We start from the raw sequence: 284,814 nt of genomic DNA on the forward strand, positions 1-284,814 counted from the left end.
CAGTGACTGGCGCCTGTCCCAAACGCCACTCACCGTGGCTGGGCGTCCTGCCCAGACGCCAGGCCGGTGGACGTGGCTGCCGGACCTGGCGCCACCACCACCTTGCCGCCACGAGCCACCACTACCTTGCCGCCACGAGCCAACCACCTTGCCGCCACGAGCCTCGACATCCCCGTACTTTGATTTTTATTGAGGTTGTGTTTTTTTTTTTAAGGTCAAGGTCAATATTGTAACTTCAATATAAGTTTGTGGGCTTTATGTGGAGATTTGCGGGCGATGTTTAGCAATCCACAAATTGAAGTATTGTTACTTGAAATTAAATTGATTTGTGCAATACTTGTGTACAGTGTAATTGCTTGGATGATTTAATTTAATAAAATGTCCAGTGAAATTTAATTTAAGAAGGGAAATGAAACCCGAAAGGGGGAAGAACAGGTTGCCCTCTAGTAGTTATGGTTGCTACTAGTTGGTTTAAATTATTGTATATTGTTGTAGTCTTCCTCCTAATCACTGGGTATTAGTGATGGGTGTGCACACTAGGGACATTCTGTTTATTTCGTGGCCATTTGGGGTAATGCGCGACCCTCTGTAAAGTAGGAGGTGGTGACAGGGACTAGTACCGGCTTACTGGCGTTCTCTTTCCCTTTCTTAAATAAAGAAATAGTATGTTATGTGACTATTTGAACTTGGTTGAGTATTAAAATATTTATAAGACTATATTATGTATAAAATGTTTTGAACTAAAATTATTTATTTTACGGGATGGAGTTGGAATTACTCAGTTTATCTGATTTTTGAGAGTTTTCTCTCTTTTTTTGTTTCTGATTTATTTTGCAGGTTGGTAAAAGGGTACTCGGTTACGTGTGAGGAGACGTTAGAATAATCACGTAGCTAAGAAAATTTAGTTTATTCCCGAATTTAATTATTTCCTCTCCATTATTGGTTTCAAAATAATTGCAGTTTTGATGTAATGACTATTTTATTTTGCCACAACTTAGACGTTTATTTAAATATTATGTAATTTTTGCTTTGCATTTATTTTCTACGGAAAATAAGTGTAGCAGTAACACTCCCAGAGTTCGATGGTTGGGTTTTTGAAAGTTAAAGGTTACTCTTATTGTTTTTTTAAAGACTTGAATTTTGGGGGTGTTACAATTTTGATTTTGGTTGTTTATTTTGCTTGTTAATTTGCAGCCTTGACCCTTCTGCTTGCTTTTGATGTTGTGTCTTCAACTGGTGCCCCTTCCCTTATGCTGCTCATCTACTTCTGCCCCCCCCCCCCCCTTCTTTTGCTGCTACCTTGTTGCTTCCCCCTTTCCTTCTGCTTTTCCCCTGTTGTTGCCCCTCTCCTTTATGTTGCTTTTTAAATATGGGTACGTAGTATGGAGAAATCTGGTGCTTTTGTGTTGTTTTTTTTATGTGCATGTGTGGTTCAGTTTGTAAGCTAGGTTGTCGACTTGTCAATGATAGAGTATAAAACATATTCTTGGGTCTCAACCATCAGCTTAAACTTTTGGTTGAGTTGGTCCACTAACATGGTATCAGGGCCAGCGTGACACAAAGGTCACGGGTTCGAATCTCATCCACCCCCACTTTCAAGTGGAATATTAAGCGCTGGGTATGAGGAGGGCCCATGCTGCATCCACACTTCTAGCCCAAACGGGCTCTCGTGTGAGGGGGAGTGATAGAGTATAAAACATATTCTTCGGCCTCAACCATCAGCTTAAGCTTTTGGTTGAGTTGGTCCACTAACATGATAGAGTATAAAACATATTCTTGGGAGATCGATGCAAGTGAGTCATTCGTTGATGTTATGGAAGATATCGACCGAGAGATTGCTCTAATTTTTTGCTGTTTGACTCCAGATTATTGGGTGTGTGGTATGATTATTGTGTGCTGCTACTATTTTGAGGCAGATTATTAATGTTGTTCATGTTTGTCATTTCATGGGTGTGATTTATAGGATATAGTGATTAATATTTTCATTTAAGGAGACTGAATTTGTGAGTTATGATGATCCTGCTTTTATAGATTTGAAACTGAATGAAAATACTACTATGTCATCATCAGATCATTCAAAGGTGCCTGATCTTGCTGCTATGAAATGCAGAAAGAATAACAAGTTTTGGAAATGGTTTTTCAGGCCTCAAAATAGTTCTTCTAAATTTGATGATCATGATTTTAAGTCTTGAATAATTAGTAATCTTCATGTAAATCATTTATTTATTTCCTAGTTTCTATATTCTATATCCATCAACAATCAAATGGTTTTGTTTTATATCATTAATTCCCCTGTTTCATCTTGTGAATGCATGCTTGTTTTGTGCAAGAATTTCATGAAATTTTTTTTCATATTTCACTTATTACATAGTTAGATTTCATTGCTAAATTGTCTACAACTTACAGTTTAGGTAGGTGAGCAACTCTGAGCAAGGATAGTTTACTTTTATGCTATTATTGAATACTTGAATATATAGTTTGAATCATACAGCAGAGAGACTATTCTGAATCTGAACTCTTAACTCTGAACGAAGAGTTTAGTTCAGAAACTAGTATATGCATAAAATATATCAATCTAGTTGTATTATCTCTTATATGGCAGACTCATAAGAAAGCTAAGGGGTTTTTTGGAGTTCCATTCATTCACTATGAAACTCTTGCGGTGATATACGCAAAAGACAAAACTACCGGAGATGCAAGTGAATCGTTTGTTGATGCTATAAAAGATATGGATAAAGAGATTGATAAGCAATTGTGAATTCTACTCAATCTACAAGTCAATCCAGAAAACGTCCCATGAAAAAGTAGAAAGTTTTGTCCTAAGTTGTTATTGGAGAAAATGTTTCAATGGTTTTTGAATGCTTTTTTTTTATTTATTTATTTTAATTTGAGATACTAGAATTTCAATTATTTTGTAATCAATAATTTATGTGACTTTTGCATATATATATATATATATATATATATATATATATATATATATATATATATATATATATATATATATATATATATAACACATATAAGGGAGGGATACGGTGAGAATTCATACTTATATGAGAACTGATCTATAATTTAGAACACGTGAGAAAATAATTTAGAACATGCGACTCAAATTTAAATTTAGAACATATGACTAATAATTTAGAATATATGACTAATAATTTTGAACATATGATTTAAGAATTAGAACATGAGAGTAAAAATTTAAAAAATTTGCTTTATGAAATTTAGAACATATGAGTAAAATTTAGAACATCTGATTTAAAATTTAGAACGTGTGAATAAAAAATTTAGAAAACTTGGTATAAGTTATAGAAAATGGGAGTAAAAATATTGAACATATAAGTAAAAATATAGAACATGTGAGTAAAAATTGAAACATATGCTTTCGAATTTAGAACATTTTACTAAAAATCTTAGAACACACGCACGTTTTAAAATTTAGAACATATAAGTTAAAATTTCGGAATAAGTCATTCGAAATTTATAACATCTAACTTAACTAATGTATGGTTTAGAACATGTGAGTACTAATTTATTAGAACATATGATTTAATTTAGAACACTTGGAGAAAAGTTTAGAACATCAGATTTAAAATTTAGAACATACGAGTAAAAATTTAGAACATAAATATATAATGGTAATTAGTGTACGTTACTCTACATTGTATAATGTATAGTGTATAGAAAAAGTTAGCCAAGACAACAAAAAATAAAAGGAAAGCTATATGTTTCCAAATTATCTATGCCAAACAAGAGGAAAGAGATTGGTTATAATTGTTTACGTTTCCTTAGTAATATCAAACAACTAGTAATGGTAACATTATATATTGTGAACTGTTAAACATCGCCCGCAAATTCCTACATAAAGCCCACAAAATAAGAGTGAAATGACACTTTTGCCCTCATACTAAAAAACACACAATTTCTCTCTCTACTCTCTACTTCCACTTTCTCTCTCTAAATTATTTCCAGAGCTATGTCGAGGCGGCCCGGCAAGGAAGTGGCGGCACCGGCGGTGGGCGGAAGGCGGTTTGCCGGCCAGAAGGTAATTTTTTTAATTTTTGTAATTTTTTTTAAAAAAAAAAACCTCCGGCGACGGTGGGGCGCCAAGGCGAGACGCCACCACCACGGAGGAGGCGCCTAGGCAAGGCGCCCGTACGGTGGTGGCGGCGCCTAGCCCAGACGCCACTACCACGGCAGCGGCGCAGAGGCTAGGCGCCACGGCCGTGGTAGTGGCGTCTGGGCTAGGCGCCGACACCACCGTACGGGCGCCTTGCCTAGGCGCCTCGTTCTTTTTTTTTTTAAAAATTTTTTTTTTGTTTTTTTTTAATTTTAAATTTTATTTTCGATTTTTTTTTTTTTTTTTAAAAAATTTGTTTTTCTTTTTTTAAAATTGTATGTTCCCTTTTTTTTTTATCTTTTTTTTTTTAAATTTTGTTTTTTTATTTGTTTTAATTTTATATTTTTTATGTTTATAATTTTATTTTCGTGACTTGTTTATTTGCTTTTGTGTTTATTTTCGACTTTTTTTAATTTGTTTTTGTTATTATGTTTCGTTATTTACTTGGAGTTAGGCATCGCAATTTAGACCTGGTGCGGGGAAGAGTATTGACGTCGTGAGGAGTACGATCTACTCAATGGAGAGCTCGGGGCCCAGACACGTTAGATCCCGTGGTATTTCGGCCTCGGCCCGCAGAGAACGGGTGCACTGTTCTGCGGACGATCAAGATGATGATGATGATGATGAGGAGGAGGAGGAGGAGGTCGAGGACGAGGATGATGCAGATGAGGATGTCGACGATCAGAGTGGACCATATGATGATTACGGTCCATTCAGTCAGAGACTTGATGATACGTATGAGACGCATAGGGTAGATGTGCGTAAGGGTCGAGATGGTAGGTTTGTTAGTAGATCTGGCACATCATCTGCGTCCACTGTGTCTGCGGGTAGCAGAAAACGGTCGAGGGCCGTTAATGATTCTTGGATGGTGAGGGGTGAGGTGGCCGGGGGACCTATAGACGGGAGTGTGATTCCTAGCTTTTTAGGACACATCGCTACCCGTATTTGGGAGGACCAGGAGAGGGCTTTGGATACAGGCATTTTGAAATGCCAAACCCGGGAAAAGACTTGTAGGTTTTTGTGTAGCTGGGCTGATGCTTGGCCGGAGGAGAGCGAGATGGTCGGGCGATTGAGGGCCACTAGAGTGAGTCACCTTCCTGCCACCATGCACGATAGGATTGACTGGACGCTGATCACGGCTTTCGTTGAGCGATGGCAGCCGGATACGAACTCGTTCCACCTTCCGTTCGGTGAGATGACGATCATGTTGCATGACGTCGAGGCCATCCTTGGGATTCCCGTGGAGGGAAACCGAGCATCTGTCGTCACTGATGCGGATCAGGCAGATTTACTAGCGGAGCTGTTGGCGGTGGATAGGGCTGCGCTGTACACATCGGCACTTGGTGTGTGGGATCACGGCGGCGTTAAGATCGCAGCCGTCTTGCAGCGATGTTTGCACCCTACGGCACGTAGGACGCAGGACACACAGCTGGCTGCATATGTTTTTCTTCTTCTCGGGTGTACCTTGTTTCCGGATAAGAGCGGGAACAAGCTCAGGCCACGCGACATAGTTGACGCGTGTGAGCCCGACAGAGTAGGCCAGTTTTCTTGGGGGTCGGCTACGCTGGCGTATCTGTATCGCCAGTTAGGATTCTCGAGCCGGGCTGATGCAGCAGGTATCACTGGATGTCTGACGTTGTTACAGACCTGGATATACGAGTATTTTCCTGCGTTTCGACCACACCGCGACCCGGTTCCCATTGGTGATGGCCAGCCACGTGCCTGTGCGTGGAGTCCGCGTGTCGAGAAGAAGTCCGTTGACCGCCTGCGCTCCATACGGTTATCGCTTGACAGGATGTCCCCCTTAGAGGTACAGTGATTAAATTATTTCTACTTTTACAATCTGATGCTTTATTTTATGACTGTTACTGATTTTAAATAATGTGCAGGTGAACTGGATGCCTTTCGGCCAGAACCCTAGTAATAGGGTACCCAGGACCCTCTACACTGGACTGATTCAGTATCGCGAGATCGTAGAGGCGTACATGCCGCAGCGCTGTCTTCGCCAGCTTGGATTTGTCCAAGTTGTCCCACCTCCACCGGCATGGCCCAGTAAGGCGGTACGATCTGCGTCGTCGAAGGAGTACGTCGTCCAATGGCCGTCAAACATGATATCCATGTGGGAGCAGTTTCCGATGGTTGCCCGCCTATGGACGGCGGAGCTGCAGCGGCCGCCAAGTGGGGTGACTGCCATGTGTGACCAGCACTACATGGAATGGTACATCCGGCACTCGCACCCGAGGTTGATCAAAGACATCGACGACGCAGATGATGACGATGTGCCACCTGCCACTGCCTCTTATGCGGTACGTCTCATCTTTTATTTGTTGTTCTCTTATTTTAATATATATATGTATAATACGTCGTTTCATGTTTTTTGTTTTGTGTAGTGGATGGGCAAGATTATGCAGTTGGGACACCGACTTTTTGAGGAAAGGGACTGCATGACGAGTGCATCAGGCAGAGCTGTTATTGACGATCTGGAACGGACCCTTGAGCAGTGGCAGTGGGCGTCACAGAGGGATTACTGATATTTGAAATTAGACATTATCTTTTTAGTTTGTAATATTTGAAATTATTGTTCTTAGTTTTTAAAATTCAATATTATCATTTTACTTTGTAATATTTGAAATTATTGTTGTTAGTTTTTAAAATGAAACATTATCTTTTAAAAATGAACACATAGAAATGACATAGTATTGACAATACAAGGCCTCATAGTAAAAGGTAGGTGTACATCAACAAAAACTACATGGCAATTAAATTGTTCCACTGTTGCACGCGAGCATGGTACAAAGCATCCCAACCCTCCACGCTTGCTCTACGAATTTCATACCACTTCGGTATGATATTTGGGACCGGAAAATCGGGTGACATGTCTAATCGGATAAAATGTCTGTATGACGGCCCAAGAAATCCAATAGCAACGTCCCTTACCGGTCTGGTGACGGTCTCGCGCGAACACCAGGGCAGAACCGTTGTACATGGATAATAGGCTCGACTATGTAAACCAAGGCCGAAATGCATGACTGCACACTTGTAGATGTTTGCAACGGCAAAGAGATCAAGTGGCGCATCGAACCAATGATTTTGACCGCAAGGTCCCCCTCCCCACCGGATACGCTGCAGAGACCTATCCAAGTCCTCGCTTTGAGTCAAACCGAATCGCTTTACTGAAATCTCGTTCTTCTCTTTTGCGATAACGGTCGCATCTCAAAATGCGATCCATTCTACCATCCCGTTGAGATTTATGAGTTGCTACTACTAAACAAAAGCCTGATCTAATTGCAACCTGTTTTGCCCAATCAATCGCTTGTTGAGCATCTTCGAACAGGCCATCATGTACAAAAATCCCACTGTAATCATTTCCGTCTCCACCATAATCCTGTAACAATAACATATAACGTATAAATATAATTACATTAAGATTAAATTAACAAAAACAAACAAAAAAAAAGGGGATTAAATTAAAAAATAAAAAAAATAAAAAAAAAAAATATTCCCCTACTGGCGCCTGGCCAGGCGCCTTGGCCGTGGCTCCGGCGTCCTGGCCAGGCGCCACTACTATGGTCGAGGCTTCTCCACCAGGCGCCGTGACCACGGTGGCGGCGTCCTGGCTAGGCGCCACAACCACGGCATGGCCTTTTGGCTAGGCGCCAGCCACCATTTCGTCCTTACGATGCGTTACGAACCTCGTTTTCCGATGACGACGGCGATTCTCCGGTGATCCTCGGCGATCCGGTGCTGCTCCACATTTTTTTAGTGCGAAAAATTTATCTTCCGTTAAAATTAAAAAAAGGGCAAATTTGTCAAAAAATTATAAAATGTGGGCTTTATGTAGAGATTTGCGGGCGATGAATAACAAGTCCCTATATATTACCCTTTCCCCTCCTAATTTGTTTCCATTCCCTTACATTTACTAATTTGTTACTGTAGGAAATATTTCAAGCGTTAATCCCTAGCTTGAACCCCACTGTGATTATACACTTAAGCATGGTGCAGTGGCGTCCAAAGGGAAAGAAGATAGAGCAAAAGAGTCGCCAACAAGTTTTAGGAACTTGTAAACCGTTCATAGGGTGAAGGTTACACCCCTTAACGATCCAAGAGGTCGTCAACTCCATAAGGTCTTGAACCAAATAGAGTTCGGGGATGAAGGTACAAATCCAACCTAAAAGAGATTGAACCTGCCCTAATAATAGGCCTCTACTTTATTCTGATCGTATTCATGTGCGCCTTTTGACTAACATACAAGCAATAGGATTAACCCTAAACCTGTTTATCTATGTTGGTTGAATTTAATGCACAAATAAAACTATTATTGGCGATCACTTGAAATATAATCAAATTAACCCTAAACAAGATTATTAATTATCTTATTAAGCGTAATTACAAGTATAAATTCCCTTAAAACATGCATAAAAGGTGTGATCAAGCAATAACAATAAATATATATCAAGCAACATAATAATAAAAATAATAAACAAAATAATAATTATAATCATAATAATAATTAAAATAATCATAATCATAATAATATGTTAATAATAAAGCATAATAATAACAAGATCCTAGGCATGATACTAACAAGGTTAATAACAAACCCTAACATGTCACTAAGCATAAAAATCATATATTTAACCCTAACATGAATAAATATTAGGAAGAACATAGGAAGCATCATAACAATTATACTTGATATTAAAATTACCCTATACATGATACTAGGAATATCATAATAACATCATAAACATGATTAAAAACCATCAAAATACTTACTTTGATGTCTCGTACCTCTTTCTAATAACAAAATACACACGTAAGTAACTCCAAGGAAAATAATAAACAATAATTAAATAATTGAAATAGAGATTTGAGACCAAACCCTCAAAAATTAAACCTTTCACGTCTAGGGTGAAGGCAACTTCGAACTTGTCTAGGTGTATCTAGATCTAATGCATGCAGAATTTTGTATTTGAGAGAAGCTAGTTTAGAAAAGAGAGAGAGAGAGTAATCAAGAAAAACTTGATGAGAGTTGGTGATAATTAGATGAGAATTGATGATATTTGATGAAAACTGATGATTGAAAACAGAGTTTTAAGAGGCTATTTATAAAGAAAATTAACCAAAAAGATAAAATATCAAAACAGAGTTCTGACGCGGATAAAACAATGTTAGCGCCAACGCCGGCCATTGGCGCCAGGCGCCAATGCTAGCGTCAGACGCCAGGCGCTACAGCTGGCGTTTGGCGCTGACTCAGAAATTCACGCGTTTTCTTAAAATCAAATAAAAATTGTCGTACAGGAGGATAAAATCGTATTTTTCCTCAAAAATGTTCTGTGATCTTAATTAAAACTCTGAAAAGACAACAAAAGTCAATTTATCAATGCTAATTGAATTAGGAATGAAAAGAACCTTCTAGAAGAATCTAGAAGACTAAAAACCATTCCTAATTGCATTAGGAATGATAAATCTATATTAGGCCCTCCACTAGATCATTGGGCCGCATATAAGGCTCAAATCGGGCCCGGTTCAGTAAATTGGCCACAATTTCCTCAATATTCATCGGAATTTTGTGCTTATAATATATCGTTGGAAAGCTCTTGTCAAGCCCCATCCAACTACACTACTATTGGACCCATATCATGGACCAATCAAACTGGATTGACTGTTTTTCTTAAAATAAGTTTTCAAAAACAGAGAGAAGAGAAAAGAAATTAAAACTATCCGCAACACTAAACTTTCCACACTTTCACTTCATTCGATTATGATTCGACGCGAAAAGTACTCATCACTGGGTTTGGTTTTGGGGAGACACAAATTGGTGTCTACAGTTACCAAACGCCTCCTGTGAAGCAACACTGCTACAAAACATTCAATGTATATGAAACATACATGTTAGGGATAATATTATCTTGTAATAATAAATTAATCATGTTGCATGCATTCAAATATTTTCCTAACTATTGTAAGAAATTACATTATACCAAAAATAAAAAAAAAATATTTTTCTTGAAATTGATCCAATACTGTAGATAGTGTCAAAAATTGACTCGACTTTAAACAACCCGACCTAACCCAAAATCCTAAATTGACCTTATCCTTAAACATGGCAAATTTTAAAATGCACCATGGTGCATCTAGAATTAGGTGCACCACGCCTATACTTTTGAACATTTAGTAAAAAAATCCGAACAATTGCAAATTTTGAACATGTAGTAAAAACATCTGAACATCGCAATTTTTGAACATTTAGTTAAAAAATCTGAACATCGCAATTTTTGAACATTTAGTTAAAAAATCTGAACAATCGCAATACATCACGCCTATACTTTTGAACATTTATTAAAAAAAATCTGAACAATCGCAAATTTTGAACATTTAGTAAAAAAATCCGAACATCACAAATTTTAAACATTTAGTAAAAAAAATATGAACAATCGCAATGCACTATGCCTATACTTTTGAACATTTAGTAAAAAAAAATATGAACACTAACAAATTTTGAACATTTAGTATAAAAATCTAAACAATTGCAAATTTTGAATTATTACAAGTAAAACAATTTAATTTGAAAAAAGTTTGTCTGACTTATAATAATTCAATAGTTTTGTAATATAAACTGAACATTTACTGTATACAAAATGAATATTTCCTTATAAAATATGAACATAAAAATTGCATGTTTATGTTCAGTTTTTGTGACATGTTCATATTTTTTTTTTTTACTAAATGTACATTTTTTGTAAAATGTTCAATTTTTTTTTACTAAATGTTCAAAAGTATAAATGTGGTACACCGTACACCTATTCCTAATGGTGCACATAATACTAATGTCTCAAATTCGAAATAACCAAATCCAACCCAAACCAACTAATGGGCCAATTTGACACTTTACCATCAACACTAGGCCTTAAGCCCGTAATTCTACTAAAAAAATATTTCCTCATTAGATGAAATTGTGGGTCTTTACATTTTTATTTTTATTTTTTTGTTGGTAAAGAAAAGTGCCCTAGTGGACTTGACACTTTGAAAATAAGAGAAACGGTAAAGGAATTCATATCTAACTTCTTGGTTGTGAAATGCAAATTTTCTCTCTAAACCAAGCTTTACATGGTCTACGGCCCATGCGTGAGCACAGTTGCTGAAGCCAGAAGCAACATCCGCAATGCAATTTACATGACCTTGTTTTGAGCCACAATTTTGTAAGGCTAAGCATCATTTTTCTGGCATTAGTTGATCACTTAATCCTCTTCATTCCTCCTTCATTATTTCAGTATCAGAATATTTTTAGAACCAACAAGAATAGAGCAACGCAATTACACAACACTGAAACTAAAATTCTTTTTTTTTTTTTTTTTTTTTTTGAAGACAAACATTACTTAAACGTGCGGCAACTGTTCATCCAAAAAAAATTAAAAAAAAAAATTGAATATACTATTGTTTCAGATTCACTTTGAACACTCAGGAAAGAGCAAAAAAAAATGCCTCTTTTTCCTGCTCCACAATTTGATGAATTTCGAGATAAACTATCGGCTCAATTAAGACCATGGCATCGTTCTCTTCAATTCTGGGCTCGTACTGCTGAAATCTATACTGGTTATAAGGTTTAATTTCTGGGGTTCTTCTATATTTTTGTTGGGTTGTTTCGATTTTTGTGGGTATGGGTTTTTTTTCCAATTTTTAATTGGTTTTAATTTAAGATTATTTGCATAATTATGGTTATGGGTTGTAGTCTAAAATGGGTTTAATTCCAATTTTGTTGTTTTTTTTATTGAATTTTGGTGTGAATTTTTAGGTGTTTCAAGTTCAAGTGAGTTTTGTGAAAGATGCAAAGAAGCAAGAGGAAATGTGGGAAAGGCAACATGAGATTGCTGCTGATAAGATTTACAATATGTGCTATGATCTTGGTGGGTTCTTTCTTAAGGTATTTAAAGTTTCTCATTTTTTTAATGCAGTTTTTTTCTTGATTTTTGGTGGGTTTAATTGAATGTCGATCATAAACATTGAAATTTGCATTAATACTTAGAAAAAGTTTTTGATTATTTATGTTGAATATTTGTTGCCTTTTTGTTTTCTAATAAAGTGGTGTGCCCTTCATTAATCTATATTTTTCAATGGCCATTTGTTCCTTTGGAGTAAAATTATAATCTTGCATGCAAATTATTGTAATTTAAAGCGGTTAGTTGGATGGCTTTTAAGAATGGTTTGTATTTATTGGATTGTGCTCCACCATTTCTATAGTTGAGCTATGAGCTGATAATTGTGTTCAATATTGTAAAGTCTTCTATGGGTTGAAACTTTATGTTGAAAATTTGCTATCTTTTACATTATCAGTTATTTCTCTATTGAAAGGGCATCTTGGCATTCTTATTAATCTATAATTCCAACATTGGTAACTAAAGTAAAATCTTAATCTTGCATCTAAATTTGTATAATTTAAAATGGTTTACTTTAAAGAATGGATTCTGTACTGGATTGTGTCCCATTATTGCTATAGTTGATAAGTTTTGTTCAATATCATATCGAGGTTATTATGATGTGTGGGGAATATATTGGCCTGTGAATTTGATAAATGACTAAAGTTTATATTCTGAATGCTTTTGGTGATGAGGGTTTGATTAGATTGCTCAAATTGTTGGGAAACCGGATTTGGCCCCTGCTGCATGGGTGCGACGGCTGGTGACTCTTTGTGATCAAGCTCCCCCCACACCTTATGAGACTGTTCAGCATGTGTTAGAGAAAGAGTTAGGAAAAAGCATTGGAGAAATGTTTGATGTATTTGATGAAAATCCTCTTGGTTCTGCTTCCATTGCACAGGTATGTCTTCTACATTGCAGATTCTGAAGTCTTTCCTTTGACTTATCTCGTTGTTATGTTGATACTTTTAAGTCGGACATGTTCTTGACAAGATGTATTTTGTTATTCTATGTTTCTCTGATAGATTTGCTATAAGGTCCTTCTGTGTTTGCATATTACAAAGAATTTTAAAGGTTCAGTTTCCCCCCCATTAAGATTTAGACTTGTCTACAAGGTCATTAATCTGAAAACCCTATGGAACTAAGGGATATTTTATCACACTCAGGATCATTTGTAATGTTTTATCCAGAAATTAAGAATGAATGTCATTCTGCGTGAATGCCACTTCAGTCTACTCTTCAATCTGAGTATAGTATTTATTGTCTCCTAGAGTCCTAGTGATCTTACCTTTATTAATGTGAGTACTAGTATGTGAAAAAAATTCAGGCAATACTGCTTGCAAATATCTAAGGATCGTGTTGGGAATAAGTGTGTTTTTTTGCTTACTGTGGACTACTTTGGCTGTTATGATTGTTGAGAGCACTGTATCAATAGACATAACTTGTCAACACAGTATATAGGTCTGGTTTCTGCACCATGACTTGCTCTCAAATAGATATATCTATGATTCAGCTAAGCTGTTTTTATTGATATATTCTTTTACTTGAACATGCATGCTGGATCTTATGCATTTCTTGTATTCTCTTTTAATTTAGGTCCACCGTGCAAAGTTGAAGGGTAACACCAGCGATGTGGTTGTTAAGGTAGATTACTTGGATACTTTCTAGGAGCTTTAATAGTGTGACTAGCATCTGATGCTTGAAAATCTTCTAGGTCCAACATCCTGGAGTTCAAGAGTTGATGATGACTGATATTCGTAATCTGCAAGCTTTTGCTTTATACATGCAGAAGACAGATATTAAATTTGATCTCTATTCTGTGACAAAGGAAATGGAGAAACAGGTGAAATTTTATTTTTGTTATTTTCTCTCCTATCTTCATTGTCATCCTTTAAACCTAAAGCTGGGAATAAGTAAACTGTAATGAAGGGAGTTAATCATTAATTGGAATTAGTGCTTTTGTGGTAACTCATGCCCCTGCTAGACTGCTACAACATGACTCGTGATTAGATTTATTTTGCAAAAACATGTGTTTACATGGCTATGAAATTTATGGCTGTTTTAATACCATCAAATTGGTCTTTTATCAAAAAAAAAAAAAAAAAAACTTAGTTTATTTTGTGCACAAGTCTCTATCTCATGTTTTCCATGTGTAATATGCGATATCGTAAAATGATTCATAAGTATAAATTGCATGTTTGAGGGTTGAACTTAATTGGGTCAGAATGAACGGATCTCCTGCATTACTGTTTGAGAAAGTATGCTTCATGGTTTATCCATATCTGAAAGTTTTATCAGTTTATGCTGCGCACAGTCAAGTAACCTGTATGTCAGACTGTTGTCAGTGGACAAATTATCCCTCTTTAGCTCCATATTTGCAACATGGTGAGTAAATGCAAGATTTTAGGAGCCCATATGATGAGAGAGAGAGAGAGAAGCCCATGGAATGTGGGGAGACAGAGGCTCCTTATCCATATAAAGTATGTAGCAATTAAGGTGAAACTTCCTAAAAAAACAAGGGTTGCTAATTGCTATTATTATGGAACATAGGAAGTACTTGAAATTTATTTTTTAACTTGACAGAAATGTGTTCAGTTGGTTAAAAATTTGGTTTCTGTGTGCATGTCTTTCCATGCAGTTAGGTAAAGAGAAATAAGTTGAGAGATGCTACAGGACTAGTTTAACAATTTTATTCATATGTATGTATCTTTAGCTGTTTTTTTAGGATATGCTAAATCCTTTCCAAAGTTCTCCTCTGGATTCAATTTCTGATGATTTTAGGATATGATAAATCCTTTCCTAAGTTCTCTTCTAGATTCAATTTCCCATGATTATTGTCAAATACTCCGGGGTTTTATAGGTAATTTATTGTGATAATTTATATACTTCCCAATTGACTTCATTATCAATCATGTTTAGTGGTTTCTGGGTTGATCATGTGCTACCTTCAAGAACTTTCCTGTTTGCTCCTGATCCTGACTGGAAAGTTTAATTTATATATTTTTTTTCCTCCATAAGATTGCAAATGAATTTGACTTTACAAGAGAGGCTGCTGCGATGGATAAGATCAGGCAATTCCTGTATGAGAATAACAAGAAGAGTCCTGTTCTGGTACCACGAGTCATGAAGGACTTGGTCAGTAGGTAAGCTTCTCATTGTGATTTTGATGGGCGGGTAAAATCTCATCCACTATTGAACCATTCACAGCCATATATATGCTCTCTTTCACAGCTGTAGATTGTACAACCTTATTTGTCTATATCCTATCAGTCCTGGAAAAAGAAAAACGTATGCAAAGAACTACAGTTTGTTTTTCCTATTCTTGAGTGCCTCTTATTAGGCTCTAGCATGTGTCAGGGTTAGGGGTAGAACATATGTGTGAAGTGCCTCGATTTGGATTGACAGAGCAACTGTATCCATACCCCTTCAAAAGGCATTGGCTGACCTACAACTCCCTCCGTCCCTTATTTTGCCCCATGGAGAAATGTTACTTTATTTTTTGGTTGGATAAAATGACGAGAGAGAAAAGTAGTGGAGTTAATGGAGTGGTTGTGGGAGTAAACATATGGTCCCATATGTTCAAAAATAGAACGGGGCAAAATTAAAGGAACGGCCTAAAAAGGAAATTGACCATATGGGGCAAAAAATAAGGGACGAAGGGAATACTTCACAAGAAAATGGCATTCTTTTTTTTTTTCTTTTTTTTTTTTTTTTGACAAGGGAGGCATTCTTACTGATTTATAATAACAAACAAGTGCAAAATGCTTAAATGCTGCACATTTTAATATGATGCCTATAATAAGTATGTGGATGAATTCTACTTTTAAATGAAATATGATGTCTACGTTAATGGTTAATTGTGTGGTTGATGAATATAAATTATATGCAGTAGAGCTAAAGCATTTCTATTAAGATTTTTTTTATAAGTTTTTTTTTTTATTATTATTTTTTTTAATCAGGAGGGTATTGGTGATGGACTACATTGATGGGATCCCAATTTTGAGACTTGGAGATGAAATGGCCAAAAGAGGCCTCAACCCTAATGGTAGGGTTGCAGTTGCAGCAAAGCAGTAAGCCCACTTTTCACTTAGAAGTATGCAATCTCATTTTACCTCGTTTCCTAGTGACTTTGTGACTGCTAATGGATTGTGTATTTGTGTTTATACATCCATATAGCTTTACATTCATTTACTCTCTATTCTTTCATGCTCTTTGAAAACGCAACAAAATTTTTACTTCTAGCTTTGTTAGCACGATAATACTTAGCATGGTTTAATCTATATTGGGTGTGCAAACATCTTTACATGCAGGAATATCCTCAAAAGCTTGGCTGTGGCATATGGGCAGATGATAGTAAAGAGTGGATTTTTCCATGCAGATCCTCATCCTGGAAATATTCTGATATGTAAAGGTTCTGAGGTGAGTGAGGTTAATTGCCTATAAAGTTACAAGCATTGAACTCTTTATGTTGACTACTTTTGAATTGCGTATGTTAATCGAACTTGGCTACTATTTAGGTTGCATTGCTAGACTATGGGCAAGTAAAAGACCTCCCAGAGAATCTGAGGCTTGGATATGCAAATCTAGTGCTTGCTATGGCTGATAATGATCCTATAAGAGCAATCGAAAGCTATAGGTGGTTACAAACTGACAATTCTTTTGGAATTGATTTCTCTGAGCTTCGTGGGTTTAGTTTTTCTCAAAAATAGGAAGTACAAATCTATCTCATTGAAATTAATCTAAAAACCATATATACGGACATTAGGTTAGAAAAACTTCCATATCAATCTGATGCTCTGATTCTCATCCTTGACTTATTTCTTGACTGTTTATAGGGAGCTTGGTATAAACACTTTGAGTAAATGCGAAAATGAACAAGAGGAGATGTTGAAGTTAGCACAGACAATGTTTGACACAAAGCTACCTCCTGGAGTAACAATGCTGCAACCTTTCTCTGAGGGATCCTCTATTAAAAAGATTTCTGTTGAGGTGCTAAATTTTGATGCTTAAATTGTTTGTCCAAAATGTTTTTCAATCCTTCTTTTTTTCTTATCATAAACGTTGCATCTCTCTTTTCTTTCTTATTTTTTACACAAATTAAATCCCCTAAAAGTTCTGCTCTCTTGTTTGATTGTATCTGAAGGCTTTTCCTGAAGAACTGTTTTCTGTTCTTCGAACTGTTCATCTATTAAGAGGGCTAAGTGTTGGCATGGGCATGAACTTTTCGTGTGCTGAAGAATGGCGACCCATAGCAGAAGAAGCTTTATATCGTGCTGGTAGACTTCAAGGTAACCCTTGAGTCTATTACTGTACCAGAATATCAGCTATTTTATGCCTTTAGATTTGATATCTACTTGTATGATTAATCATGACTATGATTTCCGGTGGTTGTACAGCCAAGGATATGAAGGAAAAAACACAAAGACACGGCTGGTTCAGAAGAACATTCCGTAGGCGATAGCTATTAACGATTGTCAGGCTAGAGACAGATGCAAATTTGGAGAACATACAAATAGCTACTGTCTCATCCTCCTTTGTTCACTCATTTCTTCTTGTTAATGCCTTTCTGTTGTTGTGTTATCATTCTTTATTGAGTTATTACAGAAAAAAGGAAGAGAAGAACTGATAAGCGGCTCATTTTGATATCTCTTGTATTATTCTAGCCACTCTGATGCCTATTGGCATAATTTAAGATGTTTTCTGTAAACCTTAGCAGGTGATACTGCTGATACATGTTCCAATACAATCTGAAAGTGAATACATGTTCAACATTTTTAACAACAATGGGCATCTTTATTGGGCTATAAAATTTTGGGTTAACATATATTGAATTTTTCATACAATCAGGTTGAGCATAATTCAGGACGATCCATTGATGCTAGATAAAAATCATAAAATCATTAAAATAGAAGAGAAACCGAAGTATAAATTTTATTCCGTACAATGTGAATATGTTCTTTCAAGAGATACAATAATTGAGAAAAATGGAAAGGTTCGTAGATTCTTTGTATTGTGCTCACTCTGTCCCTTTATGTTTGCCTCATTTATCTTTTTAGTATATCCTTTTAAGTTTGTTCCATATTACTTTTAGTTATAGAAATAAGAACTGCACTCTTTCTCTCACAACCACTTCACTAACACCACCATTTTTCTTTCTCATCAAGTCTTTTTCAACCAAAAATTAAATAGGTAATTCTCCCCAATGGAGCAAACAAAGGAGGACGACAAAGGTAGTATCCAATTAGGTCGAGAGTAAGGCATCTATAGCCTGATATACTACTACTCCGTGGTTTACTTCTTTCAACTCATACTTTGTATTATTTAATGTATCTACTATCATTTTAAATTTTTTATTAGGTGGAGTTGATGAGAAAGAAAATTACTGTGATCAAATTCATCATATTTTACAATTCATTACACCTATTACGTATTTTATAATTTAAACACTAGTTTTCCAACCCCCCTCCGTTTTCTCGATGTTTAATGTTCTTCTCTCCAATGATCTAAGTTACACTATTAACCACATTTTCAATATTATTACACAAGGGTTTTGTGAGTGAATTTGTGACTTCAAAAGAGCAAACAAATTCCATATCTTAAACTCCTTAACACAACCCACCATTTCACACAAAACCCAAAAAAATTCTCATCATCTTCACCATTGTTAGTTTTTGGTTGAAGGAAGAGAGAGAAAATGGAAGCAATAAGTGGATTAAGCAGTCCTTGCAATTGCATTTCATCGCTACCAAACTCATCCCTTCCTTCCCACCACCAAAACCTCCTCTTCCGCCGCAACAACCACCAAAAGTTAGCTGCATTTCACTCACAATCCCATCTTTTTTCCACAAAATGCCCTCTTTCAACTTTCTCTCCTCTCCGAAAGAATTCCTTCAAACCCCGCATCTTTCTTCCTCACTTAGTTGCTTCAATGGTCTGTTTTTCTTCATTGAATTTCACTTTTTAACTTTTTTTGGATAAATTATTTTGAATTTCATCCTTTTTTGGTGTTATTGCAGAATCAAGTTGAGGAGACCTACATTATGATTAAACCAGATGGGGTTCAGCGTGGCCTTGTATGTTTTTAATTTTGATTGATTTTTTTAATGGGTTTGTTTTAATTAAAGGAAAAAAATTATGGCTTTTATTGGATTGAAGATTTGCTGAAATGGGTAATTGATGAAATTCAATTTTGTTTAGGTTGGAGAAATAATCTCAAGATTTGAGAAGAAGGGTTTTAAGTTGATTGGGTTGAAGATGTATCAATGCCCCCAAGAATTAGCTGAGGTATAATTATATAATTTTGTCAATTCTATTTAAAGAATTTTCTTGCTTCTTTTGATAAATTGGGTATATTGTTTGCTAGATTAGGACTTTAGGTGTTCTGTGCCTGGTTAATTCGATTTTTGTTATGAATATGTCTAAACTTATGAGAATTGGCTGCTTATTGTGAGCTAGGTTTCTTCTAGTAAAATTAACACACTTTTTGTTTTAATTGACTATATATAATTAAATTATGTTGGGTTGTATGAAGCTCAAACTCAATTGTTAGAATGTGACGAAATATAGGGGTAAGTTTAATTTTACTGATTGGAAAATATATATTCAATTACTGGGAGAAAACAAGATATCATCCTAATAAGGCTTATATCCTATTGTATAAGAGTAATTGAAATCGGGGATACAAGCCTCTTGATTAGATAGACCCTTAGGGTGGCAAAGAAGTTGACTAGAGATCACTGAAAGAATGGGTTTTTATATTTTTTTTGTTGAGTTTCGGTGGGTTCTTATTTGCCTTAATATCCACAGGAGCACTACAAGGATTTAAGTTCAAAGTCGTTTTATCAGAAGCTGATCGAATACATTACTTCTGGTCCCGTTGTGTGTATGGTAAGATTTATTATCCTTTATGGTCTTCTTACATGCAATATTGGAGTTGGGATATACGTTAGTAGAAATTTGAGGCGATGTTTGATGATTCTAGGCTTGGGAGGGTGTTGGAGTTGTTGCATCATCACGTAAGCTAATAGGGGCCACAGATCCTCTTCAAGCTGAACCTGGAACTATTAGAGGAGATCTTGCTGTTCAAACTGGAAGGTTGGTCTTTTAACCTACACTGTTATAGTGACAGATTCGTGATGCTATTTTAGAACTGATCAGCTATGCTCTGCTCTTCTCTTCTTTGCTCTGCTCTACTCTGCTTTGCTCTTAACGCTACCTAATACTTGCAGGAATGTGGTTCATGGAAGTGATAGCCCTGACAATGGAAAGCGTGAAATAGGTAGGAACTTCTATGCTTCAATCTTACTCATCTTGAGGCTTTCTCTCTGAATTACTTCATTGTTGTCATGTTTGGTTAATGTGTCTAATTGTAAATGTGCCTATTATGTGACATTGTATATGGCATATTGTTTCTGATGGCATTTGTGGCCTTCTGAATGATTTATGGTTTATTACCAATGTGTTACACGGCAATACATTTCTGTCTAATGGTTAGAAACTCAAGTACTAGGAGTTCAAAATCTTGTTAATATGGTATGATTCGTACATTAGAGATCAGGAAAGGGGAAACTACTAGTAATTCTGCTTAGACAGTTGCTTGCTGAGAAAGGGTTTATCATGAATTGCCACTCTTGAAATCGCCATTCTTTATCATAGATTGATTACAGAGTTCATATATTCTATCCTCCAAAAACTTTAAGTGATGAGATCAATATGACTTATATGAGGGTGTGTTTCCTACTCTGTGTAACATTAGAAGCCTAAGAAACTCTCACTTGACGGGGAAGCTATAAAAGCAACAAAACTCTGCTGCAACTACAGATGATTTTCTGCTGCACGACAAGATTTTTCTGAAAATTGATAGTGCTATTAAGGATAGCAAATTAGCAATGTCTATCAACCTACTTTTTGGGCTGGTTGTTTGTACAATTGTACTCATACATTCATCAGCATTGATATACATGTAATGTTAATGTACTTGAATATTGAAAGAATTGAATATTTGTATCTGACTTTATACTCGCATTGCAGGTCTGTGGTTTAAAGAAGGTGAAGTATGCCAATGGACCCCTGCTCAAGCACCATGGCTGAGGGAGTAGTCATCTTTTGACCCGTTTTTGTAATTCTATTGATAGAGCGTTGCACAGTTTTGAGGCCTTGTTTGCACTGGCTAAACATTAATTTTGCCGTGTGCTTCAAATGTATTCTCTATATGATTTGTGTATTTTCATATAGACAATCACAAGTTTTGTAATCAAATACAAGTTGCTGTTGTAATAAAACGCTGATGATTCATTACTGATCATGCATTACAATTGTAACAATATGTGAAGTTTATCCCTTTTGATTGCTGAAAATCCAAAATTCAATCAGACAATACATTTGGCGATATTTATCAGATTAATCAACACGATTTAACATTACAATAACATAAATATTGTTACAATGATTGTACACCCTTACTGTAATTAATCAGCAAAGAAAACGCTGCCACCTTCCCAAACACGCACTGTCGTCGAGTATAGCTTAGAGTCTTGAGCAACCTGTCGATTCAGAATCACTCGAACAAGTGGAGAAACTCCTCGAAGAACCACCATTACAACCAGCTCCCCCTTCTTTTTTTCGAGAAGTAGCATACTTGGAAAACAGACAATGTATCGAGATTTCTCTGCCTATCTTCTGTTCCTGATTACGATTCGAAGAAACACCAATACAAGAACTATCAGTATTACAGGCAGTTAGTCGTTCTTGCTCGCCGCACAACCCTAAAACCTTGGAAGAATCCCCGGAAACAATCGAATTTGATTCAATTTCCATAGAATCTTGAACTGTCGGGCCAAGATTACGTTGAGAGCCTTGCTTGAGCTTCACAAGCGTCGATTCTACATCAAAAAGTTCAATGAAAAACCACTTAATCAATCAAATTACAAATTTTCAGCAGTTGAATTGGTCAATCAATCAAATTGAGTGTAAAGTTGAAGCATCAAATTAAAAACCCTAAATCAATTTTGTAAAGAAAAAAGGGTTGATACCATAGATGGAGAGAGAATCGTGTTTGAGAAGCTTGGAAGGAAGACGCTCTAATTCCAACAATTCCACCGGTGACGGCGACGATCTAATCCTCCCAAACATCTCTCTTCAAAATCTATCTCACTTTCTCTCTCTTCAATCTGTGTATTCTGAAAAATGAAAATGGAAGGAAAACAAGGGAAAAGGGGGGAAATGAGGGAGTTGAAGAACATAGAGCGGGAAACTTGTTCACCAAACTTGTTGAAATATTATACGACACCCAACTACAATCCCGCCTTCAATTTTTCTTGCTAAAGCTCAAAATTTTTTATTAGAGATTCTATTATGTATACCCGGGTGTAGTGGTGTACCATACATTCCCGGTCATTTGCTTATTTAATCAATAAATATTTGCTCATTTGTTGATTAAATGAGCGAATGATCCCGGTGTACGGTATACCGGAGTGTATATCAAAGAAAATTAGTGTATGCAATACACCTTAAATATGATTGATTATGTAAGTTTCTATCAAAGAAAATTAGTGTACAATATTAGTAGTTGCAAATTTTGGTAGAGATGTTTTCAACTTTGTACTCTTCAACTTGCTTTTCAAACTTTGGCAAAAGTATAATCAGAGCACGACGAGTCAACTTGTGCATGACTCCTATTATAAAAGTTTACAATAAACTATGCACAATGCAACTTCCTTTAGACCATCTAGGCATGATTTTGCGTAAGTAAAAAGTTCACTAACATGACACATAGACTAGCATGACCCTAGCCTGTGCCCAACTCGAGGATCCATAAAGGATTTAACTTTTTTTTTTTCAGAAGTACAAAAATAATTAAGGTATTTAGGCCAACAAGAATTGTGGAAAAACAATAATGCATCAATTGCGGAACAAGTTTTAAGGGACTTACAAGTGTTATCATCTCATTTCCTAATAATCTATTCTGCTAACAAAAGAGTTGATTAGACACAATATGAAAATGACTTGACAAATTGCTACAAACCTAGCACAACATGTCCAATACACTACTATGTTATGAATCTTGTATAAACATCATTTTCAAATTTTTGGCAAAATGCAAAAGGAATACAATGAGTCGACTTATGAATGACTTATGTTAAAAACAAGCTCTATAACACAACTTTGGTCTTGTTTGGTAATTGGTTGTCGGCTGCTGACTGTTTTTCTTGGCTGAGCTGACCAGCTGTTTGTATTGGCTTTTTATGTTGGTTGTTTGACTATTAGCTGTTAATAAATATGTTTAGTACAGTTCGTTGTTGGTTGTGGGTTTTATATAAAAATGACTTATAAAGACATTGAAATATTTTATTATCTTTGTAATATACATTGCAAATAATAATAATAATAATAATAATAATAATAATAATAATAATAAAAATAATAATAAAAACGAGTCCGTTTACCAAAAACGTTTTTTGCTTGTTTGACCAAATGAAAAACCAAAAACTAAAAGCCAACAAAAAAAGTCAAGCAAAAGTCATTTACCAAAAAAGGTCTTTATCTAGACACGACTAGCTTAGTTACAAAGTCTACTGGCATGACATGTGGACTTGCATGACCTAGCTTATGCCAAATTGGCAAATAAAGCGGATCTATATAAAAAAAATCTAGCTTTTTCACAAGTTTAAAAAGACAAATTATTATAAATATGTAGATCAACAAGAGATATAGGAAAAACAACTACGCACCAATTGAGAAACAGATTAAAGGGCTCGTAAGAGTTATTCTATCATTTTCTAATTAATTAATTTTTAGAGATATAAATTGTTACAAATTAGGTAACATTTTAGACAAAGATTTACCTAATTTATCCTCCCCAATTATTGTAGATAAGTGGAAAATATACTATCCAAAAACAAGATCACTTTTGAGAGCAAATGCCGTTTCATTTAGCAGATGTTTGAACATAATTTGGTTATTGGTAGTCAACAACTAACTTTTAAGCCATACTACTAATCAAAATTAGAGGCAATTACCAAATGAAAAGTTAAAAATCTTAAACGTGAACAAGTAGCCGTCATATTTGGTGGGATTCATCTATCATTTCAAGCTTGTGACAAAAAAGTTACTACAAAATTTCACCCAAGTACTACAATCCAGTTGATAGGTAGAGTAATTTACACAGGCAATACCCTAATTTGAATGGTAACTTCAACAAAGATTGCTGACCAAAAAAGGGCCGTGTATTTTGCCCTAATCATGATTAAAAGTTAAGGACATTTCTACAGATTGAGATCCAACAACACTTACCTAAGACAAGTTAACCTTTTCTCATTTCTCGCTCTCTCTCATTAGTCATCTCTCTCATCAGTCATCAATGGCATCCCTCCTAGTTTCGCTACTTGTTGCGTTTGTGTTTCTCACCTTTCCGTCGGTGACCATGGCTACTAATGATAACTACTATCCACCGCCACTCCCACTCCCACCACCGCCACCTCCTCCACAAATGATGTATCCACCACCTGAAGGTGTGCCCATGTCACCGCCACCATACCACCACCTAATTCTATCCCCACCGCCATCACATGAACTCTTTCTACTGCCACATTTTATGCCTCATCACAAGACTATCTTACCACCTTATCATTTGCCACCGAGGATAATTCTTCCACCGTGCCATCCATGTCATAAGATGCCACATAAGTTCAGGCCACACCCGCACAAACCTAAGCTGCCTCACAAGTTTAGACCACACAAGCATAGACCACCGCACAAGTTCTTCTTGCGACCACATCACCATCGCCACCACCATATGAGAGAACATCATTGGCCGCCTATCCATAGGCACCACTCACCAAGACATCATCACTGGGAGCCAATCCATAGGCACCACTCTCCCAGACACCATCATTGGGAGCCAGTCCATCATAGGCACCACTCGCCCGAACATCATTGGGAGCCAGTCCATCATAGGCACCACTCGCCCGAGCATCATCATTTGGAGCCAAATCATCATAGGCACCACTCTTCCGAACATCACCATTCTGCAGAACATCCCCAACGACAATTTCATCACCAATGGGGTCCTTGGCATCCACACCCCTTTTTCCCACCTATCTATCCCCCGCCAATATTCCATCACCACCACAGACACCATCATCATAGAAGACATCATGGCCACGGCCATCCAGCCCTACATCATCACAGGAGGCCATTCTTAAGGAACCATCATACACTACCTCATCACTTGAGAAGAAGAAACCGCAGCCATGAACAACCAACCCACCATCGGGGCATGACCTACCATCGCCATGGAATAATATATCATAGGCACCACCTACCACCTGCCCGCCATCAAACGATATACCATGGACGTCACCCTCCAGCAACTCACCGTCACACAACACCATATCACAGGCCAACAGTCCATAGACCCCACACCACAGCACCTCATCATGTTAGCCAAAATCATGGCCATCCTGCTCATCAATATCATGGAACGCATCACAATACTCCTTTATCTCATCACCACCACACACAAACACATCATCAGGTCAAGCCACCCCATAGCCACCATTCTGCTGCTCATCATGCAAAGTCAACCCTTAAGAAACATAATCCATCAGCAAGGCATCATCACAGTACAGAACACAGCAGCCATCACCACCACCAATCCTCTCATGAAATAAGTGCCGCACAGCAAGCTATGCCCCCTTCATTACAAGCTATGCCCCCTACATTACAATGACTGATTGGCAGCCGATAGAAAAAACAAATCTTTCGAGCACATCTAATAGACTTTAAACCTTTGTGAATGTAGCCTCAGTCTTGGTCTCTAGTCTAACATTGATGAACACTTGGCAGATACGAGCACAACTTAAACAACTTGAAGAAAAATGGATTGAGTAGCCACTAGATTAGTCCACTAAATGTGTCATTTTATAAAAATGCAAAAAAAATCAAAGTTTTCTAATTATTTGTAATTTTACAATATATAATGATATGAAAGTTCATTTCTGATTTAATTGGCAATTAATTTGTGTGCCTCAGTGTATTTTGTGTACCGGCTTTGAAATCCCTAGTCAGTACTCAGTAGTATATCTCAAACCAGTATGGCTTATCATCAAATCCTCACTCAATACAACAATACTCCATAACCTTCGAAAATCGCTATTTGCATTATCATCTCATTCACGAATCAGTGAAAGTGATGAGACACCAAGCAGAATCAAACATTCTATGATCCAGCAATGGCGGTACAGATACACAGACAAGGCATCATTTTCAGCCCTACGAGATTCAATGACCTAAATAATGACCTTGCCTAAGTATATTTCCCTGTTTATCAAATGGTATCATACACTCAATAAGCAATACTATTCAGCATAATGCAATACCACTACACAAATCAAGCAACCGAGGATCAAACACCGCGAATACTCGAATTCTAGCAGCACAATAACCATTTAAAGTGATTGTGCCCTGACATTCAAAATACTCTTTCTCTTCAATCACTGAACTATCTGAAAGAACCCATCTTTTTCATTTTAAGAAGCTCTAAATGAATTTTTCTACACAAATTATATCAACAAATTAACAAAACAACCTCAAATACTGAGATTTTTCATCCAACATATAAAATATTAGGAATAAAAACAATCAAATAGGCAAAACCAATAATTATAAAAGGTTCAAACTGATTGATTTCACGAAATAGATCCATACAAAACCAAAATCTCCAACAAAAATTGCAAATAAAAAAACGAAAATTACCAAAAAAAAACTAAAACCCATTAAAATTAAACCTCCAAGTTTCGCAGGACAAAAGCGAGGAGAGAGAAAACGATAGATCTAAAACAGGGTAGTACCCTTGCCCTTCTTATCACCACCAATCTCAAAGTGCTTGCAACGCTTAATGGAGTGTTGAGAGATGTGCTTACAAGTCTGACATTGAAGCCTGAGAACAATCTTCTTGGTAGTCTTAGCCTTCTTGTGGAAAACGGGCTTAGTCTGACCTCCATAACCAGATTGCTTGCGATCGTAACGACGCTTACCTTGCGCCGCTAAGCTGTCCTTACCCTTCTTGTACTGGGTGACTTTGTGGGTTGTGTGTTTCTTGCATTCCTTGTTCTTGCAGTAGGTTTTCTTCACTTTTGGGATGTTCACCATTTTTGCAGATTGTTGGAGGAGAAGGCAGAAACCCTAGAAATTGAAATGGGGGTGGAGATGAGATAGAATGGATGAGAGAGAAAATTAGGGGTTATTTGTTTTGACGGTGATTAGGGTTTTGAAGTTGTGGGCTTTTTTTGTGAGATGAGATGATGCTAGTAGTGTTGGGGATAAGCCCATGGAAACTAATCTTTTTGTAGGACTTGTATTAGAGAAATTGGGGATTTGGGGGAATCGATTGTTTTTGTCGGGTCAAGTTATATCAGGTCGAGTCGGGTTCATGTCGTATCGAGTAAAGTCTATTCTTGTTTGGGTTAATTGGGTATGAGTTGAGTCGATCTTCAAACTTTTTATGGTGTAGCTTTTGGTAGTTTTAGGCAAATTAAGTGTTCAGATTGAATTTGAGTCACTCCGTACTTAGATTGATGTTGGATTATTTAGGGCCTAATTTATTCAGCTTAATATCAATTCAGCTTAGGGTATGTTCTCATTGACTGAATGAGTTGAACTGAACTTGTTAGAGCTAAACTGAACTGCACTGAAATGAATATTTTATAAGAGAAGGAAATTAGAAGTTGAACTGAACTGAGCTGAACTGAATTGAACTGAACTTAGCTTAGCTGAATTGAACTGAAAATAATCGTATTAGAACAGACCCTTAATTTCAATTCAGTTCAGTTCCTGATTTTTTCTCTCACAAACAATTTAGTTCAGTTCAATCCGGTTCAGATAAGCTAAGCCCTAATCAATTCACTTCACTTCACTTGTTTTTAGTAAATCGGAACAAGCCCTTAGTTGTTTTGTATTATTAGGTCAATTTTGAGTCATCTTGAATTTTTAGTTTTTTGTGGATGAAACCACCTATAAACCACTACTACTTTTACGTACTTAAAATTAAGTAATTAGGGTACAATTATTATTGTATTCCCTCCGTCCCAAATTACTTGCAACGCTTTGACTTTTTGCACTATTCACGCATCTCATTTTGACCATATTTTTTAGCTATTATATGAAAACAATTGTAATCATATAAGATATTATTGGATCTATTTTAATGTATATTTTTTTAATATAAACTTTTTATAGTTTATATAAGTATAAATATAATAAAAGATATTGACGGTCAATCTTGTATATCGGTAAGCGCGTTCAGTCAAAATGTTGCAAGTAAATTGGGACAGAGTGAGTAATAATTAAGAATGCTATTATGTGAAATTTAATTATAATTGATCTTCAATCGCGGCAATGATTTCCAAACACCCTCGTTTTATAAGAATCGAAAAAAACCTTAAAACTTAAGGAAAAAGTATTACTCCATCTGACTCAAAATAATTGACACACTCAACTTTGCACGTTTGTCAGTGCACTAGTTTGACTTTATTTTTATATAATTAAATATTAATGAAAATTATTTAAAATTTATATTATGAAACGTTATATTAGATCTAACAACGTATATTATAATTTTCCTTAAAAACAACATATTTTATATATGATAAAATATGTATTTTTATGTAGTAAAAAATTATAGTCAAACCTAATACATTAATAATGGAAAAAGTCTAATGTCCCAGAGGGGGGTACCAAATACGGTGCAACTCAATAACATACCGTTGACTTATATTAGTTCAGTTAATAAATACAATATGAAAATAGGCTATAAGGGGTTACTAAAAAGAGTTTCAAGGCTATGGGTATGTTTACATTTACTTAATTTCATTTCAATTTAGCTCTAGTCAGTTCAGTTCAACTCTAATCAGTTCAGTTCAGCTCTTAATTTTTCTCTCTCATAAAATATTCATTTCAGCTCAATTCAGTTCAGCTCAATTCAATTCAGTTCCAATCAGTTCAGTTTAGTTCAGCCCTGTTCAGTAAATGTGAACATGCCTTAAATTAAGAACGAACAAAGAGATTGAGGACTATCAAATTGAATTGTTGTGATAATTTAAAGAGAATATATTGCGTAAGTATGGACCAATGAAATATTTCGTCAATCTAGTGATTTTTTGAAATCCTCTATTGGCTGAATGATATTTTCTACTAGCTGGATGATGGCACGCATGGCTAAATGACATCCTCTATTGACTATATGATATCATATAGCTAATAGAAGATATCATCCATCCATGATATCATATCATATAGCCAATAGAGATTATCATATGAAGTAATTTTTTTATTTTTATTTTTTGAAATAATCATATGAAGTAATTTATATAACATCCCTCTGATTTATTGAATTTTTCATTTGGCATCACTCTAAAGTTCTATTCTCTTTGCCTGATTTTAACAATTTAAATTAATTTTGCGAAAAAAAATATTGTAAATATAAATCACTATCAATCTATGAAATGACCAAAGTAAAATTATGTTAAAATCTCAAAGAAAGAAAGAAAAAAAAAAGATTAAAATTAGATAAATATAGATCTTGATTGATTCAATATGGCCGTCACTTTCCAACAAGGACGTAGCCCAAAAAAAATTCAATATAGATAGTTGGTGATTGGTTTAATCAGTAGACATTAGGTTAAAGAAATAAGATTAATTCGTCAAATTTAACAAGCTACAGAGCCTACAGTCGTTATCAAAACTAAAAAATCAATTAGACTACGTAGTAGCTAGATGAGATGAATCAACCAACTTGAAGCCGCGCATGCTACGTTTTATGCATGTGTCACATTTCTTTAACAACTTATTGTTGGAGGGGAAAAAAAGAGGAGGAGAAAGTATAGAGGTAAAATGGGTTCTTACCTTAGCCAATGGCGAAATCAAAAAGTTTTTATTAAGGGAGTGAAATTAGTATACTGAAATTTTTTCCATCAAGGCGGATGCACAATGCTCCGTGCATCCGTTTTCTTTTTAAAAAGACGGAATGAATATTTAGTTGTTCATTAAAGAACATATGGTTATTTTATAAAGAAAATCTAGCTGTTTTATAAAGAACCTCACATATAGTTGTATTGTAATGAACATATAGTTATTTTGTAAAAACATATAGCTATTTTGTAAAAAAAACATCAAACTTTATGTTCTTTATATATATTTAAAGAAAATCCGTAATTTTAATAATGAACATGATTATTAGAGTTGGTCAACTTCAGCCCGACCCGATCCAACCCAAAAATAAGGCGGGTTTGGTCAAGCCTAAAAATGCATTTCCCTACTTTATAAAAAGTAGAATCTTGCTCTTATGAATAGTGTTGTGACAATTATAACCCCAAAAATGTGTATTTACGCATTTGCCCCCATTTAATATTACAAGATTTTTTTAATATTGTATATCTTCTCTTTGTTATTCAGTACTTCCCTACTTTGTAAAAAGTAGAATCTTGCTTTTATGAATAGTGTTGTGACAATTATAACCCAAAAAATGTGTATTTATGCATTTGCCCCCATTTAATATTACAAGATTTTTTTTAATATTGTATATCTTCTCTTTGTTATTCCGTACTTTTTCATCTCTTCCCATTCAATCGGTTGAATTATTGGTTTCAAGTTTCAACCACAAAGTCACTGACAATCTTCAAAGGTATTTTTCAATTTTAATTTCAATTGTTTTATAAGGTTTTGATTGATTTTAGATTTTAAGGTATTATCCTTTTTAAATTTTAGGGTATGGGTATTAATCTATTTTTCCTAAATTTGATTGGATTTTGAAAGAAAAAAAATATAGTAGATAATTAAAGTGAATGGAGAACCAGAAACAATATAAGCGAGGGAAATATACCAACTTCCAGGCACTACCCCATGGAAGCCCCTCATGTCTCTTTCTATTCTTTCAATATGATCATTTCATGAATATTTGTCAGTGACTTTGTGGTTTGTCCAGTTAAGCGCTACCACAAATCCGATCAAAAGGTACTTTAATTTTTTCCCTATACGATTTTTTAGGATTTTTATTTATGATCTTTAGATTGTACTTTGGTTTTGATTTTGGAGATTGTAGAATTTTACAAAGGTCGCTTTCAACATTGCTATTAGATTCGTTGTTATGAGATGCAAAGGACATCTAAATTTCGATTATAATTTTGGGATTACGAGCGTAAAATGAGAGTCCACAACTTTAAAAGATGCAATTTTTCAAGGTACATGTTTTTTAAAGGGAGTAGAATGTCTTTGTGCTTAGGCTCTGGATGTATATTCTATATTTGAAGGAAAGGAGGTGTGAGTAGTTCTCTTATCAATCCTAACCTACCTTAAAGGTTTATTGTTACTTGTTAGAAGAGAAGATACCACTTTTTTGGTGAGATTCTGATATGATGCATCCTAATAATGCTATATGCTCTGCATCTAATGAGTATCAGCTTATTAATGATTTACTGTATTTCTTTGTATTGTTGAGTTGAATTAAGCTGAGCTCAAGCTTGTCTGCATTGGATAACTAAGCTCTTCTTACATTGGGTTTAATTACAAAGTATTAAAAAATAAAAAAATAAAGCCCCTAGACCAATATACAAAGAGAGGAAAAATAAAAGCTACTCCGTATTTTATTATTTTGGATTTCTACATTGGGTTCAAGATACCAAAACTTTATATTAGATGATCATATTAGACTTAACAACAATATATACTAAGTATAAATGCACGTTGCATTGGACTTAGGCAAAATCCAAACTCAAAACTAAAATTTAACACCTAAGAGTCCTAACTACTCAGAGGGTACTCAAGAATAAATTGATGCAAAATTTCATTATTCCTCTGTTTGTTTCTCTTTGTTTTTCAGCTTGTAATATGTATCAAAATTTTATTCTAGAGAATCATCTAGACTCTATAAGAAAAACATATAAATGCTATTTTTTACTCTTTAAAATACATAAGAAAAAGGTTAAGGATATATGATTTTGAACTTAATAGTCGATTGTTACTTTTTCTAAAGGTTCATTGTATTAATCCTTACCAGTTTCAAGGTATTTAAAGATTGCATAAGACATTTTTCCGTGCAAAATGCTTACTAATCATAACTATGTACAAGCTAAAATCTTAAGTACGAAGACAAGCCTTGATAACTTCTCCGCATTGGCTAGCCATGTCGCGCATCGCGTGCGTTGGCCACCCTAGTTTAGTTAAAAAATCCAAATCCGACCTAAAAAAAGCCTGCTATATTTTTCGGGTTTGGGCACGAAATATTATGTTAAGGCCCGACCCAACCTAACCCGAATTTTTTATCACCTATAACGATAATTTAATTTAATGAACATTATTTTTATTCAACCACCATAATGTAAAGACAAAATTCAAAGAACATTTCAAAATAAACAATTGTCACAAGACAATCAAAGAACATAGAAATAAAGAACATTATTTAACATACTATAACATGTTCTTTTTAGTTTAATTGAATATTCTTTACATTTCTATACAATGTTCTTTACAATTCTATACAATGTTCTTTTCACTTTAACTAAATGTTCTTTACATTTCTATATAATGTTCTTTTCGCTTTTTTTAAAAGGGATGCACCATGCGGATCGTGCATCCGCCTGGAGGAACCACACATTGTTAATATACGTAGTAATATCTCACGCACAAATATGGAGTATAGTGAATGTTAAAAAAGAGTGATATATAAGTTTTTTTTTTTTTTTTTTTGAAGAAATGTTATAAAAGATGTTAGAGTAGGCCAAGTTAAAGGTAATATATGTATGTAGTAATAATATGAGCCAAATGTAATATGTGTAGTAATAATATAATTCACCCACAAAAGCACCAAAAAAAATGTAGTGTATTAAAATGTCAAAAAAAAAGTGACGAAAAAAATGTTGGAGAAAAGGTTCAAATTTGGGAAGCTTGAAAAGGAATTCAATCTTCATGTATGCAAAATTAAGGGCCTATTCTAATAGACCGAAATCAGCTGAATTGAACTGAATTTTTTATAAGAGAAGGAAATTAGGAGCTGAACTGACCTGAACTGAAAATAAACATATGAGAACAGGCCCCAACTCAGCTATAGTATAACTTATGTAATTATGTGATATATTTAATAAATAACTACAACCAAGGGAGAGGCCAAGACCCACCCTAGTCCCCATTGGTTCCGCTCCTGACCAAGCCTGACTCAATTGTTTGTACGACAAGAAGAAGACCAACACTCCTACTCATCACTTATACTACACTTTTTCTATCCTCCCTCACCTTTAACCCACCTCCCGCTCCCATTTTCTATCTCCTCAACTTCCTCTAAATCCCTCCATTTTCTCCCTCCTCTAATCTTCTATAGTCCATAACAATTGGATGATATTCTCTATTATCTATATGATATCATGACTAGATGATATATATTCTCTATTGGCTATATGATATATACGATATCATTTATGATTATTGTGTCTATGATATCCTTTATTGGTTGGATGATATCCTCTATTGGCTATATGATATCAAAATATCATCCAGTCATGATATCACCCAGCCCATAGAGGTTACCATCCAGTCAATAGAAGACATCAAAAATCCACTAAACTAATAAAACATTTCGTCATTCCAAATTGACACAATACCTTCTCTGCCTAGAATCAAGTATGCCTCATATGGTTTCTACTATATTGTTAAACAACAATGGATGAGTAATATTTAAAATTTGCAAAAGAATTAGGACTACATCAGTGTCATTTAATTAAAAAAAGTTGTCATAATTATATACACATGAATGTACCATGCACATACGGAATAAACTTACATTTAATAGTTACTTACTCCAAGTTCCCTTGAACATGTGTTTACATGAGATGTAAGTTTAATATGTACACATGTTGGTTAGGCCAAGCCAATAGCAAGTTATACTAGAAAATAAAATGATATGTTAAATATCCTTGAGGATGATTTGCGAGACCAAATTCAATGTCATCAATGATTAAATTAGTATAATTTTGGTAACGAGTAAAATAATATCTAAGTTTTTTATAATAAATATTTCGCACCTTTATATTTTATAATGATAGTGATCAGAAACAGGACTTTTTCAGCGAGCGTTCAGTATTGTGTGTAAATATGCTAGTAAGCTTATTGTCTATAGACTTGATTTTAAGTTATTGTTGATATGGATGATTGGATGGGCTATAAATATTGATGATTGATATGATAACCTATAGTCTTATATAACTAGTCCATGGCAAATGAAGCCGCTTCAAGTAAACCGATTTTGAAACGAGTCCTTCTAGACAAAAATCCCTATTGATGTTTGATCACTATTCACTACCAATAATATGTGACGTTAATGTTTTTCTAGTAGATTGGTCATCACACGTAAGCCATTAAACGTGGTGATATTGACATTAATTTCTTCTCTTATTTAGTCACAATAACTCAATCTTAAACTAGTATTACATGAATACATCAAGCCCTGATTCTCGGTGCTTTGCATGCCAAACAGTCATTAATACTGATTAATATAATATACGTTTGAATTATTGTTTTCTAGCTTTCGACTTACCGACCTTTTCCATACCATAAACGTATATTAGCAATGCTTTCTTCATCATTGCTAGATTCATCTCGATACATAATTTTAAAAAACTTTTTTTTACTTGATATTACTCGTATTAATCAAATATATTCATGAAATACAAAAAACAAAAGAATAATCATATACACCAAAATATTCCAAAACTCACACACTAAGGTTCTTGCTCGTCCTAGTAATCCAAAACCCACGAGGTTTCCTATCCCCTTTCGCAATTTACAAGGACTTTCCACTATTTCATTTATTTTCATTTTTCTTTTTTTCTTTTCTTTTATTATTATTATAGTACTCCGTATTATTTTTTTAAATCATTATACAATATAAACGACGTATTTAACTTTATTTTTTAAATTCTTTTGGGTTTAATACTTTTATGACATCCACTGTATAATTAAATAATAAGAAAAACATGTGATTATTCCTAACATAATACCAATCTCCAAAATCCAACAAAAACACAAAACTATTTTCTTTCATTTTCTCTCTCCTCTTTTTGATACCCTTCTTCACTTCTTCACTTTCACACCATTTTGATCTCACCTTCTCCCAATTTCTTTGCCCCCTTCACTAAAATTAGATCTAAATGCACCATTATTATGCTAATTAATTAAGATTAACACCCATCTTCATCATCCCTTATTCCATTTATTTTGGAGTTTATATCATCAACCACCTCATTTGATGCTGCTTCAGCTTCACTTATGAGCTCCAAAACTCTCAAAAAGGTAACAAATTTAAAAACCCATTATTTATTTTGCTGGGGTATGTTTATTGATTCCGTGTGATTCATAAATTACACGTAATTGGTATACCGTTGTTGTATGAGAAATCTTTCGACTTTTTTTCGTATATTCAGGAATGGATCCGATAATGATTAGTTAAATGTTTATTGTATTGTTTAATTTGATTGATTGATTGATTGATATGGGTTGAATTTGAATTGGTTCAGAGAAAAAGGAATCAATTGTGGAAGATGGAAGATGGAATTCATCAATTGGCTAAATCAATAAGAAAAAGGTTTGCAGAATTACCCCCTCTTTCTTCCAAATGTTGCATTTATAGAGTCCCTAGAACACTAAGAAATGTCAATTTAAGTGCCTATAAACCGTGTCTTATTTCAATTGGGCCCCTCAATTTTGGTGCTAAAAGGTTACAAGGATTACAAGAACAAAAATTAAGGTATCTCCAAAATTTTCTTAGGAGAAATGAGGGAAAATCACTAAAGGATTATCTTAAAGCTATTAAGGAATGGGAGAATGATGTAAGGGAGTGTTACATGGATAAAATTAATTTGAGTAGTGACGAGTTTGTTGAAATGTTGTTACTCGATGGGTGTTTTATTATCGAGTTTTTTTTGAGTTGGTATTGGGAGACATTGGATGAGAATGATCGTATTTTTGGTAAGCCGTCCTTAGAACATGTAATTAGACGTGATTTATTGTTGATTGAGAATCAACTCCCCTTTTTCGTGCTTGAAAATTTATATGGGCTCGTCTTTGATGGTGAAGATGGGGATGATGATGAGTCTTTTGAGAGTTCAATCCCGTTTATTGATCTTACTTCCGAGGTTATAATTGGTAAAAGAGAGCTTCCGAAGAAGTTCAAGAAGCGCGAAATTTTGCATTTTGTTGATTTTTTGAGAACCCATCTCCTCCCTAAAGAGCTTAGGGACCCTAATCATGTCCCATCACGCGATGATGCGTGTTGGGAGTTTCCTCCCGGTGTAGGGGATCTCCATGATGCCGGGGTTAAATTTGCGGTGAATAAAAGCGATTCTATGCTTGACATAGAGTTCAAAGGTGGAGTTTTGTACATTCCGAAATTAGAGGTGGAAGATCACACAGAATCAATTCTTCTAAACTTATCGGCGTTTGAGCAATGCCACTACCATTCCGACTCTTATGTTGTGGATTATGTCCTTTTGATGGATGTACTAATTACAACTCTAAAGGATGTGAATCTACTTTTAAGTAGTGGGATCATAACGAATGCCTTGGGCAACAACGACGAAGTGGCACACCTGTTTAACACCATATGCAGAGAAACAAACTATGAAGCTCACAACTTTTATTACACTAGAATATGTAGGCAATTGGTTGCTCACTCGAAAACGCGTTGGAATAGGTGGAAGGCTACTTTGAGACATGATTACTTCAACAATCCTTGGACTATAATTTCGGTTATTGCTGCTATTGTATTGCTCATTCTTACTGTCGTACAAACTGCTTGTACCGTTATTGCTTTCAGACGTTTGTGATTGATCGTCTTACATACGAGTTTTTGCTGCATTGATGGCCTTGTTGCCCTTATATTTGTCAACAAGCTTTTTGAGTAATCATTTTTGGTCATTGTTCTTAGAGCTCCCTTATTTCTTTTACCCTTATTGCAAGAGGACTAGATATAAGCTCGATAGCTTAGAATCAGCACACAACAATCGCGTGGCACACAAGGTAATCGAGCAGCATAAGTAGCAGCCGCGGTTGCAAGTGACACTAGTCACACAACAGTACAACACATCTTTGATTATGCAATTAGTAGCACATACTGAACAGCCACCCATAGGAATAGAGTCAAAATAAGTAGATCACCAACAATTTTTAATACCAAAGTTTATAAAACATGAAGCTATTTTATTTTACAAACTATCAGTAATGAGCTGGAATCTAAGATATACAACAATGACTTGATTGTGATCTGTTTATCAGTGAAAATATTGTTTTATTTCTGATGATTATTTGCTGATTTGACAAAAGATAAATTCCAATTTCTAACATTACTATAGACTTTATAGTCCCAAAACTCGTAAATTATTTATCACAAAATAATACTGATCATCTAAAATTGATACATAATTGATAGATAATGAAATTGTCTTGGAATTTCTTGAACCCATTAACCTAAAATTGATAGATAATGAAACTTCCAATTTAGTAGGTCTCATGTACTGATCACCTGGCATTTATATATTGTCCTGCAATTGTAGCTTCTTTGGACAAAAAATAAAAAAAGTACTCTGAAATTTGTAGTTTAGTAAATGGGTAGTAATGGGTTACATTGTTGATGACTTGTGTTGTGTTCAAGTTCGGCTAACATTGAGTCGGCCTTTTGCCAAACAAATGTAACTTGTTTTGGGTCAACAAGTCAATTGGTCTTGGGCTTAACAAATGTAACAATCGGGCTAAAATTCCATCCTAAATCCAACATTTTTTTTGAGACATAAATCCAACAATCTATGTGTACTAAGGCCCTGTTTGGTAGTTAGCTTATTGGGGGTATATTAGCTTATTTGACTAACTTTAGCTTATTGACTAGTCAAACAAGCTAATACAAGTGTTTAGTAGTAAGCTTATTGAAAGAGTTTATTCCACTAAATAAGTTCTTTAATTAAGGGAAATAGTACTTTTTATCAAAACAATTTTCTATTTTTAGTGTGTTGCAAGTATTCCGACATCTCCATTTTAGAGAAGTGTTGCAAGTATAAAGAAACAATACTAATTTAATAGTAGAATCTTATTTGATACAAAACATATCTTTTATCTATAGTTTATCGTACATATATGATCAAAATTTATTCAAATTAGACAATTTAATTGGATCAAACCAAGAAAAATACGTTCAAATTAGATTAGATAAGCAATTTTATTTTTTTTTTAAAAAATAAAATAAATCAACATAGCTCTTGGTATTTTGGTAAGATGCTCAATTTAGGACAAGATGAACACCTCTATTACTTACGAAGTACAAGTTAAAGGGCTATTCTACAATGCAACTATGATGCAGTTTTGCAAATTGAAAAAGAACATCATCAAACCTTTTTTTGTACACATTTTGCAATCTAATTCTAATTTCCTGTTATTAGGTCATGTTCTCTTCGATCACCTTATTTTTGTTAAATTGGAATTATTTTTGCTTAACTTAAATTATTTTACCGACATTAAACTATTTGTACCGAACTTAAGCTATACAATGTTAAAAAATAAAAACTTGAAAATAACAACATACTCAATTCCATATGTATTAAAACAAATCAACGATATACAAATGGAGCGAGCAACTAAGAGTCTGTTCTCATTGACTGAACTGAACTGAAATGATTATTATATAAGAGAAGGAAATTGAGAGCTAAATTAAATTGAACTGAACTGAAATGAATTGAATTGAACTGAACTGAAAATAATCGTATGACAACAAACCCTAATTTGAAACAAAGATAGCGAGATAATTATCCGTTCTACCACAAGATGACAATTAGGGAGTACTTAGTCAACTAATCTCCCACAAACCACAAGATGACAATTACGTAACTACGCACAAACTTCAGAGAAGCTTCCTACTTTCTCTTGCTTTTAACCTTACATTTTGCAATAAAATCCCTCTAAACTCTTTTTGACTTTAATTTGCTTCTACAATAAGCCAATAATCCCATTAACAACAACCCAACTCCGATTCATATTGTTCTTTCTATATACTAGTTGAAGATTCAGGGGTTCCTTGATACTTTCAATGCTTTTGATCTTCAATTCGAGCTTTGATTTTTAATTCCGATTTCTTTGTTAGAGGTAAACGTATCTTGATTTTTCCCTTCCTTTTGAATTTTCATTAGCGTTTAATCATTGATTTTTATAATTAGTTTGAATTTGAAAAATAAATACTAGTGCATACATGAAAAATATTAGCAAAAATAAGTTTTAATCAGTAAAAGTTAGTTTGAAGTCGAGATTATGACTAATCCTATAGTGAAAAATGATGAAATGATCCATCGATTAGCGACTTCCATTAGGAAAAGATTTGAGAATTTACGTCCTATATCACCCAAATGTTGCATATATAAAATCCCACGACCCCTTCGAATGGTTAATAAATTAGCCTATAAACCATGTTTAATTTCGATTGGGCCTTTTCACTACGGCAAGAAAAGGTTAGACCCATGCAAATATTTGCGAAACTTCCTAAAGAGAAATAAGAAGAAAGACTTGTCCGACTATTTGAAAAAAATTAAGCTATGGGAGAAAGAAATACGGGAGTCATACGTAGAGAATGTCGAGTTAGATAGCAAGGAATTCAATGAGATGGTTTTGTTAGATGGGTGTTTTTTGATCGAGTGTTTATTACTTTGGTTCCTCGATGAAGCAGAAGTGACTGATTCTATATTTAGGAAACCATCTTTGGAAGTTGTAATTATGCGTGACATAATGTTGTTAGAAAATCAACTTCCATTTTTTGTTTTAGAAGGCTTGTATAACATTGCTTTTGGTGATGAGAAATTGGTGTCACCCCATAGCGAAAATTCTGAATCCGCCACTGCTGTTGATGATATAGATAATAGTAACGCTATAAGGTCACTACCATCTTTCATGGAACTATGTTGCCAAGTACTAATGGTGGGGAAATCGAAGATTTTGGAGAAATTTGATGATTGTAAGGTTTTACACCTTGTTGATTTCTTAAGAACATGTTATTTGCCTTCGGTTCTTAGGGATCCAATTGAGGGTGAAAATGATGATTTGGACTTTCCTCCTACCGTGGAGAGACTTAAAGATGCCGGGATCAAATTTGAGGTGGCAAAAAATGGATCCTTACTAGACATAGAGTTTAGTAATGGTGTCTTAAGAATTCCTAAATTAGAGGTGGAAGATCACACGGAATCATTACTTCTAAACTTATCAGCATTGGAGCTATGTCATTATCATTTCGATTCTTATATAATCGATTATATTGTGTTGATGGATGTCCTAATTACTACTCTTAAGGATGTTGGATATCCTCGCGACTAAGGGGATCATAATGAACTCCTTAGGTACCACAGAAGATTTTGCAGAAATATTCAACACTATATGCAAGGGAACAACTTATCAAGTAAAAGGGTTCTACTATTCTCGTCTTTGTAAACAACTAAGTGCATACTACAACACACCATGGCATCGATGGAGGGCGACGCTAAAGCATGATTATTTTAGCAATCCATGGACAATTATTTCAGTCATTGCTGCAATTGTTTTAGTCATACTTACTATTGTACAAACCATTTGTACTATCATTTCAATGTAATATCAGTAACAAAGTTATTATTATTGAACGGATCTGTTAAATAAAAACGATATGAGTATTTTTTTTTTTACAAACGTTTATATGAAACCTACTTATCATCGTAAGACCACCTTGTAGGTTGTTGGATCTAGAGAAAAGAGATTTTTAATTCAAGTAATTTTATCCTTGAATCAAATTTAATACTTTTGTGAATGTCTTATTGTTTAATGAGGCGTACCTGCATTAGCTTTCTTGTGTTTGTCTCCAACAGTTTTATGGCAAGAGAAGAATATTCATGATTTTTGATGTCCTCATCATTTGCTTTATATGAGTACGGACCATAATTTTAATTTATATACGTAGTACTATGATCAATAATGGAGATTGTTGGAGATAGAATCTTATTACAAACAAATAATTAAACTAAACAAAACTTGGTCTAATGAAAAAAGTTAACTACTCGGATACTTAGGCCATGTTTAGTTTACCTTATTTTGTTTTATCTGCAGTTTTATATCGCTCAATATCTTTAATTTCGTAATGAAAAAATTATGAAAATAACATATTAAAAAAATATACATTATTACGAATTAACAAGACCCCACTTGATATATTTTAACCGTATAAATTATTGTATATTTAAGGTCAAAGTTTGATCAAATGTCAGATTTGATCAGATCAGTTCAGACCAGACCAAATCAGATCAGATAGGCAAAAATAAGGTGAACCTAACTAGCCGTTAGAGTGAGGAATAACTAAGGGGGCATTTGGTTCAAACAATGGTATAGGTTTGGAATGAGGAATGAAATCTGGGTGGTATGGGGTTGGAACTTAATACTTGATTTCATGTGTTTGGTTTTTATCTAGGAATGATAGTTTTCCTTTTAATTTTAAACTAAAGGTATGGGCCTCCCCCTTGAGTTTCAAAAACCCATACTTTGGGGGTTTGAGGTATGGGTTTGAAAAATAAAATTTCTAGAAACAAACATAAGGTATGAGTTTTGATCATTCCAAACCCATACCTTATACCTAGGGACTTGTTATTCATCGCCCGCAAATCTCTACATAAAGCCCACATTTTATAATTTTTTGACAAATTTGCCCTTTTTATAATTTTAACGGAAGATAAATTTTTCGCACTAAAAAAATGTGGAGCAGCACCGGATCGCCGAGGATCACCGGAGAATCGCCGTCGTCATCGGAAAACGAGGTTCGTAACGCATCGTAAGGACGAAATGGTGGCTGGCGCCTAGCCAAAAGGCCATGCCGTGGTTGTGGCGCCTAGCCAGGACGCCGCCACCGTGGTCACGGCGCCTGGTGGAGAAGCCTCGACCATAGTAGTGGCGCGTGGCCAGGACGCCGCAGCCACGGCCAAGGCGCCTGGCCAGGACGCCGCCACCATGGCGGCGGCGTCCTGACCAGGCGCCCCGGCCGTGGCTCCGGCGTCCTGGCCAGGCGCCAGTAGGGGAATATATATATATTTTTTTTTTTTATTTTTTTTTATTTTTAATTTAATCCCCTTTTTTTTTTTGTTTGTTTTTGTTAATTTAATCTTAATGTAATTATATTTATACGTTATATGTTATTGTTACAGGATTATGGTGGAGACGGAAATGATTACAGTGGGATTTTTGTACATGATGGCCTGTTCGAAGATGCTCAACAAGCGATTGATTGGGCAAAACAAGTTGCAATTAGATCAGGCTTTTGTTTAGTAGTAGCAACTCATAAATCTCAACGGGATGGTAGAATGGATCGCATTTTGAGATGCGACCGTTATCGCAAAAGAGAAGAACGAGATTTCAGTAAAGCGATTCGGTTTGACTCAAAGCGGAAAGGTTGTGGGTGTCAGTTCCGAGTTAAGGTTCGACAACATCAAAGGCGTGACGGTTGGGAAGTGAAGGGTTACGGCAAATGGGGATATCACAACCATGAGCTGATAGCATACAAAGTGGGGCATCGGCAGTTAAGCGGCCTAAGTCCAGCTGCGAAACTAGTTGTAAAAGAAATGAGTGATGCTCAAGTGAAGCCCGCTAAAATATTAGCGTCTGTGTTAGAGAAATTCCCCGAAGACCAGCCAAACCGAAGACACATCTACAACGTCAGACAGAAATTGAGGTTTGAACGGTCAGAGGGAAGGAACCCTATACAGCAGCTTCTGCACCAGGCACAAGCACGTGGTTACCTTTACTGGTTTGAATCTGACGAAGACACATCGGAGGTAACTCATTTGTTCCTTGTCCATCCTGATTGTGCTGATATGATTTCGTCTTGGCCATCTGTGATTTTGATCGATTCAACGTACAAGACAAACAAGTACAAGTTCCCACTGGTTGAGATGGTTGGGATGGCTCCAACGAACCAGAACTTTCTGATTGGTTATGCAGTCATGAAGGATGAGACGGCTGCGAGTTACCGTTGGGTGTTGGAAAAGTTGAGAAACTACATCGGCCCAAATGTACAGCCATCGGCCATCGTAAGTGATTGTGAGGGAGGTCTTTTTGCCCCTATAGCGGAGCTGTTTCCGGAGTCGAGCCATTTACTGTGCACATGGCACATCAACAACTGCGTGAAAGTCAAAGCCTACAACCTTTTCAACAAGAACTTAGATTCAGCAGAGAGATTGGTAAATGGTAAGTGGCGGAAGATCCTGCAAGCTACCACGGAGGCAGAGTACGATCGAGCCTTGGAAAACTTAAAGGATGCGTACAAGTGGTGCCCGCCAATCGTAGACTATGTGATGCATCAGTGGGTACCTCAGAGGGAAAAGTTTGTCAAATATTGGACGAACCAAGTTCTTCATTTTGGGAACACTACGACATGGAGAGTCGAGAGCGCTCATAGAGCTTTGAAGGACTGGATTGATTCTTCCACGGCTGCTCTGGATACACTGTTCGAGAGAATAAACAAGGCTATTGATACTCAGAGGAACGGCATCAAGAACTATCTCGAGGACTCCAGACGACGACATGGCATGTTGTATGGCCATTTCATATTTAAGATTCTCCACGGTCGTGTGTCACACCACTGTTTGGGGTTGATTCTGAGCGAGTATACCAGGATGAGGGAGTTGGGCGATGAAGTGGCTATTCGGTGCGGATGTGCTATATCAATGACTCATGGATTACCTTGTGCATGCACCATTCACCGCGTAATTACGCAAGACAGGGCGTCGTTACATGTCGATCAGGTTCATCCATTCTGGCGGACGCTCGTTATCGGAGAGCATGCTGTTCCGCATACGGTTCACCGTGAACAGGAGGAGTTGGAGCAGTTTCAGATGATGTTTGACCAAGTGTCCTCCAGTCACCCTTCGATCATTCGTAGTGCTACACACATACTTCATGACATGTTCAATACATCGTGTTTGGATACCGAGGAACCGGAAGGGGTCGAGCGACCTAGGGGTCGACAACCACGGCGGAACAAGAGTGCGTTTGAGTACATTCGCGGTCGTGGCCGTGGCCGTGGCCGTGGTCGTACATCCTCATCAAGTGGCAGCCAATCATCGTCGTCGGTGAATATGCCCGGCACCGGTAAGACATTCGACTTCAATTTCTTTTGTTGACTGTTTGATTAGTTTACTGTTGACTTGTTTATTGTGTTTATTGATGTGTGTAACAGGGAGAATGGACATTGAACATTTTCCATATAAGGACAGGATCCCTAATATCATGATGCCATTCTTGGACGGGTGGAATGATGTCATTGCAGATGGTAACTGCGGATTTCGGGTTGTGGCGGATGTGTTTCAAATGGGTGAAGACAACTACGGTTTAGTGCGGCAGTTGATGTACAGTGAAATCGCATCAAACCGAGATGTGTATGGCCATGTGTACGGCGAGGACTTGGATAGGTCTCTGCAGCGTATCCGGTGGGGAGGGGGACCTTGCGGTCAAAATCATTGGTTCGATGCGCCACTTGATCTCTTTGCCGTTGCAAACATCTACAAGTGTGCAGTCATGCATTTCGGCCTTGGTTTACATAGTCGAGCCTATTATCCATGTACAACGGTTCTGCCCTGGTGTTCGCGCGAGACCGTCACCAGACCGGTAAGGGACGTTGCTATTGGATTTCTTGGGCCGTCATACAGACATTTTATCCGATTAGACATGTCACCCGATTTTCCGGTCCCAAATATCATACCGAAGTGGTATGAAATTCGTAGAGCAAGCGTGGAGGGTTGGGATGCTTTGTACCATGCTCGCGTGCAACAGTGGAACAATTTAATTGCCATGTAGTTTTTGTTGATGTACACCTACCTTTTACTATGAGGCCTTGTATTGTCAATACTATGTCATTTCTATGTGTTCATTTTTAAAAGATAATGTTTCATTTTAAAAACTAACAACAATAATTTCAAATATTACAAACTAAAAAGATAATATTGAATTTTAAAAACTAAGAACAATAATTTCAAATATTACAAACTAAAAAGATAATGTCTAATTTCAAATATCGGGCTCACACGCGTCAACTATGTCGCGTGGCCTGAGCTTGTTCCCGCTCTTATCCGGAAACAAGGTACACCCGAGAAGAAGAAAAACATATGCAGCCAGCTGTGTGTCCTGCGTCCTACGTGCCGTAGGGTGCAAACATCGCTGCAAGACGGCTGCGATCTTAACGCCGCCGTGATCCCACACACCAAGTGCCGATGTGTACAGCGCAACCCTATCCACCGCCAACAGCTCCGCTAGTAAATCTGCCTGATCCGCATCAGTGACGACAGATGCTCGGTTTCCCTCCACGGGAATCCCAAGGATGGCCTCGACGTCATGCAACATGATCGTCATCTCACCGAACGGAAGGTGGAACGAGTTCGTATCCGGCTGCCATCGCTCAACGAAAGCCGTGATCAGCGTCCAGTCAATCCTGTCGTGCATGGTGGCAGGAAGGTGACTCACTCTAGTGGCCCTCAATCGCCTGACCATCTCGCTCTCCTCCGGCCAAGCATCAGCCCAGCTACACAAAAACCTACAAGTCTTTTCCCGGGTTTGGCATTTCAAAATGCCTGTATCCAAAGCCCTCTCCTGGTCCTCCCAAATACGGGTAGCGATGTGTCCTAAAAAGCTAGGAATCACACTCCCGTCTATAGGTCCCCCGGCCACCTCACCCCTCACCATCCAAGAATCATTAACGGCCCTCGACCGTTTTCTGCTACCCGCAGACACAGTGGACGCAGATGATGTGCCAGATCTACTAACAAACCTACCATCTCGACCCTTACGCACATCTACCCTATGCGTCTCATACGTATCATCAAGTCTCTGACTGAATGGACCGTAATCATCATATGGTCCACTCTGATCGTCGACATCCTCATCTGCATCATCCTCGTCCTCGACCTCCTCCTCCTCGACCTCCTCCTCCTCCTCCTCATCATCATCATCATCATCTTGATCGTCCGCAGAACAGTGCACCCGTTCTCTGCGGGCCGAGGCCGAAATACCACGGGATCTAACGTGTCTGGGCCCCGAGCTCTCCATTGAGTAGATCGTACTCCTCACGACGTCAATACTCTTCCCCGCACCAGGTCTAAATTGCGATGCCTAACTCCAAGTAAATAACGAAACATAATAACGAAAACAAATTAAAAAAAGTCGAAAATAAACACAAAAGCAAATAAACAAGTCACGGAAATAAAATTATAAACATAAAAAATATAAAATTAAAACAAATAAAAAAACAAAATTTAAAAAAAAAAAGATAAAAAAAAAAGGGAACATACAATTTAAAAAAAAGAAAAACAAATTTTTAAAAAAAAAAAAAAAAAAATCGAAAATAAAATTTAAAATTAAAAAAAAAACAAAAAAAAAATTTAAAAAAAAAAAAAAGAACGAGGCGCCTAGGCAAGGCGCCCGTACGGTGGTGTCGGCGCCTAGCCCAGACGCCACTACCACGGCCGTGGCGCCTAGCCTCTGCGCCGCTGCCGTGGTAGTGGCGTCTGGGCTAGGCGCCGCCACCACCGTACGGGCGCCTTGCCTAGGCGCCTCCTCCGTGGTGGTGGCGTCTCGCCTTGGCGCCCCACCGTCGCCGGAGGTTTTTTTTTTAAAAAAAAATTACAAAAATTAAAAAAATTACCTTCTGGCCGGCAAACCGCCTTCCGCCCACCGCCGGTGCCGCCACTTCCTTGCCGGGCCGCCTCGACATAGCTCTGGAAATAATTTAGAGAGAGAAAGTGGAAGTAGAGAGTAGAGAGAGAAATTGTGTGTTTTTTAGTATGAGGGCAAAAGTGTCATTTCACTCTTATTTTGTGGGCTTTATGTAGGAATTTGCGGGCGATGTTTAACAGTTCACTAATTTTACCCGTACGTAAAAGTCTAGTGTGGGTCTTTGTTAAAAAAAAAAAAAAAAAAGAGTCTAGTGTGGGTTATGAGCATTTATCTCAATTCTCAAGCTCTCAACCACACACCAAAAACATAATGCTTCACCATGACGTCACGCGGTGGGACACCATGTGTGTACGATATTAGCCTACCCAACCAAGTGACCAACATATGCACTAATGCACTTGCATATTTTCAGCTGTTTGTTGATTTATTTATTTAATTTGTCTCTTTCATTAAATATAAATGCGCTGAATTTTCAACGCTTTATTTACTCCTCTACAAACAATTAAAATGATGTTTTGCTTTATTAGTTTTTGCCTTTCTGGCCACATTTTTCATCTTTTACCATCTGATGACTACATATCATGTAAACTCTTTTTTTCATTTGACTAGTCGTTGGAGCACGCGCGATCGTGCTCCCTCGACGGCAAGATAAGTATGACGCGTGAAATGGTTTTTTTTGTGATTTTCGTGATTTTGTTTAGGTGGCGTAGTTATAGAGGGAATGCAATAATATATGTTGGCATTGTTTAGAATTCAAATGGCAGAAGTAAGATGTTTAAAAGAGGAAAAATAGTGATTATATAATCATGTGCTTTGTACTTTAGTTTCCAAAGACTGCTAATTGACTTGGCAAATGTCTATTAGCTAAAACATTGATTGTCAAGTAGATATGTGGCCTAATTATATACAGAGTTACATAGAATTATATGCTGTATGTTTGGAACCGCCTTTGTTTTTGAAACATTTTGTGGTAGAATATCTATTTTGGTATGGTTGTTTGGTGCTTAGACATGGTTTTATACTTTTTATGGGATAATTCCAAAACAATATCTAATTATATACAGTTACATAGAATTCCAAAGACTGTTTGTTGTTTAGATATTATGTAAAATTGCATTCATTATTTTATTTGTGCTGTATCAAGGGTCATATATAGAGAATTATGATATGGTAGGTTAAGTTTATCAAAGTTGTACTTAATAAACTATGTACCATTATCAAAAAAGCACCATTTTTGAGGGTTCAGTTAGGTTCTGGAATAAAGAGGAGATTGATATGAGAAGAAGGTCAATTGTTTACCATAACTTGGTTTATATTATAGACAGGCATCCTAATTTAAGGATACAAGGAGGTACAACATAATTAGCTTACAATATTCTAGGCTTTTAATTGCCAGCATTACTTTGTACATATCAGAAGATCCAAGTTCTACTTATTAGGGTGTCTAAGACACTATCGTTACTACAGGCCAGTCCTTATTACATAGTTTCAGTACTCTATATACATATCTGATGTTTATAGGGAACATACGATGCCCAAAATGTTCCTTCTAAACATCCAAAAGCTTTTCAAACTTAGCAAACTACCTTATAATAGAGATTCATTAGTACTAATATTCTTTTAGCAAACGCTGCTTAGTATCTATATATTTTTAGCTGGTTTCATTCATAAATTTTTGAGGATGCTTTCAAATTACTCTTTGTTTTCAGAAATTTCTTTCTCAGCAGCTTCCTTAAACAGTGCTGTTCGGAGCTTCTTCCTAGGAACAGGATCTTCATCATCTGAATCCTGCATCTCATCAGCAGACATTGGCTCCTTATTCTTGACACTGCTTCGTGTGCGAGTAAGCTTGTTCCATGTAGGAAGTTCAGTGACTGAAGTTGGTGGCTTTGAAATTGTAAGTCCTTTATTTGGTTGCTGAATTGGAATATCAAAGCAATCTGTGTCAAATGCTTCAGAAGCTAGCCTGAATTCATGAAGCTGGGCTATTTCAGCAAGAACCTCATCGCTTGTTTCTGTATTGTCCTGACTATAATTAGCATTGCTATCTGGGCTAGAAGCAGCAATTGCTTTTCCATGAGCCTTAGTTGTGCTTGGTGAGATGTTGAAGTCTTTCTTGCTATAAGCCGCAGCCTCACTTATGAATGCCTGTTCTGTCCTGTGTGCCTTATCAGGTGTAAAGGGAGTCTGATCCTTGTTAAGATTAGCAGATGATGAACCTAGGACTTGAGTCTCTGGCTGTGTATCTTCTACCTCAATGGCTTTCAAAGTCCATAACAGAACACTATTCCTCGCTAACTCCAGAGTCGGAGTTACCTGAATGAAGAAAGGCTTTGTCGATAGTGTTTCTTGTACAACCTTGAATGTTTCCAAATTCCCCTACAATTGTGAAGTTGTCACATAAGATGCAAGCACAGCATAATGAATAGGTATACTGCCATATAGATTGTGTAAAAGTAAATGCTACTTTTTTAAGTGGTTTTTGTGTTGGTTGAATGTAAAAGGAGATAGGTAAATCAGCTAAGTTGTATACAATTTGAGCTGTAGCGTTTACCAAGGACCATGCAGTAAACATCATGACTAATCACAACTTATTTAAGACTGTTGTATCAGTTAATTTTGGGCAGATATATCATAAATAATTTCTTGAAAGTGGATCAATAGTTATTGAGAGCAGCACAGTTCAAGGATAGGAATAAGGTAAAAAAAAAAAAACTAACTTGCATCACTACTATTAGCAAAGTTTTATTATTACAACAGTTATAGTGTTTGGCAAACCATTTAGACTCGGCTGCATTATAGTAGTTCAGATAAGAATAGACAGAGTTCAAATAAACTTGCAAAGAGTGGAAGAGGATATCAGTGGTATTGATACTTACAGTGGTTTTCATGTTCCAGATTTCAGATGCTGTCATACGGAAAAGCTTTTCTGTATCATCACTAAAGGTTGTAAATGACATCATTCCACTGTCATCGACAGCCTCAAACTTGAAAGTAACTCTGCAAGAACACACATTATAATGAAATGGAGTTTTATAATACATTTATAATATCAAGCATAACATATGTATTGTTTTAGAATTATACTTGTGAGTTGCCACAGTATCTCCTTTTTTGCATGAAATGCAAGGAAAACGAGTTCCCAAAGCAAGATATGTTCGTTTCCCGCAGCCAAGATATCCAATGTATGCATTTACTCTCTGCAAATCAGCCTCTGGTATAGTCACTTTGATCCAAGCTGTTTCATCTGGAGTTGCATTAGATGCCTGCATAAATGTCGGTGACTGTATATCAGATGTTCTGTGACAACTATATATTCTGAAAATGTTATTTGCTGTGCAGAATTTTTGTTGATTTAGGGTAAGTGTAAAAAGAGAAAACCTTTTTGCTTCTCAATTCAGCTATTGTCACAATTTTTTTTTCGGTGCCTGGGTATCTCACATTAAGAATCCTTTCCTGTCTGTCTAGGAGCACATGCTGATAAAGCTTAACCCTGAAACAGGAAGTAAGCCTTAATAAGGTGTTTAATCTAACAACATTTAACTGTACAGTCATAATAAATCTAATATACTAATTACCATTCTCGAAGCATGTCTGCTCTTTCGCCTTTAGGATTCATAATAATCCTAGTAGACATAGTAGTGTTCAAAGTAAATCCTATAAACAAAAAGGAGATAGGTTAGATATTTAGTAACTGATGATAATTGTAATATCTAAACCAAAAGCATTAAGTTGACTCTTGTATGACGGGTTTTCAGTGCAGTGAATCCAATGACATTGAATTTCTCAGGCCAGTTACTCAATGCATTACAAGGTGCTCCAGTAAGATCGTTCCAAGCAGAGATTGTCATAAATCATACATTTTATAAGTGTAAGCTATCCAAGGCATTTGGCCGAGTAAAAAGTATAATATCAAATTGGTATGTCAAAGTATTTTGTTACCTTGTGTCAGTAACAGATATCTCTCGTACTGGACTATCGCGTCCACGAATGTTAGGTATCATCCTTGGTGCTTCTTCAACAAACAGGACCACACCAACTATATCTGTTTCATTTATAGAGTCGAATTTAGATAACGTGGGAAATAGTATAATCTTTCTGGTTAGTGTAAAAACTCTAGATTTCATTTTAGAGATGTAAAATAATCATTACCAAATCTGCCATTTGGATCAGGCGATCTTGGAATAGTTGACAAAGTTTGATATTTAGGCTCGATTGGACCACTTTCGGGATTCAGACGTTGGATAATAGTCTGCTGTCCAACGGTCATTTGGTAAGGAAGTTCTTCCAAGTTGAAGTTGGCTTTGTACTGATCATCGACAGCAGTTATAGGAGCCTTTGATATTTCATACTGACCAGATGGCTTAAGAACTTCTTCATATGCTTCAATCTGATCTCCAAAAAGAGCACATCGCATCTTGTTTTTCTGGGTACAGATTAAGGGTACTAAGTAATAGCAGGATAAAAGTGTATGAATATGCAGCTTTGTATACATTTAGCTATTAATTTGTGACAAAGTTTATAGAACTATTAAATAAACTGATTCTGTATAAGAATGTCAAATCAAGTTTATGTGACAAGCTTAATGGTAGGCAGTAAGATTAGAATGATTTGTATGATTAGTAGGATATATTTGTGCCATTGACTATAAGTAAATCATCATTATTCCTAAGGTTTATTTTTTGCTGATTATAAAAAAACATAAATTCTTACTCATCCATGTTACAATGAGGTTAATTCACTGTTTTTTTGTTATGTTGTAAACACAGTGGTCAGTATTGTTTTTTTCATGGAGAAGGAGAGCATACGTTTAGCTCAATCTATATTACAGACTTGATAGTAGTATATCATACCTTCTTCTTCTTTTTTTTTTTTTTTTTTTAAAGATTATCCATGTGCTTAAATATCTATATTGAAATCTTAACAATAACAAAACACAACATAACAGGATTTATGTTATCAATAAAGGTAAGTCAATATATTTTAATAGCTTGACAATAATCTGTTATAGTTTTTTTTTTCTAAAAGGTTATCTGTATTTATAAACAATAAAAGATAATAAACCTAAGCTACCACATTTTAACAGCATAGGAATAATCTATTATACCTAATTTTTTTTAAAAGATTATCTATATTTAACAACAACAAAAGATAGCCATAACAGGATGTTTATCTAACAGCAGAATCCATTTACTATAATGTAGCAACATATTTTATTTGTTTTTTTAGAGAAAGGTACAATAAATACATTTACCTTTTCATCCTCTAAGATTATCGTCTGAAATATCACACCAGGCTTCTTAGGCGAAGGTTGAGCTCTTCCTTTTTCAGTCACAGTAACCTTCACTTTGTAGTCCTTACTCTGAGTAGTAAGTTCGTCTAAGTAAACAGGTTCCAGCTTCATCTTCGGAGGTGTATTCATAGTCTGTAATACACACCATGCAAAATAGTAAGCTACTGTATTGAAGCAAGACATAGTATACAGTGTAAGTGTAGATCTAGCATGTATATAAACTCTTGTAAAAAGAAAGTGCAGAGCAAAAGCAGACAGTGATGTATTTTACATGGATATTCTAGAAATTCCTTTTGCCTTACATTTTTTTTTTGCGTGGGAAACATTTGATCATTAACCTAATGCATGCAGAATATACTAAAAGGGAAAAAAGCAGTAAAATAAATGCAGTAAGATGAGATATTCCAGAATCTAGTGTGAGAATGTGAGCTTAGAATGAGAAGCCAAAAACCTAAATATGAGTCAGAATATATAAAATAATGTAATTGCAAATATAAGTTATATCATAACAAAGAAACAAGAATTATATAAGTCAAAGGTTTGTTAAGAAGATTTTTTTTTTTTCATAGAAAATCAGGTAAGAATTCCATGGATAGTAACCACTCTTGATGCTAAGATAACAAAAAGAATTTCAGTGATGAGTACCTTTCAAGTCAAATCATAATCGAATGAAACGAAAGTGTGGAAAAGTCTAGTGTTGCGGAAAGTTTTAATTCTTTTCTCTTCTCTCTGTTTTTGAAAACTTTATTTTAAGAAAACAGCCAATCCAGTTTGGTTGGTCCATGATATGGGTCCAATAGTGGTGTAGTTGGATGGGGCTTGCAAAGACCTTTCCAACGATATATTATAAGCCCAATTCCGATGAATATTGAGGAAGTTATGGCCAATTTAGTAAACTGGGTCCGGTTTGAGCTTTAAGTACGGCCCAATGATCTAGGGGAGGGCCTAATATAATTTATCATTCCTAATGAAATTAGGAATGGTTTTGGTCTTCTAGAACATTCTAGAAGGTTTTATCATTCTTAATTCAATTAGGACTCTCCAGAGTTTTAATTAGATCAAATAGCATTTTCGACTGAATTTATATTATTTTATCTTCCAGTACGGGAATTTTATCAGAATTTCGAAAACGCGTTGAAATCCAATTTGGCGTCCAACCCCAGGCCTTGGCGCCTGGAATCAGGATTGGCGCCAGACGCCAGCCATTGGCGCCTGGCGCTAGCCACAGATCCTGGCGCCAATGAGCCAGGTCTGGCGCCAAGGTGGTTTTGTGATCTTCAGACTCTGTTTGGATAAATTATCTTTTTTGGATGATTTTCTCTATAAATATCGTATCAAAAACTCCGTTTTCATTCACGAATTCTCCTTATTCTTAAGTATTCATCATCTACATCTATCATTCACCAATTCTCTTTATTCTTAAGTTTTCACCATTTATCAATTGCCAATAATCAACTCTCTTCATTCACAAATCATTCATTAATTCTCTTCATCTACAAACAATTCATCTCTTTTCATCAATTTTCAATAACATTAATTCTTCATTCATTCTTTCCTTTCTTTGGTTTTAATACAAAATTCCGCATTCACAAGATCTAGAAACACCTAGCCATATTCGAAGTTGCCTTCGCCCTAGACGTGAAAGGTTTTAATTTCTGAGGGTTTGGTCCCAAATCTCTCTTTCAATTATTTAATTTAATTGTTTGTTTATTATTTTCCTTGAAGTTACTAACGTGTGTATTTTGTAATTAGAAAGAGGTACGAGGCATCCAAGTAAGTACTTTAATGGTTTGATTGATTTATGATGTAGAAATCATGTTTACATTGTTATGATATTCCTAGTATCATGTCTAAGGTATCTTTAATATTAAATATGATTCCTGCGATGCTTCCTATATTCTCCCTAATATTTATTATTATTATGATTATCATTGATTATTATTAATGATGTTGATTATTTATTATGTTGCTTGATATTTATTTTATTGCTTGATCACCTTTTATGCATGTTTAAAGGGAATTGGTATTTGCAATCACGCTTAATAAGATAATTTAATTATCTTGTTAGGTTAATTGTGATTATAAATTCAAGTGATCGCCAATAATAGATTTGTTTGTGCATTAATATTCAACCAACATAGATTAAACAAGTTTAGGGTTAATCCTATTGATTGTATGTTAGTCAGAAAGCGCACATGAATACGATCAGAATAAAGTAGAGGCCTATTATTAGGGCAGGTTCAATCTCTTTTAGGTTGGATTTGTACCATCATCCCCGAACCCTTATTTGGTTCATGACCTTATGGAGTTGACGATCTCTTGGATCGTTAAGGGGTGTAACCTTCATCCTATGAACGGTTTACAAGTTCCTTAAAAACTTGTTGGCGACTCTTTTGCTCTATCTTCTTCCCTTTTGGACGCCACCGTACTTTAGTGTATGATCACAGTGGGGTTCAAGCTAGTGTGATTTTTAAAGGCTTGAAATTATTCCCTACACTTATGTAATAAGCAAAAAGTAAGTTTTTATGGTTAATATAAAACTCAATTCTTGGTTAATGCAAAATATCAGTTTTTTTTGTGGCTTAAATAGAAGCAAAGTACAATTCACATATTTAATTAATAAGTTTACCATGAATAGTAGCATTGACTTGTACTTTGTTTCTCTTTTCTATGAAGTGAGTTGTACTCCAATTTAAACCTTAGTAGCTGTATATTTTCATGCAAGAGTTTTAACATTGCTGTTGTTAGTTTGGGCTGGGCTCAACAAAGCCATTCATATTTTATTTTAATGACAAACACAGCCCAAATTAAGCGCCAAAGAATACAGCCATTATTGTTAGGTGCTAAAATATACTATAGTATCTGTTGCATATTATTTGTAACTGCACGCATTACATGTTAGGCGGGCGCAAAATACACTACAAGTGCACCTAACGTATAATGTATATGGAAGCATAATTATATACCTAATAATATATGATCGACTGATATGCAAAACTTTATGTATTAGTTCTGGAAAGTCGATCATACTCTATTCTAGTCTATATTCTTTACTTATCGAGCTACTGAAGTGGTATGACATACACAAGTAAGAAAGTCTTACATTGACCTGCTGCACAGAACACGCTACATCCGAAGCCTCTATCACCCAATGCACTTGTTACTACAGGAATAAATAAAAGGAGAAGATCAGCACTGATGACCATAATATGAAAAACATTAATTTTGATCTTGAGATACTACTATATTGTGCAATTTTATAAGCACAAATAAGTATTCAAGAAAACAGATTTAAAACCATTGTCGTGCAAGAAAGTAAACTACCTTTTGAGGCTATGCTAATTGCATCAATAAACTGGTGAAAAGGGGATAGTCCCACGACATTTGTCTTCACACCTTGAACCACATTGGTAGCATCACATTCCATATGAACCTTTGAGTAGCCCATCCTCAGTGCGATTTGTACACCAAACCAGCAAGCAGTCGTTTCCGCCACAACAGCAGTCCACCCCGCAGCTTCAGCACATACCGCTGCCACCAAAATATTACCCAAATGGTCCCTGGAAACCACACCAAATCCCGTTACATTACCAATGTGGGCATCGCAATTAATTTTAATCACATCTTCTTGCGGGCAACTCCAAGATTTTATTGAAGCAAAAGACTGACATTGGATTGGTTTTGCGATCCTCACAGCATACTCCTCATAATCATGCACCATCTTCATAAACCCAAAGGCAAAGAAAACCGAGCTCACATGTGAATTCTCAAAGTTTTTCAGATTTCTCCCACGCTACGCAGCCCACGCCAAAAAAGAGAACTCCATTAGTTCAGTCTTAGAAACCTGTGATGCTACCCACATCCATCTATTAGCAAAAGAAGTGGCAGGGGCTTGAGATAACAAACTCACAAAATTGCTAGCTACCGAAATCTCCCTAGCAATACCACATTCAAAAATGGCATGAATGGTAGTTTCACACCCCTGATTACAAATTGAGCAGGAGCTATCAGGGAGTATATGACGGAACATAAGCCTTTCTTTAACAGCAAGGAAATTCTTACACGCACGCCAAATAAAGTGCCTGAGTTTGGGAGGTCCCGACAGCTTTCAAATCTTCTTCCAAACCTCCGAATCACCCTGGGAAAGCAGAGGCAGAGGGCTATTTTAACCCAACCAATAGCTTGACTTGACACTTTAGACACCACTCTTATCAGGCCACCAGTACATACCATCTTTCTGCTTACTTGGAGGAAGAGCGATTGAGAAAATTAAAGCTTGATCAGATGCAGTAAAAGTATTTCTTATAACTTATTTAATTGTATGACCATCTAATATCCCTATAATTTAGTAATCATGATGACATGATTAATAAATTGTCAATTTCCTGCTTCTATAAGAACTAAAAAGTGTAGACAAAACATACAATCAATACAAGAACGAAATCACCATATGATTAACGGAGGTAGTATATGATTAATAGTTAACGGAGGTAGTATATGATTAATTTATTAGAAAGATAAGTATTGTTAAACATTTAAAAGACATGTAATTTCTAGACAATTTGACATAGCATAATTAATTATGATTGTATTAGGGGAAAAGAAGAATCAAATCAGAGAGCTGACTTTTATCAAGTTTATTAATACAGTAATTTTTTAAGACAAAATATTATTCTTTTAAGACATTTTTATGATTTAATTGCTCCTTTTAATACAAAGAAGTTATGAATATAAGGTTTGAATCATGAAAGAATGTATGCTTGTTGCTAGTGGGATCAACAATTCAACATACTTTCGGCAAATAAATCATCTTAATTAAATTATTATTCCTGATGCACTTACTTGCTGAATTCTGTGTAATTATTTAATGTGATCAAATTTACTGCTGTAGTTAGTGATCAGCTTCCTGATTTCAACTCTCTTCTTCTTCTGAACATTTCCTGGCCAAGCCCATTCTTCCTCCCTCTTCTGCTTTTTGAAAACCAACTTCGGTACAGCAACTTTAGTAGCCTCCTCACCCATTTCTGCTTAACAAAAGTACCAATCAATCAACCATTAAAACAAAAACAAATTACTCAGATCATATAGCCTATAATTAAGCATCCGAAAACACTAAAACCAAATCAGCTCCTCCATTTCATATTAGTTGCAGATTACACATCCCAAAAGTACCAATCAAAGAATGTGAGGCTTCAACATAAAATAGAAAGTAATAAGGTGAATGATAAGGGAAAAGAAAAACCCAACGAACTTCATTGGGCTATGCAGTGTACACTCACCCAAAGCTGAAGATTATTTCAGGCAATAATGCAGGTTCTGGAAAACATTCATTGCAATATGATGCACAGATTAATGAGGTGGTTGAAAGGATAAGCACTTAAGATAGAGTCAATGTCTGTATTTATCCATTGAGATATAAAAATTTTACTTTACTGTACCTGTAAAGCTCTACTAACAGCAGAGTGCATCCATTTATCATCTGTCTTCAACAAGGCAACATATTAGGCACACTGTTCTGTATAACTTTGAGTAACTATTCCTGTCATTGAGCACATGAGCAGGCAAATGCAAAGGTAGAAAGATAATCCAAATAGGCTTAAAACCAAATTAATTATAATGCAAAGAATCCACAATATGGTTAGTGTGATGAATCAAGAAGAGAAATAACACAACCAATTACATATTTGATTCAGAAAGCACATTCTAAGGTGCAGTAAATAGCATTCTGGTCGTACACAAAACAGTAAGTGTAAACACAAATTTTAAATCTGCGAAATATAGATTCAAAATAAATGAAACAAAGTGTTAATTTTATTAATATGATAATATTGGGTACAATCTCTAATTTGCTCCTCTGATTCGATCTCCACTTTGACTTTGACGTAATACAAAGATTGACTTGATTCTTGAACGAGGACCGTCAAGGCTTGTTCTCGATCAAAGATTTGATGCAAAACTTTGACTTATGTTGATGTAGACCTTTGACTTGTTGTTGATGTAGACTTTTGACTTCCTTGATGATTTGAATTCGTTTTTTCCTTCGTGTTGAAGCTTGATGTTCTTCTTCTAGGCTTTGAGATGTTTTCTCTAAAATGGAGGTTTTGAATATTTAAGAGAGGCTTTCTCTATATTTTGTATCTACTTATTTTCCTCTCTAGGTTTCCTCTGAATTTTTCCTCCTCCCCTTGTTTGGTTTTTTTTTTTCCCCAAATGAACTAAAGAGAGTTCTATTTATAGAGTAAGGGACTCTCAGGATTAGGGTTTGACATATATTAAAAATTGGGCTTGACAATAACCCATTTATGATGGTCTAGCTTATATATTGGGTTTTATAATTTAATTAAATAAAATGGGCTATTTTAATATATTTCACCCAAAATAATTAATTTTAAATAAATAGTCAAACCATCAAGTCAACAAATTGACTTTTGACCCATATAATATCCGATGTGGCACTTATATAAATATTTCGTGCCTACAGTAAGCTAAGGCATAAATCATAACCCAAACAGCATCAATAGTGTAAAAGACGAGCAGTGAATACGCTACTAAGCAACTAACAGAACCAGCAAACAAAATAATACAATTCTTTTGTGTGTGCGCTTTTTTTTTCCCTTTATCTTTTTCTTGATTCATCAGATAATTCAGGCATATATTCTGCAAAGCCCATGCTTTGATCACCTAAATTCTCATGATCCCTAGATTAAATACTTTTGGGTTATATCAACCCGAGGAACTACCATGCCGTCGTCTACATATGAAAGCTGAGTACCTGCAATAAAGTATTGTAATAGAAAAAAATAAATTAAATGTGCATGTATTAGACTTAAATTACGAGTCAAGAATCCACTTACTATCCTTGATTATTTCAGGAAATGGCATTTCTCATGAATTCAGAGGTTGCTTTGCACCTATAGATATTATCAATTTGAGACTCATGGTGCTGTACACATAGTGAAAATCAGTTAGTCTTACATTCAGCATTGAAGGATAGATATAATTCAAAGTGTTTGGATCCAATTTAGTCCAATTGGGCCTAGGCATTAAATGATCCAATTAAAAGCCCAAGGTCAAGGTTCATCTCTCCAATTGTGCTAAAGTCAAAGATAAGTCATCAAGGCAAGCCAATTGGGCTAAGGCCCAACTTCTCCATATATGCAAAGGTATAAAAGCCATCAATATTACATTTGTACATTTATTCAAGCAAAGCCTCAAGCAATTAATTCTCTTGCATAGTGTTCTCTTTCTTCACACTGTACTGACTTTAGCATCGGAGGGGCCTTCCTCGACAACACCCCCGAGGCTAGTTTACGTGTGTTTACTGTGCAGGAAACCTTCGGCCCAACATCACTTGGACCGAATCCAGTCTTCTCCACTTCATCGGACCTTCGACAAGGTCCTATTGTTTTCACCCGAAACAATTTGGCGCCGTCTGTGGGGAAGACTTTCAAAAATCTTTAAGCCAAATTTCTAACCAAGATCATCTTGCAATTATCTTAGTAGCAATGGCTAAGAACCGCAAGAGCAAAGGCCTCCGTCAAGTAGCAGGCGAAAAGCCTAAAACCCCTACACCATCACCCTCGCCGGACCGGAACTCTCCCAAGGGTGCCAGCTCGGGGGGAGGATCATACAGGGAGGATTCCCTTTCTCCCGTAATTCATAACTCTCATCATAGGCCGAGTCACTCTCGGTCTAGCAGGGGTGAGTCCGATCATAGGACACATTCAGTGCCCCAAAGCCAACCATCGACTGTGCGCTCTCATTCCCATACTCGGCCGAGGACCCCTTTGACGGGGCCCAGCTCGAAGGAGGTGGCAAGAGCGCTGGCAGTGCTCATGGAGGCAATGAGGGCACAAAATATGCCACCACCTCGTGATCGAACTCCTCCGCATACCCGGCATCAACGGAGGAAGCTAGACCATGATGGTGGGAAGCTTCCTTCCTTCCGGGAACTGGAAGAGTGGGAAGAGGATACCTGGAAAACTGAAAAAGAGAGGAAAAAGAACCCTCAATTTTTCAAAGGATCCTCAACCTCCCGACCAGAAACGCATAAGAGCAGCAGCTCAGCTTCTCTCCCAGAATCTACTTAGCGAGAACAACCTGAGACTATTCGCCGAAGCGTCCTCGACCGACTCGGCGGCAAGGAACCGAGCGTGCACAGTCGCCTCTCGTTCCCTGCGGCCGAGGCCCAGACTTCCCAGCCAGGGACGAAAACCACTCCTACCTCTCTAAGAGGGCGGAGCGCGGTCCCTTCGGCCAGGAACAAGGGCAAGGCCGTTATGCTACCCGCCAGTTCGCATTCGAGCAATGGATACTGGAAGAGCACGTGCCCACGGTTAAAGTACCGTCGCACATCACATATGACGGGACCTCGGATCCGAAGGACCACGTGGCCTCGTATGAGACTCATATGCATCTTTGCCCCAGATCCGAAGCGACTTGGTGCAAATATTTCCCAACCACTCTCAAGGGGGTCGCGCAAGCGTGGATCTCCAAGGGAGTAAAGCAAGGCTCCATAGCAGGGTGGGATGATCTGTCCTCCAAATTTAGGAGCAAGTTTTCCACAGCAAACCGCCGAGAGAAGACTACTGCAGAACTCATGAGTCTGCAACAGGGGGAAACCGAAAGCCTCCGAGACTATCTGACCCGTTTCAGTAACGAGTCATCCAGCGTCTCTCAGCTGGACCAGGGGCTAGCCGTTTTTGCAATGCAGAATGGCCTTCAGCCCGGGAAATTCCTAGACTTCATGGTCATGCATACCCCGCAGACCTTGGAGGAAGCTCTGAATGCCTCGAATAAGTTCATCCGAGCCGAAGAATGGAACAAGGCGAAAACCCAACCTCAATTCGGGGGAGGGAAACAAAAACAAATACCCTTGTCTGAAGGCCAAGGCCATAAGGCAAAGGGAAAGTCAAAGGCCTCGGAGCAATCTTCGGCCAGCGACCCAAAGAAGGAAAAATCTGCCTCATACACAGGCAGATACGAGTCCTACACTCCGCTCTCTCTTCCACGCGCCAAAATTTACAGCGTGACGAAGGAGGAGCAGAGTTACCGAAAGCCGAGACCACTCCCAGAGTGGTATCAGCGAAAAAATAAAAATCAGTGGTGCGAGTTCCACGAATCTCCGGGACACAACACTGAGGAGTGTATCCAACTGAAGGACCAGATAGAGGACATGGTCCGGAAGGGATACTTGAAAAAATACATCGCGGATCACCGCGAGAAAAAAGAGTCTGAGAAGTCAGCAAAGGACTCTCGGCAAGACATCGACTTCCCCCGGAAGAACAGTAAAAAGCCAGAGGGGAAATTTTCTCCGATCAATGTTATCTCGGGAGGAATATGCTCTCGGAGGGAGCACAAGCGACACCTTTGGGCTTTGACTCACCAGGTGAACAACGCTGACATTCAGTCTCCCCAATCTCCGGTGCCGAACACGACGTTCACAGCCGCCGACTGCCGGGGGGTAACGTTCCCTCACGAGGATCCGTTGGTGATCATCGCCACGGTGGCCAACCACGACGTCAGTAAGGTCCTTGTTGACGGTGGCAGCGGAGCAAACATTCTGTTCCGAAAGGCCTACAATCAAATCAAGCTGAAGCCCAAGCACCTTACGCCGGTACCCTACCCGGTATCCGGGTTCAACGGGGCTTCAACTTATCCAGATGGGAAGGTGACACTTCCTATCACCATCGGCTGCGATGAGGCAGCCAGGAACGTCATGATTGAATTTTTGGTCATTGACGCTCCTTCAGTGTACAACGTGATTTTGGGGAGACCCATAATTCATGAGATCCAAGGGGTCGTCTCAACTTATCATCAGCTGATGATTTACGTCTCAGACGCTGGCTTCCCCGAAAGGATACAGGGCAACCAAAAGGACGCCCGAAGGTGCAACTACCTCAAGCCATCCAGTAGTCGCCCAGATGACGACAAGGATGAGGAGGAGAAAGAAAAAGAAAGAGAGCCAAGCACAAAAAAGCCGAAAGGCCTAAGTGCTTCGGCCCAAGGATCTGTACCCAGAGGTAAAGGGCCTGAAAGGGAAAAGGCTAGCTCTTCAGCTGAACAGCAAGACTCAGAGAGCCAGCCGAAGAACAAAAAGACTGGGACACCTGCTGACATAGGCAGCAGGCCAGATTCTGAAGAGTCCAGTCCATCAGCAATGGACATGGACCAAAAGACTGAAACAGTTGAGTTGGCCGAAGGAGACGTTGAGAAATGTGTAACAATCGGGATGGACCTTGATCCGAACACCCGTTGTGAACTTATTCAGCTCCTTCGGGACAACAGAGATGTGTTTTCTTTCTCGGCAGCTGATATGCCCGGGATAAGTCCAGACCTCATCTCCCATAAGCTTAATGTTGACTCCGCTAATAAGAACCGAGACATCGCAGCCGAGGTCAAAAAATTGCTGGAGGCAGGCTTCATCGAGCCTTGCCAATATCCAGAATGGCTGGCAAATGTGGTGATGGTTCAGAAGGCCAATGGTACCTGGAGGATGTGCGTTGACTTCACGGACCTAAATAAGGCTTGTCCGAAGGATTTCTATCCCTTGCCGAGGATCGATCAGCTAGTCAATTCGACAAGTGGCCATGCCTTGCTTAGTTTCATGGACGTATTCTCGGGGTATCATCAGATCTTCATGCACCTCGACGATCGAGCAAAGACGACATTCGTCACGAATGCTGGGGTGTACAATTACAAAATGATGCCCTTCGGATTGAAAAATGCGGGGGCAACCTATCAAAGGCTGGTGGATCAAGTATTTGCCGATCAAAAGGGCCGAAACATGGAAGTCTATGTCGACGATTCGATCGTCAAAAGCAAAAAATCTAAGGACCATGTTAAGGACCTGGCTGAAACTTTCGCCACCTTAAGAAAGCATCAAATGAAGCTGAATCCGAAGAAGTGTGTCTTCGGCGTGAAGTCAGGGAAATTCCTTGGGTTCATAGTCAGCAAGAGGGGGATTGATGCCAATCCCTCCAAAGTCAAAGCAGCGCTCGACCTTCCTTAGCCGAAAACAAAGCGGGATGTTCAGCGGCTCACCGGAAGAATGGAAGCCCTCTCGAGGTTCATTTCCAGAGCTTCGGATAAGGGGTTACCTTTCTTCAAAGCCCTGAAACTCCCGAAAACAAAAGAGCTCGTTTGGGAGGAAGAGCAAAAAGACGCCTTTAAACAGCTTCGGGAGCATCTGGCTCAACTCCCAACGCTGGCTAGCCCAGCAGAAGGAGAAACTTTGTACCTGTATGTGGCCGTTAGCCCAGCCACCATCAGTGCAGTACTGCTGAAGGAAGAAAGCAAAAGTCAGCAACCGATCTACTTTGTCAGTCATACACTGACGGATGCCGAGACTCGCTACCCTCTACTCGAGAAAGTCGCTTTCGCGGTAGTAGTAGCTGCTCGGAAGCTGAGGCCCTATTTTGATGGACATCAGATAGTGGTCTTAACTGATCAGCCGTTGGAAAAAGTTCTCGGCAAGGTTGAAAAATCTGGTAGGCTAGCCAAGTGGGCTTTTGAGCTCACCGAATTCAGCATCAGCTACCGTCCGAGGGCTGCCATTAAGGCTCAAGCTCTAGCGGATTTCTTGGCCGAATGCTCATACCAAGAAGCGCTAGACAATGAAAAGAAAGTCTGGACCGTGTTTACGGATGGATCTTCCACCGAAAACGGTTCGGGGGCAGGAGTAGTGATAACTTCTCCCGAAGGCAAATCCTTCGAGTATGCACTAAAATTTTCTTTTAAGGCCTCGAACAACGAAGGCGAATATGAGGCAGCAGTCGCCGGCCTAGAATTGTGCATCTCCCTGGAAGCCGATCATGTCTGCCTGAAAACAGACTCTTAGCTAGTTGCATATCAGATTAGCGGCAGCTACGAGGCCAAAGAGCCCTCCATGATAGCTTATCTTGCCAAGACCAAATCAGTCATTGCAAAGCTGAAAACTTTTGAGGTTCAGCTGATCCCAAGGGGTCAGAATACTCAAGCCGATGCACTCTCCAAACTTGCCAGTTCAACTCTTACCGAGCTGAACAGATCTGTATATGTAGAAGTGCGTCGAGAGAGAAGTGTCGACGAAGCACCTGAAGTGTGCTGCGCTGACCCAGAGCCTAGTTGGATGGACCCCATCCTAGCTTTCAAACTTCGGGGAGAAACTCCCGAAGATAAAGCTTTGGCCTCCAAGATGAAGAGAACCAGCTCAAGGTTCATTGTCTTCAGGGGGGAACTTCTAAAAAAGTCCTTCTCAGCCCCATTGCTGAAATGCGTGGGACCAACAGATGCAAATTATATCCTACGGGAGATTCACCTCGGCATTTGTGGGAACCACATTGGGGGAAGGACCTTAGCCCACAAGGCATTGAGGGTTGGATATTACTGGCCCACCATGATCGCAGATGCTAAGGAGCTGGTCCGGAAATGCAAAAAATGTCAAAAATACGCTCCAGTTATCCACCAGCCAGCAAGGGATCTTCAGCCGATCCTTAATCCACTCCCGTTTGCCCAATGGGGACTGGATATACTAGGACCATTTCCAGAGGCTGTGTACCAGAAAAAATGGCTGATAGTTGGTGTTGACTACTTCAGTAAATGGATCGAGGCCGAAGCAGCCTCGAACATTACAGAGCAAACTGTCAGAAAATTTATCTGGCAGAATATCATCACTCGTTTTGGCATCCCGAGAGTATTTGTCTTCGATCATGGGAGGCAATTTGATAACTTAACACTGAAGCGGTATACAGATCAGTTCGGCATCAAACTGGCATATTCAGCGGTATGCCAACCCGCAAAGTAACGGACAAGCCGAAGCTGCAAATAAACAGATCCTAAATGCCCTCAAAAAGAGGGTGGAAGATCAAAAGTCCAAGTGGCTGGAGGAGCTCTCTGGAACCCTTTGGTCCCTTCGGACAACTGAAAAAGAGGCAACGGGCTATTCACCTTTTGAACTGGTGTATGGTGCCGAAGCCGTTCTTCCAGTGGAAATTGGCTCTGAGAGCCTACGAGTGCACCACTTCTCGGCTGAGAATGAGCGACTGATGAGGGAATCTCTCGATTTCCTCGACGAAGTAAGAGACTCAGCCCGAGACAGAATGGCTGCTTATAAGCAGAGAATCAGCAAATTTTATAACCGAAGGGTCCATGCAAGGCCTCTTAAAATTGGAGACCTTGTCCTTCGGAATGCTGCTGCAGTTCAGAAAGGCCGAATCCATGGGAAACTCTCAGCTGCATGGGAAGGGCCTTATGAAATCTGTGATGAGCTTCAGCCAGGGACATACCGACTTCGGCAGTTGGATGGAACTGAGTTGAAAAATCACTGGAACGCTGATGTACTGAAAAAATATCATGTGTAAACCCTTCGGGGCAGAACAATCTTTGTAAGTACATTTTGAACTAATGAAAGGCCTTGGAGCCGCCATTTATATAAATATTTGCAACTTTTTATCCTTTCAAAGTTTTCTTGGTTCTATCTACTCTTTAAGGGTTTTTTATTCAGCCTCGTCTGAAACCTTCGCCTTCGGGTAACTGGGTTTCAGATTGCTGACAAAACTCGTCTTTTTAAAGAACACTGGTCTTTCAGCTGAAGTCAAACTTTAGTAAGACTTGTTCTCCAAAGACATGAGTCCATGGACAATTCTGGGATATTGCCTTAACTGAGCCTTGTATCCCAGAAAGCCATTATCCGAAACATTGCTTTCAGTTGGCCCTGTGTTTCGGATATCCATTTTTCAATGATAGACAGAAAATCAAGGATAACAGCAACTGTTGGAAATTGTTTATTCAGCCTCGTCTGAAACCTTCGCCTTCGGGTAACTGGGTTTCAAATTGCTGACAAACTCGTCTTTTTAAAGAACTCTAGTCTTTCAGCTGAAGTCAAGCTTCAGTAAGATTTGTTCTCCAAAGGCATGAGTCCATGGACAATTCTGGGATATTGCCTTAACTGAGCCTTGTATCCCATAAAGCCATTATCCGAAGCATTGCCTTCAGTTTGCCCTGTGTTTCGAATAACCATTTTTAAGAAATAAAGAAATTGTTTATTCAGCTGAAGCCATACTTCAATTTCTGGGGGGGGGCAAGAAGCACTACCAGTGCAAGTTTATGTTCAGCAGAATTGAAGAAACAGTAAAGCATTCAAAAACAAAGCAGCTGAAGAAAAGAACATCAAATTAATAATTCATGCTCAGAAATTGAGCTACAAGTTCAAATAAGTTAAAAAACTATATCGGCAGCCGCCCACAAGCGGAAAATAACAGCTGCCGAAATACGTACAGAAGCAAAAAAATAAACTGTTTTGTACGACAAGGCAAGATGAAGCAAAAAACAAACAAGGCAAAAATTCAGAAAGCGGCAAGTCTAAAGTTGAGCGCATGATGAACCGCAAGATTCTGAAGACGACTACCCGAGTTCCTATGCTTCAGCCCGAGGATCAGACTGGTCAGCATTGTTGGGCCCCATGGTGGTCTCAGCCCCAGCAGCAGAAGAAGCAGGCTTTGCACTCTGCCGAGCCTCCCTTTCCCTCTATTCAGCCTCCAACTCCATTCTCTCAGCTTCTTCTTCGGCTTCCTCAGCCTTAAGGATTTCAGCTTCGACTGGAGTTGCATACTTCATATGAGGGTCTTTGGGATCCTGGACCCATTCAGCACATTTGGACCAGTCCAACTTCGGCTCAGCATGAAGGCAGACTCTTCGGCACACTCTGAACCCGTTTTTGAAACCCATTTCATATTCTTCCTGGGTATAGACACGGACTTTGAGTAGAGCCTCAGCATCAACCAACTTCTTCTTTGTCTCCTCCAAGTCTTCCTTGGATTTCTTCAGCTCATCGACGAGCTTGGAGGAGGAACCTTTCAGCTCATTCAGCTCCTGCTGAACTTGGGAAGCCTCTGTCTGAGCCTGGGCCACTTCTTCCTTTTTGGCCATCAGCTGATCCTCAGCTTCTTGGAGCTTAGCTCTCTGAGCTTCAGCAGCAGCAGCAGCCTCTGAGAGTTGGACATCCCTGGCTTGGAGCATCTCTTCAGCAGCTTCTAGCTGTTGTTGCACTTCAGCTTGTGCAGCAGCTCCTTCCTGGATTCGGCTCTCAATGGTAGCCTTGAATTTGGAGATGTCCACTCCCATGTGCTCTTGGAGGAATTTTTCCCCTTCCATCATTGGGGGAAAAACTTCCTTCTCCATAGCATCGCAGAAGGTTTTGAGGGCTTCAGCAGTTTTTTTCTCATATTCTTCACCCTTCTGCTGCTTCTCTTCAGCTGCTGCTTGCTTCAGCTTAGCAAGCTTTAACTCCTCTTCGGCTACCTTTTTGTCGTACTCGGCAGCGTCCACCCTATCTTGTAGGGTATCTATCAGCTCTACAATGAGAGTCTGATTGTGCACGAACTGAAAACAGGAGCACAAGTTAAAATAAAAAATAATAATAATAATGATAATTGAAGAGCTGAATTTTAAAGGAGATAAAGGCAAGGAAAATCACCTGCATCATCAGCAGTTGGTTAGACCTGGCTGGGTCAGGAACTGATCTGCTGGATTCGCCCATCCCAGCAGTGGCCTTCAGCGACCAGATTCTTGCCCTATCTACTTCGGACATGCCAGCAAAATCGCCGAAGTAGGCTGCAGCACCTTCTCGGTTCTGACCCCACATGAGGTCCCAGATGTAATCTGGGATTGGAATTCGGGGGGCCGAGAAACCCATTTCTCCAGATTGCAGAGTCTGGAAGGAAGGAAAGGATGAAGATGGAGCTTCTTTAACTTTGGATGGCTCAGCATCCTCCTTCTTCTCAGAAGAGTCAATTATTATGACTTCTTCTTCTTCATGGGTGAGGACGAAGGCCTCAACCTCTCTTGCAATGTCTGCCGTGAAACCCTCAGCACTGGGCATCACGGCATCCTCATTCTTGTGCTCAGCAGCACTCTCTTGAACTTCTTCTTGGACCCCTCCCTTAGGTTCGGGAGTTTTCTGATCCACTTCCATCTCGGGAGGTGGCGGAGGGGTCTTTGGAGGTGATTCAGGTGGTGGCCGGGGAACCCTCGGCGATCCATTGCCTTCCTCGGGTTCCCTTATTTCGACGCCGATGGTCATCGGACTCCGCTGAAAGTCATGGGGGCCGATGATGGCCATTCTTCGGCGCCTTTTCTGAAGCGGCTGCTCGTCCATGTCTGTGTCTGAGGACTCTTCTTGTATCTGGTCTTTGGGACGAACAGGGGCTTTCCCTTCTTTGTGTCTATTACTCTTTTCAGACTGTAAAAGACAGGGGGGAGGAAGAATGTGAGTAAAAAAAAAAAAACAAAAACAACAAAACAACAAACAGAAACAGACAAAATTAAGTCTGAAAGCTCACCGAGGTCTTCAGCAAAGCCTCGTCTTCTTCAGCTGCCCTAGCTGCAGCTTCTTCTTCAGTAGCCCTGGAGGACCCTTCTCCTCCTTCACAAGCTTCAATAACCCGTGCAACCTCTTCGGCCGTACGGGCAGCTTCATCTTCTTCGTCCAGCAGCTGAAACCAGGGATCTCTCTTCTTCCACCAAGGCTTCTGCCTCTGATACAGAGCAACAGCCTCAATTTGGAAGTGGGAAGAGTCTAGATGAACTTCTCTATGCCTCGGTTCAGTGATAGAGGGGGCCCGATCAGTTAGAACTCGTTCTCGGTTGACGCCAAGACGAGCGTAGTTAATGCCGACGTTGGTCTCGTCCCGCTCTAAAAAGAAAAGGGTAAAGGTCAGTTCAGTTAGGTTGGCACATCATAAAAAAGCGAAGTGAAAGAGGAGAAAAAGAGATAATTAAAAGGCCTCGGCCCCAGCCGAAGAAGCTTACCATCCTTAAACTTTCGGCTGAGGCCGACAGCTGCTAGCATGTTCTCTTGGAAAACATAATGCGTATCGGGGAGCCAAGTCTCCGGGATATGCTGCATTCGGCCGCTGCCCCCCCGGTTCGGCAGCTTGCCAAAGATATTCTGTTGATTAAGGTTCGGATCTAGGCCGTTATCTGCGGGGGGACCTAAACTTCCCATGTCGGGATCAGGCTCAGCAAGGTACCGGGGAGCGCTGAAGACGCAAGGGTGGCCCGGGTCCGTGGGTGCCCTAACCCAAATCCATTGACCTCTCCAGTCCTTGTCTGAAGAGTCGTTCGGCCACATGGTTAGGTACTGGGGCCGAGACTCAATCCGGTACCACCCAGAACCATGACTTCCGTGCCCACTTTGAATATTTGGCACTAGCCGATGAAGCTTTTTGAAGCAGTGCAGGTTCGGCACATACCTGAAGAACTTGCAGACCCATAAGTATGTCATCACCCTTCGGATGCTAATAGGAGTTAGCTGACATAGGGAAATATTGTAATGGATCAGCAAGTCTCGGACGAATATGTCCAAAGGGAACCTCAGCCCATACTGAAGTTGTCTTGTGTACACCCCCACATACCCCGGGGGTGGACGATGGATTCTATCTGATGCCACGGGCATTCGGCACCAATACCCATCAGCTTCAAGGATGCCGTAATGCAACTCAATTTGTTTGGCAAACCGATACTGTTCGGCATTCTCCACCCACCATGAGTAGGGGCGGTTCTTTATCATGGCCGAAGCTACTTCGGCATCCTCCCACTCTAAAAACCCGGGAAGGATATCCCAAAGGACAGCGGGAACTTCATCGTCCCGCCCAGAAGCGCTCGGCCCCTCCGTTCTCTGAGGAGGAGCCGAAGAAATTGGAGTCGCCCTAATCCCTTCAGCAGGGTCAGACTCTGCTCTTTGTCCATTCCAGGTCCCAATCCTGTTCCGGGGATCGGGAATTGGCCTTGCTCTTCTTGGAGCACGGGCTCTACCCCTAACTCCTCTCGCCATTGATAATTTCGAAGAAAAAAGTCGAAAAAAGGGGAAGGAGTTCAAATTCGAAGAAAAATAAACTAAAACCAAAGGAATTTACCTTAATCTGAAGCGAAAGTTGCCGATTTACGAATTGGTAGTGGCGAGTCTCAGTTTCTAAGCTTAATGCTCGGGGAATTTGCGAAGTTTTGATGCGGGGAATAAGTGAGGAGAGATGACGCGCCTCTAATTATATCTCCAGAAATGGGAATACGGGGAGTCCGCGTTTCAATTTCTCTTAAATACCCCACTAAGTAACCATTAAACACACGACCTTGCGATTAAACTGCCCATTATCCGTCCAACTTCCACAATTATCCGCCTTAACTGTTGTTATCTCATTAATTACGGTTTAATTACGGTTTAAATTCAAATTTTTGGATTAATTAAATCATTCACTTCCCTCCTTTTCTGATTAAATCAAATCCGACCCGTCATCCTTCCAAATCGGGTCTGGGGGGCAAGTTGTTTGGGTCCAATTTAGTCCAATTGGGCCTAGGCATTAAATGATCCAATTAAAAGCCCAAGGTCAAGGTTCATCTCTCCAATTGTGCTAAATTCAAAGATAAGTCCTCAAGGCAAGCCAATTGGGCTAAGGCCCAACTTCTCCATATATGCAAAGGTATAAAAGCCATCAATATTACATTTGTACATTTATTCAAGCAAAGCCTCAAGCAATTAATTCTCTTGCATAGTGTTCTCTTTCTTCACACTGTACTGACTTTAGCATCGGAGGGGCCTTCCTCGGCAACACCCCCGAGGCTAGTTTACGTGTGTTTACTGTGCAGGAAACCTTCGGCCCAACATCACTTGGACCGAATCCAGTCTTCTCCACTTCATCGGACCTTCGACAAGGTCCCATTGTTTTCACCCGAAACACAAAGTACTTAGAATGCATAACTCAGAAGGTTAAAGCTATTAATAGGTCTTTGATATGGAAATTTGGAAAGCTAATTGTCAAAAAGAATGTAATAAATCCAATGTGGGTCATACTTTTCAAAATCAAAACAATATAACTGTAGCGTACCTATAAAGGTCCACTCATAGAAGTTTCACAGAAGCTCTAATCCATTTGCATTTGCCTTGAGTAAGGTAACATATTATGCATACTGCCCTGCATCATCTTCTATAATACCTGCTAGACGTAAAAGGGCATAAGAAACGACATTCTTAACAGCATTTGCAGAACACTGGTTTCCAGCATTTTTTGTGAAAACACGAACATCTTTGGATTTCTTGGCCCGCGATAATGCGACATAAAGTTGCCCATGGGAAAAGCACGGCTGTGGAATATAAATGGATACTTGGTTTAGAGTTTGCCCTTGAGACTTGTTAATTGTCATAGCGAAGCTTAGTTTAATAGGGAACTGTTTCCTTTCAAACATAAACGGGTAATTAACAGAGCTAGAAGGCCTTAAGTTGATTCTGTGTATGAACACCTTTTCCCCTTTGTAGTGGCCAACGGCTATAACATAGTGAATTACATTTGGGAAAAAATTCTTGCAGATTAGCCTGGTACCATTGCATAAACCTGAAGATGGCAGCAAATTTCTTAACAGTATAACAAGGCAGTTTTCCTTTAAAACAAGCTCGTGAGGACTCATTCCACCGGGGCATAGCTTGTTAATGAATTCAGTAGGATATATACTACATGTATCATTTAGAATTGCATCAAAGCTCTTATACGTTACAGCCTGTCCAGGGAATTGCTCAATCATGAAGGTGTTTATTGAATCCACATCGTCATTCATAGGCGTTAAAATTGCCTTCTGAGCAAAAACTTCACAATCAAACTTCCCATTAACAACTTCTGGAAATGTTGCTTCTGTAACAACTCCTACTATTTCTGTGGAATTGTTATCGCACTGTGCAGTCTGTTCTGGTAGCTCGATAAAGGCATTTTCTGATTGTTGCAATTCACCATTACCTAAAGCAAGTAGAAAAGCAGAATATAATGGATCTTCTCTTGCCCTAATGTTTTCCGTCAATCTAAATTTGATGAACTTAGGCCACAGATACGAAGTCACAATGCTTGCTTCAACTGCTTCCTTCATAGTTTTCCGAGGAACTACTGGAAAAACTTGTCTAAAATCACCTCCAAAAACAACAACTTTTCCTCCAAACAACAGCTTATTCCCACAGATATCTTGTAGTAGAAGGTCTAAAGACTCTAGATTTTTCTTTTTAGCCATTGAAGCCTCATCCCATATTATCAGGGTAGTCTCCTTTAACAATGCTTCTAAACTACCTTGTTTTGGAACATCGCATGCTAAAGAACCTTCATCATTAATTTGGATCTTGAATCGTGAGTGAGCAGTTCTGCCCGAAGGAATATTTGCTGCGGCAATTCCCAATGTAGCTCTAGGTAAAACAATCTTGTTCATTTGCCGTATCTGTGCATACAACGCATTGTACAGAAAAGTTTTCCCTGTACCTCCAGGACCATCAATAAAGAAAGCTCCACTCTTTTGCTGCATAACATGTTCCATTATGCTTTCAAAAGCAGCATTCTGCGCAAGGTTCAATTTTGAACGGCAGCTTAAGCATTCTTCTGGTATTGGCGCATCAAGAGCATCTAAAATGTCTTTTGTACGTCTGAACTCATCACTAAACTGGGAATTTAATTCCTCCAAACCAAAGGACGCAAGAGATTTTCCCATGGCCTCAAGGTGCTGTTCTACTGCTCTGACAGTAAGTTGTTGTATTTTCAATGGCTGATTTGGAAACTTGTGAGAAAAGTCTTCCGCAAGAAAAGAATAATACGTATTCCATAAAGCCACAGGATCACTTGGCTAACAAAACAACAACACCGTTGCAAAGAGACGGCGTAAGGCAGCAGGCATATGAGTCTCACAGGCCTCTGCCATTGTTGAATTAGCTGCGTCATCATCTTCTACAAGGCCAAGCTTTAGAGCAGCTTCCTGAAAAGTCGGGTAAAGACAACCATTGACAGTACGCAAAGCTTCAAAGGACTTAGGACTTTTCACATTTAACAACAGCAATCTAAGATAGAATCGTTCTCCTTCTGCAGGGAACACAAATGCTAATCTCCCCACTGAAATTCTGTTTTGGACCCTTTGTTTCCATTTTTTTCACCTTTATGCCATGTGTAATGCTCACAAAATTCACCATACAAATATCCTAGTCCATATTCAGAAGTAGCATTCATTGCAAAGAATTCAGTTAGCTGAGTTCTTGACCGCTTAGAGTCTGAAACAACAGAACGCAGCCTTTCATGAGGGTGAATGTGAACAGTTTGCATATTAGGTAAATGAACTTGCAAGGGTAGAACCGCATGATACATTTCGAACAGATCAAAACTGAATATTCTCCATGCAGCTTCACAAGGAGATACCCATCTCCCTGATTGATATTGGTCAATTTCATCTACAGACTCAGCAGTAGAAGGCACAACATTGTATGAAATTCTATCACGCCCTTTATATATATACTTGTATAAATACTTAACTGCCTTGATTGTCGAACATACTTCAACGTTCAAATGGCAATCAAACAACAAAGAAAGATAGGGATTGTAAGGAATAACCCATTGGTTGTCTAGCTGTGCACTTCTTATGGTTACCCTTTCTCCAGTTTCTCTTCTCCGATAGACAGGATAACCATCTTTAGTATTAGTTGTTTCACTGCAAAACTGTTTAGGGTACTTATTCTTACAGCTTAGCTTAAGGCCATCCTTGCGCATACATGGACACTACCGCAAGGACCATGCATCATATGTGCAAGCACAATTCTTCTCAAGGTAAGATTAGTCGAATGAGGTATTTCAGCACAAACAAAACGATCATAGTCATCTGGAGACTTCAACTTGTATTTAGGCTTGAGAATAATTAAGAAGTGAGCGTGAGGCAAACCTCTTTTTTGAAACTCGATTACATAAACCATTGCAGCAACTTCTCCAAATACTTTTTTCTCCATGATTTCTTTCTTTAGTGCAAGCACTTTGGCTCTGAAAATTCTAGCAACTAAATCCGGTCTGTCTTGTGCTGTCTCACCAGTAGCAAGCTCATTTTTTATTTCAGGCCAATTAGCGTTACAGGTAATAGTAACAAAAAGATCGGGTTTACCAAAGCGGTGCACTAAAGCCATAGCATTTAGGTACCGTTTCTTCATATCCCGAGGCCCACCAATATAAGTCGGAGGTAAGATAACTCTACGACCAACATTATAACCAAGAGTTTCACCGGAATCAAGTGAATCCAAAATACCTTTATACAGATCAACCCTTATTGATTCCTGGTTGTTGCGAAAGTAATCAAGCCTTGTATTTTCAATCTTGACATACATATCGACTATATATTGCTGAAAGCATCGCCCTGCTCGTAAAAGCATGTTATTTGGCCTAATCTGTAACTTATACGCATAGTATTCTCTGGCAGAAATAAACTTGTCTGCTCTAGTGTTATGCCTCTTTGCACCTGTATAAAAAATACCACACAATAAGTAATTAACAAAAGCAATATCGAAGCTTAGAATTTAAAAGCATAAGCAAACATATAAAGGCAAAGATAGTTACGTGTTTCTTCCTCAGCTATTAATTCTGCAGCAGTATGAACGGCGCAAGACATTATAGGATCAGGAAGCGAGTCTGCCGCTCTCCTATTCGGATGAGAATTCTTTTTAAGACCCTGAGTCCAGCCACATTCTCCTCGAGGAAACAACAGAGGATATTGAAGAGGATCATAGCAACCATAATTATGATAGATTCTATGAGACTCATCAGATTGTCCAGTTACTAATATATGAGGGCCCAAGGTTTGGCTAGATGAAGCATTTTCTGGCCAAATTACAGCGACATCATCAACAGATGGAGCATTATAAACACGCTGATCAAGTACTGGGTTTTTACTAAGAACAATTGTTGTATCCGCATGAATAACTCTGTCCCTTAAAGATCAGAAGAACATATTTTGCTGGGATATATGCATAAGGATACTAACCACATCCTCTCTTATTACAGGGAAACAATCCAACCTATTTTGCGCTTCACGCTGCCCATCGAGAAGTACAACTTTAGATATTTCGGACTATTATCATTAGCCAATAAGTGTGGCACAAAATGATACATTTGGCCATGCAATTTGAACACATAAATCCCTTTGTAAGTACTTGCATAATAGTGACCCCCAAGAGAACTGTATGCGAATAAATTATTGTACAGTCTAGCATATTTCTTGAAATGCACAGCGACTTCGTCCTTTGAAGTGAACAAGTAAACAAGTTCAGAAGGATACTCAGGTGCAGCTATTTCTATGTCCCCATTTCTACAACAAAAATGCAAGGATTCAAACATAAACTTTTTCGCACCACATTTATCACAGTAGAAAGGCTCTGAAAGTATGAAAGGCTCTGTCGGTAATTGTCGGCCTATAGCAGCAACAAGAACATCTAAATCGAACACAGATATAACCAAACAAACATATAAGAATATTACTAATAACAATGATAAGCAAGCATACAATATTTATTATTACTCTATCTTTTTACCTTCTGTAGGACAGTGCTTAGAAGCATTTTTGGAAAGAGCACGTGCTGTTTTGCGCACTTCACTGCGCAAAACATAGGCTATGTTATTTTGCCATCCAAACAAACCAGCCGAACAATAGTGCCAAACATTGTAGCTATTCGTAAGCAAAAGATACTCTATGTGCAGCACACTGTACACATCAAGAATCACAACTGTAAAACCAATCATGCCACTGCCCAAAACAAAACAGATGCACGTGCATTCTAGCAAAAGGAAATATAAATGCAGTCCAATAAAGACTGCATAGCAACACACTGATTGTCCAATAAATACGGGCTGCATGCAGAGCAATCGTTATTTTTTCCCCTTCCCCTAAACACAATGATGGTTATCTTAAGCAATCACAGTATGCACAAAAGGAATAGAAAACCATAGGACTGAAAAGATACCTTAGTAGCAAGTTTCTAAGTAAGAGCCATTGAATTAGCTATCCATATATCAAGAACATACAAAGTTATGTATACAAAGTTAAAACCTTAGGGGGTTTCAGTCAAGTGGTTTCAGTCAAGTAGTAGGGTTGCTGTGTTCCATAATTTCCCTAAATTTAAATACGAAACTATTTCTGTTGAAAAATTAATTCAAAGGCAAACTTTATAAAGTTAAAGCTGATTTATAAGAGAAAACCAGTAAAAGTGGTTTAAGGAAAAGTGTACTGTGTGTTTTACTTCCCACAGCCTTCATATCTTTTAACTAAAGTAAGCAAATACTGCCAAATTCTAAGCTCGTTTTTTACAGGCACGTCCAACACAACATGTGACCAACCAGGCCACTGGCCAAAATAAAGCACATACACGTGCATTCTAGCAAGGCAATATAAATGCACTTAAACAAGCAATATCGTATACCTAATTGGCTGCGATGTAGGCAGCTGTTGCATACATTTCTGCCGTTTTGATGTTCGACTTTGTCGAGGCTGCATAGCAACACACTGATTGTCCAGTAAAGACGGGCTGCGTGCAAAGCCATAGTCAATTTTTTTTCCTCCACCCCCTAAACACAATGATGCTTATCCTAAGCAATGCAACTCTGCTAAATATATATACCTAGCACATGATGATTGTGACACCCTCTGTGTGACCTTATTTATTCTGCTACAGGATTTCCGAGATAAGCGAGCTATGCCATTTCAAGAATCTATTATACAACAAATAACAATCATTCGACATCGCAAAATCTGCAAAAACCAGCTGCATAGAACATATGTAAATGTAAATGTTTTAAATTAAAAGAATATCCATTCTCACAGTCTTAGATCAATCTCTAAAAGCTGGACTGTAGTAAACTCTCCAAATAGCAACTGTCGATGCAATCTGCCAAAGCTGTAAAACCAGAACCCCCACCCCCCCCCCCCCCCCCCAAAAAAAAGGGAAACCAATAAACAAAGCATCCTCTTTAGTGAGAAAAAGGAAAAACAAAACATTAAAAGGTGTATGAAACACTAAACATCAAACCATTAATAATTCCATTCATCAAAAGAAGCCATATTAGGCAATACATTCATAACAACGGTTTCATTACAGCAAAAAGGATACCATGTCCATGATACCCTAATAACTAATAAACAAAAGCTCGCTAATGGAGCTAGTACAGCATAAACACAACCATAAAAGCTATATAAATGCCCTTAAACACCTAAATCCAAAAGGCAGCTAGCCTAACAAAACATAACTAATCAACCACCTAATCAATCCTAGCACATTTGTAGATGGTCTTTAAAGCTTCCACATCAGTAACAAGGCGTTCAGAAGTCTGCACCTCCACACCACTCTTAGACAGCTCATTCAAAGCAGTCTTGCGCTTATTTGAAAGAGTCGGTGGAAGAGCTAGAGCTGGAATCTGGTTTGCTTCAGCAGTTGGTGTGACACATTCAGCGTTCACCAAACAATTAGCAGATTCAGGTTGGCTAGGACTTCTTTCCAAGCACTCAATATGACCTTTCAAAAGCAAATACTTCTCCCTTACTAAGGAACACTCTTCACTGATCTTCACAGCTGCACCATAGTTAGCATCTACTATCTCTAGGTTAAACACAGAAGCTATGAAGAAGCATGCTTTCTTTGCAACTCTTTGCTCAGCAATGGTTGTTTTAGGGCAAGGGTCACTAAAAATGCACTCTATGGCAATACTATTATGAGGGCAGGTAACCATTAGCCAAGACATATAACCATGACCTTCTAACTTAGTAGTCTCAATGGCAGTCACAGTAACACCGGTCTTTCTCACTAAAACCCCCAAAAACGCTGCAAAATCAACCGAGACATGAGCATCATTAAATGCCACACCCTCTCTTGTGCTGCACTCTGACCGAATGCGAGTCAAGTCTTCTCTGTCCTGCACTAATTCAGCGCATCGATTCTTATACAACTTGACACACAAACGATACATCTTAATGCGCTCATATGTGAAATCAGACACCCGAACACTAAACCGACATATCAATCTCTTCACAGCCTTATGAGCCGCTCTCTCACGAGATTCTTCAACTGAACTGGCATCTCCACCATAGAAGATGAACCGTGCACGGGAGTTTGGCCTATTAACCCGTACAAAGACATTGTTCTTATCGGCATCTATGAATCCATACACCGGAGATGGAAAATGCAGCCAAGCAACAACCTTTTCCAAAAGAGGCTGAAAAGGGACAAAGACTTTGTTTGAACGTCTAGCCATAACCTGTAATGGCAAAATCGATGTTCAGGACAGAGTATTCAGAACACAGGGTTTCACCTCCCAAGGAACACCACTAAAGTCTAGCTATACCAAGTAACAAAATCCACAGTAATTCGAAATCTAAACAAAGCACGTAATCACAAAGCAAAGCATAGCAGCAGCTCATATAGCACATGGAAAGTAAATACATATCAACCGAAGATCAAACCCATACACACTACTACTAACAATTTCAGATGCACGCTAAAGCAAGACATTTCCATATAAGGCATCATAAACTTTGAAAAGAATGGAATGAACATGTGAGAAGCATGCTAATTACTACAAAGCACAACTTAGTAGCAATCCATAAAGCACATGAAAGGTAGATACACATCGAAAGAACACTGAACTCATACACACTACTACTAACAATTTCAGATGCACACTAAAGCAAGACACTTCCATATAACAAGGTATTATAAACTTGTAAAACCAAGGAATGAACATGTGAAAAGCATGCTAATTACTACACAGCACCTACTACACAAAAGGAATCATAGAAATTACCTTAACAGATTTTCTAACAGCACCACAACAGGGAAAACTCCAACAGCACCGGCACGAACAATGCTACCAGCAAAACTGTAACCCCAAGAAGAAATAAGTTCACATACATAAATCCATCTATCTACCTGCTGTACTCACCATTGTAAGAAATAAGCAGACATTTTTCAGAGCCAATTGACCAAGGAAAATTATGTGCAAAGGCAGTTGACAAACTAATTAAATCAAATCGACAATAGCATTCATTATTTACACTACAATTACCACACAGAATGGATTTGAACTGATTAAAATTTCAAAGGCTATTTTTAGAATAGCTGTCAAAACTGTGCAGGTAAAATATACTTTCAAATGCTGTACAAAAGAACAGGTCCAAATGGATATAAAGCATATATACAAACACAAGAACGAACTAACGAATCATGCAAATAAATTACTCAATTATCTGAACCTTAGACATAGCTGGATAAATAAATACATTTATGTAGCAACCAATAAGAGCAGAACCCATTCACCCAAAAACACCCTTAAATTTACCAAATTCAATGTAGATCCAAACATAAAACAAAATATTTTCCCATAGAAAAGATGAATTTAAATTACTCTTAAACAAGCTTGATTTAATAGCAAGTTATTAATTTTAAGTTCAATTTGTCAGGCAATCCGAAATATGTAGTCCAAAATACACATGCAAGATTGTACAATAGACAATCTAATGCCATTTAAAGGAAAGCACCAGCTCTCAAACGAATACCTCTGCAGAGCTAACTCAGATCACTCACAACCAGAGAGAATTCACCACTGAAGCTGCTATACCCCAGAACGAACCCCCATTACTCTATATATAGGCTATGGTAAAAAAGGGCACCCATTCATAATAACCCTACAAATATGCGACAAACAAAGTACACCTAAGTCACCCCCAAGTCTTTGTTATATTCCTAAAAAAGAGCACTGCAGTAGCGCCCAAGTAAGCTACTCCAATCCAAACACATCCAAAGCTAATCGCAATCCTAAACATCCTAATTCAGAAAGGGATGCATCGAAGCTAACATGCAATGTAATATAACAAACCAAACTTCAAACTGGAAACCAGAAAAAGCTTAAAAAGTCAAATAAACATACCACCCATTCTTAGGCAAGCACCCAAACGAAAGCATCTTTCTTCCACACCTCATCATCCAACCCAGAGCGTGCCAAAACCACAGCAACACAAAGCCAAGGCCAAACCAAATTCACGAGAAGCACCCGAATCCCCAAAAGTCAAAAGCAATTCACTGCAACAAAAGCCACTAAGAACAGCTGGCCTTTCCAATTTAGATGGCAAAATCCAAGTGCCTAAGCAAGGGCAAAGTCCGCAATTCCTTAAAATTAAGGGCAGCTATGTCATAACACCAAAAAATACTATTCATAAGGAATAGTAGCAAATTTTGCACTTTTATAATGGTTAAGGATAAATGTAATTATTTACTATAGAAAAAGTTATAGGTTGAGTACATATATTGACCATCATGACATTCAAACCTCACTAGTATTTAAAAAGAATTCATTAAATCAAAATGACATGACGAAAGGCAAAAGGGTCAGCATGATGTGATACACACCTTCACATACAAGTAAAGTAGATTAAACCAACACCTCCCTCAATAGTTGCATACATTATTCATACATGATCCAAATTAATCTCACTTCATAAAAATTGGTAATTTAGTAATCACTTAGTCAACTTCATCTTCTTAACAAAAATTATTGCGGGAGTATTGATATTTAATCATAGAGATTTGAGCCAATGCGGATCAGACTTCGTGAGCCCTAGATAAAGTCTAGGTAAGTCCTTTTTTATTATGGTAAAAGTCAGAGATATTAGATCATGCCATGGACATGCGGAAGTAGTAATATAAATGGAGCCGCGTGATAAGGTTAAGGAAATTGACTATAGTATACAACATCATAATAATATATTTCTAAGTATTAAAGTAATACTCCATTCATCTCATAATATAGTTTTTATTGTGTTTTTTCACAATATTTAAGAAATGGGAGGAGATGTGGAAAAAATTCATTAAAAAGAGAAAATAAAAAAAAAAAAAAAATTGGACAAAAGTTTTTTTTTAAAAAAAACAAGTGGATAATTTAGGGGGGGGGGGGGAAGTGAAAAGTACAATAGACAAAAGTGTGAGAGAGAAAGTAAAAATAAATAAAAAAATGCAAGTAGAAAATTTAAGGGTAAATTAGAAAGTTTAATGAATAAAGTTAAAAAAATGAGAATAAAATTGTCTTTAAATACTATCCAAAAATAGAAACATGACAACATTTTGGATCTCTAAAATAGAAAAACAGGAACTATATTATGGGATAGAGGGAGTAAAAATTCTAAATTAAGGCAAACTTTTATTAAATTATTATAATACAGTTTAAATACGACTTATGATTAGAGGTATCAAAAGTTGACCCGACCCGAAATACCGGCTCAAACCTGATTATTAACCGACCCATCTGAACCCGAAAAAATGGTGACTAAAACCCGACCTGAAACCAACCCTCGACCGTAGTTGACCCGAACCCGAACATGAATTAACCTGGAGATAACCCGACCCAAATGTAACCCGTAAATAAAAATTGCAGAAATGTTTATCATGGTCCCTTATACCCTCTGGGAGTCCAATTGGGTGGGTGAAACCATCTAATTTGTCTTTAAACGACCAATTTACCAAATTACAACTTGTACCGATTTCATTAATTCAAGCCTACTACGAACATTTATGACAACATATAATGATTATATATGATTCCAAACGACATTATATGAACCCAAGATGTATTTCCTAATATAACAAGACTTTTCAACACCGGGCCTCGAAACTTCAAAAATTTGTCAAAAAGCGTGGATATTAGCCTTCAATTTTGGAATTTTTGACTTTTTTTTCGCTCGAAAATAAAAATTACCGAAATGTTTACCACGGTCCCCAGTACCCTCCGGAAATCCAATTGGGTGGTGGAATCATCCAATTTGCCTTTAAACAACCAATTTAACGGTTTACAACTTGCACCGATTTCATACACTTAAGCATACTACGAACATTTATGACAACATATAATGATCATTAATGGTTACAAAGGGAATTATATGACACCGAGATGTATCTCTAAAATCTTATTTCTTTTTGACACCGAGACTCGAAACCTTCGAATTTTTTTTAAAAAAACTATGGATATTAGCCTTCAATTTTGGAATTTTTTGACTTTTTTTCCCCCGGAAATCAAAGTTGCCGAAATGTTTAACATGGTCCCTTATACCCTATGAGAGTCCAATTGGGTGGGTGGAACCATCCAATTTGCCTTTAAACGACCAATTTACCGGTTTAAAACTTGCATCAATTTCATTAATTCAAGCCTACCACGAACATTTATGACAACAAATATTGACCATATATGGTTCCAAACGACATTATATGACCGCGAGATATATCCCTTAGAGTTTCAATACTTTTCGACACAGGACCACGAAACCTCCAAATTTCTAAAATAGTGTGGATATAAACCTTTAATTTTTGAATTTTTTGACTTTTTTCCGCCTAAAAATAAAAAATTGCCGAAATGTTTACCATAGTCTCTTATACTCTCTGGGAGTCCAATTGGGTGGGTGGAACCATCAAATTTGCCTTTAAACGGCCAATTTACCGAATTACAACTTGCACCGATTTCATTAATTCAAGCCTACCATAAACATTTATGACAACATATAATGATTATATATGGTTCCAAACGGAATTATATGACCCCGAGATGTATCCCCTAAAATCTCGAGTCTTTTCGTCAACCGGTTCCGAAACCTCCAAAACTTCTCAAAAACGTGGATATTAGACTTCAATTTTGGAATTTTTTTGATTTTTTTTTTCGCCCGGAAATAAAATTTGCCGAAATGTTTACCATGGTCCCTTATACCCTATGGGAGTCCAATTGGGTGGGTGGAACCATCTAATTTGCCTTTAAACGACCAATTTACCGGTTTAACACTTGCATCGATTTCATTAACTCAAGCCTACCACGAACTTTATGACAACAAATATTGACCCTATATGATTCCAAACGGCATTATATGACCCCGAGATATATAGCCTAGAATTTCAATACTTTTCGACACAGGGCCCCGAAACCTCCAAATTTCTAAAATAGTGTGGATATTAGCCTTTAATTTTGGAATTTTTTGACTTTTTTTTCGCCCGAAAATAAAAGTTGCTGAAATGTTTACCATGGTCCCTTATACCTTATGGGAGTCCAATTGGGTGGGTGGAACCATCCAATTTTCCTTTAAACGACTAATTTACCGGTTTAAAACTTGAATCAATTTCATTAACTCAAGCCTACCACGAACATTTATGACAACAAATAATGATCATATATGATTTCAAACGACATTATATGACGACCCCAAGATGTATCCTCTAAAATTTCAAGACTTTTCGACACCGGGCTCCGAAACTTTCAAAATTTCTCAAAAAACGTGGATATTAGTCTTAAATTTTGGAATTTTTTGACTTTTTTTTCGTCCGGAAATAAAAATTGCCGAAACATTTACCATGGTCCCTAATTTCCATCGGGAGTCCAATTAGGTTGGTGGAACCATCTAATTTTCCTTTAAACGGCCAATTTACCGGTTTACAACTTGCACGACTTTAATTAACTCAAGTGTACTTCGAACATTTATGACAACATATATTGATTATATATGGTTCAAAACGGCATTATATGACCCCAAGATGTATACCTTAAAATATCAAAACTTTTTTACACTGGGCACCAAAACCTCCAAAAGTTTTCAAAAAACGTGGATATTAGCCTTCAATTTTGGAATTTTTTGACTTTTTTTAGCCCGGAAATAAAAATTGCTGAAATATTTACCATGGTTCCTAATAGATATCGGGAATCCAATTGGGTGTGTGGAACCATCTAATTTGCTGTTAAACGGCCAATTTACCGGTTTACAACTTGCATCGATTTCATTAATTCAAGCCTACCACGAACATTTATGACAACAACTAATGATCATATATAGTTCCAAACAGCATTATATGACCCCAAGATGTATCTCATAGAATTTCAAGACTTTTCGATATCGGGCCACGAAACCTCCAAAATTTCTCAATATGCGTGGATATTTGCCTTCAATTTTGGAATTTTTTGACTTTTTTCGCCCGGAAATAAAAATTGCCGAAATGTTTACTATGGTCCTTAAAACTTTACGGGAGTTCAATTGGGTGTGTGGAACCATCCAATTTGCTGTTAAATGGCCAATTTACCGGTTTACAATAGCCAATTTAATTAACTTTTACCAAACCCGACTTGAACCCAAATTGACTCTAATCCGTTTTAACCAGTCAAAACCCGAATTTAACCCTACTTGTTACTAACCTGACCTGAATTCAGCCCTATCCGTTCCTAACCCGACCCGAATTTAACCCAACCTGTTACAAACCCGACCCGAAATCAACCTAACTTGTTATTGACCTGATCCAGATTCAACCCGACTTGTTATTGACCCGAATCGAATTTTACCAGACCTATTACTTACCCGACCCAAAAAATCAACCTGATCTGTTACAAACCTGACTTGAAATTAACACGGTACGACTTGTTATTGACCCGACCTAAGTTTAACAAATTGTTCCTGACCCGATTTCAAATCACCTTAAATGCAATTTAGACCACCTTATTATTATTGATCAAAGCATTTTGTCTAGGGAGACCAAGTCGGTCCAGGCCAGCAAAAGAAAGGAGCATTATCCTTAAATTTAAGAGTTACTACGTATATAGTATATATTTGTTGTATGGTCAAATGAGATAATTATCTTCCTAAATTATAGACTATAATTCCCTAGTATATTGTCATATATATTATAGTCCATGGAAATAATTAGCTTGATAAAAATTATAATTATCTATTTATAGTTAGTTGAACCCGAATATGACCAGACTTGGAAATGACCTAACCTGATTGTAACCTGCTATTATTGACTTGAATCCGAGAATGACCAGACTAGAAAATGACTCAACCTGATTATAACCCGCAGATTATTGACTTGAACCGAACCCGACTTGAACCTGAGAATGACCCGACTTGATTATAATCCGCAAATTATTGACTTGAACCGAATCCGACTCAAACCTGAGAATGATCCGACCTGATTCTAACCCGCAAATTATTTGAACCGAATCCGACTCGAACCCAAGAATTACCCTAACCCGTTTTAACCCGTGAAAACCCGAATTAAACCTGACCTATTTTTCACCCGACCCGAATGTAATGCGACCTGTTATTAACCCGACCTAAACCGACTCAAACCCGATAAGAAGTATGACCCGACGTAACCCGACTCAAGCATGACCTAACCCAAACCCAACCCGCATAGGTTATGGAATTAATCCAAATTGACCTGACCTGAGTTGACCCGACCCAAATTTGACCGGTTTACCCGAATTGACAGCTCAAGTTATGATGCACAATAAATAAACAAGTACATGCATTTCACTAAATTTAGTGTTCTCCTCACCTAAATTATATTTATCTCAAAATATTCCAACTTTTTATTAGGTAAGAAAAATAAATATTAGGAACATCAAGAGGCAATGTGTATTTATGTGTATGAACAGTGATGTAGTGGAAGTTTGAAAATTAAAAAGTTAAAGCTGTTATAAAAATAAAGAAAGTATTTGTACTCCGTATTTTTTTTTTTCAAACAAGTACTCTTTTGTATTTTTTATTTGCTCTATTTACACTTTTTGTATTATTTAATTGACAGACTAATATATATTTGTAATTTATACATAAAAAAAATATATAGTTTTGTGGCTACTTATTAGAATCATCTCAATATATAGATAATTAATTTATAATAATTATAATTTATAATAATTATAATTTATACTAATTGAAAATGAAATATATTTAAATCGAATATTTGCATTAGCATGTGTGCTCGAATTAATGAAGAAAGTAATAAAATTCATAGGGAGTATATAAAATGACAAACTTAATCAGCAAATTAAACAGTACAGCTGGCTTGGCACAAATAGACAAAACCTTTGTGGTTGGGGGGATGAATGACTCATTAGCTCTTCAACTAGACTACATAATTAACTATTACAAGAATTTCTTAACTATTATCTTATTACTCGTTATATAACTAATGATCCAAGTAATAAACAATTTGGACTTAAAAAAGTCTTTTATAATTAATTTTAATTAGTGTAACATTTAGACTCGACGGTTCAATTCACTCCTACAAGAATGGATCTTGTGTATAAATAATCTATTGCAACGTAATAACTATAGTACTAAAAAATCCCATAAACAAAAAGTCAAAATTTAGAGAAATTAGATCAATCTAGCTATGGAAAATACAGAAATTGTAGTTGTAGAAATGGAGAAGGAGCTCTATATTGCCGCGAAGAAGGGTAATGTAGAGTTTCTTGAACAAGTAAAGTGCGACGACGAGTATCTAAGGAGAAAAACACATGATAAAAATAACATCTTTCATGTAGCGATTCGACACGAAAAAATTGAATTTGTAGAAGCATGTCTTAGGAAATTTCCCAATGAAATTGAGTTAATTTGTCAGAAAAACAATAAAGGAAACACCCCTCTTCATGTCGCCGCCGAGGTCGGAAATTTTGGAGTAGTAGACTTGATATATAATTACTTAGAGGAGAGGATTAAAGTTAAAGGCCAAGGGTATGGAGGTGAGAAATCATGGAGAGTCAAAAACTTAAGAGGCAACACTCCTCTTCATGTTGCACTTATCCATGATAATGTTAATATTGCAATGTTTTTGTTGGAGAAGGATCCTTATTTGGCTCGAATTGTTAATAATTCTAAGGAAGCACCCCTTCATCTTGCAATTAAGCAACAAGTTTATTATTGTAAGTTACGTTGCTTATTCTCTCTATTTTTTTTTTGTCTCTTTGAATTGGATAAGCATGGCCTAGTTGTGTTGACTTTATTTTATGTTTGTACGTACTTTTTTAATTAATAACTACTCCAGTATTTGGATTCGGACAATGCCTTGGGTCATTATATAAAGAGACATTAAAAAAAACATAATTTAATTGTGACTATTTTTGGTAGTTAATTTTGCTATTTATTTTGTCATTCGCTACATATTAATATTTTGCATTTTAAATGAATCATAAGGTAGTATGACATAGGTTGATGGTAAAAACACTTTGTTTTACAATTACAGGTTGCATGTTCGAATCTTATGTGTAATATATATTTATGATATTTGACATGCAATGGAAAATATGTAGAGAAGAGCGTCATATGACATATATAAGTTGTTTAGAAAGCTTCGTTTTTTTTTTTGTTGGTCAAACATATTAAAACTAATTTTCCTTCTTTGAAAATTCATGTTTTTGGAAATTAATTATATATTTTTTGAAACTAATATATACTTAATTTTCTATCTTCCGAGCTAACCATTACTCACAAAACTAACAACATGAGTGAGAATTATGTTCATTCCCTTTACTTAAAATAATGTGTTCTAGATCGATCTAGTTTAGTTAGAACTTGTTAAAGTCTGATCCAATCCAATCCAATTACTTTAATACTTCCTATTATAAGATTAATTGTAACCAGCAGTAAAAATAATAATAATTATAAGATCAACTATAGTAACTACTTTGAATTGGATCCGGAACCTGTTGCAACAGGTTCCCATTTTTATTACCCACAACCAGAACCTGATCTACAAGTTCCGATTCAGGAACCTGCGGTTCTGAGCTGGTTTCGGTTTTAGGTCAGGGTACCCTGAATTTTTGCTCACCCTTAACTATGAGTACTTCATAATTAATTAAGTACTCCATTTTTTTAGTGAAGCCTTTATTTCTAACTTCAGCAGTTGTGTAATTGTTGTCATACTAGCTGAGAGTAAATCAATAATGGCTAGCATAAGACAGTCAATCAATGAAGGAGGAGGAGGAGCTTTAACAATTAAATCTGCACCGGAAAAAGATATGTCCGAAATGATAAAAAGTCTTGTTGAGGAAGCAAGCTATGTTACATGTTGGCTTGATGCAGAAGGCTTAACTCCTCTTCATAGAGTAGCATCACTTGCTGCGCCTCATAACATACAGTTAACAAAATTCATACTTGAACATTGTCCGCATTCGGCGGAGATCTGTGATAAAAATGGCAAGTCCATCTTACATCTTTTGATAAATAAAATTCCAAACTACCAAGAAGCTAAGAACTTGTTTAGTCATGAAGAAATATATGCCTTGAGGAATTACCAGGATAACCAAGGAAATGCTCCATTACATATTGCTGCAAAGAATATGGATAAAAATGTAATGCGAGTGTTACTTGAATCCTCGACTAAGTTGTACATCTATAATACTGAAGGTGTCTCTGCAGCTTCCCTCATTCAACAAGAAGATATGCTTCAGGTATGTAGCTAATCATATGTATCTCCTCTGTTTTTTTTTTTTTTTTTTAATTTTTCTTTTACTAGACTCAAGTACACAACACTTATGGACTTCTATGCTTGCCTATGCACACAAGTAAAACACAAAATAAAATTTCATATGTGGCAGGCCATACAGTCTGGCCGAGGTTACTTATTCAGGGCTAACCCATGACCGTAACCCCTAACCGACTGAGTAACCTCGACCCTGATCTTGTAACCCTTAATCGACTTAATAATCCCTAACTGACCGATTAATCTAACCGACCGAGTAGTCCTTGATCAACCGAGTAACCTAACCAAGTAACCCTGACGGCCTGGCTGATTACCCCTGAATAAGTAACCCTTGCCAAGTGACCCAACCAATTAATAACCCCTTAATAAAAAATCCCCTGATTGAGTAATCTCTAAATAGGTAACCCATGACCGACCGGGTAACCCTTGAATAAGTAACCATGGGCCCATGGTTACATGATGTGATTGATCAGCCACATAGAAAACGCACTATTAGTAAAAGTAATATTTAGGGATATTTTTTGTGAGATATAAAATATTTGAAAATTGTAACTCACAGTCTAATACTTAACTAAGAATATACTTTCCCTTAATTAAAAATCACACAAGTCTAATTGTTGCACTTTTAAAACAAAAAAACAGAGGAACCATGTTGAATATTCCTTGTATTTGTATATTAATCTACGGCAATAAAATTTACATCTACGTTATAATTGATGCAGCTTCTATGGAGAAGAAAATTGACAGTGGATGAAATGAATGCAGCAGACAAAGCTAACATACCCTTTCTAAGGGAAAAAATGGAAAACTTAGGAATAGATTTCTTACTTTCACAAGGTCCAAAGGGAAGAAATATCATTCATAGAATGATGGTGTTCAAGAAGAATAGTCCTCTTAAGCCAGATTTATTTGTGAATTTCATTGAAGAAGCTCTTGGAAAATTTCCGTCAATAATTACTCAGACAGACGGTAAAGGTGACACTCCGATTCATGTCCTTGTGCAAAATCATTCTGATACCGCAATTAAAGTTCCTCCAAGAGTAGAAGATAACGCGCAATATAATAATAGTAGTGATGGTAACCCCAGTAACACTAAAAATTATGTAGTCTCCTCACTTTGGGAATCAGGCCTTATGCCGTCATTACTAGAGAAATGCCATCGGCGTATCCTTAAATTTGATTACGAGGCTAGTGTCAAGGGAAGTATTGAGTCGCCATGGTTGTTACAGAATATGGAAGGTAATACTGCTCTTCAAGAAGCAATCAAATCAAAAAATAGCATTGAATTGGTGAAACTATTGTTGAAGTACAATAGTAATTCACTTAGTGCAATCAACAATAACAAAGAGACACCTCTTCATCTGTTTGCTAGCCATCCCATTGGTAAGTTCTCTTGAGCACATTTGTTTTTTTTTTTTTAATCCTTTTTTATTACGGAAAATTTGTTAGAAAGGTACTTATATGTTCACCTTTTTGCGAAGAAGGACCTTATATGTTCAAAGTGGTAAAAAAGGTCCTTATAAGTCACTTTTGTTGTGTAGAAGGACCTTAACATCGGAATATGATCATTGACTTTACTTTTTCGGTGTTGACCATCACGCACGTGGCACGTGATGTTTTAAAAAGACCCTTTCATTAATTTTTTCCCCACGTTTTCACATTATCTTTCTTTCTTTCCCCGAATTTTCTCTCAAAATCCCTACTCTTTCCTCAAAATCATGGAAAAAAATAAGGAAAAGACATTTTCTAAACATCACATGCATGTCACATGATGGTCAATGCCGGAAAAGTGAAGTCAGCGGTCATATTCCAATGTCAAGGTTCCTCCTTACAACAAAAATAACTAATAAGGACCTTTTTCACCACTTTAAACATATAAAGTCATTTTTCACAAAAAAGTGAGCATATAAGTACCGTTTAGACAAATTATATACACTGTAGTAATTTATGATCTGATCTTGATCCGTCTTAATAATTAAAGTATTCTCTATTAGAATTTAATTTTACTCGTAAAATTTTTATAGTGATTGTTGCAAATAAAAAATAAAAGAGGAAGGACGAGCTACAAAGATTTTAATTTTAGCTATGCATATAAGATTTTATTGTACTTAGTATTTAATGGATTGAATACAATCAAGTTTAATCAAGTTTATAATACTCTTAGAAAATTTGTCAAATGAGACATTCTATATGGTCTCTTTTGAGAAAAAGGTGACACAATAGTCCTTTTAAGTGATTTGAGGTTGTGAGGTGGGACCTGGTTCAATTGTCAAGCAAGTCCACGCCTAAATCCGTCATGACCATCACCTATGTGTGATGTGACTCACTTAAAATGACCTCCCCTTAAATTTTTTCCCACGATTTCCTTCCAAATTAAATTAAATCCAATTGAACCCCAATCAAAACCCTTCCCTTTCATTCTCTCTAACCCCAATTAGGAATTTTTTCACAAAGGAGACCACATAAAAGGTCCTATTTGATAATTTTTCCAATGTTAGTTCCCCTCTCCAATTGACCTAAATTATAATTTCAACAATTAATATGTTTGTTATTTTTAAATCATAGAGCAAATTACACAAGAAGACTTAGATGAAATGGTGGGTACAAATTATGAAGCAGCCAAATCAAAAGATGAAGATGGTCTCACCCCCTTACTAAGAGCATTTAAAGCTGGTAACTACAAAGTAGCCGCAATGCTATGCTATGCATCTCCAAAAGCAGCAGAAATCGGCGACTCGAATAATGACCAGACTTACGGGCACTTGCTTGTAAAAGATCAACCAGAAAGATACTTCTCCCGCTTATTTCAAGATAAGGAGTTAAGAGGTCTGTTAGAATTGTAGGACAAAAACGGAAACACACCGTTGCATCTGGTAATCATAGAAGAGCGTTTTGACCTTGTAAGAGTTTTCCTTAACTTTTGGAAAGATGAACGTAAGTCATCAAAGGATGAAAATCAATGGCTACTGAATCTTTTAGAAATATCAAACGCAGCTGGTGTAACCCCCGGCGACCTAATTGGAGAACTACCTAATCTTCCTAACAACGTAAGTACTACTAATTTAATTACCTTATAATTGATAATTAATATACATTTGTACATGTTGAAATCCATTGTAACCCACTTATGAGTCTCCCACATTGGAGAAAGAGAAGAGATGGTTTCACTTTATAAAGTAGAGAAGTACCTCTTATTATTGTCAATTGATTTTAGTATGGAAGCTCCAAAGTCTTGTTTGTGGACCAAACTCTCTTCCTTCGGCCCATTTTATATTGTTTCAAAATTTAACATGGTATCAGAGCCCTAGGTTGTGGGTCTCTTCAGAAGTCATCAACTCTAACTAATGTTTTATAATTTTTCTTACCATTGTTGTTCAGATTGAAAAATTCATTACGAATGATACTAGAATGATGGGTATACGTAGCGCGTGGGGCATTCCAAAGAAGCAGTTGAATAGCTACATGAACTCGATGAATGTCATCGCTGCTCTTTTGACAACAATAACATTCACAGCAGCATTTCAAGTTCCGGGTGGACTAATCCAAGATAAAGGGACTCCACAAATGATAGGAGACATAGCATTTCAAGTGTTTATGATCGCGGATGTACTAGCAATGTGCCTATCAATGATGGTCTTATTCTGTCTCCTTTGGATCATGGCTACTAACAATAAGCGCAATTCAGTGATGATACAAGACTTCAGTGTATCGTTACTCATCGTAGCATTCTTTGCAACACTTTTGGCTTTCATGACGGGAGTTTATGCGACAACATACAACGTCAAACGTTGGATTGCTATCGCGACTTTGATAATATGCTCTTTGCTGTTGGTGCTCGTACAAAGATGCATCGTCCTCAAGCTGTTCATTCCAATTAGCAAAGCAATACTTATATTTGATAGGATGGTTTTATACCCAGCTACTAAAGCATTCGTTGAACGTGTTAAATCTAATGTATCATCGTTCAGAGGCCGCAAAGTTCCGGACATAGAGAGTAGCGTTAAATGATTTTTTATTTTTATTTTTTGTTTAGAGAGCAACAAGGACGGGTGATGAGAATTAGTCCCCTAAAACCGAGAGGAAAGCTCTTAGCCTCTTACCACCTTAAGTATTTAATTAGTAGCAGCAAATGGCAAATGCTTTGTTTGTTTGTTTGTTTGTTTTTGCCTTACTGTATAATTTGCCATTTGTTTTCTTACATCAAATTTTTTCCGTTTAATTGGAACGTGTAGGGGAAATACCGAAATATGTATGGTATTTTAAGGGAGGAGAGAAATAGGGAAAGATAGAAAGAAAATTCCATGTAATGAGGTGTGAGATAGAGAGTCCAATTAATTTACTACCTTCCAAAAAGTTATGATTAAAAGAGAACGGATGAAGTTGTTGTTTCTTTTCACATCTTTTACAAAAATTAGTAATCCACTCTATGTACTGCAATATCTAATTCCTTAACGAAATTTCATTTGCAAAACATATAAGATAGTAAGATAGTAAGTAACATAAATAATAGGAGTAGCAATGATTAAATTATCAAAAAAGATTTTATTTGTTTATAGGAAAATTTGCGACGAAGGTCCTTTTATGAGGTCGACCTTGTGTGGAAGGTCCTTTTATGAAAAAGGTGGCACGAAAGGTCCTTATATGAACATTGGGTTGCGAGGAGGGTCCTTTGACCAAATTCCGGTGTTGACCAAGATTTTCCAGCCAAAAATAATCACGTGATGTGCACGTGACCACTTAAATGAGGTTATTTAGGTGGTGGATGTTCGAGGTGTGGGTTTTAATGGGTGGTTTTCGTAGGTGGCCGGTTCTGGTTCTGGTGAAATCAAACACCATAACAATTAACAACCATAATTCTAATTGTAATTGTTGTTTCCGAGCTTAATTTAAAGGGGGAAAGGGAAATCAAGGGAAAAGAGGGAAAAAGGAAAAAAAAAAACCTCATTTAAGTGGTCACGTGCACATCACGTAATTATTTTTGGCCGGAAAAAATTGGTCAACGCCGGAATTTGGTCAAAGGACCCTCCTCACAACCCAATGTTCATATAAGGACCTTTTGTACCACCTTTTTCATAAAAGAACCTTCCACAAAAGTTCGACCTCATAAAAGGACCTTCCTCGCAAATTTTCCTTGTTTATATTGATTACCTATTCTTAAAAGTTATAATATAATTTTTGGGCCCCCTTCAACTTGTGATTTCTTTTAATTTTGAGTAATCTCAACTTTTGATTATTTTAAAATAATCCTAACTTATACACGTATCTTCTATAAAGCATTGACTTGACAAATCTTAGCTTGACAGTATTCCAGATGATGTTTTGGACCTTAGCTCGATCAATTTCAATTTTTGTAAAAAGAGAAGGGATTTATTATCCAATCATCTTGCTAGACTAATTAGTGTCTTTTGATACAAAACAAGTATGTTCTTCTGTACACTTTATTCTCTAAATAATAAAAGCGTCAATCTTTTTTATTTAATTAAAACAAGTCACTCCCTATTTTAAACAAAACACGTCTTATTGATGATTGAAAAAAAGTAATGGCCGGTTACAATTGAGGAGTACATAGTACAATACATGTCTACATAAACCTATTATCTAAACAATATTGGGGGAACCTTGCGAAGGGATCTGTTTAGAACCAACTATAGGACTAGGTTGTTTTAGTATTTTTTGTAATTTAGGAAACTTACGTGAAACTCTCAAAAACTTCCGTTCACAAATTACAGTTGCATTTTTAGATAAATAAAGAACAACCATTAGCAATGAGCATAGAGCCAAAGCAACGTAAGCCATCCAAGCTTTAACTTGTAAGGTAGTAGCACATACACCCGCCATGAATGTCAAAAGAGTTGTGAAGAATGATGCCAGGACTAATGTTACGCTGAAATCAAGTATCATCACTGAATTCTTCCGGTTATTTGTAGCCATGATCCAAAGGAGACAGTATAAAACCATCATCGATAAGCACATTGCAAACACATCTAATATCATAAAAGCCTGAAACATTATATTGTCTATCAGAACTGGTGTCCCGATATCTTGAAGGAATCCACCGGGAATCGTGAATGCTGTTGTGAATGTTATTGTCGTTAAAAGAGCCGCTATAATACCTATTGTGTTCACATAGGTTTTCATCTCACTTGAGGGAATACCCCATTTGCTAAGAACACCTATCAACTTTTTTTCTTCTAGAATCATCTTCTCAATCTGAATGATAAAAAGGGTTATTAAATACTTGTATATTGTTCAAAGTAGTTGTAATACAATTAAAAAAAAATGTTCTGTATATCCTTGAGGTTTTGAAAAATGCACCCTATACCCTTGAAAACGGGAAAATTCCTGTTTCTTATGGTGAGAAACGAAATTTGTTTCTCATGGTGGCATTTTCGTGAATAAATCAACAATTTTTTTATTATTGTGGGCTCCACCGTTGAATAAAGTTGTTGATTTATTTACGAAAATGTCATGTGAGAAACAAAATTTGTTTCTCACCATGAGAAACTGGGGCACCCTCCTTGAAAACTTTCAAATGAAAATTGCACCAAACTAAAGTAATAAAGGTGGTTAAGAATGGGAGTACTTACGTCGCGTGGAAGGTTAGGTGATTCTGCTAGTAGATCATTGGGAGATTTGCCAACCTTGTTTGGTTCTTCTAGCATTTTAACTATCCATTGATCGATCTTCAACTTTTGTTGGCTTACATGTATCTTTCCAAAAGTGAAAAAAGTGTCGTACTAGGTCAAAACGATTATACATAATTGCCAGATGCAATGGTGTGTTTTCGTGGTTGTCCTTCAAAATCAACAACGATCTTAATTCCACATCTTCAAAAAGACGGGAGAAATAGTAAATCGATGGGTGTTTTACAAGCAAGTGCCCATAAGTCTGGCCATTCTTGTCGCAACTTTCCGCTGCTTTTGGAGAAGCTTTGCATAGCACTGCGGCTGCAACATGGTTACCGGCTGTAGCCGCTCTTAGCAAGGGTGTGAGACCATCTTTGTCTACCGATAAGGGCACATGCACTTTTGCGGCCGCCATGATTTCCTTTATTTCTTGTCGTGAAAATTGCTCTATGCCTTAATTCATAATAAGGAGATCTAATAAGCAACAACATAAAACACACACACACATATATATATATGGTCAAATGAGAAGTTCTTTAAAATGAGAAGAATGAGAAGGATTTATTGTGCATAATTTTTGTATTAAGTGTGCATATTTTTAAACTAAATGTGCAAAAAAAAAAAATTACTCAAATTTGATGTGCATATTATTTGAACAAATGTGCATAATTTTCGTTTTCCAGAAAATTAAAATTTTTTATCAATTTGAAACACAATTATGTACATTCAATATAAAAAAAAAATGCACATTTAGTATAAAGTATATGCACATTTGTTCCTTCTCATCCTTCTCATTTTAATTAAGGTCCCTCTCATTGGATCTCAACCCTATATATATATATATATATATATATGGTTTCATCTTTTTTATATATATATATATATATATATATATATATATATATATATATATATATATATATGGTTTCATCTTATGAAACAACTTGGTTTAGGAGAAAATTTGTATGTAAATTAGATATGGGATAGGAAAAGAGTTTGTCAAAAACTTGCGTTTTTTGTGGGGTCGGAATTACTTTTTCAAGGTTTTTTGTGGGGTCGGAATTACTTTTTCAAGGGTTACTCGATTGGTCACAATTCACTTATTCCAAGGTTACTTGGTCGGTTAGTGCGTTTTCTGTGTGGTTTGATACACTGTGTAGCCGGATGACACACACCAAAACACTTAACGTGTAAACCAAGACCGATTGAGTAACCCCTGACTAAGTAAGCGCTGAACAAGTAACCCTTGCCACACGGTGTGAGTAGCCACATATGAAAATTTGCGTTGTTAAAAGTGGGATGAAGTAATTTAAATACAAGTGAAACTTTAGAAGACGTCCAAACTGAAAAGTGACTCGAACATCATACTCCCTCTGTTTTTAAATACTTGCCGCACTTTCCTTTTCCGGCCGTTTTTAAGTACTTGCTCCATTTCCTTATTTGGAAAACTTTTACAATATTTAATTAATTTCTTTCACCAAGTGGACCCAACAATATTAATTCCATATTCTTTCTCTGTATATTCTCTCCACTACTTTTGGTTTTTTTACAATTTTTTATTCTTTTACCAACCCCACTACCTTCATATTTTATTATTTTCTCCAATTTATCCGCGCATGGAGAAATAGAACAAGTTTTTAAAAACGGAGGGAGTATATAAGAGGGATATAAAATATAGGATGTACTTGGTATTGTACAAAATAAACGTATATCAGATCGAAAAAGGGAAATTCTCTGTTGCTCATGGTGAGAAACAAATTTTGTTTCTCATATGGCATTTTCGTATATAAATCAACAACTTTATTCAATTATGGAGCCCACAATAATGAAAAAGTTGTTAATTTATTCACGAAAATGCCATTATGAGAAACTGGGGCATCCTCATAGGAAAAAGAATGATACGTGCTGAAAGAGAGTTACCTGGACGGCTAGCGAATAAATGAAAAGGTGTCTCTTTGTTGTCGTTGACCATGTTGGAAATAGTAATGCAATCGGATGACTCGCGCCCGATCGGGCGGCTCTCGCCCGATCGGGCGAAGGTGGTCAAGGAAAAAACGGGAACTCTCGCGCCCGATCGGGCGGCTTTGCCCGACCGGGCGAAGGACAAGAGTTTTTCTACGAGATCTCTCGCGCTCGACCGGGCGGCAGACTCAAGGTTTTGACGAGCCCGATCAGGCGGCTTCGCCCGATGGCTCGCCTGGAATGGGGATTTCAGATCGCCCGACCGGGCGTGAAACTATGTCTGGAAAATCTGATCTCGAGCCCGATCGGGCGGCAGCTCGCCCGATCGGGCCCGCCTTTTTTCCTAGGTCGGTTGATTACGGGTTTCCTTTTTTTCTAGGACTCATATTAATACGAGTCATACCTTTTTCATGACATTCATTCACTTTCTAGCCGAAAACACAAACCTACCTTTTGAGATCTGAGCAGTTCTTGAGCAATTCCACTCTTCGAGTTCGGGTGCACGGATTACGGAGAGAGTTGCGTTAAACTTGGGGGGCGTGCGTCACTAGGAAACTTGTACCGGTGGTGGCGTATTTCTCTTCTAAGGCAGTGGACTATTGTTCCACGGCGCGACTGTGAGTTTGGGATCTTCAATCCAGGAAAGTTCTAATCTTTTGTTTGTTATTGATTTCAACAGTTATTTTACCAACAATTTAGAATCGAAATATTTTGATCTATTCTGTTGATATCATGACTAGAATTTCTCAAACTCGTCTATACCTAGATCTGTCTAAGGTTGAGTCTCTTGATGGAATTAATTATAAGAGATGGTCAAAAAGAATGTTAATTGCTTTTGAACAAGTAGAAATTGATTATGTTTTGTTTAGGGATGCTCCAAAACCTATTGAGCAAACCAATACCATGATTGAAATTCCTAGTACTCCTGTTCCTGGGAATAAAGAATCTAGCTCTAGTCAGATGACCACTACTGTTGTTGCTAATGAATCTGAAATCAAGAAATTTGATCGTGATAATAAATTTGTTAGAGGTCATCTTTTGAACAGCATGAAAAACAACATATTTGATTTGTATGTTAATATGAAATCTTCTAAGGAGATGTGGGAGTCCTTAGAGAAGAAATATGGTGCTGATGATGCTGGGAAAAAGAAGTATGTGACAGGAAATTGGTTGAATTTTAAATTGGTTGATACTAAGCCTATCATGGACCAAGTCCATGTGTATGAAAATTATGTTGCTGAAATTCTTGCTCAGGGTATGAAGATGTGTGAAATCCTTCAGGCTAATGTCTTGATTGAAAAATTGCCTGATTCCTGGTCTGATTATAGAAATCACCTCAAGCATAAAAAGAGGGATCTAACCCTAGAAGAACTTGTGAGCCACATGAATATTGAGGAAGCCAATAGGCTTAAGGATGTTTCCTCTAAGCCTAAAAATGTGTTAGCAATCAAGGCTAACCTTGTTGAATCTGGTGCTGACTCTGACAAGAAAGCAAGTGATAATCGTGCCAATAAGGGGAACTCTGAGAAGAAGGGAAATCTCCAAGCTAAGGGCAAGATTGGGAAAAAAGTCACTGGGAAGTGTTGGTCATGTGGTGGAGTGGGGCACTTTGCTTCACAGTGCAAAAACAAGAAGAAGAAAAATCTAAAATCGAGTGGAGGAAACAAGGATCATGCTCATCTGGTTGAGAATGAGGATAAAGATGCCATTGTTGCAGTTGTCTCTGAAGTCAATCTGGTTGAGAACAATAGTGAATGGATTGTGGACACTAGTGCATCTAAACACTTCTGTGCTAACAAGGACCTGTTTGTCAGTATGGAAGATGCAAAGGAAGGAGAACAAGTCTACATGGGAAATTCAAGCAGCTCTGAGGTACTTGGAAAGGGCAAAGTGGTTCTGAAGCTGACTTCAGGGAAGACCTTGGCTCTTCACAATGTGCTGTATGTTCCTTCTCTTCGTAGAAATTTAATTTCTGGTGCTTTGTTGTACAAAGTAGGAGTTAAGTTAGTTTTTGATGCTAATAAACTTGTGTTAACCCGTAATAGGGAGTATGTTGGAAAGGGTTACCTTAGTGGGGGCCTATTTGTTCTTGAAATTGTAACTGTTCCTTCAATGAATAAGATTTCTACTTCTGCTTATATTGTTGAGTCCTTTGAATTATGGCATAGTAGATTGGGTCATGTTGGTGCAACAAAATTGAAACAAATGAAAAGTTTAAATTTGCTCCCAAATATGTCATTAGATGGATTTGAAAAGTGTGAAGTGTGTGCGGAGTCTAAATTCGTGAAGAAACCCTATAAATCTGTCACAAAGAGAGAGACCACACCACTCGAGCTAATTCATTCAGATTTAGCAGACTTTAAGAACTTGGAAAGTAGAGGCGGGAAACGCTACTATATCACCTTCGTTGATGATTGCTCTAGATATAGCAGGGTATATCTTTTGAGGACGAAGGATGAAGATGAGTCCAAGTTTCTTGTATATAAGGCAGAGTTAGAAAATCAGTTGGAGCGGAAAATAAAAAGAGTTCGCTCATACAGGGGTGGTGAGTATGGCTCCGATTTCCTCAATGACTTATGTGAAAGTGAGGGAATAATTCATGAAGTTTCGACCCCGTATACTCCGCAACAAAATGGTGTGGCAGAGAGGAAAAATAGGACCTTGAAGGAAATGATGAATGCAATGCTCCTAAGTTCCGGGCTGCCAGATAATTTGTGGGGTGATGCGGTACTATCAGCTAATTATGTACAGAATAGAGTAACTCACAAGAAGTTAGACAAGACTCCATATGAAATATGGAAGGGTTATGCTCCAAACTTGAATCACATGAAAGTATGGGGGTGTCTAGCTAAGGTGGGCTATCCATCGTTCAAGCGCTCAACTATAGGTTCTAGGACCTATGATACAGTATTCATTGGCTACGCTGAGAATAGTGTCGCATACAGGTTTATGAGTCTGGAAGATCGCTCTATATCTAAATCTCGCGATGTAGAGTTCTTCGAACAGGTATTTCCTTTGAAGAAAAATTTAGTTACTAACGATGTTTCTTCAGTTCCTTCATCTGCAGGGCCAGAAGTTGCTTCCCCTAGGGTTGAAAGTGAGATTCAACCTAGGAGAAGTAAAAGGCAAAGAGTGGAGACAAGCTTTGGACCTGATTTCCTAACAGCCTTTATAGCAGAGTGCGGAAATCTGGGTGAGTTTGAAGATGATCTAGATGAGATCATGCTGTGTCTTCAGGTTGTGGATGAAGATCCGAAATCGTTTGAAGAAGCTGTGAGTTCAGTTGATGCAACCTTCTGGAAGGAAGCTGTAAACAGTGAGCTTGACTCAATCATGTCAAATGGTACCTGGGAGCTTGTGGACCTGCCCAAAGGGAGTAGAGCCATTGGGTGCAAGTGGATTTTCAAGAGAAAGATGAGAACCGACGGCACCGTGGAGAGGTTCAAAGCTAGATTGGTGATAAGAGGATTCACTCAAAAATTTGGCCTTGATTATTTTTATACTTATTCTCCGATGACTAAAATTGCCACTATTCGTGTTTTGTTTGCCTTAGCCTCATCTTACAATTTGATTGTGCATCAGATGGATGTTAAGACAACTTTTCTGAATGGCGATTTGGAGGAGGAGATCTACATGGAGCAACCTCCGGGTTTTGTAGTTCCTGGGATGGAGAATAAGGTGTGCAGACTAAAGAAATCCTTATATGGCTTGAAACAAGCTCCGAAGCAATGGTATGAAAAATTTCATAAAACTATTCTGAGTTTTGGTTTTGTTGTCAATGGTAGTGATGCATGTGTGTACTCTAAGATGTATGGTGCGCAATGTGTGATATTATGCCTGTATGTTGACGACATGCTCCTGTTTGGTACAAACATGTGTGTCATAAATGAAACTAAGAAATATTTAAATTCAAAGTTCGAGATGAAGGATTTGGGAGAGGTAGATGTGATCCTTGGTGTTAAGGTTACTAAAACCAAGAAGGGATATTTTCTGTCTCAATCTCATTATGTGGAGAAAATTCTGAAGAACTTTAATTGTTTTGATTTTCCTCCTTTGAGAACTCCTTTTGATCCTTCTGGAGCTTTGGTGAAAAATATGGGGGACGGTGTGTCTCGAACTGAATATGCTAAGGTGCTTGGTAGTCTGATGTTTTTAATGAATTGCACTCGCCCTGATATTGCCTTTGCAGTTAGTAGACTTAGTCGCTATGCTCATTGTCCTAGTGAGCAACATTGGGTTGCTTTGAGGCGTGTGCTCAGATATCTATGTGGAACCATGTCTTGGGGATTGAATTTCGATGGTCATCCCTTGGTTCTTGAAGGGTATTGTGATGCAAATTGGGTAACGGATAGTGATGAAACAAGCTCTACAAGTGGCTATGTGTTTACCCTTAGTGGGGGTGCAGTTTCATGGAAGTCTGGTAAGCAGACGTGTATAGCTAGATCAACTATGGAAGTTGAGTTCATCGCATTGGATCTGGCTACACAAGAGGCAGATTGGCTGAGAAATTTGCTTGTTGATATTCCTTTGTGGGGGAAGCCGACACCACCTGTTTCTATGCATTGTGATTCACAAGCCGCTATATGTGTTGCTAAAAATAGTGTTTACAACGGCAAGAAAAGGCACATAAGAGTCAGACACGAGTCTGTGAGGCAGCTTATTGTGAATGGGGTTATTTCGTTGGACTATGTTCGAACAGAGAAAAACCTGGCAGACCCTTTTACTAAGGGTTTGAGTCGTAGACAAGTGGTGGAGTCATCAACTGGTATGGGTTTAGGACCTTTGTTGTAATGACTTGAAATGGTAGCTATTCTAGCTATGTGATATGATACATTGGTTATAATAAATTCAAGAACCTGTTTTGGTTATTTTGTTTCATTGAAATGAATCATGTGGATTTGTTATGTGTATCATGTGTTTGAATCAATTACTCTATAAGAGTTGTAAGTTGATTCTGTTAGGATAAGTTTATCTCTTAATGTCATTAGTCCAGTTGTTTTCTGAGCAGGGATAGATGGAGGTGCTTATATAGTTAAGACCTTTGTCCCAGTGGCTCTTAAAACAGGATAGATAATGACACCGAAAGTTGAAGGGTTGAACTTATGTTCTTAATGTTCTAGTTCCACTGCATGGATTTCTTAGGTTTGCAAGGTGCTTAAACACGTTTAAGCCTGCAGGGAAAGACCTTTGAATTTGCTGGGAACGTGTGTGAATAACACATAGGACGAACACCTACGTGAGTACGAGAGGTGGCCTCTCTCAAGGGAAGACTGGAGTATTGTTTTCCTGAAGTACTCATGAGAGCCCAAGTGTTGGCCAAGATTGGCGGAGTTGCTTAAGCTCTAAAGTCAAGGTATGTGTATTCAAGGTCCCTTCCTCGCTCCTAGGAGTTCAAATCTTAGGATACTCACTAGGGAAGTGTTGAAAACCTTGTGCACTAATGTTTTAGTTCAAACCTTTGGATACTAGCATTTAAGTACTAAGACTTTCATTTACTGTTCAGATTTCATGTTGAAGATCCGCTCGCATTAGTGAGGGATTGTTGGAAATAGTAATGCAATCGGATGACTCGCGCCCGATCGGGCGGCTCTTGCCCGATCGGGCGAAGGTGGTCAAGGAAAAAACGGAAACTCTCGCGCTCGATCGGGCGGCTTCGCCCGACCGGGCGACGGACATGAGTTTTTCTACGAGATCTCTCGCGCCCGACCGGGCGGCAGACTCAAGGTTTTGACGAGCCCGATCGGGCGGCTTCGCCCGATGGCTCGCCTGGAATGGGGATTTCCGATCGCCTGATCGGGCGGCTTTGCCCGACCGGGCGCGAAGCTACGTCTGGAAAATCTGATCTCGAGCCCGATTGGGCGGCAGCTCGCCCGATCGGGCCCGCCTTTTTTCCTAGGTCGGTTGATTACGGGTTTCCTTTTTTTCTAGGACTCATATAAATATGAGTCATACCTTTTTCATGACATTCATTCACTTTCTAGCCGAAAACACAAACCTACCTTTTGAGATCTGAACAGTTCTTGAGCAATTCCACTCTTCGAGTTCGGGTGCACGGATAACAGAGAAAGTTGCGTTAAACTTGGGGGGCGTGTGTCACTAGGAAACTTGTACCGGTGGTGGCGTATTTCGCTTCTAAGGCAGTGGATTATTGTTCCACGGCGCGACTGTGAGTTTGGGATCTTCAATCCAGGAAAGTTCTAATCTTTTGTTTGTTATTGATTTCAACAGTTATTTTACCAACAGACCACATTAACCGAATTCTTGTCGTACATTAACAAAAGCTTCACCAAATCGATGTTATCATTATTCGATTTGAGGGCTTCATGGAGAGCAGTATTACCTTCCACATTCTGCAACAACCATGGTGAATCCAAACCAACAGTTTTCTTCCCGATCGCCTCGCTTTTACAGATACATTGATTACATTTCTTTAGTAACAATGACAAAAGCTCCGATTGCCTTAGCGATGAAGTGACAACATATTCATCACCAGTAAAAACTTTAGTATCAGGATGATTTCGCACAAGGACATGAATGGGAGTATCCCCTTTACTATCCTTTTGACTAATGAGTGATGGTTCCCATTCAAGAGCTTGTTCAACGAAACTCACAAACTCGTGTATTTTTACATAACTTTCCTTCTTAATCACCATTATTCCGTGAAGGATATTTTTTCCCTTTGAATCTTTTGAGAGTAGAAAATCTTTTCCCAAATTGTTCATTCTTTTTCTTAGAATGGTTATGTCTACTCTGTCTGCTTCATCAATTTCATCCTTGGTCAATGTTCATTTTGTTAGCATCTGCATCAATATATTAAGTCATTAGCTTGGATGTTTCTACAACGGTCGTTTGAATTATGACTACCTTATTATTTTAATGATAAATCATATGTGCGATCCATTTTCTCACACTATAAATTGGACACAATGAAGGCATGTTCTCATTGACTGAACTGAGCTGAATTGAACTGAACTGAGATGAACTAAATTGAGCTGAACTAAACTGAAATGAAATGAATATTTTATAAGAGAACGAAATTAGGAGCTGAACTGAACTGAACTGAACTGAGCTGATCTGAATTGAACTTCAACGTAAGAGAACAGGCCCTTAGTATTCTAATTTCTACAATGCAAATATAATTTATGAAATTTTTAATCCAAGAGGTAAAATTTACATAAATAAAACTAAAAATAGAGTAATATAATTAATTACTGGAAAAAAAAATGTTAACTATGAACTATATAATCATTAAAATATTATGATAGTCATATTTCAAACGACCACTGTAAAATTTTCGCATTAGCTTAGGCTTTATTTTATTCGCCTTATTTTAAATTTTAGTTACTGATCAGACCGGATTCAATTAGGAAAAAAAAAATGTTTAAATCAAATTAGATTAGAAAAATAAATTTTGAACAGATCAATAAGAAAAACAAAGGATGATACATCAAAGAATGAACTACAATATTAGTTAATCTTCTACGGAGTATAATGAAGTGGCGGATGCATGCTAATTGAGTGGGGTCCATTGACCCCATTTGAGCATGAAAAAAAAAAGTTTATTTTCTTATAAAATTGAAAACTTTCTTACTAATATTAAATTACTTGTATTTTATCAAATATCACCATTAAAATTTATCAAATATATTTTGACCTCGTTAAATATTGTTTTTTTTTTTTTCTTTTCTGGATCCACCACTTAACGAGAGTGGTAAAATATAAAGTAAAATATTATTGTACAGAAGTAATTACAACTTAAAAGCTGAATATTTCATACCTGAAGCACATCCAGTTGATGTATCACAAATGCTGCTGAGGTACCCTCAATATTATTGACATTGAGATTCGGTGATGATTTGAGTAAAAATCGCACCATATTTATGTCCTTATTCTTAGCAGCAATATGTAATGGTGTATTTCCTTGGTGGTCCTGATGATTCCTCAAGGCATACATTTCTCTACGACTAAACAAAGTTTCATCGATAACTTGGTAGTTTGGTATTTTATCTATCAAAAGGTGTAAGATCGACTTGCCTGAAGCATCACACACCTCCGCGGATTGTCCACAATTGTCGAGTATGAAATTGGTTAACTCTATATTATGAGGACTACTGAGAGATGCTACTTGATGAAGAGGAGTCAAACCTTTTGCATCAGGCCAACATGTAACAAAACTTGCTTTTTCAACAAGTTTTATGACTTCTATCATATCATTTATATCTTCTTGGTGTGCTGAGTTGATCGGTTTTCGTACTCTAGCCATTATTGATTTACTCTCAGCTACAAATAAACACAAATACGATGAACTACACGATGCAATTTTGTAATTAAAAAATATTATGAAATTACATATTAGTAAAATGGACATCGTTACGAATTTAACAAAATCCAACTTAATATATTCTTTTATTATTATTATTATCGTACAAATAAGGTCAAATTAATTTGATTAAATAAGACAATCAAATCAAATCAAATCAAATCATCACATTATACCAGATCAAATCAAATCAGAGAAGTTGAAGTAAAATAAACTAAACAAGCCTTTAATTGTTTATCCGATTAATAAAACCAAATTCTGATGAGAACCAAAGTCTAGCGATAATAATGGAAGTTAAGATCTAATTTGCACCCTTAGATTACCATAATCGAATGACTTCTATGCTTTCTGTTTATTATGTGTAACAGAAATTAATAACTAAATAGCACATTAGTAGCTTATTACTCCCTCCGCCTTTAAATACTTACTCCATTTCTATTTATGCACTATTTATTTGTCTTATTTTGACTAATGTTTGTGATTTATATATAAGAAAAAATATAGTCTTGTGGGTACGTGTTAAAATCGTATCAATGAATAGATTATTAATTTTCAATTGTTATAATTTATACTTATTGATAATTAAAGATATAATTAATCAAAAATAATCAGCATCGTTATACGTGCCCAAGAGGAATAAAACAATTATTTAAAAACGGAAGGAGTATAAACTAACCCGGATAACCCTACCTTTGCTCTCTATTCATATTCGAGTACTTGCTTGTTTTGTAGATGTAATATGACTTTTTATCAATAAATATTTTTTAATATACGCAATATATTTTAGGATCTAAAAAAATAAAAATAAAAATAAAAACAAAAACAAAATACGAAAATGGTATAGAGAAAAAGCAAACTTACAATAATTAACAAGTTGCTTGATTGCAAGATGAAGTGGTGCTTCCTTTGAGTTATTGACAATTTGAGCCAAATAAGAATCCTTCTCCAATAAAAATTTTGCAACTTTAACATTATAATGGATAAGTGCAACATGAAGAGGAGTGTTGCCCATAATATTTTTAACTCTCCATAAGTTAGTATCACCTAAGTGACCAAAGAGTAGTTCTACTATACTAAAATTTCCGACCTCGGCCGCAACACGAAGAGGAGTGTTTTCTTTGGAATTTTTATTAGAAAATAGTTCATCATTTTTTTGAAATTTAATAAGTTGCTTTGACAAAATCATGTTGTTCATGTCTAATAGCTATGTGAATGATATTATTTTTTTGTAGGTTTTACTATGTAAATGTTTCTGTCTGGATCCGATAACCCGAGAACCCAAACCCGAGATCCTAACACTCCTATTGGCAACCCGAGAACCTACACAATTGAACAGAAGTTAGCTAACCCCGGGATGTTCCGGGGATAACCACTCTGATAATAAAGTTAGAATGTGTAATTAAGAAAGAGAAAGAAGAGAGAGAAAGAGATAAAGAGAGTGTAATTAATACCTCATTAATGACTCCCAACCTACTATTTATAATAAGTATCATGACAGGTGTCTACAGAGCATGCAAAGCCCTTTTCTGCCAAGTGTCAAGCTGCTCTTGCCACGTGCCAAGTATCGACAGGCCGATATGTCTGCTTTACCAAACATATCTGCCCATTTATCATCCCTACCGGGTTTAAATCCGAATCTGTAAAAGATGTCGGCCCATCCTATATATCCTCCCATACAACTAGTCCCCCAAGTGTGGACGTCCGACAAGTAGTCGACGTTCATACTCTTGCAGCAATTCTAGAAGTGTTTACTGTAAAACTGTTTATGATATGTTCAGGCTTTTATTTCTTGCTCTCTGTCGAGCATTTTATTAAGATCATGTATTTGGGTTTTGAAGAAATTATTTTGAATTGTGTTATGTAATAATTTATTGTTGTTCTTTGGTGTGTATATCGGTTACGTTATATAATAATTTACCGAGCGCAGTGTGCAGAAAAACTCCGTTTTATCCCCCAAGTGACCTTGTGTGCCGTAAGCAGACAAGGTCGACTTTAGAAAAAATAAACCGGGAGCAGAAAAAACTCCGTTTTATCCCCCAAGTGACCTTGTGTGCCGTAAGCAGACAAGGTCGACTTTAGGAAAAATAAATCGGGAGCAAAAAAAACTCCGTTTTCTCCCCCAAGTGACCTTGTGTGCCATAAGCAGACAAGGTCGACTTTAGGAAAAATAAACCGGGAGCAGAAAAAACTCCGTTTTCTCCCCCAAGTGACCTTGTGTGCCGTAAGCAGACAAGGTCGACTTTAGAAAAAATAAACCGGGAGCAGAAAAAACTCCGTTTTCTCCCCCAAGTGACCTTGTGTGCCGTAAGCAGACAAGGTCGACTTTAGAAAAAATAAACCGGGTCAGTTAAGTATATGAAGCGTCTACTAGTAAAATAAGCGGGAAACAGCTATTGGGGACAAACACTTGTCGTTAATCTGTGAATCTGCAGTTTTAATTTTCAAATTTTTGAACCGTTAGATTTCTGACACGGTTGTCACTTCAACCGTTTTTTTTTATATATTTAATAATTAATTCGTAACCTTTACTATTCATTTTATTTACTTTTCTCGCCATTTCCTGATAAACAAGATAATTTCTTGAGATATTTCTTCGACATAAAGGATTTACGGTTTAGGATACCTTCTTTCCATCATCTGTCTTCTGCGCTAGTCCTATCGACACCACAGATAATTGTTGGAGCGTTCCATTGTTGGCGAATAGTTTAAGGTACTCACGAAACTTTAATCCCAATTGACTAATTTTGATTTCGAATTATTTGGTTAATTTCATAGTTATTTTCTTCCTTCCATTTTTTTTTTTTTAAAAAAAGAGAGAGACCAAATTGCATGTTTTAAATTTTGTTTCCTTTCACTTTCAGGTGTATAAATCAAGAATTAGATGTCCAACAGTAGTATTGAAGAAGAACAACCTACCCTTAATACTACTAGGCGCCGACTTATTAGACAATCCTTAGGAAAAGACCTTGGTCGAACTGGAGAAACCACATCTTCACTTTCTGACAACATTGACGACCCTTTTCAGCCGTTATCTGTAGAAGAACAAAAGAAGGCCTTTTACCGTCATAAACTGCTAGCCGAGTGCAAAAAAGCTAACCGTCCCGTTAACCCTAACATACCGGAAGACACTCAAATCCTTGAGGTTGAACCGGTTAGTGTTCGTTATCATTTGAGGAGTTTTGTTAATACTCAATTTGACCAATGCGGCTCAAACGTGGGGCATATAGGTATAAGTACTATGCCAAGAGTTAGGAGTACCAGTTATGAGCCTGAGGTTGCCGCTCGTGATGCTGCTGAAGAGGCCGAGTCGAGCAAGAAGGCTAAAGAAGATCAAGTTGCCAGCTCTTCCGAATCTGATGATACGGATTCCCCTTCAAATGCTAAGAGAGATGAACCTTCACCAGTCCATGAATCGGCCATTAATTCTGTCTTGGGTGATGACGACGCTCAAGAGGATAGTGTCAATGCTGACAGTAGAAATGACATAATTGATATGACAGCTGAAATTATTCAAGAGGAGAATCTTGACGAAGGGTATAACTCCGAGACCGACGGGGCTGAATTCCGACATGCTATTGTCTTAGCTGCTAAAGGCAAAGTTGCAGGAGCTAAGATAAACGAAAAGTTCAGGGAAACGGCTTTGGAAAAGGGTTATTGCCAGCATGCCAAGCGATTTTATAAACTTCCAGACGGGTATGAGCTTTGTGTTCCACCTTCTGGATCTTCAGTGCTCGATTGCCCAGATGGCCATGTTGCCATTTACCTTAAGCACTTTGATTTCGGTCTCCGTTTCCCCCTTCATCCTTTTGTGGCTAAAATTTAGAAGGCCTGGAACGTTTGTCTTGTACAGCTTACCCCTCCCACCATCCGTGTCGTTATTGCCCTTATTTGGGTTCTTCTTCATAGGAACTATCCGTTAACCCTTAACGCATTTAGACGGCTGTTAACTTTAAAGAGAGATGGGCAGTCAGATGGATGGTGGTCTTTATATACCCAACCTCACAAGTATACCGTCCACCCTAAATTATCAAGCTGCAAAGGGTGGCAAGATAAGTTTTTTTTATGTCAGTTCCTGATGATTTCCCACTCAGACGGACATTCTTTCGGCCCCATCCAAGGTTTGAATCTATTCCTGAGAGAAACCTTGGAAAACATGAGCGCAGGGTCGTCAACCATTTTGACATTATCGAATCTGATAATGGTGACGGTCGGGTTCGTATCACTCCTAAGGTGTGGGTGCCGAATGCTGGATATATTCTTGGAAACGCTCCTTTATCTCACGTTGGTCTTTGCTGGACTGACCAATATGGTACTAACTTACTTATCAGTAAATATCTCCTTCAATTGTGTTGTCGGTTTGCCAAGCGTTTTGTTTTATATATTTGTATATTTTGTATGTCTATTCATAATATGGTTTTGACGTTATGTTAATATTCTTTGCAGGTGTTGATAAGTTAGATAACAAATTATTAGGGCTTTCTTCTGACGGTAAGAGAGTTATCAGACGCTGCCCTAAGGCTACAAAGCCCTTGTACGATACTCTCGCTACCCATTGCAGCCGTACTCCGTCCGTCAGCGCTAAAAGAAAAGCTGAGAGTATGGCTGATGAAAACGCCAAGAAAAGAAAAATAACATCCCTGGCCAATCGGCGGGGTACTTTTCCCAGATCAGGCATTACTCGGAAACCTGAAGATCGTAACAAAAAGAATCAGGCCGAGAATAAGGACAAACCTCCTTCCCCCAAGGTTCAAGTGAAAACGGTTGTTCAGAGTTCTGTCGCAGTCGTCAAAAAAGTGATTGACATAATTGACGTTGAGGACCTTACCAACGTTGAATCTCCAACCCCACCTCAACCTAACATACCGGACCAAGCAGCAGGTCAAACTGTTACCACTGCCGCTGGCGGTTCCGATACAAGCGCCCCTGGTCTTATCTACCAATCTAATCAATGGATCGAGCGCCCCAACGAGAGGATACCTGAGGTCGTTCTCCGCGGATTTTCTGTCCCTCATGGCCATTCTGGGGATAAATGGCAACCTGCCATTGATGCATGTCGGAATGAGTCAATGATCACTGATGACCCTATGCTAGGTGGAACTCTGGGTTACCGTCTTTTAAGCAACTTGACCCTCCCAATGGATAGGCATGCTGGTGTCATCGACCCTTTGGCTGCTATGCATATGCATAACATGATGAAGGTTATCGCCCTCTAGTTTATAATTTTTGTTATGCCTTGATATACATATCTTTCTGTCGTTAGGTATATAACTTCTACTAACTTTTGTTTTTATTACTTCATAGGCCGTTATGTCTGGCACTGAGATTGTTGAAATGTACCGTTATTACCAAAAACAGCACCATCAAGCTTCTGCCAGCCAGAATGCACTTCAAACGGCCCTGGACAACGCTGATAAGGCTCTGCAAAACTTGAAGGAAGCAAAAGAGAGAGATGATCTTGAGATGTCATCCCTCAGGGAGACAGCTTCTAAGGTTAAAGATCTCGAGCTAGAAGTGCAGCAATTAAAGACTCAAATTACTAAGAAAAACAAAATTGTCAGCCGCGTTTCTACTCTTGAGAAGGATCTTGAGGCCGCCAAGGGCTCTGTTCATGATCTTCAAGAAAAAATCAAAATATTGGAAGCAGATAAACCTGGAATCCGTCAGAGGGCTGTTAGACGTTTCCTGACATCTCAAGAGTTTTGTACGCGGCTTTAGAACCGCTTTGACGGAGGATGGACCGCTGCCCAAAGATGCATTGCCCATACTGTCGGCTGGAAGAAAGAGGACTGGACTGCCATTGAAAAGACCTTTAACGAGGAAGTTTTCAAGATCCCATCCGGCTTTGAGGAGCAAGAGTTTGCAAACGAAGATCTTTTTAATCTTGCTCCAGCAGAAGATGAGGGTATTTCGGACCCCATCTTCTTGGACTCTCCAGCTTCCGACGGTGCACAAGCTTAATGGGGCGGGCAGTCATCACCGGCATCTTCTTGCGGGTCTTGCGTTTTTGGGCCTTATCAGCTTTGATTTAAACCCTGTATTTATTTGCTTTTGTTGGACTTTATATTCATAATGTTGTTACATCGGCATATGCCCTTTTTGTGGTGATGCCTTTCGACTATTACGTCTAAATACTTTTATCATTTCACATCATTCTGAACATGTCATATTTACTTTGAAACTTTTAATATGTCATGCACTTTTACATTTGCCTTATTGTTTTAAAATAATTTTAACAGCTATCAGCTTTATATATACTTTTAATATCCGTTCTATTGCCCTACGACTGCCAGACTTTACTATTGACTTTATTAGCTATCAGCAACTTCACCATAGCCGAAGAAAACTTATTTAAAAACAATTCGAACACAAACTTATATATACATATATATATCCGTTTCACCCCCACAGTGTATATGGTTAAGAAATAACTATATACACTTGTTGTTGGTTCATTGCATAGCCTTGATCACTTACTGCTCTATAACTTTATCCAGTTAAGTATCCTCTCGGCGATCGTATTCAAAGTTACGCTTCAATTCAGCATATACTTGAATCGATTTAACCGGTATTATACAGTGAACCAGCAACCTCGCGAACCAATATTTTATAACTGATCAGGTTATAAATTCATTGGATTCACGGAAGCGGTTTTTAGCTGTCCATCCTACATAACAAACTTACGTTAAGTAGAGGATGCCTATATCAAGAAAATATTTCCTCAGAAACGCTTGTATTTATTGTTGACATTTTTCTTGAACACTTAATATTGCTTACATTTCCACGTACAACGTACTATTCAAAATATTTCTTTAATACAGCTGTGTTCCAGACATTTTTTAACGGCTTTCCATCCATTGCTTCTAAGTAATATGAACCTTGCATTACCATTTCCCTAATACGATAAGGACCTTCCTAATTTGTCGTTAACTTTCCATCTTCATTCCCTTTTCCGGTTGCAGCTGTTCTTCGTAGTACAAGATCCCCTACAGCAAGAGGTCGATGATTGACACGTTTGTTGTAAGCTTTTGTTATTCTGTTCTTATAAGCAGCTGACCTGACTGCTGCCTTTTCACGTAATTCCGGTAGGAAATCTAGTTCTTGTCGTAATAAAAGATCGTTTTGCTCTTGACAATAGTGCTGAATTCTAAATGTCGGCAACCCTACCTCTGCCGGTACTACTGCCTCTGTCCCAAAAACTAATGTAAAAGGTGATTCACCTGTTGCCTCCTTGGTCGTTGTTCTGTTAGCCCATAATATTTCTGGGACTAAGTCAGCCCATAACCCCTTTGCATCTTCTATTTTCTTTTTAATTGCCGTCACTATCTGTTTGTTAGCTGCTTCCGCTTGCCCATTTGATTGTGGGTGACATACCGACGCATAAGCAAACTTGACTTTGTACATTGATAAGAGCTCTTTTACCGGCTTACAATCAAATTGAGACCCATGGTCGAAGACCATGGCCATCGGCAATCCGAATCTTGTGAAAATGTTTTTCCAGATAAACTTTTTTACCTCTGCTGCTGTTATCTTTGCAACCAGCTCGGCTTCAATCCATTTTGTGAAATAGTCAACAGCTACTAACAGAAATTTCCTGCTGCCTGTTGCTGATGGAAATGGCCCTACTATATCCATTCCCCATTGTGCAAAAAGGATTGGATTTAATATCGGTGTTAAATCATTTGGGGGAAGGTTGATAACGGGTGCAAACTTTTGGCACTTCTCACATGCTTTCACATGTCGAACCGTGTCTTCATTCATGGTCGGCCAGTAATAGCCTCTCCTCATTGCTTCTCTCGATATAATTCTCGGCCCGGGGTGATTACCACATGTACCTTCATGTATTTCTTCTATCAACCTTTTTGACTCAAGATCACCTATGCACCTCATTAGCGGCAATGAAAAGCTTCTTTTATACAGCTGCCCTTGATGCACAACGAACCAAACACTATCCTTCTGCAATTTTCGTGATTCCCCTCTTTCTGCCGGTAACACCCCATGGATGAGATACGCTAGTATGCCGTCATACCATTGGGTTGTCCTTTCAACAGAGTGTATTTGTTCTGGTGCTTCACTTATGCTCTTCTCCTCTAGAATTTCCACCATCACAGTTCTTTCTAAGCTATTCAAGCTCGAACTTGCCAGCCTTGCCAAAGCATCTGCCTGCACATTTGGAGCTCTCGGCACCAGCTTTACTTCAAAATGCTGCAGCTGCGCCGATAATTGCTTTACCTTCTCCAGGTATTTAATCATTGCTGGATCTCGTGTTTCATACTCTCCGTTATACTGACTCAAAACAAGTTGGGAATCAGTTATAAGTGTTAGACGCTTTGCATCAGCCGCAAGAGATAATTGGATTCCTGCTACCGCTGCCTCATATTCAGCTTCATTGTTCGTTGCTCCGAATTTGAATTTTATTGCATATTCAAATACCTGCCCATCTGGTGATGTTATGACTATGCCAGCCCCTGATCCCATTGATGTTGCAGATCCATCCACAGATACCTATGTCATTATATGTTAGCCACAATAAACATGTCATAAGATAGATATGCATTTGATTATTCGTTACATAAGAGAAAGTGAAAACGCTAAAAACTTTATTAAACTTTGATCATTAAATTACAAACTATTGAAACCTGCCAAGTGCCTATATCTTCTTCTTCATCCGTATATGAAGCCTCTACTATGAAGTCAGATAAGGCCTGTGCTTTTATCGAAACCCTCGGCTTGTAACGTATCTCATACTCCGATAATTCAACAGCCCATTTAAGCAATCTTCCTGATGTGTCCGTCTTGTGTAATGATTTTTCCAATGGATAATTCGTTAGCACATCTATCGGATGCGCATCGAAATAAGGTCTTAACTTCCTTGCCCCAACCACCACCGCCATAGCCATTTTCTCAATTATTGGATATCAACGCTCTGCCGCATTCAGAACATGACTAACAAAATATATCGGCATCTACTTCTTTTTCCTTTCTACCACCAGCACTGCAGCTATTGTTTTTGGAGATGCTGAGATGTACAACTGCAACTGTTCTCCCCTCTCTGGCCTTGCAACCGTCTGTAGAGATTTCAAGTGGTTTCGTACCACCTCCAGCGCGTCCCGGTGTTCTTTTCCCCAAACACCTTGTTCTTACGTAGAACCACAAAAAAGGGAAGTGCCTTATCAGCTGATTTGCTAATAAAGCGAGTTAACCCTGTCATACGGCCAGTCAATCTCTGTATATCTAGAACGTTCTTGGGCTGCTTCATCTCAAGCACCGCATTCACCTTATCTGGATTTGCATCTATCCCCCGTTCACTAACCATGAAGCCTATAAACTTCCCTGATCGGACTCCGAATACACACTTTTCGGGGTTCAATTTCATCTGGTACTTTCGTAAAGTTTCAAATGTTTCCCTCAAGTCCGCTATGTGATCCTGTTTTTTCTTGCTTTTAACAATTGTGTCATCTACATATACCTCTAAATTCCGGCCCTTTTGTCTCTCAAAAACTTTGTCAACCAACTTCTGGTATGTTGGCCCAGCATTCTTTAACCCAAACGGCATGGCTTTATAGCAAAACACACCAGCATCTGTTATGAATGCCGTTTTTGGTCTATCGGCCTTATGAAGGCTGACCTGATGGTACCCTGAAAATGCATCTAAGAAGCTGAGCATTTCATAACCGGCAGTAGAATCCACCAATCTATCTATCCTGGGTAACGGGTAACAATCCTTAGGACACGCCCTATTCAAATCAGTAAAGTCGACACACATTCGCCATTTTCCTGTCGGCTTTCTTACCATAACAACATTTTCCAACCACTTCGGATATGTGCACGACTCAATAAAACCCGCCGCTGAGAGTTTGTTAACCTCAGCCTGAATAGCTTATATCTTCTCGGTAGAGAAGTTCCGCTTTTTCTGTCTAATCGGCCTGAATCCCCTGTTGACATTCAATTTATGTTCCATCACCCCCGGGTATATTCCTGGCATTTCGCTTGCTGAGAAAGCAAAGACATCTGCATTTTCACGCAGCAGGCTTATCAGATTACATCTCATCTCAACATCCATGTCAGCTCCAACCCTAACCATTCTGCTGGAATCACCCGGCTGTAACTCTATCTGCACTGTTTCCCCACCCGGTAACGGTCTCGGAGCTGTTTCCGTCCTTGTGTCAAAGTTACCCATGGATAAATCACGTACTGTAGGCTCCAGCTCTTTTTTAGGATTACTCGGTATTGACCCATCTCCGACTGGATTCTTCAAAGCCGTTAAATAACAAGACTTTTCCATAACCTGCCTCCATGAACATTTTCCACAGCTCCCAAGTTTGACACATACGCTATTGTCAAATGGTATGTTGATACAACAGCTTGTACATCATGAATTATCGGCCTTCCGATAATAGCATTATAGGCCGAGGGAACATTAACCACCAAAAATTCTGCCATCACATCTTTTGTTGTAGGTCCATCACCCAGCCTTACCGGCAAGACTATGCTCCCTTCTGGTCGTACTGAAGATCCATTAAACCCAATAACTAGGTAGGATATCGGCGTCAGGTATTGCCTCCCTATCATCATCTCATTAAAGGCTTTCATAAAAAGGACATTAGCTGAACTTCCTCCATCTACCAGAACTCTTTTTATGTCAGCCCCATTAATCTTTGTTGTCAGAACCAGCGGGTCATCATGTGGAAAGACTATCCCCCTTGTATCCTCTTCCGTAAAAACAACATCTGGGATTGAAGTTGGTCTTGGGCGACTATCTGTATCCAGGGCATTAATTATATGGCGATGCTCCGACAAATGCTTATTTGCCCCACTGATTGTCCCTCCATGCACCGGCCCTCCGGTTATCACATCAACCCCTCTCCCTGTTGATAACGGCGGAATTCCTCTAGCCCCCTTCCGGATCACACTACCCTGCGGCCTTTCTTGCCTTACATCAAGCTGCTGCCTTTAAAATTGTCAGGGTGTGGGCTGGTTTCCACTCTGACTTAGCTGGTACTGAGATAAATGACCCTTTCTTATCAGCTCTTCTATGTTATCCTTTAGCTGTGTACATTCTTCTGTTTAATGACCCACATCTCTATGGAACATGCAATACTTTTTAGCATCCCTTGGCCTGGCTTTCATAGGAATCGGCCTTGTCCATTCTTCTCTGTTCTGATTCACCGAAAAGATCGTCGCTCTAGGCGTATTCAGCGGTGTATACGAACTGTACCGCATCGGCGGTTTTGTAGCCCTAACTTCCTGCCGACTTCCCCCTCCTCTATTTTGGGTCGAGGTTCTCGGCCTCCCACTTCCTGAAGCTGCACATTCAAATTAAAACTGACCCTTACCAGCGGTCACATTCTTGTTTCTTGTCTTCATTAGCTCTTCGCTCTTGATGTAATCATGAGCTTTGTTGAAGGCTGCTGCCAGCGTTGAGAAGTTCTTTCGCGTCAGATACCGCTTGAACTCAGAATCATTCAGGCCATTCATAAGGGCCATTACTGCTATCTCTTGTTGCAACTTTGGGATTGTGTTTGCCTCGTTGTTGAACCGCCTGATATAGTCCCTCAAAGACTCATCTGCCCTCTGTTCAACTTCCATCACTCTCCTGATGTTCTCTGTCGCACACTGTTGCTAACATACTGCCCGATGAATATCTCAGTCAACTTTTCAAAACTATCTACCACCCCATTCTCCAGATTATTAAACCAATCAGCTGCAGCCCCAATCAATGTAGTCGGAAAGACCTTACACCATACAGCATCTGAGTTCGTGTAAAGCATCATGTGCCCCTCGTATGACGTTATAAACCTTCCCGGATCTCCTCTTCCATCATACCTACATGTCGGCATCTTGATCTTCTCCATCGGCTGATCCAAGATGCTTTGCGCAAATGGTGACGCCCTTAATTGTACCACAACTCGCGGTACCTGCCCTTCAACCTGGGAACTTCTCTGCTGATAGGTTCTTGTGACAACAGTTCGGCTTGATGACTCCCCCTCTGCGTGACGCGGTGTGGTATGCGTCCTTACCGACGTTTCTTGTCGGTGGTGCCTTGGTGAGCTTGTTATTCGATTGGACTGCTCACCTTGATTAGCTAGCGGCACGCCCCCTTCTGCCTGAGCCATTTCGGCATCTTTTCTTTTTTTGCTCATTGCAGTCATTACCCTTGCTGCTACCTGTAATTCTTCTGGCGTAAAATCTGCCATGGGATCTACCGTTGTTCCCTTTTGCCTTTCTGGGGTTAACGGCATGTGAAACTGATTTTCCTCCAATGTATGTGTTTCATCTTCTATCTCAATTTCTGGCTGCATTGTGATTGGTCGATTTACTGTTTTATTTATTATCGGTGTCATATTGTTTCCGGCCATAATTATTGTTATTTTTATGTGTGTGGTTCTTAGGCGATAGAAGTAATCACTGGTCCCCTCCTTCTAGCGCTAAATTTTTTCTGTCTGGATCCGATAACCCGAGAACCCGAACCTGAGATCCTGACACTCCTATCGGCAGCCCGAGAACCTACACAATTGAACAGAAGTTAGCTAACCCCGGGATGTTCCGGGGATAACCACTCCGATGATAAAGTTAGAATGTGCTTAAGAGAAGATAAATAAGAAAGAGAAAGAAGAGAGAGAAAGAGAGAAAGAGATAAAGAGAGTGTAATTAATACCTCATTAATGACTCCCAACCTACTATTTATAATAAGTATCATGACAGGTGTCTACAGAGCATGCAAAGCCCTTTTCTGCGAAGTGTCAAACTGCTCTTGCCACGTGCCAAGTATCGACAGGCCGATATGTCTGCTTTACCAAACATATCTGCCCATTTATCATCCCTACCGGGTTTAAATCCGAATCTGTAAAAGATGTCGGCCCATCCTATATATCCTCCCATACAGTAAATACTCGTTGCTCTTGTCTCCTACAAGAACCTCTACCTTACCTTCCGCGGCCGCGATATAGAGCTCGTTCTCCATTTCTTTTGTTGCCACCTTTGAAAAAACTGAAGTTGTTCAAAAAAAAAAAAGAGTTTTTTTTTCTTTCTTTTTTGGATGACTTTATAGAATGAAGGTAGCTATTTTGGGCCATTGATGATGTCTATTTAAAGATTCGGTCCAATCTATCTGGAGTAAGTTAATTGTTATTGTAAATGGTGTATTAAATTATAATGATTCAAATTTCAGGTACATTATTAATGATATTTCAGATCCATGGATTAAATTATTTAGTAAGACGACGAGCTAAAATCATGCATGTTACTATAATTGTAGTTGATCTAGTAATTTGTGTCAAAAAAAAAAAAAAAAAAAAAAAAAAAAAAAAAAAAAAAGAGAGAGTTGATCTAGTAATAGTAATGTAGTACTACTGTTGATTAAATAAAAAGTTGACTAGGTAATATTATATTGATGTGTATATTACTATCTTATTAGTAAATGGTTTGTTGATCTGATAATTAAAGTCAGTGGTTGTTGCTTAGGGAAGTGTTAATGGAGTGTAACTTGTCATCTTCAAAGTTGTTACTTGCCTTTTACTTGTGTGAGTTGTGTCTAGCAAGGTAATATATGCTAAGGGCATGTTCACATTTACTAAACTGAGCTAAAGTGAACTGATTTGAGCTGAGCTGAACTAAACTGATTGGAGCTGAACTGAACTGAGCTGAAATGAATATTTTATGAGAGAGGAAAATTAGGAGCTGAAATGAAATGGATTGAACTAAATTGATTGAAGCTGAACTGAATTGAACTTAACTGATTGGAGCTGAACTGAACTGAAATTAACTAAATGTGAACAGGCCTAATCAATTCAGTTCAGTAAATGTGAACAGGCCCTAAGTACACTATCTAGAAGTATTAATTTTAAATTAGGTTAAATAAATAAAATGGATAAATGGATCTAATATATTATATATCTACTATCTCCGTTAAATATTATCTGCAACTTTGGAGCAGATTACGGTTCACAATGCAAAATTTGAGGGGTGAAAATTAGTGGAAGTTTAGATGATTTAATTAAAGTAGAGGAGAGAGAAAGGCTGACCCCCCCACTTGCATTTGAAATCTGTCAGTTTTTTGAGGGAAATAGATTTCCCTCTTAAAATTTCCCCAAAATTTCAAACAATTTGAAATTTTTGGAGATTCAAAACTCCCACCAAAATCTAAAAAAAAAACAGATTTATGCATTAAAGATTGAGCATTTAAGAGGCATATAAAAGGAGCCTCATTCATTACAGAAGCATTCAATGTTTCTCCCAAAAGACAAGCCATGAAATTTTTAAGATTACACCATTAGTTTTCCAAAAGTTAGCACTAATCACAGTCATTAAGTCCCTAAATATCCAAAAAATTATCCTAACTAAAGTCAGTGATGCACATGATCTTCACAAATCAGACGCTTCATTGGCTTGGCACCTCCATCATCCTTTTACCCTAACAAGAACGCCCCTTCTTCACAAAAAAAACCAGCAGGGACTCCTGTTTCATCAACCTTGAGCTGGAAATATTCATGTGTAGTAAATGTCATGGCAGAGTTAGAAGAAGGGGTGTTTTTGGAGGTTGATCAACTGTTAACTGAAGAAGAACTAGCAGAGCTTTACTATGACTATGAAGAACACATGCAAGATTATGGCTTGTATGATGATTCTGATGATGAAGTAATGGATGAAAAGGGGCAGCAAGACAATGATCAACAAGCACAGCAACAAACAGAAGATCAAGGCAACATTCAAGCAGCAACAAGCAGAAAACAACTTGATTTGCACAAGAAGAGGGAGATTGTAGATGCAATCTTACTCAAAATGCATAATGGCAACTTACCAAGAGGGTACATGCAAGAACTATCACACAAATTCAATGTACACAAATCAACAATCACAAGGGTTTTCAAGGACATTCAAAAACAGTTGGAACAAGGTGATGTGATTGATGTCAGGTCTAAGAAGTATGGCAGAACAGGGCCTAAACCAAGGGAATTTACTGATGAATTCCTACAGTCAGTGCCTCTGCACCTAAGGCAGACAGAGAGGAGTTATGCAGAAGCATTGAAGATATCTCATGTTACTCTTCACAACTTAAAAAAAAAAAAGGAAGGCTCAGAACACATACAAGCAGCAACAAGCCAGCTCTCACAAGTGACCACAAAGTTGCAAGACTGAAATGGATTCTGTCTTACATTAATCCTATCATTGGGAATGAAGACTCTACATTTGATGATATGGACCATGTCATCCACATAGATGAGAAATGGTTCTATCTTAATCCAGATAAAAGGAGATTTTATCTCCTTCCAAGTGAGGAAGACCCACAGAGAGTTCAAACGTCAAGAAGATTCAAACTGAAGGCAATGTTTATGGCAGTAGTGGGAAAGCCATTGTATGGGAGAAATGGGGAGCTACTACATGATGGGAAATATGGCATGTTTCCTTTCACAGTCAAAGAGCAAGCAAAAAAATCAAGCAAAAACAAGCCTGCAGGAACATGGGAGACCAAGGCAATACAAAATGTGAACAGAGAGGTGATTAGGGAAATGTTTCTCACAAAAGTAATACCATTAGTCATCTCAAAATGGCCACAAAGTCTAAGAAAAAAATGTCACAATACAATGGGACAATGCAAGACCACACCAGATACCCAAAGATCAAGAATTCATTGAAGCTACTACAGCAAATGGGTTCAACATTCAACTGGTGTTTCAGCCACCTCAGTCACCAGACTTGAATGTGCTAGACTTAGGATTGTTCAGGTCTATTCAGTCACTGCAGTACCAATCATTTCCTAGCAACTTGGATGAGCTAGTGGACAAGGTCATTGAGTCTTATGACACATTCAAACCAGAGGTGAACAAGTACATTTGGATCACTTTGCAAAAATGCATGATCATGATACTGCAAGCAGAAGGGGGTAACAAGTACAAAATTCCTCATATAAACAAAAAAAAAGCTTGAGAATTTGGGCATTTTTCCAGACAAGGTGGAGGTGCAAAGGGATATAGTGCTGGGAAGTGTAGAGTACCTAAACACAATGTTTAGGCCAGCCACTCAAGGGATTCAAGATGCAGCAGAAGATATGGAAGTGGATGCAGATTAGGGGACTCAAGCCACAAACCAGGTTTTGCACACTGACAACATTGACTACCACACATAACCACTTAACCTTTTTTTTCCCCCTTATGCTATGGTTAATGAATAGGTGGTTAGGTGTATTTTGGTGATTTAGATTAAACTAACATGTTAGACAGTCAAATGTGAAGTCTTTTGTTTATGTGCATCAACTTTTGTAATCACTATATGAATGAAATGACAAAGACAAGTTTTTGAAGTGTTATGGCAATACATGTCCATCAGAAAGGTTATCAATGGTGTTGAATACTACACTTCACAACATTGTTACCTCAACAACAATCTCAAACAAGAGATTGTTGGAGCAACTCAAATGTGTTAAGTGAAATTCAATGGAGTCCCTTCATCATTTGAACCATACAAGTCACTAAGGGTGGAATTTCATACAGACAAGGGGGACTCCACACATTCATGGGGCAAATAACAGAAAGGGGGGGGGGACTCATTGAAGCACTGCTATAACAAGAACACCAACCCATAGACATTGTTCTCTACAAAACATGATCATTGAGAACATTGTATATACCACACAACAAAACAAACAAACCAAACTGAACTCAGCATTCATCATTCATTAATCACAATCCCTTGTTCCATCTTTCTTAGTACACAAACAGAGAGATCAAGGCAACACTCTTTCAATCAGACAACCAGCATAAGGCAACATTATCACAGCCAAAAATACAGAGTACACCATATCATTCATGAGTATTACTCACAATATCACCATCATTATTACTAAAACATAATATGAACAACATTCCAGCCACACATGGTCTATAATTAAGCCACAGGCATGCTCATCCAACAGATCCACCAAAAAAAAACAATCCATCAGCATATGGGCAACAGGACTCATATAATTCACCCACCAACAACATAATCCAGTAAAAAACAAACAAGGTAGCCTAGAACACATGCAAAAAATTAAAGAAAACCAACCAAGATATATGAGGGACTCAAGAATATAAATGAAAGAGATTAGGGTTAGGAATCGTTACGAAAGCAGTCACTCAGAGGGTTGAACCGAACGGTTCATCCGCCTCACATAGCAGTTGACCACAGGGACTGAAGAGCATCTAGATTCAGGCTGCTTGGCAGGAGAAGGAGAAGCCTCCTCCATATCCTCATCCTCATCAGAAGAAAGGATGATGTACTCATGGTCTGGAAGCCCACGCATCCTCCGAAGAGCAACACGTGTCGCCTTCCTGGTAGATCTGACCTTGGGGGTGACCTAGGCCTCTTAGTTCTGGCCTTTTTTGGAGCCACAGCAACCCCCAAAGCAGATTCAGCCACCAGATCTGCAAGAAGAGGACAAACAGAACCCAGATCTGCAGGAGCAGGAGCAGCAGAGCCAGATTCAACCACCATAGGAAGAGGATCTTCCTCACTCTTCAACTTCGCCTCCTCCCTCTTCAACCGTTCCTCCTCATCAATACTCTTTAGGACTTGACCCAAAGCTCTATATCTGTACAGAGCACAGTAGCCACCAGTTTCAGCGGATTCGTAGAAATCACGAGGAAAAGGGTTGTCAGTTTCAAAGCAATGGAGGAAGTGGTTGATCAGATTCTCCTCACCCTTATCATTTGTTGCAATGTACGCATCTTTCAAAGGATCAAGGTTAGGCATTTTCATAGGGGACTCTTTTTTCTCAGAAAATGGTGTGGTGATTGGTGAAGAGTAGATCTGGAGAGAAGGAGAGGAAGAATCGAGGTAAAAGAGGAGAGAGAAGGTGGGAAACGATGAACTAGGGTTCATCTTCAGAAGAAGATTCATGAACATAAAGGGAAACCCAACCATCAGAAATTAATTTTTGGTGGTTGGGGAAGTCAGTAAATGAGGAAAGAAGGAGGGAGATGAGGAAATAAAGGGAGGGAATCATTAGGTTAGAGTAGATCTGATTAGTTTAAGGTTTGTGAAATAAGATTAGTTTAGGAGATAATAAGGGTAGTAATTAAAAATAAATAAAACATAAGTAAGGGTAAAATGGTAATTTCATGCTTTTTTGTTTACTACAAATGGAAAAAAAATGAAAAGTTGCAGATAACCCTGATCATCCCGAAACGGCAAAAGTTGCAGATAATATTTAACGGAGGTAGTATTTGTTTTCTAACGAGAAGGTTTGACTTTTGTATATTCACTTTAGTTTTGGCTATTTGCATTCCTCAATTTATACATTACATGAAAAACATAGTCATGTAAATCTTATACTGTAAGATTTAATATATTTAACTTAGAATATATATATATATATATATATATATATACTAAATAAAAAAATGCATAAATATTTGAAATTGAAAAAAATTCAATTCAAATCAATCGCAAGTCATTGTAACCAAATTTGCTTCGCAGAGTTGGTAAATAACTCACCTTGTATAGTTGTATGTGACTTTGAAGTTAGAAATTTGAGCTCCACCAATAACAATTACTTGAGATTATGGGGATTCCCTTAACTCTCCAAGCGGGATTTGCTTAACCTGTAAAAGGAGCTGATGATTCCGTAGAGTCTTTGATCTTATCTTACAAAATAATATATAGGATAGATCTTTCATTTCAAAATCAAGTCAATTGTAATTTGCTTTAATACAAGTATTATGTTGACATTATTATAGCAACAACATGATGAAAGCCAAAAGGGTCAGCATGATGTAAATCCATGTGATACATACACAACTTGATTGTTCACACCCTCCCCCATGATGAATAAGTAATTAAACCATCACCTCCCCCCGATACATATTCAGTTTCTCCATAAATTAACACATGGTCTGCATTGACCAAACTACTAAAAAAACCATGAGTAATTTAATATGAAATATTATATACAGTATGAGGTTCAGAGGTTATTATACTACTCCATCTGTAATAAGTAAAAACTCTATGAAGTATGGACTAAGGGTTAGTGTAGTTTATTAATTTATTTATTTTTACAATAAGGAGTGAAGGATCCCGAACGAACCTTAGCCTTTATGGTTTTTTTGGTCCGTTATTTGCATATTAGACACTTTAAGAGTGAGGGGAAATGGGCAAGGGATCCTCATATTTTTCACCTCAAGGTTAGAAGGTGTAATCCTTTTCACTTGACCAACCTAAAGGTTAGTGTAGTTCATACGAAGGGCATTATATAGAGAAATATGTCAATCAAACTAACATATTTCTCTATACTAGGGCAGTCAACGCGCGCGTTGCGCGCGGAATGGCTAGCTTTTGCAACTTAATTTTACTTGTCTTGTATTTGCACTTCACATGGAGGAATAAAAGACCGGTAAAAAGAATATATTTCTATTGCTTAGGCATTTTTTTTTTGTAGTCGTCCTAAGTTGAATGTTACGTGTGAAATATCTCGTATATTGAAAAAAAAATCTTTAATTTTTTTATTTGTATATGGTGATTCTTTTAATTGGAATACTACGTAGAGTTACAGTAGAATATAATGCTTAGGTTTTTCAATGATAATGCAGAAAAGGAACAAATGTTAGAATTGTTGTCTGTTTATTTTTGCAGTGTTGATATTAGCATTACTTAATTGTGTTGGTACAATACGAAATAGAGAAAGAATCATCAATGATGAAACCAAAACGACCAGTTCCTAATCCACTACAGAGGCTAACAGTATTAATCAATGAGTTCATTTTTAATTTAAAAGTACAATCCTTCTAGATGAAACCGAAACAACCATTTCCTAAAGCAGCCATAATCCATATATATATATATATATATTTTAACAGATGGAGTCATGGAGAGGAGGAGAGAAATCTCAAATGTGTAAGGAAATATAAACGGGTAAGAACAATTTGAAGTTGGATTGTTGGAGTACAAAATTACAAATAGGGTTACAAAGGTAAAACACATTTTGAAGGGTAAATAAGGGTACAAAGGTAAAATAACATTTTAAAGAGTATAAAAGTCCGTGCACTATTCATAAGAGCAACTTTCTACTTTTTACTTTTTATTTATATAAGGTAGGATAAATCCCTTCATATGAGATTTTTTAAACTTAAATAAATTATGAATCTAACATGAAGCTATTATACTTGGCCCTTAATATTTTTACCAAGAACTGTTGACATTTAAACCGATGAGTGGCGATGACCTATTCATCATGACGCAATTTTTTTTACTCCATAATGTGTTAATAATTGTTTTTTTTTCTTCTAAAAATAAAAAAACCAAAACAAAATAACAAAATAACAAAACCTATCATGTATTGGTTCAATCGGTCAAGTCAGGTTTTCGCTTTTAATTGGGAAACTTCAAGGAAATATAGTTGGGATCGACCTCCAATTTCTGCGAACTATGGTCAGTGACTGCGCTGCTAAGTTTGCGTTTTTCCATGTATCCGGTGACCTATTCTGCTTTCCTTGGAATCTCGTATCAGGGTACCACGTTACTTTTTTGAATGATCCCGAACCTGGTTCTTTGACAGCCTATGTTGTGGGTTGTATCCAGTATGCTTATGCTCATGCTATTGCTAATGAAAATGATGACGATTCCTGTCTCTTTTTTTGCTAATGCTATCCCAGTTTAATTCTGGTTAGTAATTTACTCCCTTTTATCTCCAAATTCATAGTTTACCACTTGAAGTTGTAAAGTAATTTACTCGGTACATGTATTAAAATGAACCCATCATTAAAATAATACAAGAATAATAGACAGGAAGTACTTACAGTGGGAGGAAGACATGGTGATTCTCTGATAAGATCGGCAGGGGTTTTACAGGCTTTGTTCTGTATTGTTAAAAGATCTAGTAGCCATTGTTCATTGTCCTTTGATGATTTACGTTCTTCCCCCCAAACATGAAGGAATACTTCTACAAGATCGTAACGGTGTGTTTCCATGATTGTCCTTCAATTTCAGCAGATCTCTTACAGATTTAATTTGTAGAAGGTGGTGCAAAAAATAGCCTGATGGATGATCTATTAGGTGGTGCCAAAATGTCAACCCGTCATCGTCACAAGTTTGTGCTGCTTTTGGTGATAGATTGCATAGTTCTCTAGCCATTACGAGGTTATCAGCTTTAATAGCTCTCATTAAGGGGGTGAGACCATCCTTGTCGAGCCAATGTGTCGCTGTGTCGTTTGTCGCCTCTACCATTGATTCTATGTCTACTTCTTTCTTGAACTGCTCATCCATGTCTTATGCAAAACACTACCAAACAATTTAAAATGATGAATAAAAAATAGTACTTGTTGAAGTTAAAATATTTACTCATGGGGCATTCGGCGAGCAAATGAAGAGGCAACTCTTTACACTTGTTAGCTACACCAGCCGATCTTGGATCGTGCATTAACAATCTTTTTACCAAAGTTGTGTTATTTGCTACGAGTGCTTCGTGAAGCGGTGTATTGCCCTCTGCATTCTGTACCAACCAAGGTGTCTGTTCTTGAGATCTAAGGATACTCTGATTGCATAATTCTAGTAATAGTAACAAAAGGCCTGATTTGCACAATTTTAAAGTAACATCAGTGTCAAGGCTGTCTCGGTTTCCTGAAGCAACATAAATTTTCGTATCAGAATGATTTTGTACAAGGATATGAACCTGTTTGACAGACAAGTGATGGAAATTTTTCAAGAAGTTGTTGGATGAAATCTACAAAGTCGTCATGCATTATTCGGCTTTCATTTTGTATCTGTAGCAATTTATGAAGGATATTTCTTCCCTTGGAATCATGTGAGAGTAAGAATTCCATGATTTCCAATTTTTCCATCCCTAATTTGCTCATTCTTTGCCTTAGAAAGGCTATGTCTCTTTTGTCTGCTGCTTCGGATTCCTCCAGTGTCATGTTTCGCTTCCTTAGCATCTGCATTGCAATATTCGACAAATGAAATAATATATATCAGTACTGTATTACACTTTGTTTGGATAGAAAGAAATGGAAGGAAAAGAAGAAAAGAGAAATGGAGGGGGACAAAATCTCTTGTTTGGGTAAAAGATTGGGGGAAGGAAGGGGAAGGAGAGAGATGGATCCATTTTCCCTCACTCTATAATAACCATAATCCCTCCAAAATTGGAGAGATTTGGAGGGAAAATGGAGCTCACCTCCCCCTCCCTTTCTTTTCCCTTCCCTTCCTCCATTTTCCCTCCCCTTCGTTTCCTTCCTTCTTTGTTATCCAAACAAAGCGTTAATGTTTCCTAGTTTCAGTTGTTCCTACAAAACAGAGTAGTACCTCAAGAAGATTATGTTGTTGTATCAGTGATGCTACCGAGACACCTTCCATGTTTTTAATACTAAGTTTCGTCGAGGATTCCAACAGAACTCGTACCATGTTAATATCCTTATTTCTTGCAGCAATATGCAATGGTGTATCTCCTAGTATGTCCTGACAATTTCTGAGGACATAAATCTCTTTAAATTTAAGCAAATTTTTAACTTGTTGATAGTTTGGCAGCCTAGTTATCACAAGATGTAGGATGGACTTGCCAGAAGCATCACACACCTCTGCAGACTGCAGCCAATGATAAAGTATTTTTTTTATGACCTCAAGGTTATAAGGTGAGTTAAGCGATGCTGCACTATGCAGAGGAGTCGAACCGTTTGTATCAGGCCAACATGTGACATGACTCCATTTCTCTATCAGAAATAATATCAAACTTGACATATCTTCGCCGGGTACAAATGTTGTAGCCAAGGCAGCTCCTCCCTCAGTAATAGGTTGTTTTATTTTGGCCATTATTGATTCACTCTCAGCTATATATGTATAGCACAAATACATAAACAGAAGTTAAATATTTTTCAAATAAATGGTAATTAATGTTACAACTATATTTAACAAGTCTAATTCTATTGCATGATACCAGCTAGACCTAATGATTTAAAGTCTAATTCTTCTCCAAGCATGCTCAAATAGGATTCCTTAAAACTAATGAGTTAATATAATTAGTTCAAATAAATTAATATATATTGGCTTTGTATTATAAGACGGAAAGAATAAATAATATAATATAAGTATCACGCTTTCAAGCTAACGTTTTTTTTAAAAGTTTTTTTTTTTTTTTTTGATATACATAAAATTATACTCGTGCTACGTATAGACCTTTCAAGCTAAGGTTAGTAGGTTACTATCACTTCTTTTTTTTTCAATAAAGAATGGTTACTATCACTTAGTATATCAAATGAAAAAAAGAGTTTACATGATATGTAGTCATCAGATGGTAAAAGATGAAAAATGTGGCCAGAAAGGCAGAAACTAATAAAGCAAAACATCATTTTAATTGTTTGTAGAGGAGTAAATAAAGCGTTGAAAATTCAGCGCATTTATATTTAATGAAAGAGACAAATTAAATAAATAAATCAACAAACAGCTGAAAATATGCAAGTGCATTAGTGCATATGTTGGTCACTTGGTTGGGTAGGCTAATATCGTACACACATGGTGTCCCACCGCGTGACGTCATGGTGAAGCATTATGTTTTTGGTGTGTGGTTGAGAGCTTGAGAATTGAGATAAATGCTCATAACCCACACTAGACTTTTTTTTTTTTTTTTTAAGAAAGACCCACACTAGACTTTTACGTAGGGGTAAAATTAATATGGTTTAAAAACAAAACCGAACCGAGCCGTAAACTAAACCAAGAAAAAAAAGTGCGATTAGGTTTGGTTTTGATTTTTGTTTTGAAAACAAATTTTAAAACGGTGTGATTTGGTTTGGACCAAATAATAATATGTTCCAAACCGATTTAATATAGTTTGGTTTTAATTTGGGATATAAACCACACCCCAAACCGAACTTTTCACCTCTATCGTTTTAAGACGTTCAACAGATTAATCATCAATAATCAATAACTTAACACTAAAGCAGACACCGAAAGTGACGTGTGTCTCATCCTGGTGCTATTTATTGCCTCCAAAACTCCATCTCCATTTTAGTCATTTTTTTTTAATATTTGTATATTAATACCACTGTAATAATATAATTCTATATCTTTTATATTATTTTTATAATAAATGTGTTCCTGTTTAACTGGTGTCCTTATTTTTAATCGTCTTTTTTACGGAGTATTATAAAATTTGTATTGCCAAAAAAAAGTAATAATAAAATTGATTCATATAATTGATACTCCATATTATACAAATAACTTAAAAATATCACTCAAATATTTTCAAATACCTCCTATATTTTGTTTCCATTTAAATATTAATTATACATTCAAATTAATTACAATTTTGTTTATGGGGTTTTACTATTATGTATTTAAAACTTGAGATAATATATTACTATTATGTGTTTAAAACTTGAGATTATATATTACTTTGTCTTCTAACATAGATTATATGACAATATAATTTTTAATTTTTAATTTTCTATATATTTGATGTGTATGTTTTATCAAATTTATTTGAAAGATATAATTAATTTTACAATGATAAGATTTACCGTATATGGCACGGAGCCTAAGTTAGTTATATAATACAATACTAAAGCCGAATCCACTTAATTAGATTTTTCCTTCGTACATGCCAATTACTTAATAATTAAAGATATAAATTGAATACGGGTTATAAATTTATAAATAAAAAAAATAAAAAAAATAAAAATAAAAACCTAAGCAAATGAGTTAAATTAAAACTAAAAAAAAAATTAAGGGTGTCTCCTATTTTTGCAAAATGCACAACTTGTTGGTAGATCATTGGCCACTCAGGTTATGTCGTGCCAAGAATGAGCTTCAAGCCTAAATTGTGCTAGACTAACCCACAAGTCATGCTCGATCTATACATAGATATAATAGACTGAAAACAGACATTGTATCTATGAACCAAACAAGCAAGCTAATTACTTTTTGAAAAATAGCTCTTTTAGTGGAATATATAAGCTCTTTTTTTTTTTTTTTTTTTTTGAAAAAAATATATAAGCTCTTTAAATAGGCTTTTAATTAAAAACAACAAAACAAAACAAAAAACTTTAATAACAAAAAACTTGAAGTAAATTTTCCACCAAACACCTCAATTACCTTATTTAATAATGAATAAGTTAATAAGCTAATTTTGCTCAAATAAGCTAACAGTTACCAAACCACAGTCTTAGGCTTACAAACAAATAAGATGAGGTTGAGAATTGACAAACTTACAATAATTAACAAGGTGTTTGATTGCAAGATGAAGTGGTGCTTCTTTTGACTTATTCACAATACAAGCCAAGGAAGGATCTTTCTCCAACAAAAACTTAGCAATCTTAACATTATCATGAACAAGTGCAACATGAAGTGGAGTGTTACCCTTTGAGTTTTCCACCCTCCATACCATTTGCTTCTTATCACCAAAATGATCATTGAGTAACTTGACTATACTAAAGTTTCCGACCTCGGCCGCGACATGAAGAGGGGTGTCTTCTTTGGAATTCTTCTCACATATTAACTCATTACAATCATTTGGAAGTTGCCTAAGACATGTTTCTACGAATTCGTGTTGAACCGTGATGTGAATGACATTGTTTTTTAAATAAGTTTTGTTCAGTAAAAATTTGTTCGTTGTGCTGAATTTCTTGAAGAAACTCTACATTACCTTTTGCAGCTGCAACATAGAGCTTCTTCTCCATTTCTACTTCCTCTGAATTTTTCATAGTTTCTATGTTTTCAAGACTAGAGTTAGACATTTTTATTTTTTTGGGTGAGGTGTGTTAGAGGGCGTGAGGGGGAAATAGTGTACGTTTAAGGCTTTATGACAAATTGGGCAATTTATAGGATTCAACTAATTTTGTTGACCATGTAAATATTATTTTTTTTTTTGAAAGCTGACCGTGTAAATAATTCATTGGTTTTATGTTCATTTTTATCCTTGGGTGATAGAAATAAATTACTTTTTTTTTAATGACAATGATAGAAATTTATTACAAGATAAGAGGAATTATGGTATACGGAGTATATGATTAGTCAATGCAAAATTTACATTTTTTTTTTGAGGAATAAATCATCTATCAATTATTGGGATTACATAACTTAAAATTGGGATTTACTGACAAATAAATCTTTTACAAAATTGTCATATTTCATATGTAATTTAAACTGTATATTAAACAATTTATGTGATCTGATTAGGGGTGGCAATTTGGGTTAGCGGGTCGGGTTCGGATCAGATTTCGGGTCGATTTTGAGTTATGCTTAGAAACTATAAAAATAGTGTAAAACTTAATATTATTATGAAATAGGAAATTTGGGTCAAATCGGGTCGAATTCAGGTTGTTTGGGTCCGGGTTTCTCTCAATAACTTCAGGTCGGGTTTGTGTCGGGTCAGGGATTGCCAGCCCTAGATCTGATCATTATTTTTTCTTAAACTTTTTGTCGATTTATTAAACATTTAAAATTTATCCCCTCAAATTACAAATTCTGGAAACGTCACTGATACCTATCAAAGAGATACAATATGACAATATCTAATAGTTGACTCATATTGACTAGGAGATGTTACAACTAAATAGAGTATAAATAAAGATTCTAAAATAGAGGGAAATTTTCCAAAGAAAATAAACCCAAAAATATATCGACCGTTGGGCCTCCATCTAACCATCTCTCTTCATTATCCACATCTATCTCCATTCATCCAAATAAAAACAATCACCCACGAAAACACAAAAACAACTCTACAACTCAAAACTAACCCAATTTTCCTACAAAATTTAATCACTGAGCTTCAAATTAATGGCTTCCATACCAAACCCAGTTTCTTTAATTTATCAAAAAACATTACACAGAACTTGTTATACTAAACCCACTTCAATTAACACCACCATTAAAGCCATGGCTAAAGAGCTCCACTTTAACCATGATGGTTCTGTCACTAAGAAGCTTCAGGTTTACCATTTTTGGACCATTACACCTTTATTTTTGAATTTATAATTGTTGATTTTATCAATTTTTAATCTTTTTTGTGGGAATTGTAGGCAGGGGTGAATTTGGTGGGAGATTTGTTAGGGGTGACATTGGGTCCAAAAGGAAGAAATGTGATTTTGCCAAATAAATATGGACCTCCCAAGATTGTCAATGATGGTGAGACTGTTCTTAAAGAGGTTATCTACTTTGCTTATACTTTGTAGCATTTATTTCATCAATTCTGCTATTTAATTAGTATGTGGGTGTGAGATAGAAATTATACATCCCTGACCCTAGATAATCGGCCACATTTATGTTTCGGGCTGTCCCCGTATCAATGAGTCATTTCATAGTACTTGATATGTTGAAATGTAAACTTTTCATAATACCCTTAATAAAAGACTAAAGAATTAAGCTATTAATTGTGTGATCATGTACACAATATTTGTAAGGTGGGTACTTAAACTATGATTTTTTTAACTCAACTTCCTTAAAAATGATTGTGAATCAATGTAGCTTATTTCGATTAATATTGGAATTTCATACATAAGTTCATATTTAGCAGATTTCAGAAATGTATGCATTTTGTGAAACAGTGCAATTTCTAACAGACTAGACTAGCACTATATATTTATATAATGTAAAGGAGCTACCATATAAATTTGTGTGAACTTTTCTTATGTAATTAACTGATCATACTTTAGATTGAGTTGGAGGATCCTCTAGAGAATGTTGGAGTAAAGTTGGTGAGACAAGCCGGTGCTAAAACTAATGATCTTGCTGGTGATGGTTCAACAACGTCGATTGTTCTTGCTCGTGGTCTCATTGATGAGGGTGTGAAGGTAATCATATCCCTATCCAAAAGGGTCACTGCTAGGACAATTTGCTTTATTTTCACAATTGCATTTAACATATTCCTTAGTTAAGGAATAGGGACACCATTAAACTAAAATGCCTTGTTTTTGGTGTTGTTGTCTAGCTTCTTAATTCCTTGTACTAATGGTGCAACTCTTAAGGTCATTGCAGCAGGCAGGAATCCTATCCAGATTTCACGTGGGATCGAGAAAACAGCAAAGGCCCTTGTTTCTCAGCTTAAACTAATGTCTAGGGAGGTGAATGTTACTGTTCTTCTATTGTTTCTTAATGCTTTAGACTCATGAAAACCTCGGAGAAAGGAAGAAATTTAAGAGTTTATATTCATAGTACTTAAATTAAGTTTGCAAAAATAATGCAGATTGAAGATCATGAAATTGCAGATGTGGCTGCTGTTAGTGCAGGAAATGATTATGAAGTAGGCAATATGATTGCTGAAGCTGTTGCAAAAGTAGGAAGGAAAGGAGTTGTGAGAGTTGAGAAAGGAACATACACAGAAAACAAACTGCAGATTGTAGAAGGAATGCAGTTTGATCGCGGGTACTTGTCTCCTTATTTTGTCACAGATCGACGAAAAATGACAGTAGAGTATGACAATTGCAAGGTAGGTTTCATACATCAATAATCTGTTTTCTATGATCTTCTTCTGAGGAGTGATCAAAGGATTAATTGCTCACCTGGCAGATTCTTTTGGTGGACAAAAAGATCACTCATCCTAAGGAGGTGTTCAAAATGTTAGAAAATGCGGTTCAGGGAGATTTTCCAATTTTGATCATTGCAGAGGGCATAGAGCAGGAAGCTATGGCTCCAATAATCAGGAACAAACTAAAAGGTGCTCTGAAGGCTGTTGCTATCAAGGCTCCTGCCTTTGGAGAACGTAAAAGTCATTGCTTGGATGACATTGCTATATTGACAAGAGGTAGTTCCTTTACTGGTCATAAGAGTTACATTTATGCTTCCCTAAAGCAGCCATGATCCAACTTAAGCTTGACCACATTGTTATAGCTTATGTTTCTCCGACTCTTCATATCTCCTCACGTACCTTTGTCAGGTCTTCAAATACCAAAATGGGTGTACACTTTGTATCTTTTTAAAAGTGTGCTCTTTATGTTCTCATGCACTGTGTAGGAACTGTGATCAGAGATGATATAGGCCTCAACCTAGAAAAGGCGGGAATAGATGTATTAGGAACTGCTACTAAAGTGATCATAACCAACAAATCTACTTTAATTGTTACTGATGGAAGTACAAGGCAAGCTGTTGAGAAGAGAGTTTCCGAAATCAAAGCATATGCTGAGGTAAGGCATCAAGTTCTTCACAGATCTGGCCTATCATTTGAACTATAGAACTTTGATAGGTCAGTATTGATCTACATACTGATTGAAATATCAATGGCATCAGTCCTGTGGAGTATAGTATATCGAAGTTATAAGAACAAGTGTATGATTTTAGGAAATACATTTTTTTAAGCAGTGTAATGTTCTGTTAGATTTTGAAGGTTTGAGCTAGTAAGATAATATCTGGCCAGATATGTGCAGAGGATATTTGATGACAGTTTTTGTATGGTTTCCTTGCATGATACTTAGTTGTTAAATGCTATTGGTCAATCTCCAGAATGTCGAAGAAAATTTTCAACGGAAAATTCTGCATGAGAGAATAGCAAGGTTATCTGGGGGTATTGCTATCATAGAGGTAATTTCATAATTTATTTACAGGAACAGGTACCCTGTGTTGTGGACATTTTGTTAAAATGAAATGACTATATTGCAGCCTTTTGCAGGTGGGAGCTCAAACACAGATTGAGCTGAAGGATAAACATCTAAGGATTGAAGATGCTTTGAATGCAACTAAGGTACTGTTCTTGATTTATTCGGTTTATATATTTTAACTTTGATGAGATCGTAATAACAACTACTCCCCTTGTCCCTAAATAATAGGCCACATTTGATTCATGGTCTTTATAAGGATATCAGCCAAAATACCAAACTATCTTTTACTTCCAAAATTTACTTCATCATATCAATGTAGCTTTTCTGTAAAAATATTGATTTAGAACATCATTGAGGATATTATAGGAAAATTCCAGCAAGTGACCTACGGAGTATAATTTTGGGACAAACTAAATCGAAATATGACCTATTATTTTAGGATGGAGAAAGCTTATGAGCCTACAAAATCGTGTCTAAGCATATGACAAGTCATGAAGAAATCAAAGAAGTTCCTATGATCTTTTTTAGGAGCAATATCAAGGAAAGATTTTGTTTGACCATTAGAAAAATTGAAATTTTGCACTCCCTCTCTTTATTTTTGGTTTCTTATTGCTCTTATAATTCTACTCAATAGCTAACAAGTTTACGTGGCTTAATAACAAGAACTGAATCCTAAAGATCTGTTATCTACTTATTTCTATTCTTGAATCTTTAACGCACTTGCTAACAACCTTCGTAACATGAACTCTTGTTTCTAATCTCCAAAATGACATTTTGTAGGCAGCTATTGAAGAAGGTGTTGTGGTTGGTGGAGGATGTTGTCTTTTACGGCTTTCATTGAAGATTGATGAAATCAAAGAGCAGCTAGATAATGAGGAGCAAAAGGTAATGCAGCACTTCCTTTCAGATTATTGTTTTTGTTATAAAACTTAGATAACTGCTTAGTTCGATGTAAACGAACTCATAATGTCTATAGCCAATGGCTATGATCTTCCCTTCTTTGAGTTGCCTAACTTATGATATTTCTGAGCTGCTTAAAAGTTTTGGATGTGATATGATACAGCTCAATAACTATACCTTTATATCAAATGAATTCCTAGCTTGTGTTTAAACTTCAGAACATTTGTCATAACAAAAAATGTATGTTCAGAGGTACTCATGTCAGATTTTTATGAGCATTCCTTGACAAATGTGACTGAAATTAAGTAAATATCTACAGGTTGGAGCAGAGATCTTCAGACAGGCTTTGGCCTACCCAATAAAAAAGATAGCAGAAAATGCAGGCGTTAATGGCAGTGTGGTTGTGCAAAAGGTCCTGCATACTGTTTTACTGAATTCTGTTCTGCTCAAAAAATGTGAGCATTTTGCTCATAATTAACTCTACGAAAACTATTGTTGCAGGTTCTTGCTAATGATAACTTGAGATATGGGTACAATGCTGCACGTGACTGTTATCAGGATCTAATGGAAGCTGGGATTATAGATCCTACAAAGGTACACTAGATTCAAATGTAATTTTTCCTGTTACTAAGGGAAAATAATTATAGTAATGTATTTTTTCGGGTTGCTTGTATCATGTAGTATGTTCAAAGTAACTATAGAGGCCTTCATTCCAAATATCATGGATTCATGGTAAAGATTAAATTACCAAATTGAAGCATTAGAAGATTTGAAGTGCATCTAACCCAAAAAAATCAATTTATTCTGCTTGCTTGCAGAATGGGCAAAGAACCAAGTCATGCTCTTATAGTGTCAAATCTTTTGTAGAATAAAATGCACTCTTTTTACTCTCCTTTCTGTTAGATTCTTCACATCTTGTTAACACATTTATACGTGCCCAGTGACAATAATTTTTTACATTTCCCTCTCAAATGGGAGCAGGTAGTCAGGTGCTGTTTGGAGAATGCAGCATCGGTTGCAAAAACATTTCTTACGTCAGATGCTGTAGCTGTTGACATTAAGGAAAAACAACCATTTCCGAGGAGACCTCCAATGCCACCAATTCCCATGTCAGGTAATTTACCACCATTTTCGAAAAGACCTCCAATGCCCATGTCAGGTAATTTACCACCATTTCCGAGGAGACCTCCGATGCCACCAATGCCCATGTCAGGTAATTTTGACTTGTGCAATCAAGTGATCAATTCTCCTGCAACAGTTAAGCAGACACTAAATTACAGTTGATTTGATGAAACTGACTCATACTACATTTTTTCATTTAGGTGTCGGGCCTCTTGGGATGTAATCGATTTACATACAATACGGATGTGTCTTTATCACATAGCAGCCAAATTTGATTTTTTTTTTTTCCCGAGTTAGAACTAGAGATGATCCTCAATCCCCAAATGGAAATTCTTCTCTAACAATCAAGCTTCAGAGAGTTATGCTGCATTACATGATCATCATGAAGTTACAGATGATGGCCTTCTGCAGTGCCAACTGGTATCAGAGTTTCTCTGAAAGAACTAAGATTAAGGGTGGTAGCTAATGTATCATTCATTCGTAAATCAAAATATTTTGATGTTTGTACATACTCTGATCTGTATGTAAATCAATAGCACTGTGCAGTCTGCAAAGTTTAATATTCCAAAATATAAACTGATTGTGCATTAGACTGATTGAATATTTGAAAGCATGCATTGAATTAGTTTGCCCCCTGAATGAGAATGTCTCAGCATAGGGGTTTCATCTACCTATGAACGTAGCTAACACATAGTGAACCACAAACATCTTTGTACATGTTTCTTGTTAATGCTTCTCCCATCCATCACAACATGCCCTTCACTGATTAATTGGACCGATGACTATATTCTATAGTCATTTAAATATTGAAAAATTACAATTATCAGAATAAATGTCACATTTTAAAATTTTATTTAAAAATCAACCCAAAAGTTAAAACAATAATCTTAGAAACTATAGATTAAAAATTTCCTACAGGTGGAAACTTGTCGCAAATTTGAAGTATGTCAATACAGCATGGAGCATTTGTCTTTTCAATTGCTTCATTAATGTACTTTATATGACCTCGATCATTTTTTAAAAATAATTACCAGCATATTTAGCCAAAAAGGGCAAAAGGTTCAAAAGATGAACATGTCAACTGTAAACAACTTAGATTGATCAAACACAAGAAGCAAGGCCAGTAAGGTTATGCTCATACTAGTCATACATAGCTAGTTAGGATAGCCAGAACACATATTGACGCTTGATCTTCAACTCAGGTAAAAATGTTTACAAAAGTAAGCGTATACAATAAAATTGATTATAATTTGCAATGGCTAATCTTCTCCAAAATTACGCAGAAACATTAAATTGAACACTTAATTTCCTGACTCATGAAAGGAGAATTCTCTAGCTAAAAGATCAAACTGCAAGCTTCAAATTTCTTACTAAATTTACAGATCAATCACACGAGACAGCTTCTGGATTCTGTTTAGTAAGAAATCTCCTTGCTTGATAGTTGCTTGATAGAGAGCATTTTTCGCATCAGGCCGATTGGTCTCAAGAACACCAGCTACCTTGTCAATTTTGCAGTGCAGCTTTCCAGCTGCTATAAAGCGAGACAACTCCCTGGAAAGCCAAATTTTAGTTCTCAGAATTGCAAAAATAAACAAATATGGCTCATCTTGAGAACCTAAACAGATGAAGGGAGTAATGTGACTAATTTCAACTTTCCTTTGCTTCAGCAATTAAAATAGGGGTGAAGGGCAAATAAAAAAAAAAAAAAAAAAAAGGCCTCAATCCAGCTTATTAAGCTGTATATGTGTCATTTGATCTTGCTTCTCCATTATAAACCACTCAAACATCCCTATTTCACTTTTGCTACTCATCTAAGATGAAATTTATACAGCTGACGGGAGGGGCAGGGCACTCAGAAGCTTTGGGCGCTGGCTGCTGGCAAGGGGGAGGGGGGAAGTGGCTGTTGGGAGGGGCTGGGCAGTTGAGGGTGGCTGGGTATTTTTTATTTATTTATTTATTTTTAATAAACTTCACGGAACCCTAACGGATTCCGTTAAGTGGTAGTGAAATTTAAATTATGTGATTATAGGTGGTAGCAAATTAAAATAAAATTTTAGATGGTAACAAAAGTGAAATAGGGGTGTTTGAGTGGTAGCAAAAGTGAAAATTTCCTAATTTTTTTTTCAAAAACCGAGTACTTTTAGCTTTTTAAGGGACTGGTTTAGAATTTCAAATGCCGTAAGAAAATACTTTATTTTTCAAGCAGCAGCTTGAAATTAGATACTTTTCCACCACAAAGTAAAATTAAGAATACTCACAGGTCAATAAACTCCACTGTCACGCCAAAAGCCTTTGCCATTGCTTCAATGGTTACACTCTTGTATGATTCCAGAAACTGAGAGTAAACGACAGTCCTGACCTCCCTCATGTAATAGCGGAAGTGTCGATGCAAATAGCGGTCAAACTTTATTTGTTCTGTCAGACCAGCTGCACATCACAAAGATAATATTGATGATCATTATTACCCATTAATTTGCCACAGCATCTAAACTAAAAAATTAAATTTCCAGGAAGAGGACCTGAGGGAAGATGAGCATGCCCACTATTATATTGAGTTATTTTCCACACCCCAACCCCCCCCCCCCCCAACCCCGGCCCCCACTTTGCATCCCCACACCAAAGCCTGATTACCACAGTAAACTGATAAGAGTCGGAACACACCAACTAGCCAAAAAGATGGCAGGTACTAAAATACAAGTGAAATATGCAATAATCAACACACGAAGTGATCACAGTAGGCAAAAAAAAGAAACTAATCTTACTCACCAAATGCAGAGAAAAATGACTTGTATTGACAATCATAGAGTGAGTTCAGGAACTCGGACAAATGAGGAACCTTTCCGATCACAGTTAAAATCTCAGGTGCATCCACTACCTGTCACATGTCCATGAACATTAATACATACCACTATGTCAATGGAATAACAAATTCAGGAGGATACAGAAATAAAATTACTATTAGATTACCTTTTGTTTCAAGGAAACTCTATCAAGGGATATGATACTGGTAAGGACAGTGTAGAATATAAAGGTATCATAAGGGAAAAGCTCATATGTTGTGAAAGTTGAGATGGAGTCCAAAAATAAGCTAGCTGCTTTCTTGAAATTTCGAGTAGACATGCAATACAGCCCCTCATACACCTTCAATCGATTTTTTCTTTCCCAATCACCTCCTTCCTCAAACAGGCTGAAATTAAGAAATAGACACCATAAATAAAAAAGAACAAATTGATCAAGAAATTCAAGAATCTTGCAGAGAATTATGATGATTCCTTGCAACTTACTTTTTGGCTTTATCTATGCTTTTGGAAATCAGATCAAAGTCCATGTCAAACAATCCAACTTGAAGAGTAAAGAACACCAGATCCATTTTCTGACCAACTGCAACAGTTTTGGTCTCAGTTACCTTGAGCTGCTCCAATGCTTTATCCTAAATATAAATAAATTAAGGAATGGTTAGAAGTAATGTTACAACTTAGGACAGTCCTAAACCCCTGAAAAATTCAATAGAAATGATCCACTGAAGAGGTCCTTACTTTATCACCAGTTCTTATGTAGAATAAAGACTTTGCCAAATGAGCTTCTCGAACTTCACTTTCGCCCAAGTTTTCTTCAGCATCAGCTATCCTACACCAAAAAAGAACAGATAAAAACAAAGGTCATAAAGATGTAAAGCTATTTTTTCAATGAGCTTCATAGTTTACAAGAAGCATAACCATGCAATAGGCAAAGAGATTAAACAAACTAAACCACTACCTACCCTCTAAATAAAAAGAAAACAGCAAATCAAACATTGACTAGTCTTTCATGTAAAATGAACATAATATGATCCAGGGCCAACATCAGTAAGAGTCACAATATCAAAATTACCTTATTTCTTTATCAAACTAACCAAAAAAGTTACAAGAGGGAAAACAATATTAATCAGAAATAAAGGAGTCTTTCCAATAAAATACAACACACAAACTAATTATACGTAAATTTCAGAAAACCTTCAGGTAAAGTTCCTGAAATGTTTACACTTTTACTCATGACTGATAACGATTACAAGCTAGTTTCAGGGGACAACACTTTGCCTCACTGACACAACCTTTGTAAGTGAACAAAGAACAAATATTCTGCACTTGGATGTATGTGCTTCTATTGAACTCAAAGGAATACGAAGAATCTGTTACATCCAACTATCCAAGTATTTAAACGACGGTGTAACTAGAAAAATCTAGAAGTCATATATCCTCAGATGTCTCTTCATTTCCACCTCTAGAGCTTTACCAAATATGATAAAGCCCCATTTTCGGGAATTGGAACGATATCAACGAGCATCATACATCACTGGATCATTACAATTCAACCAAAACATGTGGAAATGTTTCACCTTTAAAGCTAATTTCTATAACAAATTCACAATTGGGGATTGAAATAAAAGAATTTATGACTTGTCATATAATTCCAGTTATACATCACAGCAAAAATGTAGAAAATATAAGTTCTCAATGTTATTAGATGCGCTTAGCACCTCTATAAGAGAGAGAAATGGGAGGTTACACAAAAGCATTTACCACATACAGAGTTAACAACCAATATTGAAGGACAGTACTGATCCACTAATTAGTACAGTACTAGACAAACATGATGGAGCAGGAAGATCTATTTAGACAGTGATAAGCCCCTCTAATGTATAGCACCACACAACGCTACTCTCATTTCACCTCAAGTACCCTTGTCGGATCCTAGACACTCTAACATACAGGGGCGGACCCACCTTTAGTCATAGTGGGTCCGGTGACACAGTATTTTTTTAAAAAAATAAAATATCAAAGAGACCCCTTATTATAGATAGGCGGTCTCTTTGATGCTGCTATTGGTAACAACAAACAACATCAAAGAGACCTCTTATTAAGGTAGGCGATCTCTTTAATGCTGCTATTGCTACTTAAATATTAAAGAGACCTGTTATTTATATAAGAAGTCTCTTTGATGCTGCTATTGCATTTCGCAATTTTTTTGCGTTACTTTCTTTTTTCATTAAAGAGACCAGTTATATTTAATAACTTGTCTCTTAAGTTATCTCACTTTTTTTTGTATAATTTTTTAATAATTTTTTTTCCCTTTTTATATCTTATATTTGTACAACCGATTTTAATATTTCCCCATAAAGCTTATCAATTAACTAAAAAATCATAAAGTTAATTCAATATAATAATTTTATTGTACCATTTGTTTATAACATGTTATTTGTAGTATTTTCGACTTGTAAAATTGAATTCTTAAGTACTGTATTTGGTTGTGGTATGTATTTTTGTGTCCTATTTTTGGATTGAAGTGGTATGTATTTTTGTGTCCTATTTTTGGATTGAAATCAATTTGGTGAAATATATATATATATAATTTTTGGATTGAAATTAATTATGAACAAGACATGGAAAAAAAAAATTGTACTTTCACAAATGATCAATAATTGATGGTGACACACTATCTCGGAAATCTTGGATCCGCCACTGCTAACATAGGTATAGACACTTCGATACTCCATTTTGCTTCAATTTTAGAAATTTTAATACGGCCGACTTGATTGCCCAGGTCAAAGTAATATAGAACTACCCAAATTGATAACCCACATCAGTAATGGCAACACAAAGAAGCATATTTACGTCAAGGCTAACGGTTTCATTTCACAGATTTGTAGCATTCCCAACTCAATGCACCCCCACCCCTTCAACTTATAGTGTTTCAGCTAAAAGATAGTGAATCAAATTAACTTTGATAGAAAAATTCTTTAGTATACAGCATAGAAAAAACCCTAAAAAATCAAATTAACTTGCATTTAACAAAATAAATATGAAGCTACAATTTAACAATCCAACAAACCCTAAATCAAAATTCACAGAAAACTCACTTCTCATCGAGTTTCTTAAGCTCATCTTCAATACTTTGCCGCATCGAATCAAGCAGCGATTGATCCAACTCCAACACTCCATTTGCAGCTAGGGTTTCATAAAGCGAAACCATAACTGCAAAAATCAATAAAACTCAAAATTAAACACAATTTGATTGTTAAAAAAACGATTGAAATGAAGAATTAGGGTTTGAATCGAAAAAAAACAACTTACAATCAGATTTGATGGAAGATAAGACCTCATCTTTGAGACGAACTTTCTCGATATCCTCAACATCGGGATGAGTAAGGTGGAAGATCTTGTTAGCGAGTTTAAGGTGCTCATTTTGTGAATCTTCTTTAGCTTCCATGGCTTCTTTCTTCGAGTTTCTCTCTCCTCTCTGAGTAAAGAAGTTTGTGTTTTTGTGTTGTTTGCTTGGAGAAGGAGAAACTGTAATTGTAGAGACTAGAGAAATGAGAGTATGTTTGTATTTCCTAGTATTTCTTTTTTTCTCTAAGAATGAGTTTTGGGCCGGACAGTCGTCTGTTAAAACGGGCTTGTTTTAATAGAGGTGTCAAAAACTGATTCGATTCGATAAAAATCTCGATTTAAGAAAACAATAATTTTACACAACTTACTTTTAAAATTGACTTAACTCGATCTGACTTCACCGAACTCATACCAAGTAACCAAATTGACACGTCTACTTGCTCATATAATGTTAGAGTCCTAGTATGTGAGGCATATACGACAAATTAAGTGTAGTAGCATACTAATCGGTTTTTGTTTGAAAGAACCCCGACATTTTTCAATAATGTACATTGTAGGAGTTGAAAGTGTTTTCTTGACTATCTTGTAACTTAATTATAGACGATACCAAAAATATAACTTGTATATTCTTTCTTTAACTGTTGAATTTGGCAAAATAATACTAATAACTTTTATGATGGAGCGAAAAAATTATTGCACCATTTGCATTGAACGGTTGCCCTAGCTGGGTATAGAGTTATATACATTAGTCAATTAGCCCAATTAGCGATATTTGAACAAGTTTGCTAAATAATTGGAGCTTTTTAAACTAAACCAGACATACAAAATTGGTACACATTTCATTAGCTATTTTGTGATTTGTGATCCTGAATCGAAAGCATATTGTAGTCTAATCAAAGCACAATAATCAAGTGGGCATGACATGTACCACAAACCCTCTTCATACAATTTTCAGCTTGTTCTGATGATCAAGATACATACGAATTGCCTCTTTGAATTTGAAACGTGATATTAGCAACACCCGATAATACCAAGTAATTCAAACAAATAGAGATAACATATACTTCTAATATTCATACTATACTGCTCTTTACAGTGTCATAAACTCATAATCCAAAACTCAGGTCAATATGTATTGAAAATTTAGCTTTGTATCTCAGTATCTGTCATTGTCAGCATGTCACCTGCTAGCAACTGCACCAGCTTGGTCAATAGGGAAGGTCCCCTTCAGGAAGCTCCCAATTATCATTATCAAAATCATCATCTTCCTTCTTTGGAGTATCAGTATTATTCTGTTTTGTAACTTTTGGCCGAAAACGCCTGTATTAACAAGTAGTTAACATGTATTAAAATGAATATACAACAGGCCAGAAATAATATTAAAATAACAATTCCAATAAGAAAGCAGCAGAACATCAAGCTCTTTCAAGTCTCAAACACAAGCAAAAGTACAAAGCATATCAGAAAAGCACGAAGCAGCTGCAAGATGCTATGGAGTATGTAAGATTCTATAAGTAGTATACTGAGGAACCTATCATCTGTCAACGTCACATAATATGTCAACCAGATTTTAAGTACAGAGAGATTAACACGGAATGCCAGTAGAGGAAACTGTAATAACACACAGTACAAAATTCACATCACATCACTGGCAAAATGATAATCCTTCTGCCCCTAAATAAAAGCCCCGTTTCTATCAAAATTCTTGTGCCTCTAAATGAAAGCCTCGTTTCTCATTTGGGTAGGGTCAATAATCTATTTACTTCGTTTCTCTATCACTCCTAACCAACAAAATCTCCTTAACCCACACTATATATTCTCTCACTTCCCCTAAAACCAGTAAATCATTACCAGTTTACCTCTACCTTCTTTTTCTATTCAACTTTAATCAACAAAACCCCTTAAACCGCATGCACAGGAGAAATGTGGCTTATTTAGAGGCAAAAGGAGTAAATAGAATAGCTTGGTTGCATAAGTAAGCAATAGCAAGCATAAAATTAGGTTGCAGCTTCTCAAATCTTACAAGGATATTGGATGCCAATTTGTTCCAAAGATTCCAATGTAAACAATCTCACATTTTGTAAAAGATCTGTCTTATTGGTTGTGAAGTTGCATAAGAGACAAGACTTCCAATACTCCATTAATCTTTTGAAATCTAGTATTACATCAAGCAGCTGAATAGCTCTAATACTCCTCCCGCAGAAAAGCATATCAGAACTGGAATCTCAGGACATGAATTTAGTATAAGAGAACGAGGGAAACAACAATGTTATTAATGAACCTCAGATTTGTTCAGTAGGGTACTATCTAAACAGTGTTAGCTTTGCCCATCAGACTTTGCAGCGCCTAGTTTACAAAATGATGTTTGCACAATACAAGAAAGCCACCGCAGGATTCCTCATAGGTGTTGTAATATAACCACAGCTGCAGCAATATTAACAATAAAATTGTTCAGCTCCCGAAAACATTAGGTCCTCATATACCAAACATGCTAAAACTCGGTCAAGATTCCTCTTATGAGTTTAGACTCATATACCAGAACATTCAAAGGAATGCAGATGTATAAGCATCATGTCTAATCCAAGTAATAACTTTTGTTTTCATGGCGCCTCATATGACTTCTTCTAAATTTCTATAACCTATAAGTCAATTATATTATTTATAGAAACCATCAAACCAAAACCTTCATTCACTAATAGCCTCAAACTCAAATCCTTCACTATCATTTTCACATACTCATTCCACAAGTTCAAATTTTGTAGTAAGCAATCACAATTCCAAGTTCATTTCTTCCACCTGCTTTTCTTCCTCACGCAAAATAAAGTTCTATAAACAAAACCAAAATTTGGAGTTAAAATCCCAAACATATACAATTTTCGTAGTTACTCATATTAGCCAAAGCTCAGTCCAATAGTCTATAAATCCGTACTTTACAAGGCCACAAAAATTCCTTCAAAATGACAAGAACACATAAAGATAAGGAAAGTCTGCAGCTAAACCTTCAAAATATCTTCATCAAATATCCCTGGCTCACATAAGAATCATGGTAACAAGTTTGGGACAGATATCTGTAGCTGCTCAGCAATTGAAACACCATGTAAAGCTCAACCGAGCTCAATCGAACAACAACAAAACCCAATCGGCAATACCTCAATGCTCATCACAAGGCCCAACACATTCCCCCACCTAAATCCCATTCTTAATTCAAACATGAAACTCCAATCATTGTAACTCACAAACCACTTCTAATTTTGCTTCAATTTTCAGCATTACTGTTTTTCATCATGAAACATCTTATATTATCACCAAAAATACCTCTTCACAACCAAACCCCATTACAAGTAAAATTCTTCTCTTAAGGTTTTTTTGATGACTTTGATGCTTTGGTGATGAAGTTTTCACATTTTTACCAAAACTAATGTTATAGGGTGAGTTTTGAGCATCATTCAATTTTCTACCTTAACCAAACCAAACACAATAAAACTCCAAAACAACCAACAAAAACCAAGAACTACATATACAAAGTAAAACCCATCAACTCAAACCAAAGAATTAAGCTTTTGGCAGCAAAACCGAGGACCTGAAATCAAATCTCGTCTACATAATTATCGATTTCTTGATTTTCCATATACACACACAAATAATAAAAAAATAAGAAAAAAATGAACAATGACCAAAACAAATTAAAAAAATCTACAAATAAAAACCAAACCTTTTGCTATTCCTCTTAGCAGCTTCACGAGACTTGCGTTTCTTCTTATCATGAGGATTCTCAAACCATCTTCTTCTCTTACACTCTTGAATAACACCAGCTCTAAATACTTCTCTCCTAAACCTGCTCAACAGCTTTTCTTCATGCTCGTTTTCATCAACCACAACCTGCACATTATAAGTACCCATTGATGTTATAAACAACCCATTTCGATTTCTAGGGTTTTCTGGGTTTTTTAGAGTGATTGAAGGGCAATTTAGAGGATATGAAAGGTGGGTTTTTTGGGAAAAAGGGATTTGGGCTTTGGTGTTCAGAGTTTGGGGGAAGAATGAGATGAGTTTTGAGAAACTTGAAGTTGCTGCCATGGCGGATTTCTTCAAATTCTTTTTTTGCAGAGTTTGTTGGTACTTTTTTCGTGATTTTGTGGGGTTTTGCTGGGGTTTAAGGTACTAGAGAGGTCTACTTCTAATGGTACAAAAGAACCAAGAATGTTCCAAGAACTTCTAGATTTTTTTTTTAAGGCGTGGTGTCAATAAACAATTGTGAAATGTAACGCAGAGTCATCCGGACGTCTCACCTAAAGAATAATATTGTTCTTTAAATCACGACAAAATAAATTCATACAGATTTATAAGTAAAATATTAATGCTTAAAGTTGTGCATTGGATGCTGTTAAGAAATCAAACACAAAAAACATTTTGTGGGATGGAAATTGTAAATGTTATATAATAAATTAATATTTGCAGGTACGAGATGTTCTTTTGATATCGATTGAGGCAAATGATGATCTAGTCATATTGATGCGTAAGAGAAATAAGCTTTAGTTCATTGTTACAATTATGGTAAGAAGGGTGAAAACTGAAAGTGAAGAATTTGTTTTTTTGGTGCAATGAAAGTGAAGAATTTGTGACCATTATTAGAAATCCTAACATTAAGATGATGTATAATTGGGTCCATTTTCATCTTATTGTTATCTTATTAGTATCATCAAAACTTAAGAAGGTTAATAAAGTAGGCTGTAATAAACAATTGAAAACCCAATACAGTGTGAATGTCAAAAACACCTCACTTCAGATTTGCTACCGTTTTAAAAAAAAAAATTAACTTTGCTACCACTCTAAATAGAGTTTGTTAGAAATTACTACCCCATGCCATACACTGTTACAATTTCCGTCAATGGGGCCGAACCACCGTCCAGCCACCTCCCTTTCCCCCACCCACGAAGCTAACCCCTCTCCCTTTCCCCCACCACGAAGCCAACCCCCACTCCCTTTCCCCCACCCACCGAAGCCATCCACCACCAAATTCAGCCCCCTCCCCGTTACCTCCAGCAACCACCAATTCGCACCCACCCGCAACACCAGCTCCACCACCAATTTCGCAGTCCCTCCTCAATTCGCAGCCACCATTTCGCGGAAGCCTGCAACACCACCACAACCACCAAATTCGCAAACCCCAAATTCACAAACCCTAAACCACCAAATTCGCAAACCCTCAATTCATTTGGGTGGCTTGAGGTTTAGGGTTAGGGGTGGTTCCGGGTTTAGGGTTCGATTCCGGTGGGGTAACGGCGGGGAGGGGGGCTGATTTCGGTGGGGGACGGCTTCGTGGGTGGTGGGGTTGGCTTCGTGGGTGAGGGATAGGGAGGGGGGTTGGCTTAGTGGGTGGGGAAAAGGGAGGGGGTGAGGTTGCCACCGGCCGCCGGCAGGGGGGAGGGTGGCAGACTGGCAGTTGAGGGGATGGGGGTCGGTGGCAGTGAGGTGGCTGGGTTGTTTTTCTTTTTTTTTTAATTTTTTTTTAATTTTTTTTTTTTTAATAAACTTAAGAAACTTAACGGAAATCCTAAAGGATTCCGTTAAGTGGTAGTGATATCTAACAAACTCTAATTTAGGCGGTAGCAAAGTAAAAAAAAAAAATTAAAACAGTAGCAAATCTAAAGCTAGGTGTTTTAGGTGGTAGCAAATGTGAAAAAATCCAATAAATAAATAACAGATACTACTAAAATAGCAAACATCAAAACATTAGTAGCTACCTATAAGATGCAAGTAATATTTACAGTGGATTGCAACAATGCCTAACTGTACAGTACAGCCTACTAATATCAAAACCCAATTAGCCAAGAAAACTGTTGGATCCAGGAATTCTGATAACCCCCTTTGCCAGATTAGACGGAAGCCCGATGCTTTGCTTTTGCTGACTGCTTTCAGCGGAGTTGAAAGCTCGGGAAGCTTGGAGAGACATCTGTGCATGAAGCTGAAGGCATGCCATGGCCATCTATATGCACCAAAAACCATTAGAGCATGTTTATAAAATTTGAAGTGACATATCTTTCACCAAATCTAACTCACCGTACAACATTCTCTATCAGTGTCTGATTCGGCTATCTGAAGTGCCCATGTCCGAACCCACTCAAGTCCTCTAGAAATTTCTTCATTCCCTTCCATTAAGGAAGATGCTATAAATGAGGGGTGAAGTGCATTCAAACAGCATGATATAGCAAAGAGGACTGATCTCCGAACAAATGCTTCCTTGTGTTGGCATACCTCCCTGCATCCAAGTAAATCCATTTGTTCAGCATTAATAAACGCAGGAAAAAATTATTAAGCATACAGAAAAGCCTTTAATTCAGTGGGTCATTATAATTGCAGAAATTCCTTTCAAAATTAAAACAAATCCCTACTAGATCCCACATAAATTTCCGTATTTATGCTTGGAAGTGTGCTTAGATGAGTTATCTTCCCTTTTGTTCACTTCACATTAAGCATTATTGAGAAAAGGGGAGAAATTATGTGATGAGGAAAGTATTAGGCTAATTATTCAATAATCATTATTCAATACCTTGACCTTAGCATGTCCAGAAGAGCAGGAGCCAAAGTAGATGCTTCTGGATGCAGAGCTATGCATCTGACACAAACTCCAAGCATATAAATAAGTTTCCCTAAAACAAGGAAATCCCTTCCGAGCAAGTCAACTCCATGGCTTTTCTTATCAAACCCTTGCATAGCAGGAAGCATAAATGCTGCCGCATAAAGAGGAAACTTGTTCTGAGACCAGTCATTCACACTACCCTGCAAGTTTGCTGGGTTATGACCCCATCGGCGAGTTTTTCCTTTGATTTCAACAGACTTTGAAGGAAGCTCTCTCTCAAACCGGTTGGTCAAATTCAATGAAGAGAACGGAAGTGTATCTGGGATTTCTTTCCAGGATCCAGCTCCAGTCGGCCCTTTGCTACTTGGCAAGAACCAGAGTTGAGGTTCGGATGCAGATGATATCAGAGATTTTGGCTGGGTTTTCCTAACAATGGTTTTAGCATTAGCAAGTTCCTCAGCTGCATCTGTCATGACATCAAGTATCATGATGCGCTGGCTCACATCCAAATGAGGAGAATATAAAAGTTTATTCACAGTATTTACAGATTCAAAAGGGCACGTCACAAGCAATGCAACCAGTGCCTTCTGCCTTTTTTCTTCAGCCGAATCTTCCTCTTCTTCTACCACTGAATCAGTGCAACGGACTTGTACAAGGGTTCTTACTAGATCACTGGCCACATGCCGAAGTTCATCAGGTGATGCTCGCACAAGCTTTTCTGCAACATCAAGAGCTCTTTCAACCTGCATAAAAAGTGAGCATAATTATCTAAAACATATTTCTATATGGTGTCAAATCATCCTCCTTTCCGCTATAATGAATAATGTAAAAAAGAATGCAAAAATGGAAATTCCAAAAAGCAAGAACATCCACAAACAGGAGCTGTATAAATTGAAATTATTTGATCGAACTACAGGTACATCAAATTACACAAAGGAAAAGAAAAGAGGGCCCCCTCAGCTGGCTTTTCTTTAAATTTAGAGCGTTGTCGGAGATTAGGCGGCAACATTTTAAAATTCGTGTTATTATAGAGTACTCTATATTTGATTTGAAAATTAATGCTAATTAAATTCAGTTATAATTTTTTTATGAATTGTAACTTCACAAAGATCCCCCCAACAATGCATCTGCAAAAATTAAGAAACGAAACAAAACAAAACCAACCCCTTAACTTCTTATTTGCTGAAAACTTATCTAACTCGATAGAGTAATAGAGCAGAGCCCTCAACATGACAAGAACTAGGCCTGTTCATCTTGTTTCACCTTATTTCAGCTAAGATAATGCCTAAAAGTTCAGATAGGTTCAAATAAGTGATAACTAGGAGAAAGGTAAATAAAACACTCCCTTTTTTAACTTGAGCATAATAATCCCTTCATTCACAACAAGATTTACTACAAGACAGACATTTCAAGGACTATGTCAAAAGATGCTTGGTTACAGCACAAGCAGAAATGTGTTCTTGTAGAGCTAAAATCAATTAAAGACTCTGAGCTTAATGAACGAAAGGTCAGGGGGAACGAAAACAGGAGAAACGAAGACAGGGTTGGGATGAATACCATATGAGGAACATACTATCACAGGTCATCTTGTCTTATATATGCACCTTTAGGTTTGAGTTGAACACTACAACTACATTTGGCAGCCATTAGTATCCCCCAGCACAAGTATGCATGCTTGCTTTGCTGCTAACTTAGATTTAAAGATTAGGGTATCCAGGACAATTGTACCTAAAGTCCAGGGTGATAAAATTTTTCTAGTTTTCTAGACCCCAAGTCACCTGCAATATCCCCCTCACCTTGGCCCTTTTCTGAATTATTTTATAATGTATGTGCAATTTAAGACCAGTATTTTGCAATATCAATTAAAATATCACCAACACCACCATAGCCATAGCACAGCTCCTGCAATTTACAATCTAGATGCACAGCACCTTATCCCCAAACAGTTAAGAAAAGAAATATAACTAGAAATGAGGCTGAATAACAAGGCTTACTCCATCAGGGTCATCAGATTTTCGAAGGGCCCCAACAACATCCACCAACTGAGAGATCCTCTTCTTAAGATCACTGTCATCATCTGTCAAGTCATAAGGCTGCAATGATGAGTCACTTGAGGATTCAGAATCTTCACTTGCGTTATCATCCACCTCTTCACCAGTGAGAAACTCATCGTTTAATGATGCTGGATCAACAATCTCATCCGGATCAACCAACATAAGCTCAAAAGGTTTCTTTTTGTCAGGATTCAACTTGCTTTCTCTTTCATGTGTATCTCCATGGTTTTGGCTTTCCATATGCACACCTTTATCATTTGATTCTGCTTTCACCACGTTGTTGGAGGTTCTATTTTTACTAGACAAAGCACCCATTGAGGAGGGTAATCCAAATTCCCAATCTACATTTTCTTCTCTACAGCTATCATCAAGGTAAAGAGGATTTTTTGGATCTACTACCTTAGAAAATACAAGTGCCACATTGCTTGCCATTTTTCTGACTAATTCATCAGGGTTCTCCAGTCTACCTATCAAGAAAAGAGAGCACATTGGTAAGCTTTGAAATAACTTGCAAAAAAAAACACACACACACACAAATTTGAGAGGGTTCAAGATTGTACAGCTAACTCCTTCAAGAATTAAGCGCATAACATCCTTGGTCGAGTCTAGCTCTTCCCTAGACATATTCTCCAACAAAAGACCTGCCACAGCTGTTACATCTGCAGTTCAGGTTAAGGTGAAATGCATTCCAAAATACAAGTAACTATAAATATTAGTGGCATTCGGTGTTTAGATATTACCAAATATATAGTGGAATTACACGGAGATATAAGAAGAAATAGCAAATAATCACACAGAAATATCTTCCGAAAAGGATACAGAATTGCTGCTCTAAAGGAGACGATTGTACAAATTCCCGAGTAGACCATACTTGTACAACACGGCTGACAGCTTCCAACAGAACATGATTGTTTTCACTTTTCTTCAACTTGCCATCATCAAAAGGGCAACCAAAAACAGCAAACTGGAGTATCCATCTCAAGCAGCAGAATGGAAGTACTTTCAAGAGGAGAAATTTATCAACAAATATGACCCTAGGTAGAAAGTAGATAACAATGTAAGTCTGCTTATGCGTTTTTCATTCATAAATAAAAAATAAAACCCCTATTCAAGACAGAATACATAATTATATAACAATCCATTTTTGGAAATGGATGTTTCCAAACTTCCATATTTGACCAATGTTAATAAAATGAGGTATTAGACACAGGTGTGTGTTAAAGAGTCACTGGCAATTTTATGGTTATTAATATTTTTGGTGCAAAATGATGTATCAACTGCCCATACTTGTGTAGGACTATTGAGTAATAGGGATGTCAAGAATCTGGCATGTGTTCTTCAAGGGAAATGTAGAGTCCTAGAAACATAAAATCTGACATTAAGTTAGTCCAAATTCTATATAGTTATTTAGTGCAGTGCAAACCACCACCAAGAAAAGTATCAATCATTGTCCAATTAAAGAACAAATCAAACAAAGAAATAAGAAAAATAAAACGGCAATTAATTAACCAACTTTTACATCATCAAACTAAACCTATACTTGATAACTGTAAAAAAATTGCTCTCACCTGACTGTTGTCTGATGTTGAAATGACTGATGAAATAATATCCATAGTATCCAATATGCTTCGGTGTCGTTTGCACTTTCATATACCAGCTGATGCAAGATTTGCTCAGTCATTTTTTCCAAAACATATGCATCTTTAATGGTTCCTATCATCAATAACCAGAACTGGAAACTAGGGTCTGATTTGAAACTTTTCTCAGTGATAATATCCTTGTCATGGGACGATAAAAGGTTTCGTACACGTCTATGAATTCGGGGAATCACCTCACTTACCAGCAAATCTGCAGTCAGCATTTCAAGTCAGCATTAAAGACTGCTCCCTTTAATAGACAATTATCTAATTGTCTATTTTGCTTCACAGTTCACATATATAAGTGTAGGGGGGATGGGGGACAATTTCCACATGGTCGCTAATGTAAGTTTGAAACTTTCAAAATCCAAACAAATGGCCAATGACATCTAAAAAGTTTAATACATTACTCACTTTGTAGCAGATTCGTTTTACACATTCCTATATCATCTGTCTCACTCTCTCACATAAATCTTTACGTTCCATCTTTCGAAATCTCATCTCCACTACTAGAAAGATAGTGTCCCACACTCTATTGCACTAAATAAAACAATACCTCATTATCTCCTTTCACACCTACTTTTTCGTTTAAAAAAAATCACTGTATTAAACTACATTTACCATTTCAATAAAAATAACTACTAAAGCTAGCAAACAACTTATCACCTAAAAGTATGTGTTATGATAAGTGTCAAATCTAATTTAGGGAGGAAAGAGTACCTCAAGTGAAGGAGTAACAAAGAAAGTTGTGTGTAATTATTTTCTTTTTTCAGTTCTCATCAGATGTACTACCTTTGCTCCTCCTTAATGTTCTTGATGCTTACTATTTGCATAAGATTTAAAAAAGTGATAAAGAGATTGAAATAGTGGGGTTTAAGTGGCAAAATTAATCATGTGGGGAAAAGTATGCCCTTCTGTGTGGGCTAACGTATAAAAGTGTGCAAAAAAAAAAACACATTGCCAAAAATGGAATAAAGTAGAAGTGTAAAGAACAAAAAGGAACAAACATATGAAGAAAGGGTAGAAAACAAAAAGGAACGGGAGTACGTAATTTATTATCATAGAGGACCCCAAATCATTTTGGGACTAAGGCTTTGTTGTTGTTGTTGTTGTACTATCATACAGGGAAGAAGCACTAGATTAGAAAAGTTCCAGATGTTGTACAGTAAAAAAAGAGGCTTAAATGGAAATACCATCAACATCGCCAGTGATATAGCTAATAAGGTTCTACTTACCCAACCATCCTCCCCTCATAGCAAACAAAAGCATGGAAAACCTCCTTAATCACATTTAATTCCTCTTTTCCTCAAACAAAAAATTCCTATTCCCTACTATCGAACAGATCTCATGTATCCCCAAATTTACCATTCAACTACCATCCTCTCAAAGACCAGAGTGTTATTATGATACATGCAAAAGACACTTCATGATTCACTATGGTTGGTGGAATCATAAGCATTCCATAAATTTTACAGCACATAATTACCAAACTTATGATTCATATATAAACATACGGAATATGACAAACAGATATATCACTCGATTTACAGGTAGCACTTGCTGTGTACTATTGAAGAACTGGCCAAGCTGGTTTCAACTAAATAGTCTACTCCTCACAAAATCTAACTCTTTCCAAAATTAAATCCTTGATAGGAAACGTATTAACGCATAAGGCATTCCCTGCCAGGGATTATGTGTTCGCAAGCACTCTTAAAATGCACCCCACCCACCCTAGCGCCCCAGACAGTTGGATAGTTCAAACCCCACATGAAGCATCTGAGCCCCCTACAGCCTGCCCTGCACCTACAGGAAATGAGTTCGTCCTATCATATCTGGAGAGTCATAAATGGACCGAGATAACTTGATAAGGTTCAAAAAAATTAAAACAAATAAAGGTTGGAAACAAGCAGTGCATAAAGTAGAAGCTACAGATATACTATTTGTTTCATACTTTCATTGCCATTGCCCCGAAAAAATCAATAATCTTGTCTCAACATCTTTTACCATTTTCTGAGACATGTAACATGTTTACATATTATATGGGCCAAAAATTTTACTCTAAGAAAGTTAGATTGCTAAATGTATAAATACATTATATATATAATATATATACCTAACATTTGATGATGATAATGGAGCAAATAGTAGAAATCTATTACCCAATTTTAATGCTCAGAAATTTCAGTAATTGTTACCACAATTAACCAGGAAAATTCAGTGCTAAAAGCCAAAAATTGCAAGCTCAACAGTAGCCAATGGAAATTGCAGCATTAATGTTTTACCAGCTGATCCACGTCGACAAATGCGAGCAAACATTTCTGCAACAAATAGGAAGGAACCATCCACACCAGTGTAAACTTCTTTGCCATATAACTTCCTGCTTTTTTCTTCTGCTCCATCCAGAAGCTGGATAGTGATGCTCTTAAAAAATAAACTAAGAGCCTTTGTCAAGAATAAACAACCAGAGCTGCCCAGCTTAATACATATACTCAGTAGATATCTTTCCAGTAACACAAAGATTCAACAATCCTTCATAAATATCAGGAAATGTGCAAAATGTCCATTTTGGAGTTCACTTTAAGAAGCTGAATTAAGCATACATATTTAGTAGAATAAGAAAGGATACTGAGATGAAAGAGATTTAAGAGCTCCAGGCCGTGTTTTGTCTGGGACAGATGCAACAAGCTGTGCCACTCTAGATACTGTGAGCTTGACTAAAGAAGCAGAGTTATCATTAGATTCATGGTAAACATCCAGTTCCTTAGCCAGCTGAAGAGCTCCTTCATTTTCTAACAAGCAGAGTGCAACTAATCTGTGAATATTTGGAGAGTGAAATCATGAGCGACATTATATAAATTTACAATTGCATCTGGTAGACAAATTGCAACCAAACTTCCAGTAAGAACATGAGAAAATTCGACAAGAAATCGTGTCTAGCAAGGACAAGTCTGAAACTAGACAAGTGCATTATCAGCATCACAATCACCTTTCAGTATTTGATCTTACAACACTGGTACTATGATTTAGAGAAGGAATCAATGCTTGAACAACCTCAAAAATGAGACCTTTAACGAAAAATACATCATAAACCAGCTTCCTTGCAGTCAAAGGGAAGCAAGATAACCAATTGGAAGCAACATCTGCAAAATCATCAAAAGAAGAAAGCATTGTAACCATGAAGTGAATATATTGAGCTAGCAGATAATAACCTCAACCAAGTCAAGCTTCTCCAAGTCACTCAAGTAGCTTAACTTTGAAAGGAAAAAAAAAAAAGGATACAACTAGCATTCTGCTAGAAATTAGCATGGTTTCCAGCACTAGTAATGGCAGAAAAACAGAAGAAAAAGGCTGATTATATTGATTAGATGAGAATTACACTAACTTGGATGATAATTCCACTTTCGAGAGGTGGATGCTCTCCTATTATGAGCTTTCGAGAGGCTCACTCTCTCCCAATAACTAAACCTCGCAATTTTTTAACATTCCTTATTCCTCCTAATGAGGCCTATTTATAGAAAACTCTCATAACAAACCTATAACTTATTCCCCAAGTCCCTACTAATAGACTAAGACTAATATGTCATTCCCCCAATTATTGATTTTTTGCACATTCACAACTAGAAAGCGTCTAGGCCGTAATTCACAGAATTCGAAAACCACCCCAAACAGACTACAAATCCAACTCAAGTTTGAGCAAAGCCACAGGCAAATTCATATATGACATATTATTTCTTTGGCCATCATGACCACTACTCCACTAGCTTCCACAGAAACTTTTCTCTCAAGGGTATATTAGACTTCACCCTCCAGAACTATCAATTAACAACTGTAGAACTCATGTTCAAACCATTTTCCTCCTCTTCTAACCTTCTAAGGTAATAGATTGAGAGGTTTAGTAAATCAAAATGGGTATAAAATTTGAAAAGAGGATGGTAAGCATCTTGATTATTAGCATGGAATAGTGGATGTAGGTAAGTTCTATCTTTTCAAACAGTGGAAGAAAGAAATTATTACAAAGTGACAACTGACAAGATTCATAAGTACAATTTTCCTAATCGAAAGACTTCTCCTCTTGCATCCATTCGCTAAACAAAATGACCCAGGTTGTCAAGATATTGCTACTGAACTTCTTTTCGTCATACTGATGTAACATCAATGTATCTAACATACCATATCATTGAAAAGTGTTAAACACGAAAATCAGAAAACATACCATGAATCAAAAATCGAGCTAATGTAGGAAATGAAACTCCTTTATAGAATACTTCCCACACGTGGTTCCTCCCCTCACTTGCATAGGGTACTTCTAATTGATTGAGCTGGAATATTAATGTCAATAGCATTATCATACATCAACAACCCACACCAACAATAGCAAAAATTCTACAACTGTAATCCCATAGAGACAGTCACCCCCCCCCCACCAAAGTACCGAGAGTTGGAATTGTAGTCTACAAATGCAACTTTCTTAAAGGTAAGGGTGGGTGAGTAGTCAAAACTCAAGATGCGGCAAAAAAGAGGCACCCATTTGGCATTTGTGCAAGATTCACAACGAGAAACATTAAACTTCTAGCAAGCCTTAAAACATTAAAATACATTGTTTCATGTATGCATGAACAAGATATCAGCTTTTTCGGTACAATACGTTCTAATAAGGGTTTTCACGGCGAAAAAAAAGTGGGAAAACTTATTAAAAAGTTAGAGAATAATGATAGAATTTACCTGATCCCTATATCTCTCTGAAATCACTCCTGCCAATTCAATGAGCACACAAATAAAAGGCTTTTAGCAAATTCCACGTTTTCCCCTTTCAATCAATGCTTAATTTAATTCTCAAAATTAAACAAACACCTCAAAATTCATTGTTTATATACAACAAATAGATAAATTCTCGAGTTTTTCAAGTTCATATGCTTCAAATTACTATTTCTTGTAACTTTATGAATAATTGGTGCTTAAAAAAATGAAAATCCAAGAGAAAAATGCAAAAAATTGAAGAAATTAACAAGAAATATGGAGTTGTTTTAGCACCCACCTGAAAGGGACGAAGTATCGACGGGAAAAATGAGGATTGCGACGGAATGAAGTGTTAAAATGACGTCGTCGACGTATTTGGCGGTGGTAATGGCGGAGATAGCGGCGGATATCTTTTCTAGGAGTTGGGTTTCCGGTACACTGCTATTTGACTTCACCTCCATCGCCATTTTAGTGTTTGAGGATCAAGACTACAAATTCTTTGATTATATAGTTTCGTAGTTAAGTAAAACTTCAAGACACCTCTATTGGCTACTACGGGCGTTTGAAATGGCACCTATATTCGTCGTTGTAAACAGTTTATAACCTTAGGAATTATACATAACATACAGTTCAACAATCAATTATACAGGAGCTCTGATTTCATAGTTAAATCCTAATTTGATTTATAATTATAGGGATATTTTATATGATGATAACAAATACAAACAACTTACCTCTGAAGTTGCTTCAATGGGGGATACAAGAACTAGACTCAACGGAGAGCGCTAACTGCGCTTCAATGGAGAACGTTGAGTGCGCTTCAATGGATAATCTGAGAGAGAGCAATTCTATGGATCCCTATGACCCGTCACAGTTATTCAAGAAATAAAAAATGGGGCTGATTCTTATGCAATCATCCAATTATAGGTAAACCTGTTTTAAAATGGGGTTAATTCTTTATACGATCATCCAATTCTTTAAGGATTTAGAGTAAATCTGTTTTAAAAAGTACAGAATATTTGGTTTTTTTTTATTAGTATGGAGTATTAGTTTAAATTTACACTTCCTTTCCCAAATATTATCTTCAAGCACCAAACCTTGTATTTGTTACGAGATAAATATTATATCAACCAAATTTATTTTTTTTAAAAAAAATGGGGTTTTGAAACCATCGAGGAAGGTGGGTTTGGCTCATTCCCATACTTTTAGGTATCAAATAAAAGAAAAAAAAATTGCATTCCATGATCATATCAAATATATGATTAAGAATCAAGAATCAAGTTCTAAACTCATACCACTATGATTTCATTCATTCCAACCCATACCACTTTGCGAACCAAACACCCCTTAATAAAGGTTTTAAACATGAAATCGACTTTTAGAGATTTTCATTTACTTTAAAAAGATGTAACCGGGACATTCCTCAAATGTTGTTAATGACTCATTGACTTCATAAAGCACCCTAAATCAATTCCCATTTGCAAACACGCGATCAGGCCAATAAAATGCACATCTAGTTGCATCAACCATACGAAGGTTGTGAAAGTCCAAAACTTCATCACCCCATCTCCATCAACTTGAATTTGAGTGGAAGTTGTGATGCAGAATGCAGAGGGAATATATTAGATTATCAAACCATCAAATCAACACAACATTATGTGGAGTCATTCTTCAATTTGAGTCATCTCTAGTCCATCATCTATAAAATTGACCCATCTCTAGTCCGTGAAATTACTACTAATACCACTTAGCTCTCAAAGACCAGACCCATTATTTTTCAGTTTATGTGTCAAGTTAAGTCAATACATCTATCTTTAGTCCTTCAATTCTATTAATAATAATAATAAAATTAAAAAAAAAAGGCAATTTATCCTTTTATTATGTATTACATAATACAATTATCATATCATATGTTGCTCTCAAGTCTCGACCCAAATTTGTCTAATTGTCACTTTTCATCTATCTTCGGGTCTGTTTTGTTTGACTGAAATGAGTTGAACTAAATTGAACTGAACTGAATATTTTATGAGAGAAAAAAATTAAGAACTAAATTGAAGTAAAAATAATTTGAAGAGAACATGTTGTTCTGGTGCCCAAATTAAACTAAAATGAAAGTCGTGAGATATAATTCAAGTGGTTAAAGTTCTTTTCTCAAGATTACAGATTTTGATTGATTTTCATCCCCGCCCCTATAAAAGTGTGACTCGTAAACACCAAATAAAACAAATTTCCATATACAGCAAACACAAAACCCCTCTTGAGCTAATACTCCATTTTCTCTCATTCTCTCTCTAATGGCGGCAGCTACAGTATCACCCTCTCAATCCCGCAAACTCCCACGCCCAGGCCGTGGCGGCTTAGTATCACACGGCCTAACCGAAGAAGAAGCCCGTGTCAAAGCAATCGCTGAAATCGTCTCTCAAATGGTAGACCTTTCAAGAAAAGGCGAAACCGTAGACCTTAACTTCATCAAATCCGCTGCGTGCCGTAAATACGGCCTAGCCCGTGCTCCTAAGCTGGTGGAAATGATCGCGGCCTTGCCGGATTCGGACCGCGAGGCTCTCCTTCCGAAGCTTCGGGCTAAGCCCGTGCGAACCGCCTCGGGTATTGCGGTTGTTGCGGTGATGTCAAAGCCTCATAGGTGTCCCCATATTGCTACTACTGGGAATATTTGTGTGTATTGCCCTGGTGGGCCTGATTCTGATTTCGAGTATAGTACTCAGAGTTATACTGGGTATGAACCCACTAGTATGCGAGCTATTCGAGCGAGGTATGAATTGTTTTATTAATTTTATGATTGAATTTGGTTTTTAGTTGTTGAATTTGGTTGTTTCGGATGTTTGATGAAGTGGGTTGTTTCTTGTTTTTTGGGGAGATTTCTGGGGTTTGTGTTGTTGTATTGTGGAGTTAATTTGTTTTATTGATTGAATGATGTAAAATTATTGGCATTTGATGTGTTTTAGAAATAGATATGGTATGTATGATAAACTTGTATATTCCCTATTTGCTGTTACTAGGATTGAGGGTTAAGGTATGAGTCATGGATGTTAATGTCACTAAGCTCTATATGTCTGTCTTAGAATATAGAACCCTGTTAGGAGCAGGATATCAAATACCAGCAGCATTACCATCGCGAACGCAATGGAAAGTTTATTGAGCTTGTATGAATTTGGTATTAAGCTGTGGGCCTGTGGCAGCCATAGAACTTATGCATGCCTGCAGCTGTTATTGTGATTGTAAAGATATCTGATATATGATTCCCTGACCCTAAGTTAAGAGGCAATAGGAAATGATATGGTTTCTGATTTGATGAAATTGCTAGGCCTAAGGAAAGAGTAGCACCTTATCAATACAATTTTTAGATCTTTGATCTATCTCTCTTGGTTAAACTTGCGGTGTAAAGTTGTGAGAGCATATTGGCTATTAAGTTCAGTGGAGTTGCTTGCATATTGGACAGACTTGGAACTGTCCTTTACGTTTTCATTAGTGTGATTAGGGGAGTTGAAGTAATTCATGAGATGTATTCTTTTATTGTTGAGATTCAGGGTATTGATTGTCTGGCTCTAGCATGTCAATTTTTACTGTGCTGATTGTATCTGAAGATTTCAGTTTATATTTTTTTTTCGAATTGATGCTATGTATGTAACTTATGGCAGTGTACAGTACTTCAATATTGTTTTACTGAGAGGTATTTCATCAACTTTATCTATGTGGTTCCAGATACAACCCTTATGTCCAGGCCAGAAGCAGGATTGATCAGCTCAAGCGGTTGGGTCACAGTGTTGATAAGGTTGAGTTCATCTTGATGGGTGGTACTTTTATGTCACTGCCAGCAGACTATCGTGATTATTTCACAAGGAACCTGCATGATGCCTTATCTGGGCATACATCTGCAAATGTCGAAGAAGCTGTTGCCTACTCTGAACACAGTGCAGTAAAATGTATTGGAATGACTATTGAGACGTAAGCAATCATTTCTATATACTTGTCAGAATTTGTGTTCTGTTTTCTGAACTGATAGGATATGACCCTTTTATAGCTGGTGATTTGGTGTTTCTTGCTTTCTGTCTGTCTCATTGTTCCACTTTCCTCTAATTTTTTCGTGGGCGGATCTTATTTTCTGAGTATTCTGACTAGTTCTTAAGGACACTTTATTGTTTACCTTGATCCTTATTTGCAACCTCATGATGTCTATATGCTTTTAAAAACTTCAGGAGACCGGACTATTGCCTTGGCCCTCATTTGCGACAGATGCTATCGTATGGATGCACACGTTTGGAGATTGGAGTTCAAAGTACATACGAGGATGTTGCGCGGGACTCGAATAGAGGTCATACTGTAGCTGCCGTAGCTGATTGCTTTTGTTTGGCAAAGGATGCTGGTTTCAAGGTACATTTAGTACTGTATACTCAATTGTTACTGATAAGGATATTTTTATTTATTTTTTTAATTTCCTATTGATATCAGAGAATCAAATCTCAAAGATGTTATATACCAGAAATATACTGTGTTGATTTTGCTTCCATTGTGAATTGTAGAACTCATGCATTTGTAGTTGTGACTTGTGAGTTGTGACATCAAGATGATTTATCTATTTTGGAATTTGAATGTTAACAATTATTATCTGCCTGAGCTTTCTGAATTTTTTTGCAATGTGTTGGTTGCTCAGCTTATCTACATACTTTTTGTCAGATTGTTGCTCATATGATGCCAGATCTTCCAAATGTGGGGGTTGAGAGGGATATGGAAAGCTTCAAGGAATTTTTTGAGAGTCCTGCCTTCAGAGCTGATGGACTTAAAATATATCCTACTCTTGTTATTCGTGGAACTGGGCTCTATGAGCTCTGGAAAACTGGCAGGTATTTCCTCCAATATGCCTCTTTATGTCGTGTTCCAACTGGATCATAAAGATATTGTATACAAGCAGGCATATGATGGTAAAAAGAAAGCCATTGTTTATTATATTATCTGCCAGAGCACTTGATTTTGGGATAGAAAGGCTGTTATTAAGTTTGTTAATAATGCACTGCAACTCTGTAGGTAATTGGTAGTATTGGAGTTTTTTATTTTTTTTTTAATTTATCAGGATTTGGGAAATGACCTTCCCTACTTCTTTTAGTCTGTGTTTATCATCCCCTTATCCCGGAGGATTCTGCTTATGAATCTGAATTAGATTATTGAGGGTCATAAAACAAATTTCTAGTTCTTGAGGATATAGCAGTAGGTTTGCACAAAGTTACTTCATCCATCGAGATACCCAGGAGGCTTTCGGTTCACTCTTTAAAGAGTAGTAACAGAATGAAATGATAGACTCCCTAACCAATATGTCCTTTATATTTTTATAAATTAAATTCTTTATTGATGCCTGATCAATTCCTAAATTTTCAAATTCCAACATTCAAAGGTATAATTAACTTCCATACTGGCGCTAATGCTACCACATCACCAACAGGACAAGTGGACAACCATCTGTGGCTGTCATCACAGAACAACCACCACTTATGATCTGATATCTATCTTCTGGTTCTTCTCTTTCCTCTTGGCCATCTCAATTAATAGCTTTAGAAAACAGACAAGAGAACTTGAATTAGAAAAACAAATGAGGAAACCTGGACAGGGGGTGGAAATGATATGAAAAAAAAAAAGAAAAAAAAAAAGGAAAAAGAACTCATGATAAATAGCAATTGTGCATGACCTAAATCAACAGTAGTTGGCTAAATAATCAATTATTTATTAGTATATTTTCATTGCCAATTTGTGTGGGTGATGCTGTATTTGATGTGTATATGATTAAAAACACATCAATTATGATATGAGAGGAGATGGAATGAGTGATTGTCGACTCTTGTGGTAAACTGGCAACAATGGTAGCTCTGGCAGTAGAGGATAGTGGTGGCTTGCAGGACGGAATCAAGGAGAAGAAAAATGCAGGAAGTGTGGCTTTTGAGTTGTGAGGAGGGAGAGATAAAGGCAAGTGGTGATTGTTTGGAGAAAGGGGAATGAAGTTTTTTTGTAAAATGAACCAATAACTTTCGTGAAGGAATGGAGTGGGCTAAAATCCATTACTTTCCTCCACTATATCTGATAATATTTTTTTTCCCTTGAACAGATCATTAATTTTCTTATATATGTATGCAGGTATAGAAATTACCCACCTGAACAACTTGTGGATATTATAGCTAGGATTTTATCTATGGTGCCTCCTTGGACTCGTGTTTATCGAGTTCAGCGTGATATACCTATGCCTTTGGTTACTTCTGGTGTTGAGAAAGGCAATCTTCGTGAATTGGCTCTAGCTCGAATGGATGATCTAGGACTAAAATGCCGTGATGTGCGAACAAGAGAAGCAGGAATTCAGGTATGTTGGCTGGCTTAGTGCTATCACCCGAATCAGATTAGATGTTAAAGTAATTATAATTTTTTTGGGGGTACGTTCAGGACATTCACCACAAGATAAGACCAGAAGAAGTGGTGCTCGTTCGTCGTGATTATACAGCTAATGAGGGCTGGGAAACCTTCCTCTCTTATGAGGATACACAACAGGTAATGAATGTTTGATTGATGTTTTCAAGGCATAGCTATTGATTGTACTGTTGGTTGGAATTTGCTTTCCTAGTAACTTTGAAGAATGATTAATTATGTATCACACATGTTTTGGTGTATTTTATCTCTGTAAGAATCCTGTCCTTGATATTCCTAGCTCTTATCAAGACACTTGCAGTCAAGATTCATTGCTGACTTTCTTCATACTGATAAGTGGCTCCCTGGAAATTTATTTGGGCAATGTGAAGTATCTGAGTTGCTTTGTGGTTATACGAAGTACTTGTTAAGTTGCTATTGTTTTACTCATTTACATCTATTGATTATTGTTTCAATTTTGGATTAGAAATCATTTGAAAGTTTTCCTGTACAGGACATTCTTGTAGGCCTCCTCCGACTTAGAAGATGTGGTAGGAATGTCACTTGTCCTGAACTAACGGGGAAGTGTTCAATTGTTCGTGAACTTCATGTTTATGGAACTGCAGTCCCTGTCCATGGACGGGAAGCAGATAAGTTACAACATCAGGTAATCAAACTAAGTACACTGTTACTCCTGCTGAGCCTGAGAGCTTGGACTCCGGGAGGGGGGTTATCAGTATTTCAATTTCTTTGTTTTATAGATTGCTCATCAGTTTGTTTAATCTTTAGGGTTATGGTACTCTACTAATGGAAGAGGCAGAGCATATTGCTCGTAGGGAGCATAGGTCAACAAAGATAGCTGTTATCTCTGGTGTTGGAACCCGGCATTACTACAGGAAATTAGGCTATGAACTTGAGGGACCTTATATGGTAAAATATCTCGTGTAATGGGCATCCACATAAGAATGAAGATTTTGTTGTACACTGCGCCTTAGATGTAGAGCAGACTAATTAACCATATGTATATTGTGAATTTTGATAGTTGCCTATCACTTAGTTCAATTGCATCTAGCCATTTTATAATAGTGTCTCTGCTGATTTTGATGTACCAGTAAAATGAAATGAAAAAGTGAGCATTTTCATTTAATAGTGAATTGTGCATACCATATGTGACATATTCAGCAGGTGTACTGTGTGCAGATTTTGTGTGTGTGTGTGTGTGTGTGAAGCGATTGAACTATTGAAGCTTGTTTAATTCTACAGGTAAAAAAAAGAGATACTGGTAATAAGTTCAAACAAGATATGTTTACATGGCGTTTCTTGGCTTATTGGTTATAACTTATAAATACATATGAAAATTTATGGCATGGTGATCAAGTAATGTTATATTTTAACAAAAATTGGAAGATCAAACCTTCGTTGTAGGTATCCACGAAAAATTGGTTTTCAAATCCTAAAATATGAATTCTTGCGTTTCAAAGTTTGAACCTCTTGAATAGAAACTAAGGGTCTGCTCTGATTGACTGAATTGAATATTTTATGAGAGAATGAAATTAAGAACTGAAATGAAAATAAGATAAAGAGAACAGACCCTAGAGGTTGGTATAGTTTGAACCTCATTATTCATGTATTTCAAATTATGAATTCATGTATCAATAGCATGCTTATAGCAAACATGGATTCTAGAAGGAGAAGATACGTTGCACCATGGTATGTTGCCCCATGGTCAAGAGCATTAGCATCAATGTGGAATGTCATCCTAAGAGCCCTCTTTATGGTAAAAGGATCCTTATGGATGTTTAATATCCTAAAAGGATCATACCAAAAGGGTTTAAGCTTTTCCTTTCGATGGAAAGGATTTGTTTCGTAGGTCCTTGTGCCATTGCCGACACACTATTAGGAGGAAAAAAAAAAGCAAAAGGAAAGCAATGTTGAAGAGCAAAAGTAACGACATTAATATGTCTCTTGTTAAGATGAGTGGTTATACATGATTGTAAAATTTATAACGACTATAACTTTCAAATGATAAATATTTTTTTCTCAAAAAAATAAAATAAAAAAACCCAACGGTCATAATATTTTATTCTCTATAAAATGAGCCTCCTTTTAGCCCTCTTTTTTTCCATGGGAGAGGATGATTCACCATCTTTTAGCCTTCCTTTTCCATTGGTAAAAGGATCTTGTGGTTCTTGAAGATCCTAAAAGGAAAGTACCTAATCCTCTTGGTGAAGAGAAAAAAGTGTCTCAACTTTTGTGAAACTTTGACATTTTGGATGGATTTAAAATAAAAAAAAAAAACCCGAAGAAATTGCATTTGGAGGGAATCTAACGGTAACTTTTTTGACATATGTCCAGATTTAATTTGATAGCATACTTTAAGTTCATACATATTCATAATGGTAATATTAAGCAATCGGTCATTAATTTTAAAAATAAATGGAGGAAACGGAAGAGAAAATGAAAAAGGTACGTATCCTTATAAGTGCTCATACTTAGCATACTCAATGTAAAATCTTTTTAACAATAAAATAGGATGGCTAAAAGGATACATTTGCTCCCCAATATTGATGATCATAACTCACAAGAGCAAAAAAAAAAAAAAATGGTAAGTGAACAATTCAACAACTCTCCTCTTTTGTTAAAAAAAAAAACTCTCCTTTCCCATTTTCTCTCCCCATTCCTCAGGATGCTTTTAGGAATAAAAAACAAAAAGAAAAAGAAAAAAAAAAACTAAAATGCTCAATGAGGATGCTTTTAGAAATAAAAAACAAAAAAAAAAAAGAAAAAAAAAACTAAAATGCTCAATGAGGATGCTTTTAGAAATAAAAAAAAAAAAATATGTAGATAGCTTATGGTGATCAAAGTTACCTTCATCACCTTAGAATTTTTATACGTAGTATAACAATATGTTACTCGTATATCTTTTAAGACTAATTGTAATAAACCATCAATTTTTTGTCTCTAGGTCAATACCTTGTGGAAACAATACCATCTAACATTTTAAACTTTTTCTTTTATCTAACATTGTAACTAAAATATAGAAATTGGGGCTTCATCTCACGAACGGACCGTTAATTTGTATCATTACATCACCTTCCAAAATTAGTTACCTTTTGAGACCATTGCTTCTTCCTCCAAAAATTGTCTGCATTGAACAAAAATAGTCAAACCATGATGCTTAGGACAGCTCTTTCGCCATTTATATCCACCCTTCAATTGAAGTTCAAAGGTCCCAATATCTCATCAACAGTAAGAAATGTTCATACTCAATGCACATCAACTGTTCGACAAAATGCCCAAACGAATCCAACTCCCCTTTATCAACTCCCTCCAACCTCAGCTTACATCCACCTTCCTTTCTGCAGGAAACGTTGCCATTACTGTGATTTCCCTATCGTTGCTCTAGGATCATCCATGAACCAATCCCACGACGATGACCCTCGAATCATCGATTACGTAGAGTTGATATGCAGGGAGATTAAGGCTACAAGATTAGATTTTGATCAATACCCACCTCTTGAAACTGTGTTTTTTGGTGGGGGTACCCCTTCTTTGGTCCCACCAAGGCTTGTTGCTTTGGTGCTTGATACACTGAAATCAAAATTTGGGGTGTGTTTGAATGCTGAGATAAGCATGGAAATGGATCCTGGTACTTTCAATGCTGATAAGCTAAGGGACTTCTTGGAGTTGGGTGTGAATAGAGTGTCTCTTGGTGTGCAGGCATTTCAAGAGGAGTTGCTCAAGGCTTGTGGGAGAGCTCATGGTCTTAAGGAGGTTTATGAGGCAATCGAGATTGTAGAGTCATGTCGAGTTGGAAATTGGAGTATGGACTTGATTTCTTCCCTCCCTCACCAAACCACAGACATGTGGAGTGAGAGTTTGCAGCTCACAATTGATGCTAAGCCGACCCATGTATCCGTGTATGATTTGCAAGTCGAAAAGGATACTAAATTTGGAGTATTGTAAGTATTTTTACTCCTTTTAAGACTTGTCTAGTGCCTTTTAGTGAAACGACATGTCTAATGTAATGAACGAGGCTGAAAATGGTTATGTGCAGGTATACGCCAGGAGAGTTACCATTGCCATCTGAATCTCAATCTGCTGAATTTTACAAAATGGCTTCAGAAGCACTTACAAGCGCGGGATATGAACATTATGAAATTAGCAGTTATTCAAAGAGTGGGTTCAAGTGTCAGCACAATCTCACTTATTGGAAGAACACATCATTTTACGGATTTGGTCTTGGATCTGCAAGTTACCTCAATGGTTTGCGATTTTCAAGACCAAGGAGGATGAGAGACTATGCAACTTATGTGGCAAACTTGGAAAATGGGTTGGCAAGTGATCAAGAGAATGGTAATGTGGATCCTAAAGATAGAGCTGCGGATATTGTGATGCTATCTCTCAGAACTTCGAGAGGTTTAGATATTAAGTCCTTTACACAAGATTTTGGTGCCTCACTTGCCCTATCTCTCTGCCAAGCCTATAAACCTTACGTAGAAAGTGGACATGTCCTCTGCTTAGATGAAGAAAGGAAGCTAATACCGGCATCTGAAGTTAGCTCCTTGTTTAATGATATAGACAAGTTAGAAGAAAGAGTTTCATTCATCAGACTAAATGATCCAGAGGGTTTTCTTCTTTCCAATGAATTGATATCAATTGCTTTTGGGGTTGTTGCCCCATGAATGAATGTACATTCTTTATTTTGCTTTTTACATGTCAAATCAAACTTCAAAATTTAAATTAATAGGAGCATCTGAAAATTTTGTACCATTATCAGTTGAAGCCCTTATCCTCTCTTTACTGCTTATGGTAAGCTGAAACAGTTACAAGGAGGTTGCAAACAGTCTTCGTGTGCAGTTTGCACTGAAACTATAGACTAAAAGATGGGATATGGAGCTTCCTTGCGAGTATTAATCACCCAGTGCACCCAGAAGGACTTATAAACTCATCACAGAAACACGTTTCTGATTCTTCCCTTGACACTCCCAGTTTTAGTCCAGAGGAACATATCATTTTACCCTTCCACACTCATAAAACTAATTATAGATAATTCTATTGTTCAGTTGTACACGACTTTCAGGTTTAGAAACAATCTTCTGAGAATTATAAGTGAGGTGCTCTTAAAGTACAGGCTCGGGATCAGCACTTGACGCTCTTTCTGGGGTTTTAAGAGCCTAGGTCAATCAATTAGAGCCATCTGAGACGATTTAGTAAAGTAAAATATGATGACAGAATATTTCAAAGATGGTGCCCGATACATCAACTGTTTGTCTATATCCAGCAAAAATATGTGATACAAATCTTAATGTTATTTGCTTGAATTTACTTCTGCACCATATAGTAGAGATAAATGGACAATTTACAGTTTAATCCAAGAATAAAATACAACAGAATGGTCACTGGCTCACTGCTGCCTTGAATTGATTCAGAAGCAACCAAAGACAAAAAATAAATGCTACAGAGTATTAAGTATTTTATGTTCCATGATACATTTGAAGCAACATATTTGAAGGGAATTGCTGGATGATAAGATTGTAGATGATGCCGAGCAATAAGCTGATCTGCTTGAATGAGTCCCTCAAAAAGTGAGCTATCTGTGCACCTCCAGCAATTCTTAGGCGACCATCAATCTCTTTTAATCAATTAGCCACCATGTAACAAATTCAGTTTCTCAAGGAAGAGAAGCAACAATTATGGTGATGTACCAGCTTCAAAATCCATAATCATAGACCAGTGTGTTGTATAAGAAACAAAATTGCTGTCGCCATTATCCTAGATTCAGCAAAGCAAAATGGAACATGTGAGTTTTACCAACAAAACTTAGAACATGCAAACTGATAGAAAGGTGAAAGATAAAAGCTAATTAGGCAGGTTCTAACATTTTTTTACTGATCATGTAGGTTTTGCTTTGCGACCAAGTCTTGAAATTCGCTTAAGCTCCTGGGTATCCTTCCGAATTTCACTGAAATACAGGAAAATATCATCAATGTTCTGTATAAAAGCACTGCAGAAGAGGAAACAATGTGCTTGGATAAATTTCTCAAATACCTCTGGTGCAAACACACCAAAACGTAGAAAAGAGGAAGTAACATTATAATCAAGATTGAGGCGGCAAAGTACAGTAGACTTGTTTCCTTCTGTACAGATGAAAAGCAGAAAATCATATTAGAAAATTAAAACAATCAATCAGATTACAGATTACTTCTCAGTAATAATTAGAAATTGATACTCTATTATAACAAAACTCTATAACAAATACTACATACTATAAAACATTGTTTCCAAGTCTTATATTTCATCTGTAGCCAAGTGAACCATTTATTGGTTATACTTAACAGCAACCATGACCTCAAGTCCTCATAAGTTACATAATTCAGATTTTCCAAGAGATATATCAGATTAAAAACTCATTAAAACCATATCAGCGTGCTCACAAGCTTCTCGTGCAATACCAAGGGGCAGGACCGAGAGGGAACAAGATAAAGAAAGCATACAGAAGCTTAGGCTTCCTAGTTGTACAAGGAGAGAATTTTGTAAGTTATTTGATATATAAACTAATAGCATAAGAACAGATCTTACCCTTCCTCCTCTCGAGAATGGTTTTTTTTCTCCTGAGCACGTGTGAGCATAGCAGAATTGTTGCAAAAATAGCTCTGCCAGGAAAAATGACAAATTTTCAAGAGTAAAAAATCCCAGACAATGAAACAAAATACGATGAATAAATTAAATCTCTTTGGCTCAACATCATTGCTAGTGTAACAGCCAATGCATAGCCACATACTCCCTTTCCACAATCCTACTAGCTCTCAATAATTATAAGGAGAGCGAAGAAAAGGGGAAAAAAATTTATAAAGAACAACAAATTTATATTTTTATGACGTTTATGAAGAAAGTACCATGAAGACGGCTTGCAGATGGTCCATGAGTAACAGGAAAGCAGGAATCAGCTAGACTCTGCATGTAACACTCCAATAATTAAAATAAAGGCAGCCAATAAAAATTACTACGTAATTAACAATGTGCTCGGAAGAAGGGATTTGGAAGGAGGGAGATGGGAGGGAGAGTGAGGAGTCCATATTATTTTGTTGGATATCAATCGGACTGATCAAATTTCTTTCCTCGTGTTAAAAACCAAATCATTACGACATGGAGAAATCAGAGGAAAACTGCAAGGCCACATCTTCCTTCCTCTTCCCCTTCCCTCCCTCTTCCTCAGTGATTGCTAACCAAAAACATTCTGAACCTCAAACATCTAAAAAGTAACCTCACACAAGTGGCGATTCCTTGCAGCTGCTGCATGATTGCACTTTGCTTTAAGTGATTTTGTATTCAGAACATGATCACAATGCAATGCACCACATAAATCTGCCAAGCACTTGCTTCCAGTCTGTGGTAAAAATGTAGAATGTAATGCATAAGCCCTCTTTACAGTTGACATTAAACAGACCAAAAATAAAATACAGTGATTACTTAATCAGAATAAATTTCATAAAATAAATTAAAGCTTTAAAGACTAGAAATACAGCAAACCTAAAGCAAACCTTCATCTTTCAATATATAAGATGGACTGTGGCAGTGTGGCCTACTCTTGCAAAAAATGATTAGTGATTGTAGAAGGAGTAAGTTATGAGATGCTTACATGAGGTATAAGTCATTACCAAAGGATAAGGTAGGCATAACCATCACGGTTTTTAGGCTGTCCGGCAGGAAATGTGCCTGGCCAAAAAGTAGCTAAAAACCACTCTAGGTTTTCTTGTCATGATACTACCCTAATTAGACTCATTCCCATTTAAGCAACCCATGTGTACTCATAAATATCCAGTCACAAAACCAGGACATATGTAAACTAGTATGAATACTTTTTCAAAGTTCAACCATATCTTGAAGGGCCACCCTTTCCAATTAAAGGTAGTAACTACAATTACTCCAAGTCAAAGAGGAATCTATATAGTTCTAATTTATCACAGCACAAGAATCAACATTAATTTCGAGGGACTGAAAAGAGTTCAGCTTACAAAATTGAGAAGATTGTAATGTCTGCTGTCAAAATGCCGGTCAAGAAATTCTTCCGACAAGAAGCTTTTCTTACAATAGCCACATTGCCATTCATTCACATCCATTTTATACTTATGCTGCTCCTGATCTCTAAAGAGATCATTGTCTGGATGGAGTCTACAACTCCTCGGAATTTCGTACCTTTCCCGCTCCACAAAATGCATCAAATACTGTCATATATAAGTTTATGAAAATTATCACTCAAAACTTCTAGCTACGCGAGCAAATTAAATCAAATAACAACGATGCATTCCAATTCCAACACGGTACCTTCTCGACAATTTCCCATGCCACCCTACTTCTTTCCCTAGAGCAGTGTACCTCATGGATGTGTTCATGTTCTTTTTTCAAATCTCTGAACATTCAAGCAATGAAGGAATGAACTTTTACCAAAAACAATTATCATAATATAGTAGTTTCCATACAAATTAGACAGAAATGATCTCATATGATACATTTTTGTAACTGTAAATCTCGAAAATTATAAAATCTTACCTAGATTCAGCATTTTCGTTCAACCCCTGATGATAAAATGAAAATATTGGCATCAATAACACACTAATTCAAGAAAATTATTGGAAAAAAAAAAAATTAAAAATTTTGGGGTATCCCCAAATTACACAGTTCCTTCAAACAATCTTTGATCAATTTCAAGTATAGAGCATGATTTCCCCAATTATGCATTGTTTAAGCAAATTGAATCAATTTCTCAAGAAATCAAAACACCCAATAAGCTAAAAGAACTAATTTCCCAAAAAATAATAACAAAACTATAAAGTTGTGAAATTGAATTAGAAAAGAAAAAAGGGGTCCAAACAAAGAAAAGGAAAAACCTGATCTTGGTGATGCACAGGTTGAGCAGCAGAAAATCCGAAATTTGCTGAAATTATCAACAAAATAAAAGGTAAAACCCAAAGAAATCCTATAGTAATGTTGCTCCTCATTGATACCGTCGCTAAATTTCTCTCTCCTCCGGAATTAACAAGGGTGTTGTTATTTCCCATTTTACCGGGTAACGCTCCCTTTTTTTCTTGAAATTCCAATTTTACCCCTAATATATAAATACGGTTTTTTCCTTCCCGACCAACATTTCTCACTTCTTTACTTCTCTCTCAAACTCTCTTACTCTCTAAAACAATTTTTTTTTTAAAAAAAAAAAATTCAAAAATTGTTCTTCATTTTTTAAAAAACAACAATCATCATAAACACAAAAGAAAACGGGTGATTCGAGGCGGATTAGGCTGAGATTCGGAGGGAGGACCTTCGGCGGCGCTGGTGGCGGCGGTGATGGTGGAGACGAGGTATTTTTTTTTTTTTATTTCGGATCTTTTGGAACTTCTGCCCAAAATTTCCGGAAGTTCCATGGAGGATCCGCCTGGAATTTCCGGATCCTCCATGGAACATCCGGAAATTTTGGGCGGAAGTTCCAATTTTTTTTTTTTTTTTTTTTTTGGCCCGTAAATAAAATTGTTAATTTTTATTTTTTTTTCGGATTTTGTTTTTTTTTTGTTATTTTGAAGTGTTATGGTGATTATTGTTGATATTATTATTATTGTTGTTGTTATTATTGTGCTAATTATTATTGTTATTATTATTATTATTATTATTAGTGTTATTATTTTTAAAAATATGATTAGTATTATTATTAAACTAATTTGATATTAGGGTTTTTATGGTTATTGTTGTTGTTTAATTTTTTTATTTTTTTATTTTTTTGTTGTTGTTGTTATAATAATATTATTATTAGTGTTATTAGTAGTACTATTATTAATATTTTTAATTATGATTAGTATTGTAGTTGTTGATATTAGTGTTATTATTATTGTTATTATGGTTATTGTTGTTGTTGTTAATTTGTATTTGTTGTTGTTGTTGTTGTTAGTTATTGTTGTTGTTAAGGTTATATTTGTTGTTGTTAATTTGTATTTGTTGTTGTTGTTATTATTATTATTGTTGTTGTTATTGTTATTATGGTTGTTATGGTTATTGTTATTGTTATTACTAAAATCGGATTATTTTTTAATTTTATGTAGATCGAGGGTTCGGGTGCTCGACATGCAATATCACGACATCTGAATGCGTCTGTTAGGAGACAGACATCTCGATCTTCACCGGTTCAGCCCGAGCAGCAGCAATACGGGTCTACTAGTGGTTGGTCGAGAGACCAACAGTCTGGTAGTAGTCGGCCCTTGTACTCTGCAAGTGGAGCACCCATATCTGACGAGGAAGACGAATGTTCGGCTAGTCATGCTGGTGACCGGGATGAAGAACAGGACCCTCAGGATTTCCATATGGTATATAGGGGTCAGTTTGGGAGATTTGTTGGTAGTGGGTCGAGTCAGCCTACTTCCAACTCTGCAGAGGCATGGTTAGTGCAGGAACCGATGCCGGGTGGGCCTGAGGATGGGTCAGTTATCCCTAGTTTTGGCGGTCACGTGGCACGGTATATCTGGATGGAGCAGGAGCGTAGTGTTTTGCGCTGTTTGAGTAGGACAAAGTTATGTTCTAACTTGTTCACTTGGCGAGGCCGTCAATCTGTGGAGGACATTGCGGTGATTGATGCTAGTTGGTTGTCTCACTTGCCCGGCCTGATGTTTAAGAGACTTGATTGGCCGTTGATTTCTGCTTTTGTTGAGAGGTGGCAGCCAGATACGAACACCTTTCACATGCCATTTGGGGAGATTACGATCTTGCTGCACGACGTGTACAACATACTTGGGTTACGGGTTGCAGGCAATATGGTGTCCACTACTCCTAGCACGGACGTGTTACGGGACGCGTGCTCGGTCACCATGGATATGACTCCAGATGATCTGTCTGAGGTTTGCGGCACAAAGACCATTTGGCAGGGTAGTGGGGTGTTGACTGATAAGATTTTTGAGTCGACCGGGATTTTAGTGAGCAGCTTGATGCATACTTGTGGTTAATGCTTGGAGGCACTGTTTGTAGACAAGAGTGGTAACCGTACGCATCCTTCCTTCCTTCACGAGCTATGTCACACGGATGTCCCTATTAACGAGTATGCTTGGGGAACAGCTGCACTGGCCTACTTGTATCGGCAACTGGGCACGGCATCACGGAAAGGTGCTGATTCGATTGCTGGTTGTCTCACGCTTCTGCAAGCGTGGATTTACGAGTACTTTCCGTGCTTTCGGCCACAGCAGGGTACCTTGACCCGGGACCTTCAAATGCCTCGTGCGTCTGCTTGGGATGTAGGAGCGGGATGTCCTAGCAAGAACCTGGAGCGCCTGTTGGCTTTTCGTACTAGGATTGATGCGCTTACTGACCGTGAGGTGAACTGGCTACCGTACGGAGCTGATCCTGCATTACAAGTGCCCCCCACTTTAGATTATTTAGATTAGACTTATTTTGATCGCATATATGATATTTTGTTGCATATCATGTTAGATTAAAAGCAAATACAATTAAAATTAATTTCATAATTCTAATTTTCTTACAAATGTTCAAAGTTAGTAAATGTACATTACAAACTACCTAACTAATGCATCCCACATGTCCCTTCTCAACTGATATGCTTGATCCCATCCATTGACACTATCCTCGTGGTTTTGCGTCCACCAATCGGCGATCGGCGGGAGTGGTGAATCAGGTACAAGGTCAAGACGGATAAAATGTGATCCACCAACTGTAGCAATCACAAACTCTCGAGTTGGTGAGTGAACCCCGTTGCGTGCCCTAAGCGGTAAGACTGTGATGCATGGGTAGTAGCAAGTTGGTACTAGGCCTACTCCGAGACAAATCACCCTTGCGTTAACCACGTAGCAATAGGAAATAAATCTTGAATTGTAACCATCCAATGTCGCTCCCCGACAGCCCCACCATCCCATCGAATACGCTCCACGTTCATCCAAATTCGCCCAAGCCCGTAAATCCGTTCGTACAAATCAGGATGACCAGCGACCTCGTTCGCTATTGTTTCCCGAACGTCAAACCACTTATTTTGATCGCCAAAGAAGAAGTCGGCAACACAACGAAAGCCACAGTTCCCATCACAAATGACATCCTTCCAAGACGAAATGTACGGCAACATTGGGGCTGGAAGCAAGTTCAAATACCTGCATTGACTAATGTCACTTGGATCTACAACACAAAATTAAAATATAAATTATTAGTAAAGCTATAAGTATTAAGTTTTCATATTTTTATATTAAATTTAGAATTTTAGTATTACCTGGTTCTGGGTCACCACCACGTTGAGTGTGTTGACGGTTCACATGCTCGAAATAGCTACGATCACGCCTGGTGTTATTTCTTTTCGGTCGACCACGAGTGTTAAGGTTGATATGTGGTTCTTCAAGGTGTGAATGATCTGGATGTAGCTCCTCTTCAATGATTCGCGTTACATTTCGACGTACGGCCGGGTCACTTTCCATGACTTCGTCGATTAGGGACCGAAAATGTGCAGCCTCCTCGGTCGAATCATTTACCACTTCAGGAATGCTAACACCATCACCAATAACCAGTATCTTCCAGAAAGAATGAATTTGGCTGCTATACAATCCTGTCTGTGCAACTATCGAATCATGTATCTGGCAAGCACATGGAAGACCATGGGTTAGACACATAGCACATCCACACCGTTCATTGACCTGATAACTCAAATCCCGCATCCTTTTCGTCTCGTTATCCAGAACTTTCAAGCAATGTTGAGACACTTTGCCATTTATACGTGACAGTGGCAACTGTCTGTACATCTGACCAATTTTAGACCTTGATGCCTCCAAGTCATTACGAATTTGTATCATGCGATTACCGATATGACATTGGACTCGGGCCCATACGGTATCCAAAGCACCTGCCAATGATTCTAATTAGTAAATTCAAATTCAATTATAATTACAATTACGTAACAACGAGAACAACTAATAACATAATACAACTAACCTGTGGATGATTCTAACCAAGTTTTCACTGCTGAATGTTGGCTCTCAACTCTGCAGTTGGTGGTGTTACCAAAATGAAGAACCTGGTTCGTCCAAAATTTCACAAATTTCTCCTTATGACAAAGCCAAGTTCTCTGAACATACTGAATCACTTCCGGATATTTTCCCCACCTCACTTGCATGGCAGTTAGAGCACAATCATACTCCGCCTGTGTTGTTGCATTCACGATTTTGAACCATCTCCCAGCTCTAAAACTGACACCAACCGTCTTGTTTCCAAACATCTTCGTCACCTTAGCCTCCACATCTCTGTTGATGTGCCATAGACAGAGTAAATGTGACGTCCCTGGAAAGACTTCTCTCAAAGCCGCACATAGCCCAAGATCACGGTCTGAAATAAATACAGATGGCTCTTTATCAAACCCAATCAACTCCCTTAATCTCTGCAACACCCACCGATAGCTAGCCGTGCACTCGTCGCGCATGAAAACATATCCAACTAGAAAATTCTGGTTTGTCGGTGTCACGCCTACTATCTCAAAGAAAGGCATGTTATATCGATTGGTCTTGTAAGTAGAATCCATACCTATGACATGTGGGTATGTGCGGAGTATGTTGACCATGATCGGGTGCACCATAAATGCATGTTGCAAAACGTTGTGATCATCGTTTGTGAACCAGTAAATGTATTTACTCTCTCTCGCCAGATGAAGAAATTGCTGAACAACTCCTCTTCCTTCGGACATTTCCATCCTGAAGTCATTTCGGCAATTGTAAATGTGTCGGATGTTTGGATGATCATCAGGAAATTGCTCGGCAATAGTGGACATGATGTTACGGGGAGCAACCTTGGACTTTGTCATGTCCCGCACAACCTGTTTTGCACCCGGACTCAATCCGCTCACTTTACGGTGACCCTATGGGTACACAATCATTGGGTGGTTATGTGTCCCGGTGTGATCATTTTTCGCAATGATCTTCCAACTTTCGGTGCTGACATCATAATATATCTTGATGTAGAATGGACAACCATTAGCTTTGGTTTTGGTGTCCATCCGTATCGCGTTCTCCAAATCTCTCGGCTTGCTCCTTCGTGACCGATCACATCGCAAATACCGATACGGCCGACCATCTCTGGTTTTGTTATAAGACGATTTCACCAATATAAATCCCAATTTTATAGAAACACCATCAGCCCATGTAACAGAATCGTCAAATGTAGGAAAAAACGTATCGGTGACAAAATTCCCAGTATAATTCACACCGTCACCGCCTTCCTCAGATTCCATATCCTATACAAATTAAACAAAACATGCTTTATGTCAAAATAATAATAATAAAACAAAAATAATAATAATAATTATAATTAAAATAATAAAAATAATAAAAACAATACTACTACTACTACTACTACTAATAATAATAATAATAATAACAATACTAATAACAATACTAATAATAATAACAACAAATACAAAACAATAACAATATTAATGATAATAAAAAATTATAACAACAACTACAAAACAATTTATAAGACCATAACATTAATTAATAAATAAATAATAATAATAATAACAATAATAATAATAATAATAATGAAACAAAAAATAAACATATTACTAATAATCATATTAATACAACAAAATTACATTAATTATCAAATACTAAATCACAACAATAATCACAAGACCACGAAAAAAAAATACATAAAAAAAAAACTTAATAAACATAAAAAAAATTAAATAAACGTACTTAACATTTAAAAAAAAAAAATTAATAAGGACATCCGCCTAAAATTTCCGGATGTCCCTAGGTACATCCGCCTGAAATTTCCGGATGTACCATGGAACATCCGGATTTTTTAGGCGGATCTCATCTTCCGCTTGAAATTTCCGGATGTTCCATGGTACATCCGGAAATTTTAGGCGGATGTACCTAGGACATCCGGAAATTTTAGGCGGATGTCCTAATTACCGAAAATAAATAAAAAACTTACAGAATGATCCGACGCATTCTCTGGCGTACGTATGTTCCACTCGCCGTCCATGACCCAAGACCCGTCGGAAAATTTAACGATTATTGAAAATAGAAAATTTAGGTGGTCGTGGGGACCGATTTGGTTGCAAGGTCATGGGGACCGATTTTGGGAAGCTCGGGACAGCAATGTCGTGAAGTGAGGGGACCGTTTCATGTATTGTGTCCAAATGGGGAACAAGGTCATTTTTATAACCCAAATTGCATAAAGGGCATAGTGGTCCATTCAAGTCAAAAAGGGAGCGTTACCTGGTAATTTGGGAGCGACAAATAGCAGTTGAGATTAACAATTCTGGGTTCAAGAAAGAAGAGACCTTTTTCAACGTAATTTTTAAACAGGTTGAAAACGTTGTTAGTTGATACTCTGTTCTACTAATGTCTTAATGAGTTCGGACAAAGGACAATCAATCAGATGTGGCTTGGTTAACTTGGTTTGAGGGTTTTGGTCTTTGGGCTAGTTTGCGGACTTATTGTCCATGGATGGTCAATTTTCGAAAATTCGTGTTCAAAGAAATTAGATAGAGAACACTTGTTCTGTTTATCAAAATGTAAGCCAAAAAATTTATTTTAAAAACTGTTTGAACATTTATATCCCTATCTTTTCTTTTAAGGTATGAATAAACTCTTATGAATAGTGTTGAAACTATTATATTCTTATAAAATATTTATTTATTCATTTACCCCTTTTAAAATTAGGATTACCACCCTTTATGAATAATGTTAAGACGATTATGTCTCTAAAATGTTTAATTACATATTTGGACTTACTAATGTTAATTTTTTTAACTCTTAAGCATAGCTTGTGAACATTTTGTACCCCTAAAAAAAATTTTGTTGCATATTTTCCCTAATTAAACGCTAAATGCCAAACTAAAAGAACTTTCAAACATGACTAGCTATGATGCTTCACACGTGTGTTAGCCGCCCTAGTTATTGAAAAGGAATGATTAAAAATTTATTTTTACCGATTCATGAAGTTTTTAAAAAGATGTAGTAATGAATTTATGGCGGTTTTTGTTGATTAAAGTTGATTTTAAGTTTTAATTGTAATACGGGGTAGTAATTTATAAGGTGAAGAGGACAAAATTTACTTGATTAAAGGAAGGAGTGGTTGATCAATTTCAAACTTTGGAGAAATAATTGTATAGGCTCAAATTTCTTTAACTAAACCTTTTAATTAATCAATAAATAATCATTAATTTTTGAGAGCCTTAATAATATGTTGAAGTTTTATATAATTAGATAAAAACTATTCACTTGTTTGGTTTATTTTAGTGGTACACAACCAAAGTTGTGGGATCAAACCTTACTAACCACAATGGTACTTTGGAGTTGAAAATTTGCCTATCCTTTCTCTACTCCTAAAGGGTCTTGCTAACTCGGATCAGATTGACTCGTGAGAGGTTTCAACTTATTAGGATCCTTTTCCTTATTAAAAAAATCACTTAATAGATTAGTGATTTACTTATTTACCTATGTAATTATGTATAGGCAAATTACGGTACAATTAATTTGCTCATGGCCCCATATGTGTATTTTTACTACTCCATAATATGTATGCTAAAATAATGGAGATGATATATAAACTGATCATACTTGAATTTTACGGCCTAATAAATTGTGTAAAAAGAAAAGAAAAGAAAAAGTGTTAATTACTCCTTAATCAGAACATAGCCGCCCTCTAGCAAATTTTTTTGCAAAGCTACTGAATTGAGTATCGTTTCAGGCGCCCTTCTTCTTAACTCTTGTTTGGCTGAACGTCTCTCTGTTTGAACAAGAAGAACAGCAAAAGAATGGGGAAGAAGCAAAAGAAGCCAGGAAAAGGCAAGGAAAAAACCGAGAAAAAAACTGCCAAAGCTGAGGAGAAAAAAGCTCGCCGTGAGTCTAAGAAGCTCTCTCCTGAAGATGACATTGACGCCATTTTGGTTCTTTCTCTTTCCTTCTCTTCAAAAATACCCTCTTTTTATCATATACTGTAATTTTTACTATCTGGGTATTTTTTTTTTGAATTAATGATTCATAATTTGTGGTGTTTATATTCTAAATTTGGGGTTTTGGGGGGTTTTATGATGATGGGTATTTTCCCTTTTTTGATTTGGATAATGTGAAATTTTTGTTATACTATTATGTTTGTTTGATTTTAGTTGTGCATTGTTAGTTTAAATTACGCTATCAACGTGACTATATAATCCGAACGGAGGTGGGGTTTATGTGGATGGTTTATAGTGAAGGGTACCTGGTATTTCTGAATTTAATTTTGACATGATAGGCTAATATGGGATTTGTGTGTGTTTATGTAGCTAAGTATTCAGAAGGAGGAAGCTAAGAAGAAGGAAGTACTTGTTGAGGAAAACGTGCCTGCGCCGTCAGCTCGGTCTAATGGCTCGGTATTTCTCTTGCATTTTGGATTTGTTGTTTGTTTTTAATGTTGCTTTGATGTTTTGGTAGGTTATTGATTGAGTTGTATTTGATGTTATGTAGTTGACTATAAATCCATTGAAAGAGACAGAGTTGATCCTATATGGTGGTGAATTCTACAATGGCAATAAGGTTATGCTGTGTGACATCTTTAAGACAATCAATATTTTGCTTTTATTTTTTGGCTTCTTTGGGTGACATTTTGATATTTTATGTGGTGAATGCAGACATATGTCTATGGTGATCTTTATCGTTTTGATATTGAAAAGCAAGATTGGAAATTAGTATCGAGCCCTAATAGCCCCCCACCTCGTAGTGCACATCAAGCTGTTGCTTGGAAGAATTACCTCTATATATTTGGTACAAACAGATATTGATTCAAAGAATTTTGACGAATCTTTGCTCTTTTTTGAATTATATTTCACCTAGAAATTTTTTTCTTAATGGCTTTTTTTAATGACTGATACAGGTGGTGAATTCACATCTCCAAATCAGGAGAGATTTCATCATTATAAGGTAAAACCTGCATATATTATTCTGGGAGTGGAAGGAGGGGAGGATTGAGAGTGGGTGTTGAGAGATGCTGATATCACGTAGAAGAGTTGATTAACTTGCTTGTTATTTACACTATATAATCTGTACTACTTCATTGCTAATGGAGGGATTACTGTTTTCCATAACAGGATTTTTGGGTATTAGACCTTAAGACAAATCAATGGGAGCAATTAAATTACAAGGGAGCTCCAAGTCCACGGTCTGGCCATCGGATGGTAAGCTTAGCATATGTTTTTTTTTTCCTTCAGTATTAGGACTATTAGCTATTGCAAGATTTCTGCCAAGCAGCGAAGGTGATGAATTATTCCCTGTTTAGATGGAAGTTGCTGCGGTGTGGTTTTCTTTTGCATTCAGTTTCCATGTCTTCCTTTGCAGATATTATTGGATTTCAGGATAGATTATCTATTGTTTTGATTGTAGACCTGTAAGCATTCTTAGAGAATGTGATTCCTGATGCTGTGAACTGTTAAGAGATACAATGACTTGTTGAACATAGCCATCGCTTACACTAATTTTGTAAAACATATGGAAGATTTGAAACATTTCACTCAGTGTGAGAGAATGCTCCTTTGGTTTGGTTACTGTCTAATCATGCGATGGAACTTTGTTTCTGTATGCTCAAAACTATGTCTTGGTTTTGCAATATTTATTTGCTAGTTTTTGTAGATTGTAATATATTGTGTTCAGCTTTAGTTCTGTTATGTATAGACTATAGAGTATTGTTTTTGTTACCACTCCTTACTTTGGTCAAGTGGAACAAGGTTGTTTTCTCACTAAATTAGACATAAGCACAGCTAGCTTGAAAATGAGAGTTGAGGTAGTCAGGTTCTAGGCAATACCTTTTTGCTGGTCTGCCAATTTTTTCCTATCTTGTTATAGTACATTCAGTATATCCTCGAATCTTGATCTTATCCCTGGATCTCCTTAAATCATGCCGATGTAGGATCCACTATGGGATGTTGTTTTATGTGCAGCTCAATTTATTTAATTCTTTTCTCCAGATTTTAAAGCGGGATCTGTACCAGTAGCTTGTTTTGTTGTGAAATGCTCCGTTTGCTTTCACTGGTCTATTTGTATAAGTTACTTTTGAATTTTGTAGACCTGGCTATCATCTGGCTTATCAGTAATGTCTTGCAGGTTCTGTACAAACACAAGATCATAGTGTTTGGTGGATTTTATGATACCCTTAGAGAAGTAAGGTTTGTTTTTCAATCTTTTGTTCTAGTTCTTTGGGTTTTTTTTTTTTTTATTTTTTATTTTTTTTTATTTTTATATTGTTTAATATTGATGAAGTATTAAGTTGTGTTCATCAAGATTAAAATACTGTTCTTTTTATATTGTTAAGGTATATCACACTCCAAACTTCGGATGACATAAGGCTATTTTCACCGTTTTGTTGGTTAATTGGTTATTTAGCTTGAGAGGAATGATAGGATCTTTTTGGGGGTCTCTTTTCCATTTAAAAATTTCTAAACTCCTTGTAATTCAATTTGCCATTATTTACATAATTTGATTTACTGTTCCCTTTATAAAATATTGGTAGTCTCCTGGATTTGACTCATCATAGATATAATAGTACTGTTAGACATTGACAATTGTGAATTAGCATGCAACAGTTGGGGCTTCATACTCATTGCTTATGGCTTATAATTAAGTATTTCAGTGTTCGTGTTTAACATGTTGCCAGATCAGCAAATATATATTATGACGAGACCCTTTCATAATTATCTTTTCAGGTACCTTAATGATTTGCATGTATTTGACCTGGATCAGTTCAAGGTGCATACTTACCAACTCATTTGGTATAATATTTCTATCATTCCTTTGCTTTCAAAAATTGACGTGTTGTTTTGAATAGCAGTGGCAAGAAATAAAGCCTCGGCCTGGGTGCATGTGGCCCAGTCCAAGGAGTGGTTTTCAGCTTGCTGTTTATCAAGATGAGGTTAGACTAATGACTCCTTTTTTTAATTCTGGATTTAGATCGCTCACTCTGTTGTATGCTGTTACTCATGCAGCGCCTAGTTTCCTATTTCTCTTTATTATGTTGTTGTGCTATGTACATGGTGCAAATTAGGGTCTATGTTGTAATATTATTATTTTTATTACCACATCTTGCTTTTAGATTAATATTTGACAGTCTTGTGGGAACTAAAATTCCTGAATGCTACTATCTTTTTGGCTTTTAATTGCGAGATGAGAACAACTTTCCAAAACATTTTTCTAGAGTTTCAGTTATGGTATGATGAATGAAGTACATCTTCCAGCTTAATTCAATGAAAGCTCTTATCAGATTCATTGATTGCATGTGGAATTATAATCTTTTTTTAAGCTGGAGGGTTTAGATTTGAAGAAAATGGGCAAACAAAATAAGGTGCTTCATGTCAAGGTTATTCTACCCCAAATGACATCGAGCCAGTCTTTTTCTGGAACCTTCTATATTCAGAATCTTAACAGATTTGCACTTGACAATTGAGAGATGGATTTTAGAAAGACTGTTAGAGCGGCCGGTGTTTGTTGATTCATACAACTGAAGGCCTTTGTTTATGACTCTGTGAAGAGTCAATATTAATCATTGCTTGGTAGCATAATAAAGCTATCCCATTAGACAGAAATAGCCATTCTAATGACCATGTGTTTCTCCATTTTGGTGCTGCTGATTTTTGTCGAGTTAGCTCTGTTATTGGGAAGGATAATATACTTAATCTCATGAATTATGCTCTAATGAGGCACCAAGGTACTTGGTTGTTTGAAGGAGAAGTAGAAATCTTGTTTAATAATTTTTTTTCTGGTCATTCTGTAATGTTTATGGTTTGGGAAGATTGGCTATGCTAACTGAATTATATAATTTTATACTGTTCACTTGATATTACTATCAAGTGTCAAGGTTTGAGATTTATTGAACTCCTGTACAACTATTGTTCACAAATTCTTTGCTATGACACTGCAGATATTTTTGTATGGAGGTTATTTCAAAGAACTGTCATCGGATAAAAACAGCAGCTCTGAGAAGGGAGTAGTCCACTCTGATATGTGGTCTTTGGACCCGAGAACATGGGAATGGAACAAGGTCTGAGCACATCAGAATGTTAATTCTTTTCCAATTTATCAACTTTTAAATTTGTTATAGTGAAAATTGTTTTACATGTTATATATTGCTATATACTGTATAGCATATTGATGCTATACTTGTTGCATCTTAGACTATTACAGTCAAATTCACTATTAAACTGCAATCAGTATCAAAATTCACTTCAACTTTATTTCTTAATCCGAGATATCAAAGTTGCTGCACATTTTTATAGTACATTGATCAGTCTTAGTTTTAGATTGATGCTAAGATCCAGTTTCTGACCCAACAAATTTGGAACAGATATCAAAAGTAGGTGTTCTCCAGTCTTTGTTACTCCCTCTGGCTTTTGTCATTCCCTCCAATGTGTATACTGAATAAAAATAGGAGCATGCATATCAATGAATGGGTCCTACAAAACTTCTTGTGGATTGGAAATGCTGAAGGTGGTATGAAATGATATTTTTCTGGTCCATTAGATATCAATTAAACTTGGGGATATTAAATAGGTCGACATTAATGTCTAAAAACAGCTTTTTGAGCAGTATATCTTGAAATTCTGCTGTTTGATTTGCTGTTTTGGAATCATTTTCATTCTTTTCATCACTAATACCTGTATAAGCATGTACTGTTAAACTCTTTATGTGTGGCTGACTTCTTTTTGCTGGAGCTATTATTTGAATAGTTATTTGTACGATTTTGTGTTGCCCATAGCTGTTTATCGTTTTAGCCAGAATTTCATTTCTTAGTCTTGTGCTCTCTACAAACTTTGTATCTTTGTCTCCTCTGATCAGGTAAAGAAAAGTGGGATGCCTCCAGGACCTCGCGCTGGATTTTCTATGTGTGTGCACAAGAAAAGAGCTGTACTTTTTGGAGGAGTGGTAGACATGGAAGCTGGTGGTTAGTTTATTAATTACTTTTCATAAGAAATAATTTGCTTGCACTGCTCTTTTCATTTACTAAACTATTCCAAGTAATTGTGCAAAGTTGAAGAGGTATTTTTTGTAAAGGCATAGGTCATGTCCCCTTCACCTTTTTACGGAAGCTTATTAATCATTCTAATTAAAATTAGACCACATCAAACCTAAAGTTACAGTAGTGGTTATGATATCTGCAATTCTATACTTGCCAAGCTTTGCAGTTGAAAACTCGTGGTGTTGTACTATATTTGTTTATTTGTTTGGAATTTTCCAAGTTTCTATTATGCCTTTTATGACTACAATGCTCTCTTGCTGACCTGCTTTGTTTATTTAAACAGGCGATGTGATGATGAGTCTATTTCTAAATGAGCTATATGGCTTTCAATTGGACAATCACCGCTGGTAAATATCGTCATAGTTTTAATTTGGATAGTTCTAGTAAATTAATGTCATTCTGGCGAAATTAGTGCACAAAAATGACATTTTATGCCATTGGCTTTCAATTCACATTTGCAAACTAATGTCTATATAAAATTATCTTTCTGCTCTATCAAGTTACAACCTCCTGAGTCCTGACATGATGGAAATCCCATATTCCCATATGAAGCTACTATAGGGATGTAATAGTACTTGTTTTATTATGGGGCACCGTCACTCCTTGACCGCTATGTTTATAAAACCCTCCTTCCTATGCTTTGTAATTACTTAGGTAGATAATGTGAAATTTTCCCTTGTTTTATTTGTTAATAGGAATCGTCTCTTTTAAGACCTTGTGAATGGATTATCAAGGATTCATACCAAAACCATGAACCCATGTCCCACGGTGATTCAATAGAACCTTAAACCTTAAAGATCCCTTGAGGACTATCAGAACATAGCTTGTTTTATCACTGGGATAAGATCTATAACTAGAACTTATAAAACAATGTATAAGATGGAGTTTGAAATATGAAAAATCCATTGACTGTATTGTGAGTTCAACTTATTTAATGTTTTCTTAATTTTTGTGCTTGTTTGTTACTAAATATCTTAGATTAAAATAGAAAAGTTATGAAAATTTCATAATCTAACATCACATTGATATTGCCCCTAAGGTCAAATTTTGTCAGATAAGAACAAATCAGATTAATTAAACTAAGTTACTAAACATAGCTGTGGTACTGATCAGCTTATCTATTCTCTTCAAGTGCTAAAAAATGTTTTGACAAGTTCTACTAGCTGGAACTAACCCATCTCCTCTTTCTATTAGGTACCCACTGGAGCTCCGCAAGGAGAAGTCCAGCAAAGATAAGGTATTTACTTCTAAAGCCTTTATTTGGGCATTAGATGTGTTTGATTAATCTTCCAATAGTTTGATAGTTAGGGGAGTGAAAATCTTTTCTTCATTTTCTTGAATAATATGACAAATGAGGGAAACATTAAGGTTTGGTTAGGTCATGGCCTTAACCAGCAATTGCAGTGAAGTTATTTCTCTAGACCCTTGATTAGAAAAGTGAAACAACAACGAACTTAATTATCCCAATTGACATTATTTTGGCTCTTCTGCATAGGATTCTGGCTAAGGTAGAATATTCGGATGCTGTTTTTGGCAAAGAACTAACAGTTGAACTTGATTGTAAGAGTTTATTTTAGTATCTGGTTTGACTATATTGTAATAGAAAGTAGTTGATTCATTAGTAGTTGTTTGGTAAAGTCAGCTATATGGTATAAGTTGATAGCTGTTCGAAATTTTAAAAGTAGGTTATGAATTGACTATATTGATCTCTTTTAGCTGGCTACTATCAATTTGTTTAAGCCTCAAATTTGAGCTTCTTGTAAAAGAGCTTATTGGAACCAATCATAATTTTAGCTTCTCCAATAAGCTTTTTACCAGATACCTATTGAGAGCTTTTCGGATTGGTCAAACTGCTAACTCCCCCAAACTTACAATCTCTCCAGTAGCCCTTTGCGAAATACCTCCTGAGTATTTGCATAAGGTTGAGGAATAACTTTCTGTGATTCTGCTTGCTTTTTTCCTCTAATTCTTTCCTCATTTCCTGGTGTTGGTGGGATCACCAGTATATTCTCTTGGGCTGGTGGATACAATTCTACCGATGTTGCCTCTGATTGTGGCGTCTTTTTATATGTTTTTGCAGTTGAAAAAGATTACTGATGACAAAAATAATAAATTGTTATCAGAAAATAAGGTTAATTCATCAGATAGAAATCTTGGTGAAGAAAATGGAGTTGATACAGTTATGGATGACCAAGAAGTAAGAAATGGTTTGGAGGAGAGCGTTGGTGATATGTCTCTTGAGACAGACAATATTGGCAGCAGTGATAAACTGGGTCCAAAAAATGATAGAGGGTCTTGTGAACCTGGCACTAGCAAGGAATCACTAACTATTGCCTTACCAGAGGTTTGTATTTCAAAATGCTTGGCTATTAAGCTTTATGGTTGTTTCTGTAGTTCTGTATTGTAATGTGATACACATTTACAGGTTGTCAAGCCTTGTGGACGCATCAATGCGTGCATGGCTGTTGGAAGGGATACTTTATACTTGTATGGAGGCATGATGGAGGTCAAAGATCGTGAAATCACACTTGATGATCTGTACACACTTAACCTAAGCAAACTAGATGAATGGAAGTGCATAATACAGGTAAGTTTAGGCCTTCCTTTTTTTTTCCCAGAATATGTACTGCTCATCTTAGTATTTTGCAAAGTGAAAGTAATATGATCTTGTTCAGCTTGTGAGTTGTGCCTTTGAAAGGTCACTGCATCTTTAAACTTAGATTTCATTTAATGAACTTCAGTTTCCTGACCTAATCTACTTTTACATGTATTTACTAATATCATGAATTGTGTTGATTTCGTGAGAAATAGGATTTATGCATTACAGTCACTATTTAGAAGTTTTGACTTCATAAAAAATGTCTGCGTATACTACTGGCAATTAATTTAATTCCGTTCATTTTATTGGATATCAGGCTTCTGAATCTGAATGGGTTGAAGCTTCGGAAGATGAAGATGAAGAAGATGATGATGATGGAGATGATGACAGTGAAGATGGTGAAAGCAGTTGTGAAGACACTGATGATGATGATGATGATGATGTAGAAATGGAGGTGCTTCTCTACTCTTGTTTACATTTGAACAGGATCTTATTTACTGGCTCCCTTTGTTTCTGCCTTTTGTTATTGTTTGTGTTTGTTATTCATGTGTTCTAGATTGAGCTGAAAGCTGATTAATTGTCCCTTCTGTATCTCTCTTTAGTTAGCTCATGTTCTATGTTGGTACTATTCTCATATTCTGGTGTTTGAGTTGAATTATATTTGTGAAAAGGTTGTGGATATTGATATTTTAATGCTTCTGTACTAGATTGAGATGAAAATGCCTTTAAATCCACCACAGTTGATGGATAGTTCTGATCTCTTTCTTTTGATTCCTTGGAGGGATATATATGTCAAAATTAGCTTGGAAATATGTATATATTTCCAGTTTAATTAAATATGGTTCTGGTATTGTTGGAAAATATGGTAGTTCATGTACCACAAGCTACCACTAGAGTTAGGTGCATGAGTAGCTGTCTGGTTATTCTCTGCTGTGAAATGGCTCTATCAAATGTCCACCTTTTCAAGCAAGGATCTTAAAACATAATAGCTTCTTTGCAACTGTAAGGGTATGGCTTGTGTTGCAATTGTGCAGCTAACACTCCGACATTTAACACCCCTGCCACCATGCCTAAGGCGTGGGGCCTTGTGGGCCTTGTGGACAAAGCAAAAAGTTAACTGTTTTTTTTTTTTTTTTTTTTTTTTTTTTTTGAAGGCTGCGAATGCTGATGGAAAATCAAGTCAAGTAGGAGAGGCAGTTGCTCTAATAAAAGGGGCTGGAAAGAGTCTCCGGAGGAAGGAAAAACGTGCTAGAATAGAGCAAATCAGAGCTAGTCTTGGCCTTTCTGATTCAATGAGGACACCTGTGGTACTTATTGTTTTTTGCATCCTTCACTAACTTATTATGAATTCTTACAAGCATACCATTTTACTTTCAGTGAAAATGGCATGCAAATCTCCCCTACATGCTGGCATTAGTCCTATTGGAAATTATGTCAGACCTTGATTTATAAGCTATACTGATGTAGTTTCTATTGTTTAGCTGGCTTGATTTTTGATATATTCTTTCTTGCACTCATTTAACTTTCTTTATTTCTTGTGAAGCCTGGTGAATCATTGAAGGACTTTTATAAGCGCACAAATATGTACTGGCAAATGGCAGCATATGAACACACTCAACACACTGGCAAGGTGAGCTACTTTCTTTTTCCCCTCATGTTTTTGCCTTTTTCTTAAGCTATGACTTCCCTCTAATTTGTGGTCCATTATTGTCTTCTACCAGTGTCTGTGGTGCTAGTTTTACTTACCTCTTTTATGCTTCGATATTTAAGATCTGCCAAAATGTTCATATATTCTCTTCAACTCAATTTTGGTAAACTGAAATTATATAATTATTGCTTTACTTAATTTTTTTTTTTTTAACTAGACATAAATTATATTTGATGAACTTAAGCTATGTTCTGAATACTTTTGAATTAGGTGAAGAGAATGGGGCCTTAATAAAATATCAAAATGGTAATAAGAGGGTTTATTATTTTCCCAGAATTGTTTTACCTAAAGGAAATCTTGAAAATGATTGGTAATCATATGAGTTAAAGAATTATACAACTTAGTTCTACCTCAAGTCAAAAATAGTTGACTTGTAAAAGTTTGCACACATATTATGAAGTTAATGGTAAGTACATTGGATTTAGAACTGAAAACTTATACAAAGTATTGCTTTATTGGGATTTGATTATTAATGTGACTAATGGGAAATTGAGGGAGTAAATAAAAGGGATTTGCAATATTTTGGACACTTGGATGTTTCATGTAAGGGGTCCCCTCCAGAATTGCATTAATATTGCCTTTTGACTGAAGTAATTTAGATGCTACTCCATTTCGTTATAGAAGACACCCAATTCAACTACTTGTTTTTTCGACGTTGAAACTTGAGTCTTTGATCTTTATTTCCACTCAAAATAATATGATTATGTATAAATCTTATACGTTAAATTAATTATTATAAGTTCATCTCATAAAATATGTTTTTGGTTATATCAGTATACTTGTAGGCAAATTTACAGTCAAAGCTTGACCTCGGATATTGTGGACACCTATGAACTGAATGGATCACCTATTGAACAACTGAACTGGAAGCCTATGTTTAATTTTTCTAGAGTTAGCCATTAAGGGTGCTGCCAGTGCCTTCTTAGTACCCGGTCTTCTTATCTCCTATCAATTAGCTTCTACTCATGAAAATTGTCAATCTTCCTCCTATATTTGTGATTACTTACTGCCCTTACTCAACTATCTCTCCACTTTTCCAAATAATCTCTGCTCTTGCATTCCACAATGTTTAAACAAACCATGTGTTTTCTACTTGTATAATTCATGCCCCGAACCTAAAGTGAATTATGTTTGGAATCAAGTGATCATGATCTCTTTCTCCTTGTCTCATCACCAAATGCCTTGTGTTGGCTACTGGATGGCTGCACCAATTGGAAGTGCCATATTATTACTTCAGGGTCTTATGATTTTGTAACATGCAAGCGTCAAATAATCATTTCTGCCTAGTCCAAATCAACAAGTCTACAACTCTAAATCATCTGACTTGATCCATTTGTTGTAAAATGTACGAGATTCATCTGACATAACTTGCTCCTTTGTTTGTCTTTCAGGAGCTACGGAAAGATGGTTTTGATTTTGCTGAAGCTCGATATAGAGAGCTCAAACCGCTTTTGGATGAGGTATTTTAGGCTTATGGTGCTCTTATATATTTTAAAGTAGACAAAATATTCAAATACTCAAGCTTTTGTATTGCCGTAATAATCACTTTATTTGCTTTCTGTAGCTGGCTGTGTTAGAAGAGGAACAAAAGGCAGAAGAGCAGGAAGCGGCTGCATTAAGTTCTAAAAGAGGAGGCAACAAGAAAAACAAGCAATCTTCGTCACAAAGATAAATGCATGGTGTTGCACCTCTTTTGGGCTGAGAAGTAATGAATTGTGTGAGCACGATTAAGTTTCTCTCAGCTGCGAGTTGTCCAGAAGCAAATTTTGATTCATCCTTTTTACTTGGTTTGTCCATAAAAAAATCACTCTAAATCATCTACCGCGGAATTTTCAGCACACGTACACACCAAGTTAAATTTTTGCTTTAGCGTGTCATTTTGATCAGAACCAAGGTTTGTATCTTAGGTTCTACTAGCTAGTGAAGTCCTTTATTCTTGGGCATATATATGTAATCATGCAAACATTGTATTTTTTGGTATATTTAATCCACTTAAATTGTGATTTGTATTATTTTACACAAGGTGATCTGTGTTTTCTGAGCAAACCTTGAAGTTTTGGCCTGAGGAACGGCAGATATCAGCAGTTCAGGTCTTACATTCAATCCATGAACGTAGCGAATACTTCGTACAAGCTATATGATAACAGACTGCCAAATTCAACTCATTTGTACAAATCCTTGACTCTGTGTCTCTTTGGTAGGTTTTTCTTACAAGTCAGCATGACCTCACACATTAGCCAGCCAATCACAGAGTTCCTGTCCAACTCTTCCCATTCACGATCGAAGGCCAACCCTTCGACGGTACAGGGAAAAAGGTACCCGAGGCTCGATCCGGAGTGTTCTGTGTGGGGGACATCTCCTTTACCCTGTAGCTTCACAACCCCATTATTCATGAGGGAAATAGAAGCATCCTTTTCTTGTGTTTTTGTTTGGTAAACTACCACTAATTCTGGTTCAGACATAAAATTTGAATCAACATGACATGATATATAATATGATTACTTCCCCCATTAAATACATGTGGTCGTCATAAAATATATAAATTTCTCCCCTCAAGTTCAACATATTTAGACATAAGGTGGAAGTGAATCTAGACACATCACTAAGTTTACTTGTTTTAATGATGTTTTGCTTTGACATCTACTAAGACAAGATGAATGTTTTTTTTGGAACTTTGAATTACAAAAAAGTTGGCTAAATATTAGTGGACTATTTGTTACAATGTTTCTTTTTGATAAAAATTTTCAACTTTTGTCCCCATAATTAAGTAACATAAAGAGCCCCACTACCTTTACAAAATGGTAATGATTTTGCGATGAAAGTCTAATTTGAGCATATATGCTTCTACTAGAAAAAGTCTGAGGATCTAGTTTATTTGGATTAGTTAGTAGTTTAATACCGACATAAACATGTTTCAAAACATGCATAATTAGATGTAGATGGACCTAATTTGATCCTGCATAGTGAAAAAAATTTCATATGAAAATTAAAATGGTAACAGCTTGTTTAATTTCATCTTTATGCCTTTATTCTTCAAATAGTTTTTAACTAGGTTAGAGACTTAAAACCCATGCGATGCACAATTTATATAAGATCTATTTTTATAATTTGTACATTTTAAAAAAACGGATAAATATAAATAAGAATTATGTACCTTTAGCTTGTACAAAAATATTTGTAATTTTACAGTTTGAGATTTTCATTACAATTATGATATAATACCTATTCAACGTCGCCTTATACATATTTCAATTCAGGAGTCCATTTATTAGTGTGCTGCTTACAATTGTTTTATTTTTAAAGATAAATTTGATAGGTTGTCATTGTTATGTAGAAGTTTCTAATTTTCAATTTCAAAGTTGTTAAATATGGTAGCTCCAAAAATAAATATGGTAGCTCCAAAAAAAAAAAAAAAAAAATAACAAAAAAAAAATGACACCATCCTTGCATTTAGGCGTGAAAATATATTATGTGAGTGTCTGAGTGATATGCGGAGAGTGATGACATCAGTAACGTTTTATTTTAGTAATAGTTAATAGATTATTACAGAAACATTATAACTTAAGGGTCTGTTCATATTTACTTATTTTCAGTTCAGTTCAGCTCCAATCAGTTCAGTTCAATTCAGTTCAGCTCTAATCAGTTCAGTTCAGTTCAGTTTAGTTCAGTTTAGTTCAGTTTTATGCATTTTAATTTTTCAGTTCAGTTCAGTTCAGCTCCAATCAGTTCAGTTCAGCTCCAATCAGTTCAGTTCAGTTCAGCTCAGTTCAGTAATTATGAACAGGCCCTAATTCTCAACCGCGAGCTACTTTATCAAACACTTCTCTTAAACTTTATTTTAATCTTTTAATCAGTTAATTAATTAAAACTACTATTTTGAGCACACCCTTTATCTATATGACTTTATCAAGCTTGGATAAATTAACCATACCCTAAAAAATAAATTTACTCTATAACATAGCATAGGAAGAAATGGTGTAATGATGCCAAAACACAAAACCAAATGCTAAAACACTCAAAAGATGAGCCCTTAGATTCTCTATAACACAATATTCCAAGGCCAAACTTCTGTTCTAAACCATCTTTTTCAGTTGCAAGTTATATTCTGATTAGCTGTTAGAGTTTTGCTCTAATTTTCTTAGTCAACTTTCTCATCTACAAATTCCTTAAAAGGATATACTCAACACTTTTTAAGCAACCAATAAACTATCCCTTGTCTTGCGCATGCCACATTAATTTAGATGATGATTAGAGCTGCTTGCTTTCTCTGAATTATAATAAAAAAAACAAAAATTATAGTAGTATATAGTCCACTATTTGCATAAAAATAAGCTAAGTTTAGAAGAATATAAATATAATAAGCTAAGTATAGAAGAATATAAAAAAAGCTAAGTACATAAATATAAAGTAACGTGAAAAGGATTAAAGGGGTTGAAGTTGATCAAGTAAAAAAATAGAGCGCAGCCCTTTACAAGTAACAAGTGTAGTATCAGGCAAATGCATGCGTTACTTGGAAGTTGGAACTAAGAAATAACAAGATGGTCAGAATTTGAAAGTGGAATCTTGTTAAGAACGAGAACTAATAATAAAAGTTCTTGATTCAATTGGGGTTCATCACCTCCAATCTATTAAGCAAATCCTATAATTTAGAGCCTATTAAACTCTGATTAATCCGAATTGTCCCTGTTAAGAAGTAATTAAAATTATCCCGACAAATATTGTTGTGTTATTTGGTTAAGCAAGAGCAACTCCGTTACCAACTAATTTAAGTTCTGATTGGTCAACTCCAATTTATACTTCTCGTGTTATTATGAAAAGCATTTTCGGTAAGTATATATGTTACATAAATCAATAAAAAGAACAAGAAATATGTTGGATTTATTATTATTATTATTATTATTATTATTATTAATATTAATAATAATAATAATAATAATAATAATAATAATAATAATAATAATTTTTTTAATATTAAGCAGTTAACATACTATTTGAGTGAGGTAGGAAGTGTAATTTAAATGGAAGGGTGGATAAGCAATTTTCCATATCCTATAAAAAATTACACCTTTTCAAAAAAGTTACATTTTTCCCGTTTCATATATTTCATGCTAACCAAACATCATTAATATTCAACTAGATGAACCAGTGTGATGCACAGTTTGTTTGAATTTTTTAAAATAATTGTTTTATACATTTATTTATATGCTAAAATTTTCTATATATTTAGATAAAATTCCTGATATCAAAAAATAATATTTTATATTTAATTAATTTAAACTGAGAAATTTCATTCGCCAATTTTGCTTATGTGTCATTTAAATTATTTAATTCTAAAAAAATTAATAATATCGTATTTAATTGGCTACCACTAAATTCATTATCCTACATGCGCGCTGAAAAAATTAAATCCTAGGTGGCTCTCTAAAAACTCGAGAAAAAACTCCCCTTTTTATGTATATATATAGTCACATATATTCACATATATATATATATATATATATATATATATATATATATATATATATTCACATATATATATATTAGATTTGTAGAATCACTAATATTCAATTCCTAAAAAGTTAAACGTCTCCCTCTATTTTGCATACAATTAAACAAGCACTAATAAACAAATAATGTAATTATAATTGCTTTATCATAGTACATTAGTACTAACATTATACGAAGTATTTAATTAAAAATGGTAGGCTAGTGTAATCAACTTGTGTTTCGAAAGATTCTAATCCATAATTATATTGAAAGAAAATCTAATAATGACATTGAAATTGGAAATTCCATTGTCTTTCATCAATAAGGAATAATTTTCCGGTCCCCAATTTAGATTTGCAAGAAGATGCAATAATTATCCCCTAACAATAACATGTATGATGTTGGAGCGTTTATTTGAGTAAGATCCATCATTGCCCTCATAACACACATTTTTATTCAATAATCACAACTTGCAACTATATGTATTTAATTCATGCGATGATTTCTAGACTTATGAGGATATGATCGAAGTTTATCTATATATAACTTCAACCTTTGTAGCTCACGGTTAAACTCATCCGTCATTTAGAAATCTTATACGTAGTATGTAGTATGTCTTTCTATCGCTTCCTCTTTAGATGAATGAAGTAATAGTCACATAAATTTTACGAAGTATAATCTTCATAGATTAAAAAACCAATTAATGAACGATTTCACCTTTTTGTGTGATTGATGATGAAGATATTAGGAGAGTAAAATAATTTATTTATTTTTTGACGGAAAAATGGTTTTGACTTTAATAAAAAGTCTTTAAATTAAATTGTTTGTATTTTGTAATTTGTAGTATATGTAATGATAAGGTGATTAGGAAAATGTAAACATTTATTATACTAGATGAAGTCCGTGCGATGCACGGATCGATCTATTTTTTTAAAAAAAAATTATTCATATTTATGTAATTACATTTGTTATTTTATTAGTTGTATGTAAGTAATGTAACATATCATTTTCTCGATATTTGTTTTAAAGTATTAGATAAAATTTCTAATCTCAAAAGATAATATTTTGTATTTAATTAATGTAACCATTAAAATCTCATTGGTCATTTATTCTTATGTGGCACTTGAATTATTTATTGGATATAACTATAATTTATAATCTTACGTGGCACGTTAACTAATCTTAGGTGGCATAATCCAATTGTAGCGTTTTAAAAATATTAATCCTGTGTGGCGCTCTAATAATTTTTTAAAAATAAAAATCCTACGTGGCGCTCTAAAATCTCGGGAAAAAACTCCCCTTTATATATATATATATTAGATTTTTTCTTATTGTATACAAATGTATTACGGAGTACGTTATTTGAATATTAATGTATATTGTTACACAATTCCGTACATTATGTGGAAGAGGGAAGAACTAAGCCTAATAGCTTGCATGATTACGACCATAGAGTAGAGTTTAAATTAGTTGATTATTGTTTTTATTAATTTTTTTATTTTCTTTATGGCCATTTTATAATTATTCCATGCAAAGAGTTGGGCAAATTAACATTTTTTAAAAAGTTTGTCAATATATAGACAAATACGTAGTATTCCATATAATTTAAAACTAAGTAGGCGGGTTGTTACTTTCAATATCACATTGCTATGTTTACATGAGTTGTTGAATTAGTGAGTTCAACATTTTTTATTTCACATTTTGATAAATATATCTTGAAAGCTTAATAAACATCATTTAATTATTTTGGTTTGTCTATCAACATTGTTCTCCATTATTATTATTATTATTATTATTATTATTATTATTATTATTATTCTTTTTGGGTTTGTTTGTACTATATTAAGGGTATATTCTTTTCAACTTATTTTCAGTTCAGTTCAGTAAGTATATATATATATATATATATATATATATATATATATATATATATTTTCTTGTTTTTAATTTATTTTAAAAATTATCAATAATTCTATGTTATGAATAGTTATTTCATCTTAAATATGTGTATAAGGATTTTTTTTTTTAATTTTTTTTTTACATCGAATTCTAATATGTTCAAGGTCTATTGTTACTATAATCAAAGTTCTTATATATTAGAGGCAGTTTTAAAATATATTTATTGCATTTAAAATTGACCAAAAAAATCATTATGATTTTCTTTTTATACACTATATCAATCATGCATGTCTTCATGTGAATGCACACTTTAGCATTAAATTCATCAAAATGCAACTTGATAAAAAACAACCTAAAAATTAGCTTGACTATAATATTTTCTAACTTGACATTCGCAATATTTATCAATTGTATAAGTTTGTTAAATACAACATGCATTTGTAAGTGTTTACCTATCCCTACCCCTTAAAATGGGGGAATAAAAGTTTTAAAAATCCACCACTAGAATTTTTATATTATTTGATATTTGCAACAAATCCCTAACTTTAAACTAGTTCAAATGAATATCCAAATTATTTAGTTGGATCAATTTTTTTGAGGGGATTTTTGAAGAAGGGAATCTGATATTGATGATGGTTTATTCAAGTTACAAATTCTTAAATGGACCTGGTTCACACTAATTTATTGTGGACCACTAACATTAGAGAAAGTATGGTTGTTTTATTAACAAAAAAAAGGGTTACTATAATTTTAAAAAAAGTCACTATGTTGAAATAAAAATCATTTTGGTAATATATAGGCTTAAGTGGTTATTTTTGTAATGAAATATTTTATATACTGATCAATATGAATAATAAAGGCCACTATGCTAAAATTAGGGTAATAGCGTCGTATTTCAAGTTCACAATATTATTAAACGTTGTAGTAGTTTTAATAAAGGTTACTATGTTAAAAATAAGGTTACTATGTTAAAAATAATGGTCACTATATTTAATATAATGTCAATTGCGTGTGTATAGACCTCGGGCCCACAATAATATTATTGTGGACCAGGTCCACGCAAGTGTTTTTGTATTCAAGTTTATAATTATATAAACGGAATTTATGGAGATCTTGATTTGATCATGATTTATTTTAATGTTGATGATTTGCTAGCTAACATACTACCATCATGGATGATGTCAACTAAAGTGTTTACCTCTCCAAATAAATAGAATGAGTGTTCTTAATGAGCGTTAAATAGTGTTGGATGTTGTTTGAGATAGGAAACTGAGTGGATTAGTGGAAACACTCTCATCATGATGAATGACAAATACTTTGCCATGACATGAATTCTCGACTTAACATATCGTCTCATCATATGTTTAGTTAATACGTACAATTTTCTTATAGATAGAGTCGTCTCTATACTATTTTCTTAAAATACATATTATTTTTTTTATTTAGAAGTTTAGAACACTATCGACTAAACATAATTCAAAAAATAGTTATGCATTCCCTTTGTCTTTGTCTATATATGTCTTATTTGACTTTTCACAATTTTTATGTGTGTATTATGCACGTAGAATTAAAAAAAATTAAATATTCTTAAAATACGTGACTATATTATTTCTTATAAAATAATGAAATTTTTTGGATTTATAGCCAAACTTTCTTAAAAAAAAAAAAAAAAAAAATCATCAACTACTCACAGTGTGTCAACTAAATACGGGCTTAGAGATCGAATATACTTCGTATTGTTTTGAAATATGTACTTTAATTTAATAAATCGTTGTTGATAGGCTCAATAACAAAGTACAAAACAAAACACTTTATTTTATATTATACGGAGTAGTACGTTATTCTTTTTAAACATCAATTTATTAATTATTTAAGCATTTTATTTAAACAACATGAACCTAATACACTATTAGTATAATCCCCCACCCTTTCCACAACCCCAAAAGTGGACAAACTTGCCCCCCACTATCTTCCCTCCTTTTCTACTCAACCTTCATTGTTCTATAAATTAACACGTCCAACTTTGACGTCCTTCCTTCACACATTTCATGTAACAAAACACAACATAAAGTGTTCAAATTTATGTGTTGAAAATCAATTTGAGCAAAAAAAAATGGGGAGAGATTTATGTGTAGGAAATGGGTTTTGTGCAAAATCAAACAAAAAATGGGAGGGATTTGAGAAATATATCAATGAAGCTGTTTTAAACAGTGTAATTGGTAGGTTTTTCAAGTTAGATGCTAGAAAAAGTTGTTTTACAAAGGAGTTACGTGCTGCCACTACTACTTTCTTAACCATGTTGTATATTATTACTATAAATGCTAGTGTTATTGCTGATTCTGGCGGCCGATGTTCGGCCGCTGATTGCTCGCCCCCGGGTGGGGCTGATTGTGTCCTAAAGCCTAACCCGGGGTACGAGAAGTGTCTAGCTCAACTCAAGAAAGACCTTATTGTGGGTACCGCGTTATCATCCTTTGTGGGGTCCGTTGCTATGGGCTTATTTGCTAATCTCCCGTTTGGGTTGGCCCCTGGGATGGGGTCCAACGCTTACTTGGCTTACAACTTGGTGGGCTTTCATGGGAGTGGGCCCATGTTGTACGAGACCGCCCTTGCCGTGGTCCTTGTTGAAGGAGCCGCTTTCCTTCTTATCGCGGTGCTCGGGCTTCGGGCCAAGTTAGCTCGGTTGATCCCTACACCGGTCCGGCTCGCTTGTGCCGGAGGGATTGGGCTTTTCATTGCATTCACTGGGCTACAATCTCATCTTGGATTGGGCCTGGTGGGCCCTGATTCGTCCACATTATTGACCCTCACGGGTTGTCGGGTCACCGACCCAACTACGGGCCAGTGTGTGGAAGGGACCATGCAAAGCCCAACTTTATGGTTGGGCTTAGTGGGCCTCTTGATAATATCATATGGGCTTATGAAGAATATCAAAGGTAGCATGATATATGGTATTCTTTTTGTTACATTTATATCATGGTTTAGAGGTACAAGCGTTACATATTTTCCACACACTATAATTGGTGACGCAAGCTACGATTATTTCAAAAAAGTGGTGGATTTTCATATGATAAAATCCACAGCAGGTGCAATTAGTTTTGCACATTTTAATACTAGTCATGTTTGGGTAGCTCTGGTGACATTATTATACGTAGACGTGTTAGCTACGACGGGTACATTATACACTATGGCCGAAGTTGGTAATTTTATAGACGATAAAGGTAGTTTTGAAGGTGAATATGCCGCGTACATGGTTGATGCAAGTTCTACCATAGTAGGGTCCGCCCTAGGCGTTTCCCCTATCGCCACGTTCATTGAGTCAACAGCCGGGATCCAAGAAGGGGGCCGAACAGGATTAACCGCGGTAATTATTGGGATTTACTTTTTATTGTCATTATTTTTTACCCCACTAATGACTAGTGTACCACCATGGGCTATAGGGCCAGGACTAATAGTAGTTGGTGTTTTGATGATGAAAGTGGTAAAAGAGATTGATTGGAGTAACATGAAAGAAGCAATGCCAGCCTTTATTACCATAATACTTATGCCCTTAACTTACTCCATATCCAATGGGATAATAGGAGGAATTGGGTTTTACGTCGCGCTAAGTTTGTATGATTATGGTGTAACGATTATCAAGTGGTTGATTAAGATGAGAAGGACCGTGATTAGGGAAGAAAATCAAGTAATCGCGGTTGCTGTGCCTGATAATGAAGTTTGATGTTGAAGTTATAAGCATGTTTAGATGGTTAATTAGTAGTGTATTAAATTAGCTAGCTTAATTAGTGAGAATGTACGTACTACATGTATGCACAAGGTTCAATGAGAGCTTCATATCCTTGTACTCTTGTAGAGAGTAGATTATCAGACATAGGTTTAGTAATCTTTCAAGGCTTCTTGTGCATGCATTTTGAATATATAAATATAAAATCTAAATTTGAGCATTTATTTGGATTATGGTTTTTTTTTTTTTATTATTATTATTATTTATAAATTTTCCCCTTTTGATTTTCATAATTTTTGAGGGATTAAAATGCAATGTTTTTTATGAATACAAGTCAAATTAGAAACACATCCAAACTCCAAAGTTCTCACTTCTTCAAGCTCTTGTAAAACACAATCAATTCATATACCAATTGCAATATTTTTTTTTTCTTTTTTTGTGTTACACCTGTTTCACCCTTTGGCTAATTCGAATTCGGGGATCAATTTTGGGTGATTAGGTTCTACTTCTCTCTCAATTGTTATTGCGGGGGATCGAACACACGATCCTCCCTACCAAGTGCAGTTTCAATCACTATTTCACCAATAACCAATTGGTGCAATATATTATACCATACACCTGAACTCATATAAAGGCGTACAAAAATAAGATGGTACGATCATTTAGTGCATACAATTCATGTAGTTGAGGTGTAATAATCTATATGCATGTAATGTGTACATAATGTATTTTTGCTTACACCAACATATATACATTTGTACGCACACACTTTGACAGGAAGTTGGATTTATAATTTGATTGTTAGTTGAAAACTTGCTTAATATGGTGAATTGCTAGTATAAGGTTACTCATCCATCACCGTTCACAAAGCAACTCTTCTTGGTGACTATCACTACATTTATCACTAATGCTCCAATTTTCTTTCCTGTAAAGCATCAATAATTAATTGGTAAGAAATTAATTGCATACTTTGATTTTTTGTTTTATCTTATCTTTATGTAATAAATTAACTTTATAATTTGGGTAAGATATCTAATAAATTAACTTTATAATCTGGGTAAGAGTATATTATGAATAATGCCAAGGAAAATGTAGAGGATTAGAGGAACAATATACATTTATTAATAACAATTAGGTTGGATATGGTAAATATAATATGGATTTGGTAAAATCGTCATCCCTTGATTCTTCATGTGCAAATTAAAGCTTGTAATTTGGATTTAAATTTTCTGCTAATACATACAAATAAGTGAAATAACATTTACTCATTCTTTTGTGGAATCTTATTAATTAATTACATTTGGATGGATATAATCATATATTTATTTTAATATATGAAACTAAAAAATCACGTATTTAAAATGCACATAATGGAACGCACTATAATTAGGTTGTATAAGTAAACAAATGAATGGCTTAGATATACAATTTGACAAAATAAAACTTATAGGCCAACTTTTACTAAAATTCGCAAAAATCCAATGTGAATATATTATTTTGAAGAGACTGAGGGATAGTTCAAGCGGTTAGAACTTTTCATCCGATTTTCGGAGATCCGAGGATTGATTCTCACCCCTGCCCTTGTGGCTCTCTAAACACCAAAAAAAAAAAAAAAAAACTAATCTATTACTGTTCATTCCTTCAAACAACATAAAACATGTGTACATCTATTAAGCACCAACCTTTATATAGAGTAGTGTTTTAGTGACATGAAAAAAGTATACGGGACCAAAAAAAAGGGTACTTATAGTTAATTAAACTATGAATTCCTATATTGATTAATTATCAATTTCTTTGGTGTTCCTATTTGGTTCACTCTTTGGGCTAATCCAGATTCGAGAATTAGTTTTGGACAGTTAAGTTCCAATCCCCTCTCAATTGTTGTTGCGGGGATCATATTGATTAATTATCAATGTAACCTTAGTTACACTTTGCAAGGAAGTTCAAATCTAGAAAAGTCCAAAAGTGCTTCCTCTTTGAAAGGGAAAAAGTAAGGAAAAAGGTGATATTTTCTGCCAGTTTCACAATGCGCAAGCTGTATTATAATGCAAGGTAGTTTCACAATAAATTTTCTCTACCCATAATCCCATTCATTTCTTTCTCATGCACAAAAAAAAATGTTTTGAACCAAATTAGTTATTCTTATTATGGTAACAAATCATCTCTTTTTTATTCACTAGCTAGAGAAAATCCTTGATAAGATAGATGCTACAACTCATTCACCATCAAAAATAAAAAAATGCTCATTTCCATTCAAATTAAAAATCCTTAAACATTATATAGTTCCACCACCAAAATTTACAAAATAGATTATATAGTATATGGAGATGGTTATAGAATTTTGTGTTAGATCATCAAAAGCATGGAACAACATTGAAAAAGGCTTGAATGACAACATCTCAAGTAGTAGAGTGGGCAAATACTTCAAGTTAAATGAGAGGAAGAGTTGTTTCACAAGGGAGTTTAGGGCTGCTACCACCACTTTCCTTGCCATGGCTTATGTTATCACCGTCGTCTCCACCATCCTTAGCGACACCGGTGGTACATGCCCAATACCGAGCCCGAGCCCAGAGGAGCCCAACATGGAGTATGACAACTGCATTTCAGTGGTCAAGAGTGATTTGATTGTAGCCATTTCATTGGCTGGAATGATGGGCTGCTTTGCTATGGGCCTTTTAGCCAACCTTCCCTTTGGGCTAGCCCCGGGAACCGGTCAAACCTTGTACATGGCTACAACTTGGTGGGGATCCATGGAAGTGGGCCCATGTCTTATTCAAGTGCATTGGGCTTGTGGCTAGTGGAGGCCTTATTCTTCATCGCGATATCAGCCACCGGGCTTCGGTCCAAGCTAGGTAGACTAATCCCACCTTCGGTCCGTCTTGCTTGCGCTGTAGGAATGGGCTTGTTTATGGCTTTTGTTGGGCTTCAATCCCAACAAGGTGTGGGCTTAATCGGGCCTGACCCAAGTTCAATTGTTCGACTACTCTCGCTAAAAAGCCCAACTTTGTGGTTGGGCATAGTGGGCTTTTTGATCATGAGCTATGGACAAGCCCATGAGATTAAAGGTAGTATGATATATGGGATATTATTTGTGACTACTGTCTCATGGTTTAGGGGCACCTCAGTTACATACTTCCCTAAAACAGTTGATGGTGAAGCAAGATACAAATATTTCAAAAAAGTGGTAGATTTCCACAAAATCAAAAAAATAGCAGGTAAAATCAGTCTGAGTGATTTTTCTAAAGGAACAACTTGGGTGTCACTTTTCACTTTGCTATACATTGACATTCTTGCAACCACTGGTACATTGTACACCTTAGCCGAAATAGGAGGGTTCATAAACGATAAAGGATCGTTTGAGAACGAATACATAGCTTACTTAATTGATGCATCGGTGACAGTCGTGGGCTCTGCTCTTGGTGTCCCTCCGGTGGCAACATACACAGAGTCATCGACGGGTATGAAGGAAGGTGGACGCACAGGACTAACAGCGGTGATCATAGGTATATATTTTTTCCTGGCCTTATTTTTCGCGCCATTGTTGATTAATGTGCCTCCATGGGCAATAGGCCCTTCTTTGGTTATGATTGGGGTGATCATGATGAGGGTGGCAAAAGACATAGAATGGAGCAACTTTAAAGAGGCGATACCGGCTTTTATAACAATAATTCTCATGCCATTTACTAATTCTATACCCAATGGTATAATTGGAGGATTAGGAGTTTATGTTGTTCTTCACTTTCATGAATGGACTGCTTGGTTGGTTAAATTAGTCCTGAAGCCCAGAAAGAAGAAAGAAATTGAAAGTGATGCAATTAGAGCTGACAATACAAGTGAAATCCCTTAACAAATCTTATAATTTTGCAATCCATAGTTTGTACTCTTCTTAATTTTGTTTTGAACTGCATTTGTACTCTTGTTTAAGTTATAAATGAACTGAGATGTTTATGCACTAAAAACTACAATCAGAGCTCTGAGTTCGTGTAGAATGGATTATCGTTTTTTGTTAAAACTTTGATTAACCTACACACATGCTTACGTTGAAGTAGAATCTGACCGCAAACGAATCCAATTGGGGTTCTATCCCAGAATCAATCAGCACTGAGCGAATATGTTACTTAACAATCTTTTCATTATTAATAATAGACTGATGCTGATGCTATAAGCAGCTCATTTCCATCCGCGAATACCTTAAATATTCGATAGACAAAAACCGTGATGAATATACACACTATTTCATTCACAAAAGTAAACCCAGAGTTTCAAATACAGCGAGGCACTAGCATAGTAGCATTTAGCCGGGAAACACCATTAGTTCAAAAGGCAAACCAGTTAGCTTTCTACAAATACCATATACAACAGCAAGGGTACCTGAAAATCTGAATAAGCCGACAAATCTTCAGAGTTCAGTTCTTGGGTTGATGCTCCTATGGACAGCGAAGAGGGTTCTAGCGATTGAGAAATTGGAACTGGAATGCTCCTTTGACAGTATTTTCAGCCACAAAAGCACACTCATCTCCGGAACAAATCTTGTTGGCCTTTCTGAATTCCTTCCATCCACTAGCCAAAACAAAGAGGTTGTTTCTCTTATGGTATAACACAGGCCAATCTCTGCCAGCTGGATCTTTAAGAGAAATCAGCTTGTGTTTCTTATCTAATTTTTGCCTCCACTTTATAGGTAATGCCTCAGGCAACTCCTGCAACGGAACAATACGAACGGCTCAGTCTACTGCATTGTAGGATACCAGATGTGAAATTGGTCAGGATAAAAAAAATAAAGAATATGCACTTGCATTCTTCTAATTGGACATGTAATTAAGACTACACCAGAGTTTTCATTGCTGAAAGAAAAAATTACCAAAAGTAGAAGGTAGCCAATAACAAAAATTCCATCCGAAGCTAAAATTACAAGAACTTGCACAAAAAAGAATTTAATCAGAATAATGTTCAACATAGACTGACCACCATGGTATAAAATAAAGCCTGCTCATTTCAGCCTGGATCACCAGCTCAGGAAAATTTTAGGGCTAGAAAAGTTTGATAAAACCCGAGATGATCAGGGCTAAGACAAAAGTGACATGCCGGCAGCAGCTGTCCAAAACAGGCCTGTCAAGCTGGGCTGTGCAACAGTTGTGCAGGATTTACTCAGTCTAGACTAAGGCAGTCACTCTAGAAGTTTGAGGAACATCACAGTACCAAAATGCAGCCATTTGAAAATGTTAAGTCAGCTCTGAGTCCTATTCTAATCTTGAGGTGTAACCGCACGTCACTAGTGTCTGGCTAATCCTTTCTCAAAGGAACAACAGGGATAATGTGATGTAGCAACAACAGCAATAGTTCAAATAATATCCATAAATTAAAGCAATGGTAATTGAGACAGTTAAGGTTTATCAGAAGTTCCAACATACAAGGAATGATTCATTATCTGATGGAACCAAGCATATAATCCTGCTGGCAGGTACGAGTGGAGAATCGCAGAAATCAACTGGTTCTGCCTTCACTTCTTTACAAACTTCAACATCATCTTCCATTGGCTTTATGTTCACACCAAGACCACTAAAGTTATTCTTGGCCTCCCTATCAAAAGACAAGCTAGCACCAAATAAGGGACCTGCCAACAAATTATCAGAAAGGTCTTGCTTTAACTCCCTTGGTTCTTGCTTGACTACTCTCACTGTTCCTCCTGATCAGGGAAAAAAACACTCAATTAACATAGTATTTCGAAAGCTGTTCATTGTCAAATACAAGTCACACCAAAGTACAACACGGCTACATAGCCTACATTTACCTTCCCTGCCACAAACAGAATTAGAATTTGGAGGCTGACTAGAACCAGATGTAGCTGAAGGCTCACAAGTATGTGTTATACCAAATATATTAGGGGGTGGCATTAAATTCGAAGGCAGGTTTGGAGAAACACTGGGAACTGGACCGTGCTTAAAACTTGACAAGTTTGCTTCATAATTTTCTGACAGACAAAAGAAAAATGAGGAAAATATGCAAATCACCAAATAAAGACAAGTCCAAGGTCACTCACTTGAAGGTACCGCAGTCTTTCCTTTAGTTAAAAGGAACTTCTTTGTATCAATTGAGGTACTTCTGGTTTGAGCTTCATCAAATGCACCTGACACTAGAGAACACGTGTTCCCTTGAAGGTTACCCTTATGATTATCTACTTTTTTGTCTATCATCTTGGAGGTAGACTGATTAGATATATCGTCTCTATCACCATTCATGGAGAAACTAGGTTTTAAGTTAAATGACTGGAAAGGAGGCTGATCAGATAGATGCTCCACAAGGTCTTCTCTGGCATCTAATTTCTCACTCGTCATGTTGGAGATGGACAGATCAAAACGATTGTCTGCATCACCTTTCCTCGAAGAACTTGGATTCATGTTGGGCGACTCGAAGGCAGACAGATCTAAAAGATGAACTCTATTAGCTTCTTTAGCAGAATTTGTTTCTCTGTCATTCAAGAAGCATGGCTCCACTAAAAGATCTACATCTGGAACCAGCTGGGGCTTTTCAATGACATTTACCTGTCTTTGAACATTTTCTTCCATCACAGGAGAATCATTTAGATTATTCACATCATCCTGACTCCAAATGATGTCATCCATGTCAGTGTTTGATCGAGGAACAGTATAGGCATTGAAACAGTTATTTCTTTGTGATGGTTCTCGTTCCTTATACAATGGATCAGAAGGAGAATTCGAGGAAGTTTTTGGTCTCTTGTTTTGATAGCTCTTTACACTAGGAAATGATTTTTCATATCCACTTTTGCCATAAATTTCAACAATAAAACGTGATCCTGTGACATAACGAAATACCACAAAATCACCTTGATCGAGGCCATGATCCAGAGAAAACTTACGCCATCCCTCTTGGAAGGCAACAGAGCCTTGTACATCAGACAGCACCACTTCCCATTTCTGGCCAGTTAAATCCTCAAGACATGCCTTTTTTCCTACTGATGAAACAAGAATTCTGCTAAATTTGGGAGGTACAAACTGCAAAACAAATAGACTATTAGAAAGAACAGTTATCTATACAATAGCTCATTAAACAGCTGAAATCAATGGGGGATAATTATGATTTTGCTACAGAGAATAATTGAATGAGAAGTAGGGCAATATGGGTCTTTGAAAACACACCAGTTGTTCAGAAAACTTCTTGCCATACATGACTTTAAAAAACGGGGGAATCTTTGGGGAATGATCATTCTGTCCTTGATGTTTCAGCAAACAGTTCATGAAACACTCTTCACAAGACTCAACTTCTCGAGGCATTTGGCACATTTGCAAGCACCTAACCGGAAAAGACATTGTTTGACCATTACAAAGTAATAATATGTAAATATGCAGCCAACCGTTAGGAGAATCCAAGTTCATCAGCAATAAAACTTTATTGAAGATGTTTACATCGAAACCTGTATCTTAATCATCCTTAGATGGATGTAGTTGGGCAAGCACAAATAACATTCAAATAAGTACTGTAATGAAAAACTACCCATATACCTCAACCATCTACATTATAAAAAAGGCTTAAGTGCACCCAAAAACATCTACCCCTCTATAATCGTCGATACAATTTCAAGTCACCCTACATATTTTCATAATATACCCAACATAACTCAATAGGACACTTTAAATGCCTCCAAAATAACATAGCACCCTCAATGAATAATTTCTTGTTTCGTCTCATACTTAAGTATACAAGATTATACTAACATATATACATACAATTGAAGAAAGGGGAGTTGAAGTTTACAAAATAAGACCTAATGCACCCAATCCATGGATCAAACCAGGAAATTTATAGACCTATGAAAGTAATACTCCATAATCAAAAGGACCTACAATTCCTCATATATATATATATGCTTGTTTTTTGGGGAAAGATGCTACAAACATAGTTCATTCTACTAACATACCCAAATGCAAGTTTATAAAAGGATCAAATTATAGAGTTTTCTGAACTAAAATGAAGGCCAGAATCCCTTAAACAGTGTTTGATTTAGGAAGAAAAAAAATTTGCAACAGAATTTCCCTGAAGATGGAAAAGTTATAACCTCATTAACAAGAATTTTCACCCAAAATTAACCCAAAAGACAAAAACAAAATTAACCCAAAAAACAAAAAACGTGTTTTTTTCCAGAAATTTTATTAATTTATTTTATTTTATTTAAATTTCTTTTCTTTCAACTCTCACACTCCTAGTGTCATGTATCTCACATTCTCACCCTTCTAGTCAAATTGTGAGCAGAAAAATATAAATAAAAATTGAAATGGATTACAACTAAAAAATCAACAAGAGATAGTAAGCAAAATACATAATTCAAACAAAAATTAACCTAAGGAAAAAAAAAAAAAAAAAAAAAAAGAAGATAAGGGGGAGATGTAGTACCTTATTAGAGAGAGAAAGAAGTGTTTAGCAGAGAAATTGCATTTTTGGACAAGAAAATAATAAATTCTGATTATAGTGTTGTGTAAATTTGGGGGGAATTAAATATGATGGTGCAACAAAGCTCAGAAATTTCAGAGTTTTAACCTGTCAACTTCACAACTCAGTTCAACTCAAAGCACTAGCACACGAAACTCCAATTGGGTGAAAAAAAATGGAGTATAGAACAAGCTTTTTGAGCTGATAAATTTATTAAAAATGTTAATTCCATAGCAAATTTGTAATTATGTCAACGACTTTTCATTATGCATGAGCATGAGTCCCTTTTTTGGGAATAAAGAAATTATTACTCGTATGAAATTGTAAAAAAGTTGTTAATTACAAATTAATTGTGTGTGTTTTTTATTTTTTACAAAAAAAAATTATTACTCGTATGAAATTGTAAAAAAGTAGTTAATTACAATTTTTTTTTTTTTGAAGGATACTAGTATTATTAGTTATGTGTAAGGATAAAATAGTAATTTGAGTATTAGCATTGTAAGAAATTGTAATAGTAGATGTGTGCATGTCATTTGTACTCTTCTTTAATTGTAAAATGAGAGATGTGGAAATCCATGGGATTTGAGAAATTGAGGAGTTATTTGGTTGACATAAAAAAGCAAAAATGGGAAAATGGAAATTCATGGGAATTTCAACTTCCCACAAAACAAGGGAAGTAAATTATCTAGCCCCCTTAGGAAAAGGCTTACACATACAATGGTTGTATACTTGTATGTGATGGCCTACATACAACCATTGTTGGCAGCATTTAATTGGTTTGTATTTTGGTGTTCACTTCCTTAATCTTGTTTCCCCTTATTTTTTCCCTCTTATTTTTTTCCTCCCTTTTGACATGGCATACATACAATGGTAACCATTGTATGTGTAGCATCACTCAGCCTCAATAGGACAATCAAAATACATGGGATTTCTAAATTCCCACATTGTCAACCAAACAAATTTAGGAAATTCGAAATTCCTAGGAATTTCATAAGGAAAATAACTTTCCATAAAATGCAATTTCCTATGGGAATTTAATTCTCATGTCAACCAAACAATACTAGAGTCTATAGCATGAAATGTCATAGTCCTCATAAAGAGGTAAAAAAAACATGTGTGTACTCCCTTCGCCCCACATTTGATTCAAATCAGACAAAACTATAAGAAAATAAACCTTTTCTTTTGAATAAGGTAATGTTTAGAGTAAGAAAATACGAGATTATGAAAAATAGAAAATCCTTGGGGAGTCGATTAGTAAACAAAAATATAGTGAAATGGGATAAGTCAAAAACCTGATGCTTGTAAAAAAAAAAATAAAAAAAAATAATTGAGGAATTTTTAATTCCCACAAAATTTAAAAATTTAATTACCAAATAGAAACTTTAGAAAATATCCCACGAATTTTATTCATCAATTTAATTCCCACAAGATATCAAATATTCAAATTCATGTGAATTTCTACTTTTTCTATAAACAAACATTAGTAAAATTTTGCTATGGATTTCTTTTTTCAAACGGACGTTGTACTCCTTTGCTTTGTAAAGGTAAGACAAAGGGAGTAATTAATAATACATGATAGTTAAAATTTCAAGCCCGCGCCATTCTTGTGTGGTAAGACTGGTAACTAGTTCAAAGTACTCTACAATTCATAAAACTCGTAATTGGAAAAAATAATTCATGAATTACAAAACAATTCGTATGAGCTTAATGCAATTAAAGCATAAGGGAATTTGTACACATACAACTTTAGCTTTTTACACAAATAATTTGTATACTAAATTCAAAGAAAAATACTAAGATGAAAATTTACACAAATTCGTTCACAAAACAACATTTTATGTTCCAATTGACTGGAATAAAGCAGTAGACTCAACAATTACAGAATAATATCAGTCTACTACCATGATCTGTGCTCTTTTTATGTGCAGCAGCGCAGCAAATTGAGTTACCATAACATAGATTTCGGCTAACAAGTCTTAAACTCAGTTGGTTCTAGAGAAATATTGGACATCTATAATACCTTACAGAAATTTAATCAGCTAACTGCGAAACAATTTGGACTTGGATTATACCCTCATCGATATTTTCGACTACAAAAGTACACTCATCACCAGGATGAATGCAATTAGCCTTCCTAAATTCTTTCCACCCATTTGCCAAAACCTCAGAGCCTTTTCTCTGATGGTATATAACTGGCCAAAGTCTTTGAAGTGGATCTCGAAGTAATACCAGATTCTGTTCTAAACTATCACCTTGTCTGCGTATCTTTATAGGTAAAGGCTTTGGTAACGCCTGCAGAAGCAATAATGTGTGATCGATATATTGCACGACAGGAAGTTAAAACATAAAAATATACTTGTTCATATATACTTGGTACGTAGTATTAGTTTTGATATAGGAATGGAAAGCAAAGTTCAAAGATTACAATAGTTTCTCAACAATACCAAAGTGAGATAACGTAGGGAGTGTTCAGTACACTCGATTCTGAAATCAGGTATGCCTTTGACATCGACATAATCCATACAGACATACAGATGCTTGGTTCAGAAATTTTACACAATTGAAATCAGAACAATGGTAAACCCTCCAACCCCTCAAGCTCAAGGTATCAACAAATTCCATGTTAGTTTAAGTGAAGTTAAAACTTGGTAGTGTGTAAAATTATGTTTTAATAATCTTCATTGTTGTCACTTTAACTGATAGATACATACAAAACGCGAAAATTAAGTCCAGAACTATATTGAACTCAGAAAAAAGTCCAAAACTTTATGAGCTTTCCATGTTAATCTATATAAGTAAACATTGTGGCAACAAGCAGAAGAAAATTTCTAGTAGCAAAGGATCACGAACAATAACAGGAACAGGACAGAACTTAATACAGATCAGCAGATTAACAAACGCTAGAACTCAACGAAATACTAATACAAGACTAAGATACGAGGGTAATGAGAAGTCAGTGCTTACAAGGTAAGATTCATTGTCTTGCTGCACCAAACATGTGATTTTGATGTCTCGTGCAGATGGAGAATCACAGAATTCAGGTTCTTCTAGCTTCACAATCATGTCAATGTGCCCTTTGTTTTTGTCCATAGAAGTAGAGAGACTGCTAATGTCTTCTTTCTTGATCCTACGCCCCTTGATGGTAAACGAGATTTCACTATCCCTCGAAACAATTTTAGCTTCAAGGCCACAAATAATTTTATCAGACTTTGGTTCTGGCTTGTATATCATCAAATCTTTACCTATCCAAGAGAGGGTAAATCAGCATACATTTCATATAAATACAAAGTAATGCCATTAACTGACACAAAAAATGATGATAAGAAAAGGAATACATAGTTACATACAAGGAGGCTCAACTCGCTCAACGGGAGCTGCTGGAGGTGAGAATTCAGGTGCATGTGGCAGTGTGACAGATTTCAGCGGCATACAAATGTCTAGAGGCACTTCGGCCCCAGACACAGTATTATTGAGCACCGGTAAACATTCCTTTCTTGATGCATCTTCTTCATCTATAAAGAAACAATTGAGTAGCTAAAGACGAGCAAGAAGAAACAAAACAACAACAATCCACAAATCAAACTTCAGCTAGGAACTTCTGGAGGATTGTTACATAAATCCCTCAAGAGATACCAAAACAATCAATTCCAATCCAAGTATAAGTATAGTTGTGATATACATATGTGTTCTATCACAATACTTCAAAAGACGATGGTAATATGTAAGATGGTTGTGGTGGTTGGATGTACAGATATTGGTACTTCCAGAGGAACAAAATTATAATGCATGCTTAAAATATCCCACAGAAATATAGTCATAAACAAGAGGAACTAACTTGAAGTCTCGTTAATAGTTTCAGCCATTTGGAAATTCACAACATCAGGTGAGACCTCTTCACTTTGATTTTGTTGCAACGCGCTAGGAACTTCAGAACACGTATACTCCATAAGCATACTTATTTTATCAGCATCAGCTTTATGTCCAGGCATCTCAAAAATGGACAGATCGTATAGATCGACCCTCTGGTCTTCACTAGTGTAACTTGTGTTTCTGTCACCCATAAAGAATGACTCCACCAGAGGGTCTGCTGTAGGAACTTCTTCAGGCTGTTTATTGATATTTCCTTCCCTTGAAACATTTACTCCTATCTCAGGCGATTTTTCCACATTATGTACATCAACATTAGGCTCAGTTTCCATACAAGAATCTAAGCACTCTTTTTCTGGTGTTGGTTCCTTATTATGTGGCGAATCACAGGGATCGGTTCTGGTTAATCTAGCTCTCTTGTTCTGATAGTCCATACCATTGTAAATCATTGGCTTCTCACACCCACTTCTACCAAAAATTTGAACAATAAAATGTGATCCCTTGAAATAGTGAAATACCACCAAATCACCCAACTCAATGCCATGATCCACAGAGAAATCATGCCATCCCTTTTCAAAAGCAAGAGAGCCATTTACATTAGACAGATTAACTTTCCATTTTTGCCCTGTTGGATCCTCTAGATAGGTGTTTTTGCCTTCCAAATGTATGATAGTTTTGGCAAATCTAGGAGGTACAAACTGCAAATGTAGGGACTATACTGTAATCAAACTGATAAACCCGAAAATGCTTAAAATAGATAAATGCATGTATCAAAACTTAAGGGGAATAGAACAAGGTAATGTGATCATACCAGTACTTCAGAAAAAAGGTTGCCAAACATCACTTTGAAGAATGAGGAAACTATTGGGTAAGGATCATGCATCGTCCTATGGAAAGACGAACAACTACGGGAGCATTCGGCACAAGCCTCCCCCTTGTCACCCATGACTACGTGATTGTAGACAGCAGGACTAACGTCTGCATAAGACGTCGTTAACCATCAGAAACTCAACAATGTCATAAAAACTACAGGACAGACGGTTAACCAAGTCTGCATAAGACAATCAGCCATCATAAGCGATGTCTGCAGACGGTTAGCCAAGACTGCAGAAGACATTATTTGATTGTTAAACATCACAAACTCAACAATGTCATAAAAACTACTTACAAGACAGACAGTTAGCCAAGTGCAAGTCTGCATAAGACGGCGTCAGCCATCAGAAACTCAACAATGCCATAGAAACTAATTAAACTTTAGTTAGCAACTTAAGCATCTACAGAGTACAAACTAACAATAGATCATCTCCTACAAACATGACATTATTGACATAATGACATACAATCAGCTCAATAAGAAACAGTAATCAGTAAGAAAAACACATGTATAGAATAGTCAATAAATTGGTTAAACACTTCTCCAACCCAGACAACTATGACAAAGATCTAATCCCATCTACAGTATATCATTCAAAATTATGACTTACCTAAACACCCCAAAAAAGAAAAATATGCAAAAAAGAGTCAACTAACATTACACTTTTCCAGTGAATGAAAAACAAAGAGTGTCAGCAGTAAGTATTCATTTCCAATTCTAGCAATTAATGTCATTATTATTGGTAATATTATTTTATACTTACTACCACTACCTCAAAAGTATACAGTACAAATGTAAAATGCAGTAACATGTCAGTTACTGAGTTAATGTAAATAATGTTTACTGCATCAATCTGCAAAGGAATGACAAAAGTTGATGTAAAACTAGCACTTCCAAGTTCCAACCATCTGTATTTACTCACAATATACTTGCACCTGTGATCCTTAAAAATCCTCCCTCCGTGTTTAACTAAATGAAACGACTCGTACTCTTTTTCAATTTCATCCACATTAGACCAACTCATAGCTTCATGCAAGAATCAAGGTAATTTTCAATTAAATTACTTCGTACTCCATCCGTCTCATGACTATCACAATAGACAATTTAGGACGACAGAAGTACTTGTACCTAATCTTCTACTTCATGTGTGAAAACAATCAGATTAAAATTGTCCACAATACAAAGTTAAAAAAAAAAAAAAAAAATCGATTTAAACACACTCGTTATATACCCGACCTATGTAAAAGAGCAATCGGGAATTGTGCACTCCTTAAGGGGAGTTCAATAAATCTTTCTTGTAACGTATGGTGTAAAAAGTTATGGCCATTGCGTGGGAATATAAAACCATCATCCATCAAAATTTCAGAGAATCTAAAATTCAGAAATACCCAAATAAAGTGAAATCTAAACTATCAAAGGAAAGTGCACGTAACAATAAAGATTAATCAAAAGAATTTCGTAAATGCAATACAAAATCAAATTAAAATAATGAGCATAAAAAATAGTAAAACCCTAAGTAGAAGAAGAGTGAATAAATTAGTAAGAAAAGAGTAGAAAATCTACCTTAAAATATAAGGGAATTGATGATTTAGAGCAGTAGAATAAAGGGTTTGCTTTGTTTTGGTATGTTGTACCAGAGTAGTTTTAGTCTTGTATTTGTGTCTGTCAACATCGAGATTCTTTGGGGGTAATTGCAATTGTAATTGTAAAAGTTTGGATTAGGGGAAATGATCGGTCATTTTTCTATGGCAATTTTTAATTTTTAAAATAAAAATATCATTTTTTTATGTAATCATACGAAGGTTTTTTTTTTTTTTTTTTTTTTTATATTTTTTATGGAAGTGATTGACTAGTTACTCTTAGTAGGTTATTCTCGTGCAATGTACGATTAAAATTATTTTTTTGTATTACTCTTTTCATTTTCGAAAGAACAACCCATTTGACCTAATTTTAGCCCCAAAAAGAATGATCCATTAGCATTAAAATACCCACCAATTTGCAATAATATTTGTGTAAAATTAGCTTCCCCATATAAAATTTTCTTTTTCCATATACTTTTATTATTATCTCTCTCTACTTTATTGTAAACCCTATGTAAATTTATCTTTTCAATATACTTTTACTTATTTTTATTTAACTTTATTAATATTCGCCAAAACAACCCAAAAGAGTCGTTCTTTCGGGGATGGAGGGAGTATATAATTTGTTGCATTAGGTTGGATATAAAAATTAGAATTAGATTTCTAGAATAAAAATAAATTGAGGGAAATCGCTCATTTACATTTAGCAATTTCCCACAATATTGCTAGAATAAAAATAAATTCCCTTTGTGCGTCGATTTAGAATCGCTAATGCAATAGCGATTATAGCATCTACAGCGATTATAGTAATTCCCTAGATACTGTCCATGTAGGATCGGTGTTGAGTATTTTTTTTTTTGGTTCAACTTAAAATCGCTAATAGCAATAGCGATTATAGCTTTAAAATCGCTACCGTTATTAGCGGTTTCAGGAAAGAGACCACCTTTTTCTATTAACATGTTTCTTTTCCTCCTTACCTTTTCAAAAAAGTTTTTAAAATGTAAGGAGGCAAAGAGATCTGTCAATAAAAATGTGGTCTCTTTTCTGAAGCCATGCCTTAGCCAACAGCAAGAAAGAGAGCGCCACATTATTACTATTAAGTTCAAAGAAACCTGATTTCAGTAATAATAAATCTCTTTGCTTCTTAAAAAATAAAACCGCTAAAATTGCTAGCTAGCGAATTTAACATAAAATCGTTAACAACATTAGCGGTCTTAAGCCAAATCAAATACCAATCCTACATGGACGGTATATTGGGAATTTGTTTCAAAATGGGTGCATAATGGGAGTTTGTTTTTGTTTCAACATTATTGAGAGAAATCGCTCATTAACATTTAAGGAAAGTAAGAAAAAAAAAATTGAAACCACGATCAAACAACAAACAAATTAGGTATGCAAAACTATAATTTAGGAAGAAAAATTGGTTAGTTGAATTATAACAAACACTTATAATTATGCATTGAAGTTAAAAATGTAGATAAAAAAATCATTAATAATTGATGACATCACATAGAATTGGAGGGAAAAATTTTAATGTGAGAATGACATGTAGGATATAGTTTAAGAGTTGATGATGTCAGCAATGCTTTGTTTTAGTACGGAGTATTAGCTAATAGATTAGCATTTTTTTTGACACATAATAGATTCGCATTGTTTGTACTATTCACTTGACTTCTTTGAATAATGCTAATGATTTATACATTTTAAAAAAAAAAATCTTCTAACTACTTGTTGGAATCATTTATATGAATAGATTTTTAATTTTTAATTAGTAAAATACAGAGTAGGTATTGATATTTAAAAATAAAATTGGTTAAATATTTGGATCAACATACATGCCTTAGAGAAATATACTACGTAATAGTACTTAGAGCATTTTTAATGGTTGAGTTGTAAGGACTTGCTTGCAATATACTTCCTCCCATTCTATTTAGTTGGAGCCTTCAATTTAGGCAATAGGCACACATATTAAGGAGAATAGAGAGAATGAGAGATAATGATAAAGCAAATGGGGGTACACTAGTAAATGCAAGGTATTAAACTTACCTAAAATGGGAACGTGTCAACTAAAAATAAACTTTTTTTAATATAAATGTGTGTTAACTAAAAAAACGAGGTAAATAAATAAGTTATCTTTTTTTTTGGTGTTTAGAGAGCCACAAGGGCGGGGGTGAGAATCGATCCCAAGATCTCTTGAAATCGGAAGGGGAGCTCTAACCCCTTAAGCTATCCCTCACTCTCAAATAAATAAGTTATCTAGCTACATGCTTATCATTGGATAACAAAAGATTGAGCAACATGCTAAATATTGTAGCTTAAACAAACTACATGCTTGATGGCATGAAATAGAGACAAATAAACTCCACTTATATTGTAACATGTGTACAAATATTTAATTTTTTATTTTTTGCAAACCACTAAATCTTGTAGCTCACCATTGGAACACTTTGTAACTAAAAATTTGGATTTTTTGACATTTGCTACCACTAAAAACGCCTCTCTTCAGATTCGGTACCAGTTTTAAAATTTTTTGAATTTTGCTACCACCTAAATCAGAGTTTGTTAAAAATAACTACCACTTAACGGAATCCGTTAGGATTTCCGTTAAGTTTATTAAAAAAAATAAAAAAAAAAGAAAGAAAAAACCCAGCCACCCACTCCCCTAAACTGCCACCCACCCCTTCCCCTCCCCCCTGCGGCCGACGCCAAAAGAGTCGGTCGGCGCCGGCGACTTCACCCCCCTCTCTATTCCTCACCCACGAGCCACCACGACACCACCAAACCCCCAAACCCAGACCACCACCACCGACATCCCTATACCCAAAACCCACGAACCCAGACCTCACCACCACCACGACACCACCCTAACCCCCAAACCCAGACCACCACCACCAACAACCCCTCCCCTCAAAACCCGCCTCGATCCCAGCCAAAAACCCCAATTGAGCAAATCTCAAACCCTAATTCAAGGGGAGGGGTGGGATCGGGGCTTGGATCGATCGGGTTTTCAGGGGGGGTTGGCTTCGTTGTTGGTCGCAATTTGGTGACGGTGTTGGTGCTGCTGCTGAAGGGGGATGTGCCGCTGTGCGTGGTGGTGTTTTGCGGTGTTCGTGCTAAAGGAGGAGGTGCGGTGCGTGGTGTTGCCTCGACGATGAAGGTGGGTGCGCTACGGTGCTGCTGCAAGATTTTGCGGTGGTGATGGAAGGGTGGTGACGGTGGAGGGAGGTGTTGTGTGCGGTGGTGAGACAAGGGTCGTTGTTGGTGGTTGATTGTTGGTGGTAGGCTGGTAGTAGGGAGGCTGGAAGGTGGGAGGGTGGCAAGAAGGTGGCTAGACGGTGGCACAGCCCCACTGACGGAAATTATAATGATGTAAGGCATAAGGTAGTAATTTCTAACAAATTATGTTTAGGGTGGTAGCAAAGTAAAAAAAAAAATTAAAATTGGTACTGAATATGAAGAGAGGCGTTTTTAGTGGTAGTAAATGTCAAAAAATCCTAAAAATTATTGTAGCTTAAAAATTGATGGGGCAAGCAAACTACAAAGCGTTGTTCCCTGGAAAAAAAAAATAAAAAAAAAAAATAACTACAAAGCGTTGTAGCTTAGCATTTGAGATGCTCTTATTAGAATACGGAAAGAGTATGTATTAATGTATTATGATATTTTAAGATCTTATTCAAAAAATAAAAATATTGATGTTTTAAGGTAAATTATGAAAAAAATGATATTTGGTCATTTGGATATTTTATATTGAAACTATTATTACCTTCGTTTTTTTTAGTTGCAACTTTGAAATATTTTATATCTCTCAAATAATACCCAAAAGTTACAACTACAAATAACCGGAGGTAGTATAAGATTTTGTTCTCTTCACTTAGTTTGTGTGTGTGTGTGTGTGTGGGGATAACAACCTAGTGAAAATTATCAACTTAGTCAATTGTTAATTATGGAAAAATTTATAGGGAATTTTGTCATTAGTTTTTTAAATTGTTACTCATACTATTGAAGGAAATGTGTCCTCGACTCTCGTGCAATTACTAATATAATATGGATCGTATTATAGAGATAATAAGTTCGTTTAGTTGGGTCGTCTTTACGTCTTGTTAGAGACCAATATTGATCATTGGGTTAAACCAATCCCAACTAAATGGATCCTATGAGGTCACACGTTACAGTGTTAGGTCGAACATGAATACCGAGTCCAAAAGTTGGGCTTAGTGAATGACTGGCCATAAGGAGTAAGATAGGAATAAGTTTTGCCCTAATTAGATAATATGATTATATATAATAAAGGGCTTGGGAAAAATAATACAGACGTTCATCTCTCAAAAAGAAACAACGTAATATTTTTCCCTTCCTCTCTCTCTACAACCGGTTAGAAGTTCTCCATAGAAGAGGAGATTAATATCTCCCGTCCAATTAGCATTGGTGGAGGTTCGATCTACACTTGTGGACCAATATTAGAGGAGCAACAATTGAGGCTCTAATCTCCGCAAGAAGGTAGAAGAAAGCTTGGGAATTCACGCATCAAAGGTTAATTCTAAACTATTATGTGATCCTTTATTTGTATATGCATGAGATCCTGTTTAGGTGCGTATGAATGAGATTCATGAAATTCCGCTTAGAGTACCTATAACCCTACAGTGGTATCAGTTAGCCCCTTGCATATAATTTATTGATCACAATAATATGATTATTTTGATGTATTTTATGTTAATTTTAATTTGATTAAGGGGAGGAATTAAATTATGGATCGAATAACCCAATTAAAATATGATTTTAATTGATTGGAATTGATTAATTGTGAATTTAATTGCTCAAATAGCCTCTAACCATATATTTTTTTAAAGAACCCTAAAGCCCCAAAATTTCGAATTTGATGGTTATGAACCCTAATTTTCGATTTTAATTGTTAAATTCATATAATATAATCTATTTTTCATATTTAAAATTGTTTAGATATGATTAATTAATTCATGTAAAATTGGTTTTATATGAATTGAGAATTATTTTATGAAAAGCCCTAAATTAATTAAAATGGAGATTTTGATTAATTTTTTCTGAAATTATACATAAGGAGTTTGTGTTTAATTTATAATTAGATCACCAAAAATTTAATTTTGCAAAAGTTGTGAAATTAATTTAACTCAAACAAAAAAAAAAAGAAATTTTAAAGCTTGAAGGGGAGCAGCCACGACTGGGTGGCAGAACCACCTAATGGTGAGCCACGGTGGCTGCTCCGGTGGTCGAAAATGGCGGAGGGGCGGCAGGGGAGTCGGTGCTGGGCTCGAGCAGAGCTGAACCTGCAACTGTTGCACGGTTTCAGCTCTGCTCGAGCTGATAGGGGTGCTGGGCAGCAGCCTTGTGCGCCGCTGTGGCTGGGCGGTTGACTGGCTGTGGCGGGCAGCTGCTGCGGTGGCTGGGCTCCGTCCTGGCTGCTGCAGTGGCTGTGACGTGGCTGGGCAGCAGCTCAGTCACGCAGCCCTGTTTTTCATTTTTTTTAAAATTTTTTTTTGATAAAAATAAAGTATTTTAATTAATTTTAAATTATGGATTTAAATTTAATTATGGATAAATGTTTGAAAATCTGTTTTCAAGGAGATAAATGAGCAATTTCAATTATGGTTATTTGACTTGGTTTATGTGATTATCCATAATTTGATTTTTTAATCAAATTAAAATTAGATGGTTAACTAATGATTAGGATGGAATTTTAAATTGGTTAAGATAATCCTAGAATAATATAAATGTGATTTATTTTCTTAGATTATATATTTATTTGATTTCATCTCATTCCTAATTTAAATATATGATATTTTGATTATGGTAATGAATAATATGGAGATATAATCTAATCATATACTAAAATATGTGATATTTTGAAATATACGTTGCCTTAATTAAGAATATATGATATTTTAGTTTAGGCAAAGTATGCTATGTGATTTTTTATTTGGCATTTATATATATATATGATATATTATTGCTATAAATGACTAGTATAGCCCTAGATTTAAATTATAAATACGATCTGCGTATCGTTATGTATTTTTGTAATTTAAATACGATCTGCGTATCGTTAAATATTTTTGTAATTTATTTTAATTATGAATTAGTTTAATTATTTAAATACTTAATTAATCCAAAGAAGAGCCCAAGATGAGAAAGGCCCATGATGAAGATGGATGGAGATCCATGAAGAGTTCAAGGAGGTGCCTAATCAAGCTTAGTTCTTAGGATTAGGGGTCATACTAGCTCATATTTAATTTTATTCATTTTATTATTACTCTGAAAATGTTTATAAAGTTATTGAATGTTGTTATCAAATGCGCTAGATTTCACTAATTTATAACAACATAATAAACTTAAGTCCCACAAATATTGAGGCTCGCTTTTCCAAATATAAAGTACTTATTAAACACTTGATTAATAGTAATGGGTCATGCCTCCGCAGGGCATTATTATTAATCTCGGGAGGTAAGGTGAAATTGCGAATTTTACACACTTAATTTGGTCACCCTCAACAAAATCATCAAAAGCGTTTTAGATTTTGAAGCAAGGGGATAGTTGAACATATGATGTTATCTATCCAACCAAGAATTACAAGAAGTTGTAATTAGTAAAGGAGTTTACTTACCTTGAAAATGTAACCTTAAGGAAGGGCCTCCGTCCGCTTAATGCTACATAGGGATAGGATCTTGGAATCACATTATTCATAAAGGGGCACAAAATGAATATAGTGTAAAGTAGCTAAAATGATTTCAAAGGATGTTTGAATCATAAACTACTTTGATAAACATAGTTGAACTTTGCATTTATTTGCAAATATTATGTCTTTATTGATTAATTTTCATGTTATATATGTTATCTCCTCGATTGAAAGAAATATTGAGAAACGTTCTCAAAACTAAAAGAGTATCCGTAAGCCATTATCCATGCTTTGCTAAAAGGTTTTTAAAGGCTAAAGAAGCGTTAAAAACCTATTTAATAATGTCACATGTCTAATAATAGCTTCCAAGAACTCAAAAAGTTTGAATAATTGAATGGCTCCACCATTGACTCATTTTGAAAAACGTTTCAAGTGATTGGACTCGATGGAGAGGTACAAGACCTCGGACCTCTAAAGACAACATGAGTGCGACTCACATGAAGAACCCAATATTTTTCTTTGATCAATATGATTGAGCATGGAGAATGACTTGGATTTTCATACTGACAAATGTTGACTAATTTAAGTGACATCATTCATCACTTATTGCATGCGGTTAAATACAAGATTAAACTCCAACATGAATTGTGTTGAATGATTCTGGCAAAATTAAAGATGCTTAAAGTAGTTGAGCATAGTATCATTTTGAGCTTGAAAGAAATGTTCTAAATGGTTCAAATGAGAAAGGGTTAAGAAGGAAGGAGACTACAATAAAAGCCAAAGGATATAGAAAAGACAAATAAGTTGTCAATTCTTAATCACAAGGCTACTAAATTGTCAAGTGCTATTATGAATAGCAAATGTTTAAATTGAGGAATGGCTCCAAGAGATTGAAAACTACCCCATAAAGTACAGTTGGAAGGTAAAGAATGGAAATGTTCCACATCAAGTAGTTATAGAAATTGATTTAGCAAAAATCTACTTATTTGACATGTGATGTCAAGATTAACTCTCTTGTTGAAGAATGAGGTTGAGTTAAAGAGTTGAAACTTGGATAAGGGAAAATTAAATCTACAATGTGAGAAACAAATGTTGTTTTACATGTATGACTTTACATTTCACTTAACTATAATTTAGCATCGACATCTATAATCGTAATTATATTCTTGCTATAATCAAAACATCATTCCATTGCAGTTACCACTGAATGTCAAAGATTCAAAGCATCGAACAAATGTTATTTTGTGCTTAGTTGAATCAAGGGATGTTTTGAAATGCTAAATAGGTTAAAGAGTTCTATATGTTAGATATAGATGAACCAATTCTATGTATGAATCACTTCTAGAAATGTCAATTTGATCAAAATACGAATAGAATTGCATACGGAAGCTCCGAGGGGATGGACTTCTAACATCATAAGATTATGAATCCATTGATGCATGCAAATCTTATTGTAATTTGATGATTGAAAAGTTTATCTTTTGGAGAAAAGGTGACGTGATCCCATGGTTGAATTAATACATAACGATGTAATTAAGAAACCTAAGGATCACAGGCTAGAGATGAACATGGATACTTCATTTGAATATGATCACACATGCTTACATGAAGCAAGAATCTGAAGATTTTGAAGGAGTTCAATAAGGTTCAAAAGAAGAATAAAAGGACTTGGCAAACATTGCGATATGATCGTAACAGTTTACTTTTGAGTCAAATTGTTAACTTGGCAAGAATTCAAAAACATTTACGATGTGATCGTAGTGATGAGCATTTGAGCCAAAACTTGATGATCATCCCAAGGATTGTAAAATTAGTTTACAACCTACTCCACTAAAAGAAAATGTTTTTCAAATGGAGGAATTAAACTATATAAGATATAGCATAATTCATGATGAGCTATACCTATCTTCCAAACAATAGTTCTAAGGATACACTTTTAAAATGAGCTTTTTACACTAATTAGGACTGCGTCAAATCACAATGTAGATAAGACATCATATAAGACATGGATAAGAGAAGTTCTTATTTTGTTTTTCTACAAATTTAAGAATAAGAAACTTGTATTAAATTGTTTAATGCAATGTTGAATTCTAAAGCTTAGTACAAGGGTACTACAACCACAACATGTTTTGAGGACAAATTGTTTGTTGCTCTAAATTGGTGCCTTTTTGAAAAAAAGGTGTCATTTCTAAAAGGCAAGTGGGAGTAATTCTCGAAAAGGTAGAGAAGAGCAACATACCCTATGCTAAAAGACCCTTTTTCATAAGGCAAGTGAGAGTATAAGTCTCGAAGGTGTTCGAGATAAGGCAAGTGGGAGTATAAGTCTCGAAGGTGTTCGAAAGAACCAACAAATGAGAATGATTCACACCATGTTAAAAACAACAACACGTGGTCTCATTAATGTAATGGGATACGTAACCATGTGTTAAGGGCCACATTCAATGTATACCCCTCTTATGTTGTTCTTCATTTCCTCATGTATGCCGGGAACATGCAACCTTTGGGTGCTTCCTTCGGAACCCTTGCTCTTGAAAATAAGTTTTCACTTGTTGCGCATAAACCCACAAAGTCTAGTAAGTCTAAGCCAAAAAAATAAGTTCAATGGTTGAGAAATTCTAAAATATTGATTTTTGAATGTCAGATTTGACGAGTCACAAAATAGCTTAGTACAATGAAAATCTGAAATGGTTTCCATGTCTGAAAAATTGAGTGTGAGACACTTGGTTGATTTGCATGAATTGGGAGAGAACCATTGAATGCAAAGAGTAGACAAGGAAGGAAAAATGTTTTCCAAGCATTGATTAGTCACTAAAGGATTTAACGAATTCATAGTATTGACTATGGTGAAATCTTTCAGTTCGTTGCTAATATTGCTTATATCTATTCAGACTCTTCTAGTGATTTCAACTCTATGTGATATGGTTGATGGAGTTCAAAACACTTTCCTGAAATTGTTCATGAAAGGGAATGTGTATGTGATACACACATTAACGTTTTGAAAAACCAGGAAGTCCTAGAAATGCATGTAAATTTCATAAGTCCATTAGTGGATTGAAATAGCATTATGGAGCAAAATCTTACTAAGTTAATAAAATTGGTTGATAGTCTTATAAATGAAGAAACTTGTACATACTAGAAGTTTAGTGGGAGCTATGTAGTCTTCTTGGTTTTGTATGTAGATGACATACTTCTTACAAGATACGATGTTTCCATACTTGAATAGGTCAAGTAATGGCTAATGAATTGTTATTGTATGAAAGACCTTGAAGGTTTAAATGAGTACATCTTGGGAATCAAGATTTATTGAGATTGGTCTTGGAAGAGGATTGAACTTGATTGAGAAACTTATATTGAAGAGGTTATCTCTAGGTTCAAGCATGAAAAACTCCAAAAGAGGTTTCACTCCCATGTGGCATAGCACATTGCTTATCAAGACTCAGTGCAAAGCAAAGACCGATGAGATTTAGCGAATGAGTGACATTCCTTGTGCATTTGCAAAGGATTCGTCATAAAGGCTACGCATTATACTCATTAGATGCATGTATGCAATTTTCAATCGAATTCTGATATGTGATATTGGAAATTATAGAATTAAGAGTTTCCTGAAGTACTTGGAGAAGAACAAAAGGCAACGTCTAAGTATATGGAGATAAACTATCATAAAAGAAAAGGTCGCAAAGTTCATATGGATGAGAATGTCTCAAAATCTGTTAACTAAACTATTTCAGAAGCCTAAATATGAAAGTCATATTAGGTTCAATAGAAATTGAACATATTAGATAGCTTTGATTGTATATTGGACACAGTTGCAAAACTATCAATTGTGTTCTCCCTATGTTTATCAATGTGAAACAAAGTTTCATACTTATTTAATCATGTTTTAGTATTAAATAAAATGTCCAAAATATTTTATGAATTTCAATGGGTTTGTCAAATGCGTGATTTGATGAATGAAACCCCATAAGTGAACTGAATTCATGGAATACTTAAGTTCCTAATCCAAGTCGTTAAACTGGACATAAACGACTTATTAAAAGAGATTAGCGTATAAGATTGATTGATAGCGCAGTTTCATGGGCTATGGGAACATAGAGATGTTCAGTCAATTATATGGATTTGTATGGTTGATACAGATCGAACTAACCTACTTAGAAGTTCTGAAAAACTTCGTAAATTATATTAGTGGATTCCTTAGACATGAGTGGAACACTACTCAATTCAATGATTAGTGTAACCTTGATGTTGTCAAACGTACTCATGCCGTAAAAGGGGACTATAAAGGCGACACTCGGGTTGCGCTAAAAGTTGAGTGGGAGTTTTGGTTGCCACAAGACTGAATAGGTCCTCCTATGTTAGATAGGATGGGTGTCTTGGCCTCTTGAAGAGTATGGATTGGAAATGCATGGCCGTGCTCAAATGGATTACTAGATAATCATTTGTTTAGCAATTCAAACTCGGATTTCAAGAAATAATTTGAATGCTAGTATGGATGACATAAAGATGTAATCATACTATCAAATTGGACACTAAGAGACTTAAGGAATTTGAAGATTGCACGCTTGTCTCAGACAAGTGGGAGATTGAAGGAAATGTGTCCTCGACTCTCGTGCAATCACTAATATAATATGGATCGTATTATGGAGATAATAAGTTCGTTTAGTTGGGTCGTCTTTACGTCTTGTTAGAGACCAATATTGATCATTGAATTGGGTTAAACCAATGCCAACTAAATGGATCATATGAGGTCACACGTTACAGTGTTAGGTCGAACATGAATACCGAGTCCAAAAGTTGGGCTTAGTGAATGACTGACCATAAGGAGTAAGATAGGAATAAGTTTTTCCCTAATTAGATAATATGATTATATATAATAAAGGGCTTGGGAAAAATAATACAGACGTTCATCTCTCAAAAAGAAACAACGTAATATTTTTCCCTTCCTCTCTCTCTACAACCGGTTAGAAGTTCTCCATAGAAGAGGAGATTAATATCTCCCGTCCAACTAGCATTGGTGGAGGTTCGATCTACACTTGTGGACCAATATTAGAGGAGCAACAATTGGGGCTCTAATCTCCGCAAGAAGGTAGAAGAAAGCTTGGGAATTCACGCATCAAAGGTTAATTCTAAACTATTATGTGATCCTTTATTTGTATATGCATGAGATCCTGTTTAGGTGCGTATGAATGAGATTCATGAAATTCCGCTTAGAGTACCTAAAACCCTACAACTATTAGTTATAAATTGCATGAAAAAATCACTCGCGAATATTATTCCTTCCGTTTCATAATATTATTAGTCCTACTGTCCTACACATTTTAAGTTAATCCAGCTCCACAGGTCAACGCTTGAAAGGAGAGGGGGAAGGTAAGAGAATCCCCCTACTCCTAAGTAAATGTAATTTATGAGACTTAAATTCATGATATTAAAGTTACAAGGTGAGGGGACTTAAATTCATGATATTAAAGTTACAAGATGAGTCCCTCACCGATTTTACCAAACTAGCTTGGTTACTCATATTTCATAGTATTTGTTTAACAAAGATGCAATGCGAAAGAGCAAGGAGTATGAGTGTATGATAAGAGCCAAAGATACTATAGTAATCCGTAACAGCTTATAACCAACATTATTAAAACAGATAGATAGATAGACGAAAACAAACAAACAAACATAACCATAACAATAATTTTGTGACACCATAATCACGAATCATGATTATCAATAGACGCAAGAGAAACAACAACGGTGCTTTGTTTTTTACTATCATGACAATTATATGAATACAATTACGAATTTCCAGCAATTTCTGTATTTTATGTCACTTTAATTTATTTTACTTGCATTATTTTTCATTTCATTAATTTAGTGTATTATTTTGATCATTTAAAATTTTTGAATTATTATTTAGTAAAAAGGGTATAAAATTAAATAATTGTAAATTGAGTTGAATCTAGCAAAGTATCTTACTTGACTTTAATGCTCTCTATTTCTTAATTGTAAACTATCAAATATGGTCAATGCAATTACTCCCTCTGTCCCCTTTTGATAGTCCCTTATGGTTTTTTTCACGGGAATTAATAAACACAAATAAGAATAGTAAAAGTACATTGAAAAAGTAATCTGACATTATATGTAAAAAAGTAGAGAGAGAAAGTAATAAAAGTGTATGGGAAAAAAAAAATTACATGAAAAATTTAAATTTGCACAAATATTGTTGCAAATTGGAGGAAATTTTGGTAAAAAATTAATATTAGTGGTTGTTGGAAAAACAACTAGGGTGAACATTTTCACATTTTGGTACTAAATTTTGCCCATAAGGGAATATCAAAAGGGGATGGAAATAGTTGGTACTCCATAAACGATGGTATGTTATTTCCGCGTCTTATATTTGGTAAGCTTAACTTATTTGTACTTTTTGTTTAACTTTGCTTATGTTTTGTTTAACTTATTTTATTTTTTGTTGAAAATAACTTGTTTTGATTTAATTAAGACCCTACTATGTTATACTCATGCTTATTTTTGACTTATTTTAGTGAAGTTAAGATCGAAAAAATAAGCTTTAAAATATACCGTAGTATTACAAAAATATTTACAAATATTAACGATAGTTTGACAGAAAAATCAACTTATAAAGCATAATCACTCGTCACTCTACCTCAAAAAGATGTTTATATTTATCCGTCGGTCCTTCCACAATCTCCAATTCTCCATGACTTCATCACAGATTATGTAAATTTATTAAAAAGTTAATACTCGTATTTCATAATTTCGCATTGACAAATATGTAACATAACTAACATTACAATACCCATATAAATTTTGCAATTTTCCTATATTGGTGACTACTCGACACTCGTGAATTAAATTTCTTATTTTGACCAAGACATTTCAAATAAGAACACCTTCTAAATACGGATGGGTATTTTCCAATAAAAATTAAATTAATTCCTCATATGGCGTCATGATTCATGAACCAATTAATAGACGAAGTCACACGTACCACACCCAATTTCCAAAGTATAAAATACGAACCAACCATTTCATAATTGAAGAAATTTCAAGAACAAAATTGGGGGTTTTACCCACAATTATCAAAATTAAAAGGGATTAGGTTTCAATTTCATTATTGTCAAAACACCAGCCTGTGACGCTGACTCAGCAATCAGCTAAACCAAACCAAAAGCCTTCAAAAACTACCAAATTGAACTTCCTTCATTTTCTCCAAAAATTCCATTTTAATTTTCAAATTTCTTAGTTATATGACTTGTATATCTTCAGTTTTGTAAAAAAGGCAAAATCTTTTCAGGGTTTTCTGTAAATTTTCTAATTAGGGTATTTTTTTTTTATCATTTTCTTAATTGATTAAATTGAAGAAAAGAGTGAAAATTTGTGTTTTTTGTTTGGTTATCAATGGTGGGTTATCATCTAGTGAAGTCTTCTACTTGCCATGAATCTCTCAAAGTCATCGAAGCTGATATTCAACATGCTAATATTCTGTAAAGTTTCTTCCTTTTTCCCCAAATATATTATCTTATTTACGAAGTATATTATTTTGTTTTGTTTAATTTCATTTGTTGATTATCTATACTGTACTTGCTGAATTGGTCAATGGGTATCTTTATAATTTTGTCATAATAATCGGTTGCTAAATTTGTTTCTGGGTTTATTTGCTTGGATACTTGGTGATTCTTTAAGTATTTTTTTTTTTATTTGCTTGGATACTTGGTGATTCTTTAAGTACTTTAATTTTTGCTATAAAGACATAATTTGGACCATTGTTTTTTTTCCTTGTTTTTAATGTCAAATATTGAATTTTTATCCAAGTTCAATTCTTGTCTTTAAGACGTTTTGAATTTTAGATGGAGATGTTAAAGGGATAGAATAGTTTGATTTAGTTTACTTTGCTGATATCTTACGAGTATAAGAATATGTATTTTGATGGACCTTTGTGATTATGGAATTTGGGCGTTCATAAAATTTTGAGAGAATTTTTAAGTGTTTTGTGGCATCTTTAGTTTTGAATATACTAGTTTGGAAATTTTTAGTGATTATCCTGATTTTGACCAGCCTAAAACAAAGTGGAGGTTTATCAGTTCATGGCTAGGTTAATTTGGGGTTTGTTTTGTGGTGTTCTTTGATGTTTGAGTTTTCAGCATATCAGTAGACACTAGACAGGAGGATTGGTTTCGAGATGTTCTGAACATTGATTGTGGAGGATAATTGGTTTGAACACTGTATTGAGCGACCCCTTTAGTATTTAGGTTCAATCTTAGTTCTAGCACAAGCGAGTTTCTAGGAATCATTTTGATTTTGTCCCTTCATGATGGCATATAATTTTTTCGACTTGAATGTAACTTAAGGAAATACATGGAGAATTGTATGTTATAGGCTCCTTATGCCTAATGTTGATTACTTGATTGTAATGGCTACCTGACTCTTGGTTCTTTCCGTCATTTCCAGGGCTGCTTCTATTCCTAGAAATAAAAGTGGCAATTGGCTTCAGATGAAATTAGTTCATAATGACTTGGCTCCCCTTATCCTTTACTTGCTCCAGTGGATTGATTGCTCGTGTACATGTTTACTTCCAAGCTGCTTGAATCTTTTCTATGTTGTTGTATACAAGGTTAGTTTCTCAAGTTTTACCTCAAAGTTTCTGTAGTTATGGGGATACAAACTGAAAATGAATAATTAGATGATCTTGTTGCCCCGAATAATATGTTATCATAGCTTACAGGTAAATGCAGATGGTAGACCAGATATCTCGTCGTATGGAAGAAGAGCAACCTTAAGGGAGTTCTATGGTATGTAAATGAATGATGTCTTTTTAGTTTATTGTACAGTTGTACTCTGTTTTTGTACAGAGACTAGTTTATGCTTATTGAATAAAAAGAAGAATGACAATGGGAAACTCTCTTCTCATATCTAACTACTTAAGGTCTTAATTTTTTGCAAATATTCTGAGGTTGTTTGTGACTTGTGAGTTATAATAACAAAAATAAATTAAAGTAATATGCAACTTTGGATTCTGGAAAGTCCTTTTTGCTTGCATGATTATGAAGACATTTTTGCATTAGCATTATGTTTGCTATGATTAGTTGCCTTGTTGTAGCTTCACTGTAATTTGGTATGAGCTGGTATTATAGGAAATTTGGAGGGCATAATAGGTAGTGCAATATGCTTATGTTAGTTGTATCGTGAGGAGGAAGATAAGTGAATTGGTTAGAGGAGAGATGCTATAAATTAGAGAAGATTAGGGAGAGAATTTCATGTTGAATATTGTTGAGAGTTTGTTATGAGTTTGCTTTACATTTTGGGAGAGAGTAAGCTTCTTGAAAGCTTTTACCTATCTACTGTTTTCCAGATTATATCACTCAAGCTTCCTCTTCTTCCTTTTAATTTCCGCATTTTATCACTTTAATCTTGTAGTTTATAACTAAATGGTATGGTGTTGTTTGTAATATGTGCAAATTGTTGTTTTCTCTTCTAGGTAAGAGCAGAAATTGTATTTCAAATATGAAGAAATATTAGTTATAAAGCCACTTATCTACTTGTTTCCATCTCATCCCCTTTCACCCATTTTTTTTGGGACTTTTGAGGGATATTATTTTCCTTGACAAACACTGGTTCTGTTGCTCATGGTATTCCGATTTGAATACTTGGGTACTTTGCCTATCAAGAATAATAATGTCAAGGACATTGTCTAGTCCTTCTGCTATATCTGTTTCTTCTCAAGCTAAGCCCTTGGGAAATTTAATGAATTTGTCTGCATTACTAACCTAATTGAGAATTTCTCTCCCTTCTTAACCTAGGATAGCCAGATGAAATCTAGCTTGCTTTTTCTCTGCTAACAAAATTTCTCTCTTTTTCTTTAGAACCGTATCAACAAACTTACTTGAGGAAGTAATTTTATTTGTGCTGGTTTGTTTTTGTACTTGGTTTAGTCTTAAACTCTCTTTTTCACTTAGATAATTAAGGATAAAGATCATTTTCATGTGAATTAGCAATTTCAGGACAGCTTACAGCCTCAGTCCATCAGTTCTGACTTCTATACCCAATCACCATGCTGTTCGGATTTATGCTGCTAATAAGTTAGTCACCATTATATTCTAAATTGAAGATAAGGCAAAAGTTCAATCTTCATGTCTTCACATCTTTCCACTGACCTTCTATAACCCCAGACATCTCTATTGGGTAGATCCCCTTGTATTGCCAACCAAGGGAATACTGAAACCAGATGTCTCACCTACTTGGCAACTATATCCTTTGCCCTTCTCACTGCTAAAATTTGATGGGAGCGGAACTGACATACATACTGATACCCCTCTTTATGGATTGATGCCATTGCTTCTAGGGCCACCATTTATAGCGCTTGCCTGAGATTACCTATATAGTCTTTGTTTGCAACTAAAAGACCAATCTCTGACAAATAATTTATTTTACACTAAATGCGGTGTAATGATTTGGCAGTGTCTCTTATGTCCTTTCTTGCAGTCTGCAAGTTTGATTAATTTGCTGTTTTACTATCAATCAGTCACAATATAGGTAGGTCGTAGCCTCGTAGGTGATTGACTGCTTTAATTAGTAGGTTAGTTAATGGAGACAATATGGAGATGGAGAGAGGATGTGGTGAGAGGAGGTTTGCTAGACATCCCATATAAATCAGGAAGCAAACACTAATGAGGCTATTGGGCGTCCCGGGAGCATTACAGACATTCTGCGTTTTCGAGCCCATATAGTTGCATTTCCCAAGTTAGGAATTCCAGAAGAGGCCCTATGAGGCTACGATTTTGGTCGTTTTTACATAGGCTCTGACTGTTTTTCTTCCCCTGCCTTCGAGGTTGGGAAGATGTGGGCGGGGCCTTGGTTTCCCTGCAATTTTTTTGATAAAGATTGACTAATGTTTCCTCTCTTATATTTTTTTTTTTGGATGTTAATATAGCTGTAGACGCTTATTGGTGATGCTTGTTGTGGTGTCCTGCATTATGCATTTATGCCCTTGCCGGTTGATTTAACATGACTTATATGTATTGACACTTTGTCAAACTTTTAAGTTCGTAAAATAAACCAATGTCTTCTGTTAGTAGCCAAAATTTCCAAACTCTGCCGTTGTTTGATAGACAAAGATATTTGCTGGACATGTTTAATAAACCAATGTCTTCTGATAAGGATGTTGCTTGTAGAATTGTCAGCCTGTTGCTTCTTTGACTTGTCATAAAAAGTCATAATTGCTACCTGCTAGAAACATTTAATTTTCAAATTGAACTTCCCAATTAAGATTTAAGAAGATAATTTGGTCCTTGAATGTGGATCTGCAGCTATTATCTTACCCTATCTTCAACGACTTCACGGGAATTTATCTGAGCTAGACGAGGGTGCAAATGTGAGTAACAGCTCTGAATTGGCAGTCAGAAAGATTGCTCAGGAGAGTAGAAAGCTTTCAGAGATTGAGTTCGATAGGGAAGACGAGTGTGGAATTTGCTTGGAGCCTTGCACCAAAATGGTGTTGCCCAATTGCTGTCATTCCATGTGCATCAATTGCTATCGAGACTGGTAAGTTGAATCGTCAAATAACTTTTTCTTTGAAATCTCAACAAGTTGATGACAAATACCCCAAGCTAGTTTTGTCCTTGGTTCCTCATATTTTGCATGTATATGCAGGAACTTGAGGTCAGAGTCCTGTCCATTTTGCCGGGGTAGTATAAAGAGAGTTCAGTCAGGTGACCTCTGGGTTCTGACCTGCGGCACTGATGTGGTTGACCCAAAAACTGTAATGAAGGAGGATATATTGCGCTTGTATCTCTACATAAACAGCTTGCCAAAGGATGTTCCCGATGCTCTGTTCTTAATGTATTACGAGTACTTAATCTAATGATGCTAAATCAGAAAGAAATTTGTACAGAGTTAAAAAGAAATTGTAATCCAAAAAGTGTAAATAATTTTCTGCAAAAGCCGCTTCTTCAAAATGTAGAATAATGTATATGGTTCAGTGTACATCAACTATCAGGCTGCTTATTCTGATATTCATGCTTCGCTGCTATAAGTCCTGCCTCCTGGAGTCCTGGTGCAAATTATTTTTCATTTTACATCTGAATATTTTGTAGGCAGGCCTTGATCTCATTTTAAAACCAAGGATGGATGGTTGGTTGGTTTGTCCTTTCTTGTTCCCTACGGGGTGTGAAACGTTGAATTAGTTATGACAGGAGAGTGGACTTGGTCCATCTGGGTAGTCAGGCCTGATCAAACCTACCCTGCTCGCTAAATTGGCCCTGACCTTGGTGTGGAGAAGGTGTGTCGTGTCTGGTCTATGGTAAGATGGAATTAATGAACCTAGGGAAGTTTATTTTTCCAAAATTGAGCTGAGAACTGGTCCTGGGGTGAACCTTCCTGGTATCAATTTAACAGTATGGTCCTTGCTCCTTGCAATTGTTCCGAGGCTTCAACCACACAGGCTCAGATTACTGTCAGACCGGTTTGAAGTGGTCCTGTGACTGCCTATAACTGCCCTTATTGACCCTGTATCGAACCAACTTGTAGTGCCAATTGCCCATTGGTTGTGATTAGTGTACTCTCATATCTTTGATGCACATTTGAGATAATAATAGCAAATTAGCAATAATACCTTTGTGCAGGAAAAACTAACAAGAAATCTGATATATAATGTGCCTAAAACGGCAAAACTAATACAAAGTAATTCATATTATTATTACTACTAATATTGTAACTCTATCAACTTACATATAGGAATATAACTCATCATCTAAAACTTAAAGATCTTATAACTGACTCATCTTCTTACTGATCAAATCCTGAAACGAAGGGTGAGAGTACCCTCCTTGTAGGAGCAATCCCGATACAACCTTATTCATGGCTTCCGTCAAGTGGACTCCATCCCAATTCATGTACTGCGAAGGGTTGGGGCACGGCTTTGCAGATGGAGATCCACACACCGAGAAGAACTCATAGTTGTAGGAGCCTCCTCCAGAGCCACAACATACTTTAAAGGCCTCCTTGAACCCATACTTTTTCGAGTTCTTCATGATGTCACGGTATGCATTGTAGTAATCAGCATAGATGATGTTCGACTTAGGGTACTTCTTTCTAAGGTCTTGTATTTTAGCTTGGAGGAGGGTGTTGTGAGTGTTGCTTTGGGTGTTTACGCTTTTAACACAGCCTAAGTCGTCTCGGTCATTGGTTGGTGCTAAATACATTGCTAGTGTTAAGCACCCTGTAGGAGGCAAGCCTTGTACTACTACATATTTTGCTCCTTTCCTTAGTATTGCCTGCAATGTGTGAAAGTAGAAAAATGTATTAGAATGTTATTCAAGTTAAATTTAGATAATTAGATTAGACATTATGGGCTCAAAGTGGGCTACTTAGTCCATTTAGGTTTACGGCTTATTGAGCCCACTACCAACAACTAAACCGGTCCAAGCCCAGCCCGTTTTGGCCCATAACTACCTCTAATTAAGTGGGTGGCAGGGCAATTTATGAACAACATTAGGTAGCGTTTATGAAATTCATAACTACGGTAGTTGGCAGTAGTTGGACAGTGTTAAATTCTACTGACTACTAGTAATATAGGAAATTGATGTACAACTTTCTGGACCGTCTTACTCAAATTTCAACTCTTACTATTTTTAAGTTGCAATGGCAGCAAGAAAAAAAATGCCAAAAGGAAACATATTTTGAGTACTTTTATCTCTTGGAGACTTGGAGTCTTAGTACATTTTTTCTTAGTACATTTTTTTTCGTTGTAATGTTTTGATTTTTGTTTCATTCATAATCTATTTTGGCTATTTAAGTTGAACTATGTTAATCAAAGAAAAACACTATTTTACGTCTTATTAGATTTGTGTCATTATGTTAATAATGATGACAAATGATGATTAAATTGTTATGTTAATAGTGTAATTTGAACTAATAACGTGACAACTAAATCTGCACAACTGTATAATAATAATTTGTCGAGCTAAGTTACAAAACCAAGATCCATCCTAGGAATTGTAATTACATATAATGTGCATGGTAATTAGTAAAAACAAGCAAATCATGATGATTAAACTATAAAATTACCTCAAGAAAGTTGGAAACTCTTGTAATAGCCAAATTCCGAATAACACTCTTGCTAACTTCAGTTTCAGCAGCATAAGCATAATCATTAGCACCAATCTCTCCAACCCAAAACAACGCATCATTAAACAATGCACCACACTTCACCGGATCATTACACCCACCTTGTTTTGCCAAGTACTTGTTAAACCAACCCAACTGAGTCCCTAACGACTCAGGGGTTACATCAAAGGTGAGATTATTCTTTACAAAGAATGCATGCTCTATCGCTGTCGACCCCGCTACGGCGAAGTTTACACCGTTGGTCGCTCCACCACTAGTGGTGGAGCGGTAAGCGGGGAGGAACGGGAGCGATAGAGTTTGTGTAACAAAATCAATGACTAATCGACCGTCCGAGTATCGGTTAGTGGGGTGGTGGAAGTAGGTCATACCATAAGGGAGATTTGATACAAAGTTGAACCCTGATGGTCCTGTGGCTGAAATTGTGTTGCCTGTGTCTGTGTAGGAGTCTCCGAAGGCGTAGATTTTCGAGAACGGTTTACGGGTTGAGGGTGATTGGTTTTTTGGAGGTGTAATGGAGGATGATAATGGTAGGGTTGATGAGAGGAGGAAGATGAGTAGTGTGAAGATGAGTGTTAGGAGAGGAGTGTGAGAAGAGTGAGGAAAAGAGAGTTTCGAGGTCATTTTTTTTTTGTTGTTGTTGTTTTTGATTTGCACAAAGTTGAATTTGAGGGTAATGTGGGATATTTTTGAAGTTAGAAAGTTGTGGTGCATTTGGGTGGATTTTATAAGGCATGTGATATTTTTTCTAGAAGTGAACAAATAAGGCTCATTTAATGAATATACTCTTGGTGAATAAAATACCCTTATTGAGATAGGGTGTATTTTACCGTCCTCGAAAAGTTCACATTTTGATTTAACCTCATTTTTAAATTATCCAGTATTCTCTCAGTCTTTTTTTTTTTTTTCCCTATTTGATTTAACGCGGTTTTTAAAACGCGTGTTAAAATACATATATTTTCACATGAACATATAATTTCTTATAATAGATTATCGGAAATTTATGGTAAAAGTTTTCAAGTTTGACCTAATTATTTGGAGAAAACGGCTTAACCTTGCATCGATATATAATAATCACACATATATACACAGTACATTAGGAAACCTAATTAACCTAAAACTCCTACAAGTAATAAGATAAACTTAACATAAATATAACCAAATTAAACCGACTTCTAATTAATGGACCAAAAAAAAAAAAAAAAAAAGTGACAGAGGAAGTCCCATATATATATATATATATATATATATTTTTTTTTTTTCTTTTCTTTCTGAGAGAAAGAGGAAGTACCATCTATAAATAAGACAATTTTTTTTTAAAAAAAATATTATATTTCTTTCTTTATTTTTTATTTCACTAACAATTAATAAAAGTTTACTACCTCAAATATATAATCTATTCAACTATTTATAATGGGTGCATTTTTTTTTTATAATTAAATTCTAGTCAATTTTACAACATTCATTTCAATCTTTCTCGAAGTACATCCCATTTTGTGCCATACTGCAACAAGTTCAATTGACGGGACAATTCACATACAATATATTCTTGAATTAAAGGATAAATCGTGCCTTGTCTGGTACATGTTCAATCTTTCTAACTCTAAAGTCCACGTATATACGTAGCAATATATATTTTGACTTTTATAGTTATCAATGTACTCCGTACAATTTTAATCATTTATTTAAAACTTATTTAGCCTCAAATTATCAACAACACTTGTGCAGTTGTGCTATATCATATATTCAAATTATATGAACATTTGATAGATCACATGAAACCTACGTCACAAGTTAGGTTACATAAAACTATTTGTCGATCAAAGTATGGTGAGTCACTCGAGACCGGTAGTAAGAAAGAATACATGCATGTATTCCATCTGGAAGATCTGGTAGGTTGCGGCACCAATTAGTCTTAATTGTGACCCAAAAGTAATTGCTACTCGCTTATGTATGTTGGGTCTCATAAATGAGGGAGGCAACCCAATTAGTATGGAAGAGGTGACGATGAATTCTGATTTTATTGAATTACATGCACTGGTTTGGTTGGTAAGTATATAGTACTCCCTACCTGATTTTGCATGCATTAATTGATTATCACTCAATTTTTCAATGCATTTCAAATTACTATTCAATTTAATTTGTTAACGTTGGGTTTGGTAGGGCATAATATTCATTATAATACAGATTAAATTTCTTCACATGTGACTCTTTCTGTACATAATTAATAAGTAATAACCTACACAAAGTTAATTATTGAGTTATTAGTTGATACCAACAATAATAATCTACATAATAATCAACTATATAATACGAACTATAATGGGTGCAATGGTTATTAAATTAAATACGAAGTTAATAAATAACATATGACTATATGAGTACGTAATAATCAACTATACCGCTATATGCTCATATAACGGCCATATGTTACCCTATAATGAACCTATATAATAATCAACTATACTGTCATATATATGTTACGATATTACCTTATTATACCAACAAGTCGAAACTACTCCGTAAATTTTTTTTTTATTTTTTTATTTTTTTAAAATCAAGTCCTCAAATATTATGTTATAATGATATCATGTTAGGTTTTAGGAAAACTCTTCGAATTAGAGTGTGTACTATTAATCAATATATATAGAGTTTACAATACTAGTCCTAATCTCGTTAGGAAACCTAGTAAGATAAAGATACAAAATATACATAAAATCTATCCTAATATACACAATATTAATTACTACTCCGTAGTATTATAAATATAATATCTATCAGTTTTTAAATAGTTGTTTTATTACATTTGCAATAATCATTATGAAGTCTTATAATTTTTGTAGTAATGTTAAATAGAGTTAAATAATTTAGTTAGGTGTAATATGTCAATAATTTCACTGCTTAAATTATAAAGAGTACCTAACTTCTCAGCTAGTAGCAACCTGATAAATGTCAATCCGTATATGGTAGATGACTGACATATTATTTGTAAATCCTCATTTATTACGATTTTTTTTTATTTTTTTTATATTTCAAATTTTTACACTATGAAAAATAAAAATAAATATAAAATTTTGTTAAAACCCATTGTAGCCCACTTGTTAGTGTCCAACATTGGAAAAAGTGGAGAGATGGTTTACATTATAGGGTTGAGGAGTGACTCCTACTATTGCCAATTGGTTTTAGTAGGAAAGCTCCTAAGCCTTGTTTGTGGACCAAACTCTCCTCTTCCTTGTTCTGGTTGCCCATGTCCATTTTCATATTATCTATAAAATTCTAATATTTTATATATACAAAATAAATCATAACTTTTAATAAATATTCTCTAACTTAATTATATTTCCATTGTCTACACAAATTAATCATAAATTTTAATAAATATTGTATAACTTAATTCTATTTTCATCCTTAAATTTGTTTTAAAAAGATAAAAAAACATGGAGGGATTAGGTGTGGAAAAGCCACACCTCTAATGTCCTTTTCTAAAATAGTACTAAGTCCTATTTACAAATTAAACTTTTATTCGTAGTTGGCAGAACTGTGTCACCAATTATTACAAACATATACAAAGTGTTATAGGGGTTACTTGGTCATTATTATATATAGTGATTACTCAATCAGTGTTATAGATAAGGGTTACTTAGTCAGTGTTAGAGGTTACTCAGTTAGCATTACATGAGTTATTATGTTATTAAAACTAGTTACCATTATAAACATGCTGCGTGCAGAGAGTGATGGATAACTAAAGTGGTTAGAGCTTCCCTCCCGATTCTAGAAGGTCATGAGATCGATTCTCACCCCGCCCTTGTGGCTCTGTAAACACACACACAAAAAAATAAAAAAAATAAAATAAAAATAAATATAAAATATAAACATGCTGCATGCAACATGTATTTATTTATTAAATGATACACGCTTAAAAACAATGTTGTGAAATACAAGCTTATACAATCCAAATTTTGCAATAAAAAAAACCAAAAAAAAAAAAAAAAAATAACATAACATGTATTCTTAGTAATAGACATATGCAATGGTTGATCTGATCCCTACTTTTCTGCTTCGGTGGGCGGAGTATGTGTTGGAGACACATCACCAGACTTTTCTTCCTTGTTTTTGCTCTCCTGCTTTGTGATGCGCCGGATAAACTTTGAAACAGAAGTAGACAAGGTTGAACCAAATGGTCCGAGATACTAGATGACGATATATTTGTGCATGAGTAATAACAGTGTAGTGCATATTACCAGAGTATATATAGCGATCCATGGCTTAACATGGATGGTTGTGACATACACTCCTGTCATGAAAGTCAAAAGAGTTGTGTAGAACGATATTAAGAGCAGCAAGATGCTAAAATCCATCAACATCACCGAGTTGCGTTTGGTGTCAGCAGCCAGGATCCAAAGAAGGCAAAATAAGACCATTGTTGATAAGCACATTGTCGATATGTCAAAGAACATAAAGGCCTGAAATGCTATCACGTCTACAAGAAGTGGACTCCCTATAACATTCTTATCTTTATCTTCTTGGATCACTCCACCAGGAACAGTGAATGCTGCTGTGAATGATATTGTCGCCAAAAGTGCTGCTATAACACCCATTGTGTTCACATATTCGTTCATCTCCTTCGTAGAAATACCATACCCACTTCGGTAACCTTGCAATTTATCTGGATACCTACTCAAAAGCTTCTCCAACTACATCAAATGAAATTTTCCATATTATTCTTAACATGTATATTTCATGTAAGCATATAACAAACAAATTATGAATTCATAATATATATATATATATATATATATATATATATATATATATATATATATATATATATATATATATATATATATATATATATATATATATATATATATATATATATATATATATTTTAAAAAAAATATGAAATTTTAGAAAAGATAATCATTTTTAGGGTTGTCAAAAACTACCTAATATAACCAATATTTTGCGAGAAACTAACTAATAAAAAAAATGTTGTAATAAACTACCTAATAAAGGTAAAATGTTGTAAAAAAAACTACCTTATAAAAGGTAAAATGTCGTAAAATATATACTACCTATACCGAATTTTCACCGTTGATCGATCTCAATACACTCCCAAAACCACCGCTTTTACTCCCAAAACTAACACAACTTGCTAGAAATCGTCTCCACCACATCTAAACCACCTTTCAAACCTAAAATCATCACCTCTAATCCTAAAAACCACCATCCTAAAGCACTAATATATCATCACCAACTCGGAATATCCTCCAACCACCCCGAAAATAACCTTACCACCTTAAGAACTATTTAAACTAACCCTAACGATGATTTTATTTGGAGATGTTCTAAGGTGGATAAACTTTCTAAAATTAGGTCAACGGTGGAAATTCGATCAAAGGTAGTATATTACAACATTTTATATTATATTAGGTAGTTTCTTACAATATTTTTTTTATTAGGTAGTTTCTCACAAAAATTTAGGCTTGTAATTTCTTACAAAATGTCCTCATTTTTATTAAGTTTGACAGCAACCAAAAAAAAAAAAAAAAAAATGGCCAATGAAAATTAACAAAAGTGGTAGTCAATTTGAAGATGATTTCATAAAAACATCCTTACCCACTAAAATAATAGGTATAGTAAAAGTATACTTACAGGTTGTGGAAGGTCTTGAATAGATGCTAATAGATCTCCGGGACTGACACCATCTCCATCTTTTATTTCTAGAAGAACCATTATCCGATCTAATGCATCCTTGGATAACGACTGAAGGTTCAATGGGCACTCAAGAGGGGGGGGTGAATTGAGTGTTAAGTAATCGTTGGCTAATTTTGCTTCTTTTCGAATTATGGTTAAGGGACCAGTTGTGCTGGTTCCCTTATGCAGCGGAATATAAATAAGCAATAAAGAAGACAACAAATTTAACGAGGTTCAGCCAACTCAGGCCTACGTCCTCCTATCCTAAGTTCTTTATTAATCTACTCCGAAAAACAAAGACAAAGAACACTCTGCTGTTTCCCTACTCCGGGAACCAGCAAACCCCACACTCTACTCCGAGTATGCTCTCAACTTACACTCGTAAGTTCTAAACGTGTTTGAACTCACAAACACTCACCCAACCTTTAGCCTCTTTGCCAAAGACTCAATTACAAGATCAAAACTCTCTAATGATCTAACTCTCAAAAGTTAATGTAGAGAAAATATTAAACACTAGATGCTCTTGTATATGATTCAATAATGGATTTAGTGCTTTTGCTCTCAATAATGAAAAACTCCTTTTTATGCGTGTGAGAGATCTATTCAGATTATTAGCGAATAGATTGTATTTATAGTCTTAGAAAACCGAAACCCTAGTTACCATAAATCATGCCAATAAGATAAACATGATTTAGGTAAGTATTTATCTTTAATTGATTCTATTATAAGATAAAATCAACTCAAGATAATTACTCCTAGTTTTTAGGTATTTAAAGATTATATCACATCTATTTACAGCTGCCAAGATATATTTTCAAAACTGAATTTTCAATAAAAAATCTTTTTATAAAATCTTTTTAAAATCGCAGCTCTAATAACCTGATCAGTTAACCTGGTCCCCAGACCTGGTTCCCTGACTTGATCATGTTATGAAATTTGTTCCAATCCTTGTACCAAATTTCACAACGATGCTCGATATATTTAAAGCACTTTATATATCCATTAATAAACCATACTACGGAGCATTTACATGAAGATCCTAAAAAGCTCTTTCTTGATGTGGATCTTCCTTCATGTAAACTTCAAGTCTTGAAAACCTTCTTTAGATAACCTCAATTGTAACCAATGGAACTTTCTTCAATCTCTTCGAAAGTCCTATCTGCTTCAAGACTTGGAATCAACTTATATTCTGCACAATCAATAAGGTTAATGCACAATATAAAGTAAGTGATTGCTGTACCACGTAGCAACCATGGAAACAGTACATACTGGTTCCCTACCAGTACATAACACTTTTATCATATAACTGTTCCCTGTATAAAGACAAGTTAGTTCAATAAGAAAACTCATGTAAGTAATAACTTGTCTGGGGAAAAAGTGTTCTATGTTAGCTGGTTCCCCCAACTGTATCGAACACTTTCAAGGACCTGTTTCCCTTAGCTGTTTGTCATCATTCAAAACTATCAATCAAAACCTAAGGGACTCAACAAATTCCCCCTTTTTGATGATGACAAACTCTTGAAGTTCTTGAACCTGTGGACATGCTAAAAAAGAAAACCGTCAAAAACTTCAAGGACTCAAAACTCTTTGGAACAAGTCAGTTAGGCCAACTGGTTCCCTAAACAGAAAATAGAAAATACGAAATAAAAAGACTCAAACTGACTCAATCTAAACTAGCTAAACCTTAGGCTTCAACTTCAGACTACTTCCCCCTTTTGGCATCATTAAAAAGTATCCACAAGTAAAAGCAATGTGCACAAGTTAATGTGCTTATCCATACAATGGCATCAACCACCATTCAAGCATTATGCTGCAAAAAGAGATTAGTCAAACAGTTCATACCATAGCAGAGTTAGTAGTTCATACAAGCCAACAAAGTTCAACCAAAGAAGCCCAAATCCATCCAAAAAGAAAGTTCATGGAATGGAGAGAAGTAGACAGACCAACAAAATCAGTTATTTTAGAATAAACATGAGGGTGAGGAAACAAGAACAGAAACAACATCACTCCTCATCATCATTCTCGTTCCCTTCCTCCTCCTCGAACTTTGCAACATCTTCTGCATCATCATCTGGTTCCTCTTCATCCCACTCAACCTTGTCATCATGCTCTACTTGAACCAATCTCATTATCTTACTAAGCATATTCTCATGGTTCTCCAATCTGTTTCAGAACCACTTCCTGACCTGCTGGTTCCTCTATTATTTTTTTTTTTTTTTTTTTGTTTTTTTTTTATTTTTTTTTTTTTATTTTTTTTTTTTTAAGAAATCATGAGAGATATGTACTGATTCAGAATGTTCTCCTTGTTGCATAACGAGTGCAAAACTAGCATCACATCAATCAAGCAAGGAGGTTCTTGCTGGTACCCTTTTTCTCTTGGTTCCTGGAACAGCGTCAATGGACTGTTCCTCCTGCACCTTCTCAGTGAACTTCTTTAATTGAGTTACTCTACTTCGTACCATGGTCTTAGCAATGGGTGTCTCCTCATAATAACCAACAATCTCTATTTCATCCTCTTCACTCTGAATTTTCTGAATTTCCTCCAACTTCGGGCTTAAGGACACTTATGCTTCCATCTGATGTTCCCCCTGAGACTGAGCTGGTTCCTTGAGTGAACAGTAACCGAATGAACAATGATGAATTTAAAGCATACGAGAGAGAGAAAGAGAATTTCGAGTGATGATGATTGATGATCTGCACAAAGGGTTAGTGTATATTTTTAACAATGAAGCACAAAGAGAGAAGAAGGAAAGAAAAGAGTTAGTTGAGCCAATAAAAAGCAACTGTAAAGGATATTTTTTATTTATTTATTTATTTATTTATTTATTTATTTTTTTTTTTTAAAATTGAAATCAAAAATTTGGTAATTATCTTTTACCATAATTATCTCAACCAACTATAAATAAGGCATATGATATGTTTGCCTTTTATATGGGATTAAATAACTGAAATAAGATAAATTCCTTCCAAAAGGAAATATCTTATAGTAATCTTCCGAAAATAAAAGATATTATCGGATGACATATCAGAGCTGGTCTGCTGTTTCCCTTTGCTGGTACCTGTATAGAACCATGTCACGCTGTTTCTGGCAATTCAGCCTGATTTCACCTGTTTCTTACAACAATGATTCTCAATCCTTTTGAGATTTTGAACCATCTACACAACACTTGAAAGATATCAACATAAGTATGTACACACACTATACAAGAGAATACCATTCTAACCAATCATTGAAGGAAGTAATTGAAGCCAATACCTAAAATCTAACTAGACCTAAAAGGACTCTTAACCTACAAAAAGACTCTCTACACAAAGGCTTTGTGAAGATATCAGCAATTTGATCTTCACTTTTACAAAACAACATCTCCACCAATCCTTTTTCCACATTGTCTCTTAAAAAATGGTGTCTTATTTCAATGTGTTTTGTCTTGGAGTGTTGCACAGGATTCTTTGAAATATTGATTGCACTAGTGTTATCACAAAAAATAGGAACACTTTTATAAATAACACCAAAATCTTTCAGCTGGTTCCTTATCCACAGTAGCTGGGAACAGCATGAAGCTGCAGCTATATATTCAGACTCTGCTGTGGATAGGGCCACTGAATTTTGCTTTTTAGAACCCCATGAAATTAGACAAGAGCCAAGAAAGTGTGTCATACCTGATGTGCTCTTTCTATCAACTAAGAAACCAGCATAATCTGCATCTGTGTATCCAATAAGATCAATGGTACTGCCTTTGGGGTACCACAATCCCAGATTTGCTGTTCCTACAAGATACCTAAGTATCCTTCTAACAGCCTTCAAGTGAGATTCCTTTGGATTGCTTTGAAACCTAGCACACAAACCAACAGAAAACACAATGTCAGGTCTACTAGCTGTTAGGTAAAGTAGAGAACCTATCATTCCTCTATAAAGAGAAGCTTCAACATCTTTTCCCTTAAGATCAGCATCTAATTTTGTAGATGGGGGAACAGGTGTATCATAAGCTTTGCTGTTCTCCATGCCGAATTTTTTCAGTAACTCTTTTGAGTACTTTTGTTGATGGATCATTATTCCATCATCCATTTGCTTAATCTGCAACCCTAGGAAGAATCCTAGTTCTCCCATCATGCTCATTTCAAATTCACTCTGCATAAGATTAGCAAATTCATCACATAAAACCTGATTAGTAGCACCAAATAAAATATCATCAACATAAATTTGTACTACAATCAAGTGTTTCCCCCTGGTTCTTATGAACAAGGTCTTGTCTACTGTTCCCCTCTTGTAATCATTTGCCATCAAGAAATTGGACAATCTTTCATACCAAGCCCTCGGAGCTTGTTTCAACCCATATAATGCTTTGTCCAACTTGTACACATGTTGGGGGAACAGTGCATCTTCAAAACCAGGTGGCTGCTCCACATATACTTCTTCCTTTAAATATCCATTGAGGAAGGCAGTCTTTACATCCATCTGAAACAGCTTAAAATTCATGTGAGCAGCATAAGCAATTAAAATCCTAATAGCCTCTAGCCTAGCTACTGGTGCAAACGTCTCATCATAGTCAATTCCTTCTTGTTGATTGTACCCTTGCACCACAAGCCTTGCTTTGTTTCTGACTATAGTGCCAAGGTCATCTAACTTGTTTCTAAAGACCCATCTAGTGCCAATGACTGATCTTTCCTTGGGACGGGGAACCAGGTGCCAAACCTGGTTCCTCTGAAACTGATTTAACTCATCTTGCATAGCTAGTACCCAATCAGGATCAGTCAATGCCATTTTATAGTCAGTAGGCTCTACATTAGACAGGAAAGAATAGAAAGCACAAAAGTTTTGAAAAACATTTGTTCTCGTTTGAATCCCCTTATTTATATCACTAATTATTTGATCAGTGGGATGAGAAGATTGATATCTATAACTTTTAAAATTAAGACTGTTTTGTGCTTTCTCATTAAGTTGGGAACCAACATGTTCATGGATTTCTCCTTCTTCTGAGGAGCCAGGAGGATTCACATTCATGCTGTTTCCTCTATCATTACTTACCTCAGGTTCAGGGGTGGTACCTTCTTCTGTTCCCCCTGAACTCATTACCTGTCTATTATTTGAGGAACCATCAGGACTTGGTTCCCCTTCAGAGTCCTCATTATCTTCATTTTCTTCTCTAGGCACTTCATCATTATCATCTGGTGGAGTATTTGGTAGGCCTAGATCTGCTTGCACTTCATCCGTGGGACCAGTATACTGGTTCCCCGTGAAATCCATCAATCCAATCACTTCATCAGGTTGTACCTGCGCAATCTCAGAAGACACGTTAAATTCATCAAAAATGACATGGACACTCTCCTCAACACAAAGAGTCCTTTTATTGAAGACTCTATATGCTTTGCTGTGAGAAGAGTATCCAAGAAAGATTCCCTCATCACTTCTAGGATCAAACTTATCAAGTTGATTCTTCCCATTATTATGCACATAACATTTACATCCAAAGACACGAAAGTATGTGATGTTGGGCTTTCGACCTTTAAGAAGTTCATAGGGAGTCTTATTTAACTTTGGTCTAATGAGACCTCTATTCAATATATAGCAAGCAGTGTCAACAGCTTCTCCCCAAAAACTCTTTGGGAGACCACTCTCAATGAGCATCGTCCTCGCCATCTCCTCAAGAGTTCTATTCTTCCTTTCTACAACACCATTTTGTTGAGGTGTTCTAGGGGCTGAGAAGTTGTGATTAACTCCATGTTCCCTACAATAATCAATAAAGTTAGCATTATCAAATTCAGTACCATGGTCTGATCTTACCGAGACCAGCTTGTGGGTGAGCTGGTTCTCCACTTGTTTCACCAATGTTACCCATTCTTCAAACGTTTCATCCTTTGTGTGTAACATCATTACCCAAGTGTACCTGGAATAATCATCAACCATAACACAGACATATCTATGACCTCTTCGACTTTGTACTCTCATGGGACCACACAAATCAATGTGTACAAGTTCGAAGGGTCTGCTGGTACTCAAAACAGTTTTAGACTTAAAAGAAATTTTGACCTGTTTCCCCCTTACACATTCAGAACAAACTTTATCAGCTTCATACTTAATGTTAGGAAGGCCTACAACTAAGTCACGTGTTTTAAGTTTGTTTAGAAGTGTTAGGCTAGCATGTCCAAACCTCTTATGCCAAATCCATTGATTATTGTCAGAAACAGCTCTCAAACAGATGGACTTGTCTTGAGGGATTTTATCTAAGAAGGTGATGTAAACATCATGCTTCCTGGTTCCCTCACATACAAGTTCTCCTGTTTGTGAGTTAACTATGTGACATAGGTTGGCTTGAAACTCAACTCTATTACCTTTGTCACATAATTGAGAAATACTCAAGAGATTATGTTGCAAGCCTTCAACATAATAAACATCATCTATTGCGTTAGAAAGTGTCTTACCAACCTTACCTAAACCAGTGATGGTTCCCTTGCTGTTATCCCCAAAGGTGACACTTCCTCCATCAAAGGCCACTAGTGAAAGGAATTGATCTTTATCCCCGGACATGTGTCTTGAGCAACCACTGTCCAAATACCAATAGGTGTCTCCCTTCACTCTAGCCTGCAAGAGCAAATCAAACATTAGATTTAGGAACCCAAACATACTTGGGTCCCTTTTCAACAATATTAACAACTTGTTGATCCTTTCTTCTCCAAACACACTTTGCACCCTTGCTGTTCTTATTAACACTAATTTTCTTAGCTGGACATTCATGTATCTTATGTCCATTTTTACCACAATGAAAACACACATGCATCTCTTTAGTCATGACATACTTGCCTCGTTGATATTCTTTGATCCAGGTGGTTTCTCTGGGAGACCAGTTAGTCCTGGTTCTCTGTCTAGTATAACCAAGACCAACTTTTCCTCTGTTTCCTCTTGATGAAGTCAGGTAATTTAAGGATTCTTGAGCATTCAATAATTTGTCCACATGTCTATGACTATCATTAAGTTCTTTTTCTCTGGTTTCAAGTGTCTTAGTTAACAATTCGTTTTTCTCTTTAAGAAAATCAAAGTTACTTTTTAAAGCTTCGAATTGTAGATTAAGCTTTGAAACCATAGAGTCAATAGACATGTCAACAACCACTGGTTGCTTGTCCTTTTTCAGTTGATTGATTTCCGCATGCAAATCACAAATATTACTTTCATACTTATCAATCGTATTACTGACATCTACACTGGTACCTGTAGGGGAAACAGTGAACTGTGCAGCTTTAAGTGAAGCAATTTCCTTGTGAGAGATTTCCAGGTTGTAAGCCAATGTTTCAAAGGCCTTCAACAAGGAAGTTCTAGTACACGAATTTGCTTTACTTATAGCTACTGAAAAATCAAGAGTATCACTAGTGGTTGATAAGTCTCTAGGGAACCAGGAGGTCAGAGCTTCTTCACCATCAATTGGTTCAAACGATCTTTCCTTTTCTAGTTCCACTTTACACTTGTCCAATTCAACCTCTAGTTCTGCTACTTGATTTTTTAGTTCATAACAGACTCCTTCTAGATGATCACAACTAGCAATAGCAATATTACATTCACCACGTTTTTCTTTTAATTCTCTTTTGCAAGTTATGTATGTTTCACTTAGTTTATAGCATTCATCTAGTAAGGAATCAATACAAGCAAGCATATTTTCTCTATCATATTCATGCATATCTTCTCTAATTTGCTCTAAGCTTACCTTGCGTTCATGTAGTACATCCTTCTTTGCCATAAAGCATTTGTTGAATGTACTGGTTCCCCCTCTGGTTCCTGGACCAGTGCTGTTTTCCTTGACGTTTGTAAAGACAGTTAGGCAAACATCTGAGTTGGGTGATCCTTCTTCTTCATCTGACCCTGAGTCAGAGTCTCCCCACATGGAAGCTATCATGGCATTCTTGTATGCTTGTTTATCTCCGGATTTAGACTGTTTGTCATTTCACTTAGGACAATCTCGAATAAGATGTCCTTTTTCTCCACATTTGAAACATCCTGTAGAAGAAGAATTAGAGTTAGATTTTTTATTGTTTTTAAAATGCTTACCTTTGAAATTCTTTCTTTGATCTCGAAGAGATCTCTCAAATCTTTTTGCAATCATGCTAATTTCATCTTCATCATCTTCTACTGTTCCCTTAAGCGCCATGCCTCTTGCTGGTTCCTTCTCAGACTTAGAGTCAATCAGCATCTCATGAGTCATAAGGGAACCAATCAGCTGTTCCAGAGACAAGGTAGACAGATCCTTTGCTTCATATACTGCTGTTACCTTGGCTGTCCATGCATCTGTTAAACTACGCAATAATTTTCTCACAAGATCCTCGTCAGATAAATTTTTACCAAGAGATCTAAGATCATTTACAATAGTCATAAACCTACGAAAGCAATCATTGATTTTTTCATTTTTATTCATGGCAAACAATTCATATTTAGACATGATTAAATCAATTTTAGACCGTTTTACCTCACTGGTTCCCTCAAACGCAAGTTCAAGGGTGTCCCATATCTCCTTAGCACTACTGCAGCCAGATATACGATTTGTTTCGGTCTCACCTATTGCTTGTTATAGTATTGACATTGCCTTAGCATTCTTCTCCAGCAACTTGTAATCAGCAGTGACCAATTCGCTATCTTTCTTGGGAACCTGGTTCCCCTCAACATCTGTCTTGAGAATGATATTAGGACCATTTTTAACTACGAGCCAGCATTCATAGTCAATACCCATGATAACATTCTGGATCCTGTTCTTCCACCAAGCATAATTATTTCCATTAAACTTGGGTGACTTGTTGTCATAACCGATTGCACTTAATTCTTGAGTACTCATTCTTAACTCCTCTAGATGTTACTCTTTCGAGAAGCTTAGGCTCTGATACCAATTGAAGGTTCAATGGGCACTCAAGAGGGGGGGGGGGTGAATTGAGTGTTAAGTAATCGTTGGCTAATTTTGCTTCTTTTCGAATTATGGTTAAGGGACCAGTTGTGCTGGTTCCCTTATGCAGCGGAATATAAATAAGCAATAAAGAAGACAACAAATTTAACGAGGTTCAGCCAACTCAGGCCTACATCCTCCTATCCTAAGTTCTTTATTAATCTACTCCGAAAAACAAAGACAAAGAACACTCTGCTGTTTCCCTACTCCGGGAACCAGCAAACCCCACACTCTACTCCGAGTATGCTCTCAACTTACACTCGTAAGTTCTAAACGTGTTTGAACTCACAAACACTCACCCAGCCTTTAGCCTCTTTGCCAAAGACTCAATTACAAGATCAAAACTCTCTAATGATCTAACTCTCAAAAGTTAATGTAGAGAAAATATTAAACACTAGATGCTCTTGTATATGATTCAATAATGGATTTAGTGCTTTTGCTCTCAATAATGAAAAACTCCTTTTTATGCGTGTGAGAGATCTATTCAGATTATTAGCGAATAGATTGTATTTATAGTCTTAGAAAACCGAAACCCTAGTTACCATAAATCATGCCAATAAGATAAACATGATTTAGGTAAGTATTTATCTTTAATTGATTCTATTATAAGATAAAATCAACTCAAGATAATTACTCCTAGTTTTTAGGTATTTAAAGATTATATCACATCTATTTACAGCTGCCAAGATATATTTTCAAAACTGAATTTTCAATAAAAAATCTTTTTATAAAATCTTTTTAAAATCGCAGCTCTAATAACCTGATCAGTTAACCTGGTCCCCAGACCTGGTTCCCTGACTTGAACATGTTATGAAATTTGTTCCAATCCTTGTACCAAATTTCACAACGATGCTCGATATATTTAAAGCACTTTATATATCCATTAATAAACCATACTACGGAGCATTTACATGAAGATCCTAAAAAGCTCTTTCTTGATGTGGATCTTCCTTCATGTAAACTTCAAGTCTTGAAAACCTTCTTTAGATAACCTCAATTGTAACCAATGGAACTTTCTTCAATCTCTTCGAAAGTCCTATCTGCTTCAAGACTTGGAATCAACTTATATTCTGCACAATCAATAAGGTTAATGCACAATATAAAGTAAGTGATTGCTGTACCACGTAGCAACCATGGAAACAGTACATACTGGTTCCCTACCAGTACATAACACTTTTATCATATAACTGTTCCCTGTATAAAGACAAGTTAGTTCAATAAGAAAACTCATGTAAGTAATAACTTGTCTGGGGAAACAGTGTTCTATGTTAGCTGGTTCCCCCAACTGTATCGAACACTTTCAAGGACCTGTTTCCCTTAGCTGTTTGTCATCATTCAAAACTATCAATCAAAACCTAAGGGACTCAACAACGACCATTCATCAACACGTGATGAACACTGCAGAAAGAGACGTGCATGGGTAAAGTGTCGAGATTCAAGCGCCAGATGCAATGGTGTTTTACCCTTATTGTCAACCTCTTTTAACAGCTTAATCAAATGCTGTTTTTTTTTCAATATCTTCAAAAAGTACTTGCGTCATGGATGATGGTTGATTGACTAACATGTGCCAGATCGTCTGGCCATCATTGTCAACAATTTTCGACGCTTCAGGTTTAAGAGAATCTAATATCTTAACTGTATTTATGTGACCAACTCGAACCGCTCTCATGATTGGGGTTAGACCATCCTTGTCCTTCCAGGTCGTCGCCTCTTGATTATACGTCGCTATTGCGAATATCACATCTTCTGACCACTCCACTGAATCCACCATAATAAACATAGGTAACAAGTTAGCCTAGCTACTAGTTTATCAAACACAATCTTTGAAGGTCATATGATCACTTAAAGCAATGAGTGTGGAATAAGAAAATGATAAACAACCACTCGTAGCAATGAGATGGAAGATTTTTGAGAATTTTACCAAAGGGGTTTCCTGCTAGAAGATGGAGAGGTGTCTCTTTACATTTGTTACTCAATTTAGTAATGATAGGTAAATCACTTAATATGTCCCTCGAAAAAAGTGGTAAAATATGAAGGGGCGTATTACCATCCACATTTTGTACCAACCATGTCGAATCATACTTAAAATTACGGTAATCTTCTCCTGCAACATAGGTTTAGTAACTCGAACGGGAGGGTTGAAGTATGCAGTGTATTGTAATCGTAATTATGATGATCCTGAGGTGATTCTTGGTTTTGGGTAGTAATGCGTTGAATCTTGGTATCGTGAGAATTTTGCAGTAAGATATGAAGGGGGGTGTTTCTCTTCAAGTCTAATAGAAAAACGACTGTCGGATTGTTATCAACAACTTGTTTGACAAAATCAAGATATTTTTCAGGCACTATAGGACTTCCCCTTTCTAACTGCATCAAATTATGAAGCACATTTCTTCCCTTGGAATCTCTTGATAATAGGAAATCCATTCCAAAGGTTGAATATATATCTTGTAAAAGCTGGTATTTCACCCCGTCTACGACTCCATATTCCTCGATCGTCATCTTCTTCTTCTCTTTTATCATCTGCATCAAACAAGTCAATCGTTCCATGCATGCGCTTTTGGATTTATACATTAGAGAAAGAAAAAAAATTATACTCCCTCCGTCTTTAAATTACATTCCTCTTTCTCTCTATTATGTGAGGAATAAATGTTAGAAAGAGGAATGTAATTTAGGAGCGGAGGGAGTATATAAGCTCTCTAATTAATTATAAGTTATCTACGATGGTCAAATAAGAACATAGACAAACTAGATTTCCCTTATGTGAAATTGTACTCAGGCCCCATGAAATATCACAAGTGACAAATTTAAAGGAACCTTATATGTGAGGGAGATTTTTGAATTATAATATTATATCTTATATGTGAGGGGGAGTGTTGAACTATATTTAAATTTTCCAAACAATACATATAAGTGTTATGTTGGGAGTTTCATCCCAAGTCCCACATGGAAGAAATAGCAAGGGAAGGAGCTATTTATATATATAGTAATGTTCAATTCACTTATATAAGGCTTTTTGGGAAGGAGTCTAAAAATAAAACCGTGTGGGCTTAGCTCAAAGCGGATAATATTATACTAGTGTGTGTATGAGCATGTATCCAAGTATGAAGTATTTTCTAGTCAAATCTTCTATGGCACCGTGCACATACAAGAAAAAAGCATGATGACGAAACGCTAACCTTATTCAAGTGACGTAGTCGTTCATGGGATATTCCCTGTGTCCCATAATACATGACACAATCAAACAATACACACGTGTCAATGCATTAACTTTGACTTTATTTTTATATAATAAAATTATATCATGAAACTTTATATTAATACATATTTAACAAACTACCTAATAAAAAAAATTGTAAGAAATTTCCTTTTAAAAGGTAAAATGTTGTAAGATACTTTGACCAAATTTCCACCGTTAACTTAATTTTACGACATTGATTCAACTTAAAACACCCCGAAACCCCGTGAGGGTTGGTTTTTAAGGTGGTGAGGTTATTTTCGGGGTGGTTGGAGGATATTCTGAGTTAGTGAGGGTAGATTAGTGCTTCAGGATGGTGAAGGTGGTGGTTTTGGGGTTGAAAGGTGGTTTAGGTATGGTGGATGCGATTTCAAGCAAGTTGTATTGTTAGTTTTTGGAATAAAAGTGGTGGTTTTGAGAATGTTTTGAAGTAAGTCAACGTTGAAATTGTAGTAAAGGTAGTTTTTGGAATAAGAGTAGTTTTTTTACAGCATTTAAAAAAAAAAAAAAAAAAAAAAAAAAAAAAAAAAAAAAGAAGAAAGGCATGATGGCTTACCTTATCGTAACCAAGTTGTTGTTCAAGATTAGACGTTGAGGGGGGCGCCCCAGTTTCTCTTCTTGATAAACAAGAAGTGTTTCTCTAGTGGCAAATGTGTAATAAAAACGCCTAGAGAATTGTAAACAAATGGTTTTTAAAGCTGAATAAATGCTGACTGTGACTTCCATTGAAGCAAGTCACGTGGACTATTGAAGAGGACGTTAGACTGTAACGTTAGCGGCGTTCCATTACAGCTTTGTCTTCACCTCACAAGCACCTCCACCTCCACCGACAACAAGCACCTCCACCTCCACCATCACCTCCCTCTTTCGTCTCCACCGACACCATCATCTTCCTCTTTCGTCTACACCGGGGACAACCACCATTATCGGTGGCAAACATAGGCGGCTTCGCCGCCAAAATCAAACGAAAAACCCAATAAGAAAGGGTAAAATTTATGGCATGGTCAACCCCAATGGGTAAGGGTGACCGTCCTCCATTGAAGCTGTCATTGAGCTTGAATTCCTCCATTGAAGCCGTCATCGAGTTCGAATTACTCCTTTTAAACTCAATTTCCTCCATTGAAGCTTACTCCTACTGTTGGCCGTTCTTTTTTTTGATCGACACCTCTAATTGGTCTAGCTCGCGCTTTCGACGATTTATCGCCGGAGGTGGGAACTAGATTCTGGGTACTTGGTCACGATAGAGGTGAATTGCAAAAGGGGGTAACGTTAGGTTCACTCCGTCAATTAATAATTCCAAATTTACCCTTATGAGAAACGCTTCTTGTTTATCAAGAAGAGAAACTTGGAATTACCCGACGTTGAGCTACCTTCATCCGCTTCCGCCTCTAGGTTTTTTATTAGAAGTCGCACCATTGTAAAGTTCAATTTCAAAGCTAATTTGAATGGTGTCTTTCCTCGCTTATTCGCGACAGTTTTAAGGCCTTTAATCCCTGGAATTCGTAGCAGCTCTTTGCCATTTTTGTAGGAAGATATCCTATTTATCATCAAGTGCAAGATTGTTTCTCCATTTTTATCATCAACCACCGTTGCAGACTCCGAACAATATCTAAGTATGATTGCAATGACTTGCAGACCAAAACTTGTGGTGACGAAAGCCGCTCTATGCAGAGGTGTGTAACCTTCATTGTCTTTCAAACACGCGAAACTAGCATCTTTCTCTACCAGCAATTCTATCAAACTAGTATTAGTATTACTAACACTATCTACCTCTTCTACCAGGTCATCATGCTTATACACCAACGAACTAGCAATTTCAAGCTTGTGATTGATAAGTGCAACATGAGAGGGAGTGCAACCGTTTTTATTCTTGATGTCATACTGCCCATTTTCGCATTCAAGAAGAAGCTCAAAAATGGGGACATCACCCAACATGAAGAGGAGTGTTACCGTCATTGTTCCTCTGAGTCATCAGCTTATTGATTATAGATCTCGGCAACAACCTCTTTTCGGTAACTTCTACTATGAATCCAAGTTGCTTAGATTGGACGGCGATGTGAAGAATATTGTCTCGAGAGAAATTTTGCCCCATAAAATACTCGCAAGAATTTTCTATAAATTTGTTTCGCGAGTCCTTAAGGAAGTTTACGTCACCCTTCTCCGCGGCTTTCTGAAGGTCTTGATCCATTCTGTACACTGGCAAGCTTTCTGTATTCATGTCTTCATGTTTGTCATGTTGGACAGATCTACTAGAGTTTTCCCCCACAGAATTGTTGTCATTTTCTATTTCTGTGTTTTGTGTTTTGACCTTCTCTGTAGCATCTGGAGCGCCGCTGATGTCCATCTCCAACATCGGTAGGTTTTCTGCTGAATTTTCCTCTTCTTGGATTTTTTTTCTTGAAAAAAAAAGACAAAATGAATTATCATCCCTCCGTAATGAAAATATTTCCAATATAGACAAATTTAATTATTTCTTTTAGTATGATAATACCGTTGATATTGAGGTACTCCCTACGTTTTTTTATAAGTTACATTCACCAGTTCGCTGTTAATAATCTCACATTTAGGGTCTGTTTTCGTACGTTTATTTTCAGTTCAGTTTAGTTCAGTTCAGCTCCTAATTTTTCTTCTCTTATAAAATATTCAGTTCATTTCAATTCAACTGAGTTCAGTCAATGAGAACAGATCCTTAGATTATTATTTAATAATCCCACCTTTATAGGGGATTTTCTTCTATTATATGACCGGAAACCTAAACATTGGGTAATTTTTTATTATTTTTTTTAATTTGAATGACATGTGTAATTAAATAATTGGTACAAAAAACCTTAAAAAAATTGGTCAAAAATATTATTTTTTTTAAAAAAATTCTTAAACCCAGCCAGCCCCAACGACCACCCAACCTCCGGCATCCCCTCGTCCACCGCCGAACTTCCATCCACACCGCCAGATCCCCCATTTCCACCCATACCTAGCAAAAACCGACTCGATTCCAACTTCCACACCCACGAAAAACATTCGAAGCCCTTAGTTAAAAAAAAAACAATGAATTAATTTCAAGGGATGGCTTAATGTTGAATTTGGGTAAGAGTTTCAGGGGTTCTCAGTGGTTAAAGGGGTAATTCAGCGGTTGTGGTGGTTTTGGGGGTAGGGTTTTTTAGGGTGGTGGCTGTGGTGGTTTCGGGGGTGGAATTTGGGTCAGCGGGTGATTTCGGGGGTTGCTTTGATCGACGGGGTGGTTTTCGATAATGGAGGGTTTCGGCCGGCCGCTGTTTTCAAGGGTTTACGGTGGCGACCGACCAGTTTTTGGTGGTCCTATGATATGGGTTAGGGTTTCACGGTGAATAGGGGTGGCTGATGGATTTTTTTTTAAGTTTTATTTTTCAACCAATTACAAGATGATACATGACATATTAACTTATCAAAATCGGTTACCAACAGGTTATAGATCAATATAAGAAGATCTCCTATAAAGGTGGGATTATTAAATAATAATCTAAAGGTCAGATTATTAACAGCGAACCGGCCAAAAGTGGGATTATTAGAATCAATTTTTCCTTTTTTTTTTATTTTTTTATAATTATTAATTACACTTAATTACTACCCCATCTTATTATTATACATCTCTCTAATTTAAACAATAATCTGTTCTTGAAAGAAAAATTAATATACCTCCATCCTCTTATAATACCTACCACTCAAACCCACAACTAATTCTTCATCATTTCTTTCCCTCTTATATTCCTTATTTTTCAATAAATTACTAACAAAACTATCTTCCTTTTTTTTTTTTTTTGAAACAAACAACACTATCTTCTATATAACTTTTTAATATCTCAACGACACTACTTAATTACACCTTATGCATGTACTTTGTTAAAGTTACTAACCTAAATTATTATGTGTAGGTCGAAGTTTAACACTTAAAAAATAGAGGGAATATAATGTTTCTTTTTTATTACAATATTGTTGGGTATGTAATAGGGTAATAAAATGACATATAGTTAAGTGGGTAGTGGTAATTTAGCAATTGTTACCGATCGAGGTAAGATAAACTTTAATTAATGACGTGTTTTTTTAGAGAATTTCAAATAATGACAAAATCTATATCATTTATTCCAAGAAAAGAAAAAAACAAAATCACATTGAGACAAATCTAATAAGATTATTTCACATAATTTTTTTTTTCATTACATATAAATCCCAAAATACGGTCAAGGCAGTGAAGACGTGAAGTGTATATATAATGCTAAATCTAAAATGTGTCAACTTAAAAATGAGATAAAATATATGGACAATATATGTATGAAGAGCTGGTTATTGGGCGGGTCGGGTCAGGGTCGGTGCGGGTCGGTTGCGGGTTAGGGTCAAAGAAGGTCACATTTTATAGGGTCGGGCCAATGCGGGTTGCGGGTCGATAATGGGCGGGCCTACAAAATATCAATTAAAATATATATTGGACAAAGCCATGATTAAATACATATAAATACAAATTAATCTATATAATTATTTTTACATTATGTATTTTATTTATCAACTAAATTGGAAAAACATGTTGGCCCTATATTGACCCTACCCAATAAGGGCCCTGTCCATTAATAGCCCTGTCCATTAAAAGCCCTATGAGCTTGGCCCTGACCCTATTATCATTGGGCTACTCTGTCCAATAACCACCTCTATGTATGACATAGTGATAGATCGATAGATGGAGTAGTTACCAATAATTTGGTGTATGATAAGAGCAAGATGAAGAGGCGTCTCCTTGAATTTGTTGGTAACACTAGCAAGTTTAGGATCCTTTTCAAGCAACAATCTAGCGATCTCAACCTTGCCATTGATGACAGCAACATGTAAAGGCGTATTGCCTTTATCATTCCCCATCGACATCCACGTCGGTTGTGAGTGCTCGACTTCATGAAGGATCGTCTTGAAAACGTCGGTGTCACCCAACGCGGCAGCAACATGTAAAGGGGTGTTTCCCTCGTTGTTGATTACACCAACCAGGTCAGGAAAATGCTTCACCAGCAGTTCAGCAACCTTAAGATTGCGGCCTTTGATAAGGGCGACATGCAAGGGGGTGTTGCCGTCATGGTTTTGCAATCTCGAACTCACCGGTGCCGGACTCAGCACCGTGACCTCCTGCTCCCCCTCTTCGCATTGAAGGAGCTTCTGCAGAAACTCGATGTTTCCCTCTTCTTCCGCGGCATGAAGAGGGGTGTTCCCGTGCTCATCTTGCTGATAAATCAGCTTATTAGCTACTGGTCTTGGCAATAACCCGTCTACTACTTTTTGGATAAGTTCATTTTTCCCATATTGTATTGCAATATGAAGAATATTGTACTTATCAGATGAGGTTTGCCTCAAAAATAGTCTTCATCACAATTTTCTATCTCTTTCTTTCGTGCTTCCTCGAAGAAGCCTATGTCGCCGTTCATAGCGGCTATGAAAAACTTCCGCCTATCCTCCGAGTTGTCTTCCATGGCTGAAATGACAAATTATTTATATATTTTTTTGGAAATTTGTTTTGTTTAGTTCTTTTTTTTTTTTTTTCAAAAAAAAAGCGCTACTAAGTCTTAAAAGAATGTGTGTTTCAATTTTGTCTGGCTTACTAAATGAATTGGTTTCACCTTTGCATTTTTATTCATACTACGAGCTCAGCTTACTGGGGACTTTAGCTTGCCCATATTCTTTACGTAATGATCGAGGAAGATTTGTTTCTTTATTATCACGGGAGGTTGTAAGTTGTAACAAAAGGAATAATACTATTTTTACTTTGTATTCAACTGTCAAATTCTGAAATTCAAGGATTTCGCAGTTTGACATAAAATGTTTTTGTGGAAATATTTTTTTTCTTATTTAATTAGTTTGTGAAGGAATGAAAAATTACATCTTTTAATTTTTTTATTTTTTGTATTTTTTTTTTTACAAAACAAGGAAAACCATATTTTCCTCTTTCCTCATCATTGTCTCTTTTTTTCTTTCCTTTCCTCTATACTCAGTGGCGGAGCCAGGATTTTTACGATGGTAGGGCACCGTATCATCTAAAACCCTTTTATCAAAGAATGTTCATAGTATCAAGACTCAAAATTACTTAGCAATCGTATTTGTCAAACCTTTATTATTCAAAAATACATAAAATATTACCTCTATTCAAGGCTTTAAACAATAACCTCACTCATATTTTTTTTAGATCTTTTATAATAGTTTTGGAATCATATAGATCTTTTGTATCAAATAGGATTATCCAAAATACTAATTATAAGGATTTATAACTAATAATTCAAGTATACTCGTATATGTAAAAAGAAATGTTAAAATTAAACTTACTAGTTTTCAAGTTTTGAAAGCATATTATTATATCATCAATTTCATTATCTTAGGTAGAAAAGTAATCTTTCCCAATGTGATCTAATTAAACTTTTATGTTGGTAAGTTTTTGTGTTATTTAGGAAATTGGATAAAAAGGACATTAAGAGAAAAGAAAAGAATAAAAGGGGGGGGGGACATTAAGAAGAATAAACAATGAGATGGAAAAAAATAACAAAAATGTTAGGCAAGAGATTAGAACCCATGACCTTTGATTGAAAAGGTAAAGCTCTAACCACTAGGCTACTAGTAAGCTATAACATAATTATGCACTTTATGTTCTATTTAAACAAAATTTAGACAAACTTTTTTTTTTGTTTTTGAAAAAACCTGGCAGGGCACGTGCCCTACCAGGACATACTGTGGCTTCGCCACTGTCTATACTCACATTTTCACAGCTACAGAATAACATAAACCATGGTAAAATGAATTGAAAGTAAGTAAAACTTAGGAAAAATAAAACGACTAAGATCAATTATATGTATAAATTATATCAACAATTATTAACTTTGACTTAGCTCTAATTTCTCGTGAGGAATGGGAGGTCATTATCGGACATTGTTATCGTAAGGCTAACCGGATGACGAATTCACTTGCTAATTACGGTGTGAGAGCTCCTCAACCTCTTGCCATGTTCTCGGTGGTCCCGGAGGATCTTCGTGTAGTTTTATTGGAGGATCTTCGTGTAGTTTTATTGGAGGATCTTGGTAGAGCTACGAGGTTTCAGCTAGGAACTGATGTTGAGCTCGTATTACTTGGGTGTTTGCTTTATTTTTTGCTGTAGTTTTCTTTTGTTGTAGTTTGTTTCTGTTTTCTTAGACCCTCTCCAATGGTGAGACTCAAGTGAGTATCTTTAAAAGAGAGAGAGTATTTTTTGCAATGTATACCAATAAGTTGGTATCTAAACTTAGAAACTCTTAAAGAAAGTTGCTAAGTTTAGATACTCAACTTTGAGTCTCATTTGACAAAAAGTGTGGGTCCCATGACAATATTCTAATTATTTTGTAATTTATTTAAGTTTTACCTTTTTTTTTTTTAATCTTACAATATTTGAATTTAAAAATAAATAGATTTGGTAAGCCAAAAATTGAAAGTGACATTTGTATATTTTGGAGAGTCTCACCATTGGAAAATTAGGCTTTACATGAGTTGCTAAATTGAGAAGTGAGTATGGTATCACCATTGGAGGTAAAAAATAACTCATTTTGTATTTTAATACTCAAATTTAAGTCTCACTATTAGAGATGGTCTTAGTTTGTTTTGTTGTTGTGTGCTTTCTTTGGGGCTTGCCCCCTTTTTTTCCCCCAAAAAAAAAAAAAAAAACTTTGACTTTTCTTTTTTTACTATGCATGTTATGCCCTTAAACAAATAGAACTAGAGAAGAAACGTCTTTAATAATGTACACCAATTGGAGTGTTGTATGAAGCCAATCATTAAGTCATTAGTTCGATCATTAAATTACATACTTCTCGCTTTAAGAAAATGCTTTTCACTAGATTCCTTCAAAAAAAAAAAAAAAAAAAAAAAAAAAAAAAGGAAAAAAAACAGTGCTTTTCACTAGATGATGCCAAACCTGCCTAGATGAAAAGCTTATGGAATTAAACCTCAGTTAAGATTTGGCTCTTTTCTTTTTCTTTTCTTTTTCTTTTGTAAAGTCATCCCATCCTTTAGCTATTTAAATATTCTTTGCCACACTAACAATTATTGAATAATCCTTCCCGATGCTCACGTTTCTTAAATTTTACTTCTTTTAGTCCTTTTTTTTTTAAAATTTTTTTTTTATTTTATTTTTATTATCATGTCATACTTTTACTTTTGTTGTATCAATAGGCACATATATTTTTGAACTTAATTGCACGATCGAGGTTTATATTATATTGTACTTTAATAATAAAAAAAAAATGTCAGTTGGGTTGATCCCATAACGACTTCAAAACAAGAAGATCCATAAAAAAAAATGAAAAAGAAAAAAACACAGAGAGGGCAAATAATTAACAATGTCAAATTGCTTATTTCACATTAAATATTATCGATCACTTGTATATCTGAGTGTAAAGTTACCATACTTCATGACGAATGACAAACTTGAATGAACAAATTAGGAAGAAACTTAAAACAATGTTTAAGGGAAGGAAAGAGCATGAAAGTGTTACGATGCTACAATTTGTTTCATAAATAAGGCAAAATAAAGGGTTAAAACAAGAAACTACAGTATTTGCCTAAGTGGTTAGAGGAAGGATACCCTAGATATTGGGTATATAACTTATGAGGATCAGGGTATGAGTAGGAGGTTTAGAGGCTAGCTATTAATTAGGTGATTGGTCTAAAATAAAAAATAACGTGGTATTATTATTGATGTATTAATTAGTTTGAGTTTAATGATCAATCAAATCTAATTTAATAAACTGTGATGATCAAATGAGACTAATATATATACCTGATTGTATTACCTGATTTGACTAACTAATTGTATAAAAGTATTGGTAAATAACTATTAATTATTAGATGTTTTAGTGTATTTAATAGCCAAAAAGCTAATTGTTCATTTTTAAAATCTCTTAAAATAAGCTTTTTGAGTCCAAAAAACTCTTTTAATAAGCTATTTACCAAACACTCAAATCAAGTTTATTAAATAGCCAAACCTCTATTCACAATAAGCTAAAATCTCTCCAAAAAAACTCTTTACCAAACAAGGCTAAAAGCTAATCAACACGATGGCTTGGTGATCTATGTGGGATTCTACAAACATACTAGTATTAGTATTGTATAAATATAGTTAGATTTTGATTAATATCGCTTTTATTGCACGCATAAACTTAATCTATGGCTTGAATGGTTGCCTGTGTGGTGGCGGCGACGGCAGTTATCGTTGCCGTTGTGGTTGCAAATGAAGGCAAGTGTAGCCAGAGGCGGACCCACGTTTAGTCATAGTGGGTCCGGTGATACAGTATTTTTTTAAAAAAGTAAAATATCAAAGAGACCCCTTATTATAGATAGGGGGTCTCTTTGATGCTGCTAGTGGTAACAACAAACAATATCAAAGAGACCGCTTATTAAGATAGGAGATCTCTTTGATGCTGCTATTGCTACAAAAGACTTGGTTTTTTTTATATATTAAAGAGACCTGTTATTTATATAAGAGGTCTCTTTGATGCTGCTATTGCATTTCACAATTTTTTTGCGTTACTTTCTTTTTCATTAAAGAGACCAGTTATATTTAATAACTGGTCTTTTAAGTTATCTCACTTTTTTTTGTATAATTTTTTAATAATTTTTTTTCCCTTTTTATATCTTATATTTGTACAACCAATTTTAATATTTCCCCATAAAGCTTATCAATTAACTAAAAAATCATAAAGTTAATTCAATATAATAATTTTATTGTACCATTGGTTTATAACATGTTATTTGTAGTTATTTCGACTTGTAAAATTGAATTCTTAAGTACTGTATTTGGTTGTGATATGAATTTTTGTGTCCTATTTTTGGATTGAAATCAATTTGGTATATGTATATATATATATATATGTATGTATATATACATATATATATATATATTTTATATATATAAGTTTTGGATTGAAATTAATTATGAACAAGACATGGAAAAAAAAAAATTGTACTTTCACAAATGATCAATAATTGATGGTGATACACTATCTCGGAAATCCTGGATCCGCCACTAAGTGTAGCGTAGTTAGTCCACCCTGCGACTTGTCTTCAACAAAAGGGTATACTACGATTGCCAAACACATTTTAATTCTTCTAAAAATCTAGCATGAAAACATCATAAATCCCACATTAAAAAAAAAAAAAAAAATTGAATATTTCTTCAACTATACGTATTTGTGGCTTTTTTTAATGTCCCACATGGGGTCATTCAACATTCATCATCTTTTAATAATATTCTTTGCTGCAATTATAGTAATGGAATAATGGTTCAACATCATTCTTTATGTTTTTGTTTTAATGTACTTTACAAACCGTCAAACTAAAGATCTATGGAGTATAGTATAGTTTACAGTTTTACACCTTAATTTTTATTTTATTTTTTTAATGAACAGTTTTACACCTTAAATTTTTTTTTTTTTTTTTTTTTTTTTGTGCCCAACCTGGTTCACCCTTTGGGCTAATCCGGATTCGGGGATTAGTTATGGGTAGTTAGGTTCCAATCCCCTCCCAATTGTTGTTGCGAGGGATCGAACACGAGTCCTCCCTGTCAACTATCAAGTGTAGTCCCAATCACCACTACACCCCATCTAATTGGTAATTTTACACCTTAATAAACCGTGAATGTTCCCTTAGTTTTACCTGTAGCAACAAGTAATACTTTAGAGCTAGTGAAAGATTTTATGAAATATGTCTCAAAATTTCAATTAGGTTAGTTGTGAGTTGCTTGATAACATTTGTAACACTCCCACATTTCATGAGCTCAGAGTTGTTATGTAATGATTTAATAACTAAAGGGTTTATGGTAGTCATCCTTAAAATGACTATTGCTATACTCAATTTTAATTGAATTATTTTTTATTTAGTTTTTGTTTGTCAAACTTAATTAAAAATCATTTTGCGAAATGGCCTAAATTCAGTGGATTTCAATTTGTACTTCCTACTAAACAAATTAAGAAATTTAATTAATTTTGCCGCGATAAATTTACATAAATTGGTGGTAAATCTTAAAAATTACTTTTTCGACAAATACAAGTTTATTTGCCAGATAAATGAATTTTTGTTAATCTAATGACATTTCTATAAATATATTGATAAAACGTGGTCATTTATTCAGCAGTTTTGGTGAGCTATCCAATTACTGTTTGCAACTTGCATTATTTACTGTTTGGTGAGGAAATTTCACATATACATCTCAACTAGTATAATAAAAGATGCATGTACCCCTCTATCAGTACTTGAAAAGACGATTATCCGGGGAATTAATTGGACACAACTCTTACTTTTTTGTTTGTAAAAAAACTTACATAGCTAAACATTCCTGAAAATATTAGTTGCAGTAGGAGGTTTCACAGTCACACCTTTCATGTCTGAAATATTATAAACCATAGACATAGTAATTAACTCATTCATAGGCGGATCTATGAAGGGGCCTGGGTGACACCGGCCCCCCCAAATTTGTTATTTTTTATTTAAGTGTGTGTATATTTATGGGTTAAATACAATTTTTATGCAATAAATAATATCAAATTAGATTTGTCATAGTGGTAATGCATTGACTTTGGACTAAAAGTCTTAGGTTCAACCCCTTATACAAGCATTTTATTTATTTATTTTATTTATTAGTGCCCCTCTACACTAAATATTCTACATCCCTTTACGAGTCTAACTTTTTAAAGTTTAAATATCTCCCAAAAAAAAAATCATAATCATTACGATCCCTTGAAAAAACAAATCTTACTCATTATGTAAGAAAATGAGGAAGTAAGGTATCTAGCTAGGAGAATAAATAAAGATGGGAAGGTGAAACCAATTTAATAAGTGTTTGGGTCCAATTAAGTCCAATTGGGCCTAGGCATTAAATGATCCAATTAAAAGCCCAAGGTCAAGGTTCAACTCTCCAATTGTGCTAAAGTCAAAGGTCAGCCCTCAAAGCAAGCCAATTGGGCTAAGGCCCAACCTCTCCATGTATGAAGAGGTATAAAAGCCATCAATATTCATACATTCATGCATATATTCATAGATTCATATATTCTCATATACTCAAATACAGCCTCAAGCAACAAATTCTCTTGCATAGTGTTCTCTTTCTACACATTGTACTGACTTTAGCATCGGAGGGGCCTTCCTCGGCAACACCCCCGAGGCTAGTTTACGTGTGTTTACTGTGCAGGAAACCTTCGGCCCAACATAACTTGGACCGAATCCAGTCTTCTCCGTTTCAGCGGACCTTCGGCAAGGTCCCATTGTTTTCACCCGAAACAATTTGGCGCCGTCTGTGGGGAAGACTTTCAAAAATCTTTAAGCCAAATTTCTAACCAAGATCATCTTGCAATTATCTTAGTAGCAATGGCTAAGAACCGCAAGAGCAAAAGCCTCCGTCAAGGAGCGGGCGAAAAGCCTAAAATCCCTACACCATCACCCTCGCCGGACCGGAACTCTCCCAAGGGTGCCAGCTCGGGGGGAGGATCATACAAGGAGGATTCCCTTTCTCCCGTAATTCATGACTCTCATCATAGGCCGAGTCACTCTCGGTCTAGCAGGGGTGAGTCCGATCATAGGACACATTCAGTGCCCCAAAGCCAACCATCGGCTGTGCGCCCTCATTCCCATACTCGGCCGAGGACCCCTGTGACGGGGCCCAGCTCGGAAGAGGTGGCAAGAGCGCTGGCAGTACTCATGGAGGCGATGAGGGCACAAAATATGCCACCACCTCGTGATCGAACTCCTCCGCATACCCGGCATCAGCGGAGGAAGTTAGACCATGATGGTGGGAAGCTTCCTTCCTTCCGGGAACTGGAAGAGTGGGAAGAGGATACCTGGAAGAATGAAAAAGAGAGGAAAAAGAACCCTCAATTTTTAAAAGGATCCTCATCCTCACGACCAGAAATGCATAAGAGCAGCAGCTCAGCTTCTCGGCCAGAATCTACTCACCGAGAACCTGAGACTGTTCGCCGAAGCGTCCTCGACCGACTCGGCGGCAAGGAACCGAGCGTGCGCAGTCGCCTCTCGTTCCCTGCAGCCGAGGCCCAGACTTCCCAGCCAGGGACGAAAACCACTCCTACCTCTCTAAGAGGGCGGAGCGCGGTCCCTTCGGCCAGGAACAAGGGCAAGGCCGTTATGCTACCCGCCAGTTCACCATTCGAGCAATGGATACTGGAAGAGCGCGTGCCCACGGTTAAAATACCGTCGCACATCACATATGACGGGACCTCGGATCCGAAGGATCATGTGGCCTCGTATGAGACTCATATGCATCTTTTCCCCAGATCCGAAGCGACTTGGTGCAAATATTTCCCAACCACTCTCAAGGGGGTCGCGCAAGCGTGGATCTCCAAGGGAGTAAAGCAAGGCTCCATAACAGGGTGGGATGATTTGTCCTCCAAATTTAGGAGCAAGTTTTCCACGGCAAACCGCCGAGAGAAGACTACTGCAGAACTCATGAGTCTGCAACAGGGGGAAACCGAAAGCCTCCGAGACTATCTGACCCGTTTCAGTAACGAGTCATCCAGCGTCTCTCAGCTGGACCAGGGGCTAGCCGTTTTTGCGATGCAGAATGGCCTTCAGCCCGGAAAGTTCCTAGACTTCATGGTCATGCATACCCCGCAGACCCTGGAGGAAGCTCTGAATGCCTCGGATAAGTTCATCCGAGCCGAAGAATGGAACAAAGCGAAAACCCAACCTCAATTTGGGGGAGGGAAACAAAGATAAATACCCTTGTCTGAAGGCCAAGGCCATAAGGCAAAGGGAAAGTCAAAGGCCTCGGAGCAATCTTCGGCCAGCGACCCAAAGAAGGAAAGATCTGCCTCATACACAGGCAGATACGAGTCCTACACTCCGCTCACTCTTCCACGCGCCAAAATTTACAGCGTGACGAAGGAAGAGCAGAGTTATCGAAAGCCGAGACCACTCCCAGAGTGGTATCAGCAAAAAAATAAAAACCAGTGGTGCGAGTTCCACGAGTCTTCGGGACACAACACTGAGGAGTGTATCCAACTGAAGGACCAGATAGAGGACATGGTCCGGAAGGGATACTTGAAAATACATCGCGGATCACCGCGAGAAAAAAGAATCCGAGAAGTCAGCAAAGGACTCTCGGCAAGACCTCGACTTCCCCCGGAAAAACAGTAAAAAGCCGGAGGGGAAATTTCCTCCGATCAATGTTATCTCGGGAGGAATATGCTCTCGGAGGGAGCACAAGCGACACCTTAGAGCTTTGACTCACCAGGTGAACAACGCTGACATTCAATCTCCCCAGTCGCCGGTGCCGAACATGACGTTCACAGCCGCCGACTGCCGGGGGATTACGTTCCCTCACGAGGATCCGTTGGTGATCATCGCCACGGTGGCCAACCACGACGTCAGTAAGGTCCTTGTTGACGGTGGCAGCGGAGCAAACATTCTGTTCCGAAAGGCCTACAATCAAATCAAGCTGAAGCCCAAGCATCTTACGCCGGTACCCTACCCGGTATCCGGGTTCAACGGGGCTTCAACTTATCCAGATGGGAAGGTGACACTTCCTGTCACCATCGGCTGCGATGAGGCAGCCAGGAACGTCATGATTGAATTTTTGGTAATTGACGCTCCTTCAGTGTACAACGTGATTTTGGGGAGACCCATAATTCATGAGATCCAAGGGGTCGTCTCAACTTATCATCAGCTGATGATTTACGTCTCAGACGCCGGCTTCCCCGAAAGGATACAGGGCAACCAAAAGGACGCCCGAAGGTGCAACTACCTCAAGCCATCCAGTAGCCGCCCAGATGACGACAAGGATGAGGAGGAGAAAGAAAAAGAAAGAGAGCCAAGCACAAAAAAGCCGAAAGGCCTAAGTGCTTCGGCCCAAGGATCTGTACCCAGAGGTAAAGGGCCCGAAAGGGAAAAGGCTAGCTCTTCAGCTGAGCCGCAAGACTCAGAGAGCCAGCCGAAGAACAAAAAGACTGGGACACCTGCTGACATTGGCAGCAGGCCAGATTATGAAGAGTCCAGTCCATCAGCAATGGACATGGACCAACAGACTGAAACAGTTGAGTTGACCGAAGGAGACGTTGAGAAATGTGTAACAATCGGGATGGACCTTGATCCGAACACCCGTTGTGAACTTATTCAGCTCCTTCGGGACAACAGAGATGTGTTTGCTTTCTCGGCAGCTGATATGCCCGGGATAAGTTCAGACCTCATCTCTCATAAGCTTAATGTTGACCCAACGTGTCGACCAGTTAAGCAAAAGAAGCGGAATTACTCCGCCAATAAGAACCGAGACATCGCAGCCGAGGTCAAAAAATTGCTGGAGGCAGGATTCATCGAACCTTGCCAATATCCAGAATGGCTGGCAAATGTGGTGATGGTTCAGAAGGCCAATGGTACCTGGAGGATGTGCGTTGACTTCACGGACCTAAATAAGGCTTGTCCAAAGGATTTCTATCCCTTGCCGAGGATCGATCAGCTAGTCGATTCGACAAGTGGCCATGCCTTGCTTAGTTTCATGGACGCATTCTCGGGGTATCATCAGATCTTTATGCACCCCGACGATCGAGCAAAGACAGCATTCGTCACGAACGCTGGGGTGTACAATTACAAAATGATGCCCTTCGGATTGAAAAATGCGGGGGCAACCTATCAAAGGCTGGTGGATCAAGTTTTTGCCGATCAAAAGGGCCGAAACATGGAAGTCTATGTTGACGATTCGATCGTCAAAAGCAAAAAACCAGAGGACCATGTAAAGGACCTGGCTGAAACTTTCGCCACCTTGAGAAAGCATCAAATGAAGCTGAATCCGAAGAAGTGTGTCTTCGGCGTGAAGTCAGGGAAATTCCTTGGGTTCATAGTCAGCAAAAGGGGGATTGATGCCAATCCCTCTAAATTCAAAGCGACGCTCGACCTTCCTGAGCCGAAAACGAAGCGGGATGTTCAGCGGCTCACCGGAAGAATGGCAGCCCTCTCATGGTTCATTTCTAGAGCTTCGGATAAGGGGTTACCTTTCTTCAAAGCCCTGAAACTCCCGAAAACAAAAGAGCTCGTTTGGGAGGAAGAGCAAAAAGACGCCTTTAAACAGCTTCGGGAGCATCTGGCTCAACTCCCAACGCTGTCTAGCCCAGCTGAAGGAGAAACTTTGTACCTATATGTGGCCGTTAGCCCAGCCACCATCAGCGCAGTATTGCTGAAGGAAGAAAGTAAAAGTCAGCAGCCGATCTATTTTGTCAGTCATACACTGACGGATGCCGAGACTCGCTATCCTCTACTCGAGAAAGTCGCTTTCGCGGTAGTAGTAGCTGCTCGGAAGCTGAGGCCCTATTTTGATTGCCATCAGATAGTGGTCTTAACTGATCAGCCGTTGGAAAAAGTTCTCGGCAAGGTTGAAAAATCTGGTAGGCTAGCCAAGTGAACTTTTGAGCTCACCGAATTCAGCATCAGCTACCGTCCGAGGGCTGCCATTAAGGCTCAAGCTCTAGCGGATTTCTTGGCCGAATGCTCATACCAAGAAGCGCTAGACAGTGAAAAGAAAGTCTGGACCGTGTTTACGGATGGATCTTCCACCGAAAACGGTTCGGGGGCAGGAGTGGTGATAACTTCTCCCGAAGGCAAATCCTTTGAGTATGCACTAAAATTTTCTTTTAAGGCCTCGAACAATGAAGCCGAATATGAAGCAGCAATCGTCGGCCTAGAATTGTGCATCTCCCTGGAAGCCGATCATGTCTGCCTGAAAACAGACTCTCAGCTAGTTGCATATCAGATCAGCGGCAGCTACGAGGCCAAAGAGCCCTCCATGATAGCTTATCTTGCCAAGATCAAGTCAGTCATTGCAGAGCTGAAAACTTTTGACGTTCAGCTGGTCCCAAGGGGTCAGAATACTCAAGCCGATGCACTCTCCAAACTTGCCAGTTCATCTCTTACCGAGCTGAATAGATCTGTATATGTAGAAGTGCGCCGAGAGAGAAGTGTCGACGAAGCACCTGAAGTGTGCTGCGCTGACCCAGAGCCTAGTTGGATGGACCCAATCCTAGCTTTCAAGCTTCGGGGAGAAACTCCCAAAGATAAAGCTTTGGCCTCCAAGATAAAGAGAACCAGCTCTAGGTTCATTGTCTTCAGGGGGGAACTTCTGAAAAAGTCCTTCTCAGCCCCATTGCTGAAATGCGTGGGACCAACAGATGCAGATTATATCCTACGGGAGATTCATCTCGGCATCTGTGGGAACCACATTGGGGGAAGGACCTTAGCCCACAAGGCATTGAGGGCTGGATATTACTGGCCCACCATGATCGCAGATGCTAAGGAGCTGGTTCGGAAATGCGAAAAATGTCAAAAGTACGCTCCAGTTATCCATCAGCCAGCAAGGGATCTTCAGCCGATCCTTAATCCACTCCCGTTCGCCCAATGGGGACTGGATATACTGGGACCATTTCCAGAGGCTGTGTACCAGAAAAAATGGCTGATGGTTGGTGTCGACTACTTCAGTAAATGGATCGAAGCCGAAGCAGCCTCGAACATTACAGAGCAAACTGTTAGAAAATTTATCTGGCAGAATATCATCACTCGATTTGGCATCCCGAGAGTATTTGTCTTCGATCATGGGAGGCAATTTGATAACTTGCCGCTGAAGCGGTATACAGATCAGTTCGGCATCAAACTGGCATATTCAGCGGTATGCCACCCGCAAAGTAACGGACAAGCCGAAGCTGCAAATAAACAGATCTTAAATGCCCTCAAGAAGAGGGTGGAAGATCAAAAGTCCAAGTGGCTGGAGGAGCTCCCAGGAACCCTTTGGTCCCTTCGGACAACTGAAAAAGAGGCAACGGGCTATTCACCTTTTGAACTGGTGTATGGTGCCGAAGTCGTTCTTCCAGGGGAAATTGGCTCTGAGAGCCTACGAGTGCACCACTTCTCGGCTGAGAATGAGCGACTGATGAGGGAATCTCTCGATTTCCTTGACGAAGTAAGAGACTCAACCCGAGACAGAATGGCCGCCTATAAGCAGAGAATCAGCAAATTTTATAACCGAAGGGTCCATGCAAGGCCTCTCAAAATTGGAGACCTTGTCCTTCGGAATGCTGCTGCAGTTCAGAAAGGCTGAATCCATGGGAAACTCTCAGCTGCATGGGAAGGACCTTATGAAATTTATGATGAGCTTCAGCCAGGGACATACCGACTTCGGCAGTTGGATGGAACTGAGTTGAAAAATCACTGGAACGCTGATGTACTGAAAAAATATCATGTGTAAACCCTTCGGGGCAGAACAATCTTTGTAAGTACATTTTGAACTAATGAAAGGCCTTGGAGCCGCCATTTATATAAATGTTTACAACTTTTTATCCTTTCAAAGTTTTCTTTGTTCTATCTACTCTTTAAGGGTTTTTTATTCAGCCTCGTTTGAAACCTTCGCCTTCGGGTAACTGGGTTTCAGATTGCTGACAAAACTCATCTTTTTAAAGAACACTGGTCTTTCAGCTGAAGTCAAACCTCAGTAAGACTTGTTCTCCAAAGACATGAGTCCATGGACAACTTTGGGATATTGCCTTAACTGAGCCTTGTATCCCAGAGAGCCATTATCCGAAACATTGCCTTAAGTTGGCCCTGTGTTTCGGGTATCCATTTTTCAAAGATAGATAGAAAATCAAGGATAACAGCAACAGTTGAAAATTGTTTATTCAGCCTCGTCTGAAACCTTCGCCTTCGGGTAACTGGGTTTCAGATTGCTGACAAAACTCGTCTTTTTAAAGAACACTGGTCTTTCAGCTGAAGTCCAACTTCAGTAAGACTTGTTCTCCAAAGACGAGTCCATGGACAATTCTGGGATACTGCCTTAACTGAGCCTTGTATCCCAGAAAGCCATTATCCGAAACATTGCCTTCAGTTGGCCCTGTGTTTCGGATACCCATTTTTAAGAAGTGAAGAAATTGTTTATTCAGCTGAAGCCATACTTCAATTTCTGGGGGGGCAAGAAGCACTATCAGTGCAAGTTTATGTTCAGCAGAATTGAAGAAACAGTAAAGCATTCAAAAACAAAGCAGCTGAAGAAAAGAGCATCAAATTAATAATTTATGCTCAGAAATTGAGCTACAAGTTCAATTAAACTGTATCGGCAGCCGCCCACAAGCGGAAAATAACAGCTGCCGAAATACGTACATAAGCAAAAAAATAAACTGTTGTACGACAAGGCAAGCTGAAGCAAAAAACAAGGCAAAAAATTCAGAAAGCGACAAGTCTAAAGTTAAGCGCATGATGAACCGCAAGATTCTGAAGACGACTGCCCGAGTTCCTATGCTTCAGCCCGAGGATCAGACTGATCAGCATTGTTGAGCCCCATGGTGGCCTCAACCCCAGCAGCAGAAGAAGCAGGCTTTGCACTCTGCCGAGCCTCCCTTTCCCTCTGTTCAGCCTCCAACTCCATTCTCTCAGCTTCTTCTTCGGCTTCCTCAGCCTTAAGAATTTCAGCTTCGACTGGAGTTGCATACTTCATATGAGGGTCTTCGGGATTCTGGACCCATTCAGCACACTTGGACCAGTCAAGCTTCGGCTCAGCATGGAGGCAGACTCTTCGGCATACTCTGAACCCGTTTCTGAAACCCATTTCATATTCTTCCTGGGTATAGACACGGACTTTGAGTAGAGCCTCAGCATCAGCTAACTTCTTCTGGGTCTCCTCCAAGTCTTCCTTGGATTTCTTCAGCTCATCGGCGAGCTTGGAGGAGGAACCTTTCAGCTCATTCAGCTCCTGCTGAACTTGGGAAGCCTCTGTCTGAGCCTGGGCCATTTCTTCTTTTTTGGCCATCAGCAGATCCTCAGCCTCTTGGAGCTTAGCTCTCTGAGCTTCAGCAGCAGCAGCAGCCTCTGAGAGTTGGACATCCCTGGCCTGGAGCAGCTCTTCAGCAGCCATTCTGCTGGCTTCAAGAGCTTCTAGTCGTTGCTGCACTTCAGCTTGTACAGCAGCTCCTTCCTGAATACGGCTCTCAACGGCAGCCTTGAATTTGGAGACGTCCACTCCCATGTGCTCCTGGAGGAATTTTTCCCCTTCCATCAGTGGGGGAAAAACTTCCTTCTCCATAGCGTCGCAGAAGGTTTTGAGGGCTTCAGCAGCTTTTTTCTCGTACTCCTCACCCTTCTGCTGCTTCTCTTCAGCTGCTGCTTGCTTCAGCTTAGCAAGCTTTAATTCCTCTTCAGCTACCTTCTTGTCGTGCTCGGCAGCGTCTACCCTATCTTGTAGGGTATCTATCAGCTCTACAGTGAGAGTCTGATTGTGCACGAACTGAAAACAGGAAGACAAGTTAAAAAATAAAAAAAATAAAAATAGAGCTGAATTTTAGAGGAAATAAAGGCAAGGAAAATCACCTGCATCATCAGTAGTTGGTTAGACCTGGCTGGGTCAGGAATTGATCTGCTGGATTCGCCCATCCCAGCAGTGGCCTTCAGCGACCAGATTCTTGCCCTATCTACTTCGGACATGCCAGCAAAATCGCCGAAGTAGGCTGCAGCACCTTCTCGGTTCTGACCCCATATGAGGTCCCAGATGTGATCGGGGATTGGAATTCGGGGGGCCGAGAAACCCATTTCTCCAGATTGCAGAGTCTGAAAGGAGGGAAAGGATGACGATGGAGCTTGTTTAGCTTTGGATGGCTCAGCATCATCCTTCTCAGAGGAGTCAATTACTATGACCTCCTCTTCTTCAGGGGTGAGGACGAAAGCCTCAACCTCTCTTGCAATTTCTGCCGTGAAACCCTCAGCATTGGGCATCACGGCATCCTTATTCTTGTGCTCAGCAGCACTCTCCTGAATTTCTTCTTGGACCCCTCCCTTAGATTCGGGAGTTTTTTGATCCACCTCCATCTCAGAAGGTGGCAGAGGTGTCTTTTGAGGTGATTGAGGTTGTGGCCGGGGAACCCTCGGCGATCCATTGCCTTCCTCGGGTTCCTTTATTTCAACGCCGATGGTCATCGGCCTCCGCTGAAAGTCATGCGGCCCGATGATGGCCATTCTTCGGCGCCTTTTCTGAAGGGGCTGCTCGTCCATGTCTGAGTCTGAAGACTCTTCTTGTATTTGGTCTTCGGGACGAACAGGGGTTTTCCCTTCTCTGTGTCTGTTACTCTCTTCAGACTGTAACAGACAGGGGGGAGGAAGAATGTGAATACAAAAAAAAAAAAAAAAAAAAAAAAAAAAAAAAAAGGAGGAGAAGAAGACAAAGTTAAGTCTGAAAGCTCACCGAGGTCTTCAGCAAAGCCTCGTCTTCTTCAGCTGCCCTAGCTGCAGCTTCCTCTTCAGCAGCTCTGGAGGACCCTTCTCCTCCTTCGCAAGCTTCGAGAACCCGTGCAACCTCTTCGGCTGTACGGGCAGCTTCAGCTTCTTCGTCCAGCAGCTGAAACCAGGGGTCTCTCTTCTTCCACCAAGGCTTCTGCCTCTGATACAGAGCAACAACCTCAATTTGGAAGTGGGAAGAGTCTAGATGAACTTCCCTATGCCTCGGCTCAGTGATAGACGGGGCCCGATCAGTTACAACTCGTTCTCGGTTGACGCCAAGACGAGCGTAGTTAATGCCAACGTTGGTCTCGTCCCGCTCTGAAAAAGAAAAGGGGAAAGGTCAGTTCAGTTAGGTTGGCACAGCATAAAAAAAAAAGCGAAGTGAGGAGAAAAAGAGATAATTAAAAAGCCTCGGCCCCAGCCGAAGAAGCTTACCATCCTTAAACTTTCGGCTGAGGCCAACAGCTGCTAGCATGTTCTCTTGGAAAACATAATGCGTATCGGGGAGCCAAGTCTCCGGGATATGCTGCATTCGGCCGCTGCCCCCCCCGGTTCGGCAGCTTGCCGAAGATATTTTGTTGATCAAGGTTCGGATCCGGCCCGTTATCTGCGGGGGGACCTAGACTTCCCATGTCGGGATCAGGCTCAGCAAGGTATCGGGGAGCGCTGAAGACGCAAGGGTGGCCCGAATCTGTGGGTGCCCTAACCCAAATCCATTGACCTCTCCAGTCCTTGTCTGAAGAGTCGTTCGGCCACATGGTCAGGTACTAGGGCCGAGACTCAATTCGGTACCACCCAGAACCATGGCTTCCGTGCCCACTTTGAATATTTGGCACTAGCCGATGAAGCTTTTTGAAGCAGTGCAGGTTCGGCACATACTTGAAGAACTTGCAGACCCATAGGTATGTCATCACCCTTCGGATGCTGGTAAGAGTTAGCTGACATAGGGAGATATTGTAATGGATCAGCAAGTCTCGGACAAATACGTCCAAAGGGAACCTCAGCCCGTACTGAAGCTGTCTTGTGTACACCCCCACATACCCCGGGGGTGGACGATGGATTCTATCGGATGCCGCGGGCATTCGGCACCAATACCCATCAGCTTCAAAAATGTCGTAATACAACTCAATTTGCTCGGCAAACCGATATTGTTCGGCATTCTCCACCCACCATGAGTAGGGGCGGTTCTTTATCATGGCCGAAGCTACTTCGGCATTCTCCCACTCTGAAAACCCGGGGAGGATATCCCAAAGGACAGCGGGAACTTCATCGTCCCATCCAGAAGCGCTCGGCCCCTCCGTTCTCTGAGGAGGAGCCGAGGAAATTGGAGTCGCCCTAATCCCTTCAGCAGGGTCAGACTCTGGCCTTTGTCCATTCCAGGTCCCAATCCTGTTCCTAGGATCGGGAATTGGCCTTGCTCTTCTTGGAGCACGGGCTCTACCTCTAACTCCTCTTGCCATTGATTATTTCGAAGAAAAAAGTCGAAAAAAAAAGGGAAGGAGTTCGAATTCGAAGAAAAATAAACTGAAATCAAAGGAATTTACCTTAATCTGAAGCGAAAGTTGCCGATTTACGAGTTTGTAGTGGCAAGTCTCAGTTTCTAAGCTTAATGCTCGGGGAATTTGCAAAGTTTTGATGCGGGTTCTTGGTTTCTCTCGAGAATTCTGGATTTGTGTTGGTGAATAAGTGAGGAGGGATGACGTGCCACTGTTTATATCTCCAGGAATGGGAATACAGGGAGTCCGCGTTTCAATTTCTCTTAAATACCCCACTAAGTAACCGTTAAACACACGACCTTGCGATTAAACTGCCCATTATCCGTCCAACTTCCACCATCATCCGCCTTAACCGTTGTTATCTCATTAATTACGGTTTAAATTCAAATTTTTGGATTAATTAAATCATTTACTCCCTCCTTTTCTGAATTAAATCAAACCCGACCCGTCATCCTTCCAAATCGGGTCTGGGGGGCAAGTTGTTTGGGTCCAATTTAGTCCAATTGGGCCTAGGCATTAAATGATCCAATTAAAAGCCCAAGGTCAAGGTTCAACTCTCCAATTGTGCTAAAGTCAAAGGTCAGCCCTCAAAGCAAGCCAATTGGGCTAAGGCCCAACCTCTCCATGTATGAAGAGGTATAAAAGCCATCAATATTCATACATTCATGCATATATTCATAGATTCATATATTCTCATATACTCAAATACAGCCTCAAGCAACAAATTCTCTTGCATAGTGTTCTCTTTCTACACATTGTACTGACTTTAGCATCGGAGGGGCCTTCCTCGGCAACACCCCCGAGGCTAGTTTACGTGTGTTTACTGTGCAGGAAACCTTCGGCCCAACATAACTTGGACCGAATCCAGTCTTCTCCGTTTCAGCGGACCTTCGGCAAGGTCCCATTGTTTTCACCCGAAACAATAAGGAAGTCAATTAAAACTGACATTGTATTTTTAGTTGCTCTTACAAAATATTTTTCGAACAAAAAAAAAAAAGAAAAACTGTTGTTTCATATGATTCAGCTGATTCCGCAGCAGGACGTTTGGTGGGGAGAAACCCCTCTTCATTATGCGGTAAGGGAGGGCAACATCGAGTTTTTCAAGTTGCTCTTTGAATACCAACAGGGGCAGCAGGAGGCTACGGTGATGACGCCAATGGGTTTCAACCCCGGCTTGAGTATGCAGAACAATGAAGGAAACACACCCTTGCACCTTGCTCTTATCAAAGGCAAGGATGATGTAGCCTTATTGTTGGCAAAGCACTGTCCCGACCTCACTCGCAGTAGGAAAAACAATGACGGAAACACCCCTCTTCATGTTGCGGCAGAGGTGGGAAACACTGAGTGTTTCAAGCTGCTCCTTGAATATGATCTTAAGCAGGCAGAGGTCACAAATAAAGATGGCAACACGCCGTTACATGTTGCATTTCTCAAATCCAGTAATGACATTGCAACATTGTTGCTGGACCGATGTTCTCACGTGGTTCGTGCAACCAACAATATCAAGGAGACGCCTCTTCATCTTGCAGTCGAACAATACCGACAAATCATTAGTAAGTTTTTTTTTTTTTTTTTTTGAGAACCATTAGTAAGTTACTAAGTAATCTTAAATAGTTAAATTAGAGAATACTTTTGCAATGATTATACTCCGTAATAAATTGGTAGTCATTATAATCATTAATCTTCACCGTTATATAAAATACTACGTACTTAATGATGACTATTAATATATTTGATTAATTAATTAATGATTTAAAATAACTTTTGCAATACAAATAGACACTATAACACACAATTTGTTTTCCTTTTTTTACACTAATGGTGACCATTATTATTAGTTTAGCGTGGTAAATCTATAATATATATAGGTCGACAATCTAAGATGAATGGTTCTTCAAATTTTTTTTCAAAACTTAATTTGGTCATTATTATACATCCATTTGATTGCCAATTTGTATTTGCCTCAACCTCCATAGAAGATACTTGATTGTTGGGTAAAAAATATGAGTTAATTATTTAATATAGAAGAAGATGATGAAATTAACTTGATTGCCAATTTGTATTTTTTTTTTTTTTGTTTATGTTTGAAGTCTAGGAATATGTTTTATACTTTATCATAGTGCTTGAAAATGAAGGATTTAAGATTTGGAATTATTATGCATGGTAGCTACAATTTTATAAGTCATTAAAAGCCATCCCTGAATAACAAGTAAAATTATATCACGTTACACTTGAACATCATTAATTAATTTATTATGACGCAGAGTGAGGATTACTTGTCTACATATGTAATTACACAAAACAAATATTAATAAACTTTTCAATTTGAAATTTAACTTGTTCATAATTAAGGTAATGCACAATTCATTTCATGTTAATAATCAAACAACCAAGTACTATGTATGCTTCAATTTCTAGAAAAAGTCGATGTATATTTATCTTATATATAATAGAAGATCTAGAAAATGTGAAGATTATTTTCTGATTTGTATAATTTGTTGAATCATTAGATTTACCAATCGAGAAGAGAGAAGATCTAAGTTCCAAATATCTTGACATGATAAAATTAATGATAGAGAAGGAGAGTTGTGTAGCATGTATGCAAGATGCCATAGGAGCGACTCCTCTACATAGGGCAGCATCAATCACCTCGACCTACACTCAAAAGATCATTAGACTCATACTTGATAAATGTCCGCAATCAGTAATGGAGGTGCGTAATAATTCAAGCAAGACTATCTTGCACGTTTTGAAAACGATTCCGAGCTACAAAGAAGCCAAAGCCTTGCTTGATATTCCAGAATTATTTGGTCTCATAAATCATCAAGACAACGACGGAAACACGCCATTACATTGGGCTGCAATGAATTTGAACCATAACATGGTGCGAGCTCTATTGGATTCCTCCGCCGAACAAAGCATTAGAAGAAACAATGATGGAATCACCGCTGAGTCTTTGATTCAAGAACAATTTGAGGTAAGAACTAAGAACCGTCATTGATTCTAAAATTCTTTCATTTTATTTAAATTAGGAATCTCTAATTTCTTATGTGAAATACTCTCTCCGTTTCTTAATAATGTTCTCATTTAAAATCTTTTGACTTTTTTAAAATGAGAGTGAATCCTCTAAATTTCTCTCAATCTATAGGAAAATATATAGCCATATAGGGTCTAATTTGATTCGTACTGGTGAATACATTATAAATGTTTTAACTTTATTTTTTTCTAGTGTAAGATTAAAGATATTTACAGTTTAAGATTTGCAAAAACTTACATCGACTTACGTAAATAGAAACTATCAGATAATACAAACTCCTTGATTAGAGTGATTTCCATTGATCAATATTTATAGGATTACAATGAGAAACCTAATCATAGTAGGTAACTATAAGATATGTACAGATATCAAAGATAATCTTATACAAAATATATCCTAAACCTAGGATGAGAATATTTTGTCCCACACAATAAGATAAATTCCACCAAATTAAAACAAGTCGTGGCTGGATTTAGAGAATAACAAATTCCACCACATGTACTTGTGATAATCTAAATTAACAATAAATTGAAAAGGTAAAAAAATAATTGTTGTGAGTGCCAAAAATCCAACACTACCTTTAGGTTATTGTAGTGTAGATGAACAAGGCTCCTACCAAGTAGAAGACCTCCGCTGGGAAGGGGTTAGGAGCAAGCCTACAATGTAACTAAGGTGGTGGAGGCCAACAACGACATTGAGAAAAAAAAAAAAAAAAAGACTAACAAAGGGGTGGTTTGTCTCGTGGGTCTGGCTCATCCAAGACTATTATCAGTCATCGGATACGCTATTCAAGATTGCATTTCACTCACAGATTAGGCTAAAGAAGGAAGACTATGAGTGAGCTAGCTAGGTGGCGTATTAGGTGGAGAACCAAGAGGTAGAGGTGGTGCACAAAGCTCCTATGTGTGGTGGGAATTAGTTGGAGCACAATATGGGTTGCCAGTGATGGCCAACCATCGTACTTTATAATTAAAACGCAAAAGCAAAGAAAAGTGTGTTTTGTGTAATTGTTTGTGAATCCCGCTGGTGGGTTTAATTTTCTAACCCACCGGCAGGGGAAGAGAAAAATTTAGATCTAAACAATCCTAAGATTTAACCTAAGCTGTAATATCATGTTAAATATGAGCTTGGGCCGCACCCATCATGGGAGAGTGCAAGTCCGCCACTTCACAAGACCAAGGAGATTCCATCTCAAAACCATATGGCAATGAGGGGAGTAACCCCTTAACCTTATATTGTGGTGGTAGCTCTTGAATTTTTTCAATAAGGGATTCCATTACCACTACACTCTACTCCCCTTTAGTGTTTTAGTGTAGGACAAGAGAATGCTCACATGAGGGTTGTTCTTAGGCTCAACACTCCCCCTCACATGTGAGCTGTCCATAATTTTTTCAAAAATAATCTTATACAAAGTATATCCTAAACCTAGGATGAGAATATTCTACAGATACTCTCTATCAGAAACATCATCAATATGAAAAGGAGAGAGTATTGTATCTAATTTTTATATACCAGCCACCTTATCATCATCACCCGACACATTTCGTATACTTGAAAATGTGGCAATATTTGGTCACAATTTATGAATTTTAGCTCGAGCTGGCTACTAGGGGAGCTCCTTGAGCGACGACTCAAGGCCTCATCGGTTAATTTTTTATTTTTTTTTTGAACGGGAAGTATTAATATCATTAAATAATAGTCATACGGCATCTACAATAATAAAGATCTGTAAACCACAGATTTAGAAATAATATCATAACTTTTACAATCAAAATCATAACTAATTTGCATATTTGGCATAACTCATACTCCACCGCTTTAAGCTTGACGCGAGCTATGATTTTCGATATCTTTGCATCTTTCCAAGTTGAGACCTCCGCAATCCGCGCCTCATCAGTTAAATTAAAATCTATTTTATAAAAAAATAAATTAATTTAAAATAGATAAATACTTTACATGAGAAATATTCACTACAAGAAAATAACCTTTTCGTAACGATTATTTTAACCTTTAGTATCGATTGTAATTGCAACAAAAAGCTTTCCCAACGAATGGTCATTCAATACAATATCCCCCGTTGCCTTAGCCTTTAGTAGTGGTTTTCAATATTGCTGGGGTTGGCCTCAATAATCGATACGAAAAACTACATCCAATCGTGGTGATTATTGTAGCGATTACAATCGCTATAAATGTTTAACTCATTATCTTCCAAAAAAAAAAATAAACATGCGTATGATCTTTTCAAGATTCGAACATGCAACCTTAAACTCTTATATTAAATGTTTAACCAATAACCTATGACATATTTTATGTATTTTTTGTCAAACAATATTTATATATCTAGTGTTGAAAAGGCTTTTCGTATTGATTTTTAGGATTTAGTGGCAATTGTAAATGATACGATTTCTCAAAATTATATAAATGTGTAAAAATAGTGTGGATATGTATTATTATGTTTTCCGTATCGATTTCATATGGGAAAACCATGACGATTGTAAAAATGATACGACATCCTTAATTATTTCACAAACATACTTGCATATTGTAGCGAATGTACAACGCTACGAAAAGAGATTTTTCTTGTAGTGATTCATCTACTTGTTTTTCTATTTTTTTCCCCTAATCATCCACAATTTTTTTAATAATTTTTATTTTGCTATTATTCATTTTCTCTGTATCTCAAATCTTATGGTGTACAACAAAATTTTGATGCTATACGATAATTGAAAATATAGTAGTCAAATAATTAAAATTAATAATGCATTATTGGTAAAAACAATATATTTTGTTGGCAACTTATGTATGTTAATTAGTATTATATACTCCTGGAGTACTATAGATCATGGTACTCCTTACACAATATATTTGAGTTATTTTGCGTACACTTTATGTTATTTTGTTTAAATGTTGTGTTATTTTGTTACAACAATATGTTATTTACTTATTTATTACTTCAACCCCAACTCATGCTATTTTTAATTTACATTAAATAACATATATATAAATTGAAATAATAATAAATTCATATCAAAATAACATTAGCAGTGTTGAGTTTTAAGGCATCTTGAAAAGAATCAAACATAAAAGATACTAAATTTCTGGACATAAACACATTTACACCCTTAAATACTTTCAAATCAATTGATTTATAAGAAACACGGAAAATTAGAAGAAGAAAAAGGGAGAGAGAAAGTGTGTTAGATTTAGGCCCCGTTCTTTAGAGCTGCTCTACTCTGCTCATGTTCTACTCTGCTGAAATCTGCTCTGCCCAGAAGCTCAAAAGAACAGGGCCTTAGAGTTGGAGTAGTGAGAGGAAGACAATGAGGTTGATTCCTAGAAAACCCAGAAAATTGGAAGAAGAAATGAGAGAAAAAGTGTATTGTTTTGAGTTGGAGTAACTGAGAGGAAGAGAGAGTGAGTGCGGGAGGAACATGAATGAGAAAAATGGCGAAATAACATACATGTATTTTAAAATAACATATATATAAGTTGAAGTAACAAAGAGTTAACATCAAAATAACATGAGTTCTATAAAACCTGGAGTACCGTGTGCATGGTACTCCAGGAGTATGCTAGAAATTGCGTATGTCAATAAATCTTTGTTGTTTAGGGCCTATTATTTAGTTTTTGCTTCATGTCCCAAAAATGTCCAAGACGGCACTACTTTTAGCATCTTTATAGCTTAGAAACTAAATTAAAGGGTTATTATCAGCTTATTTGCTAAAGTTTAATTTGTGTTAGTTTAGATGAACTACTACGATAGGGGGGTTAATTAAATAGTAGTAAGTTCCAATTAGGTTGGGAGTGAGCACGGATCAAATATCCGATCCGAAACTGCTTTTCGGATCGGATATCCGTATCCGAATATTCCTAAATTTGATATCCGTATCCGATCTGAAAATATTTGGATATTCAAAAATTTTGGATTGAATAGTTCGGATATCCAATATTCGACCATTTTAATAATATTGTATTTTTTCTAATAATATTGTATAAATAATAATCTAATAGCAAAATTAATTATTTTAAAAGGAAACGGGTATTATGTATGCTACATTGAACTAGAGCAAGAAA

At 36.6% G+C, this 284,814-nt stretch overlaps 26 protein-coding genes, 1 long non-coding RNA gene and 2 pseudogenes across 33 annotated transcripts in view; 14 read left to right on the forward strand and 15 right to left on the reverse strand.

The window, feature by feature from the left end:
• The window catches only part of LOC110726800, a 2,568-nt gene extending 1,356 nt beyond the window's left edge, over positions 1-1,212 (forward strand). The window contains exon 2 of the long non-coding RNA XR_002512406.1: positions 838-1,212. This is a non-coding gene — a long non-coding RNA (uncharacterized LOC110726800). The remainder of the gene's footprint in view (positions 1-837) is intronic.
• Positions 1,213-5,710: 4,498 nt separating this feature from the next.
• Positions 5,711-6,700, forward strand: LOC110726801. Its single transcript, XM_021906319.1, has 3 exons — positions 5,711-5,936; positions 6,016-6,432; positions 6,517-6,700. The coding sequence occupies exons 1-3, from the start codon at positions 5,922-5,924 to the stop codon at positions 6,655-6,657; spliced, it is 573 nt and encodes a 190-aa protein (XP_021762011.1). The 5' UTR covers positions 5,711-5,921; the 3' UTR covers positions 6,658-6,700.
• A 4,907-nt stretch (positions 6,701-11,607) lies between these two features.
• LOC110726802 (uncharacterized protein slr0889-like) lies at positions 11,608-17,826 on the forward strand. Its single transcript, XM_021906320.1, has 12 exons — positions 11,608-11,730; positions 11,922-12,050; positions 12,749-12,943; positions 13,639-13,686; positions 13,757-13,885; positions 15,061-15,185; positions 16,002-16,112; positions 16,353-16,461; positions 16,560-16,678; positions 16,878-17,031; positions 17,186-17,330; positions 17,439-17,826. Exons 1-12 carry the CDS (start codon positions 11,608-11,610, stop codon positions 17,501-17,503), a joined length of 1,452 nt encoding a protein of 483 aa, XP_021762012.1. The 3' UTR covers positions 17,504-17,826.
• Positions 17,827-18,547: 721 nt separating this feature from the next.
• LOC110726803 (nucleoside diphosphate kinase 2, chloroplastic) lies at positions 18,548-21,346 on the forward strand. Its single transcript, XM_021906321.1, has 7 exons — positions 18,548-18,973; positions 19,059-19,115; positions 19,240-19,326; positions 19,849-19,929; positions 20,024-20,136; positions 20,271-20,320; positions 21,073-21,346. The coding sequence occupies exons 1-7, from the start codon at positions 18,737-18,739 to the stop codon at positions 21,138-21,140; spliced, it is 693 nt and encodes a 230-aa protein (XP_021762013.1). The 5' UTR covers positions 18,548-18,736; the 3' UTR covers positions 21,141-21,346.
• Positions 21,313-22,376, reverse strand: LOC110726804. Its single transcript, XM_021906322.1, has 2 exons — positions 22,074-22,376; positions 21,313-21,923 (listed from the first exon to the last, which is right to left on the reverse strand). The coding sequence occupies exons 1-2, from the start codon at positions 22,171-22,173 to the stop codon at positions 21,568-21,570; spliced, it is 456 nt and encodes a 151-aa protein (XP_021762014.1). The 5' UTR covers positions 22,174-22,376; the 3' UTR covers positions 21,313-21,567.
• A 4,324-nt stretch (positions 22,377-26,700) lies between these two features.
• LOC110726807 (60S ribosomal protein L44-like) lies at positions 26,701-27,328 on the reverse strand. Its single transcript, XM_021906323.1, has one exon. It carries the CDS (start codon positions 27,190-27,192, stop codon positions 26,875-26,877), a length of 318 nt encoding a protein of 105 aa, XP_021762015.1. The 5' UTR covers positions 27,193-27,328; the 3' UTR covers positions 26,701-26,874.
• A 7,244-nt stretch (positions 27,329-34,572) lies between these two features.
• LOC110726657 lies at positions 34,573-40,722 on the forward strand (annotated as a pseudogene).
• Positions 40,723-43,808: 3,086 nt separating this feature from the next.
• LOC110726808 lies at positions 43,809-45,023 on the forward strand. Its single transcript, XM_021906324.1, has 2 exons — positions 43,809-44,214; positions 44,303-45,023. Exons 1-2 carry the CDS (start codon positions 43,959-43,961, stop codon positions 44,917-44,919), a joined length of 873 nt encoding a protein of 290 aa, XP_021762016.1. The 5' UTR covers positions 43,809-43,958; the 3' UTR covers positions 44,920-45,023.
• Positions 45,024-48,096: 3,073 nt separating this feature from the next.
• Positions 48,097-50,361, reverse strand: LOC110726809. Its single transcript, XM_021906325.1, has 4 exons — positions 50,173-50,361; positions 49,879-50,057; positions 49,671-49,791; positions 48,097-49,170 (listed from the first exon to the last, which is right to left on the reverse strand). The coding sequence occupies exons 1-4, from the start codon at positions 50,344-50,346 to the stop codon at positions 48,484-48,486; spliced, it is 1,161 nt and encodes a 386-aa protein (XP_021762017.1). The 5' UTR covers positions 50,347-50,361; the 3' UTR covers positions 48,097-48,483.
• A 6,583-nt stretch (positions 50,362-56,944) lies between these two features.
• On the reverse strand, positions 56,945-75,630 carry LOC110726658. Its single transcript, XM_021906127.1, has 8 exons — positions 75,423-75,630; positions 74,945-75,323; positions 74,452-74,822; positions 73,713-74,353; positions 73,047-73,629; positions 72,772-72,942; positions 71,053-72,657; positions 56,945-57,108 (listed from the first exon to the last, which is right to left on the reverse strand). Exons 1-8 carry the CDS (start codon positions 75,628-75,630, stop codon positions 56,945-56,947), a joined length of 4,122 nt encoding a protein of 1,373 aa, XP_021761819.1.
• Positions 75,631-93,707: 18,077 nt separating this feature from the next.
• Positions 93,708-95,232, reverse strand: LOC110726617 (protein ACCELERATED CELL DEATH 6-like). Its single transcript, XM_021906090.1, has 2 exons — positions 94,745-95,232; positions 93,708-94,367 (listed from the first exon to the last, which is right to left on the reverse strand). Exons 1-2 carry the CDS (start codon positions 94,817-94,819, stop codon positions 93,756-93,758), a joined length of 687 nt encoding a protein of 228 aa, XP_021761782.1. The 5' UTR covers positions 94,820-95,232; the 3' UTR covers positions 93,708-93,755.
• A 7,746-nt stretch (positions 95,233-102,978) lies between these two features.
• LOC110726659 (ankyrin repeat-containing protein BDA1-like) lies at positions 102,979-106,077 on the reverse strand. Its single transcript, XM_021906129.1, has 3 exons — positions 105,927-106,077; positions 104,523-105,025; positions 102,979-103,518 (listed from the first exon to the last, which is right to left on the reverse strand). Exons 1-3 carry the CDS (start codon positions 106,075-106,077, stop codon positions 102,979-102,981), a joined length of 1,194 nt encoding a protein of 397 aa, XP_021761821.1.
• Positions 106,078-118,929: 12,852 nt separating this feature from the next.
• On the reverse strand, positions 118,930-131,477 carry LOC110726811 (ankyrin-1-like). 2 transcript variants are annotated; one of them, XR_002512407.1, is made up of 6 exons: positions 130,233-131,477; positions 127,335-127,855; positions 126,706-126,967; positions 125,834-126,602; positions 123,537-123,643; positions 118,930-119,539 (listed from the first exon to the last, which is right to left on the reverse strand). XR_002512407.1 is itself a non-coding variant. In XM_021906331.1 (4 exons), the coding sequence occupies exons 1-4, from the start codon at positions 130,405-130,407 to the stop codon at positions 126,292-126,294; spliced, it is 1,269 nt and encodes a 422-aa protein (XP_021762023.1). In that variant the 5' UTR covers positions 130,408-131,477; the 3' UTR covers positions 124,797-126,291. The 2 variants fall into 2 exon arrangements, 1 of the variants encoding a protein (XP_021762023.1); XM_021906331.1 differs by lacking the exons at positions 118,930-119,539; positions 123,537-123,643 and having other exon boundaries at positions 124,797-126,602.
• On the forward strand, positions 120,260-121,131 carry LOC110726660. Its single transcript, XM_021906130.1, has 3 exons — positions 120,260-120,559; positions 120,672-120,945; positions 121,010-121,131. The coding sequence occupies exons 1-3, from the start codon at positions 120,260-120,262 to the stop codon at positions 121,129-121,131; spliced, it is 696 nt and encodes a 231-aa protein (XP_021761822.1).
• Positions 131,478-131,642: 165 nt separating the features above from the next.
• Positions 131,643-137,163, forward strand: LOC110726810 (ruBisCO large subunit-binding protein subunit beta, chloroplastic-like). Of its 4 annotated transcripts, none has more exons than XM_021906327.1 (14): positions 131,643-131,951; positions 132,041-132,166; positions 132,674-132,811; positions 132,986-133,081; positions 133,204-133,446; positions 133,527-133,761; positions 133,971-134,140; positions 134,457-134,534; positions 134,623-134,694; positions 135,332-135,436; positions 135,771-135,863; positions 135,953-136,045; positions 136,433-136,664; positions 136,774-137,163. In XM_021906327.1, exons 1-14 carry the CDS (start codon positions 131,799-131,801, stop codon positions 136,794-136,796), a joined length of 1,857 nt encoding a protein of 618 aa, XP_021762019.1. In that variant the 5' UTR covers positions 131,643-131,798; the 3' UTR covers positions 136,797-137,163. The 4 variants fall into 4 exon arrangements, with proteins under 4 accessions (XP_021762019.1, XP_021762020.1, XP_021762021.1 ...); XM_021906328.1 differs by having other exon boundaries at positions 136,433-136,610; XM_021906329.1 differs by having other exon boundaries at positions 136,433-136,565.
• Positions 137,164-137,637: 474 nt separating this feature from the next.
• On the reverse strand, positions 137,638-142,932 carry LOC110726812 (26S proteasome non-ATPase regulatory subunit 6 homolog). The gene is made up of 8 exons (XM_021906332.1): positions 142,684-142,932; positions 142,470-142,584; positions 140,110-140,200; positions 139,858-140,003; positions 139,541-139,760; positions 139,340-139,448; positions 138,832-139,000; positions 137,638-138,124 (listed from the first exon to the last, which is right to left on the reverse strand). Exons 1-8 carry the CDS (start codon positions 142,817-142,819, stop codon positions 137,950-137,952), a joined length of 1,161 nt encoding a protein of 386 aa, XP_021762024.1. The 5' UTR covers positions 142,820-142,932; the 3' UTR covers positions 137,638-137,949.
• Positions 142,933-143,642: 710 nt separating this feature from the next.
• LOC110726814 (30S ribosomal protein S21, chloroplastic-like) lies at positions 143,643-147,049 on the reverse strand. The gene is made up of 2 exons (XM_021906334.1): positions 146,432-147,049; positions 143,643-144,039 (listed from the first exon to the last, which is right to left on the reverse strand). Exons 1-2 carry the CDS (start codon positions 146,794-146,796, stop codon positions 143,928-143,930), a joined length of 477 nt encoding a protein of 158 aa, XP_021762026.1. The 5' UTR covers positions 146,797-147,049; the 3' UTR covers positions 143,643-143,927.
• Positions 147,050-148,361: 1,312 nt separating this feature from the next.
• On the reverse strand, positions 148,362-158,620 carry LOC110726813 (telomere length regulation protein TEL2 homolog). The gene is made up of 14 exons (XM_021906333.1): positions 158,462-158,620; positions 158,026-158,301; positions 157,713-157,741; positions 157,204-157,309; positions 155,977-156,130; positions 155,617-155,802; positions 155,273-155,424; positions 152,922-153,201; positions 152,173-152,387; positions 151,914-152,012; positions 151,294-151,820; positions 149,270-150,042; positions 148,780-148,978; positions 148,362-148,705 (listed from the first exon to the last, which is right to left on the reverse strand). Exons 2-14 carry the CDS (start codon positions 158,192-158,194, stop codon positions 148,544-148,546), a joined length of 3,051 nt encoding a protein of 1,016 aa, XP_021762025.1. The 5' UTR covers positions 158,195-158,301; positions 158,462-158,620; the 3' UTR covers positions 148,362-148,543.
• Positions 158,621-159,944: 1,324 nt separating this feature from the next.
• LOC110726816 (elongator complex protein 3) lies at positions 159,945-165,303 on the forward strand. Its single transcript, XM_021906335.1, has 8 exons — positions 159,945-160,497; positions 161,448-161,690; positions 161,942-162,116; positions 162,420-162,586; positions 163,866-164,085; positions 164,166-164,270; positions 164,641-164,793; positions 164,916-165,303. Exons 1-8 carry the CDS (start codon positions 160,022-160,024, stop codon positions 165,072-165,074), a joined length of 1,698 nt encoding a protein of 565 aa, XP_021762027.1. The 5' UTR covers positions 159,945-160,021; the 3' UTR covers positions 165,075-165,303.
• A 1,667-nt stretch (positions 165,304-166,970) lies between these two features.
• Positions 166,971-168,906, forward strand: LOC110726817 (oxygen-independent coproporphyrinogen-III oxidase-like protein sll1917). Its single transcript, XM_021906336.1, has 2 exons — positions 166,971-168,088; positions 168,184-168,906. Exons 1-2 carry the CDS (start codon positions 167,298-167,300, stop codon positions 168,809-168,811), a joined length of 1,419 nt encoding a protein of 472 aa, XP_021762028.1. The 5' UTR covers positions 166,971-167,297; the 3' UTR covers positions 168,812-168,906.
• Positions 168,907-169,420: 514 nt separating this feature from the next.
• Positions 169,421-173,314, reverse strand: LOC110726818. Its single transcript, XM_021906337.1, has 10 exons — positions 173,018-173,314; positions 172,680-172,705; positions 172,455-172,539; positions 172,145-172,354; positions 171,394-171,516; positions 171,026-171,083; positions 170,709-170,782; positions 170,178-170,266; positions 170,009-170,091; positions 169,421-169,901 (listed from the first exon to the last, which is right to left on the reverse strand). Exons 1-9 carry the CDS (start codon positions 173,186-173,188, stop codon positions 170,022-170,024), a joined length of 906 nt encoding a protein of 301 aa, XP_021762029.1. The 5' UTR covers positions 173,189-173,314; the 3' UTR covers positions 169,421-169,901; positions 170,009-170,021.
• Positions 173,315-175,944: 2,630 nt separating this feature from the next.
• On the reverse strand, positions 175,945-178,332 carry LOC110726661 (PKS-NRPS hybrid synthetase CHGG_01239-like). The gene is made up of 3 exons (XM_021906131.1): positions 177,090-178,332; positions 176,377-177,000; positions 175,945-176,285 (listed from the first exon to the last, which is right to left on the reverse strand). The coding sequence occupies exons 1-3, from the start codon at positions 177,949-177,951 to the stop codon at positions 175,945-175,947; spliced, it is 1,827 nt and encodes a 608-aa protein (XP_021761823.1). The 5' UTR covers positions 177,952-178,332.
• A 2,398-nt stretch (positions 178,333-180,730) lies between these two features.
• LOC110726819 (kelch domain-containing protein 4-like) lies at positions 180,731-192,531 on the forward strand. Of its 2 annotated transcripts, none has more exons than XM_021906339.1 (20): positions 180,731-181,050; positions 181,426-181,512; positions 181,607-181,675; positions 181,771-181,903; positions 182,013-182,059; positions 182,227-182,313; positions 183,236-183,297; positions 183,835-183,877; positions 183,957-184,040; positions 185,046-185,165; positions 185,960-186,065; positions 186,424-186,487; positions 187,335-187,377; positions 188,221-188,484; positions 188,566-188,727; positions 189,056-189,193; positions 189,894-190,046; positions 190,283-190,369; positions 191,839-191,907; positions 192,012-192,531. In XM_021906339.1, the coding sequence occupies exons 1-20, from the start codon at positions 180,919-180,921 to the stop codon at positions 192,117-192,119; spliced, it is 2,058 nt and encodes a 685-aa protein (XP_021762031.1). In that variant the 5' UTR covers positions 180,731-180,918; the 3' UTR covers positions 192,120-192,531. The 2 variants fall into 2 exon arrangements, with proteins under 2 accessions (XP_021762031.1, XP_021762032.1); XM_021906340.1 differs by having other exon boundaries at positions 180,919-181,050; positions 183,960-184,040.
• A 6,714-nt stretch (positions 192,532-199,245) lies between these two features.
• LOC110726820 (adenine/guanine permease AZG2-like) lies at positions 199,246-201,823 on the forward strand. Its single transcript, XM_021906341.1, has one exon. It carries the CDS (start codon positions 199,947-199,949, stop codon positions 201,552-201,554), a length of 1,608 nt encoding a protein of 535 aa, XP_021762033.1. The 5' UTR covers positions 199,246-199,946; the 3' UTR covers positions 201,555-201,823.
• A 2,055-nt stretch (positions 201,824-203,878) lies between these two features.
• LOC110726618 lies at positions 203,879-205,404 on the forward strand (annotated as a pseudogene).
• Positions 205,405-205,773: 369 nt separating this feature from the next.
• LOC110726821 (B3 domain-containing protein Os01g0905400-like) lies at positions 205,774-210,204 on the reverse strand. 2 transcript variants are annotated; one of them, XM_021906342.1, is made up of 6 exons: positions 209,964-210,203; positions 208,712-208,865; positions 207,595-208,567; positions 207,346-207,525; positions 206,966-207,240; positions 205,774-206,254 (listed from the first exon to the last, which is right to left on the reverse strand). In XM_021906342.1, exons 2-6 carry the CDS (start codon positions 208,853-208,855, stop codon positions 206,006-206,008), a joined length of 1,821 nt encoding a protein of 606 aa, XP_021762034.1. In that variant the 5' UTR covers positions 208,856-208,865; positions 209,964-210,203; the 3' UTR covers positions 205,774-206,005. The 2 variants fall into 2 exon arrangements, with proteins under 2 accessions (XP_021762034.1, XP_021762035.1); XM_021906343.1 differs by lacking the exon at positions 207,346-207,525 and having other exon boundaries at positions 209,964-210,204.
• Positions 210,205-211,729: 1,525 nt separating this feature from the next.
• Positions 211,730-217,047, reverse strand: LOC110726822. Its single transcript, XM_021906344.1, has 6 exons — positions 216,304-217,047; positions 214,678-214,844; positions 213,835-214,564; positions 213,347-213,511; positions 212,964-213,241; positions 211,730-212,291 (listed from the first exon to the last, which is right to left on the reverse strand). The coding sequence occupies exons 2-6, from the start codon at positions 214,810-214,812 to the stop codon at positions 212,031-212,033; spliced, it is 1,569 nt and encodes a 522-aa protein (XP_021762036.1). The 5' UTR covers positions 214,813-214,844; positions 216,304-217,047; the 3' UTR covers positions 211,730-212,030.
• A 12,933-nt stretch (positions 217,048-229,980) lies between these two features.
• On the forward strand, positions 229,981-235,003 carry LOC110726824 (RING-H2 finger protein ATL47-like). Its single transcript, XM_021906347.1, has 5 exons — positions 229,981-230,459; positions 231,424-231,586; positions 231,698-231,764; positions 234,279-234,513; positions 234,622-235,003. Exons 1-5 carry the CDS (start codon positions 230,374-230,376, stop codon positions 234,830-234,832), a joined length of 762 nt encoding a protein of 253 aa, XP_021762039.1. The 5' UTR covers positions 229,981-230,373; the 3' UTR covers positions 234,833-235,003.
• A 615-nt stretch (positions 235,004-235,618) lies between these two features.
• On the reverse strand, positions 235,619-238,013 carry LOC110726823 (GDSL esterase/lipase At3g48460-like). Its single transcript, XM_021906345.1, has 2 exons — positions 237,037-238,013; positions 235,619-236,243 (listed from the first exon to the last, which is right to left on the reverse strand). Exons 1-2 carry the CDS (start codon positions 237,805-237,807, stop codon positions 235,737-235,739), a joined length of 1,278 nt encoding a protein of 425 aa, XP_021762037.1. The 5' UTR covers positions 237,808-238,013; the 3' UTR covers positions 235,619-235,736.
• Positions 238,014-284,814: the final 46,801 nt, after the last annotated feature.

The sequence above is a fragment of the Chenopodium quinoa genome, unplaced genomic scaffold (genome assembly GCF_001683475.1).
Source record: "Chenopodium quinoa cultivar QQ74 unplaced genomic scaffold, ASM168347v1, whole genome shotgun sequence".
Taxonomy (NCBI): domain Eukaryota; kingdom Viridiplantae; phylum Streptophyta; class Magnoliopsida; order Caryophyllales; family Amaranthaceae; genus Chenopodium; species Chenopodium quinoa.

What these genes read in the sequence shown, in the direction of transcription:
- LOC110726801 (XM_021906319.1), top strand. An exon ending in CTGCCACTGCCTCTTATGCG is followed by an intron (nt 6,433 to 6,516) that starts GTACGTCTCATC and finishes TGTTTTGTGTAG; the next exon opens with TGGATGGGCAAGATTATGCA.
- LOC110726802 (XM_021906320.1), top strand. Translation starts at nt 11,608, where the DNA reads ATGCCTCTTTTTCCTGCTCCACAATTTGATGAATTTCGAGATAAACTA. An exon ending in GTTGCAGTTGCAGCAAAGCA is followed by an intron (nt 16,113 to 16,352) that starts GTAAGCCCACTT and finishes CTTTACATGCAG; the next exon opens with GAATATCCTCAAAAGCTTGG. An exon ending in TGATATGTAAAGGTTCTGAG is followed by an intron (nt 16,462 to 16,559) that starts GTGAGTGAGGTT and finishes GCTACTATTTAG; the next exon opens with GTTGCATTGCTAGACTATGG.
- LOC110726803 (XM_021906321.1), top strand. Translation starts at nt 18,737, where the DNA reads ATGGAAGCAATAAGTGGATTAAGCAGTCCTTGCAATTGCATTTCATCG. An exon ending in CTCACTTAGTTGCTTCAATG is followed by an intron (nt 18,974 to 19,058) that starts GTCTGTTTTTCT and finishes GTGTTATTGCAG; the next exon opens with AATCAAGTTGAGGAGACCTA. An exon ending in GCCCCCAAGAATTAGCTGAG is followed by an intron (nt 19,327 to 19,848) that starts GTATAATTATAT and finishes TAATATCCACAG; the next exon opens with GAGCACTACAAGGATTTAAG.
- LOC110726804 (XM_021906322.1), bottom strand. Translation starts at nt 22,173, where the DNA reads ATGTTTGGGAGGATTAGATCGTCGCCGTCACCGGTGGAATTGTTGGAA. An exon ending in CGATTCTCTCTCCATCTATG is followed by an intron (nt 21,924 to 22,073) that starts GTATCAACCCTT and finishes TTTTTGATGTAG; the next exon opens with AATCGACGCTTGTGAAGCTC.
- LOC110726807 (XM_021906323.1), bottom strand. Translation starts at nt 27,192, where the DNA reads ATGGTGAACATCCCAAAAGTGAAGAAAACCTACTGCAAGAACAAGGAA.
- LOC110726808 (XM_021906324.1), top strand. Translation starts at nt 43,959, where the DNA reads ATGATGTTTGACCAAGTGTCCTCCAGTCACCCTTCGATCATTCGTAGT. An exon ending in GGTGAATATGCCCGGCACCG is followed by an intron (nt 44,215 to 44,302) that starts GTAAGACATTCG and finishes TGTGTGTAACAG; the next exon opens with GGAGAATGGACATTGAACAT.
- LOC110726809 (XM_021906325.1), bottom strand. Translation starts at nt 50,346, where the DNA reads ATGACTGTACAGTTAAATGTTGTTAGATTAAACACCTTATTAAGGCTT. An exon ending in CTGAATTGAGAAGCAAAAAG is followed by an intron (nt 50,058 to 50,172) that starts GTTTTCTCTTTT and finishes ACATTTATGCAG; the next exon opens with GCATCTAATGCAACTCCAGA. An exon ending in GATACTGTGGCAACTCACAA is followed by an intron (nt 49,792 to 49,878) that starts GTATAATTCTAA and finishes GTGTTCTTGCAG; the next exon opens with AGTTACTTTCAAGTTTGAGG.
- LOC110726658 (XM_021906127.1), bottom strand. Translation starts at nt 75,630, where the DNA reads ATGATTGGTTTTACAGTTGTGATTCTTGATGTGTACAGTGTGCTGCAC. An exon ending in AATAGCTGAGGAAGAAACAC is followed by an intron (nt 74,354 to 74,451) that starts GTAACTATCTTT and finishes TTTTTTATACAG; the next exon opens with GTGCAAAGAGGCATAACACT. An exon ending in CAGATGACTATGATCGTTTT is followed by an intron (nt 73,630 to 73,712) that starts GTTTGTGCTGAA and finishes TCCTTGCGGTAG; the next exon opens with TGTCCATGTATGCGCAAGGA.
- LOC110726617 (XM_021906090.1), bottom strand. Translation starts at nt 94,819, where the DNA reads ATGCTAGAAGAACCAAACAAGGTTGGCAAATCTCCCAATGATCTACTA. An exon ending in CACCTAACCTTCCACGCGAC is followed by an intron (nt 94,368 to 94,744) that starts GTAAGTACTCCC and finishes TTTATCATTCAG; the next exon opens with ATTGAGAAGATGATTCTAGA.
- LOC110726659 (XM_021906129.1), bottom strand. Translation starts at nt 106,077, where the DNA reads ATGGGCAACACTCCTCTTCATGTTGCACTTATCCATTATAATGTTAAA. An exon ending in CAAGCAACTTGTTAATTATT is followed by an intron (nt 105,026 to 105,926) that starts GTAAGTTTGCTT and finishes GTTTATTTGTAG; the next exon opens with CTGAGAGTAAATCAATAATG. An exon ending in ATCAACTGGATGTGCTTCAG is followed by an intron (nt 103,519 to 104,522) that starts GTATGAAATATT and finishes ACATTGACCAAG; the next exon opens with GATGAAATTGATGAAGCAGA.
- LOC110726660 (XM_021906130.1), top strand. Translation starts at nt 120,260, where the DNA reads ATGGACCATGTCATCCACATAGATGAGAAATGGTTCTATCTTAATCCA. An exon ending in TACAAAATGTGAACAGAGAG is followed by an intron (nt 120,560 to 120,671) that starts GTGATTAGGGAA and finishes AGACCACACCAG; the next exon opens with ATACCCAAAGATCAAGAATT. An exon ending in GATACTGCAAGCAGAAGGGG is followed by an intron (nt 120,946 to 121,009) that starts GTAACAAGTACA and finishes GCATTTTTCCAG; the next exon opens with ACAAGGTGGAGGTGCAAAGG.
- LOC110726811 (XM_021906331.1), bottom strand. Translation starts at nt 130,407, where the DNA reads ATGGTATGGAGGGTGGAAAACTCAAAGGGTAACACTCCACTTCATGTT. An exon ending in CAAACACCTTGTTAATTATT is followed by an intron (nt 127,856 to 130,232) that starts GTAAGTTTGTCA and finishes ATACATATATAG; the next exon opens with CTGAGAGTGAATCAATAATG. An exon ending in ATCACTTGTCTGTCAAACAG is followed by an intron (nt 126,603 to 126,705) that starts GTTCATATCCTT and finishes TGTGCAAATCAG; the next exon opens with GCCTTTTGTTACTATTACTA.
- LOC110726810 (XM_021906327.1), top strand. Translation starts at nt 131,799, where the DNA reads ATGGCTTCCATACCAAACCCAGTTTCTTTAATTTATCAAAAAACATTA. An exon ending in GTGAGACTGTTCTTAAAGAG is followed by an intron (nt 132,167 to 132,673) that starts GTTATCTACTTT and finishes ATCATACTTTAG; the next exon opens with ATTGAGTTGGAGGATCCTCT. An exon ending in AAATCAAAGCATATGCTGAG is followed by an intron (nt 134,141 to 134,456) that starts GTAAGGCATCAA and finishes GTCAATCTCCAG; the next exon opens with AATGTCGAAGAAAATTTTCA.
- LOC110726812 (XM_021906332.1), bottom strand. Translation starts at nt 142,819, where the DNA reads ATGGAAGCTAAAGAAGATTCACAAAATGAGCACCTTAAACTCGCTAAC. An exon ending in CTTAAGAAACTCGATGAGAA is followed by an intron (nt 140,201 to 142,469) that starts GTGAGTTTTCTG and finishes TTTTTGGTGTAG; the next exon opens with GATAGCTGATGCTGAAGAAA. An exon ending in AGCATAGATAAAGCCAAAAA is followed by an intron (nt 139,761 to 139,857) that starts GTAAGTTGCAAG and finishes TCTTAATTTCAG; the next exon opens with CCTGTTTGAGGAAGGAGGTG.
- LOC110726814 (XM_021906334.1), bottom strand. Translation starts at nt 146,796, where the DNA reads ATGGCAGCAACTTCAAGTTTCTCAAAACTCATCTCATTCTTCCCCCAA. An exon ending in GCTAAGAGGAATAGCAAAAG is followed by an intron (nt 144,040 to 146,431) that starts GTTTGGTTTTTA and finishes TTGTTAATACAG; the next exon opens with GCGTTTTCGGCCAAAAGTTA.
- LOC110726813 (XM_021906333.1), bottom strand. Translation starts at nt 158,194, where the DNA reads ATGGCGATGGAGGTGAAGTCAAATAGCAGTGTACCGGAAACCCAACTC. An exon ending in AATTCTTGAAGGAGTTAGCT is followed by an intron (nt 151,821 to 151,913) that starts GTACAATCTTGA and finishes TTTTCTTGATAG; the next exon opens with GTAGACTGGAGAACCCTGAT. An exon ending in CTGGACATGCTAAGGTCAAG is followed by an intron (nt 148,979 to 149,269) that starts GTATTGAATAAT and finishes ACTTGGATGCAG; the next exon opens with GGAGGTATGCCAACACAAGG.
- LOC110726816 (XM_021906335.1), top strand. Translation starts at nt 160,022, where the DNA reads ATGGCGGCAGCTACAGTATCACCCTCTCAATCCCGCAAACTCCCACGC. An exon ending in ATGCGAGCTATTCGAGCGAG is followed by an intron (nt 160,498 to 161,447) that starts GTATGAATTGTT and finishes ATGTGGTTCCAG; the next exon opens with ATACAACCCTTATGTCCAGG. An exon ending in GAGCTCTGGAAAACTGGCAG is followed by an intron (nt 162,587 to 163,865) that starts GTATTTCCTCCA and finishes ATATGTATGCAG; the next exon opens with GTATAGAAATTACCCACCTG.
- LOC110726817 (XM_021906336.1), top strand. Translation starts at nt 167,298, where the DNA reads ATGATGCTTAGGACAGCTCTTTCGCCATTTATATCCACCCTTCAATTG. An exon ending in GATACTAAATTTGGAGTATT is followed by an intron (nt 168,089 to 168,183) that starts GTAAGTATTTTT and finishes GGTTATGTGCAG; the next exon opens with GTATACGCCAGGAGAGTTAC.
- LOC110726818 (XM_021906337.1), bottom strand. Translation starts at nt 173,188, where the DNA reads ATGGGAAATAACAACACCCTTGTTAATTCCGGAGGAGAGAGAAATTTA. An exon ending in AACGAAAATGCTGAATCTAG is followed by an intron (nt 172,540 to 172,679) that starts GTAAGATTTTAT and finishes TTGAATGTTCAG; the next exon opens with AGATTTGAAAAAAGAACATG. An exon ending in ATCTGCAAGCCGTCTTCATG is followed by an intron (nt 170,783 to 171,025) that starts GTACTTTCTTCA and finishes TTTTCCTGGCAG; the next exon opens with AGCTATTTTTGCAACAATTC.
- LOC110726661 (XM_021906131.1), bottom strand. Translation starts at nt 177,951, where the DNA reads ATGACAAAGTCCAAGGTTGCTCCCCGTAACATCATGTCCACTATTGCC. An exon ending in TTGGTTAGAATCATCCACAG is followed by an intron (nt 177,001 to 177,089) that starts GTTAGTTGTATT and finishes AATCATTGGCAG; the next exon opens with GTGCTTTGGATACCGTATGG. An exon ending in TGGTGGTGACCCAGAACCAG is followed by an intron (nt 176,286 to 176,376) that starts GTAATACTAAAA and finishes TTTGTGTTGTAG; the next exon opens with ATCCAAGTGACATTAGTCAA.
- LOC110726819 (XM_021906339.1), top strand. Translation starts at nt 180,919, where the DNA reads ATGGGGAAGAAGCAAAAGAAGCCAGGAAAAGGCAAGGAAAAAACCGAG. An exon ending in ATGACATTGACGCCATTTTG is followed by an intron (nt 181,051 to 181,425) that starts GTTCTTTCTCTT and finishes GTGTTTATGTAG; the next exon opens with CTAAGTATTCAGAAGGAGGA. An exon ending in AATTCTACAATGGCAATAAG is followed by an intron (nt 181,676 to 181,770) that starts GTTATGCTGTGT and finishes TGGTGAATGCAG; the next exon opens with ACATATGTCTATGGTGATCT.
- LOC110726820 (XM_021906341.1), top strand. Translation starts at nt 199,947, where the DNA reads ATGGGGAGAGATTTATGTGTAGGAAATGGGTTTTGTGCAAAATCAAAC.
- LOC110726821 (XM_021906342.1), bottom strand. Translation starts at nt 208,855, where the DNA reads ATGTGCCAAATGCCTCGAGAAGTTGAGTCTTGTGAAGAGTGTTTCATG. An exon ending in AAAGACTGCGGTACCTTCAA is followed by an intron (nt 207,526 to 207,594) that starts GTGAGTGACCTT and finishes TTTGTCTGTCAG; the next exon opens with AAAATTATGAAGCAAACTTG. An exon ending in CAGATAATGAATCATTCCTT is followed by an intron (nt 206,255 to 206,965) that starts GTATGTTGGAAC and finishes GTTCCGTTGCAG; the next exon opens with GAGTTGCCTGAGGCATTACC.
- LOC110726822 (XM_021906344.1), bottom strand. Translation starts at nt 214,812, where the DNA reads ATGGGTGACAAGGGGGAGGCTTGTGCCGAATGCTCCCGTAGTTGTTCG. An exon ending in AACTATTAACGAGACTTCAA is followed by an intron (nt 213,512 to 213,834) that starts GTTAGTTCCTCT and finishes GTTTCTTTATAG; the next exon opens with ATGAAGAAGATGCATCAAGA. An exon ending in TGAGCGAGTTGAGCCTCCTT is followed by an intron (nt 213,242 to 213,346) that starts GTATGTAACTAT and finishes TCTCTTGGATAG; the next exon opens with GTAAAGATTTGATGATATAC.
- LOC110726824 (XM_021906347.1), top strand. Translation starts at nt 230,374, where the DNA reads ATGGTGGGTTATCATCTAGTGAAGTCTTCTACTTGCCATGAATCTCTC. An exon ending in TCTATGTTGTTGTATACAAG is followed by an intron (nt 231,587 to 231,697) that starts GTTAGTTTCTCA and finishes CATAGCTTACAG; the next exon opens with GTAAATGCAGATGGTAGACC. An exon ending in ATCAATTGCTATCGAGACTG is followed by an intron (nt 234,514 to 234,621) that starts GTAAGTTGAATC and finishes ATGTATATGCAG; the next exon opens with GAACTTGAGGTCAGAGTCCT.
- LOC110726823 (XM_021906345.1), bottom strand. Translation starts at nt 237,807, where the DNA reads ATGCACCACAACTTTCTAACTTCAAAAATATCCCACATTACCCTCAAA. An exon ending in GAGTTTCCAACTTTCTTGAG is followed by an intron (nt 236,244 to 237,036) that starts GTAATTTTATAG and finishes CACACATTGCAG; the next exon opens with GCAATACTAAGGAAAGGAGC.